Consider the following 224,773-nt stretch of genomic DNA (forward strand, 5'->3'; position numbering starts at 1 on the left):
CCACGCATCGATGTGCTGTCTGTGAAATTGCCAGCCTAGCTGCATGTAATTCTCAATGGATGAAACGCATACATACACTTTCATCTCTACCTCTACGTGATTACTTTGCTATTTTCAATAAAGTGCCAGGCAGAGGGGTCAATGAACCACCTTCATGCTGTCTCTTTACCGTTCTACTCTCGAGGGGCACGCGAGAAAAACGAGCACTTAAATTTTTCTGCGCGGCCCCTGTTTTCTCTTATTTATCGTGGTGATCATTTCGCCCTACGTAGGTGGATGCCAACAGAATGTATCCGCAGTTGAAGGAAAAAAAAACTGGAGTTTGAAATTTCACGAGAAGATCCGGTCGCAACGAGAAACGCCTTTGTTTTAATGATTGCCGCTCCAATTAATGTATCATGTCCCTGGCCCTATCTCCCCTATTTCGCGATAATACTAAACGAGCCGCCCTTCTTTGAACTTTTTCGGTGTCATCCGTCAGTCCCACCTGATGTGGATCCCAGACCGCACAGCAATACTCCAGAATAGGGCGGACAAGCGTGGTGTAAGCAGTCTCTTTAGTAGACCTGTTGCACCTTCTAAGTGTTCTGCCAATGAATCGGAGACTTTGGTTTGCTCTACCCACAACATTATCTATGTGATCATTCCAGCTTAGGTTATTTGTAATTGTAATCCCTAAGTATTTAGTTGAATTAACAGCCTTCAGATTTGTGTGACTTTTCGCGTAGTCGACACTTAGCTGATTTATTTCAGTACTCATGTGAATAAATTACTCGGTATTCTTTATCCAGGGTCAATTGCCACTTTTCGCACCATACAAATACGAAAATTATTTTGCAAGTCGTTTTGGTCATCTGATGACTTTCTAAGACGGTAAAGGACAGCATCATCCGCAAACATTCTAAGACGGCTTCTCAGATTGTCTCCTATGTCGTTAATATAGATCAGGAACAACAGAGGGCCTATAATTGGGGAACGCCGGATATTACTTCTGTTTTACTCGATGACTTTCCGTCACTTACTACGAACTGTGACCTTTCTGATAGGAAATCACGAATCCAGTCGCACAACTGAGGCGGGGCTCCGTACATACGCAGTTTGGTTAGAAGACGCTTGTGAGGAATGGTGTTGAAAGCCTTCTGGAAATCTATATATGTGGATTCAATTTGAGATCCCCAATCGATAGCACTAAACACTTCATGAGAGTACTGAGCTAGTTGTGTTTCACAGGAACGATACCTTCTGAAACTGTGCTGACTATGTGTCAATGAATCGCTTTTTTCGAGGTACTTCATAATGTTCGAATACAGTATATGTTCCAAAATCCTACTGGAAATATACGTTAGTGATATAGGCCTGTAAGTCAGCGGATTACTCCTACTTCCCTTTTTGGATATGGGTGTGACTTGAGCAATTTTCCAGTCTTTAGGTACGGATCTTTCTGTGAGCGAGTGGTTGTATACAATTGCTAAATATGGAGCCATTTTATCAGCATACTCCGAGAGAAACCTGACTGGTATACAATCTGGACCGAAGGCCTTTCCTTTATTAAGTGATTTAAGCTGCTTCGTTACTCTGAGGATATCTACTTCTACGTTTCTCATCTTGGCAGTTGTTCTTGATTGAAATTCAGGAATGTTTACTTCGTCTTATTTGGTGAAGGAGTTTCGGAAAACCGTGTTTAATAATTCTGCTTTAGTAGTACTGTCATCAGTGACTTCACCGTTGTTATCGCTCAGTGAAGGTATTGATTGCGTCTTGCCACTGGTGTGTTTCATGTATGACTATACATGCAATAAATGAAGCAGGCAAAAAGGAATACAAACGTCTCAAAAATGAGATCGACAGAAAGTGCAAAATGACTAAGCAGGGATGGCTAGAGGACAAATGTAAGAATGTTGAGGCTTATCTCACTAGGGGTAAGATAGATACTGCCTACAGGAAAATTAAAGAGACGTTTGGAGATAAGAGAACCACTTGCATGAACATCAAGAGCTCAGATGGAAACCCAGTTCTAAGCAAAGAAGGGAAAGCAGAAAGTTGGAAGGAGTATATAGAGGGTCTATATAAGGGCGATGCACTTGAGGACAATATTATGGAAATGGAAGAGGATGTAGATGACTATGAAATGGGTATACGATACTGCGTGAAGAGTTTGACAGAGCACTGAAAGACCTGAATCTAAACAAGGCCCCCAGAGTAGACAACATTCCATTTGAACTACTGACGGCCTTGGGAGAGCCAGTCCTGGCAAAACTCTACCATCTGGTGAGCAAGATGTATGAGACAGGCGAAATACTCTCAGACTTCAAGAAGAATATAATAATTCCAATCCCAAAGAAAGCAGGTGTTGACAGATGTGAAAATTACCGAACTATCAGTTTAATAAGCCACAGCTGCAAAATACTAACACGAATTCTTTACAGACGAATGGAAAAACTAGTAGAAGCCAACCTCGGGGAAGATCAGTTTGGATTCTGTAGAAATACTGGAACACGTGAGGCAATACTGACCTTACGATTTATCTTAGAAGAAAGATTAAGGGAAGGCAAAACTACGTTTCTAGCATTTGTAGACTTACAGAAACCTTTTGACAGTGTTGACTGGAATACTCTCTTTCAAATTCTGAAGGTGGCAGGGGTAAAATACAGGGAGCGAAAGGCTATTTACAATTTTTACAGAAATCAGATGGCAGTTATAAAAGTCGAGGGACATGAAAGGGAAGCAGTGATTGGGAAGGGAGTACGACAGGGTTGTAGCCTGTCCCCGATGTTATTCAATCTGTATATTGAGCAAGCAGTAAAGGAAACAAAAGAAAAATTCGGATTAGCATTAAAATCCAGGGAGAAGAAATAAAAACTTTGAGGTTCGCCGTTGACATTGTAATTCTGTCAGAGACAGCAAAGGACATGGAAGAGCAGTTGAATGGAATGGACAGTGTCTTGAAAGGAGGATATAAGATGAACATCGACAAAAGCAAAACGAGGATAATGGAATGTAGTCGAATTAAGTCGGCTGATGCTGAGGGAATTAGATTAGGAAATGAGACACTTAAAGTAGTAAAGGAGTTTTTCTGTTTGGGGAGAAAAATAACTGATGATGGTCGAAGCAGAGAAGATATAAAATGTAGACTGGCAATGGCAAGGAAAGCGTTTCTGAAGAAGAGAAATTTGTTAACATCGAGTATAGATTTAAGTGTCAGGAAGTCGTTTCTGAAAGTATTTGTATGGAGTGTAGCCATGTATGGAAGTGAAACGTGGACGATAAATAGTTTGGACAAGAAGAGAATAGAAGCTTTCGAAATGTGGTGCTACAAAAGAATGTTGAAGATTAGATGGGTAGATCACATAACTAATGAGGAGGTATTGAATAGAATTGGGGAGAAGAGGAGTTTGTGGCACAACTTGACAAGAAGAAGGGACCGGTTGGTAGGACATGTTCTGAGGCGTCAAGGGATCACAAATTTAGCATTGGAGGGCAGTGTGGAGGGTAAAAAGCATAGAGGCAGAGCAAGAGATGAATACACTAAGCAGATTCAGAAGGATGTAGGTTGCGGTAAGAAGCTTGCACAGGATACAGTAGCATGGAGAGCTGCATCAAACCAGTCTCAGGACTGAAGACCACAACAACATAGACTCTCTTTGGGTTTTCTGCTAGGTTTGGAGACAGAATTTCGTTGTGGAAATTATTAAAAGCATGATGGTTAATTCCAGCAGGATTAGAGCGGAAACGATTCGCGACGACTGTACATTATGACTCGGGCGTGCAGACGTGCAGTCGTCACCGCAGGACTTTGCGCCTACTACAGGACCTCAGTTTTCATGTCGTAATTCTGCCGGAGACGTGGCTTAAGCCGAACACCCCTTCTGGCTCAGTAAGCCTCTGCGACTACTTGCTTCTCAGATGTGACATGTAGCATAATATACATTCGTGCAAACTTACTCCGCAATGTCGTGCTAATGCTGGATACAATTTAGTGGAAATTTGAGAATGTGATTGGCTGAACTCAACAGAGCATAAAACGCTTAAAAAATTAAAGTAGCAACCTGAAATTGTTGAACCATTGAATCCAAGAGATGCATTTAATGGTAGACAAACAAATGCAATAAAATTAAGAGCTAAAGCAGATGGTATTAGCTCAAATATAAAATATATTGATGTATGTATCCTACTGTGCAATATTATGATTATTATCCTCAACAGCATCCAAGAAAAATATAAATAACAACATATTATTATAAAAATTGGATGGCTCAATAAAATGTGAAGTATTGGCACATAGGGGACTGTATCGTTCCATTTTACCTGTACGCATGCAAATCGATAAAAATGAAAAATTTTTTTTTGCTTTGTGTATCAATGTGCAGAGGAACAAATAAGTAAATGGAATCACAGTGATGAAGAAAGAAGTTTTATTGGAACTAGGACGACTGATGAAGTGAAGAAAGCTGTAGAAAAAGGATATAAAGTTTTAGATGTGTATGGCGTATGGGATTTTACAAATAAGAGCACTATGTTGTTTAAAAATTATGTTAAAGACTTTATGAAAATAAAATTAGAAATTATGTCACATTACTTTTAAAGTTATCAAGAATACATCAAAATAGTTAATGAGAAACTGGACATAGATTGTGATAGAATAAAGGAAAATCCTGGAAAATGAGCTGTTGCTAAGATATGTCTTAATTCATTATGGGGCAAATTTGGACAAAGGCAAAATATGAGTCAAACAGAATACTGTGGAAACAGGCTGTATGTTAGGTGAATGGACTAATGAATTAGGAAATAATTGGATTACAGGTTGGGCTTCCATAGGTCCCAAAAGTTACTATTACGAGAACAATGAAAAGAAGACAGAAATGAAGGTAAAAGGATTCACATTAAATTACAAGAATATTCAAAAGTTGAATGGTGAATCTATGATAATTCTAATAGAAAGTAAAGTAAACAAAAATATACAGTTAGAATGCAATCAAATAACCAGAGATATTGTTACTAAAAATCTGGTTAACAAACAGGTTAAGAAAAAATTTATAGTTCAGCATGATAAAATAGTTGTTCTAGAAACTTATTATACAGTGCCTTATGGATATTAAAAATTAAATATATCTTGTAACGTAAAGAAAAAAATTCATACCACATTCCTTATAAAAATAGAATCAATTAGTTAGTTCCATTTTGTTGTATTCTACATTATCAAACTTTTTGGCTATAGAATGACAAACTTTTAAAAATAACAAATAGGCTTTAATGTAATTTTGTAGGTAAATTATTAATTGGGAAATTAGAATTCACTATTTGCTTCACCATAATAGAAAAGACAGAATCGTAATTTTCTATTTTCTCCCATATTTCTATATCTGTTTCCTCATAACTATCAAAGTACTTCTCCTATTCTTCTCCGTAAATTCTCTTTAATACTCTAACATGTTTGCTCTGATCCTGACTTCTCAAGTGTTCTATAATTAATGATGGTTTAAAATATGCTTTGCAAGTATTACACTCAACTTATTTCTCTCTTGGATTATTACATCTTTTGACAAAGATGTCAAATTGAAATTCATCCCATACGTCAGTCATATTTATAAAGATTAAAAATTTAAAAGATTATTAAACGTTTGTTCTATATAAATGGACACTCTACTGAAGAAGCTCAATCATGCAAGCAATTCTAATCTGTTTAAAAAGATTAGTAAGCTTGATGTAAATGAGTGTTATTACATTACTGATTCTGAACGTTTAAAAGCTGTATATGTTGATAAAATTGCTCTTGAGCTCGATAATAAATTTAAAATTAATGTACCTGAAATGTTAAATAAAATAATAGATACCTGGGACTTCCAATTTATTAAATATGGAGAAATTAAACTAAAATATAAAGGAATGAAAAGAACTAAAAGTAATGATAACGAATTTCATGATCTGGAGTTTTTTGTGTAGCTGCAGAATTTTAGTTGAAAATTTTTATTTTTTATGTCTTGCTTCCATTTAAAAAAATGTTAGTAAGTGACTTGTGTGTGCAGCCTATCTGTTTATAATAAAAGGACAAACATCATTAAATCATCTGCAACTGCACTCAATGTACCGACATACGGTTAATGGGCGATTTTTTATTGATGACAAATTAAATAAAATTGGTGGAAAACTTATGCACTTTTAGTTTAACTTCTGGCACATATTTTTCCATCCACAATTCCATTTGCACAAATGACATTTTAAAGAACATTCTTTCTTGTTTAAGACTACCACACAGGGTACACATTAATTTCTGACGTCTTCCTTCATCTATCTCTCGCTCAACAAGTCACCAATCCGTCTCTCAAACACCAGACTCCATTCCCATGCAACACAGCTTCTTTTAATGTTTTGCGTTCATATCAAAACGCATTTCACACATACAATTAATTATCAGTGTCCTTTACTATAACGTCTTCTGCCAGTTTCTCGATTAGAACTTCCAATCACTAATGCTTTTAAACGCTTATCGACACACTACTTCCATTCAAGAGTCTCAATGTCTCTTTTTCTCTGATTTCACATTGACATTAATTTTCCTTGGCATACTTATTGAAATACAAATCATATAGACACACAACTTTTACACACTTGTATAACATTTGCATGTTTCTCATAAGATAAGTGATGTTAATAATTAATCGGATATGCACATAAATATACTGTGAATGAAAAATTCCGTCTCAAACTGGAGTGTAATGCTGTACAATATCGTATGAGGTGAAAGTTATGAAAAACTGCGAGCAAAAGGTAATTCCGAGGAGCAATAGAAGATCGAATCTCAGGCTGTTCCATTTGCAGTGGGGCAAGAGACAAGCGATGACTCTGCAATTAATAATGTACTAAATGATTACGTAGTTCGAAAAAATTTGGCAAATGCTCAGGTCTGTTAACAGCTTAATATGAATCAGGGGAAAGGACAAAGATACCGGTACATCCACTGTAAGTGTACATTAGGTTGCCTTCACTTTATATAACGGTGGTTACAATAATTTACAGTAAACAGGAAGTTCTTGTATACAATAATTTACAGTAAACAGGAAGTTCTTGTATAATTTTCGTCTTTGACAAACGTTAGATGTCATAAAATGTCTTTATTTAAATTCTAGAGTTTCGCCATATAACTGGTTAGAAGAAGTAGAGCGAGAAGTTTCCTCTTAATTTAATTCAGAATCAATTACAGTCAGTAAGTACTTAATCCCAGTGCATTAAAATATGCAGAGAAAATCTGGCATGTACAAATAAGGATTAAATTAATTATACAAAGAACAAATTACAAATCTGAGGCACTGGTTGTACCATATTGGTCACAGTTAATTCTGCCATATCGGCTAGATTCTACCTTTATACACTCTACAAAGAAGTCAGTCCCTTGAGGATGATAGCTCTCACGGCGATTACAACGATGATTCTGCAGCCAGAGGCCGTTCATTGCTCCTTTTCGCCAGATTTCTCTCAGCTGAAGAACACAACTCCTGCCCTAAACTGACGATTTCTGGATTCCAACATGCTAGTACTTTGTACTTGAGAACAGGGAGGGCTGTTTCGTTACAAATGAAAAACACAAACAGTAGGGGTCCTTGCATCATTGTGGCAATATGTACGTAATACACAATCTGTGCTATGTCTTGTACCTGATGGAAAGCGATTCTAATGATTATACCAATCCCACTTAAGAAAACGGTTTTAACTGACAGGTAGATGAGTTGTTTCTTCGAGCCGAGTTTCGTGTTACTGGAAATACTGAGTTTACACATGGATTTGTTGGTACGCAGGTACATGTATCCAATCAGTCCGAGACAAACCAAATTGAAAATTATCGACAGTGAAATCCCCGTGAGGTATATTATCCGGCTGTGTAAAAGAAAGTATTTGCTGGTACTTTCCATAACTATGCTTCCCATGCACACCATAGTCCAGGTTGTTAGCACACACAGCACCTGACGACAGAGTATCTTCCTCGCTTCAGCAGGTAGCAGGTCATTAGGAAGCCTGAGATGGCGAACGCATGCGTACATTTGGTAGCAGAACGAATTTAGCCAGATGCAGCTGAGAAGTGTGAGGGCGCTATCGATTAGTACCATCGTAGATAAGTTAGGGACACCTGCCACACGATACACGATCTCAGAACACAGGATCTGGACTATACCCGTGATCTGAAAGGACAAGAATATCATACCGGGCAAATTACGTAACTGGGGAAGGTACACATACGCTCCAGCAGTGAAAATGCGGAAAATGATGTTCAGTCCTATAAATGACATTTCTAGAGGTTTTAAGTCGTCGATTTTAAAATCTTTGTATTTCAAAGTGGCACTGTTTAAACTGTCTTTATAACGCAGCGTTCTCTCTGTTGGCTTTCCGTACCATTTATAGTTCGTGACAGACAACGTTGCATTGGCCGTCGTCGCGTACGATCCATTTGTGTAAAATCTGACGACGCACATGTCTGGCGGCGTAGAGGAAGAAAAATCGCGACACTTTAGCAGCAGAATAGCTCTGGAGACAGAGCAGATGGCGTCTGTGGCGTTCGACTGCACGCAGGGCTGGTCGTCAGGGCTGTCGAAATAGCAGCGAGCATCATGGACGGACTGTACCACACTGAATGGGACGTCCTGGCAAATGCCCAGCGAGTTGACAGCCATCCAGGCCAAGAGGCAGAGGTTGACGTTCGCCCTCTGCGTGTAGGCCAGGTAGCTGGTGACAGGTATGTGGGGCGACCTCTGCACCATGTCGTCCCACAGCTGCTCGCGGCACTGCCGGCGCTGCTGGATGGTTTCCGGTGGCGGATCGTCCAGTGGACACGTGGGGTGGTCGAGGGCGTCCGCCAACAGCTGCATGCAGCCGGTGTCCACGGAGAGTGTGACGTTGCTTTTGTCCTCCAGCTGCCACTCTTCATCTGCAAAACAGTCGCAGCAGAGAGGTGGTGCTCATGGACTTACCATACCTGAACTCAAACTCTCCTCCTGACGATAAGATTGCCTTCTTGTTTAACTAAACACTCGATGGGCTGTGCTTAGAATAGGTCACAACCAACAAATATCCAGGCCTAATGTCAACATAAAATGGGAATTCAGGATGACAGATATCAGACGTTCGTTGAATGAGTAGTACAGTGTTACACTCTTTGAGCTGTGAGTTCAAGGCAAAACAAAAGCAATTTTGATTACTAGGAACCGATAAGACCCAAGAGACCTAATGATCGTCAGTAACACACGTTAATTGGACAAATCAAATAAGATACCTCTAAGCAACATTAGACAAAAAACTATTACTGAAGTGATACAGTCAGACAAAAATCTCAAAACTTGAGAGACTGATACATGTTCCTACAAAGTTAGGAGTGTACTAAACAGTGGTACTTCTAGTTATGCTATACGTGTGCACAATGTGGGGATCCGCAGCTAAGACCAACGCCAGAGCCCTTCAGATTCATCAAAGTAGATGTCTCAGATTAATTTTAAAACCTCTCAGGTCGGTGCCAACGACAGATTTCCATCAAGAACTTGAAATGGATACATTCCACGACTTACTAAAAAAAGCATACATGACAAATATTTGAAGAAGCAGACGTATTAATACTAGCTACACGCCACCTAGACTGCACTGACACAAGCGCCCCTGAAATATGGCACAGTGTAAAAGTTCAGAGATCGGTCCCCGAGGACCCACACTAACTTAGTACCAGGAGGGAAATACTACATGCGTAAAAGTGGAACACAAAAGTAAAAAATATTGAAACAAATAGTTTTTGTATTGATCAGAACCTAGAAGCATGTGCTTTTAAGTTATTAGTGCAGAATACTTCTCTGCAGAACTCATCTAGGAAACTTTCAGCTACTTATGATATATCTAGAAGCATTATTGTGCTACCTATCAAACAAGAAGAAACAGTGGTTTGTAAAGATTTAAATGTAGATTTCTTAAAAGATTTGCACATAAGAAGGAGATAGAGTTATTATTTACATGATTTAATCCAGTATCAATTTTTAAACTGATGTGCACCAATATAATGGGACACTGATTCACATTATATTTATAGACAGTTTTCAGGCAGGAACAATTAATATGTAACCACTTGCTAATGTACTGCCTGATCATGATGCACAATTGTTAATGGAAATAATATGGCGCCTTACAACACTGAGGCAGATTCATATAAAGCTTTGAGGCTTTTTGATTGCAACAGGATGCAGTTCTTTAAGAGGAAGTTAAAAGGGGGTATGGTATGAGATATATGTAGAAAAAAAATGCAGTTGTGAGATTCGATGTATTCTATAGGAAGTTTGAGTCAATATATTTAAGTTACCCTCCTAAAAACTTATCGAGAAGATCCAATAAAAAACAAGTGAACCATGAATAACCAGCAGAATTAAAAACTCATGCAATAGGCGCTAATTTTAGTTTTGCTGAGGTTATTTGGTAATAGTTAGTTGCTATGGAGGAGAGAACAGAGTGGATTAGGAATACTTTCCAATACTTTGTTTAGTTTATAGGAAATGTGGTGTTAGTTTCATACAAGTACACCAATCCCAGAGTTTCTTCGCCTCTACAGGGTTACAGACGTCTCGCTATAGTGTGAGAGTGTCTCTGCCTCTGGTGTGGAGGAAGGATTGGTAGAGCTGAGGGTATTTCGGTAAGAGGAGTGTGAGTAAGCTTGGCGAAAGGTCGGATGATTGGATGCATTTCAAAATGATTATGGACAGAGACACAGTAGGTCATCCAAGTGTTGTGGGAGGAGTGTTGTGGAAATGTTTGGTCATTACTTTCATTTGGATTGAAGATAGGTGCAGAAATGCACCCAAAGAGGTTGGGTTAGGCAAGTATGATATGCACGATTGTGTTACTTCCAGACTGTGTATGGTGACATAAGGTAGTCTGCTAATCTTACTCCATCACACAACTTTGGCAGGAGAGCATCTATTGTGAATGAAGAAGTCATAGGGTCAGATACAGATTAATGTTAGATTCTTCAGATTACTGTTAAGGATGAGGTGCTACAATGGGGATACATGACATGCATCCAATAGCAACCCCTCCTCAGGGATTGTGGTGGGGATTATGTGTCATTTGTAGAGTGATGGATGACAGTTGGATTGTGCACTATGATTGTAAGAATGTTTCATTAATGCATGGATGTCATGTTGAAAGAAGAGGATTTTATTGGAGCTAAGAGAACAGACATTATGGCCAGGATGTTATGCTGCTGGCATACCATGATGGGTTAGCTGGCGATGCACGTTTAGGTACAGGTTTGTGTCTTGGAGTAGGGAGAAACAAAGGAGGAGTGGTTTTGGGAGCAAGTGACTTACACATTAATATGGAAAAGGAAAAGATCTGTTATCATTAGCTGGTAGATACATTATGTAGGTTTAAGTGACTGAGTGTTGTAGAAAACAGTGTTTTTAAAACATGTGTCTTTGATAGTGGGGATTGGAGACAAGGAGTTGTTGAGATGAGAAGAAGGTAAGATTGATTTAGTGGGTGATATCCTCACTTTGCATGTATGGAGTTATATGGGATCATGGATGACTGTAGATGATGCTGGTGAATAATCATTGTACATTTCCACATTATTTATGGGGGTGGATTTGTTTGTAATGGAGATAGGTTGGACGGTTTCTACAATTTCAGGTTTGACAGTCAATACAATGGATGAATTTTTACATCTATATTCTTGTAGCTTGGATTTAGGTGGTTCTACACAATGGCAATGACGGATTATCAAGGCTTTGTTAATGATACGATTGCGTATTCAAGGCATGCTTTTGGTAAAAATATGTTGTGTGACGAAGGATCTCACGAGAGATCTAAAGCTGAACATGTCGATAGCATTTTGAAGATCACTTCTCAAATTAGTAAGTTCTCAACGTTGAGCCATGAGTGTACAAACATGGAGTGGGTGCGTCCCAGTAATTAACTCACCTACAATGCTGATATGAGCTGGAATACGCCGGCTGTAGTACACTCCTTCATTGAACCAGTGCTCACGATAGAAGGAGTAAACTGCGGCAGCTAGACCAAACATCTGTGACGCTTTTGGCTGTTGCTCCTCACACGGCGCACTAAAGTCGTCGAGAAATGAGACGTAATCTTCATGGCGGAACAGCAGCTCATGATTTAGCAGTGGTTTCCTGTAACAAAGAAGCTGCAAGCTTAAAACCAAATAAAGAAAGCTAATAAAATCATCATACCAAATCAAACGTATATGCATTGATGTAAAATTATCCAGAATGTGACTAAGACATTAACATGGAAAGCGAATGGGTCTGTTATTGTGTGCGTAAATGAAACTTCCTGCCATGTGGAAACAATATACTGGACTGGGAGAGAGACTAGAGAAACATGGTAGAACTCCACGAGCACACACAAAGTAAGCGTTCCAACTAATGGATCAGATTCGTATTAGGAAAGCCCAGTGTGCAGCAGACGAAATGACTAAAGAAGCAAGATGCACGAAAGGAAAGAAGCTTTTAGATTTGCAGTATGATGAAGAATAGGATCCAGATGACGCTTATGGGCCTCGCGTTTCTAGGAGCTAGCAGTCCTCCAAGTGTGACTTAACATCAAAGGAAACGTTACAACCAGATTTACTGAAAATGACTTTTTTTCTAAATATTTAACTCATTATCTTAGGAACTGTTCCAGGTAAGTACGACAAATTGTAATCTATGTTACCTCTTAGTGTACTGCTGTTGCTGAACCAATTTAAAAAAAATGCTTATAAAATCAGCATACCAAGTCATTAAATATATATGCATTGATGTAAAATTATCCAGAATGTGACTTAGACACTAACATTGAAAGCGAATGGGTCTGTTATTGTGTGCATAAATGAAATTTCCTGCCATGTGAAAAGAATATACTGGACTGGAACAGAGATTAGAGAAACATGGTATCACTCCACGAGCACACACAAAGGAATCGTTCCAGCTAATGGATCACCTTTGGATTAGGAAAGCCCAGTGTGCAGCAGAGTAAATGACTAAAGAAGCAAGAGGCACGAAAGGAAAGAAGCTTTTATATTTGCAGCATGATGAAGAACAGGATACAGATGACGCTTATGGGCCAGACGTTTCCAGGATCTACAGTCCTCCAAGTGTGACATAATATCAAAGGAAACGTTACTACCTGATTTCCTGAAAATGACTACTTTTTCTAAATATTTAACTCATTATCTCAGGAACTGTTACAGATAAGTACGTCTAATTGTAAACTATGTTACCTCGTAGTATACTGTTGCTGCTGAACCAATAAAAAAAGAAAACTAATAAAATCAGCATACCAAATCATGAAATGTATATGCACTGATGTAAAATTATCCAGAATGTGACTTAGACACTAACATGGAAAGCGAATGGGGCTGTTATTGTGTGTATAAATGTAACTTCCTGCCATGTGGAAACAATATACTGGACTGGGACAGAACTAGAGAAACATAGTATCACTCAACGAGTACACACAAAGGAACCGTTCCAGCTAATGGATCATCTTCGGATTAGGAAAGCCCAGTGTGCAGCAGAGCAAATGACTAAAGAAACAAGATGCACGAAAGGAAAGAAGCTTTTAGATTTGCAGCATGATGAAGAACTGGATCCAGATGGCGCTTATGGTCCTGGCGTTTCTAGAAGCTAGCACCCCTCCAAGTGTGACTTAACATCAAAGGAAGCGTTACTACCTGATTTACAGAAAATGACTTTTTTTCTAAATATTTAACCCATTATCTAAGTAACTGTTACAGATAAATACGTCTAATTGTAAACTATGTTACCTCTTAGTATACTGCTTCTGCTGAACCACCAAAAACAGAAAGCTAATAAAATCAGCATACCAAATCAGTAAATGAATATGCATTGATGTAAAATTATCCGGAATATGACTTAGACACTAACATGGACAGCGAATGGGTCTGTTATTGTGTGCATAAATGAAACTTCCTGCCATGTGGAAACAATATACTGGACTGGGACAGAGACTACAGAAACACTGGGATGACTCCACGAGCACACACAAAGTAAGCGTTGCAGCTAATGGATCACCTTCGGTTTATGAAAGCCCAGTGTGCAGCAGAGCAAATGACTGAAGAAGCAAGAGGCACGAAAGGAAAGAATCTTTTAGATTTGCAGCATGATGAAGAACAGGTTCCAGGTGACGCTTATGGGCCTGGAGCTTCCAGGAGCTAGCAGTCCTCCAAGTGTGACTTAACATCAAAGGAAACTTTACTAACTGATTTCCTGAAAATGACTTTTTTTCTAAATATTTAACTCATTATCTCAGGAACTGTTACAGATAAGTACGTCTAATTGTAAACTATGTCACCTGTTAGTATTCTTCTGCTGCTGAACCACCAAAACATTTCTAACTATGATGGATTTTTACTCACACAAACAAACTTGGACTTAAAGAAATGAACACAAGTAACCAATTATTTGTCTGTATAGTATGATTCTGGCCCTGTAATCAGCAAAGGAGTTGTTGATACGAGAAAAAAGTAAGATTGATCTAGTGGATGATATCCTCACTTTACATGTATGGAGTTATATGGGACCATGGATGACTGTAGATGATGCAGGTGAATAATCATTGTACATTTCCACGTTGTTTATGGGGGTGGATTTGTTTGTAATGGAGATAGGTTGGGCGGTTTCTATAAATTCGGGTAGACAGTCATTACACTGGATTAATTTTTACATCTATATGCTTGTAGCTAGGATTTAGATGGTTCTACACAATGGCAATGACGGATTATCAACGCTTTGTTAATGATACGATTGCATATTCTAGGCATGGATTTGGTAAAAATATGTTGTGTGACGAATATTTCAGATCTCTGTTTGTCAAAGGTTCTTAGATAATGGGTCATCAGTATTGCAAATCAAATTTAAGACTGTAGGTACAGAATGTACGTACTGCCCTTAAAAGTGTGGCATGTTATTATGAATTGAGGCAAGTATCGTTAAATAAATGGGTGCTGTTTTATTTTGAATTATGGCTGGTATCCAAAAGTTAATGGGACACGTTATACTAACAATCCTGGCTAGATAAAAGCGGGGGGGGGGGGGGGGGAGGTTGTAAGACCAAAATCGATATTCACTGTTTATTGGTCGACTCTGAAATACGAAAATGCTACACTAACAGGAAAATTTTCAGAACCAGTTGCACAACAAGAGCTATGGATATGTATGCCAGCACTTTGTTAATTTGTCACAGGAAACCAACGCTTCCACCGCCTTCATCTCAAATTATAAGTTGACTACTGTATAACCACATGAACCAGTTATGTGTTTTATTATTCAATGATAAGTCGGGGTTGTGCAGAATTTGTTTTCAGCAACCGTACTTTTTCCTTATTCGTTTACCTAGACAGGTTTCTACCCCATGTGCTATGACATTTCCGAACATCTGACTTTAATTAATTGAAAAGTAATTGTTTTAATTCCTTACAATTAATGAACTTTGTGGAGTAGTAAATTTCATAACTATTCTGTGGGCCTTATGTTTGAAGTACGCCAGATATTTTTCATCTAAGGATAGTTAAATTGCAAAGTGATGATGTAAAGTGTTTTTCTTAAATGATGTTCTTATAGAAATCCTAGTACCGTATTAAAGTTACATGAATAAAACTGGGATCATTCACAATAGCTTACTAGCTAATTGAATAAAAACGCCAGAACCAGGTTTAATTACTGTACAAGTTTGTATATAAGAGAGTTTACCTTTTCATCCATACAGTTTAAAGTGTTTCTCATATTGTGGATTAACTGAAATGTTTAGCTTTGGTCTGAGTCAGTTTATAGAATAGTTTCTGGGTCCCCACGCCAGTTTTTGTGGAAGTTTTGTTGTATACATTGCAATAAAAATACTAAAGAAGTGCAGCTGACATTCTTACAACTTGTGTGTTCTACAATAACTGACTCACTGCTATGGTACAAGCTGTGACAGATCTACATATCACATGTTTCATTGGAGCTGTATAGTACAACGAATTGAATGCTCCTTGATGATACAAACAGCAATTAGAATAGAGAATCCAATTATCTGAATACAATTCCATTAACAGTATTTTCCAATAATGAAACGAACATGGGATACTAATTTCAAAGTTAGTAGTGCTCCACTGTTAATAAACTTTTACTTGTAATCATCATTAGCTTTCTGCTTTAACATTAAGGCAGTATGTATTAATGAGAGTCAGTCGTAGCGAAACATCTGGCGACTGTTCTCTTTACATAACTGCAATTTACTTATAATTAACAGAACCTTGAAACTTCCTGGCAGATTAAAACTGTGTACCCGACCGAGACTCGAACTCGGGTCCCGAGTTCGAGTCTCGGTCGGGCACACAGCTTTAATCTGCCAGGAAGTTTCATATCAGCGCACACTCCACTGCAGAGTGAAAATCTCATTCTGGGAACAGAACCTTGGTTCGAATTCCGTTTGTTCTGTTATTGCCTTTTTTCAGTAGTAAACTTCTCAAGCAAAAAAACTCAGTCTTATACCTTATCCACTAAGCACAGTCACTATGATTTCCCAATCCATTCAGAGGAGTAATATTATGGGAATCTTGTTAATTTGGTAAGAACCAGTAGTTTCGTACTTTGCTCTTCTCGTGACAGGGTTATAACAGTGCCAGGTAGAGTGCTACGTGATATTTTATTAAGCGATGTTTGTTATACGATGGAGACTTACTTTGGCCACGTTAATATTTCAAGAGAAAGGATTGTTCAGATCTCTATTTTTTTATACTGATGTACTTCGTGCACGATGTTGGACGAAACCTTCATTAAATTCTCCTGTTAAGCGCAACAAAATTGATACATTCTTTGGAATCATGCAACTGGTAACGCTAAGGCTTCGCTGCGATCATTTAGTGATGATTTGCATTACAAGAAATTGTAATTTAACATATGCAGTCTTATATTTCTTCCTGAGAATCAGTTCTGAGCCCTTTTTATTGTCTCAGAGATAATCTGATGGCGAGAGTAAGGTAAGGTGGCAAGTGCATAGAGAGAGATCACACAGAAGATTGTTGTTGTTGTTGTGGTCTTCAGTCCTGAGACTGGTTTGATGCAGCTCTCCATGCTACTCTATCCTCTGCAAGCTTCTTCATCTCCCAGTACCTACTGCAACCAACATCCTTCTGAGTCTGCTTAGTGTATTCGTCTCTTGGTCTCCCTCTACGATTTTTACCCTCCACGCTGCCCTCCAATACTAAATTGGTGATTCCTTGATGCCTCAGAACATGCCCTACCAACCGATCTCTTCTTCTAGTCAAGTTGTGCCACAAACTTCTCCCCAATGCTATTCAACACTTCCTCATTAGTTATATGATCTACCCATCTAATCTTCAGCATTCTTCTGTAGCACCACATTTCAAAAGCTTCTATTCTCTTCCTGTCCAAACTATTTGTCGTCCATGTTTCACTTCCATACATGGCAAAACTCCATACAAATACTTTCAGAAACGCCTTCCTGACACTTAAACCTATACTCGATGTTAACAAATTTCTCTTCTTCAGAAACGCTTTCTTTGCCATTGCCAGTCTACATTTTATATCCTCTCTACTTCGACCATCATCAGTTATTTTTCTCCCCAAATAGCAAAACTCCTTTACTACCTTAAGTGTCTCATTTCTTAATCTAATTCCCTCAGCATCAAAAGAAGATTACGGCAGAAAAAAGTGGCCACTTATTACAATCATACGTTGAACACGTCTCAAAACCGTCCAAACAGTGCACAAAGAGAATCATGAATTAAATTCGGTTCCAAAACAGACATGTCTGTTGTAAAAAAAGTTTTTTAGTCTGTTACTATCATCATCACTTCACTAGAAGGCTGGGGATCAGACTTAAGGAGACTCCAACTAGTGAATGGTTCTGCATCATGTTTCGTTCAATCATTCACACAAGAGCAGCTACAGGAGTTTCAGCACAGAACTACAGTATTATGCCAGTGGAAGGGAGGGGAAGGGGGGGGGGGGAAGGCTTCAGAGAATGAAAGTTGAATTCAAACCGCCCCCAAAATGTTACCTTAAGTTCGAGAAGTGCTGACTTATGAAAATTTCATCATACATGCAGTGGTTTGTTTTACTCGAAGTTATTCATCGTATTAAATAAGCAGTTACAATTAGTAGAATAAAGGACAAGTACAGGACACAAAATAAATAAGTGTAAAACTGCAGTAAATTCAACATAGAACAGGTGAAAATGTTACAAGAAAGTCGCTGAAGGTAACTAATTTACTGAGTACCCAAGATCTTCAATGACTTTACCTGTTTTGAAGAAAAGCATAGGTGTAAATCACTCATGGATCAGGGGAAATCACACTGAGATCAAAAAATCAATTACCCCGCGCGTTTAACACTGCAGAATAAAATGCATTAGGTACCTAGCTATATAACGGTCGTGTTGAACACACATAGTCACCTCAAGACCAGAAACAAAGTGCAATTACAAGTTCACAATTCACGCCCTGATCTTACGAAATTTAAGCCAAAATACTTCCTAACATGTAACTGAAACAAACAAAGTTATTCCGGAAATAAATGTAGCATTTCAGCTTCACGAAAAGCGCCCGAGATTGTCTTAGCCTACGTTCCAAGAAACAGTGGTACTTGCATGCAGGTGACAGCAGCAAGAGTGTTGGTACTGCTGGACAGCGGCGGTTCACTGGAGCTTCCCGTTTCCCGAATGTAGCCAATCGCACACAAGGAACAGTCGGGAAAGCTGAACGGGCGGCGCGTTACCCTACTGAATGGACCCAAGGAAGATTCGTACAACGTCCGACATGGAAGACGTCTCTCTGAAAGAGGCTGCTGACTTCGAAATAAAATAAGAGAACTAGCTGCAGCGCATTCTTTTGCCAAGTGTTTAGCCACTGCTCAACCAGACAACAGCAAAACATCGACTGCGTTGTACAGTAATGAAGGATGTACACTCCTGGAAATGGAAAAAATAACACATTCACACAGGTGTGTCAGACCCACCATACTTGCTCTGGACACTGCGAGAGGGCTGTACAAGCAATGATCACACGCACGGCACAGCGGACACACCAGGAACCGCGGTGTTGGCCGTCGAATGGCGCTAGCTGCGCAGCATTTGTGCACCGCCGCCGTCAGTGTCAGCCAGTTTGCCGTGGCATACGGAGCTCCATCGCAGTCTTTAACACTGGTAGCATGTCGCGACAGCGTGGACGTGAACCGGACTTTGAGCGAGGGCGTATAGTGGGCATGTGGGAGGCCGGGTGGACGTACCGCCGAATTGCTCAACACGTGGGGCGTGAGGTCTCCACAGTACATCGATGTTGTCGCCAGTGGTCGGCGGAACGTGCACGTGCCCGTCGACCTGGGACTGGACCACAGCGTCGCAAGGATGCACGCCAAGACCGTAGGATCCTACGCAGTGCCGTAGGGGACCGCACCGCCACTTCCCAGCAAATTACGGACACTGTTGCTCCTGGGGTATCGGCGAGGACCATTCGCAACCGTCTCCATGAAGCTGGGCTACGGTCCCGCACACCGTTAGGCCGTCTTCCGCTCACGCCCCAACATCGTGCAGCCCGCCTCCAGTGGTGTCACGACAGGAGTGAATGGAGGGACGAATGGAGACGTGTCGTCTTCAGCGATGAGAGTCGCTTCTGCCTTGGTGCCAATAATGGTCGTATGCGTGTTTGGCGCCGTGCAGGTGAGCGCCACAATCAGGACTGCATACGACCGAGGCACACAGGGCCAACACCCGGCATCATGGTGTGGGGAGCGATCTCCTACACTGGCCGTACCGTACACCTCTGGTGATCGTCGAGGGGATACTGAATAGTGCACGGTACATCCAAACCGTCATCGAACCCATCGTTCTACCATTCCTAGACCGGCAAGGGAACTTGCTGTTCCAACAGGACAATGCACGTCCGCATGTATCCCGTGCCACCCAACGTGCTCTAGAAGGTGTAAGCAACTACCCTGGCCAGCAAGATCTCCGGAGCTGTCCCCCATTGAGCATGTTTGGGACTGGATGAAGCGTCGTCTCATGCGGTCTTCACGTCCAGCACGAACGCTGGTCCAACTGAGGCGCCAGGTGGAAATGGCATGCCAAGCCGTTCCACAGGACTACATCCAGCATCTCTACGATCGTCTCCATGGGAGAATAGCAGCCTGCATTGCTGCGAAAGGTGGATATACACTGTACTAGTGCCGACATTGTGCATGCTCTGTTGCCTGTGTCTATGTGCCTGTGGTTCTGTCAGTGTGATCATGTGATGTATCTTACGCCAGGAATGTGTCAATAAAGTTTCCCCTTCCTGGGACAATGAAATCACGGTGTTCTTATTTCAGTTTCCAGGAGTGTATTTTAAATATTTAGGTGGTGTAAATTCTCTGTATGCCAGGCACATTGCAAATGAAATAGTGTCAACAGTTGAAGAACAACTACAATACTGGAGAATTTTACTTAGGTAAGTAAACCAGAAAATTTTAAGGAGAACGATTTTTAAGTTCGAACTCACTCAGGTGTTGATACTGGCATCTTTGTCGCCTTAAAGGCATTCCTGACTAACGTCAGTTCACCCAGTCGAATCTCGAAGGTCACTAACGGTCACGGCCGTTACAGTGTGTGTTCAGAGCAAACCTGATTTGGATATCCAGAGCCGCTCTGATAGCGCCTGACGCGAAATGTGACTAGAGATCAGCTTTCAGACGTAGGAACAGGTCTACCAACTTTCGCCTATGCCGCGCAACTCCTTCTTGGTGTTGCGATTTTTTTTCCGTTAGTGTACGTCCCAATGGCTGAAACCAATGAGGATCAGTTAAAGAAATGCTTGCACCTACACCGGCTCATACCTGACTATGTAACTCCCAGGGCTCTTCTGGTCTTCTTCCACCCTGTAGTTCGCTATCTGCTCGCTGATGGACTGCACGTCCTGTGCCCAACCCCTCAGCCTCGTGTGCAGCATGTCTGCCAGCCGTCCCATGTTCTCAATCCATCTGTGGAGTCGCTGATCATTCGGGTATGTATCCTGAGACCAGAAGAAAACAGTTGAAATAGCTTTCGTCACTTCATAAAGAGCAGCCAGTTCGAATGTTGGCCGAAAATGAGTTACAAATTCCTGGCGCCCTCCATCGGTAATGCTGGAATTCAAAACGGTGTTGGCCCACCCTTAGTCTTGATGGCAGCTTCCACTCTCGCAGGCATACGTTCACTCAGGCGCTGCTGGAAGGTTTCTTGGGAATCGCAGCTCATTCTTCACGGAGTGCTGCGCTGAGGAGAGGTGTCGATGCAGGTGTTCTATAAGATTCAGGTCTATCTACTTTATCAGTCCGGCGGCCGTGTGGTGCTGGACGTTGGATTTTCGCCGCCCTGACTTTTTGCTAATCTTATTCCCACTCCTGCTTCTTCAATCATCATCTGCCAAGTATTTATTTATTTTGCAATATCTGCTCACTATCCTCCCGTATGATCCCATCGAGTGCATATGCTATAATTTTCATATTATCTACCATCGACGCTTGGCGAATTTCCTTGCTATGTCTTATATGGCACCATCAGCATCAGTGCAGAAGGAGGTATCTTTTGGTCCATTATTTCAGTACTGTAGCTACGCTGGCTGCCTAATACCTGACTACCTCCTTCCACCTACTCGTTAGGAGTAACACATTCTAATTACGCAGATTCGCAGATGATGAGATAAAATATGAGACTGGAGAATCTAGACCCATTTCCACTAGATATGCAACCAAGAGACGTAGGACTGCAAAGTAGTATCTAACTCTGTTGAGGAACTTCTGGGGAAATTCGAAAAAAGATACTACGACTTTCTTCCCAATCCTGATCAGTTCCCAGTTTGCGCTCTCTGTCTAATGAGCCCGTGGGGATCAAAAGCGTAAAGGTGGGTCAGAGCTCTTCCAGCGAGGTAACATTACAGTCGGACAGACAAAGACCAGACCAGTGTAAGGCATACAAATCAGGAAACGGACTCAAAGAACTGGCCACTTATGCGAGGCTCTGTGCGTCGTTCTCTCGCAGGTCGTACATAAGACACAGCTTAAAGATGACATAAAAAAAACATCACTTACCAGGTGTTCGAATGCGAGAGGAACGAACAGTTGTGAGATGAGCTTCACACCAAGTGAAAACAGCTGCGCCTTCTCTCGCCAGTAGTTGGAGGCATAGTCCTGGTAAACCTTCATCTCGGTCAGGAACTCTGGAAAAGGAGAGAGACGAAATAGTAGTGAACAGTGACATGCATCAGGTTTCTGTAGAAGCACCAGCTTTCACTTTCTGCCTTCACCAGCTTACAATTTCTATGGAAATGATATTCATTGTTTTGAAACTGGACCAGCGCTCAACTTCTCAAATGGTACGAGTTGCACCAGGGATACCTTGACCCAAAGTTACCAGACTCGTACAGCAGGGATACAGCAGGTAAGGCATGAAGAGGTCGTGTTGGTGAACATTTAAGTGAGGACCGATGTGTCTGCCCACCAGACAGCAACCAGTCGTGGCCTAGCGCTAGGCATCACCCACTGCAGCCAGCTTAGATGCCAGCAAACCCATCAACCAAGCAACGCGAAGGTCACATGTTACCGAATACCCCAGACTGCAACCAAACAGCCTGAATTGTTGTCGGCCGGATATTCGGCGGCCACCACGACAGGTGTCAGGTTCGCCAACGGCAGTGTGTGCACATCTACAACCACAGCTCTTTTACTGCGCCCACTGTTTCACCTCCACATGTCACGTGCCCGCATATAGGTCGTGCGCTGCGACCTTATTTACGGCGCTGCACAGCCCCAGATTGGCAGTCCACACCGACATGTCTACGGATCGCTGAAAAGTCGTCTGGGCTTTACGCTGACCACTATTGCAGCTCATCACTCAGAGTCCATCCTGGGACCTCCAGCGGCCTGTTCTCAGACGCCGCTCTGTCTGCCGACCCCGGATCTTCGTCTACAATGCTACGTCGACCTGGCAGCAGCCTTCACCATTCCACACCGAGACCTGGCACCTATCACAGCAGACCACCATGAATTTGGTATTCTAATGCGTCCTAGTATTCTAGTAACCAGATACAGTTAGTGCTCCTCGTGAGACAGTAGCCAGTGGTTGTGATTCAGCCCTCTGTAGATTACAGTACACTGGACTTATCAGGCCTCAGGAATTCAATACAGTGGTTTGACTGACAGCTATTTTTGTGTTTTTGTAACTAGGCTCCAAACAAGGAGAAGAGAGGCTTTTGTGTTTTCATCAATGATTCTTTTACTCACAGTCTACCTAGGTGTCAATTCTTCTACAGCGAACCTGTATTGAGTCATCCCAACAACGAACATAATTTTAATAGTATCGTTCCTGCACTAAACGCTCTTCATACATTGCCTGGAAGTAGAGGTTAGTTGAAGAAATTGAAATACACAGACACCGCACAACCTTATCGACAGTCAGACAGATTTAATACATAACATAAGGTCATGGCGTCAGTTGCTTATTCTTCTAAACTCTTTTCACATTAATGTTTTACATAACCTCAATGTTTGTAACTTTAGTGTAAAACTCTCTCTTTTTATGCAAGTTACCCGAATCCTTCACCAATGGTAAATCTGTTATGTTCACAACATCTTTCTCTTCCTTCTTCCAACTCATCAAGTCCCCCCTCTCTTCTCATCCACTTTGGTCCCTTTCCCCTGAGCTCGCCTCCCTCCATAAAATACCAGTTCAAAAACATGGACCAGAGTTGCATGTCACAGTATTTTGATGTGTGATTCTGATAGACACATAGCAGTTGGTAACTAAGCTACATAAGTAAATTCTACATTTATGGAGAATACTTTGTTTTTCTGAAGAAGAATAAACTGTATGTAGTCAACTGGGACCAGAAACAAACTATACATCAGAACTGTTTTAAATATTAATGCCGATGGTGTAATCTTGGTGACGAATTTGTCAGCTGTAATAAAAAGTCATATTTTTAGTTTGTTTTTGTGCCAATAACAGTAACAGCCATGAGGATGTATAATTTGTCTATTTGAGCAGAGCTACTGACATGCATGAGATACAGCAATTTGTTCAGAATAATGAGTAGCTCAGTTTTTTTTTATGTGAGCGGGTCTTATAACGGTTTCAATGTGTTGTTTTGTTAAATATGAAAACGAGAGAGCATCATGTACACACACACACACACACACACACACACACATTTTTATATTCTCTATATTTAGAATGGTTATATCGTAACATCAGTAACATACTTCACTAATTCATGATAGGTGTTATACAACTAATGTTACAAGTACAAATCAAATATGCCTTCCTCAATAAACATTGTACAGACCATGGAATTGTATTAGTGGGTTTATACATATGGCTTACATATTTACAGTACCTTTCATATGTTAGATGAAGCTACACATAATGATCTGTAATTAATGTAAAGTATTGCAGCACAATCTTGTATCTCAATTTTTTGTTTAGTTGTTTTACTGGAAGAACTCAAGTACAAGCATTTTCTGTATCACAACTTCCCATTTGCTATCCTGACAAACTGAGTCATCACTCCTCTATAATGAGTGAGATGTTGAGCTCAGAAAGATTGCATTGTGCAATTCATAGCTTGGGGATACGTTTTCTAGAAAAGGAAAAAAAGAAGGAAAAAACATAATGTGAAGGTGTTATGTGAAATGTTGGATGTTTTATAATCACTGTTATTATTTATCTGCATAAGATTTTTTTACCAAACCCCTTCTCTGTCGTATCTAAGTAATCTTTCAGTGTATAAAATGTATTGCGTAACAGGTACTTTTTAGGTGCCTTTTTAAGTAAGTGTATTTTTGGAATTTCCTTTATCTGTTTTGGTAATTTATTGTACAGTTTTGTTTCTGATAGAAAATGCTGTTTTGGGTTTTATGTTTATTTTTCTTGGCAAATGTAATATGACTCCAGCTCTTGTTCTATTGTCATAGACGGAACTGTTGTGCAGTTATTACCAATGATATCTTTGATGTGTACAACTGAATGGTAAATGTATACACATGGAGCAGTTAAAATCCCCAGTGTTCTGAACAGATCTTTGCAATGAGCTCGACTACCATTTTTGGTTATGGTTCTTATGGCTCTTTTCTGGAGTATGAAAATTGTGTTTATATTTTGTGCATTTGTTCCTCAAAGAAGAATACCATAGCTAAGAACTGAGTGTACATATGAACAGCATGTAACGAAAGGACACTGCATGTTACATACTGATGATGGGATTCTAAGGGTATAACACACTGATGACATTTTGTTTGCAAGTACATTTGTGTGTTCACACCACTTCAACTGAGTATCAATATTCATTCCTAGAAATTTTGCACTTGTTATGCAGTCTACAGAGGTGCCATCTACATTTAATTTAACATTGTCATTCTCCCTCTTCAAAATTCATGGCATTAGTTTTCTTTATGTTCAATGTCACTTAATTGCTTATTGACCAATCATAAACTTCCTCACAAGCTTCATTTGCTTTCTCTGCAAGTTCTCTTGTTTTCTCAGTGACTATAATTTTGCTGACATCAGCGAAGAGAATTTTTTAACCATGAGACTTTCGCTGAGAAAGTCATTGACGTATATCAGGGATAGTATTGCTCCTAATATGCTACGTTGCAGAACCCCTATATTAATGTATTTTGGTTTTGATAAGCGTTTTACTAAATGTTTAGATCTATTTGAAGTATGTGTTATCTCTACTCTTTGTACCCTACCTGCTAGGTATGAACGAAACCTGTCATTAGCTACCCCTCTTATTCCTAATGTTTCTAATTTTTTTGATAGAATCTTATTGTCAACTGTATCAAAGGCCTTAGAAAGTTCCAAAAATATGCCTGTGACACACTCATCTTTGTCAAGAACATGAAGTACAACTTTTGTGAATTCTGCTCTGGCTGACTCCGTAATTTTGCCACTTTGGAAACCATAGTGTGATTCGCTTAGAAGATTGTATCTGTTCAAGTACTTCATTAATCTGTCTTTCATAATTGCTTCTATTAAGCAAAGATACAACTCTTGTCCGATTTAATTGCTCTGGAAATGTCCCTGATGTGAAGGATTCATTTATTATATTTGTTAAGAGGCCATTGCATAATCTCTATGCATTGTTGCAGTACACACATTGGTACTTCATCTAAGCCTACTTACTTTTATTTTTTAATTTTTGAACAGTTTTATTGAGTTCATTCTCTGTGGTTGGAAGTAACATCATTGTATTTATTGCAACGTTATTTATAGGTGTTATATCTGTTTTGGGGATTTTTTTCTGTAACTTCTCTGCAATACTTGGAAAATGCTCATGTACATGGTTTGCTAAGTGTTATGGATCATTTATTACATTATCCTCATCCCTTAGCAGTAAGTTATTACGCATTTATTTGCCTCTCCCCATTTCCTTTTCTATAACATCCCAGACTGCTTTGCTTCTATTCTCTGTGTTATATAGTATTTTGTCATTAAACGATTTTTTGCAGCAATCAGCACCTTCCTATAGATCTTTTTGTATCTATGATAGAAATTTAAGCATTCTGAATCATTGTGACTCTGCTTCATTGAACCAAGGTATTTAAGTGTTTGGTAGGAGTTCTTAATACCTGCTGTTATCCACCTTTTGTTGCGAGGTGTTGATACAGACAGGCATACTTTTGGATATGCCTTTTCAAAGTTTATTTTCATTTCTGATAGATGTCGTTTGTAGGCTTTAAGTTTAGGGAATGATTAGATGCCTGATTTTATTGTTGTTATTTGACAGAGATGGTCTGATAGTCCGAGATCTTTTAGAACTACATCACATTTTTCCCTGTCTTAATTTGTGCCCTCATGGTCAATTACTGATGCAGTCATTGTAGTACCTCTTGTTACACTATTTACCAATAGGGACATGGCAAAAATTTGGAGGATATTTTGAGGGTTCTCCTGGATTCATTTATGATATTAGTGTCAATGTTAATGTCCCTGCACAGAATTATGTTGACCTTTGTACTTCAGACTTTATCTAGAACTTGTGTTAATTTATTGAAAAAAGTGTTCACCCTACCACTGATAGATCTATACACACCTAAATTGATTAATTTCTTGGTGATGTCAAGCGCTGTTAATTCAATAGCTGGTATTTGAAAGTGTTTGTCTTCATTTGCTGTACTGAGGTCATGTCATGATTTGAACTATGTCCCTTTTCTGATATAAATGCATGATCCTCCAGACCTTGAAGTAGCTCTGCAATGAGAGATTGCTCTTTCATATGGTGATAAGACCACATGTTGGATTTCTGTCTCATCAGTGCCCAGTAACACAAATTACTGTGCAGTTCAACGATTGGAGCTCAACTACTTATAGTTGAATTTCATTTTTTATTGATTGCATGTTTTGATGGAGGATTGTTAAGTCTGTGAAATGCCGCATGTTACTCTTTCCAATAGTTTGTTTTTCTTTGTGACATCTGGTATGTGTGATATTTGGAGTGTTAAAATCTGTCTTTTGAGAGACTTTTTCAGTATTTTTTCAAGTGCCAGAGATATTCTTTAGGCAGGGGAACCTGTTGTATGGATTTGTCCTAAGAAAGGCTTACTTTTCCTACCCATGGCAACAGGCATTTGGCTATGTGTGGTCTGAGTCCCTCCCCCCCCCCCCCCCCCCCCATATACTTTCATTTTAAGCCATCATATGGTTGAATCTCTGTAGACAAAACGGGATACTAAGATACTGAGGAATTATGAACTGCATTTGGAGTTCTCTAAAGTTGCAGATACTGTAATAATTAATTCCACAATTGGCAGTTCATTTGAAGAGGAATAGAATCTCTAAAAAATGGAAATCACAGAAATGGAACAGAAAAATGTAGGTACAAGGAAGGTACCTGTGAATAAAGCTTGAGTAACAGAAGATACACTTAAATTCATCGATAAAATATAGAAGTATAGAAATGCTCAGGAAAGGATTACGAAATAAATGCGAAGTGCAGGGATTCCAAAGTGAAAAGCGACATCGAAAAATGTGAAAAATTGAAACAGAAATGGTCACCGGAAGGATAGAAAGCATGTATAGAAAAGCCAAAACAACTACGACGAAATACAAAGCAAATTTGCAATATTAAGAGTGCTAGAGGAGTTCCACCATTGAAACGAAAAAGAGAGAAGATAGGTGTAGATTAGAGTGAAACGCTCTATGAGAAAGGGAACCATAAGGGACCCAGTATGAAAGTCAACACAGAGCTTTGGACGACTTGCAACCAAATTCGGAGAAAGGCAAATCATTGGAGGAAGCGAAAACCAAAACACTATTAAACCTGGTTTGCAGAATCTGTGGGTCTAGAGGTACACCATCAGACTTTCGCGGAAACCAGTCGTACAATTCTGAAGACAGCATGGGCAGACAAGTGTGAGAATTATCGCACATTCAGCTCAGCAACTGATGCATCTAAGTTGCTAGCAAGAATAACATACACGAAATAAGGAGAAGAAAACAAAGAAAATGCTATATGACGATCAGTTTTGTTTTACGAATAATATAGTACTGAAAGGATGACGTGAATAAGATTCGCTGATGACATTACCATAAACAATGAAACGCAGGGTCTGTTGAATTGAGTGGTCTAAGGAGAATACATTATAAATCTGAAGGAAACCAAAGGCGAAAGCTGCGGACATGAAATTAGCGATAAACTTAACATCTAAACCGGGGAGCACAAAAGAGATGAAGTACACGAATTGTGCAACCTTGTAAGCAAAATATCACATGATGGACGAATTAAGGAAGGCATAAAAAGCAACCTAGAAAAGGTAAAGAGGGCATTTACGGACTAAAGATGTCTACTAGTAACAAACATTGGCCTTATTTGGGTAAGATGTCTCTGAGAATGTAGAAATACGTTTGGAGCACAGGATTTTTAGAAGGTGAATCATAGAATGCGGGATATCCAGAAAATATCAGAATCTAAGGGTTTGAAAAATGTTGTAACAGAAGAATGTTGAAAATTTGGTAGACTGATAAGACAAAAAATGATAAGGATCTGCGCAGGATTAGGGAAACAAAGGAGCATATGGACAGCACCGACAATCAGAAGAGACAATAATTTGTTCTTGGTCTTGTATTTTTACTGTCCCCTCTTTGTTCTTGTACATATTGTATATTACTCGTATTTACTCATAACTTACTTCAATTTTTCTCAGAATTTAGGACAACTAGCACCATTTTACATTGTCGATCCCGTTTTCTCCGTCAACAAATTCTATACACAGATCTTGTTTCTATTCATTCTTGTCCACATCATCAACTCAAACGTCAGAACTGCCTCTCTGGTGCTTCCATCTTTCCAAAAGCCAAACGGCTCGTCTTATAGCAAATTGTCAATTTTCTTTCCCACTCCACTTCTCAATATTCTAATCAGCAGCGTGGATGCGTGAGATGTTAAGGTGATTGCGTGATAATTCGAGTACTTACCTGAACTTGCTGCCTTCAAGATAGTGCGCATACTGTTTTAACTGAAGTCTGACAGTACATCTATAGTCTCATAAAATTCTACACACCAACTTAAGTTGTAGTTCATTATCACTTTCTCTAATGATGTCCGAAATACAGAAGGAATCCTATCTGTCCCTTCTTCATCGAATGTCTTGCAGAGCCCTGTTCAACTCTTACTCTTATGCTGGCACGCGCATGTCTTCGTTTGCGATTCCCATTTCTTTTTCCATCAAGTCGTCCCTCTTGCAGGGGCCTCGAATATACTCTTTCCAGCTGTCCGTTCCCTTCTATATGTACGCACATCAAAAAAAGTTTTGGATCACCCCTGTTCCCAGAGCTACTGAAGACAGACATTGCCTGTGGATATTGTATCACAGACACAATCCCTCTGACTGATCAGAGATGTCACTAAATCTGCCCAAGGATGTGAACAACCATGCATGAGCAGCGCCTATTAGACGGAGGGGGTCCGACAGCCGGTCAGTTCCAGTCATTCCACCAGGAAGGAGGTACACGGCTCGTGTTGTCTGCAGTTTATCCATGCCCAGACGGTCAATAACGCGGATCGATCGCTTCCGCATTGTTACTTTGTGCCAGGAGACGCTGTCAACAAGGGAAGTATCCAGGCGTCTCGGAGTGAACCAAAGCGATGTTGTTCGGACATGGAGGAGATACAGAGAGTCAGGAACTGTGGATGAGATGCCGCGGTCTGGCCACCCGATGGCTACTACTGCAGTGGATGACCGCTACCTACGGATTATAGCTCGGATGAACCCCGACAGCAACGCCACCATGTTGAATAATGCTTTTCGTGCAGCCACAGGACGTCGAGTTATGATTTAAACTGTACCCAATAGGCTGTTAGGCAAAAACTGCTGGTAAAGTTCCGCAAATTGTCTAGCAAAAACAGTTAGTGACAATGCAGTAGCAGGGGGAATAAATAAGCTAAAATAAACAAGTGAGCATGTAAAAGACCTGTTTGGACCTGAGTCGAAACAATTCCCCGGGAGTAGACAACATTCCATTAGAACTAGTGACGGCCTTGGGAGAGCCAGTCATGACAAAACTCTACCATGTGGCGAGCAAGATGTATGAGACAGGCGAAATACCCTCAGCCTTCAAGAAGAATAAATAATCCCAATCCCAAAGAAAGCAGGTGTTGACAGATGTGAAAATTACCCAGCTATCAGTTAAATAAGTCGCAGCTGCAAAATACTAACACAAATTCTTTACAGACGAATGGAAAACCTAGTAGAAGCGGACCTTGGGGAAGATCAGTTTGGATTCCGCAGAAATGGAACACGTGAGGCAATACTAACGTTACGAGTTATCTTAGAAGAAAGATTAAGAAAAGGCAAACCTACGTTTCTAGCATTTGTAGGCTTAGAGAAAGCTTTTGAAAATGTTGACTGGAATACTCTCTTTCAAATTCTAAAGGTGGCAGGGGTAAAATACAGGGAGCGAAAGGCTATTTACAATTTGTCGAAGTAGAGAGGATATAAAATGTAGACTGGCAATGGCAAGGAAAGCGTTTCTGAAGAAGAGAAATTTGTTAACATCGAGTACAGATTTAAGTGTGAGGAAGTCGTTTCTGAAAGTATTTGTATGGAGTGTAGCCGTGTATGGAAGTGAAACATGGACGATAAATAGTTTGGACAAGAAGAGAATAGAAGCTTTAGAATTGTGGAGCTACAGAAGAATGCTGAAGATTAGATGGGTAAATCACATAGCTAATGAGGAGGTATTCAATAGAATTGGGGAGAAGAGGAGTTTGTGGCACAACTTGACAAAAAAAAAGGGACCTCTTGGTAGGACATGTTTTGAGGCATCAAGGGATCACAAATTTAGCATTGGAGGGCAGCGCGGAGGGTAAAAATCGTAGAGGGAGACCAAGGGATGAATACACTAAGCAGATTCAGAAGGATGTAAGTTTCAGTAAGTACTGGGAGATGAAGAAGCTTGCACAGGATAGAGTAGCATGGAGAGCTGCATCAAACCAGTCTGAGGAGTGGAGACCACAACAACAAGAATGTATTGGATTTGGCTGACGTTAAAACTGGTGTTCTGGTGGTTCAACTGTCTGAAATACTGAAGTAGCTGGCCATGAGAGCATCGCAACGGGCCGCTGTGGCCGAGCGGTTCCAGGCGCTTTAGTCCGGAACCGCGCTGCTGCTATGGTCGCAGGTTCGAATCCTGCCTCGGGCATGGATGTGTGCGGTGTCCCTAGGTTACTTAGGTTCGAGTAGTTCTAAGTTTCGGGGACTGATGACTTCAGATGGTAAGTCCCGTGGTGCTTAGAGCCGTTTGAACCATTTGAAGAGCCTCACAGAAAATCTTCGGGACCAGCGTGAGAAACGTAGTAGTCAACATCCCCGCAGTCCGTCGGCTCTGTGGGGTCCAGTGAGTGACCTCCGCTGCATGTGGCGCACCTGAAGACACCTGTTATCAAGGCCAGAGGCGGTTGACGTACTGTGGTGTCAGAATGAACCTCACGGAGGTAGACCAACTCTTGGTGAAGTGAGCTTATCTGACGTGCACTGAAGTTCGTTTTCAACTTTCCTCTTTCTGTTCAGTGTAGCAGATACCAGAAGTGCAACCCCGTGATCAGTAGATTAGGCTTTTATCCTCCAGTGCCGTTATTGTTACTAGTGCTATCTGCGTACTATTATTGGCACGCAGGCATCACATCGAATGCAGGCTCATCAGGTACGTCCCCATTATCGTAGGCGAGATGATCTTCATGGCATACCTTAATGAGCACACTACGGTTCATTTAACAGTAACATATTTTCAAGTAATATACTCACCAGTTTTGTTAGTGTTCCTTAATTTCCATGGAAGTCTGTGAGTTAAGACGTTCCTGATGGTCATGACTTTTGTGATGCGCCGAACAGCGTGCAGCAACTGGGAGAGGACTGTATGCCTAAGGTGGTCCGTCGTGAGCGTGTCCACGTTCCATGCCGTGTGGTCCAACCTTTCCAAACAAAATGGAGTCACCTGGTGTAACAAATGTTATTCTAAAACTTGATGTTATTTTCTAGAACAGAAATAGTGAAAGCATAACTAGCCCAGTCCCCAGTTTTCACATTTTCGTCTGATAGAGGTGTACAGGTCGTTACAGATGACTCAGCGTATTTGACTGAGCGATTCCTGTATGCGAGTTTGCTGAGTAAGTTTGAAATACAAGAGTGCCTGTCCACACATTCTTCCTAAACTATGACACAGCAAGGACATGCTCCAGCTCAGGAGGAACATCATTATCGTATGAGCCATTCTGGAATCTTCTCGAACGTTCCAGACTATTCCCAAAGATTCCAGAACATCCCGCACCATTGTGGAACATTCTGGAATGTTGTGGAACGCACTCGAATGCTATCGAATGTTCTGGAATGTTCTCCAATACTCTCGAATATTCTGGAATGTTCTAGAAATTTCAAAACGGAGAAACTTTCCAGCCTTTTTATCTTCAAAAACACACTCTTTACGTAAAAACAGGAACCTTCTTCATGGATGGGCGATAGAGGGCTACGACACCTTATAAGTCCTTTCATCGTACTGGTACCTCATTTCTGAGTTTTACCGCCACGCATATTGTACATTTAATTTTATATTATCAGAATTTACCAGTTCCCGTGAGATCACCGAAGTTAAGCGCTATCGGGCGTGGTCGGCACTTGGATGGGTGACCATCCAAGCCGCCATGCGCTGTTTTTCGGGGTGCACTCAGCCTCGTGATGCCAATTGAGGAGCTACTGTACCGAATAGTAGCGGCTTCAGTCGAGAATACCATCTGTAAGGTGTCAGGCAAATCCAACACCTTCCATGAAAACCCTGACATGATAAGCAAATCCTGTAGTATGTCACATAGCTCCGAATAAATCGTGACATTAAATTAACCAAAGTAATACGAGTAACGGGTAAGCAAATGGAATACCACAGACTAACGCAAGAATGTGTAAATGCATGTCATACCTTCCCACCGTGACACAGACGCAGTTCCGAGGGGAGAAACGAGGACAGAAGCCGAGAGCAGAACCGTGTTAAGCTAGAAGGCCCTACGATAAGGGACGGACTGGACACCCACGTCACCAGCTAACCACTAGGACAACGCCAGCTGCAAGTTTTAGCGTGAGACTTGTTCGCGTCTCTGTTACGTTGCAAACTTTAAAAACATTGCCCCACCACGACATGTATAACGTTTCTCATTGGATAGACAGAATTTTTGTAGGCAGAGCTTAAGGTTAACATTGAGACCCGGACTGGTCAGATGAAAACACTGCCAGATAGTTTTTTTAAACCAATTTCGGTAAATGGTAGTAAGGAGAAGTTAGGAGAAGTTAGTTAGTTTGGAGACGGCGAGCTGGATGGCTGCAGCGCCGGCCTCTGCCCCCCTGTAGCTGCCTAACCAACGACAAGGTAATGAACGCACGCGATGCCGCATAACAGCGCATAAAGCTTCACCCAGAACTGCAGAAGTCTCATCTGTTACACCCCCTTTTTGCGTAATACTAGTGTCGATCGTCAATTAAAACTCATGGTGTTCACATTTGCCACTTGAAGTAAAAATCTGAAACGCGATGATTTTTCTGTTATATAGTTATTGAGAAGCCATATCAGCCACTGTAATTTACGGCAAGTTAGATAAGTAAATAAAGATAATTGAGGGTCACTGTAGACCATTTTTGATAGTTTTCTCTTTTGTGAAACTTAATTTAAACCTAGATTATAGATGTGATACGGCATAGGTCATCCTTCGATCCATTGTAGAAGTTGGAAACCCATTCAGGGAATATTCGTTCACATTTTTGTTGAACGCAGTTGGTTTTTACCATCCTGTATTAAAACACTTCCTTTTATCAATAGTGCAATTTATAAACAATGTTTTGTGAGTAGAATAAAATTTCCAATTGTAAACTAAACTGCTTTTTCGACGTTATTTTACCACCTAACTAAAAATAGGAAAGCCTTGAACCCCTTCCACTAAATTTAGTTAGTATTAAGATTCTTTTACAGGGAGTGCAGTGGAGCCGACGCTGAAATCATTAAGTATTTGGTTATATCATCGCTAGTCTCACTGAACTCTTCTGAACTCTACATGTCATGTGTGGTCTGGCGTCTCCTTATCAGCAACAGGTCCCAGGTTCAAACTAGTCAATTCCCTAAAAAACACGCTCAGAGCGTCGTTGCGCGAAAGTGGTAGGGAGACACGATATAAGACAAACAGACACCACCACGAATGTTAGACATCTTACTACCAGGAGAGCGGTCAGCTGACCCCACGGCCCCTCCTATCCGCATCCTCCTCGGAGGATGACACGGCGGTCGGATGGTCCCGGTTGGCCACTCGTCTCCTGAAGACGGAGTGCTTATATTATCAGAATTTATATCTCGGTGAGTTTCCTTCTCACGTCTCTTTACGTGCTGAGCTGACAGTCTCCGACGTCATTTCCAGATTATAAGACGAAGCGTTGGGCACCGAATAGCTTCTGTCAACAACCAGACATCCATAAAAGAAAATTCTTCAGTAGATTGTACTTTCAAGTCAGATTCATTATGAACTAAATGGTTCCTAATTAGTTAACAGTGCAGGTTCTGATCTTAGCATCTGCATGCAGGGGAAAAAGGGAGGAGCATTATAGCCATTCCCCGGTTGGAACACAATAATTCGTTCAGCTCCTCATTGTTCATCAGTGGCACAAACTCGACTGTGGACAGAGATTATGTCAGAGTTATAACACATTCGGCGATGTTTCGCCACCATTACTCCTGTTTTTCTGCCCAACAAAGAGCAAACTGTCATATGAGGATGAGTATATTTTTGAAATTGTGACGTTTGTACCACAAACGTTGTGACAACCATGGTGTCTGTCACTGTCGGCCATCTTCAGTACTGAGATAGCAGCTTAACTACAAATGCCAGACAGCAATGTGAACGACAGAATGTGCTATTAACGAATTATGTTCGTTACAGCGTTTTGAGTACAAATGCCACAATTCCAAAGCCCTTCGTTTTCTCGTCCTACATTTTACATGTTCCGCAGAAAACCAAGAGAATCGCACTGGTGGAGTAAAAGTTATTCCATTACGTAAACAACTTGTGCTGCACTGTTCGTTGATTGATTTCTTGGCAGCAGTAACTGCACGCCCCACCTGCTCGCCATAGACTGAAATCATGAACAACAGCTTCCCTGCAAACCTGAGACAGCATCCCTTCATAATGAACGAGATGCTCACCTCAGAAAGATGTTAGTGCTTCCCTTTGCACAACTTTGGTATAACGTTTCTCGTAAAAACATAACACAGTATGAAGTTGCGTTATTATTTACTTATAAACAAAAAGACATACAACACAAAAACAAGCTTCTTCATCAAATCCAAATGAGATCATCCACAGCACCAAAACCGCTATGCAGCAATATTAAAAAGTCAGGTCTGTACCATTTGAAACTCACGGCCACGTTTCTGCATTGCACAAACTGGTAGCATCCTTACAACAAGATTGAATGAGCATCTGGATGCACTCCGTCTGCACACCTGAACAAATCCAGCTTCGCCACATCTTGCCCAACAAACTCACTGTGCCAGCTGTATACATGGTGAGTCACCTAACGTTACCGCTGGATATATTTCGTAAACCACATCAAATACTGACGAATCGATTCCACAGACCGAACGTGAGGAGAGGGGCTAGTTGGTTAATACAAACCATAAAAAAATGCACGGAAGTATGTTTTTTAACACAAACCTACGGTTTTTTAAATGGAACCCCGTTAGTTTTGTTAGCACACCTGAACATATAAACAAATACGTAATCAGTGCCGTTTGTTGCATTGTAAAATGTTAATTACATCCGGAGATATTGTAACCTAAAGTCGACGCTTGAGTACCACTCCACAGCTGTTGGATCGTGTGTATCGGAGAGCACCGAATTACGTAGGGATCCAAAGGGAGCGGTGATGGACCTTACGTACAGAAGAGACTGGAACAGCACATTACGTCCACATGCTAACACCTTTCTATTGGTCTTTTTCACTGACGCACATGTACATTACCATGAGGGGTGAGGCACACGTACACACGTGGTTTCCGTTTTCAATTACGGAGTGGAATAGAGTGTGTCCCGACATGTCAGTCCAATAGATGTCCAATGTGGTGGCCATCATTTGCTGCACACAATTGCAATCTCTGGCGTAATGAATGTCGTACACGCCGCAGTACATCTGGTGTAATGTCGCCGCAGGCTGCCGCAGTACGTTGTTTCATATCCTCTGGGGTTGCAGGCACATCACGGTACACATTCACCTTTAACGTACCCCACAGAAAGAAGTCCAGAGGTGTAAGATCAGAAGAACGGACTGGCCAATTTATGCGTCCTCCACGTCCTATGAGACGCCCGTCAAGGGTCAGCCTAGTGTTAATTGCGGAATGTGCAGGTGCACCATCATGCTGATACCACATACGTCGACGCGTTTCCAGTGCGACATTTTCGAGCAACGCTGGCAGATCATTCTGTAGAAACGCGATGTATGTTGCAGCTGTTTGGGCCCCTGCAATGAAGTGAGGACCAATGGGGTGGTCGCCAGTGATTCCGCACCATACATTTACAGTCCACGGTCGCTGTCGCTCTACCTGTCTGAGCCAGCGAGGATTGTCCACGGACCAGTAATGCGTGTTCCGTTAATTCACTGCCCCGTGGTTTGTGAAAACCGCTTCATCGGTAAACAGGTAGAACTGCAACGCATTCTCTGTTAATGCCCGTTGACAGAATTGCACTCGATGATTAAAGTCGTCACCATGTAATTGCTGATGTAGCGACACATGGAACGGGTGAAAGCGGTGACGATGCTATATGCGCATGACACTACTTTGACTCAGTCCACCGGCTCTCGCAATGTCCCGTGTACTCATGTGTGGGTTCATGGCAACAGCAGCTGACACACCAGCTGCACCCGCTTCTCCTGTGACGGGCCTGTTACGGACCCGTTTGCGTGCTACGACCCCACCTGTTTGCATACAGTCGGCGGTAGATGTTTTGCAATGTACGGCACGTTGGATGCTCTCTGTCCGGGTACCGTTCTGCATACACCCTGCAGGCTTCAGCTGCATTTCGTCGACACTGGCAGTAGATGAGTATCATCTCCGCCTTTTCAGAGTTCGATTACACCGTCGTCACAGTTCCTACAACACGACACTATCACAGACGTCTGGTAACACGGTGTACTACAGTTGGTCTGCGTGCGGAGACGAATGGAGAATAACAATAGCAGCAAGCGCTACATGCGGACACTGCGACAGCTAGACCAAACCACAACAGTGCACTAAAGCCACACTCGTAAACACGGTCCTCATTGTAAACATGTCCCTGCAGATGCTGATCGCCGACCGTGGCCCGTGTTTGTCACAACACGCAACTGAACGTCGGAGGTTTCAAGCGTCAACTTTAGGTTACAATATCTCCAGATGTAATCAACATTTTACACTGCAACAAACGGCACTGATTACGTATTTGTTTATATGTTCAGATGTGCTAACAAAACTGACGTGGTTCCATTTAAAAAAACGTAGCTTTGTGTTAAAAACATACTTCCTTGCATTTGTTTTATGGTTTGTATTAACCAGTTACACTAGCCCCTCTCCTCACGTTCGGTCTGTGGAATCGGTTCGTCAGTATTTGATGTGGTTTACGAAATATATCCAGCGATAACGTTAGGTGACTCACCTTGTATAGCAGCAAAAAAAAAAAAAAAAAAAAAAAAAAAAATGGTTCAAATGGCTCTGAGCACTATGGGACTCAACTGCTGTGGTCATCAGTCCCCTAGAACTTAGAACTACTTAAACCTAACTAACCTAAGGACATCACACACATCCATGCCCGAGGCAGGATTCGAACCTGCGACCGTAGCAGTCGCACGGTTCCGGACTGCGCGCCTAGAACCTGTATAGCAGCAGCTCCAGGTTTGCTAACAGTGACATTATACATGAAACTGAAATCTTTATCAGCTCCCATATAGTAACAGACCACCTATTCAATTAGCAGAATAAGTCAACAAATAAATTTGTCCTTCAGAATTTCGAAGCCAAACTAGGTCGAAACATCTAATCAATCAACCACCCTACCCATACCGCTCCCCCTTTTAGATACAAAATAGAGTCAATCTATGTCAATAGCGCAGCCGAGAATAAATATTGAACTACGTAACTAAACATACAAACCTTCTATAGTTAGAATAATTTCATACTCTTATTAATATTATTATGTTAGCTACAATAAACCAGATCTGGTTTTACGGTAATTCCAGACGATGTTAATTTAGGAGCAGAGCTAAGTCAGCAGTTCACTTTCAAGTTTTGTTTTTCTATGTTAACTCCACATATAACTTTATTTCATTTTTGCATGTTCATATTGATGCCAGATCTGATCTCATGTTTACCCACACATTGACTGTATTATATATAAAGAAAAACAAGCAATACCTATGAGCGTGTGATGTTACATCTTTGCATGAAAATCTTAGTAACAAGCACCAGTTATACAGCGAATGCTGGATGCTGGCGATGTATCGTGACAGTCGGTATGTGGAGTCGTGTCCAGTGAAAAGTGTGAGATCTGTAGACTATCGGCAACCACAGTGGAAGCTGCTGGACAAATACTTCAAAAACCTGACTAGTTGCCGTTTTCTGAATATGTACTGAATAAACAGTCATTGGCACTTAAACGTTCGTCAAAGATAAAGTTGATTTATTATTTAGTTGCTTTTCATAGCTTAGTAAAATTCTACCCTGAGATACTTAAGTAATAAAGCATATTGGTTAACACACAGTTATTCACCGCTTTTTAAACAATCTTTAATCTCCTGAGGCAGTTTATTGTACAGTTTTATTCTTTGGATAAGTATTGTTCCATTTTCACAGACAGGGCTGTTTGTGCAATAATTATCAAGTTTTTATGGGTATCATTAATTGATAAACGTACTCCCCAGTCTTCTTGCTTGATGTTAACGATATACCATTTTATTTGCATCAGGAGACAGAGTTAGCTCTGTTTGCAGATGATACAACCACTGTTGCGAAGTCAAGCAACGAAGCATCAACAGAAAAATTGTTAATTTAAGTTTTTGTGAAAGTTATTGACTTGTTTTGGACAAATAGGATGACTTTAAAATTTAAAAGAAAAAAAAAACACAGCTCATTCAGCTTTAAACTGTAAAAATATCCCCCCACCTGTTTACCTCGTATACCAGCAAGAAGTAATAGTAAATGTAGAAAGTGTTGAGTTCTTGAGTATGCATACTGATGAAAATTTAAACTTAAATAAACCATGTAGTAGAGAAGCTAAAAAGTTAGCTGATATTGCCATGAGCATAACTGCGAAGTTTTTGGACATGACGTTAGTAAGTTGACATATTTTGTATTTTTGCATTCACTGGTGACTTACAAGATGATATTCTTGGTTAACTCCTCACTTAGACAAAAATACTCATTGCATAAAACAAAGTACTTATGTGTGGGCTTCACACATGTACATCATGCACTCATCTCGTTCAGCAGCTGGGAATGTTAACCAGATCCGCATAGTAGACTTATTCACTTATGAAATTTGTTATAAACAATCCACCTGAATTTGAGAGTAACAGAGATCTGCACCAGTAATACACAAGAAGGAAAAATGATCTTTTTTTTGCACTTCAATGAATCAAACCTTGACACAGAGAGAGGTACAATATGCATCTGTATAACTTTTTCACAACCAACCCCTTGAAGTAAAATGTAAGGCAATCGGAGTGTTTTTAAATGAATACTCAAGGTATTTCTCCTTAATTCCTTCTTTTCCATAGATAAAACCTTGAACAGCGAAAAAATTAAACATTTTTACAGAAAATCCCTGCAAACGAAAACCGTTTACCCATACGAATAGTTTCTTTTAATTAAAAACAAATGTGTTATATACATCTTCAAATGAGATGTTATACATCAAAATGTTTATAGTCAATATGATCTACGGAACTTGAGATGTTACAGACTTTTCTTTTTCTGATGATATTTTAAGTTAAGGACATCCTAACAAATGTAGCAGACAGCTTTGTAGTCGTTTCTCATGTTAATGATTATAGTTAGAGATTCCAGTTATGAATAACGCAGTAAATCATGTTCTGGAGGAAAGTGGCGTTTCCTTTACGCTTTATGAGCTAAGATGTAGAATGAAACAGGATACATAGAGTTTCTTATGAACAAATAACGTCCTTGCTGGCGTACAACACATACAGTGGTAGTTGATTTACATGTGAGAACAGGTTGTACTTTTGTGACCGAATGTGGATTATTACCTGTCACGAAAGGGACCACCTAAAGACTGAATCAAACTACATTTACAATTAAAACATGATCTACAGCGCCAGAGCTTCACTGAACACGGTTTAACGTGGCATTATACAACATTTCAAAGCAGTTCGTTTCTGTAAAAATATAATACTCTAACAGAAAGTGAGTTCCCTATGCCGCATGTGGTACCAATTCACAAATATCGTGCATGCTTTCGTTTAACGAGCTGGGCGTCCACGCACCAACGTCAGAGAAGCTCAGATACCTTACGAGATTGTCGGTGGTCAATTTGAACATATTTTATAACAAATGTAGCAGCCGGTCGCAGTAGGCAAGACAAAAGAAGGATCTGAGGATAGTTTTGCAAACTGAAGCTACTTTTTTTTTAATTCTGTAGTCAGTGTCAGCTGTGCTTTATGTCCACTTGTATTATACGAACATAGTTCACTCAAGTGAACGGAATGGTGAGCAGTACATTTGATACCTGAGACCTTCACGTCTACATCCAAGGAGTTGCTGGGAACATTCCTATCAAAACGCCGAAGCTGACGTCTTCGCATATCCAGGATCAGGTGCCGGAAGAGAGAACTGCTGAAGTGCCCGCAGGTCATGATGTAACACTCGCTGTGATGTGACACATCATAATAACACTGGCAGTAAAAAGATTCTTGCTGACAGGGGCCGGAAAGAATGCCGCTTTAAGTCAATGACTATGTGTTTCAAAGCTGACACAAACTGGTGGTGTCAGTGAATGAAAGCTCATCTCAACATATTACAGAGCATTCATCACGAAGGGAATTGTGGAGTGTGGGCATTTCGAGCAGGATGCCCCGCTGAAGGCAGTTGCTAACAGCGGTACACAATGAGACACGACATCTACATCTACATCTACATGACTACTCTGCAATTCACATTTAAGTGCTTGGCAGAGGGTTCATCGAACCACAATCACACTATCTCTCTACCATTCCACTCCCGAACAGCGCGCGGGAAAAACCTTTCTGTTCGAGCTCTGATTTCGCTTATTTTATTTTGATGATCATTCCTACATATGTAGGTTGGGCTCAAAAAATATTTTCGCATTCGGAAGAGAAAGTTGGTGACTGAAATTTCGTAAATAGATCTCGCCGCGACGAAAAACGTCTTTGCTTTAATGACTTCCATCCCAACTCGCGTATCATGTCTGCCACACTCTCTCCCCTATTACGTGATAATACAAAACGAGCTGCCCTTTTTGCACCCCTTTCGATGTCCTCCGTCAATCCCACCTGGTAAGGATCCCACACCGTGCACCAATATTGTAACAGAGGACGAACGAGTGTAGTGTAAGCTGTTTCTTTAGTGGACTTGTTGCATCTTCCAAGTGTCCTGCCAATGAAACGCAACCTTTGGCTCGCCGACCCCACAATATTATCTATGTGATCTTTCCAACTGGAGTTGTTCGAGTTGGGCGAGCTACCACAGGCAGGAACTGGACAGCATCTGAGTGGAGGCATGGATGATGTGGGGTGGATGATGTGGGGTGTCGGCTGCACTGATAGCCACATGAGGCATTCCACCTGGAGTGTCAACCTGAACCAGGATGATTATCTCAACATCTTCAGCGGCCAAGAGCTGCACTAGCTGCTACGTATTCATGATGAGTATGCCGTCATTGCTCACATCTCGCAAGACGGCAACACCCTTTTTCTTAGGACATCACCCACATGTTCAGGATTTGACAAACACTCACACACCCCACCACCTACCAGCAGGCTCTCTACATCACCTGATCTTAATGTTGTAGTGAGTGTGTGGTGCCATTTGGAAAAGCAGCTGTAGGATAGCATATCCACAGATTGGTAGCTCTCCAGGATCAAATCATCAATGAGTGCCTTCAGCTGTATGCGACATACCTGGCAAAACTTATAAAGTCCTCTGTCTAATACAGGTCATTAAGGAGGCTAGAAGCCGTCTAAACAAGGTTGAGCCGTGGCGCGGCTCTCGGGCGCAAGACGCTATCGATGACTCCTCTGGTTGAGGTTGGCTCTAAGTGCGATCGCGAGCGCCTCGTGTCGGAGCGGGTCCTAACGGGGGAGTTAGTGCGAGTAAGGAGAGTCTGAGGCGCACAGCAGTGGAGAACGGACATTGCGGCCGCACTCTGAGGCGACGAGAGAAGCGTTGTCGTGCACGGCCGAGAAGGGAGCGTCGAGCGAGGCGGCAGTCGGCATCGCTTTCCGGGGGACAGAGAGCTGCGGCAGTCCAGAGAGCAGACGCCAGCTCCGGGAGCAGGGCTCCGTTTGTGGTCCTATTTTGGCGCCGTACAGTTTGCTCGGTACGCATCTGCTGCTCCCTTTATGCCCACGTGTGTTGTTCTGTCCGTATGTGCACTGAACAGGTTACGCTCCGGCTGGAACAGTGGCTTGCGCTTTACGTTCGTGCACCCTGACTCATTTGTTTTGCTGCAGGCAGCTGTAATTTCAGAGATTTTTTTTTTCGTCGCGATTGTCTTTGCCCGGTGGTGCCTAGTACCCGAGAACAAGACAGCTGACGTGTGACCTGTTGTTTTGGGTTTTGGAGCCCTGTTGGGGCAATCTAGTTATCACGCACAAAAATGTGTTGCTGCCGACTGAGGTTAGCCCTAATCTTGTGGAACTGAGCTTTCAGTGACTGGCTTGTCCGCAGATTAATTAATTTAACCTTTGAGGTGTGTTTTTGCTTTAAATGGTGAATTTCTCGTCATTCATTTGTGTATGTCTCGCCGTTAATAACTGTAAGATAGCAAGGTCTTGAAGGGCTTGCGTATCGTGACCGTATTTTTGGCAACTGTTTAATTTGATTTCTTGTTTATCGGTCCGGTGAAAACTTAGGCCAAGTTTACTAATTTCCGCCTGTGGTCCGGAAGTTGGTTTGAAGGTAAATCCGTGGGTAAATCTTTACTGGACCCAACAGTTAAGTGATGTTCCGTTGAACTAATGCCATTATTAAATCGTTTCTTTTGTGCTATAAGTTGTATTACCATAGACGAGCAGGCAGGGCACATTCTGTGGTGGAGGGGTAGGCACGGTTGCCGCTTTGCGCGTGGCCTCTTTGTCGCTCGCTATCGCTTCCCGCGTCTGTACGGGCGGCGTGGGATTTGTCTGCTCGCGGTTGTATGGCCGCTACTCAGCCGTGCCTGCTCCCGCTTCAGGGGACGTTGAGTCAGTGTTACTCCTGTGTTGCTGTCGGCCGCTTACCGAAACGCCAGCCTGTTTTAGCACGGTGGCCACTGGGCCGTGACGCATGTCGGGTGATGACCGGCGGTGGGGCGGTCGTCCGCTCTGAGTGGCTTCGGTCACTTCGACTTGGCAGTTACCTTCTGGTTAAGCAGATCAAACGTGTTTATTTGCTGTGAAGTAGTTCGTGAGAAAAGTGGTAACTCAGCTTTTCATGATTTTTACACAATTCAAGCATTTTAGTAAGGCATTTTCCTATCTGTGTTTTATTTAAATGAGAATTCTTTATTGGGGTTATTCACCTGTTGAAGCTTAACATAGAAAATTGTAACTTAGCTTTCATGATTTTACTCAATTTAAGCACTCTTGTAAAGCACTCCTTTCTCTACGTTTTAATGATTGGTAATTCTTTATTGGGGTTATTCACTGGTTGAAGGTGAACTTATAATTGTAACCAAGTTTATGTCCTTGCTTAATTGAGATTTGTTAAGAGCCTTCATTGCTGGAAGATCATTAAAGCTTGAGTGCTTGTAATCCTGAATACTGTTGTCAGTCTATAATGTGGGCTACCCTTCCACTTCCACAGCCAAGCTGCTCCATCTGCCAGTACAAAGGTATGAACGTCACGTCCACTAGAAAGAGACCAATGTTTGGTCAGGTGTTCTTAATTATGTATACACTCCTGGAAATGGAAAAAAGAACACATTGACACCGGTGTGTCAGACCCGCCATACTTGCTCCGGACACTGCGAGAGGGCTGTACAAGCAATGATAACACGCACGGCACAGCGGACACACCAGGAACCGCGGTGTTGGCCGTCGAATGGCGCTAGCTGCGCAGCATTTGTGCACCGCCGCCATCAGTGTCAGCCAGTTTGCCGTGGCATACGGAACTCCATCCCAGTCTTTAACACTGGTAGCATGTCGCGACAGCGTGGACGTGAACCGTATGTGCAGTTGACGGACTTTGAGCGAGGGCGTATAGTGGGCATGCGGGAGGCCGGGTGGACGTACCGCCGAATTGCTCAACACGTGGGGCGTGAGGTCTCCACAGTACATCGATGTTGTCGCCAGTGGTCGGCGGAAGGTCCACGTAGGATCCTACGCAGTGCCGTAGGGGACCGCACCGCCACTTCCCAGCAAATTAGAGACACTGTTGCTCCTGGGGTATCGGCGAGGACCATTCGCAACCGTCTCCATGAAGCTGGGCTACGGTCCCGCACACCGTTAGGCCGTCTTCCGCTCACGCCCCAACATCGTGCAGCCCGCCTCCAGTGGTGTCGCGACAGGCGTGAATGGAGGGACGAATGGAGACGTGTCGTCTTCAGCGATGAGAGTCGCTTCTGGCTTGGTGCCAATGATGGTCGTATGCGTGTTTGGCGCCGTGCAGGTGAGCGCCACAATCAGGACTGCATACGACCGAGGCACACAGGGCCAACAACCGGCATCATGGTGTGGGGAGCGATCTCCTACACTGGCTGTAGAACTCTGGTGATCGTCGAGGGGACACTGAATAGTGCACGGTACATCCAAACCGTCATCGAACCCATCGTTCTAGCATTCCTAGACCGGCAAGGGAACTTGCTGTTCCAACAGGACAATGCACGTCCGCATGTATCCCGTGCCACCCAACGTGCTCTAGAAGGTGTAAGTCAACTACCCTGGCCAGCAAGATCTCCGGATCTGTCCCCCATTGAGCATGTTTGGGACTGGATGAAGTGTCGTCTCATGCGGTCTGCACGTCCAGCACGAACGCTGGTCCAACTGAGGCGCCAGGTGGAAATGGCATGGCAAGCCGTTCCACAGGACTACATCCAGCATCTCTACGGTCGTCTCCATGGGAGAATAGCAGCCTGCATTGCTGTGAAAGGTGGATATACACTGTACTAGTGCCGACATTGTGCATGCTCTGTTGCCTGTGTCTATGTGCCTGTGGTTCTGTCAGTGTGATCATGTGATGTATCTGACCCCAGGAATGTGTCAACAAAGTTTCCCCTTCCTGGGACAATGAATTCACGGTGTTCTTATTTCAATTTCCAGGAGTGTATTAGTGTCGGAGATAAGAAAAAGTAGATGACAGCATACAGAAAAAGTTTGAGAAGAGGAGGAGGAGACTGGATGTAGGATTAGTGGTTGAGGCCACCAGTGGCGCACGTACCCCTGAAGAGAGCAGGCGCGGATGCAGTCGGCAGCGATGCGGCTCTCGAGGCTCCTGGTGAGTTCGCCCGCCGTGGTGTTCCTGAGGCGGCGAACGGCCTCCAGGGCGCCGTCGCACCCTTCGCTCTTCCCCTCCCTGTCGCCAGCTGGTGGGCCTCCCTCTGCAGGTGGCGGCTGTCCACGGCTCCAGCTGCGCGGTATCAGGCGTGCCACGGCCGGCACCACACTGGATGGCGGCTCCAAAGTCTCACACGTTTCGTACAGAAGATAACTGTCTGTGAAACATAGTTCAGTCATCTTGACGTTAGGAAGCTGACTACTCAGATAGGATTTAATAACAATACCTGTCACTGAATTTGGGACACCATTAACGTGGCAAACAACAAATCTCAGAATATCTAAAATTGCACTCCACACTCCCACAGGCAGATGATCAGCACTTCAGCTGTCAGCACAGCGAACTCTGCAGCGGCTTCCCTTCAGGCGGAAGCAGAGAGAGGCCCGCTGGCAGTGGTGCAGCCAACAGAAACACTGAACACAGGAGTGGCACCGCGTCCTCTTTTCAGACGAGTCCCCATTCTGACCACAGCACCACAACGGGCAAATCCGTGCATGGAGGCTCCAAGGAGACCAGAGGTGGCCAGGAAGCATTAATCAATCTCACAAATGACCAGAACATAGTCTAATTGTGTGGGGTGCCATTTTGTACACAACACATAGTCGGTAAGTTCAAGAGCAGCCGGTAGATTTCTAACTCTTTGAGACTGTTAGCTGTGTTCCGTTTTCAAGATATAATGACATCTACTACCAACGCTACCTGCCATTGAATTTGGAACACCATAAACGTGGCAAACAACAAATATCAGTATGTCAAAAACTGCACTCCACACTCCCACAGGCAGATGATCAGCACTTCAGCTGTCAGCGCAGCGACCTCTGCAGCGGCTTCCCTTCAGGCGGAAGCAGAGAGAGGCCCGCTGGCCGTGGTGCAGCCAACAGAAACACTCAACACAGGAGTGGCACCGCGTCCTCTTTTCAGACTAGTCGCCATTCTGACCACAGCACCACAATGGGCATATCCGTGCATGGAGGCTCCAACGAGAGTAGAGGTAGCCAGGCAGCATTAATCAATCTCACAAATGGCCAGAACGTAGTCTAATTGTGTGGGGTGCCATTTTGTACACAACACATAGAGCAGCCAGTAGATTTCTAACTCTCTAAGCCTGTCAGATGTGTTCCGTTTTCAAGATATAATGACATCTACTACCAACGCTACCTGCCATTGAATTTGGGACACCATAAACGTGGCATTCAACAAATATCAGTATGTCAAAAACTGCACTCCACACTCCCACAGGCAGATGATCAGCACTTCAGCTCTCAGCACAGCGACCTCTGCAGCGGCTTCCCTTCAGGCGGAAGCAGAGAGACGCCCGCTGGCAGTGGTGCAGCCAACAGAAACACTCAACACAGGAGTGGCACCGCGTCCTCTTTTCAGACGAGTCCCCATTCTGACCACATCACCACAATGGGCATATCCGTGCATGGAGGCGCCAAGGAGAGCAGAGGTGCCCAGGTAGCATTAATCAATCTCACAAATGGCCAGAACATAGTCTAATTGTGTGGGGTGCCATTTTGTACACAACACATAGTCGGTAGACTCAAGAGCAGCCGGTAGATTTCTGACTCTTTAAGACTGTTAGCTGTGTTCTGTTTTCAAGATCTCCGTGCCATTATACATATGTAGGTATCCTGCCAGTACTGTCCCAACCAACCTTATACAGAGACTGTTGAACTGTTGCCCTGATCAACAAATTCTTCCCACCTCTCACCTACTGAAAAGTCCGGTCACGGGGATTCCGAGTGACCAACATTCTGCCACTCACCAGCCTCGGAGCTCTGGCACAGAGTTGAGGCAGCACAGGATGACAGGCCCGCATCTCGCATCCCAGTTCAGTTCGGATCCATGCCGAACCGCGTTGCAGCCACTCCGCACGTCATGGGTACCAGCACTGCATACTAAATTTTGTACCTTGTGTACTCGCCCCTCCCTTTCCCGAATCACATGCGAATGTAATCATTTATTTTCCTACTGTACCGTACATGCACAATAAGTAAAACGCCGTCATTTCAATGGCAACAAGTTTATTTGCACGTCCATAATTTAGAGACAACTTTGAAATGCCTGGCAAAGGGCACTACCCACTGTGCTACATAGCAGGGCTGCTTGCGCTTTTAAACCCTCAGTGTGCACTGGAGGAGTTACTTCTCAACTTACCCAGTGCTAATTAGTTCAACCTTGTCTTAACGGCCCCTAAGGGACTGTAGTACACTTGCAGATTCTTAACGGAGTGCTGGTTCTTGCTGCCTTGTCTGCTCTTATGGGATGAATGACCTTTGAATTTACTCCATTCACTTGACTCTCTCGCGAAACTGAAACAAGCCTGTGAACATTTGGCTACTCTCTTTGTATAATTTCAAAATTCCCTGGTTGTCCCGTTTCATAGAACCAAATGATATTCCAGGTTGGCTCGCACGAACCTTTTGTAAGCAAGATCATATATAGACTGGCTGCATTTCCTCAGTATGCCAGCGACGAACTTTGCTGGGCCTCCTATTACAATTACGATTGAAGGTGTGCGGTCGTTTCGTTTCATACCTCCCCAAATCGTTTCACTCTGGTCTTTGTACGAGTTTACTGAGTTCACGATGTTTACTGATATCACATTTCTGAACGTTTAAAGCAAGTTACCAGTCTTTCCACCGCTTGAAAATCGCGTCAACGACTGCCTAGGTATATGAGCCCCTTTTTCAGATAGCACCTCTCCGTACATAAGCGCATCACCTTAAAAATGCCTTATAATCTGTTAAATAAGCTGCGACGTCGTCGTGAAAGGAACAGTGACCCGAAAACGTAGAACAAATTTCTCTTATTTCACGTCCGTGGTCACAAACTTGCAAGTCCACTGACTACTGGCTTCAGTCAGGCGTGCCCGTCTTCAGATCTGCTGCGAAATATGAGAAAAACAGAAATATAACTAGTGGATTGTCTACAGCGTAAAACTATAAAATAGGGCATTATTTCTGGCATACATGTGAAAATTGTGCACCTTAAATATGACGAGGCATACCTCTTGCATATATATAAAAAAACGTTTCGTAATACACTGGAGCCAAAGTCGCATCGTCAAACGCTAAATACGAAACCAGCGCCAGCAACGTCACTCAAATATACGTTATTGTAGGCATACACATATTCTTCAATGATAATCGTAGTGCTAAGTTCTAGGGGACTGTTGACCACAGATGTTAAGTCCCATAGTGCTCAGAGCCATTTGAACCATTTTTTTTTTATAATCGTACGATAAAAATAGGGAAACAATCGGTAAAATCTTTAGCGGGCTTATAAGGTCTTGTGTCACCGGTGGATGGCAGTCTTACTGTCATGGTGTAAGGGTGAAATTTTTGTATCCCACAATGACATCATTGCAGTGTCCGCCTGCTCAGCTAGGTTTCAGCGCGCTTGCCTCCCATGCCGCAGGCACCGGGATCGATTCCCGGCCGGAGTTGAGATTTTCTCCACTCGTGGACTGGGCGTTGTGTTGTCCTCATCATTGTTTTTTCATCCTTATCACCGGCACAGAAGTCGACCAATGTGGCATCGACTGAAATAAGTCTTGCACTCGGTGGCCAAACTTCCGCAGATGGAGCCTCCCGGCCAACAATGCCACACGATCATTTCATTTCATCATTCCAGTGAGATCATTGGAGCGGATATTGAATGTGTGGCAGCTGGACTTGATGTACCATACCACCCTCTGGACAGTGGAAGTTCAAGATGGCGGGCAAGAGGCAACGCAACTACATAGTTACTGGTATTGACTGTCGTGTTGTGGTCGTCAAATACCGAGTGATCATATGATGACAGACATTTTATGAGTCTCCATAATTGGGCTATCTTTAGCTGTGGTGCGAATCTGTCACCTCGAGAGTGGTAAGAGGAACAGGGCGGCAGTGCCACTACCGGGGTATTGTTGTACTGATGCGGTACAAGCCGGTGACTGCGTCACACAGGACAATCAGTTTGTCGTAGAGGCGCCTTGCCTTCTCTCGAGTGGACTTCTTCGCAGATACCATGTTTGTTTCCTAGTGGAGGGCAAAAACCCTCGAGAGTGGAGGGGCATGGTGGCAGTATATCCAAGTCGAAACTGGAATGATATTCCGTGGTAGTTTCGTTTTGGGTAAATGGGTCCAACAATATTATTCCCGATGAGTAGATTCCACCCCTATCTGTAATAGTCACTGGACTTAAATCGTTTCGATCCAAAAATTACGTTCCGCGCATATCTCTGTGGTGCATACATTCTCGTGTTTACCAACGGCTGTCGTCTAGAAGTTAGCTGCACGTCTCTTACGTTATTGTCGTTTAACTACGTGTTAGCTTTTATTCGATTTACTGCAAGAAGTAGCATAAAGGATAGGATAGGATAAAGGTGTACGTACCATAGGCTAGTGAGTATGGGAGAAACATCTCAGAACTATGGGTTCGTGTTTCGTTGGGGCGATTGTAGCGGCGAGGCCAGTACAGTACCAGATGAGGCCCTCCTGTGAAGTTGTAGATTGTGCAGTCGCGAAAAGTGAATCGTAGAGCAGGGAAGTAAGATTTTCGATCCTCTGGCACAACTACAAACGGCGTATTTTGAGTCACGTAGGTTGAACGGGTAAAGAGCCGGTTGGAAATGTGAAAAAGAGACAAGTGACATGCAAAAGGAGAAAACCCTCATAAATCACATCCCAAATTTCGTTTACCAATCAGCCTGACTTGTCATCTGAAATAGGAAGAGCGTCAAGAAGTTTATGGGCATAGCACTGCACAGCAGACACCTAGGAACTATTTTAAGCCTACGTCGAGAAAAGACAGAATGTAATTGATTCCTGTTGCTATGTCGCGTTCACGGGAAGGGTTTCTATTAATGCTACAGAGAAAACTATACGTGGAATACCATGTCACAGGCATCGTGAAACTTAGTACCAAGCTTAGACAGGTGCAAGAGACATACCGGTTTTTTGCAGAGATTTTGATGAATGACTACAGGTGCTTGCAGTAGGAAGAACAGTAACAGCCTGGCAAGGAACTTGGGATATTTTACTGGAAGTGAGAGGGAAGAGATAGGAGGAGCAAGAGCACACACTTATGTGGGGTATGTAGAGGTTTTGAAGCGCCATGACCAGTCTTGATTTGAAACAGCTGTGTAAACAAAGAGCTGAGTGGCCTGCTTTTGCTGAATCAGAGTCTCATATCTGTGATGTACCTGAGTCTGCAAGAGTGAGATCAAGGTAAGCAAATGATAGCCAGTACGTTACTTGGAGGGGTCATGACTGTTAGTTGAGCATATTGCAGGACGTGTGATGGGGCTACATGTATACGAGGTTGAATCCCTATAGTTACTGGAGCCAGAGGAACAAATTCTTTTAGGCTGTTGTCAGCTTAGATACCGACAATCTTGAAAGATAAAAGTAATTGTTTCATCAGAACATTAAGGACAGGGAAAGAAGGTAGATGCTCTTCCTGTACGCCTAAAACGTGTGGATAGCTCTGAAGTAATAAATTTCCTGTACCTCTTTGAACGCGTTGCAAGTACAGGGATACAGAAGCACGATATTTGGTATTGTAGACTAACATCATTTTTGACTACAATTAACAAGGAGAAAATAAGAGTTGCAACATACGTAAAAGTTGAACACAAAGTAATTGATAGAAGTACTTTTTGTGTGGGTCAGAATCTAGAAGCGTGTGCATCATACTTCTCTTGAAACTCTAACAGTCCACAAAGCTCTCTGGAAAACTCTGAACTATTCATCAGAAATCTAGATGCAATTTTGAGAAGAAACATTTAGTGGTCTGTGGAGATTTCAAAGTAGAATTTTTGAACGATTCTGAGAAGAAAATGAACTGGAATCATTATTTGGCTGTTTCGATCTGGCTTCAGTACTGAATTTCCCAGTTCACCTTCGGAAACATATCAGGATCCTAATAGATAACATTTTCATAGACCCTGAACAGTATGAAACAAGTAACCCATACCAAATTGTTAATGGGTTATCCGATTGTGTTAAACAGTTAATGGAAATAAACCATAGGGCAGCTTGCACATCTGAGGCACGTTCATGCAGAGTAGGGAAGCTTATAAATGAAGAAAAGGTTTCAGTATCTTCAGAGTAAGTTAAAAGAGATGGTATGGGATGAGCTATAAACAGAAAGAGATGTTAATGTAAAGTTCAGTGTACTCCATACTAAATTTGTGTCTGTATTTGAGAGTATGTTTCCTAAACAATTATCCAGGATATCCAATAAAAAAAAGAACCAAATCTATCATAAAAATAACTAAGCCATGGATAACCAAATAGATTAACATCTAATGTAAGAATAAATGGGAAATTTATAAAAAAACTAACGTTACTTGCATTCTACAAAAAAAATACTGTACTATTTTAAGGAAAATAATTATAGACCCAGGACAACTGCACAAAATTTAATCCTTGTACCCTCAGACTTCAAGAAGAATATAATACTCTACATCTACATCTACATCTACATCCATACTCCGCAAGCCACCTGACGGTGTGTGGCGGAGGGTACCCTGAGTACCTCTATCGGTTCTCCCTTCTATTCCAGTCTCGTATTGTACGTGGAAAGAAGGATTGTCGGTATGCTTCTGTGTGGGCTCTAATCTCTCTGATTTTATCCTCATGGTCTCTTCGCGAGATATACGTAGGAGGGAGCAATATACTGCTTGACTCTTCGGTGAAGGTATGTTCTCGAAACTTTAACAAAAGCCCGTACCGAGCTACTGAGCGTCTCTCCTGCAGAGTCTTCCACTGGAGTTTATCTATCATCTCCGTAACGCTTTCGCAATTACTAAATGATCCTGTAACGAAGCGCGCTGCTCTCCGTTGGATCTTCTGTATCTCTTCTATCAACCCTATCTGGTGCGGATCCCACACTGCTGAGCAGTATTCAAGCAGTGGGCGAACAAGCGTACTGTAACCTACTTCCTTTGTTTTCGGATTGCATTTCCTTAGGATTCTTCCCATGAATCTTAGTCTGGCATCTGCTTTACCGACGATCAACTTTATATGATCATTCCATTTTAAATCACTCACGCCAGCCTGCATGAGCTATAACTCGTGCATATCGGCCTCCTTTAACCATACGGTTGGCTCTCCTGCCAATCACAACACTTTCCTTCTTTGTATTCGCAGCACATTACACTTGTCTACATTGAGATTCAATTGCCATTCCGTGCACCATGCGTCAATTCGCTGCAGATCCTCCTGCATTTCAGTACAATTTTCCACTGTTGCAACCTCTCGATACACCACAGCATTATCTGCAAAAAGCCTCAGTGAACTTCCGATGTCATCCACCAGGTCATTTATGTATATTGTGAATAGCAACGGTCCTATGACACTCCCCTGCGGCACACCTGAAATCACTCTTACTTCGGAAGACTTCCCTCCACTGAGAATGACGTGGTGCGTTCTGTTATCTAGGAACTCCTCAATCCAATCACACAATTGATCTGATAGACCGTATGCTCTTACTTTGTTCATTAAACGACTGTGGGGAACTGAATCGAACGCCTTGCCGAAGTCGAGAAACGCGGCATCTACCTGTGAACCCGTGTCTAAGGCCCTCTGAGTCTCGTGGACGAATAGCGCGAGCTGGGTTTCACACGACCGTCTTTTTCGAAACCCATGCTGATTCCTACAGAGTAGATTTCTAGTCTCCAGAAAAGACATTATACTCGAACATAATACGTGTTCCAAAATTCTACAACTGATCGACGTTAGAGATATAGGTCTATAGTTCTGCCCATCTGTTCGACGTCCCTTCTTGAAAACGGGGATGACCTGTGCCCTTTTCCAATCCTTTGGAACGCTTCGCTCTTCTAGAGACCTACGGTATACCGCTGCAAGAAGGGGGGCAAGTTCCTTCGCGTACTCTGTGTAAAATCGAACTGGTATCCCATCAGGACCAGCGGGCTTAATTGTTTCTCTATCCCTCTGTCGTCTGTTTCGATATCTACCATTTTGTCAACTGTGCGACAATCTAGAGAAGGAACTACAGTGCAGTCTTCCTCTGTGAAACAGCTTTGGAAGAAGACATTTAGTATTTCGGCCTTTAGTCTGTCATCCTCTGTTTCAGTACCATTTCGGTCACAGAGTGTCTGGACATTTTGTTTTGATCCACCTACCGCTTTGACATAGGACCAAAATTTCTTAGGTTTTTCAGCCAAGTCAGTACATAGAATTTTACTTTCGAATTCATTGAAAGCCTCTCGCATAGCCCTCCTCACACTACATTTCGCTTCGCGTAATTTTTGTTTGTCTGCAAGGCTTTGGCTATGTTTATGTTTGCTGTGAAGTTCCCTTTGCTTCCGCAGCAGTTTTCTAACTCGGTTGTTGTACCACGGTGGCTCTTTCCCATCTCTTACGATCTTGCTTGGCACATACTCAACTAACGCATATTGTACGATGGTTTTGAACTTTGTCCACTGATCCTCAACACTATCTGTACTTGAGACAAAACTTTTGTGTTGAGCCGTCAGGTACTCTGAAATCTGCTTTTTGTCACTTTTTCTAAACAGAAAAATCTTCGTACCTTTTTTAATATTTCTATTTACGCCTGAAATCATCGATGCAGTAACCGCTTTATGATCGCTGATTCCCTGTTCTGCATTAACTGATTCAAATAGTTCGGGTCTGTTTGTCACCAGAAGGTCTAATATGTTATCGCCACGAGTCGGTTCTCTGTTTAACTGCTCAAGGTAGTTTTCAGATAAAGCACATAAAAATATTTCACTGGATTCTTTGTCCCTGCCACCCGTTATGAACGTTTGAGTCTCACAGTCTATATCCGGCAAATTAAAATCTCCACCCAGAACTATAACATGGTGGGGAAATCTACTCGAAATATTTTCCAAATTATTCTTCAGGTGCTGAGCCACAACAGCTGCTGAGCCCGGGGGCCTATAGAGACATCCAATTACCATGTCTGAGCCTGCTTTAACCGTGACCTTCACCCAAATCATTTCACAATTCGAATCTCCGTCAATTTCCTTCGGTACTATTGCACTTCTTATCGCTATAAACACGCCTCCCCCTTCACTGTCCAGCCTATCTCTGCGGTATACATTGCAATCTGAGTTTAGGATTTCATTACTGTTTACATGTGGTTTCAGCCAACTTTCTGTCCCTAGTACTATATGGGCGTTGTGACCGTTTATTAATGAGAGCAGTTCTGGGACCTTTCTATAGACGCTCCTGCAGTTTACTATTACTATCCCAAAGAAAGCAGGTGTTGACAGATGTGAAAATTACCGAACTATCAGTTTAATAAGTCACAAGTGCAAAATACTAACGCGATTTCTTTACAGACGAATGGAAATACTGGTAGAGGCCGACCTCGGGGAAGATCAGTTTGGATTCCGTAGAAATACTGGAACACGTGAGGCAATGCTGACCTTACGCCTTATCTTAGAAGAAAGATTAAGGAAAGGCAAACCTACGTTTCTAGCATTTAAAGACTTTGAGAAAGCTTCTGACAATGTTGACTGGAACACTCTCTTTCAAATTCTAAAGGTGGCAAGGGTAAAATACAGGGAGCGAAAGGCTATTTACAATTTGTACAGAAACCAGATGGCAGTTATAAGAGTCGAGGGACATCAAAGGGAAGCCGTGGTTGAGAAGGGGGTGAGACAGGGTTGTAGCCTCTCCCCGATGTTATTCAATCTGTATATTGAGTAAGCAGTAAAGGAAACAAAAGAAAAATTTGGAGTAGGTATTAAAATCCATGGAGAAGAAATAAAAACTTTGAGGTTCGCCGATGACTTTGTAATGCTGTCAGAGACAGCAGAGGACTTGGAAGAGCACTTGAACGGAATGGACAGTGTCTTGAAAGGGGGATATAAGATGAACATCAATAAAAGCAAAACGAGGATAATGGAATGTAGGGGTGATGCTGAGGGAATTAGATTAGGAACTGAGACACTTAAAGTAGTAAAGGAGTTTTGCTATTTGGGCAGCTAACTGATGATGGTCGAAGTAGAGAGGATATAAAATGTAGACCGGCAATGGCAAGGAAAGCGTTTCTGAAGAAGAGAAATTTGTTAACATTGACTATTGATTTAAGTGTGAGGAAGTCATTTCTGAAAGTATTTGTATGGAGTGTAGCCATGTATGGAAGTGAAACATGGACAATAAATAGTTTGGACAAGAAGAGAATAGAAGCTTTCGAAATGTGGTGCTACAGAAGAATGCTGAAGATTAGATGGGTAGATCACATAAGTAATGAGGAAGTACTGAGTAGGATTGGGAAGAAGAGAAGTTTGTGGTGCAACTTGACCAGAAGAAGGGATCGATTGGTAGGACATGTTCTGAGGCATCAAGGGATCACCAATTTAGTATTGGAGGGCAGCGTGGAGGGTAAAAATCGTAGAGGGAGACCAGCAGATGAATACAGTAAGCAGGTTCAGAAGGATGTAGGTTGCAGTAGGTACTGTGGGATGAAGAAGCTTGCACAGGATAGAGTAGCATGGAGAGCTGTATCAAACTAGTCTCAGGACTGAAGACCACAACAACAACAATTCAAATGTGTATATATATATATATATATAATTCCCGGCAATCAGTTGCAACAATTATGCATACAATAAGTTGTTGAAAGTCGTTTGTCGTGGAAAAACTGGCGACTTCGGACATTATGTTTTCCGGAAACAAAGTTGTATTTCACAAAAGTTATTAATTGTCTTCATAATGTTAACCACGTATAGTTAACGGAAGACGTAGAAGCGATATTCCGAAACGAATACGTATAGCGTAAATCAAGCGTTCGAATTACAATAGAGACCCCAGGAACACAAATTTGCTGTGGCAGGTACGAAATATAAACTCCGTTAATCGCTCGTTACACTCGAAGGACAGATGTTGAATGGGCCGAAACGAGGCGCAGCATAGCAGCGTAGTTGCCTGCTAACTTCGAAAGAAGGTAGATGCGGCCCCTAGCGCAACTTATAACATCGAACATCGTCGAAAGTCAGTGCGGACGGGAGAGCTTTGGTACACCCTGTTAAAAAATATGGAAAAATGGAGGCGGTACACTCGATCTCCAATTGTACCGCCACATTTATTCGTTTGTTTAACTATATATATATATATATATATATATATATATATATATATATATATATATATATATTACAAAAAATATATAATAATAAAAAATGCGTGGCGTGAGATTCGATCTGGCGATCTTCGGAATACAAACCCGAGCGCTTACCGCTGCGCCACGACGCTTTACCAAATAGTTAGTCGTAGAGTGTATTTTACCGCAATGGTTTCTTTTAACTGTCGATTCTCTCGACGACCGCTGAGAAGTGCATCTTGGTGCTTTGCCACATTACACCTCTGGCCATGAGCTTTTATTATGCGCAATATGAACCGAATCTGAATTTATGACCCTACGCTTATTGTCAATAAGAGGATCACGAGGGCAACAAAGGAAATTTGGGACCGGACCGAGGATTTTGTTGGTATGGACGACTCAGCATTTTATGTTTGATGATGAGTTGTCATCAGATCTAGAAGTAATTTCGGGTGTGCACCAAGGAAGATTGTTGGTATGGTTGTCGTACATGCTGTGTATTAATGACCTTGTGAACAGTATTAATAGTATCCTTAGAGGTTTGGCAGAAGACGCAGTTCTATAAACTGAAGTACTGTTGAAAGAAGGTGCATGAATTTTCCGTAAGATTTTGACAAGAATCCAAAGTGGTGCAAACACTGGCGACTTGCGTTATATGTTCAGAAATGCAAAATTGTGCACTTCACAAAACTTTAAAGAAATAGTATCCATTTCCAGGGGCAGATGTGGACTCTGACCACAATCTATTGGTTATGACCTGTAGATTAAAACTGAAGAAACTGCAAAAATGTGAGAAATTAAGGAGATGGGACATGGATAAACTGAAAGAACCAGAGGTTGTACAGAGTTTCAGAGAGAGCATAAGGGAACAATTGACAGGAATAGGGGAAAGAAATACAGTAGAAGAAGAATGGGTAGCTCTGAGGGATGTAGTAGTGAAGGCAGCAGAGGATAAAGTAGGTACAAAGACGAGGGCTGCTAGAAATCCTTGGGTAACAGAAGAAATATTGAATTTAATTGATGAAAGGAGAAAATATAAAAATGCAATAAATGAAGCAGGCAAAAAGGAATACAGACGTCTGTGCAAAATGGCTAAACAGGGATGGCTAGAGGACAAATGTAAGGATGTAGAAGCTTATCTCACTAGGGGTAAGATAGATACGGCCTACAGGAAAATTAAAGAGACCTTTGGAGAGAAGAGAACCACGTGTATGAATATCAAGAGCTCAGATGGCAGCCCAGTTCTAAGCAAAGAAGGGAAGGCAGAAAGGTGGAAGGAGTATATAGAAGGTTTATACAAGGGCGATGTACTTGAGGACAATATTATGGAAATAGAAGAGGATGTAGATGAAGACGAAATGGGAGATACGATACTGCGTGAAGAGTTTGACAGAGCACTGAAAGACCTGAGTCGAAACAAGGCCCCCGGAGTAGACAACATTCCATTAGAACTACTGACAGCCTTGGGAGAGCCAGTCATGACAAAACTCTACCAGCTGGTGAGCAAGATGTATGAGACAGGCGAAATACCCTCAGACTTCAAGAAGAATATAATAATTCCAATCCCAAAGAAAGCAGGTGCTGACAGATGTGAAAATTACCGAACTATCAGTTTAATAAGCCACGGCTGCAAAATACTAACGCGAATTCTTTACAGACGAATGGAAAAACTGGTAGATGCAGACCTCGGGGAGGATCAGTTTGGATTCCGTCGAAATGTTGGAACACGTGAGGCAATACTGACCTTACGACTTATCTTAGAAGAAAGATTAAGAAAAGGCAAACCTACGTTTCTAGCATTTGTAGACTTAGAGAAAGCTTTTGACAATGTTGACTGGAATACTCTTTTTCAAATTCTAAAGGTGACAGGGGTAAAATACAGGGAGCGAAAGGCTATTTATAATTTGTACAGAAACCAGATGGCAGTAATAAGAGGTCGAGGGGCATAAAAGGGAAGCAGTGGTTGGGAAAGGAGTGAGACAGGGTTGTAGCCTCTCCCCGATGTTATTCAATCTGTATATTGAGCAAGCAGTAAAGGAAACAAAAGAAAAATTTGGAGTAGGTATTAAAATTCATGGAGACGAAGTAAAAACTTTGAGGTTCGCCGATGACATTGTAATTCTGTCGGCAAAGGACTTGGAAGAGCAGTTGAACGGAATGGACAGTGTCTTGAAAGGAGGATATAAGATGAACATTAACAAAAGCAAAACGAGGATAATGGAATGTAGTCAAATTAAATCGGGTGATGCTGAGGGAATTAGATTAGGAAATGAGACACTTGAAGTAGTAAAGGAGTTTTGCTATTTAGGAAGTAAAATAACTGATGATGGTCGAAGTAGAGAGGATATAAAATGTAGACTGGCAATGGGAAGGAAAGCGTTTCTGAAGAAGAGAAATTTGTTAACATCGAATATAGATTTATGTATCAGGAAGTCGTTTCTGAAAGCATTTGTTTGGAGTGTAGCCATGTATGGAAGTGAAACATGGACGATAACTAGTTTGGACAAGAAGAGAATAGAAGCTTTCGAAATGTGGTGCTACAGAAGAATACTGAAGATAAGGTGGATAGATCACGTAACTAATGAGGAGGTATTGAATAGGATTGGGGAGAAGAGAAGTTTGTGGCACAACTTGACTAGAAGAAGGGATCGGTTGGTAGGACATGTTTTGAGGCATCAAGGGATCACAAATTTAGCATTGGAGGGCAGCGTGGAGGGTAAAAATCGTAGAGGGAGACCGAGAGATGAGTACACTAAGCAGATTCAGAAGGATGTAGGTTGCAGTAGGTACTGGGAGATGAAGCAACTTGCACAGGATAGAGTAGCATGGAGAGCTGCATCAAACCAGTCTCAGGACTGAAGACCACAACAACAACAACAACAACAACATGAATGTGAGATAAATGAGTCACAGATGGTATCGGTCAATTCATGCAGAAACGTGGATCTAACACTTTGCAGATATGTGATGTGGAATCATCACATACGCTCAGCAGTGGGTAGACTTCTGTTCATTGGTAGAATACCGGGGAAATGCAGTCAGCCTACAAAGGAGACTGGTTACTGATCACTTGTGTGTAGCATTCTAGAACACTGCTCACATGTGTGGGATGTACACAACATTGTAATAACAGCGGATATCGAAAGCATTCAACGAAGGGCAACGCGAACGGTCGCAAGTTTGTTTGATGCATGGGAGAGTATCGCAGACATGCTGAGGAAAACTGAACTTGTAGACAAAGCTAGATGTAAACTGTAACGAGAAGAGCTGCTAACAAAATTTCAAGAACCGTAAGAACTGTAAGTGATGACTCTAGGGATTTATTTCCAGCCCTACATATGGCTCACATAGAGACCGTGAGGACAAGATTACACTAATTACAGCACGCAGAGAGGCTTTCAAACAATCAAACGCCCCAATGACCACCTTAAAGTCAATTAAGAAAGAACATGAAGTAGGGAAAGTTATCTTGGCAGTTGCGACATCTTTGCCGATGAGCTGACACGAAAGAGTTTTGTCAACACATGTAAGCTAGTGAAAGAGAAAGAAGAACCATCGTATTTCAGCAATGGACAAACATCCGTGTGACAAATGTGAAATTAATGTCTCAAAAGCTAAGTCCAAACTAATGTCATCAGAGATAGCTTTTATGTGGAAGAGAGTCGTAAGCGCAACGAAGAAATTCAATGCGCCTACAGTGCTCTTCCACAGAAGAAGTCGCTTGCTAGAACTCATCCAGTGCAGACGTAACAGAGCAGTTCTGATCTGAATTATTGATATTGCGGATCGTGATGAGATTGTTTTCGAGTTGAGAAGTGTTTGTTGCGTGACGGGATTCACGGCTTAAGAAACTGATTTTATCAACTGAGACAGGAACAGATAGACCCATTTAACCGTGCACTACGGGTTAATTGAAATCTAATAACGAAATTAGTGAACGAAACTTCCTGGCAGATTAAAACTGTGTGCCACGCCGAGACGCGAACTCGGGACTCGCAGGAGAGCTTCTGTACAGTTTGGAAGGTAGGAGACGAGGTACTGGCAGAAGTAAAGCTGTGAGGACGGGGCGTGAGTCGTGCTTGGGTAGCTCAGTTGGTAGAGCACTTGCCCGCGAAAGGTAAAGGTCCCGATTTCGAGCCTCGGCCTGGCACACAGTTTTAATCTGCCAGCAAGTTTCATATCAGCGCACACTGCGCTGCAGAGTGAAAATCTCATTCTGGAATTAGTGAACATTGGACTTGACTTGAAATCAGTTGGACCTTAAGGAGGAGTGAACATTCTATGCAAGAAAACACGCAATTAGTCTTGAGTAAGACCCAAGTACACGACATTATGAAGGTAAAACATTTACGCTAAAATGTTGGGTTGTGGTAATTGTCAATGAAACTATAACTCAATCGGACTGACTTAACTGTAGTGTGTTAACTACAGTGTTACAAGGCGGCTGAGTTGTGTGGCGAGTGCGGGGAGAGGAGGAAGCAAGCATTGACTGGCGACGGGAGAGGAGAGGATGGGGGGGGGGGGGGGGGAGGGGACAAGGCACTACAAATTGCGCGTCACACTTACACGAAAGCAGACGAAAGGCTTCGAAGTAAATCTCGCATTCAATGTTGTTCGTAAACGAAAGTGAAATCGTCTACTATGCGCTAACAAACCATTCATCGGATTGCAATATGGTAGCAAGGAAACATGAACTATAAGGTAATTCGGACGAAATAGGGGGCTCCTTCAAAGTGATCGCGAACAAAATATCTTAAACGGAAACTCACCTTTCCTTGCCAGGCGTTTGTGGTGATACGCCAGGATGGTTCTTGGAAAACTGTTTGAATCTTCCGATGCTACGCATGCTTTGTACTGTGTATGTAGCAGCTCTCACTGAAGATTTGTAAATGGTGTGAAGCAATATTTTCTGCCCACTTTCCCCTTCGCAACATTCAATCACAAACCAATATAATTTTGCGAGCATCGCTGCGTAATACTGGTTTCCTTCTAACCGTAGGCCTACCGTTAGGGCTTGTTGGCGACTCCAGAGATGGTCCAGCAACTGCCTCTTCACTCATTTTGATAATGTTTAGCACAACTGCACAATTAAAACACGCAGAACAGTACAGCGCAAAACAATAACGAAGCAGACGGCAATGGCTACCTCGCACAACACAGTCAGTTGCGTAATGTTGGCAGCAGTCGAAACTGCGTGCCTACCGAAGCCTCCCGACGTTTACCGACTTCTGCCGATTCGGGACTAGGGAGAGGTCTGCCATCTGAAAGTTTACACACTGTACATAAACTTAATGTCAGACTCGGCTCCTGGCAATGTACACATATTTAGAGTTGGCAGATGCCCATTTGGCATATGGGCCGACTGACGGTAATGTTTGTACCAGGAGAGGTTCCCGGGACGAAGGCGGCCCTACAAGGAAAACGTTTGAAACCATTTGTCGTCGTATTAGGGAGCACGCGGCCTTAAAGCCTGATACTCTCGACCGGCAGAGGTCTAGGAGGGCGGCGGCACCGCAAAGGGAGAATGGTTTATTCAACAAAGTGCCAGGCCTAATTTTAGTGCATCAGTGTTGTTCACAGTCGAGGCGTCTTTTCAACCAGATCAGTTTGGACATTAGCACAATCGGCATGTGTGGGCAGACATCAGTCCTCACGCAACTGTTGAAGCAAGTCATCGACAATGATTTTCTGTCAATGTTTGGGGCGGCATTGTTGGTGACTGGTTCGGCTTCACTTTTATCCACCCAGGTGCAGCGGACAAATTTATCATATTATCACAGAGAATGCTCTACCTGATCGGTTAGGAGCTGGGCGATGAAACATGTACTTCACTCACGACAGAACACCTCCTCATTTGTCCGCAGCTCGTGCTCGTGCGGTAGCGTTCTCGCTTCCCACGCCCGGGTTCCTGGGTTCGATTCCAGCCTGGGTCAGGGATTTTCTCTGCCTCGTGATGACTGGGTGTTGTGTGATGTCCTTAGGTTAGTTAGGTTTACGTAGTTCTAAGTTCTAGGGGACTGATGGCCATAGATGTTGAGTCCCATAGTGCTCAGAGCCATTTGAACCATTTTTGAACCTCCTCATTTCAGTGTCCGTCGGCTTCTAAATAACAGGTTCGGGGACAGGTGGATAGGTAATGATGGTCCAATTCCCTGCCCTACACGCTCTCTGGACATAAACCCACTGACCATTTAGTTGTGTGTGGGGGAGAGGGGGGGATCTGAAAGTTCTTGAGTATGGACCCCTAGAACAAGACTTTCAGAGTCTCCTTGCTGATATTATGGAAGGCTGCGAAATGGTACACAACACTCGAGCAGTGCATCAGCACATCCGACATTCATTGCTGTGAAAAAGAGTTGCAAGTGGTATGCTGGTGCGATCTGTTTGTGCGTGTCTCCCGTGGAAGTTCTGATCTTACGTTAAATCAGTAAGTGGCTCGACACAGCATATCCAGACACTCCGGGATGATGATGGCTTTGAAACAGAGGATGACACGCGTAAAGCTGAAATACAAAACACCGTTTTCCAAAGGTGTTTCACAGAGGAAGACCGCACTGCATTTCCTTCTCTAAATCCTCGCACAAACGAAAAAATGGCTGACATCGAAATAAGTGTCCAAGGAATAGAAAAGCAACTGGAATCACTCAACAGAGGAAAGTCCATTGGACCTGACGGGATACCAATTATATTCTACACAGAGTACGCGAAAGAACTTGCCCCCCTTTCTAACAGCCGTGTACCGCAAGTCTCTAGAGGAACGGAAGGTTCCAAATGATTGGAAAAGAGCACAGGTAGTCCCAGTCTTCAAGAAGGGTCGTCGAGCAGATGCGAAAAACTATAGACCTAGATCTCTGACGTCGACATTTTGTAGAATTTTAGAACATGTTTTTTTCTCGAGTATCATGTCGTTTTTGGAAACCCAGAATCTACTCTGTAGGAATCAACATGGATTGCGGAAACAGCGATCGTGTGAGATCCAACTCGCTTTATTCTTTCATGAGACCCAGAAAATATTAGCTACAGGCTCCCAGGTAGATGCTATTTTCCTTGATTTGCGGAAGGCGTTCGATACAGTTCCGCACTGTCGCCTGATAAACAAAGTAAGAGCCTACGGAATATCAGACCAGCTGTGTGGCTGGATTGAAGAGTTTTTGGCAAACAGAACACAGCATGTTGTTATCAATGGAGAGACGTCTACAGACGTAAAAGTAACCTCTCGCATGCCACTGGTGAGTGTTATGGGACCACTGCTTTTCACAGTATATATAAATGACCTAGTAGATAATGTCGGAAGTTCCATGCGGCTTTTCGCAGATGATGCTGTAGTATACAGAGAAGTTGGAGCATTAGAAAATTGTAGCGAAATGCAGGAAGATCTGCAGCGGATAGGCACTTGGTGCAGGGAGTGGCAACTGACCCTCAACATAGACAAATGTAATGTATTGCGAATACATAGAAAGAAGGATCCTGTATTGTATGATTACATGATAGCGGAAAAAACACTGGTAGCAGTTACTTCTGTAAAATATCTGGGAGCATGCGTGCGGAACGGTTTGAACTGGAATGATCATATAAAATTAATTGTTGGTAAGGCGGGTACCAGGATGAGATTCATTGGCAGAGTCCTTAGAAAATGTAGGTGGCTTACAAAACACTCGTTTGACCTATACTTGAGTATTGCTCATCAGTGTGGGATCCGTACCAGATCGGGTTGACGGAGGAGATAGAGAAGATCCAAAGAAGAGCGGCGCGTTTCGTCACAGGGTTATTTGGTAACGGTGATAGCGTCACGGAGATGTTTAACAAACTCAAGTGGCAGACTCTGCAAGAGAGGCGCTCTGCATCGCGGTGTAGCTTGCTGTCCAGGTTTCGAGAGGGTGCGTTACTGGATGAGGTATCGAATATATTGCTTCCCCCTACTTATACCTCCCGAGGAGATCACGAATGTAAAATTAGAGAGATTAGAGCGCGCACGGAGGCTTTCAGGCAGTCATTCTTCCCGCGAACCGTACGCGACTGGAACAGGAAAGGGAGGTAATGACAGTGGCACGTAAAGTGCCCTCCGCCACACACCGTTGGGTGGCTTGAGGAGTATAAATGTAGATGTAGATGTAGATGATTAATGGTCAAACTGAGTTTTTACACAGACACAAAGCGTCCGCAGACCCATGTGCATGTAACGTAATTCTTTGCTCTAAGTGTGAGGAATGTGTCGTGCGATTTGTGCCGTACATTTACTCCCTTTATAGTGGGAAACGCATATGCCAGTCTGAGATTCATGGGAAGGAAAGGAAATGTAGGTCATGTACGGAGGAAGTGACAATGCGCTTGTTCCACCGATTCCTCAATACTGTTCATCAGTCTGGCGTCCTTAACAGGTAGGACTGAACGAAGAGACTGGGAAGGTACAGAGAAGAGCTGCGCGTTTCGTCACGGGATCGTTGAGTCAGCGCGAGGGCGTTACAGAGATGCTCAACTAACTTCAGTGGCGTACGCTACAAGAGAGGCGCCGCGCATCACAGAGAGGATTGCTATTGAAATTTAGAGAGACGACTTTCCTCCCACGGACATCTGACATAATAGCCGCTAGCGGAAAATTATAGAAATTAGAGGTAATACAGAGGCTTAGCGACCAGCATTCTTCGCACGTGCCATTAGCGAGTGCAACAAGCAAGTGGAGGTCACTGAGTGAGACCAGAAGTACGCTACGAGACACACCGTCAGATGGCTTGCGGAGTATGATGTCGATGTATGTATCAGTGCCGCAGAAAGGAGATCAGTGTACAACAATAAAAAGCATCGAGCACTTGCCTAACACGGCAAAGTGTCCAACAGGCATGTCTTAGATTTCACCAAAAATTATTTCCCCTCGATAAATCCTTCTATTACATAGACGAATTTTTATTTAAAAACTGATAGCCTGTGAAAACAAGGTAAATGGTTAAAATGGCTCGGAGCACTAGGGGACTCAAGCTCTGAGGTCATCAGTCCCCTACAACTACTTAAACCTAACTAACCTGAGGACATCACACACATCCATGCCCGAGGCAGGATTCGAAACTGCGACCATAGCAGTCGCGCGGTTCCAGACTGAAGCGCCTAGAACCGCTCGGCCACTCCGGCCGACGTGATTTTCTCTGCCCGGTGACTGGGTGTTTGTGTTGTCCTCATCATTTCAGCATCATCATCATCATTCGTGAACGTATAGATATTGGACTTTGTAAAGATAAAGACTTTCTACAGGCGCTGATGACCGGGCAGCTGAGTGCCCCACAAACCAAGCATCATCATCATTTGTGCCCAGATACGAGTGCTGTGTAGTGGCTTCAGTTATTAAAGAGACGCCGAATGCATGTGAATGTGCCCTCCTGTCTGTTAAACATCGTGGTTATTGCTACACATTCTGTCTTTAGTTGTCGGAATAATCAGACGTTTGATGAATATCATGAATATATGAAAAAATGGTAGAAAGTGGCTATGAGCACTATGGGACTGAACTGAGGTCATCAGTCCACTACAGCTACTTAAACCTAACTAACCTGAGGACATCACACACATCCATGCCCGAGGCAGGATTCGAAACTGCGACCATAGCAGTCGCGCGGTTCCAGACTGAAGCGCCTAGAACCGCTCGGCCACTCTGGCCGACGTGATTTTCTCTGCCCGGTGACTGGGTGTTTGTGTTGTCCTCATCATTTCACCATCATCACCATCTTTCGTGAACGTATAGATATTGGACTTTGTAAAGATAAAGACTTTCTACAGGCGCTGATGACCGGGCAGCTGAGTGCCCCACAAACCAAGCATCATCATCATTTGTGCCCAGATACGAGTGCTGTGTAGTGGCTTCAGTTATTAAAGAGACGCCGAATGCATGTGAATGTGCCCTCCTGTCTGTTAAACATCGTGGTTATTGCTACACATTCTGTCTTTAGTTGTCGGAATAATCAGACGTTTGATGAATATCATGAATATATGAAAAAATGGTAGAAAGTGGCTATGAGCACTATGGGACTGAACTGAGGTCATCAGTCCACTACAGCTACTTAAACCTAACTAACCTGAGGACATCACACACATCCATGCCCGAGGCAGGATTCGAAACTGCGACCATAGCAGTCGCGCGATTCCAGACTGTAGCGCCTAGAACCGCTCGGCCACTCCGGCCGACGTGATTTTCTCTGCCCGGTGACTGGGTGTTTGTGTTGTCCTCATCATTTCAGCATCATCATCATCATTCGTGAACGTATAGATATTGGACTTTGTAAAGATAAAGACTTTCTACAGGCGCTGATGACCGGGCAGCTGAGTGCCCCACAAACCAAGCATCATCATCATTTGTGCCCAGATACGAGTGCTGCGTAGTGGCTTCAGTTATTAAAGAGACGCCGAATGCATGTGAATGTGCCCTCCTGTCTCTTAAAGATCGTGGCTATTGCTACATATTCCGTCTTTAGTTATCGGAATAATCAGACGTTTCATGAATATCATGAATATATGAAAAAATGGTAGAAAGTGGCTATGAGCACTATGGGACTGAACTGAGGTCATCAGTCCCCTACAACTTAGAACTACTTAAACCTAACTAACCTGAGGACATCACACACATCCATGCCCGAGGCAGGATTCGAAACTGCGACCATAGCAGTCGCGCGATTCCAGACTGTAGCGCCTAGAACCGCTCGGCCACTCCGGCCGACGTGATTTTCTCTGCCCGGTGACTGGGTGTTTGTGTTGTCCTCATCATTTCAGCATCATCATCATTCGTGAACGTATAGATATTGGACTTTGTAAAGATAAAGACTTTCTACGGGCGCTGATGACCGGGCAGCTGAGTGCCCCACAAACCATGCATCATCATCATTTGTGCCCAGATACGAGTGCTGCGTAGTGGCTTCAGTTATTAAAGAGACGCCGAATGCATGTGAATGTGCCCTCCTGTCTCTTAAAGATCGTGGCTATTGCTACATATTCCGTCTTTAGTTATCGGAATAATCAGACGTTTCATGAATATCATGAATATATGAAAAAATGGTAGAAAGTGGCTATGAGCACTATGGGACTGAACTGAGGTCATCAGTCCCCTACAACTACTTAAACCTAACTAACCTGAGGACATCACACACATCCATGCCCGAGGCAGGATTCGAAACTGCGACCATAGCAGTCGCGCGATTCCAGACTGTAGCGCCTAGAACCGCTCGGCCACTCCGGCCGACGTGATTTTCTCTGCCCGGTGACTGGGTGTTTGTGTTGTCCTCATCATTTCAGCATCATCATCATCATTCGTGAACGTATAGATATTGGACTTTGTAAAGATAAAGACTTTCTACAGGCGCTGATGACCGGGCAGCTGAGTGCCCCACAAACCAAGCATCATCATCATTTGTGCCCAGATACGAGTGCTGCGTAGTGGCTTCAGTTATTAAAGAGACGCCGAATGCATGTGAATGTGCCCTCCTGTCTCTTAAAGATCGTGGCTATTGCTACATATTCCGTCTTTAGTTATCGGAATAATCAGACGTTTCATGAATATCATGAATATATGAAAAAATGGTAGAAAGTGGCTATGAGCACTATGGGACTGAACTGAGGTCATCAGTCCCCTACAACTTAGAACTACTTAAACCTAACTAACCTGAGGACATCACACACATCCATGCCCGAGGCAGGATTCGAAACTGCGACCATAGCAGTCGCGCGATTCCAGACTGTAGCGCCTAGAACCGCTCGGCCACTCCGGCCGACGTGATTTTCTCTGCCCGGTGACTGGGTGTTTGTGTTGTCCTCATCATTTCAGCATCATCATCATCATTCGTGAACGTATAGATATTGGACTTTGTAAAGATAAAGACTTTCTACAGGCGCTGATGACCGGGCAGCTGAGTGCCCCACAAACCAAGCATCATCATCATTTGTGCCCAGATACGAGTGCTGCGTAGTGGCTTCAGTTATTAAAGAGACGCCGAATGCATGTGAATGTGCCCTCCTGTCTCTTAAAGATCGTGGCTATTGCTACATATTCCGTCTTTAGTTATCGGAATAATCAGACGTTTCATGAATATCATGAATATATGAAAAAATGGTAGAAAGTGGCTATGAGCACTATGGGACTGAACTGAGGTCATCAGTCCCCTACAACTTAGAACTACTTAAACCTAACTAACCTGAGGACATCACACACATCCATGCCCGAGGCAGGATTCGAAACTGCGACCATAGCAGTCGCGCGATTCCAGACTGTAGCGCCTAGAACCGCTCGGCCACTCCGGCCGACGTGATTTTCTCTGCCCGGTGACTGGGTGTTTGTGTTGTCCTCATCATTTCAGCATCATCATCATTCGTGAACGTATAGATATTGGACTTTGTAAAGATAAAGACTTTCTACGGGCGCTGATGACCGGGCAGCTGAGTGCCCCACAAACCATGCATCATCATCATTTGTGCCCAGATACGAGTGCTGCGTAGTGGCTTCAGTTATTAAAGAGACGCCGAATGCATGTGAATGTGCCCTCCTGTCTCTTAAAGATCGTGGCTATTGCTACATATTCCGTCTTTAGTTATCGGAATAATCAGACGTTTCATGAATATCATGAATATATGAAAAAATGGTAGAAAGTGGCTATGAGCACTATGGGACTGAACTGAGGTCATCAGTCCCCTACAACTACTTAAACCTAACTAACCTGAGGACATCACACACATCCATGCCCGAGGCAGGATTCGAAACTGCGACCATAGCAGTCGCGCGATTCCAGACTGTAGCGCCTAGAACCGCTCGGCCACTCCGGCCGACGTGATTTTCTCTGCCCGGTGACTGGGTGTTTGTGTTGTCCTCATCATTTCAGCATCATCATCATCATTCGTGAACGTATAGATATTGGACTTTGTAAAGATAAAGACTTTCTACGGGCGCTGATGACCGGGCAGCTGAGTGCCCCACAAACCATGCATCATCATCATTTGTGCCCAGATACGAGTGCTGTGTAGTGGCTTCAGTTATTAAAGAGACGCCGAATGCATGTGAATGTGCCCTCCTGTCTGTTAAACATCGTGGTTATTGCTACACATTCTGTCTTTAGTTGTCGGAATAATCAGACGTTTGATGAATATCATGAATATATGAAAAAATGGTAGAAAGTGGCTATGAGCACTATGGGACTGAACTGAGGTCATCAGTCCCCTACAACTACTTAAACCTAACTAACCTGAGGACATCACACACATCCATGCCCGAGGCAGGATTCGAAACTGCGACCATAGCAGTCGCGCGATTCCAGACTGTAGCGCCTAGAACCGCTCGGCCACTCCGGCCGACGTGATTTTCTCTGCCCGGTGACTGGGTGTTTGTGTTGTCCTCATCATTTCAGCATCATCATCATCATTCGTGAACGTATAGATATTGGACTTTGTAAAGATAAAGACTTTCTACAGGCGCTGATGACCGGGCAGCTGAGTGCCCCACAAACCTAGCATCATCATCATTTGTGCCCAGATACGAGTGCTGCGTAGTGGCTTCAGTTATTAAAGAGACGCCGAATGCATGTGAATGTGCCCTCCTGTCTCTTAAAGATCGTGGCTATTGCTACACATTCTGTCTTTAGCTATCGGAATAATCAGACCTTTAATGAATATATGAAAAAAATGGTAGAAAGTGGCTATGAGCACTATGGGACTGAACTGAGGTCATCAGTCCCCTACAACTACTTAAACCTAACTAACCTGAGGACATCACACACATCCATGCCCAAGGCAGGATTCGAAACTGCGACCATAGCAGTCGCGCGGTTCCAGACTGAAGCGCCTAGAACCGCTCGGCCACTCCGGCCGACGTGATTTTCTCTGGCCGGTGACTGGGTGTTTGTGTTGTCCTCATCATTTCACCATCATCATCATCATTCGTGAACGTATAGATATTGGACTTTGTAAAGATAAAGACTTTCTACAGGCGCTGATGACCGGGCAGCTGAGTGCCCCACAAACCAAGCATCATCATCATTTGTGCCCAGATACGAGTGCTGCGTAGTGGCTTCAGTTATTAAAGAGACGCCGAATGCATGTGAATGTGCCCTCCTGTCTCTTAAAGATCGTGCCTATTGCTACATATTCCGTCTTTAGTTATCAGAATAATCAGACGTTTCATGAATATCATGAATATATGAAAAAATGGTAGAAAGTGGCTATGAGCACTATGGGACTGAACTGAGGTCATCAGTCCCCTACAACTTAGAACTACTTAAACCTAACTAACCTGAGGACATCACACACATCCATGCCCGAGGCAGGATTCGAAACTGCGACCATAGCAGTCGCGCGATTCCAGACTGTAGCGCCTAGAACCGCTCGGCCACTCCGGCCGACGTGATTTTCTCTGCCCGGTGACTGGGTGTTTGTGTTGTCCTCATCATTTCAGCATCATCATCATTCGTGAACGTATAGATATTGGACTTTGTAAAGATAAAGACTTTCTACGGGCGCTGATGACCGGGCAGCTGAGTGCCCCACAAACCATGCATCATCATCATTTGTGCCCAGATACGAGTGCTGCGTAGTGGCTTCAGTTATTAAAGAGACGCCGAATGCATGTGAATGTGCCCTCCTGTCTCTTAAAGATCGTGGCTATTGCTACACATTCTGTCTTTAGCTATCGGAATAATCAGACCTTTAATGAATATATGAAAAAAATGGTAGAAAGTGGCTATGAGCACTATGGGACTGAACTGAGGTCATCAGTCCCCTACAACTACTTAAACCTAACTAACCTGAGGACATCACACACATCCATGCCCAAGGCAGGATTCGAAACTGCGACCATAGCAGTCGCGCGGTTCCAGACTGAAGCGCCTAGAACCGCTCGGCCACTCCGGCCGACGTGATTTTCTCTGCCCGGTGACTGGGTGTTTGTGTTGTCCTCATCATTTCACCATCATCATCATCATTCGTGAACGTATAGATATTGGACTTTGTAAAGATAAAGACTTTCTACAGGCGCTGATGACCGGGCAGCTGAGTGCCCCACAAACCAAGCATCATCATCATTTGTGCCCAGATACGAGTGCTGCGTAGTGGCTTCAGTTATTAAAGAGACGCCGAATGCATGTGAATGTGCCCTCCTGTCTCTTAAAGATCGTGGCTATTGCTACATATTCCGTCTTTAGTTATCGGAATAATCAGACGTTTCATGAATATCATGAATATATGAAAAAATGGTAGAAAGTGGCTATGAGCACTATGGGACTGAACTGAGGTTATCAGTCCCCTACAACTTAGAACTACGTAAACCTAACTAACCTGAGGACATCACACACATCCATGCCCGAGGCAGGATTCGAAACTGCGACCATAGCAGTCGCGCGGTTCCAGACTGAAGCGCCAAGAACCGCTCGGCCACTCCGGCCGACGTGATTTTCTCTGCCCGGTGACTGGGTGTTTGTGTTGTCCTCATCATTTCAGCATCATCATCATCATTCGTGAACGTATAGATATTGGACTTTGTAAAGATAAAGACTTTCTACAGGCGCTGATGACCGGGCAGCTGAGTGCCCCACAAACCAAGCATCATCATCATTTGTGCCCAGATACGAGTGCTGTGTAGTGGCTTCAGTTATTAAAGAGACGCCTAATGCAAGTGAATATGCCCTCCTGTCTGTTAAACATCGTGGTTATTGCTACACATTCTGTCTTTAGTTGTCGGAATAATCAGACATTTCATGAATATCATGAATATATGAAAAAATGGTAGAAAGTGGCTATGAGCACTATGGGACTGAACTGAGGTCATCAGTCCCCTACAACTACTTAAACCTAACTAACCTGAGGACATCACACACATCCATGCCCAAGGCAGGATTCGAAACTGCGACCATAGCAGTCGCGCGGTTCCAGACTGAAGCGCCTAGAACCGCACGGCCACTCCGGCCGACGTGATTTTCTCTGCCTGGTGACTGGGTGTTTGTGTTGTCCTCATCATTTCAGCATCATCATCATCATTCGTGAACGTATAGATATTGGACTTTGTAAAGATAAAGACTTTCTACAGGCGCTGATGACCGGGCATCTGAGTGCCCCACAAACCAAGCATCATCATCATTTGTGCCCAGATACGAGTGCTGCGTAGTGGCTTCAGTTATTAAAGAGACGCCGAATGCATGTGAATGTGCCCTCCTGTCTCTTAAAGATCGTGGTTATTGCTACACATTCTGTCTTTAGTTGTCGGAATAATCAGTCGTTTCATGAATATCATGAATATATGAAAAAATGGTAGAAAGTGGCTATGAGCACTATGGGACTGAACTGAGGTTATCAGACCCCTACAACTTAGAACTACGTAAACCTAACTAACCTGAGGACATCACACACATCCATGCCCGAGGCAGGATTCGAAACTGCGACCATAGCAGTCGCGCGGTTCCAGACTGAAGCGCCTAGAACCGCTCGGCCACTCCGGCCGACGTGATTTTCTCTGCCCGGTGACTGGGTGTTTGTGTTGTCCTCATCATTTCAGCATCATCATCATCATTCGTGAACGTATAGATATTGGACTTTGTAAAGATAAAGACTATCTACAGGCGCTGATGACCGGGCATCTGAGTGCCCCACAAACCAAGCATCATCATCATTTGTGCCCAGATACGAGTGCTGTGTAGTGGCTTCAGTTATTAAAGAGACGCCGAATGCATGTGAATGTGCCCTCCTGTCTGTTAAACATCGTGGTTATTGCTACACACTCTGTCTTTAGTTGTCGGAATAATCAGACGTTTGATGAATATCATGAATATATGAAAAAATGGTAGAAAGTGGCTATGAGCACTATGGGACTGAACTGAGGTCATCAGTCCCCTACAACTACTTAAACCTAACTAACCTGAGGACATCACACACATCCATGCCCGAGGCAGGATTCGAAACTGCGACCATAGCAGTCGCGCGATTCCAGACTGAAGCGCCTAGAACCGCTCGGCCACTCCGGCCGACGTGATTTTCTCTGCCCGGTGACTGGGAGTTTGTGTTGTCCTCATCATTTCACCATCATCATCATCATTCGTGAACGTATAGATATTGGACTTTTTAAAGATAAAGACTTTCTACAGGCGCTGATGACCGGGCATCTGAGTGCCCCACAAACCAAGCATCATCATCATTTGTGCCCAGATACGAGTGCTGTGTAGTGGCTTCAGTTATTAAAGAGACGCCTAATGCAAGTGAATATGCCCTCCTGTCTGTTAAACATCGTGGTTATTGCTACACATTCTGTCTTTAGTTGTCGGAATAATCAGACGTTTCATGAATATCATGAATATATGAAAAAATGGTAGAAAGTGGCTATGAGCACTATGGGACTGAACTGAGGTTATCAGACCCCTACAACTTAGAACTACGTAAACCTAACTAACCTGACGACATCACACACATCCATGCCCGAGGCAGGATTCGAAACTGCGACCATAGCAGTCGCGCGGTTCCAGACTGAAGCGCCTAGAACCGCTCGGCCACTCCGGCCGACGTGATTTTCTCTGCCCGGTGACTGGGTGTTTGTGTTGTCCTCATCATTTCACCATCATAATCATCATTCGTGAACGTATAGATATTGGACTTTGTAAAGATAAAGACTTTCTACAGGCGCTGATGACCGGGCAGCTGAGTGCCCCACAAACCAAGCATCATCATCATTTGTGCCCAGATACGAGTGCTGTGTAGTGGCTTCAGTTATTAAAGAGACGCCTAATGCAAGTGAATATGCCCTCCTGTCTGTTAAACATCGTGGTTATTGCTACACATTCTGTCTTTAGTTGTCGGAATAATCAGACGTTTCATGAATATCATGAATATATGAAAAAATGGTAGAAAGTGGCTATGAGCACTATGGGACTGAACTGAGGTCATCAGTCCCCTACAACTACTTAAACCTAACTAACCTGAGGACATCACACACATCCATGCCCGAGGCAGGATTCGAACCTGCGACCATAGCAGTCGCGCGATTCCAGACTGTAGCGCCTAGAACCGCTCGGCCACTCCGGCCGACGTGATTTTCTCTGTCTGGTGACTGGGTGTTTGTGTTGTCCTCATCATTTCAGCATCATCATCATCATTCGTGAACGTATAGAGATTGGACTTTGTAAAGATAGAGACTTTCTACAGGCGCTGATGACCGGGCAGCTGAGTGCCCCACAAACCAAGCATCATCATCATTTGTGCCCAGATACGAGTGCTGTGTAGTGGCTTCAGTTATTAAAGAGACGCCTAATGCATGTGAATGTGCCCTCCTGTCTCTTAAAGATCGTGGCTATTGCTACATATTCCGTCTTTAGTTATCGGAATAATCAGACGTTTCATGAATATCATGAATATATGAAAAAATGGTAGAAAGTGGCTATGAGCACTATGGGACTGTACTGAGGTTATCAGTCCCCTACAACTTAGAACTACGTAAACCTAACTAACCTGAGGACATCACACACATCCATGCGCGAGGCAGGATTCGAAACTGCGACCGTAGCAGTCGCGCGGTTCCAGACTGAAGCGCCTAGAACAGCTCGGCCACACCGGCCGACGTGATTTTCTCTGCCCGGTGACTGGGTGTTTGTGTTGTCCTCATCATTTCTGCATCATCATCATCTTTCGTGAACGTATAGATATTGTACTTTGTAAAGATAAAGACTTTCTACAGGCGCTGATGACCGGGCAGCTGAGTGCCCCACAAACCAAGCATCATCATCATTTGTGCCCAGATACGAGTGCTGCGTAGTGGCTTCAGTTATTAAAGAGATGCCTAATGCATGTGAATGTGCCCTCCTGTCTGTTAAACATCGTGGTTATTGCTACACATTCTGTCTTTAGTTGTCGGAATAATCAGACGTTTGATGAATATACGAAAAAAATGGTAGAAAGTGGCTATGAGCACTATGGGACTGAACTGAGGTCATAAGTCCAATACAACTACTTAAACCTAACTAACCTGAGGACATCACACACATCCATGCCCGAGGCAGGATTCGAACCTGCGACCATAGCAGTCGCGCGATTCCAGACTGTAGCGCCTAGAACCGCTCGGCCACTCCGGCCGACGTGATTTTCTCTGCCCGGTGACTGGGTGTTTGTGTTGTCCTCATCATTTCAGCATCATCATCATCATTCGTGAACGTATAGATATTGGACTTTGTAAAGATAAAGACTTTCTACAGGTGCTGATGACCGGGCAGCTGAGTGCCCCACAAACCAAGCATCATAATCATTTGTGCCCAGATACGAGTACTGTGTAGTGGCTTCAGTTATTAAAGAGACGCCTAATGCATGTGAATGTGCCCTCCTGTCTCTTAAAGATCGTGGCTATTGCTACATATTCCGTCTTTAGTTATCGGAATAATCAGACGTTTCATGAATATCATGAATATATGAAAAAATGGTAGAAAGTGGCTATGAGCACTATGGGACTGAACTGAGGTCATCAGTCCCCTACAACTTAGAACTACTTAAACCTAACTAACCTGAGGACATCACACACATCCATGCCCGAGGCAGGATTCGAAACTGCGACCATAGCAGTCGCGCGATTCCAGACTGTAGCGCCTAGAACCGCTCGGCCACTCCGGCCGACGTGATTTTCTCTGCCCGGTGACTGGGTGTTTGTGTTGTCCTCATCATTTCAGCATCATCATCATTCGTGAACGTATAGATATTGGACTTTGTAAAGATAAAGACTTTCTACGGGCGCTGATGACCGGGCAGCTGAGTGCCCCACAAACCATGCATCATCATCATTTGTGCCCAGATACGAGTGCTGCGTAGTGGCTTCAGTTATTAAAGAGACGCCGAATGCATGTGAATGTGCCCTCCTGTCTCTTAAAGATCGTGGCTATTGCTACACATTCTGTCTTTAGCTATCGGAATAATCAGACCTTTAATGAATATATGAAAAAAATGGTAGAAAGTGGCTATGAGCACTATGGGACTGAACTGAGGTCATCAGTCCCCTACAACTACTTAAACCTAACTAACCTGAGGACATCACACACATCCATGCCCAAGGCAGGATTCGAAACTGCGACCATAGCAGTCGCGCGGTTCCAGACTGAAGCGCCTAGAACCGCTCGGCCACTCCGGCCGACGTGATTTTCTCTGGCCGGTGACTGGGTGTTTGTGTTGTCCTCATCATTTCACCATCATCATCATCATTCGTGAACGTATAGATATTGGACTTTGTAAAGATAAAGACTTTCTACAGGCGCTGATGACCGGGCAGCTGAGTGCCCCACAAACCAAGCATCATCATCATTTGTGCCCAGATACGAGTGCTGCGTAGTGGCTTCAGTTATTAAAGAGACGCCGAATGCATGTGAATGTGCCCTCCTGTCTCTTAAAGATCGTGCCTATTGCTACATATTCCGTCTTTAGTTATCAGAATAATCAGACGTTTCATGAATATCATGAATATATGAAAAAATGGTAGAAAGTGGCTATGAGCACTATGGGACTGAACTGAGGTCATCAGTCCCCTACAACTTAGAACTACTTAAACCTAACTAACCTGAGGACATCACACACATCCATGCCCGAGGCAGGATTCGAAACTGCGACCATAGCAGTCGCGCGATTCCAGACTGTAGCGCCTAGAACCGCTCGGCCACTCCGGCCGACGTGATTTTCTCTGCCCGGTGACTGGGTGTTTGTGTTGTCCTCATCATTTCAGCATCATCATCATTCGTGAACGTATAGATATTGGACTTTGTAAAGATAAAGACTTTCTACGGGCGCTGATGACCGGGCAGCTGAGTGCCCCACAAACCATGCATCATCATCATTTGTGCCCAGATACGAGTGCTGCGTAGTGGCTTCAGTTATTAAAGAGACGCCGAATGCATGTGAATGTGCCCTCCTGTCTCTTAAAGATCGTGGCTATTGCTACACATTCTGTCTTTAGCTATCGGAATAATCAGACCTTTAATGAATATATGAAAAAAATGGTAGAAAGTGGCTATGAGCACTATGGGACTGAACTGAGGTCATCAGTCCCCTACAACTACTTAAACCTAACTAACCTGAGGACATCACACACATCCATGCCCAAGGCAGGATTCGAAACTGCGACCATAGCAGTCGCGCGGTTCCAGACTGAAGCGCCTAGAACCGCTCGGCCACTCCGGCCGACGTGATTTTCTCTGCCCGGTGACTGGGTGTTTGTGTTGTCCTCATCATTTCACCATCATCATCATCATTCGTGAACGTATAGATATTGGACTTTGTAAAGATAAAGACTTTCTACAGGCGCTGATGACCGGGCAGCTGAGTGCCCCACAAACCAAGCATCATCATCATTTGTGCCCAGATACGAGTGCTGCGTAGTGGCTTCAGTTATTAAAGAGACGCCGAATGCATGTGAATGTGCCCTCCTGTCTCTTAAAGATCGTGGCTATTGCTACATATTCCGTCTTTAGTTATCGGAATAATCAGACGTTTCATGAATATCATGAATATATGAAAAAATGGTAGAAAGTGGCTATGAGCACTATGGGACTGAACTGAGGTTATCAGTCCCCTACAACTTAGAACTACGTAAACCTAACTAACCTGAGGACATCACACACATCCATGCCCGAGGCAGGATTCGAAACTGCGACCATAGCAGTCGCGCGGTTCCAGACTGAAGCGCCAAGAACCGCTCGGCCACTCCGGCCGACGTGATTTTCTCTGCCCGGTGACTGGGTGTTTGTGTTGTCCTCATCATTTCAGCATCATCATCATCATTCGTGAACGTATAGATATTGGACTTTGTAAAGATAAAGACTTTCTACAGGCGCTGATGACCGGGCAGCTGAGTGCCCCACAAACCAAGCATCATCATCATTTGTGCCCAGATACGAGTGCTGTGTAGTGGCTTCAGTTATTAAAGAGACGCCTAATGCAAGTGAATATGCCCTCCTGTCTGTTAAACATCGTGGTTATTGCTACACATTCTGTCTTTAGTTGTCGGAATAATCAGACATTTCATGAATATCATGAATATATGAAAAAATGGTAGAAAGTGGCTATGAGCACTATGGGACTGAACTGAGGTCATCAGTCCCCTACAACTACTTAAACCTAACTAACCTGAGGACATCACACACATCCATGCCCAAGGCAGGATTCGAAACTGCGACCATAGCAGTCGCGCGGTTCCAGACTGAAGCGCCTAGAACCGCACGGCCACTCCGGCCGACGTGATTTTCTCTGCCTGGTGACTGGGTGTTTGTGTTGTCCTCATCATTTCAGCATCATCATCATCATTCGTGAACGTATAGATATTGGACTTTGTAAAGATAAAGACTTTCTACAGGCGCTGATGACCGGGCATCTGAGTGCCCCACAAACCAAGCATCATCATCATTTGTGCCCAGATACGAGTGCTGCGTAGTGGCTTCAGTTATTAAAGAGACGCCGAATGCATGTGAATGTGCCCTCCTGTCTCTTAAAGATCGTGGTTATTGCTACACATTCTGTCTTTAGTTGTCGGAATAATCAGTCGTTTCATGAATATCATGAATATATGAAAAAATGGTAGAAAGTGGCTATGAGCACTATGGGACTGAACTGAGGTTATCAGACCCCTACAACTTAGAACTACGTAAACCTAACTAACCTGAGGACATCACACACATCCATGCCCGAGGCAGGATTCGAAACTGCGACCATAGCAGTCGCGCGGTTCCAGACTGAAGCGCCTAGAACCGCTCGGCCACTCCGGCCGACGTGATTTTCTCTGCCCGGTGACTGGGTGTTTGTGTTGTCCTCATCATTTCAGCATCATCATCATCATTCGTGAACGTATAGATATTGGACTTTGTAAAGATAAAGACTATCTACAGGCGCTGATGACCGGGCATCTGAGTGCCCCACAAACCAAGCATCATCATCATTTGTGCCCAGATACGAGTGCTGTGTAGTGGCTTCAGTTATTAAAGAGACGCCGAATGCATGTGAATGTGCCCTCCTGTCTGTTAAACATCGTGGTTATTGCTACACACTCTGTCTTTAGTTGTCGGAATAATCAGACGTTTGATGAATATCATGAATATATGAAAAAATGGTAGAAAGTGGCTATGAGCACTATGGGACTGAACTGAGGTCATCAGTCCCCTACAACTACTTAAACCTAACTAACCTGAGGACATCACACACATCCATGCCCGAGGCAGGATTCGAAACTGCGACCATAGCAGTCGCGCGATTCCAGACTGAAGCGCCTAGAACCGCTCGGCCACTCCGGCCGACGTGATTTTCTCTGCCCGGTGACTGGGAGTTTGTGTTGTCCTCATCATTTCACCATCATCATCATCATTCGTGAACGTATAGATATTGGACTTTTTAAAGATAAAGACTTTCTACAGGCGCTGATGACCGGGCATCTGAGTGCCCCACAAACCAAGCATCATCATCATTTGTGCCCAGATACGAGTGCTGTGTAGTGGCTTCAGTTATTAAAGAGACGCCTAATGCAAGTGAATATGCCCTCCTGTCTGTTAAACATCGTGGTTATTGCTACACATTCTGTCTTTAGTTGTCGGAATAATCAGACGTTTCATGAATATCATGAATATATGAAAAAATGGTAGAAAGTGGCTATGAGCACTATGGGACTGAACTGAGGTTATCAGACCCCTACAACTTAGAACTACGTAAACCTAACTAACCTGACGACATCACACACATCCATGCCCGAGGCAGGATTCGAAACTGCGACCATAGCAGTCGCGCGGTTCCAGACTGAAGCGCCTAGAACCGCTCGGCCACTCCGGCCGACGTGATTTTCTCTGCCCGGTGACTGGGTGTTTGTGTTGTCCTCATCATTTCACCATCATAATCATCATTCGTGAACGTATAGATATTGGACTTTGTAAAGATAAAGACTTTCTACAGGCGCTGATGACCGGGCAGCTGAGTGCCCCACAAACCAAGCATCATCATCATTTGTGCCCAGATACGAGTGCTGTGTAGTGGCTTCAGTTATTAAAGAGACGCCTAATGCAAGTGAATATGCCCTCCTGTCTGTTAAACATCGTGGTTATTGCTACACATTCTGTCTTTAGTTGTCGGAATAATCAGACGTTTCATGAATATCATGAATATATGAAAAAATGGTAGAAAGTGGCTATGAGCACTATGGGACTGAACTGAGGTCATCAGTCCCCTACAACTACTTAAACCTAACTAACCTGAGGACATCACACACATCCATGCCCGAGGCAGGATTCGAACCTGCGACCATAGCAGTCGCGCGATTCCAGACTGTAGCGCCTAGAACCGCTCGGCCACTCCGGCCGACGTGATTTTCTCTGTCTGGTGACTGGGTGTTTGTGTTGTCCTCATCATTTCAGCATCATCATCATCATTCGTGAACGTATAGAGATTGGACTTTGTAAAGATAGAGACTTTCTACAGGCGCTGATGACCGGGCAGCTGAGTGCCCCACAAACCAAGCATCATCATCATTTGTGCCCAGATACGAGTGCTGTGTAGTGGCTTCAGTTATTAAAGAGACGCCTAATGCATGTGAATGTGCCCTCCTGTCTCTTAAAGATCGTGGCTATTGCTACATATTCCGTCTTTAGTTATCGGAATAATCAGACGTTTCATGAATATCATGAATATATGAAAAAATGGTAGAAAGTGGCTATGAGCACTATGGGACTGTACTGAGGTTATCAGTCCCCTACAACTTAGAACTACGTAAACCTAACTAACCTGAGGACATCACACACATCCATGCGCGAGGCAGGATTCGAAACTGCGACCGTAGCAGTCGCGCGGTTCCAGACTGAAGCGCCTAGAACAGCTCGGCCACACCGGCCGACGTGATTTTCTCTGCCCGGTGACTGGGTGTTTGTGTTGTCCTCATCATTTCTGCATCATCATCATCTTTCGTGAACGTATAGATATTGTACTTTGTAAAGATAAAGACTTTCTACAGGCGCTGATGACCGGGCAGCTGAGTGCCCCACAAACCAAGCATCATCATCATTTGTGCCCAGATACGAGTGCTGCGTAGTGGCTTCAGTTATTAAAGAGATGCCTAATGCATGTGAATGTGCCCTCCTGTCTGTTAAACATCGTGGTTATTGCTACACATTCTGTCTTTAGTTGTCGGAATAATCAGACGTTTGATGAATATACGAAAAAAATGGTAGAAAGTGGCTATGAGCACTATGGGACTGAACTGAGGTCATAAGTCCAATACAACTACTTAAACCTAACTAACCTGAGGACATCACACACATCCATGCCCGAGGCAGGATTCGAACCTGCGACCATAGCAGTCGCGCGATTCCAGACTGTAGCGCCTAGAACCGCTCGGCCACTCCGGCCGACGTGATTTTCTCTGCCCGGTGACTGGGTGTTTGTGTTGTCCTCATCATTTCAGCATCATCATCATCATTCGTGAACGTATAGATATTGGACTTTGTAAAGATAAAGACTTTCTACAGGTGCTGATGACCGGGCAGCTGAGTGCCCCACAAACCAAGCATCATAATCATTTGTGCCCAGATACGAGTACTGTGTAGTGGCTTCAGTTATTAAAGAGACGCCTAATGCATGTGAATGTGCCCTCCTGTCTCTTAAAGATCGTGGCTATTGCTACATATTCCGTCTTTAGTTATCGGAATAATCAGACGTTTCATGAATATCATGAATATATGAAAAAATGGTAGAAAGTGGCTATGAGCACTATGGGACTGAACTGAGGTTATCAGTCCCCTACAACTTAGATCTACGTAAACCTAACTAACCTGAGGACATCACACACATCCATGCCCGAGGCAGGATTCGAACCTGCAACCATAGCAGTCGCGCGATTCCAGACTGTAGCGCCTAGAACCGCTCGGCCACTCCGGCCGACGTGATTTTCTCTGCCCGGTGACTGGGTGTTTGTGTTGTCCTCATCATTTCAGCATCATCATCATCATTCGTGAACGTATAGATATTGGACTTTGTAAAGATAAAGACTTTCTACAGGCGCTGATGACCGGGCAGCTGAGTGCCCCACAAACCAAGCATCATCATCATTTGTGCCCAGATACGAGTGCTGCGTAGTGGCTTCAGTTATTAAAGAGACGCCTAATGCATGTGAATGTGCCCTCCTGTCTCTTAAAGATCGTGGCTATTGCTTCATATTCCGTCTTTAGTTATCGGAGTAATCAGACGTTTCATGAATATCATGAATATATGAAAAAATGGTAGAAAGTGGCTATGAGCACTATGGGACTGAACTGAGGTTATCAGTCCCCTACAACTTAGAACTACGTAAACCTAACTAACCTGAGGACATCACACACATCCATGCCCGAGGCAGGATTCGAACCTGCGACCATAGCAGTCGCGCGATTCCAGACTGTAGCGCCTAGAACCGCTCGGCCACTCCGGCCGACGTGATTTTCTCTGCCCGGTGACTGGGTGTTTGTGTTGTCCTCATCATTTCAGCATCATCATCATCATTCGTGAACGTATAGATATTGGACTTTGTAAAGATAAAGACTTTCTACAGGCGCTGATGACCGGGCAGCTGAGTGCCCCACAAACCAAGCATCATCATCATTTGTGCCCAGATACGAGTGCTGTGTAGTGGCTTCAGTTATTAAAGAGACGCCTAATGCATGTGAATGTGCCCTCCTGTCTCTTAAAGATCGTGGCTATTGCTACATATTCCGTCTTTAGTTATCGGAATAATCAGACGTTTCATGAATATCATGAATATATGAAAAAATGGTAGAAAGTGGCTATGAGCACTATGGGACTGAACTGAGGTTATCAGTCCCCTACAACTTAGAACTACGTAAACCTAACTAACCTCAGGACATCACACACATCCATGCCCGAGGCAGGATTCGAACCTGCGACCATAGCAGTCGCGCGATTCCAGGCTGTAGCGCCTAGAACCGCTCGGCCACTCTGGCCGACGTGATTTTCTCTGCCCGGTGACTGGGTGTTTGTGTTGTCCTCATCATTTCAGCATCATCATCATCATTCGTGAACGTATAGAGATTGGACTTTTTAAAGATAGAGACTTTCTACGGGCGCTGATGACCAGGCAGCTGAGTGCCCCACAAACCAAACATCATCATCATTTGTGCCCAGATACGAGTGCTGTGTAGTGGCTTCAGTTATTAAAGAGACGCCTAATGCATGTGAATGTGCCCTCCTGTCTGTTAAACATCGTGGTTATTGCTACACATTCTGTCTTTAGTTGTCGGAATAATCAGACGTTTGATGAATATACGAAAAAAATGGTAGAAAGTGGCTATGAGCACTATGGGACTGAACTGAGGTCATCAGTCGCCTACAACTACTTAAACCTAACTAACCTGAGGACATCACACACATCCATGCCCGAGGCAGGATTCGAACCTGCGACCATAGCAGTCGCGCGATTCCAGACTGTAGCGCCTAGAACAGCTCGGCCACTCCGGCCGACGTGATTTTCTCTGCCCGGTGACTGGGTGTTTGTGTTGTCCTCATCATTTCAGCATCATCATCATCATTCGTGAACGTATAGAGGTTGGACTTTTTAAAGATAGAGACTTTCTACAGGTGCTGATGACCGGGCAGCTGAGTGCCCCACAAACCAAGCATCATCATCATTTGTGCCCAGATACGAGTGCTGTGTAGTGGCTTCAGTTATTAAAGAGACGCCGAATGCATGTGAATGTGCCCTCCTGTCTGTTAAACATCGTGGTTATTGCTACACATTCTGTCTTTAGTTGTCGGAATAATCAGACGTTTGATGAATATACGAAAAAAATGGTAGAAAGTGGCTATGAGCACTATGGGACTGAACTGAGGTCATCAGTCCCCTACAACTTAGAACTACGTAAACCTAACTAACCTGAGGACATCACACACATCCATGCCCGAGGCAGGATTCGAACCTGCGACCATAGCAGTCGCGCGATTCCAGACTGTAGCGCCTAGAACCGCTCGGCCACTCCGACCGACGTGATTTTCTCTGCCCGGTGACTGGGTGTTTGTGTTGTCCTCATCATTTCAGCATCATCATCATCATTCGTGAACGTATAGAGGTTGGACTTTTTAAAGATAGAGACTTTCTACAGGTGCTGATGACCGGGCAGCTGAGTGCCCCACAAACCAAGCATCATCATCATTTGTGCCCAGATACGAGTGCTGTGTAGTGGCTTCAGTTATTAAAGAGACGCCGAATGCATGTGAATGTGCCCTCCTGTCTGTTAAACATCGTGGTTATTGCTACACATTCTGTCTTTAGTTGTCGGAATAATCAGACGTTTGATGAATATACGAAAAAAATGGTAGAAAGTGGCTATGAGCACTATGGGACTGAACTGAGGTCATCAGTCGCCTACAACTACTTAAACCTAACTAACCTGAGGACATCACACACATCCATGCCCGAGGCAGGATTCGAACCTGCGACCATAGCAGTCGCGCGATTCCAGACTGTAGCGCCTAGAACAGCTCGGCCACTCCGGCCGACGTGATTTTCTCTGCCCGGTGACTGGGTGTTTGTGTTGTCCTCATCATTTCAGCATCATCATCATCATTCGTTAACGTATAGATATTGGACTTTGTAAAGATAAAGACTTTCTACAGGCGCTGATGACCGGGCAGCTGAGTGCCCCACAAACCAAGCATCATCATCATTTGTGCCCAGATACGAGTTCTGTGTAGTGGCTTCAGTTATTAAAGAGACTCCTAATGCATGTGAATGTGCCCTCCTGTATCTTAAAGATCGTGGCTATTGCTACATATTCCGTCTTTAGATGTCGGAATAATCAGACGTTTGATGAATATACGAAAAAAATACTAGAAAGTGGCTATGAGCACTATGGGACTGAACTGAGGTCATCAGTCCCCTACAACTTAGAACTACGTAAACCTAACTAACCCTAGGACATCACACACATAAATGCCCGAGGCAGGATTCGAACCTGCGACCATAGCAGTCGCGCGATTCCAGACTGTAGCGCCTAGAACCGCTCGGCCACTCCGGCCGACGTGATTTTCTCTGCCCGGTGACTGGGTGTTTGTGTTGTCCTCATCATTTCAGCATCATCATCATCATTCGTGAACGTATAGATATTGGACTTTGTAAAGATAAAGACTTTCTACAGGCGCTGATGACCGGGCAGCTGAGTGCCCCACAAACCAAAAATCATCATCATTTGTGCCCAGATACGAGTGCTGTGTAGTGGCTTCAGTTATTAAAGAGACGCCTAATGCATGTGAATGTGCCCTCCTGTCTGTTAAACATCGTGGTTATTGCTACACATTCTGTCTTTAGTTGTCGGAATAATCAGACGTTTGATGAATATACGAAAAAAATGGTAGAAAGTGGCTATGAGCACTATGGGACTGAACTGAGGTCATCAGTCCCCTACAACTTAGAACTACGTAAACCTAACTAACCTGAGGACATCACACATATCCATGCCCGAGGCAGGATTCGAACCTGCGACCATAGCAGTCGCGCGATTCCAGACTGTAGCGCCTAGAACCGCTCGGCCACTCCGACCGACGTGATTTTCTCTGAACGGTGACTGGGTGTTTGTGTTGTCCTCATCATTTCAGCATCATCATCATCATTCGTGAACGTATAGAGATTGGACTTTTTAAAGATAGAGACTTTCTACAGGTGCTGATGACCGGGCAGCTGAGTGCCCCACAAACCAAGCATCATCATCATTTGTGCCCAGATACGAGTGCTGTGTAGTGGCTTCAGTTATTAAAGAGACGCCGAATGCATGTGAATGTGCCCTCCTGTCTGTTAAACATCGTGGTTATTGCTTCACATTCTGTCTTTAGTTGTCGGAATAATCAGACGTTTGATGAATATACGAAAAAAATGGTAGAAAGTGGCTATGAGCACTATGGGACTGAACTGAGGTCATCAGTCCCCTACAACTACTTAAACCTAACTAACCTGAGGACATCACACACATCCATGCCCGAGGCAGGATTCGAACCTGCGACCATAGCAGTCGCGCGATTCCAGACTGTAGCGCCTAGAACCGCTCGGCCACTCCGGCCGACGTGATTTTCTCTGCCCGGTGACTGGGTGTTTGTGTTGTCCTCATCATTTCAGCATCATCATCATCATTCGTGAACGTATAGATATTGGACTTTGTAAAGATAAAGACTTTCTACAGGCGCTGATGACCGGGCAGCTGAGTGCCCCACAAACCAAGCATCATCATCATTTGTGCCCAGATACGAGTGCTGTGTAGTGGCTTCAGTTATTAAAGAGACGCCTAATGCATGTGAATGTGCCCTCCTGTCTCTTAAAGATCGTGGCTATTGCTACATATTCCGTCTTTAGTTGTCGGAATAATCAGACGTTTGATGAATATTCGAAAAAAATAGTAGAAAGTGGCTATGAGCACTATGGGACTGAACTGAGGTCATCAGTCCGCTACAACTTAGAACTACGTAAACCTAACTAACCCTAGGACATCACACACATCCATGCCCGAGGCAGGATTCGAACCTGCGACCATAGCAGTCGCGCGATTCCAGACTGTAGCGCCTAGAACCGCTCGGCCACTCCGGCCGACGTGATTTTCTCTGCCCGGTGACTGGGTGTTTGTGTTGTCCTCATCATTTCAGCATCATCATCATCATTCGTGAACGTATAGATATTGGACTTTGTAAAGATAAAGACTTTCTACAGGCGCTGATGACCGGGCAGCTGAGTGCCCCACAAACCAAACATCATCATCATTTGTGCCCAGTTACGAGTGCTGTGTAGTGGCTTCAGTTATTAAAGAGACGCCTAAAGCATGTGAATGTGCCCTCCTGTCTGTTAAACATCGTGGTTATTGCTACACATTCTGTCTTTAGTTGTCGGAATAACCAGACGTTTGATGAATATACGAAAAAAATGGTAGAAAGTGGCTATGAGCACTATGGGACTGAACTGAGGTCATCAGTCCCCTACAACTTAGAACTACGTAAACCTAACTAACCTGAGGACATCACACACATCCATGCCCGAGGCAGGATTCGAACCTGCGACCATAGCAGTCGCGCGATTCCAGACTGTAGCGCCTAGAACCGCTCGGCCATTCCGACCGACGTGATTTTCTCTGAACGGTGACTGGGTGTTTGTGTTGTCCTCATCATTTCAGCATCATCATCATCATTCGTGAACGTATAGAGATTGGACTTTTTAAAGATAGAGACTTTCTACAGGTGCTGATGACCGGGCAGCTGAGTGCCCCACAAACCAAGCATCATCATCATTTGTGCCCAGATACGAGTGCTGTGTAGTGGCTTCAGTTATTAAAGAGACGCCTAATGCATGTGAATGTGCCCTCCTGTCTGTTAAACATCGTGGTTATTGCTACACATTCTGTCTTTAGTTGTCGGAATAATCAGACGTTTGATGAATATACGAAAAAAATGGTAGAAAGTGGCTATGAGCACTATGGGACTGAACTGAGGTCATCAGTCCCCTACAACTTAGAACTACTTAAATCTAACTAACCTGAGGACATCACACACATCCATGCCCGAGGCAGGATTCGAACCTGCGACCATAGCAGTCGCGCGATTCCAGACTGTAGCGCCTAGAACCGCTCGGCCACTCCGGCCGACGTGATTTTCTCTGCCCGGTGACTGGGTGTTTGTGTTGTCCTCATCATTTCAGCATCATCATCATCATTCGTGAACGTATAGATATTGGACTTTTTAAAGATAGAGACTTTCTACAGGCGCTGATGACCGGGCAGCTGAGTGCCCCACAAACCAAGCATCATCATCATTTGTGCCCAGATACGAGTGCTGTGTAGTGGCTTCAGTTATTAAAGAGACGCCGAATGCATGTGAATGTGCCCTCCTGTCTGTTAAACATCGTGGTTATTGCTACACATTCTGTCTTTAGTTGTCGGAATAATCAGACGTTTGATGAATATACGAAAAAAATGGTAGAAAGTGGCTATGAGCACTATGGGACTGAACTGAGGTCATCAGTCCCCTACAACTTAGAACTACGTAAACCTAACTAACCTGAAGACATCACACACATCCATGCCCGAGGCAGGATTCGAACCTGCGACCATAGCTGTCGCGCGATTCAAGACTGTAGCGCCTAGAACCGCTCGGCCACTCCGGCCGACGTGATTTTCTCTGCCCGGTGACTGGGTGTTTGTGTTGTCCTCATCATTTCAGCATCATCATCATCATTCGTGAACGTATAGATATTGGACTTTGTAAAGATAAAGACTTTCTACAGGCGCTGATGACCGGGCAGCTGAGTGCCCCACAAACCAAGCATCATCATCATTTGTGCCCAGATACGAGTGCTGTGTAGTGGCTTCAGTTATTAAAGAGACGCCTAATGCATGTGAATGTGCCCTCCTGTCTCTTAAAGATCGTGGCTATTGCTACATATTCCGTCTTTAGTTATCGGAGTAATCAGACATTTCATGAATATCATGAATATATGAAAAAATGGTAGAAAGTGGCTATGAGCACTATGGGACTGAACTGAGGTTATCAGTCCCCTACAACTTAGAACTACGTAAACCTAACTAACCTGAGGACATCACACACATCCATGGCCGAGGCAGGATTCGAACCTGCGACCATAGCAGTCGCGCGATTCCAGACTGTAGCGCCTAGAACCGCTCGGCCACTCCGGCCGACGTGATTTTCTCTGCCCGGTGACTGGGTGTTTGTGTTGTCCTCATCATTTCAGCATCATCATCATCATTCGTGAACGTATAGATATTGGACTTTGTAAAGATAAAGACTTTCTACAGGCGCTGATGACCGGGCAGCTGAGTGCCCCACAAACCAAGCATCATCATCATTTGAGCCCAGATACGAGTGCTGTGTAGTGGCTTCAGTTATTAAAGAGACGCCTAATGCATGTGAATGTGCCCTCCTGTCTCTTAAAGATCGTGGCTATTGCTACATATTCCGTCTTTAGTTATCGGAATAATCAGACGTTTCATGAATATCATGAATATATGAAAAAATGGTAGAAAGTCGCTATGAGCACTATGGGACTGAACTGAGGTCATCAGTCCCCTACAGCTTAGAACTACGTAAACCTAACTAACCTGAGGACATCACACACATCCATGCCCGAGGCAGGATTCGAACCTGCGACCATAGCAGTCGCGCGATTCCTGACTGTAGCGCCTAGAACCGCTCGGCCACTCCGGCCGACGTGATTTTCTCTGCCCGGTGACTGGGTGTTTGTGTTGTCCTCATCATTTCAGCATCATCATCATCATTCGTGAACGTATAGATATTGGACTTTGTAAAGATAAAGACTTTCTACAGGCGCTGATGACCGGGCAGCTGAGTGCCCCACAAACCAAACATCATCATCATTTGTGCCCAGATACGAGTGCTGTGTAGTGGCTTCAGTTATTAAAGAGACGCCTAATGCATGTGAATGTGCCCTCCTGTCTGTTAAACATCGTGGTTATTGCTACACATTCTGTCTTTAGTTGTCGGAATAACCAGACGTTTGATGAATATACGAAAAAAATGGTAGAAAGTGGCTATGAGCACTATGGGACTGAACTGAGGTCATCAGTCCCCTACAACTACTTAAACCTAACTAACCTGAGGACATCACACACATCCATGCCCGAGGCAGGATTCGAACCTGCGACCATAGCAGTCGCGCGATTCCAGACTGTAGCGCCTAGAACCGCTCGGCCACTCCGGCCGACGTGATTTTCTCTGCCCGGTGACTGGGTGTTTGTGTTGTCCTCATCATTTCAGCATCATCATCATCATTCGTGAACGTATAGATATTGGACTTTGTAAAGATAGAGTCTTTCTACAGGCGCTGATGACCGGGCACCTGAGTGCCCCACAAACCAAGCATCATCATCATTTGTGCCCAGATACGAGTGCTGTGTAGTGGCTTCAGTTATTAAAGAGACGCCGAATGCATGTGAATGTGCCCTCCTGTCTGTTAAACATCGTGGTTATTGCTACACATTCTGTCTTTAGTTGTCGGAATAATCAGACGTTTGATGAATATACGAAAAAAATGGTAGAAAGTGGCTATGAGCACTATGGGACTGAACTGAGGTCATCAGTCCCCTACAACTTAGAACTACGTAAACCTAACTAACCTGAAGACATCACACACATCCATGCCCGAGGCAGGATTCGAACCTGCGACCATAGCTGTCGCGCGATTCAAGACTGTAGCGCCTAGAACCGCTCGGCCACTCCGGCCGACGTGATTTTCTCTGCCCGGTGACTGGGTGTTTGTGTTGTCCTCATCATTTCAGCATCATCATCATCTTTCGTTAACGTATAGATATTGGACTTTGTAAAGATAAAGACTTTCTACAGGCGCTGATGACCGGGCAGCTGAGTGCCCCACAAACCAAGCATCATCATCATTTGTGCCAAGATACGAGTGCTGTGTAGTGGCTTCAGTTATTAAAGAGACGCCTAATGCATGTGAATGTGCCCTCCTGTCTCTTAAAGATCGTGGCTATTGCTACATATTCCGTCTTTAGTTATCGGAGTAATCAGACATTTCATGAATATCATGAATATATGAAAAAATGGTAGAAAGTGGCTATGAGCACTATGGGACTGAACTGAGGTTATCAGTCCCCTACAACTTAGAACTACGTAAACCTAACTAACCTGAGGACATCACACACATCCATGCCCGAGGCAGGATTCGAACCTGCGACCATAGCAGTCGCGCGATTCCAGACTGTAGCGCCTAGAACCGCTCGGCCACTCCGGCCGACGTGATTTTCTCTGCCCGGTGACTGGGTGTTTGTGTTGTCCTCATCATTTCAGCATCATCATCATCATTCGTGAACGTATAGATATTGGACTTTGTAAAGATAAAGACTTTCTACAGGCGCTGATGACCGGGCAGCTGAGTGCCCCACAAACCAAGCATCATCATCATTTGAGCCCAGATACGAGTGCTGTGTAGTGGCTTCAGTTATTAAAGAGACGCCTAATGCATGTGAATGTGCCCTCCTGTCTCTTAAAGATCGTGGCTATTGCTACATATTCCGTCTTTAGTTATCGGAATAATCAGACGTTTCATGAATATCATGAATATATGAAAAAATGGTAGAAAGTGGGTATGAGCACTATGGGACTGAACTGAGGTTATCAGTCCCCTACAACTTAGAACTACGTAAACCTAACTAACCTGAGGACATCACACACATCCATGCCCGAGGCAGGATTCGAACCTGCGACCATAGCAGTCGCGCGATTCCTGACTGTAGCGCCTAGAACCGCTCGGCCACTCCGGCCGAAGTGATTTTCTCTGCCCGGTGACTGGGTGTTTGTGTTGTCCTCATCATTTCAGCATCATCATCATCATTCGTGAACGTATTGATATTGGACTTTGTAAAGATAAAGACTTTCTACAGGCGCTGATGACCGGGCAGCTGAGTGCCCCACAAACCAAGCATCATCATCATTTGTGCCCAGATACGAGTGCTGTGTAGTGGCTTCAGTTATTAAAGAGACGCCTAATGCATGTGAATGTGCCCTCCTGTCTCTTAAAGATCGTGGCTATTGCTACATATTCCGTCTTTAGTTATCGGAATAATCAGACGTTTCATGAATATCATGAATATATGAAAAAATGGTAGAAAGTGGCTATGAGCACTATGGGACTGAACTGAGGTTATCAGTCCCCTACAACTTAGAACTACGTAAACTAACCTGAGGACATCACACACATCCATGCCCGAGGCAGGATTCGAACCTGCGACCATAGCAGTCGCGCGATTCCTGTTTGTAGCGCATAGAACCGCTCGGCCACTCCGGCCGACGTGATTTTCTCTGCCCGGTGACTGGGTGTTTGTGTTGTCCTCATCATTTCAGCATCATCATCATCATTCGTGAACGTATAGATATTGGACTTTGTAAAGATAGAGTCTTTCTACAGGCGCTGATGACCGGGCAGCTGAGTGCCCCACAAACCAAGCATCATCATCATTTGTGCCCAGATACGAGTGCTGTGTAGTGGCTTCAGTTATTAAAGAGACGCCGAATGCATGTGAATGTGCCCTCCTGTCTGTTAAACATCTTGGTTATTGCTACACATTCTGTCTTTAGTTGTCGGAATAATCAGACGTTTGATGAATATACGAAAAAAATGGTAGAAAGTGGCTATGAGCACTATGGGACTGAACTGAGGTCATCAGTCCCCTACAACTTAGAACAACGTAAACCTAACTAACCTGAGGACATCACACACATCCATGCTCGAGGCAGGATTCGAACCTGCGACCATAGCAGTCGCGCGATTCCAGACTGTGGCGCCTAGAACCGCTCGGCCACTCCGGCCGACGTGATTTTCTCTGCCCGGTGACTGGGTGTTTGTGTTGTCCTCATCATTTCAGCATCATCATCATCATTCGTGAACGTATAGATATTGGACTTTGTAAAGATAAAGACTTTCTTCAGGCGCTGATGACCGGGCAGCTGAGTGCCCCACAAACCAAGCATCATCATCATTTGTGCCCAGATACGAGTGCTGTGTAGTGGCTTCAGTTATTAAAGAGACGCCTAATGCATGTGAATGTGCCCTCCTGTCTGTTAAACATCGTGGTTATTGCTACACATTCTGTCTTTAGTTGTCGGAATAACCAGACGTTTGATGAATATACGAAAAAAATGGTAGAAAGTGGCTATGAGCACTATGGGACTGAACTGAGGTCATCAGTCCCCTACAACTTAGAACTACGTAAACCTAACTAACCTGAGGACATCACACACATCCATGCCCGAGGCAGGATTCGAACCTGCGACCATAGCAGTCGCGCGATTCCGGACTGTAGCGCCTAGAACCGCTCGGCCACTCCGGCCGACGTGATTTTCTCTGCCCGGTGACTGGGTGTTTGTGTTGTCCTCATCATTTCAGCATCATCATCATCATTCGTGAACGTATAGATATTGGACTTTGTAAAGATAAAGACTTTCTTCAGGCGCTGATGACCGGGCAGCTGAGTGCCCCACAAACCAAGCATCATCATCATTTGTGCCCAGATACGAGTGCTGTGTAGTGGCTTCAGTTATTAAAGAGACGCCTAATGCATGTGAATGTGCCCTCCTGTCTCTTAAAGATCGTGGCTATTGCTACATATTCCGTCTTTAGTTATCGGAATAATCAGACGTTTCATGAATATCATGAATATATGAAAAAATGGTAGAAAGTGGCTATGAGCACTATGGGACTGAACTGAGGTCATCAGTCCCCTACAACTACTTACACCTAACTAACCTGAGGACATCACACACATCCATGCCCGAGGCAGGATTCGAACCTGCGACCATAGCAGTCGCGCGATTCCAGACTGTAGCGCCTAGAACCGCTCGGCCACTCCGGCCGACGTGATTTTCTCTGCCCGGTGACTGGGTGTTTGTGTTGTCCTCATCATTTCAGCATCATCATCATCATTCGTGAACGTATAGATATTGGACTTTGTAAAGATAAAGACTTTCTACAGGCGCTGATGACCGGGCAGCTGAGTGCCCCACAAACCAAGCATCATCATCATTTGTGCCCAGATACGAGTGCTGTGTAGTGGCTTCAGTTATTAAAGAGACGCCCAATGCATGTGAATGTGCCCTCCTGTCTGTTAAACATCGTGGTTATTGCTACACATTCTGTCTTTAGTTCTCGGAATAATCAGACGTTTGATGAATATACGAAAAAAATGTTAGAAAGTGGCTATGAGCACTATGGGACTGAACTGAGGTCATCAGTCCCCTACAACTTAGAACTACGTAAACCTAACTAACCTGAGGACATCACACACATCCATGCCCGAGGCAGGATTCGAACCTGCGACCATAGCAGTCGCGCGATTCCAGACTGTAGCGCCTAGAACCGCTCGGAAACTCCGGCCGACGTGATTTTCTCTGCCCGGTGACTGGGTGTTTGTGTTGTCCTCATCATTTCAGCATCATCATCATCATTCGTGAACGTATAGATATTGGACTTTGTAAAGATAGAGTCTTTCTACAGGCGCTGATGACCGGGCAGCTGAGTGCCCCACAAACCAAGCATCATCATCATTTGTGCCCAGATACGAGTGCTGTGTAGTGGCTTCAGTTATTAAAGAGACGCCGAATGCATGTGAATGTGCCCTCCTGTCTGTTAAACATCGTGGTTATTGCTACACATTCTGTCTTTAGTTGTCGGAATAATCAGACGTTTGATGAATATACGAAAAAAATGGTAGAAAGTGGCTATGAGCACTATGGGACTGAACTGAGGTCATCAGTCCCCTACAACTTAGAACAACGTAAACCTAACTAACCTGAGGACATCACACACATCCATGCTCGAGGCAGGATTCGAACCTGCGACCATAGCAGTCGCGCGATTCCAGACTGTGGCGCCTAGAACCGCTCGGCCACTCCGGCCGACGTGATTTTCTCTGCCCGGTGACTGGGTGTTTGTGTTGTCCTCATCATTTCAGCATCATCATCATCATTCGTGAACGTATAGATATTGGACTTTGTAAAGATAAAGACTTTCTTCAGGCGCTGATGACCGGGCAGCTGAGTGCCCCACAAACCAAGCATCATCATCATTTGTGCCCAGATACGAGTGCTGTGTAGTGGCTTCAGTTATTAAAGAGACGCCTAATGCATGTGAATGTGCCCTCCTGTCTGTTAAACATCGTGGTTATTGCTACACATTCTGTCTTTAGTTGTCGGAATAACCAGACGTTTGATGAATATACGAAAAAAATTGTAGAAAGTGGCTATGAGCACTATGGGACTGAACTGAGGTCATCAGTCCCCTACAACTTAGAACTACGTAAACCTAACTAACCTGAGGACATCACACACATCCATGCCCGAGGCAGGATTCGAACCTGCGACCATAGCAGTCGCGCGATTCCGGACTGTAGCGCCTAGAACCGCTCGGCCACTCCGGCCGACGTGATTTTCTCTGCCCGGTGACTGGGTGTTTGTGTTGTCCTCATCATTTCAGCATCATCATCATCATTCGTGAACGTATAGATATTGGACTTTGTAAAGATAAAGACTTTCTTCAGGCGCTGATGACCGGGCAGCTGAGTGCCCCACAAACCAAGCATCATCATCATTTGTGCCCAGATACGAGTGCTGTGTAGTGGCTTCAGTTATTAAAGAGACGCCTAATGCATGTGAATGTGCCCTCCTGTCTCTTAAAGATCGTGGCTATTGCTACATATTCCGTCTTTAGTTATCGGAATAATCAGACGTTTCATGAATATCATGAATATATGAAAAAATGGTAGAAAGTGGCTATGAGCACTATGGGACTGAACTGAGGTCATCAGTCCCCTACAACTACTTACACCTAACTAACCTGAGGACATCACACACATCCATGCCCGAGGCAGGATTCGAACCTGCGACCATAGCAGTCGCGCGATTCCAGACTGTAGCGCCTAGAACCGCTCGGCCACTCCGGCCGACGTGATTTTCTCTGCCCGGTGACTGGGTGTTTGTGTTGTCCTCATCATTTCAGCATCATCATCATCATTCGTGAACGTATAGATATTGGACTTTGTAAAGATAAAGACTTTCTACAGGCGCTGATGACCGGGCAGCTGAGTGCCCCACAAACCAAGCATCATCATCATTTGTGCCCAGATACGAGTGCTGTGTAGTGGCTTCAGTTATTAAAGAGACGCCCAATGCATGTGAATGTGCCCTCCTGTCTGTTAAACATCGTGGTTATTGCTACACATTCTGTCTTTAGTTCTCGGAATAATCAGACGTTTGATGAATATACGAAAAAAATGTTAGAAAGTGGCTATGAGCACTATGGGACTGAACTGAGGTCATCAGTCCCCTACAACTACTTAAACCTAACTAACCTGAGGACATCACACACATCCATGTCCGAGGCAGGATTCGAACCTGCGACCATAGCAGTCGCGCGATTCCAGACTGTAGCGCCTAGAACCGCTCGGCCACTCCGGCCGACGTTATTTTCTCTGCCCGGTGACTGGGTGTTTGTGTTGTCCTCATCATTTCAGCATCATCATCATCATTCGTGAACGTATAGATATTGGACTTTGTAAAGATAAAGACTTTCTACCGGCGCTGATGACCGGGCACCTGAGTGCCCCACAAACCAAGCATCATCATCATTTGTGCCCAGATACGAGTGCTGCGTAGTGGCTTCAGTTATTAAAGAGACGCCTAATGCATGTGAATGTGCCCTCTTGTCTGTTAAACATCGTGGTTATTGCTACACATTCTGTCTTTAGTTGTCGGAATAATCAGACGTTTGATGAATATACGAAAAAAATGGTAGAAAGTGGCTATGAGCACTATGGGACTGAACAGAGGTCATCAGTCCCCTACAACTTAGAACTACGTAAACCTAACTAACCTGAGGACATCACACACATCCATGCCCGAGGCAGGATTCGAACCTGCGACCATAGCAGTCGCGCGATTCCAGACTGTAGCGCCTAGAACCGCTCGGCCACTCCGGCCGACGTGATTTTCTCTGCCCGGTGACTGGGTGTTTGTGTTGTCCTCATCATTTCAGCATCATCATCATCATTCGTGAACGTATAGATATTGGACTTTGTAAAGATAAAGACTTTCTACCGGCGCTGATGACCGGGCACCTGAGTGCCCCACAAACCAAGCATCATCATCATTTGTGCCCAGATACGAGTGCTGCGTAGTGGCTTCAGTTATTAAAGAGACGCCTAATGCATGTGAATGTGCCCTCTTGTCTGTTAAACATCGTGGTTATTGCTACACATTCTGTCTTTAGTTGTCGGAATAATCAGACGTTTGATGAATATACGAAAAAAATGGTAGAAAGTGGCTATGAGCACTATGGGACTGAACTGAGGTCATCAGTCCCCTACAACTTAGAACTACGTAAACCTAACTAACCTGAGGACATCACACACATCCATGCCCGAGGCAGGATTCGAACCTGCGACCATAGCAGTCGCGCGATTCCAGACTGTAGCGCCTAGAACCGCTCGGCCACTCCGGCCGACGTGATTTTCTCTGCCCGGTGACTGGGTGTTTGTGTTGTCCTCATCATTTCAGCATCATCATCATCATTCATGAACGTATAGATATTGGACTTTGTAAAGATAAAGACTTTCTACAGGCGCTGATGACCGGGCAGCTGAGTGCCCCACAAACCAAGCATCATCATCATTTGTGCCCAGATACGAGTGCTGCGTAGTGGCTTCAGTTATTAAAGAGACGCCTAATGCATGTGAATGTGCCCTCCTGTCTGTTAATCATAGTGGTTATTGCTACACATTCTGTCTTTAGTTATGTGAATAGTCAGGCGTTTCATGAATATACGAAAAAAATGGTAGAGAGTGGCTATGAGCACTATGTGACTGAACTGAGGTCATCAGTCCCCTACAACTTAGAACTACGTAAACCTAACTAACCTGATATCATCAGACACATCCATGCCCGAGGCAGGATTCGAACCTGCGACCGTAGCGGTCACGCGGTTCCGGACTGCAGCGCCTAGAACCGCTCGGCCACTCCGGCCGACGTGATTTTCTCTGCCCGGTGACCGGGTGTTTGTGTTGTCCTCATCATTTCACCATCATCATCATCATTCGTGAACGTATAGAGATTGGACTTTTTAAAGATAAAGACTTTCTACAGGCGCTGATGACCGGGCAGCTGAGTGCCCCACAAACCAAACATCATCATCATTTGTGCCCAGATACGAGTGCTGTGTAGTGGCTTCAGTTATTAAAGAGACGCCGAATGCATGTGAATGTGCCCTCCTGTCTGTTAAACATCGTGGTTATTGCTACACATTCTGTCTTTAGTTATGTGAATAATCAGACGTTTCATGAATATATGAAAAAAATGGTTGAAGTGGCTATGAGCACTATGGGACTGAACTGAGGACATCAGTCCCCTACAACTTAGAACTACGTAAACCTAACTAATTTAAGGGCATCAGACACATCCATGCCCGAGGCAGGATTCGAACCTGCGACCGTAGCGGTCGCGCGGTTCCGGCCTGCTGCGCCTAGAACCGCTCGGCCACTCCGGCCGACGTGATTTTCTCTGCCCGGTGACTGGGTGTTTGTGTTGTCCTCATCATTTCACCATCATCATCATCATTCGTGAACGTATAGAGATTGGACTTTTTAAAGATAGAGACTTTCTACGGGCGCTGATGACCGGGCAGCTGAGTGCCCCACAAACCAAACATCATCATCATTTGTGCCCAGATACGAGTGCTGTGTAGTGGCTTCAGTTATTAAAGAGACGCCTAATGCATGTGAATGTGCCCTCCTGTCTGTTAAACATCGTGGTTATTGCTACACATTCTGTCTTTAGTTGTCGGAATAATCAGACGTTTGATGAATATACGAAAAAAATGGTAGAAAGTGGCTATGAGCACTATGGGACTGAACAGAGGTCATCAGTCCCCTACAACTTAGAACTACGTAAACCTAACTAACCTGAGGACATCACACACATCCATGCGCGAGGCAGGATTCGAACCTGCGACCATAGCAGTCGCGCGATTCCAGACTGTAGCGCCTAGAACCGCTCGGCCACTCCGGCCGACGTGATTTTCTCTGCCCGGTGACTGGGTGTTTGTGTTGTCCTCGTCATTTCAGCATCATCATCATCATTCGTGAACGTATAGATATTGGACTTTGTAAAGATAAAGACTTTCTACAGGCGCTGATGACCGGGCAGCTGACTGCCCTACAAACCAAACATCATCATCATTTGTGCCCAGATACGAGTGCTGTGTAGTGGCTTCAGTTATTAAAGAGACGCCTAATGCATGTGAATGTGCCCTCCTGTCTCTTAAACATCGTGGTTATTGCTACACATTCTGTCTTTAGTTGTCGGAATAATCAGACGTTTGATGAATATACGAAAAAAATGGTAGAAAGTGGCTATGAGCACTATGGGACTGAACTGAGGTCATCAGTCCCCTACAACTTAGAACTACGTAAACCTAACTAACCTGAGGACATCACACACATCCATGCCCGAGGCAGGATTCGAACCTGCGACCATAGCAGTCGCGCGATTCCAGACTGTAGCGCCTAGAACCGCTCGGCCACTCCGGCCGACGTGATTTTCTCTGCCCGGTGACTGGGTGTTTGTGTTGTCCTCATCATTTCAGCATCATCATCATCATTCATGAACGTATAGATATTGGACTTTGTAAAGATAAAGACTTTCTACAGGCGCTGATGACCGGGCAGCTGAGTGCCCCACAAACCAAGCATCATCATCATTTGTGCCCAGATACGAGTGCTGCGTAGTGGCTTCAGTTATTAAAGAGACGCCTAATGCATGTGAATGTGCCCTCCTGTCTGTTAATCATAGTGGTTATTGCTACACATTCTGTCTTTAGTTATGTGAATAGTCAGGCGTTTCATGAATATACGAAAAAAATGGTAGAGAGTGGCTATGAGCACTATGTGACTGAACTGAGGTCATCAGTCCCCTACAACTTAGAACTACGTAAACCTAACTAACCTGATATCATCAGACACATCCATGCCCGAGGCAGGATTCGAACCTGCGACCGTAGCGGTCACGCGGTTCCGGACTGCAGCGCCTAGAACCGCTCGGCCACTCCGGCCGACGTGATTTTCTCTGCCCGGTGACCGGGTGTTTGTGTTGTCCTCATCATTTCACCATCATCATCATCATTCGTGAACGTATAGAGATTGGACTTTTTAAAGATAAAGACTTTCTACAGGCGCTGATGACCGGGCAGCTGAGTGCCCCACAAACCAAACATCATCATCATTTGTGCCCAGATACGAGTGCTGTGTAGTGGCTTCAGTTATTAAAGAGACGCCGAATGCATGTGAATGTGCCCTCCTGTCTGTTAAACATCGTGGTTATTGCTACACATTCTGTCTTTAGTTATGTGAATAATCAGACGTTTCATGAATATATGAAAAAAATGGTTGAAGTGGCTATGAGCACTATGGGACTGAACTGAGGACATCAGTCCCCTACAACTTAGAACTACGTAAACCTAACTAATTTAAGGGCATCAGACACATCCATGCCCGAGGCAGGATTCGAACCTGCGACCGTAGCGGTCGCGCGGTTCCGGCCTGCTGCGCCTAGAACCGCTCGGCCACTCCGGCCGACGTGATTTTCTCTGCCCGGTGACTGGGTGTTTGTGTTGTCCTCATCATTTCACCATCATCATCATCATTCGTGAACGTATAGAGATTGGACTTTTTAAAGATAGAGACTTTCTACGGGCGCTGATGACCGGGCAGCTGAGTGCCCCACAAACCAAACATCATCATCATTTGTGCCCAGATACGAGTGCTGTGTAGTGGCTTCAGTTATTAAAGAGACGCCTAATGCATGTGAATGTGCCCTCCTGTCTGTTAAACATCGTGGTTATTGCTACACATTCTGTCTTTAGTTGTCGGAATAATCAGACGTTTGATGAATATACGAAAAAAATGGTAGAAAGTGGCTATGAGCACTATGGGACTGAACTGAGGTCATCAGTCCCCTACAACTACTTACACCTAACTAACCTGAGGACATCACACACATCCATGCCCGAGGCAGGATTCGAACCTGCGACCATAGCAGTCGCGCGATTCCAGACTGTAGCGCCTAGAACCGCTCGGCCACTCCGGCCGACGTGATTTTCTCTGCCCGGTGACTGGGTGTTTGTGTTGTCCTCATCATTTCAGCATCATCATCATCATTCATGAACGTATAGATATTGGACTTTGTAAAGATAAAGACTTTCTACAGGCGCTGATGACCGGGCACCTGAGTGCCCCACAAACCAAGCATCATCATCATTTGTGCCCAGATACGAGTGCTGCGTAGTGGCTTCAGTTATTAAAGAGACGCCTAATGCATGTGAATGTGCCCTCTTGTCTGTTAAACATCGTGGTTATTGCTACACATTCTGTCTTTAGTTGTCGGAATAATCAGACGTTTGATGAATATACGAAAAAAATGGTAGAAAGTGGCTATGAGCACTATGGGACTGAACTGAGGTCATCAGTCCCCTACAACTTAGAACTACGTAAACCTAACTAACCTGAGGACATCACACACATCCATGCCCGAGGCAGGATTCGAACCTGCGACCATAGCAGTCGCGCGATTCCAGACTGTAGCGCCTAGAACCGCTCGGCCACTCCGGCCGACGTGATTTTCTCTGCCCGGTGACTGGGTGTTTGTGTTGTCCTCATCATTTCAGCATCATCATCATCATTCATGAACGTATAGATATTGGACTTTGTAAAGATAAAGACTTTCTACAGGCGCTGATGACCGGGCAGCTGAGTGCCCCACAAACCAAGCATCATCATCATTTGTGCCCAGATACGAGTGCTGCGTAGTGGCTTCAGTTATTAAAGAGACGCCTAATGCATGTGAATGTGCCCTCCTGTCTGTTAATCATAGTGGTTATTGCTACACATTCTGTCTTTAGTTATGTGAATAGTCAGGCGTTTCATGAATATACGAAAAAAATGGTAGAGAGTGGCTATGAGCACTATGTGACTGAACTGAGGTCATCAGTCCCCTACAACTTAGAACTACGTAAACCTAACTAACCTGATATCATCAGACACATCCATGCCCGAGGCAGGATTCGAACCTGCGACCGTAGCGGTCACGCGGTTCCGGACTGCAGCGCCTAGAACCGCTCGGCCACTCCGGCCGACGTGATTTTCTCTGCCCGGTGACCGGGTGTTTGTGTTGTCCTCATCATTTCACCATCATCATCATCATTCGTGAACGTATAGAGATTGGACTTTTTAAAGATAAAGACTTTCTACAGGCGCTGATGACCGGGCAGCTGAGTGCCCCACAAACCAAACATCATCATCATTTGTGCCCAGATACGAGTGCTGTGTAGTGGCTTCAGTTATTAAAGAGACGCCGAATGCATGTGAATGTGCCCTCCTGTCTGTTAAACATCGTGGTTATTGCTACACATTCTGTCTTTAGTTATGTGAATAATCAGACGTTTCATGAATATATGAAAAAAATGGTTGAAGTGGCTATGAGCACTATGGGACTGAACTGAGGACATCAGTCCCCTACAACTTAGAACTACGTAAACCTAACTAATTTAAGGGCATCAGACACATCCATGCCCGAGGCAGGATTCGAACCTGCGACCGTAGCGGTCGCGCGGTTCCGGCCTGCTGCGCCTAGAACCGCTCGGCCACTCCGGCCGACGTGATTTTCTCTGCCCGGTGACTGGGTGTTTGTGTTGTCCTCATCATTTCACCATCATCATCATCATTCGTGAACGTATAGAGATTGGACTTTTTAAAGATAGAGACTTTCTACGGGCGCTGATGACCGGGCAGCTGAGTGCCCCACAAACCAAACATCATCATCATTTGTGCCCAGATACGAGTGCTGTGTAGTGGCTTCAGTTATTAAAGAGACGCCTAATGCATGTGAATGTGCCCTCCTGTCTGTTAAACATCGTGGTTATTGCTACACATTCTGTCTTTAGTTGTCGGAATAATCAGACGTTTGATGAATATACGAAAAAAATGGTAGAAAGTGGCTATGAGCACTATGGGACTGAACAGAGGTCATCAGTCCCCTACAACTTAGAACTACGTAAACCTAACTAACCTGAGGACATCACACACATCCATGCGCGAGGCAGGATTCGAACCTGCGACCATAGCAGTCGCGCGATTCCAGACTGTAGCGCCTAGAACCGCTCGGCCACTCCGGCCGACGTGATTTTCTCTGCCCGGTGACTGGGTGTTTGTGTTGTCCTCGTCATTTCAGCATCATCATCATCATTCGTGAACGTATAGATATTGGACTTTGTAAAGATAAAGACTTTCTACAGGCGCTGATGACCGGGCAGCTGACTGCCCTACAAACCAAACATCATCATCATTTGTGCCCAGATACGAGTGCTGTGTAGTGGCTTCAGTTATTAAAGAGACGCCTAATGCATGTGAATGTGCCCTCCTGTCTCTTAAACATCGTGGTTATTGCTACACATTCTGTCTTTAGTTGTCGGAATAATCTGACGTTTCATGAATATCATGAATATATGAAAAAATGGTAGAAAGTGGCTATGAGCACTATGGGACTGAACTGAGGTCATCAGTCCCCTACAACTTAGAACTACGTAAACCTAACTAACCTGAGGACATCACACACATCCATGCCCGAGGCAGGATTCGAACCTGCGACCATAGCAGTCGCGCGATTCCAGACTGTAGCGCCTAGAACCGCTCGGCCACTTCGGCCGACGTGATTTTCTCTGCCCGGTGACTGGGTGTTTGTGTTGTCCTCGTCATTTCAGCATCATCATCATCATTCGTGAACGTATAGATATTGGACTTTGTAAAGATAAAGACTTTCTACAGGCGCTGATGACCGGGCAGCTGAGTGCCCCACAAACCAAGCATCATCATCATTTGTGCCCAGATACGAGTGCTGTGTAGTGGCTTCAGTTATTAAAGAGACGCCGAATGCATGTGAATGTGCCCTCCTGTCTGTTAAACATCGTGGTTATTGCTACACATTCTGTCTTTAGTTGTCGGAATAATCAGACGTTTCATGAATATACGAAAAAAATGGTAGAAAGTGGCTATGAGCACTATGGGACTGAACTGAGGTCATCAGTCCCCTACAACTACTTAAACCTAACTAACCTGAGGACATCACACACATCCATGTCCGAGGCAGGATTCGAACCTGCGACCATAGCAGTCGCGCGATTCCAGACTGTAGCGCCTAGAACCGCTCGGCCACTCCGGCCTACGTGATTTTCTCTGCCCGGTGACTGGGTGTTTGTGTTGTCCTCATCATTTCAGCATCATCATCATCATTCGTGAACGTATAGATATTGGACTTTGTAAAGATAAAGACTTTCTACCGGCGCTGATGACCGGGCAGCTGAGTGCCCCACTAACCAAGCATCATCATCATTTGTGCCCAGATACGAGTGCTGTGTAGTGGCTTCAGTTATTAAAGAGACGCCGAATGCATGTGAATGTGCCCTCCTGTCTGTTAAACATCGTGGTTATTGCTACACATTCTGTCTTTAGTTGTCGGAATAATCAGACGTTTGATGAATATACGAAAAAAATGGTAGAAAGTGGCTATGAGCACTATGGGACTGAACTGAGGTCATCAGTCCCCTACAACTTAGAACTACGTAAACCTAACTAACCTGAGGACATCACATACATCCATGCCCGAGGCAGGATTCGAACCTGCGACCATAGCAGTCGCGCGATTCCAGACTGTAGCGCCTAGAACCGCTCGGCCACTCCGGCCGACGTGATTTTCTCTGCCCGGTGACTGGGTGTTTGTGTTGTCCTCATCATTTCAGCATCATCATCATCATTCGTGAACGTATAGATATTGGACTTTGTAAAGATAAAGACTTTCTACCGGCGCTGATGACCGGGCAGCTGAGTGCCCCACAAACCAAGCATCATCATCATTTGTGCCCAGATACGAGTGCTGCGTAGTGGCTTCAGTTATTAAAGAGACGCCTAATGCATGTGAATGTGCCCTCTTGTCTGTTAAACATCGTGGTTATTGCTACACATTCTGTCTTTAGTTGTCGGAATAATCAGACGTTTGATGAATATACGAAAAAAATGGTAGAAAGTGGCTATGAGCACTATGGGACTGAACTGAGGTCATCAGTCCCCTACAACTTAGAACTACGTAAACCTAACTAACCTGAGGACATCACACACATCCATGCCCGAGGCAGGATTCGAACCTGCGACCATAGCAGTCGCGCGATTCCAGGCTGTAGCGCCTAGAACCGCTCGGCCACTCCGGCCGACGTGATTTTCTCTGCCCGGTGACTGGGTGTTTGTGTTGTCCTCATCATTTCAGCATCATCATTCATGAACGTATAGATATTGGACTTTGTAAAGATAAAGACTTTCTACAGGCGCTGATGACCGGGCAGCTGAGTGCCCCACAAACCAAGCATCATCATCATTTGTGCCCAGATACGAGTGCTGCGTAGTGGCTTCAGTTATTAAAGAGACGCCTAATGCATGTGAATGTGCCCTCTTGTCTGTTAAACATCGTGGTTATTGCTACACATTCTGTCTTTAGTTGTCGGAATAATCAGACGTTTCATGAATATACGAAGAAAATGGTAGAAAGTGGCTATGAGCACTATGGGACTGAACTGAGGTCATCAGTCCCCTACAACTTAGAACTACGTAAACCTAACTAACCTGAGGACATCACACACATCCATGCCCGAGGCAGGTTTCGAACCTGCGACCATAGTAGTCGCGCGATTCCAGACTGTAGCGCCTAGAACCGCTCGGCCACTCCGGCCGACGTGATTTTCTCTGCCCGGTGACTGGGTGTTTGTGTTGTCCTCATCATTTCAGCATCATCATCATCATTCATGAACGTATAGATATTGGACTTTGTAAAGATAAAGACTTTCTACAGGCGCTGATGACCAGCCAGCTGAGTGCCCCACAAACCAAGCATCATCATCATTTGTGCCCAGATACGAGTGCTGTGTAGTGGCTTCAGTTATTAAAGAGACGCCTAATGCATGTGAATGTGCCCTCCTGTCTGTTAAACATAGTGGTTATTGCTACACATTCTGTCTTTAGTTATGTGAATAATCAGACGTTTCATGAATATACGAAAAAAATGGTAGAGAGTGGCTATGAGCACTATGTGACTGAACTGAGGTCATCAGTCCCCTACAACTTAGAACTACGTAAACCTAACTAACCTGAGATCATCAGACACATCCATGCCCGAGGCAGGATTCGAACCTGCGGCCGTAGCGGTCGCGCGGTTCCGGCCTGCAGCGCCTAGAACCGCTCGGCCACTCCGGCCGACGTGATTTTCTCTGCCCGGTGACTGGGTGTTTGTGTTGTCCTCATCATTTCACCATCATCATCATCATTCGTGAACGTATAGAGATTGGACTTTTTAAAGATAGAGACTTTCTACGGGCGCTGATGACCGGGCAGCTGAGTGCCCCACAAACCAAACATCATCATCATTTGTGCCCAGATACGAGTGCTGTGTAGTGGCTTCAGTTATTAAAGAGACGCCTAATGCATGTGAATGTGCCCTCCTGTCTCTTAAAGATCGTGGCTATTGCTACATATTCCGTCTTTAGTTGTCGGAATAATCAGACGTTTCATGAATATCATGAATATATGAAAAAATGGTAGAAAGTGGCTATGAGCACTATGGGACTGAACTGAGGTTATCAGTCCCCTACAACTTAGAACTACGTAAACCTAACTAACCTGAGGACATCACACACATCCATGCCCGAGGCAGGATTCGAAACTGCGACCGTAGCAGTCGCGCGGTTCCAGACTGAAGCGCCTAGAACCGTCGGCCACACCGGCCGACGTGATTTTCTCTGCCCGGTGACTGGGTGTTTGTGTTGTCCTCATCATTTCAGCATCATCATCATCATTCGTGAACGTATAGATATTGGACTTTGTAAAGATAAAGACTTTCTACGGGCGCTGATGACCGGGCAGCTGAGTGCCCCACAAACCAAACATCATCATCATTTGTGCCCAGATACGAGTGCTGTGTAGTGGCTTCAGTTATTAAAGAGACGCCGAATGCATGTGAATGTGCCCTCCTGTCTGTTAAACATCGTGGTTATTGCTACACATTCTGTCTTTAGTTGTCGGAATAATCAGACGTTTGATGAATATACGAAAAAAATGGTAGAAAGTGGCTATGAGCACTATGGGACTGAACAGAGGTCATCAGTCCCCTACAACTTAGAACTACGTAAACCTAACTAACCTGAGGACATCACACACATCCATGCGCGAGGCAGGATTCGAACCTGCGACCATAGCAGTCGCGCGATTCCAGACTGTAGCGCCTAGAACCGCTCGGCCACTCCGGCCGACGTGATTTTCTCTGCCCGGTGACTGGGTGTTTGTGTTGTCCTCATCATTTCAGCATCATCATCATCATTCGTGAACGTATAGATATTGGACTTTGTAAAGATAAAGACTTTCTACAGGCGCTGATGACCGGGCAGCTGACTGCCCTACAAACCAAACATCATCATCATTTGTGCCCAGATACGAGTGCTGTGTAGTGGCTTCAGTTATTAAAGAGACGCCTAATGCATGTGAATGTGCCCTCCTGTCTCTTAAACATCGTGGTTATTGCTACACATTCTGTCTTTAGTTGTCGGAATAATCTGACGTTTCATGAATATCATGAATATATGAAAAAATGGTAGAAAGTGGCTATGAGCACTATGGGACTGAACTGAGGTTATCAGTCCCCTACAACTTAGAACTACGTAAACCTAACTAACCTGAGGACATCACACACATCCATGCCCGAGGCAGGATTCGAAACTGCGACCGTAGCAGTCGCGCGGTTCCAGACTGAAGCGCCTAGAACCGTCGGCCACACCGGCCGACGTGATTTTCTCTGCCCGGTGACTGGGTGTTTGTGTTGTCCTCATCATTTCAGCATCATCATCATCATTCGTGAACGTATAGATATTGGACTTTGTAAAGATAAAGACTTTCTACGGGCGCTGATGACCGGGCAGCTGAGTGCCCCACAAACCAAACATCATCATCATTTGTGCCCAGATACGAGTGCTGTGTAGTGGCTTCAGTTATTAAAGAGACGCCGAATGCATGTGAATGTGCCCTCCTGTCTGTTAAACATCGTGGTTATTGCTACACATTCTGTCTTTAGTTGTCGGAATAATCAGACGTTTGATGAATATACGAAAAAAATGGTAGAAAGTGGCTATGAGCACTATGGGACTGAACAGAGGTCATCAGTCCCCTACAACTTAGAACTACGTAAACCTAACTAACCTGAAGACATCACACACATCCATGCCCGAGGCAGGATTCGAACCTGCGACCATAGCAGTCGCGCGATTCCAGACTGTAGCGCCTAGAACCGCTCGGCCACTCCGGCCGTCGTGATTTTCTCTGCCCGGTGACTGGGTGTTTGTGTTGTCCTCATCATTTCAGCATCATCATCATCATTCGTGAACGTATAGATATTGGACTTTGTAAAGATAAAGACTTTCTACAGGCGCTGATGACCGGGCAGCTGAGTGCCCCACAAACCAAACATCATCATCATTTGTGCCCAGATACGAGTGCTGTGTAGTGGCTTCAGTTATTAAAGAGACGCCTAATGCATGTGAATGTGCCCTCCTGTCTGTTAAACATCGTGGTTATTGCTACACATTCTGTCTTTAGTTGTCGGAATAATCAGACGTTTGATGAATATCATGAATATATGAAAAAATGGTAGAAAGTGGCTATGAGCACTATGGGACTGAACTGAGGTTATCAGTCCCCTACAACTTAGAACTACGTAAACCTAACTAACCTGAGGACATCACACACATCCATACCCAAGGCAGGATTCGAAACTGCGACCGTAGCAGTCGCGCAGTTCCTGACTGAAGCACCTAAAACCGTCGGCCACACAGGCCGAAGTGAATTTCTCTGCCCGGTGACTGGGTGTTTGTGTTGTCCTCATCATTTCAGCATCATCATCATCATTCGTGAACGTATAGATATTGGACTTTGTAAAGATAAAGACTTTCTACAGGCGCTGATGACCGGGCAGCTGAGTGCCCCACAAACCAAGCATCATCATCATTTGTGCCCAGATACGAGTGCTGTGTAGTGGCTTCAGTTATTAAAGAGACGCCTAATGCATGTGAATGTGCCCTCCTGTCTGTTAAACATCGTGGTTATTGCTACACATTCTGTCTTTAGTTGTCGGAATAATCAGACGTTTGATGAATATCATGAATATATGAAAAAATGGTAGAAAGTGGCTATGAGCACTATGGGACTGAACTGAGGTTATCAGTCCCCTACAACTTAGAACTACGTAAACCTAACTAACCTGAGGACATCACACACATCCATGCCCGAGGCAGGATTCGAAACTGCGACCGTAGCAGTCGCGCGGTTCCAGAGTGAAGCGCCTAGAACCGTCGGCCACACCGGCCGACGTGATTTTCTCTGCCCGGTGACTGGGTGTTTGTGTTGTCCTCATCATTTCAGCATCATCATCATCATTCGTGAACGTATAGATATTGGACTTTTAAAGATAAAGACTTTCTACAGGCGCTGATGACCGGGCAGCTGAGTGCCCCACAAACCAAACATCATCATCATTTGTGCCCAGATACGAGTGCTGTGTAGTGGCTTCAGTTATTAAAGAGACGCCTAATGCATGTGAATGTGCCCTCCTGTCTGTTAAACATCGTGGTTATTGCTACACATTCTGTCTTTAGTTGTCGGAATAATCAGACGTTTGATGAATATACGAAAAAAATGGTAGAAAGTGGCTATGAGCACTATGGGACTGAACTGAGGTCATCAGTCCCCTACAACTACTTAAACCTAACTAACCTGAGGACATCACACACATCCATGCCCGAGGCAGGATTCGAACCTGCGACCATAGCAGTCGCGCGATTCCAGACTGTAGCGCCTAGAACCGCTCGGCCACTCCGGCCGACGTGATTTTCTCTGCCCGGTGACTGGGTGTTTGTGTTGTCCTCATCATTTCAGCATCATCATCATCATTCGTGAACGTATAGATATTGGACTTTGTAAAGATAGAGACTTTCTACAGGCGCTGATGACCGGGCAGCTGAGTGCCCCACAAACCAAACATCATCATCATTTGTGCCCAGATACGAGTGCTGTGTAGTGGCTTCAGTTATTAAAGAGACGCCTAATGCATGTGAATGTGCCCTCCTGTCTCTTAAAGATCGTGGCTATTGCTACATATTCCGTCTTTAGTTGTCGGAATAATCAGACGTTTCATGAATATCATGAATATATGAAAAAATGGTAGAAAGTGGCTATGAGCACTATGGGACTGAACTGAGGTTATCAGTCCCCTACAACTTAGAACTACGTAAACCTAACTAACCTGAGGACATCACACACATCCATGCCCGAGGCAGGATTCGAAACTGCGACCGTAGCAGTCGCGCGGTTCCAGACTGAAGCGCCTAGAACCGTCGGCCACACCGGCCGACGTGATTTTCTCTGCCCGGTGACTGGGTGTTTGTGTTGTCCTCATCATTTCAGCATCATCATCATCATTCGTGAACGTATAGATATTGGACTTTGTAAAGATAAAGACTTTCTACGGGCGCTGATGACCGGGCAGCTGAGTGCCCCACAAACCAAACATCATCATCATTTGTGCCCAGATACGAGTGCTGTGTAGTGGCTTCAGTTATTAAAGAGACGCCTAATGCATGTGAATGTGCCCTCCTGTCTGTTAAACATCGTGGTTATTGCTACACATTCTGTCTTTAGTTGTCGGAATAATCAGACGTTTGATGAATATACGAAAAAAATGGTAGAAAGTGGCTATGAGCACTATGGGACTGAACAGAGGTCATCAGTCCCCTACAACTTAGAACTACGTAAACCTAACTAACCTGAGGACATCACACACATCCATGCGCGAGGCAGGATTCGAACCTGCGACCATAGCAGTCGCGCGATTCCAGACTGTAGCGCCTAGAACCGCTCGGCCACTCCGGCCGACGTGATTTTCTCTGCCCGGTGACTGGGTGTTTGTGTTGTCCTCATCATTTCAGCATCATCATCATCATTCGTGAACGTATAGATATTGGACTTTGTAAAGATAAAGACTTTCTACAGGCGCTGATGACCGGGCAGCTGACTGCCCTACAAACCAAACATCATCATCATTTGTGCCCAGATACGAGTGCTGTGTAGTGGCTTCAGTTATTAAAGAGACGCCTAATGCATGTGAATGTGCCCTCCTGTCTCTTAAACATCGTGGTTATTGCTACACATTCTGTCTTTAGTTGTCGGAATAATCTGACGTTTCATGAATATCATGAATATATGAAAAAATGGTAGAAAGTGGCTATGAGCACTATGGGACTGAACTGAGGTTATCAGTCCCCTACAACTTAGAACTACGTAAACCTAACTAACCTGAGGACATCACACACATCCATGCCCGAGGCAGGATTCGAAACTGCGACCGTAGCAGTCGCGCGGTTCCAGACTGAAGCGCCTAGAACCGTCGGCCACACCGGCCGACGTGATTTTCTCTGCCCGGTGACTGGGTGTTTGTGTTGTCCTCATCATTTCAGCATCATCATCATCATTCGTGAACGTATAGATATTGGACTTTGTAAAGATAAAGACTTTCTACGGGCGCTGATGACCGGGCAGCTGAGTGCCCCACAAACCAAACATCATCATCATTTGTGCCCAGATACGAGTGCTGTGTAGTGGCTTCAGTTATTAAAGAGACGCCGAATGCATGTGAATGTGCCCTCCTGTCTGTTAAACATCGTGGTTATTGCTACACATTCTGTCTTTAGTTGTCGGAATAATCAGACGTTTGATGAATATACGAAAAAAATGGTAGAAAGTGGCTATGAGCACTATGGGACTGAACAGAGGTCATCAGTCCCCTACAACTTAGAACTACGTAAACCTAACTAACCTGAAGACATCACACACATCCATGCCCGAGGCAGGATTCGAACCTGCGACCATAGCAGTCGCGCGATTCCAGACTGTAGCGCCTAGAACCGCTCGGCCACTCCGGCCGTCGTGATTTTCTCTGCCCGGTGACTGGGTGTTTGTGTTGTCCTCATCATTTCAGCATCATCATCATCATTCGTGAACGTATAGATATTGGACTTTGTAAAGATAAAGACTTTCTACAGGCGCTGATGACCGGGCAGCTGAGTGCCCCACAAACCAAACATCATCATCATTTGTGCCCAGATACGAGTGCTGTGTAGTGGCTTCAGTTATTAAAGAGACGCCTAATGCATGTGAATGTGCCCTCCTGTCTGTTAAACATCGTGGTTATTGCTACACATTCTGTCTTTAGTTGTCGGAATAATCAGACGTTTGATGAATATCATGAATATATGAAAAAATGGTAGAAAGTGGCTATGAGCACTATGGGACTGAACTGAGGTTATCAGTCCCCTACAACTTAGAACTACGTAAACCTAACTAACCTGAGGACATCACACACATCCATACCCAAGGCAGGATTCGAAACTGCGACCGTAGCAGTCGCGCAGTTCCTGACTGAAGCACCTAAAACCGTCGGCCACACCGGCCGAAGTGAATTTCTCTGCCCGGTGACTGGGTGTTTGTGTTGTCCTCATCATTTCAGCATCATCATCATCATTCGTGAACGTATAGATATTGGACTTTGTAAAGATAAAGACTTTCTACAGGCGCTGATGACCGGGCAGCTGAGTGCCCCACAAACCAAGCATCATCATCATTTGTGCCCAGATACGAGTGCTGTGTAGTGGCTTCAGTTATTAAAGAGACGCCTAATGCATGTGAATGTGCCCTCCTGTCTGTTAAACATCGTGGTTATTGCTACACATTCTGTCTTTAGTTGTCGGAATAATCAGACGTTTGATGAATATCATGAATATATGAAAAAATGGTAGAAAGTGGCTATGAGCACTATGGGACTGAACTGAGGTTATCAGTCCCCTACAACTTAGAACTACGTAAACCTAACTAACCTGAGGACATCACACACATCCATGCCCGAGGCAGGATTCGAAACTGCGACCGTAGCAGTCGCGCGGTTCCAGAGTGAAGCGCCTAGAACCGTCGGCCACACCGGCCGACGTGATTTTCTCTGCCCGGTGACTGGGTGTTTGTGTTGTCCTCATCATTTCAGCATCATCATCATCATTCGTGAACGTATAGATATTGGACTTTTAAAGATAAAGACTTTCTACAGGCGCTGATGACCGGGCAGCTGAGTGCCCCACAAACCAAACATCATCATCATTTGTGCCCAGATACGAGTGCTGTGTAGTGGCTTCAGTTATTAAAGAGACGCCTAATGCATGTGAATGTGCCCTCCTGTCTGTTAAACATCGTGGTTATTGCTACACATTCTGTCTTTAGTTGTCGGAATAATCAGACGTTTGATGAATATACGAAAAAAATGGTAGAAAGTGGCTATGAGCACTATGGGACTGAACTGAGGTCATCAGTCCCCTACAACTACTTAAACCTAACTAACCTGAGGACATCACACACATCCATGCCCGAGGCAGGATTCGAACCTGCGACCATAGCAGTCGCGCGATTCCAGACTGTAGCGCCTAGAACCGCTCGGCCACTCCGGCCGACGTGATTTTCTCTGCCCGGTGACTGGGTGTTTGTGTTGTCCTCATCATTTCAGCATCATCATCATCATTCGTGAACGTATAGATATTGGACTTTGTAAAGATAGAGACTTTCTACAGGCGCTGATGACCGGGCAGCTGAGTGCCCCACAAACCAAGCATCATCATCATTTGTGCCCAGATACGAGTGCTGTGTAGTGGCTTCAGTTATTAAAGAGACGCCTAATGCATGTGAATGTGCCCTCCTGTCTGTTAAACATCGTGGTTATTGCTACACATTCTGTCTTTAGTTGTCGGAATAATCTGACGTTTGATGAATATCATGAATATATGAAAAAATGGTAGAAAGTGGCTATGAGCACTATGGGACTGAACTGAGGTTATCAGTCCCCTACAACTTAGAACTACGTAAACCTAACTAACCTGAGGACATCACACACATCCATGCCCGAGGCAGGATTCGAAACTGCGACCGTAGCAGTCGCGCGGTTCCAGACTGAAGCGCCTAGAACCGTCGGCCACACCGGCCGACGTGATTTTCTCTGCCTGGTGACTGGGTGTTTGTGTTGTCCTCATCATTTCAGCATCATCATCATCATTCGTGAACGTATAGATATTGGACTTTGTAAAGATAAAGACTTTCTACAGGCGCTGATGACCGGGCAGCTGAGTGCCCCACAAACCAAGCATCATCATCATTTGTGCCCAGATACGAGTGCTGCGTAGTGGCTTCAGTTATTAAAGAGACGCCTAATGCATGTGAATGTGCCCTCCTGTCTCTTAAAGATCGTGGCTATTGCTACATATTCCGTCTTTAGTTATCGGAGTAATCAGACGTTTCATGAATATCCTGAATATATGAAAAAATGGTAGAAAGTGGCTATGAGCACTATGGGACTGAACTGAGGTTATCAGTCCCCTACAACTTAGAACTACGTAAACCTAACTAACCTGAGGACATCACACACACCACGCCCGAGGCAGGATTCGAAACTGCGACCGTAGCAGTCGCGCGGTTCCAGACCGAAGCGCCTAGAACCGCTCGGCCACACCGGCCGACGTGATTTTCTCTGCCCGGTGACTGGGTGTTTGTGTTGTCCTCATCATTTCAGCATCATCATCATCATTCGTGAACGTATAGATATTGGGCTTTGTAAAGATAAAGACTTCCTACAGGCGCTGATGACCGGTCAGCTGAGTGCCCCACAAACCAAGCATCATCATCATTTGTGCCCAGATACGAGTGCTGCGTAGTGGCTTCAGTTATTAAAGAGACGCCTAATGCATGTGAATGTGCCCTCCTGTCTGTTAAACATCGTGGATATTGCTACACATTCTGTCTTTAGTTATGTGAATAATCAGACGTTTCATGAATATATGAAAAAAAGGGTTGAAGAGGCTATGAGCACTATGGGACTGAACTGAGGTCATCAGTCCCCTACAACTTAGAACTACGTAAACCTAACTAACTTAAGGACATCAGACACATCCATGCCCGAGGCAGGATTTGAACCTGCGACCGTAGCGATCGCGCGGTTCCGGGCTGCAGCGCCTAGAACCGCTCGGCCACTCCGGCCGACGTGATTTTCTCTGCCCGGTGACTGGGTGTTTGTGTTGTCCTCATCATTTCACCATCATCATCATCATTCGTGAACGTATAGAGATTGGACTTTTTAAAGATAGAGACTTTCTACGGGCGCTGATGACCGGGCAGCTGAGTGCCCCACAAACCAAACATCATCATCATTTGTGCCCAGATACGAGTGCTGTGTAGTGGCTTCAGTTATTAAAGAGACGGCTAATGCATGTGAATGTGCCCTCCTGTCTCTTAAAGATCGTGGCTATTGCTACATATTCCGTCTTTAGTTATCGGAATAATCAGACGTTTCATGAATATCATGAATATATGAAAAAATGGTAGAAAGTGGCTATGAGCACTATGAGACTGAACTGAGGTTATCAGTCCCCTACAACTTAGAACTACGTAAACCTAACTAACCTGAGGACATCACACACATCCATGCCCGAGGCAGGATTCGAAACTGCGACCGTAGCAGTCGCGCGGTTCCAGACTGAAGCGCCTAGAACGGCTCGGCCACACCGGCCGACGTGATTTTCTCTGCCCGGTGACTGGGTGTTTATGTTGTCCTCATCATTTCAGCATCATCATCATCATTCGTGAACGTATAGATATTGGACTTTGTAAAGATAAAGACTTTCTACGGGCGCTGATGACCGGGCAGCTGAGTGCCCCACAAACCAAACATCATCATCATTTGTGCCCAGATACGAGTGCTGTGTAGTAGCTTCAGTTATTAAAGAGACGCCTAATGCATGTGAATGTGCCCTCCTGTCTGTTAAACATCGTGGTTATTGCTACACATTCTGTCTTCAGTTATGTGAATAATCAGACGTTTCATGAATATATGAAAAAAATGGTTGAAGTGGCTATGAGCACTATGGGACTGAACTGAGGTTATCAGTCCCCTACAACTTAGAACTGCGTAAACCTAACTAACCTGAAGACATCACACACATCCATGCCCGAGGCATAATTCGAACCTGCGACCATAGCAGTCGCGCGATTCCAGACTGTAGCGCCTAGAACCGCTCAGCCACTCCGGCCGACGTGATTTTCTCTGCCCGGTGACTGGGTGTTTGTGTTGTCCTCATCATTTCAGCATCATCATCATCATTCGTGAACGTATAGATATTGGACTTTGTAAAGATAAAGACTTTCTACAGGCGCTGATGACCGGGCAGCTGAGTGCCCCACAAACCAAACATCATCATCATTTGTGCCCAGATACGAGTGCTGTGTAGTGGCTTCAGTTATTAAAGAGACGCCTAATGCATGTGAATGTGCCCTCCTGTCTCTTAAAGATCGTGGCTATTGCTACATATTCCGTCTTTAGTTATCGGAATAATCAGACGTTTCATGAATATCATGAATATATGAAAAAATGGTAGAAAGTGGCTATGAGCACTATGGGACTGAACTGAGGTTGTCAGTCCCCTACAACTTAGAACTACGTAAACCTAACTAACCTCAGGACATCACACACATCCATGCCCGAGGCAGGATTCGAAACTGCGACCGTAGCAGTCGCGCGGTTCCAGACTGAAGCGCCTAGAACCGTCGGCCACACCGGCCGACGTGAATTTCTCTGCCCGGTGACTGGGTGCTTGTGTTGTCCTCATCATTTCAGCATCATCATCATCATTCGTGAACGTATAGATATTGGACTTTGTAAAGATAAAGACTTTCTACAGGCGCTGATGACCGGGCAGCTGAGTGCCCCACAAACGAAACATCATCATCATTTGTGCCCAGATACGAGTGCTGCGTAGTGGCTTCAGTTATTAAAGAGACGCCTAATGCATGTGAATGTGCCCTCCTGTCTCTTAAAGATCGTGGCTATTGCTACATATTCCGTCTTTAGTTATCGGAATAATCAGACGTTTCATGAATATCATGAATATATGAAAAAATGGTAAAAAGTGGCTATGAGCACTATGGGACTGAACTGAGGTCATCAGTCCCCTACAACTTAGAACTACGTAAACCTAACTAACCTGAGGACATCACACACATCCATGCCCGAGGCAGGATTCGAAACAGCGACCGTAGCAGTCGCGCGGTTCCAGACTGAATCGCCTAGAACCGTCGGCCACACCGGCCGACGTGATTTTCTCTGCCCGGTGACTGGGTGTTTGTGTTGTCCTCATCATTTCAGCATCTTCATCATCATTCGTGAACGTATAGATATTGGACTTTGTAAAGATAAAGACTTTCTACAGGCGCTGATGACCGGGCAGCTGAGTGCCCCACAAACCAAACATCATCATCATTTGTGCCCAGATACGAGTGCTGTGTAGTGGCTTCAGTTATTAAAGAGACGCCTAATGCATGTGAATGTGCCGTCCTGTCTCTTAAAGATCGTGGCTATTGCTACATATTCCGTCTTTAGTTATCGGAATAATCAGACGTTTCATGAATATCATGAATATATGAAAAAATGGTAGAAAGTGGCTATGAGCACTATGGGACTGAACTGAGGTCATCAGTCCCCTACAACTTAGAACTACGTAAACCTAACTAACCTGAGGACATCACACACATCCATGCCCGAGGCAGGATTCGAAACTGCGACCGTAGCAGTCGTGCGTTTCCAGACTGAAGCGCCTAGAACCGTCGGCCACACCGGCCGACGTGATTTTCTCTGCCCGGTGACTGGGTGTTTGTGTTGTCCTCATCATTTCAGCATCATCATCATCATTCGTGAACGTATAGATATTGGACTTTTTAAAGATAGAGACTTTCTACAGGCGCTGATGACCGGGCAGCTCAGTGCCCCACAAACCAAGCATCATCATCATTTGTGCCCAGATACGAGTGCTGTGTAGTGGCTTCAGTTATTAAAGAGACGCCTAATGCAAGTGAATGTGCCCTCCTGTCTCTTAAAGATCGTGGCTATTGCTACACATTCTGTCTTTAGTTGTCGGAATAATCAGACGTTTGATGAGTATACGAAAAAAATGGTAGAAAGTGGCTATGAGCACTATGGGACTGAACTGAGGTCATCAGTCCCCTACAACTTAGAACTACGTAAACCTAACTAACCTGAGGACATCACACACATCCATGCCCGAGGCATGATTCGAAACTGCGACCGTAGCAGTCGCGCGGTTCCAGACTGAAGCGCCTAGAACCGCTCGGCCACTCCGGCCGACGTGATTTTCTCTGCCCGGTGACTGGGTGTTTGTGTTGTCCTCATCATTTCAGCATCATCATCATCATTCGTGAACGTATAGATATTGGACTTTGTAAAGATAAAGACTTTCTACAGGCGCTGATGACCGGGCAGCTGAGTGCCCCACAAACCAAGCATCATCATCATTTGTGCCCAGATACGAGTGCTGTGTAGTGGCTTCAGTTATTAAAGAGACGCCTAATGCAAGTGAATGTGCCCTCCTGTCTCTTAAAGATCGTGGCTATTGCTACACATTCTGTCTTTAGTTGTCGGAATAATCAGACGTTAGATGAATATACGAAAAAAATGGTAGAAAGTGGCTATGAGCACTATGGGACTGAACTGAGGTCATCAGTCCCCTACAACTTAGAACTACGTAAACCTAACTAACCTGAGGACATCACACACATCCATGCCCGAGGCAGGATTCGAAACTGCGACCGTAGCAGTCGCGCGGTTCCAGACTGATGCGCCTAGAACCGCTCGGCCACTCCGGCCGACGTGATTTTCTCTGCCCAGTGACTGGGTGTTTGTGTTGTCCTCATCATTTCAGCATCATCATCATCATTCGTGAACGTTAGATATTGGACTTTGTAAAGATAAAGACTTTCTACAGGCGCTGATGACCGGGCAGCTGAGTGCCCCACAAACCAAGCTTCATCATCATTTGTGCCCAGATACGAGTGCTGTGTAGTGGCTTCAGTTATTAAAGAGACGCCTAATGCAAGTGAATGTGCCCTCCTGTCTCTTAAAGATCGTGGCTATTGCTACACATTCTGTCTTTAGTTGTCGGAATAATCAGACGTTTGATGAATATACGAAAAAAATGGTAGAAAGTGGCTATGAGCACTATGGGACTGAACGGAGGTCATCAGTCCCCTACAACTTAGAACTACGTAAACCTAACTAACCTGAGGACATCACACACATCCATGCCCGAGGCAGGATTCGAAACTGCGACCGTAGCAGTCGCGCGGTTCCAGACTGAAGCGCCTAGAACCGCTCGGCCACTCCGGCCGACTTGATTATCTCTGCCCGGTGACTGGGTGTTTGTGTTGTCCTCATCATTTCACCATCATCATCATCATTCGTGAACGTATAGATATTGGACTTTGTAAAGATAAAGACTTTCTACAGGCGCTGATGACCGGGCAGCTGAGTGCCCCACAAACCAAACATCATCATCATTTGTGCCCAGATACGAGTGCTGTGTAGTGGCTTCAGTTATTAAAGAGACGCCTAATGCATGTGAATGTGCCCTCCTGTCTGTTAAACATCGTGGTTATTGCTACACATTCTGTCTTTAGTTGTCGGAATAATCAGACGTCTGATGAATATACGAAAAGAATGGTAGAAAGTGGCTATGAGCACTATGGGACTGAACTGAGGTCATCAGTCCCCTACAACTACTTAAACCTAACTAACCTGAGGACATCACACACATCCATGCCCGAGGCAGGATTCGAAACTGCGACCGTAGCAGTCGCGCGGTTCCAGACTGAAGCGCCTAGAACCGCTCGGCCACTCCGGCCGACTTGATTTTCTCTGCCCGGTGACTGGGTGTTTGTGTTGTCTTCATCATTTCACCATCATCATCATCATTCGTGAACGTATAGATATTGGACTTTGTAAAGATAAAGACTTTCTACAGGCGCTGATGACCGGGCAGCTGAGTGCCCCACAAACCAAACATCATCATCATTTGTGCCCAGATACGAGTGCTGTGTAGTGGCTTCAGTTATTAAAGAGACGCCTAATGCATGTGAATGTGCCCTCCTGTCTGTTAAACATCGTGGTTATTGCTACACATTCTGTCTTTAGTTGTCGGAATAATCAGACGTCTGATGAATATACGAAAAAAATGGTAGAAAGTGGCTATGAGCACTATGGGACTGAACTGAGGTCATCAGTCCCCTACAACTACTTAAACCTAACTAACCTGAGGACATCACACACATCCATGCCCGAGGCAGGATTCGAAACTGCGACCATAGCAGTCGCGCGATTCCAGACTGTAGCGCCTAGAACCGCTCGGCCACTCCGGCCGACGTGATTTTCTCTGCCCGGTGACTGGGTGTTTGTGTTGTCCTCATCATTTCACCATCATCATCATCATTCGTGAACGTATAGAGATTGGACTTTTTAAAGATAGAGACTTTCTACGGGCGCTGATGACCGGGCAGCTGAGTGCCCCACAAACCAAACATCATCATCATTTGTGCCCAGATACGAGTGCTGTGTAGTGGCTTCAGTTATTAAAGAGACGGCTAATGCATGTGAATGTGCCCTCCTGTCTCTTAAAGATCGTGGCTATTGCTACATATTCCGTCTTTAGTTATCGGAATAATCAGACGTTTCATGAATATCATGAATATATGAAAAAATGGTAGAAAGTGGCTATGAGCACTATGAGACTGAACTGAGGTTATCAGTCCCCTACAACTTAGAACTACGTAAACCTAACTAACCTGAGGACATCACACACATCCATGCCCGAGGCAGGATTCGAAACTGCGACCGTAGCAGTCGCGCGGTTCCAGACTGAAGCGCCTAGAACGGCTCGGCCACACCGGCCGACGTGATTTTCTCTGCCCGGTGACTGGGTGTTTATGTTGTCCTCATCATTTCAGCATCATCATCATCATTCGTGAACGTATAGATATTGGACTTTGTAAAGATAAAGACTTTCTACGGGCGCTGATGACCGGGCAGCTGAGTGCCCCACAAACCAAACATCATCATCATTTGTGCCCAGATACGAGTGCTGTGTAGTAGCTTCAGTTATTAAAGAGACGCCTAATGCATGTGAATGTGCCCTCCTGTCTGTTAAACATCGTGGTTATTGCTACACATTCTGTCTTCAGTTATGTGAATAATCAGACGTTTCATGAATATATGAAAAAAATGGTTGAAGTGGCTATGAGCACTATGGGACTGAACTGAGGTCATCAGTCCCCTACAACTTAGAACTGCGTAAACCTAACTAACCTGAAGACATCACACACATCCATGCCCGAGGCATAATTCGAACCTGCGACCATAGCAGTCGCGCGATTCCAGACTGTAGCGCCTAGAACCGCTCAGCCACTCCGGCCGACGTGATTTTCTCTGCCCGGTGACTGGGTGTTTGTGTTGTCCTCATCATTTCAGCATCATCATCATCATTCGTGAACGTATAGATATTGGACTTTGTAAAGATAAAGACTTTCTACAGGCGCTGATGACCGGGCAGCTGAGTGCCCCACAAACCAAACATCATCATCATTTGTGCCCAGATACGAGTGCTGCGTAGTGGCTTCAGTTATTAAAGAGACGCCTAATGCATGTGAATGTGCCCTCCTGTCTCTTAAAGATCGTGGCTATTGCTACATATTCCGTCTTTAGTTATCGGAATAATCAGACGTTTCATGAATATCATGAATATATGAAAAAATGGTAAAAAGTGGCTATGAGCACTATGGGACTGAACTGAGGTCATCAGTCCCCTACAACTTAGAACTACGTAAACCTAACTAACCTGAGGACATCACACACATCCATGCCCGAGGCAGGATTCGAAACAGCGACCGTAGCAGTCGCGCGGTTCCAGACTGAATCGCCTAGAACCGTCGGCCACTCCGGCCGACGTGATTTTCTCTGCCCGGTGACTGGGTGTTTGTGTTGTCCTCATCATTTCAGCATCATCATCATCATTCGTGAACGTATAGATATTGGACTTTGTAAAGATAAAGACTTTCTACAGGCGCTGATGACCGGGCAGCTGAGTGCCCCACAAACCAAGCATCATCATCATTTGTGCCCAGATACGAGTGCTGTGTAGTGGCTTCAGTTATTAAAGAGACGCCGAATGCAAGTGAATGTGCCCTCCTGTCTCTTAAAGATCGTGGCTATTGCTACACATTCTGTCTTTAGTTGTCGGAATAATCAGACGTTTGATGAATATACGAAAAAAATGGTAGAAAGTGGCTATGAGCACTATGGGACTGAACTGAGGTTATCAATCCCCTACAACTTAGAACTACGTAAACCTAACTAACCTGAGGACATCACACACATCCATGCCCGAGGCAGGATTCGAAACTGCGACCGTAGCAGTCGCGCGGTTCCAGACTGAAGCGCCTAGAACCGCTCGGCCACTCCGGCCGACTTGATTTTCTCTGCCCGGTGACTGGGTGTTTGTGTTGTCCTCATCATTTCAGCATCATCATCATCATTCGTGAACGTATAGATATTGGACTTTGTAAAGATAAAGACTTTCTACAGGCGCTGATGACCGGGCAGCTGAGTGCCCCACAAACCAAGCATCATCATCATTTGTGCCCAGATACGAGTGCTGTGTAGTGGCTTCAGTTATTAAAGAGACGCCTAATGCAAGTGAATGTGCCCTCCTGTCTCTTAAAGATCGTGGCTATTGCTACACATTCTGTCTTTAGTTGTCGGAATAATCAGACGTTTGATGAATATACGAAAAAAATGTTAGAAAGTGGCTATGAGCACTATGGGACTGAACTGAGGTCATCAGTCCCCTACAACTTAGAACTACGTAAACCTAACTAACCTGAGGACATCACACACATCCATGCCCGAGGCAGGATTCGAACCTGCGACCATAGCAGTCGCGCGATTCCAGACTGTAGCGCCTAGAACCGCTCGGCCACTCCGGCCGACGTGATTTTCTCTGCCCGGTGACTGGGTGTTTGTGTTGTCCTCATCATTTCACCATCATCATCATCATTCGTGAACGTATAGAGATTGGACTTTTTAAAGATAGAGACTTTCTACGGGCGCTGATGACCGGGCGGTTGAGTGCCCCACAAACCAAACATCATCATCATTTGTGCCCAGATACGAGAGCTGTGTAGTGGCTTCAGTTATTAAAGAGACGCCTAATGCATGTGAATGTGCCCTCCTGTCTGTTAAACATCGTGGTTATTGCTACACATTCTGTCTTTAGTTGTCGGAATAATCAGACGTTTGATGAATATACGAAAAAAATGGTAGAAAGTGGCTATGAGCACTAAGGGACTGAACTGAGGTCATCAGTCCCCTACAACTTCTTAAACCTAACTAACCTGAGGACATCACACACATCCATGCACGAGGCAGGATTCGAAACTGCGACCATACCAGTCGCGCGATTCCAGACTGTAGCGCCTAGAACCGCTCGGCCACTCCGGCCGACGTGATTTTCTCTGCCCGGTGACTGGGTGTTTGTGTTGTCCTCATCATTTCAGCGTCATCATCATCATTCGTGAACGTATAGAGATTGGACTTTTTAAAGATAGAGACTTTCTACGGGCGCTGATGACCGGGCGGTTGAGTGCCCCACAAACCAAACATCATCATCATTTGTGCCCAGATACGAGAGCTGTGTAGTGGCTTCAGTTATTAAAGAGACGCCTAATGCATGTGAATGTGCCCTCCTGTCTGTTAAACATCGTGGTTATTGCTACACATTCTGTCTTTAGTTGTCGGAATAATCAGACGTTTGATGAATATACGAAAAAAATGGTAGAAAGTGGCTATGAGCACTATGGGACTGAACTGAGGTTATCAGTCCCCTACAACTTAGAACTACGTAAACCTAACTAACCTGAGGACATCACACACATCCATGCCCGAGGCAGGATTCGAAACTGCGACCGTAGCAGTCGCGCGGTTCCAGACTGAAGCGCCTAGAACCGCTCGGCCACTCCGGCCGACGTGATTTTCTCTGCCCGGTGACTGGGTGTTTGTGTTGTCCTCATCATTTCAGCATCATCATCATCATTCGTGAACGTATAGAGATTGGACTTTTTAAAGATAGAGACTTTCTACGGGCGCTGATGACCGGGCAGCTGAGTGCCCCACAAACCAAGCATCATCATCATTTGTGCCCAGATACGAGTGCTGTGTAGTGGCTTCAGTTATTAAAGAGACGCCTAATGCAAGTGAATGTGCCCTCCTGTCTCTTAAAGATCGTGGCTATTGCTACACATTCTGTCTTTAGTTGTCGGAATAATCAGACGTTTGATGAATATACGAAAAAAATTGTAGAAAGTGGCTATGAGCACTATGGGACTGAACTGAGGTCATCAGTCCCCTACAACTTAGAACTACGTAAACCTAACTAACCTGAGGACATCACACACATCCATGCCCGAGGCAGGATTCGAACCTGCGACCATAGCAGTCGCGCGATTCCAGACTGTAGCGCCTAGAACCGCTCGGCCACTCCGGCCGACGTGATTTTCTCTGCCCGGTGACTGGGTGTTTGTGTTGTCCTCATCATTTCAGCATCATCATCATCATTCGTGAACGTATAGAGATTGGACTTTTTAAAGATAGAGACTTTCTACGGGCGCTGATGACCGGGCAGCTGAGTGCCCCACAAACGAAGCATCATCATCATTTGTGCCCAGATACGAGTGCTGTGTAGTGGCTTCAGTTATTAAAGAGACGCCTAATGCAAGTGAATGTGCCCTCCTGTCTCTTAAAGATCGTGGCTATTGCTACACATTCTGTCTTTAGTTGTCGGAATAATCAGACGTTTGATGAATATACGAAAAAAATGGTAGAAAGTGGCTATGAGCACTATGGGACTGAACTGAGGTCATCAGTCCCCTACAACTTAGAACTACGTAAACCTAACTAACCTGAGGACATCACACACATCCATGCCCGAGGCAGGATTCGAACCTGCGACCATAGCAGTCAAGCGATTCCAGACTGTAGCGCCTAGAACCGCTCGGCCACTCCGGCCGACGTGATTTTCTCTGCCCGGTGACTGGGTGTTTGTGTTGTCCTCATCATTTCAGCATCATCATCATCATTCGTGAACGTATAGAGATTGGACTTTTTAAAGATAGAGACTTTCTACGGGCGCTGATGACCGGGCGGTTGAGTGCCCCACAAACCAAACATCATCATCATTTGTGCCCAGATACGAGAGCTGTGTAGTGGCTTCAGTTATTAAAGAGACGCCTAATGCATGTGAATGTGCCCTCCTGTCTGTTAAACATCGTGGTTATTGCTACACATTCTGTCTTTAGTTGTCGGAATAATCAGACGTTTGATGAATATACGAAAAAAATGGTAGAAAGTGGCTATGAGCACTATGGGACTGAACTGAGGTCATCAGTCCCCTACAACTACTTAAACCTAACTAACCTGAGGACATCACACACATCCATGCACGAGGCAGGATTCGAAACTGCGACCATAGCAGTCGCGCGATTCCAGACTGTAGCGCCTAGAACCGCTCGGCCACTCCGGCCGACGTGATTTTCTCTGCCCGGTGACTGGGTGTTTGTGTTGTCCTCATCATTTCAGCGTCATCATCATCATTCGTGAACGTATAGAGATTGGACTTTTTAAAGATAGAGACTTTCTACGGGCGCTGATGACCGGGCGGTTGAGTGCCCCACAAACCAAACATCATCATCATTTGTGCCCAGATACGAGAGCTGTGTAGTGGCTTCAGTTATTAAAGAGACGCCTAATGCATGTGAATGTGCCCTCCTGTCTGTTAAACATCGTGGTTATTGCTACACATTCTGTCCTTAGTTGTCGGAATAATCAGACGTTTGATGAATATACGAAAAAAATGGTAGAAAGTGGCTATGAGCACTATGGGACTGAACTGAGTTTATCAGTCCCCTACAACTTAGAACTACGTAAACCTAACTAACCTGAGGACATCACACACATCCATGCCCGAGGCAGGATTCGAAACTGCGACCGTAGCAGTCGCGCGGTTCCAGACTGAAGCGCCTAGAACCGCTCGGCCACTCCGGCCGACGTGATTTTCTCTGCCCGGTGACTGGGTGTTTGTGTTGTCCTCATCATTTCACCATCATCATCATCATTCGTGAACGTATAGATATTGGACTTTGTAAAGATAAAGACTTTCTACAGGCGCTGATGACCGGGCAGCTGAGTGCCCACAAACCAAACATCATCATCATTTGTGCCCAGATACGAGTGCTGTGTAGTGGCTTCAGTTATTAAAGAGACGCCTAATGCAAGTGAATGTGCCCTCCTGTCTCTTAAAGATCGTGGCTATTGCTACACATTCTGTCTTTAGTTGTCGGAATAATCAGACGTTTGATGAATATACGAAAAAAATGGTAGAAAGTGGCTATGAGCACTATGGGACTGAACTGAGGTCATCAGTCCCCTACAACTTAGAACTACGTAAACCTAACTAACCTGAGGACATCACACACCTCCACGCCCGAGGCAGGATTAGAACCTGCGACCATAGCAGTCGCGCGATTCCAGACTGTAGCGCCTAGAACCGCTCGGCCACTCCGGCCGACGTGATTTTCTCTGCCCGGTGACTGGGTGTTTGTGTTGTCCTCATCATTTCAGCATCATCATCATCATTCGTGAACGTATAGAGATTGGACTTTTTAAAGATAGAGACTTTCTACGGGCGCTGATGACCGGGCAGCTGAGTGCCCCACAAACCAAGCATCATCATCATTTGTGCCCAGATACGAGTGCTGTGTAGTGGCTTCAGTTATTAAAGAGACGCCTAATGCAAGTGAATGTGCCCTCCTGTCTCTTAAAGATCGTGGCTATTGCTACACATTCTGTCTTTAGTTGTCGGAATAATCAGACGTTTGATGAATATACGAAAAAAATGGTAGAAAGTGGCTATGAGCACTATGGGACTGAACTGAGGTCATCAGTCCCCTACAACTTAGAACTACGTAAACCTAACTAACCTGAGGACATCACACACATCCATGCCCGAGGCAGGATTCGAACCTGCGACCATAGCAGTCGCGCGATTCCAGACTGTAGCGCCTAGAACCGCTCGGCCACTCCGGCCGACGTGATTTTCTCTGCCCGGTGACTGGGTGTTTGTGTTGTCCTCATCATTTCAGCATCATCATCATCATTCGTGAACGTATAGAGATTGGACTTTTTAAAGATAGAGACTTTCTACGGGCGCTGATGACCGGGCGGTTGAGTGCCCCACAAACCAAACATCATCATCATTTGTGCCCAGATACGAGAGCTGTGTAGTGGCTTCAGTTATTAAAGAGACGCCTAATGCATGTGAATGTGCCCTCCTGTCTGTTAAACATAGTGGTTATTGCTACACATTCTGTCTTTAGTTGTCGGAATAATCAGACGTTTGATGAATATACGAAAAAAATGGTAGAAAGTGGCTATGAGCACTATGGGACTGAACTGAGGTCATCAGTCCCCTACAACTACTTAAACCTAACTAACCTGAGGACATCACACACATCCATGCACGAGGCAGGATTCGAAACTGCGACCATAGCAGTCGCGCGATTCCAGACTGTAGCGCCTAGAACCGCTCGGCCACTGCGGCCGACGTGATTTTCTCTGCCCGGTGACTGGGTGTTTGTGTTGTCCTCATCATTTCAGCATCATCATCATCATTCGTGAACGTATAATTATTGGACTTTGTAAAGATAAAGACTTTCTACAGGCGCTGATGACCGGGCAGCTGAGTGCCCCACAAACCAAGCATCATCATCATTTGTGCCCAGATACGAGTGCTGTGTAGTGGCTTCAGTTATTAAAGAGACGCCGAATGCATGTGAATGTGCCCTCCTGTCTGTTAAACATCGTGGTTATTGCTACACATTCTGTCTTTAGTTGTCGGAATAATCAGACGTTTGATGAATATACGAAAAAAATGGTAGAAAGTGGCTATGAGCACTATGGGACTGAACTGAGGTCATCAGTCCCCTACAACTTAGAACTACGTAAACCTAACTAACCTGAGGACATCACACACTGCCATGGCCGAGGCAGGATTCGAACCTGCGACCATAGCAGTCGCGCGATTCCAGACTGTAGCGCCTAGAACCGCTCGGCCACTTCGGCCGACGTGATTTTCTCTGCCCGGTGACTGGGTGTTTGTGTTGTCCTCATCATTTCAGCATCATCATCATCATTCGTGAACGTATAGAGATTGGACTTTTTAAAGATAGAGACTTTCTACGGGCGCTGATGACCGGGCGGTTGAGTGCCCCACAAACCAAACATCATCATCATTTGTTCCCAGATACGAGAGCTGTGTAGTGGCTTCAGTTATTAAAGAGACGCCTAATGCATGTGAATGTGCCCTCCTGTCTGTTAAACATCGTGGTTATTGCTACACATTCTGTCTTTAGTTGTCGGAATAATCAGACGTTTGATGAATATACGAAAAAAATGGTAGAAAGTGGCTATGAGCACTATGGGACTGAACTGAGGTCATCAGTCCCCTACAACTACTTAAACCTAACTAACCTGAGGACATCACACACATCCAAGCACGAGGCAGGATTCGAAACTGCGACCATAGCAGTCGCGCGATTCCAGACTGTAGCGCCTAGAACCGCTCGGCCACTGCGGCCGACGTGATTTTCTCTGCCCGGTGACTGGGTGTTTGTGTTGTCCTCATCATTTCAGCATCATCATCATCATTCGTGAACGTATAGATATTGGACTTTGTAAAGATAAAGACTTTCTACAGGCGCTGATGACCGGGCAGCTGAGTGCCCCACAAACCAAGCATCATCATCATTTGTGCCCAGATACGAGTGCTGTGTAGTGGCTTCAGTTATTAAAGAGACGCCGAATGCATGTGAATGTGCCCTCCTGTCTGTTAAACATCGTGGTTATTGCTACACATTCTGTCTTTAGTTGTCGGAATAATCAGACGTTTGATGAATATACGAAAAAAATGGTAGAAAGTGGCTATGAGCACTATGGGACTGAACTGAGGTCATCAGTCCCCTACAACTTAGAACTACGTAAACCTAACTAACCTGAGGACATCACACACATCCATGGCCGAGGCAGGATTCGAACCTGCGACCATAGCAGTCGCGCGATTCCTGACTGTAGCGCCTAGAACCGCTCGGCCACTCCGGCCGACGTGATTTTCTCTGCCCGGTGACTGGGTGTTTGTGTTGTCCTCATCATTTCAGCATCATCATCATCATTCGTGAACGTATAGAGATTGGACTTTTTAAAGATAAAGACTTTCTACAGGCGCTGATGACCGGGCAGCTGAGTGCCCCACAAACCAAACATCATCATCATTTGTGCCCAGATACGAGTGCTGTGTAGTGGCTTCAGTTATTAAAGAGACGCCGAATGCATGTGAATGTGCCCTCCTGTCTGTTAAACATAGTGGTTATTGCTACACATTCTGTCTTTAGTTATGTGAATAATCAGACGTTTCATGAATATACGAAAAAAATGGTAGAAAGTGGCTATGAGCACTATGTGACTGAACTGAGGTCATCAGTCCCCTACAACTTAGAACTACGTAAACCTAACTAACGTGAGGACATCACACACATCCATGCACGAGGCAGGATTCGAAACTGCGACCATAGCAGTCGCGCGATTCCAGACTGTAGCGCCTAGAACCGCTCGGCCACTCCGGCCGACGTGATTTTCTCTGCCCGGTGACTGGGTGTTTGTGTTGTCCTCATCAATTCACCATCATCATCATCATTCGTGAACGTATAGAGATTGGACTTTTTAAAGATAGAGACTTTCTACGGGCGCTGATGACCGGGCAGCTGAGTGCCCCACAAACCAAACATCATCATCATTTGTGCCCAGATACGAGTGCTGTGTAGTGGCTTCAGTTATTAAAGAGACGCCGAATGCATGTGAATGTGCGCTCCTGTCTGTTAAACATCGTGGTTATTGCTACACATTCTGTCTTTAGTTATGTGAATAATCAGACGTTTCATGAATATATGAAAAAAATGGTTGAAGTTGCTATGAGCACTATGGGACTGAACTGAGGTCATCAGTCCCCTACAACTTAGAACTACGTAAACCTAACTAACTTAAGGACATCAGACACATCCATGCCCGAGGAAGGATTCGAACCTGCGACCGTAGCGGTCGCGCGGTTCCGGGCTGCAGCGCCTAGAACCGCTCGGCCACTCCGGCCGACGTGATTTTCTCTGCCCGGTGACTGGGTGTTTGTGTTGTCCTCATCATTTCACCATCATCATCATCATTCGTGAACGTATAGAGATTGGACTTTTTAAAGATAGAGACTTTCTACGGGCGCTGATGACCGGGCAGCTGAGTACCCCACAAACCAAGCATCATCATCATTTGTGCCCAGATACGAGTGCTGTGTAGTGGCTTCAGTTATTAAAGAGACGCCTAATGCATGTGAATGTGCCCTCCTGTCTCTTAAAGATCGTGGCTATTGCTACGTATTCCGTCTTTAGTTATCGGAATAATCAGACGTTTCATGAATATCATGAATATATGAAAAAATGGTAGAAAGTGGCTATGAGCACTATGGCACTGAACTGAGGTTATCAGTCCCCTACAACTTAGAACTACGTAAACCTAACTAACCTGAGGACATCACACACATCCATGCCCGAGGCAGGATTCGATCCAGCGACCGTAGCAGTCGCGCGGTTCCAGACTGAAGCGCCTAGAACCGCTCGGCCACTCCGGCCGACGTGATTTTCTCTGCCCGGTGACTGGGTGTTTGTGTTGTCGTCATCATTTCACCATCATCATCATCATTCGTGAACGTATAGAGATTGGACTTTTTAAAGATAGAGACTTTCTACGGGCGCTGATGACCGGGCAGCTGAGTGCCCCACAAACCAAGCATCATCATCACTTGTGCCCAGATACAAGTGCTGCGTAGTGGCTTCAGTTATTAAAGAGACGCCTAATGCATGTGAATGTGCCCTCCTGTCTCTTAAAGATCGTGGCTATTGCTACACATTCTGTCTTTAGTTGTCGGAATAATCAGACGTTTGATGAATATACGAAAAAAATGGTAGATAGTGGCTATGAGCACTATGGGACTGAACTGAGGTCATCAGTCCCCTACAACTACTTAAACCTAACTAACCTGAGGACATCACACACATCCATGCAGGAGGCAGGATTCGAACCTGCGACCATAGCATTCGCGCGATTCCAGACTGTAGCGCCTAGAACCGCTCGGCCACTCCGGCCGACGTGATATTCTCTGCCCAGTGACTGGGTGTTGGTGTTGTCCTCATCATTTCAGCATCATCATCATCATTCGTGAACGTATAGAGATTGGACTTTTTAAAGATAGAGACTTTCTACAGTCGCTGATGACCGGGCAGCTGAGTGCCCCACAAACCAAACATCATCATCATTTGTGCCCAGATACGAGTGCTGTGTAGTGGCTTCAGTTATTAAAGAGACGCCAAAGTCATGTGAATGTGCCCTCCTGTCTGTTAAACATCGTGGTTATTGCTACACATTCTGTCTTTAGTTATGTGAATAATCAGACGTTTCATGAATATATGAAAAAAATGGTTGAAGTGGCTATGAGCACTATGGGACTGAACTGAGGTCATCAGTCCCCTACAACTTAGAACTACGTAAACCTAACTAACTTAAGGACATCAGACATATCCATGCCCGAGGCAGGATTCGAACCTGCGACCGTAGCGGTCGCGCGATTCCAGACTGTAGCGCCTAGAACCGCTCGGCCACTCCGGCCGACGTGATTTTCTCTGCCCGGTGACTGGGTGTTTGTGTTGTCCTCATCATTTCAGCATCATCATCATCATTCGTGAACGTATAGAGATTGGACTTTTTAAAGATAGAGACTTTCTACGGGCGCTGATGACCGGGCAGCTGAGTGCCCACCAACCAAGCATCATCATCATTTGTGCCCAGATACGAGTGCTGTGTAGTGGCTTCAGTTATTAAAGAGACGGCTAATGCATGTGAATGTGCCCTCCTGTCTGTTAAACATCGTGGTTATTGCTACACATTCTGTCTTTAGTTGTCGGAATAATCAGACGTTTCACGAATATATGAAAAAAATGGATGAAGTGGCTATGAGCACTATGGGACTGAACTGAGGTTATCAGTCCCCTACAACTTAGAACTACGTAAACCTAACTAACCTGAGGACATCACACACATCCATGACCAAGGCAGGATTCGAAACTGCGACCGTAGCAGTCGCGCGGTTACAGACTGAAGCGCCTAGAACCGCTCGGCCACTCCGGCCGACATGATTTTCTCTGCCCGGTGACTGGGTGTTTGTGTTGTCCTCATCATTTCACCATCATCATCATCATTCGTGAACGTACAGATATTGGACTTTGTAAAGATAAAGACTTTCTACAGGCGCTGATGACCGGGCAGCTGAGTGCCCCACAAACCAAGCATCATCATCATTTGTGCCCAGATACGAGTGCTGTGTAGTGGCTTCAGTTATTAAAGAGACGGCTAATGCATGTGAATGTGCCCTCCTGTCTGTTAAACATCGTGGTTATTGCTACACATTCTGTCTTTAGTTGTCGGAATAATCAGACGTTAGATGAATATACGAAAAAAGTGGTAGAAAGTGGCTATGAGCACTATGGGACTGAACTGAGGTCATCAGTCCCCTACAACTACTTAAAACTAACTAACCTGAGGACATCACACACATCCATGCCCGAGGCAGGATTCGAAACAGCGACCATAGCAGTCGCGCGGTTACAGACTGTTACGCCTAGTACCGCTCGGCCACTCCGGCCGACGTGATTTTCTCTGCCCAGTGACTGGGTGTTGGTGTTGTCCTCATCATTTCAGCATCATCATCATCATTCGTGAACGTATAGAGATTGGACTTTTTAAAGATAGAGACTTTCCACGGGCGCTGATGACCGGGCAGCTGAGTGCCCACCAACCAAGCATCATCATCATTTGTGCCCAGATACGAGTGCTGTGTAGTGGCTTCAGTTATTAAAGAGACGCCTAATGCATGTGAATGTGCCCTCCTGTCTGTTAAACATCGTGGTTATTGCTACACATTCTGTCTTTAGTTGTCGGAATAATCAGACGTTTGATGAATATCATGAATATATGAAAAAATGGTAGAAAGTGGCTATGAGCACTATGGGACTGAACTGAGGTTATCAGTCCCCTACAACTTAGAACTACGTAAACCTAACTAACCTGAGGACATCACACACATCCATGCCCGAGGCAGGATTCGAAACTGCGACCATAGCAGTCGCGCGGTTACAGACTGTTACGCCTAGAACCGCTCGGCCACTCCGGCCGACGTGATTTTCTCTGCCCAGTGACTGAGTGTTGGTGTTGTCCTCATCATTTCAGCATCATCATCATCATTCGTGAACGTATAGAGATTGGACTTTTTAAAGATAGAGACTTTCCACGGGCGCTGATGACCGGGCAGCAGAGTGCCCCACAAACCAAACATCATCATCATTTGTGCCCAGATACGAGTGCTGTGTAGTGGCTTCAGTTATTAAAGAGACGCCTAATGCATGTGAATGTGCCCTCCTGTCTCTTAAAGATCGTGGCTATTGCTACATATTCCGTCTTTAGTTATCGGAATAATCAGACGTTTCATGTATATCATGAATATATGAAAAAATGGTAGAAAGTGGCTATGAGCACTATGGCACTGAACTGAGGTTATCAGTCCCCTACAACTACTTAAACCTAACTAACCTGAGGACATCACACACATCCATGCCCGAGGCAGGATTCGAACCTGCGACCATAGCAGTCGCGCGATTCCAGACTGTAGCGCCTAGAACCGCTCGGCCACTCCGGCCGACGTGATTTTCTCTGCCCGGTGACTTGGTGTTTGTGTTGTCCTCATCATTTCAGCATCATCATCATCATTCGTGAACGTATAGAGATTGGACTTTTTAAAGATAGAGACTTTCTACGGGCGCTGATGACCGGGCAGCTGAGTGCCCCACAAACCAAACATCATCATCATTTGTGCCCAGATACGAGTGCTGTGTAGTGGCTTCAGTTATTAAAGAGATGCCTAATGCATGTGAATGTGCCCTCCTGTCTGTTAAACATAGTGGTTATTGCTACACATTCTATCTTTAGTTATGTGAATAATCAGACGTTTCATGAATATATGAAAAAATTGGTTGAAGTGGCTATGAGCACTATGGGACTGAACTGAGGTCATCAGTCCCCTACAACTTAGAACTACGTAAACCTAACTAACCTGAGGACATCACACACACCCATGACCAAGGCAGGATTCGAACCTGCGACCGTAGCAGTCGCGCGGTTACAGACTGTAACGCCTAGAACCGCTCGGCCACTCCGGCCGACGTGATTTTCTCTGCCCGGTGACTGGGTGTTTGTGTTGTCGTCATCATTTCACCATCATCATCATCATTCGTGAACGTATAGAGATTGGACTTTTTAAAGATAGAGACTTTCTACGGGCGCTGATGACGGGGCAGCTGAGTGCCCCACAAACCAAGCATCATCACAATTTGTGCCCAGATACGAGTGCTGCGTAGTGGCTTCAGTTATTAAAGAGACGCCTAATGCATGTGAATGTGCCCTCCTGTCTCTTAAAGATCGTGGCTATTGCTACATATTCCGTCTTTAGTTATCGGAATAATCAGACGTTTCATGAATATCATGAATATATGAAAAAATGGTAGAAAGTGGCTATGAGCACTATGGCACTGAACTGAGGTTATCAGTCCCCTACAACTACTTAATCCTAACTAACCTGAGGACATCACACACATCCATGCCCGAGGCAGGATTCGAACCTGCGACCATAGCAGTCACGCGATTCCAGACTGTAGCGCCTAGAACCGCTCGGCCACTCTGGCCGACGTGATTTTCTCTGCCCGGTGACTGGGTGTTTGTGTTGTCCTCATCATTTCAGCATCATCATCATCATTCGTGAACGTATAGATATTGGACTTTGTAAAGATAAAGACTTTCTACAGGCGCTGATGACCGGGCAGCTGAGTGCCCCACAAACCAAGCATCATCATCATTTGTGCCCAGATACGAGTGCTGTGTAGTGGCTTCAGTTATTAAAGAGACGCCTAATGCATGTGAATGTGCCCTCCTGTCTCTTAAAGATCGTGGCTATTGCTACATATTCCGTCTTTAGTTGTCGGAATAATCAGACTTTTGATGAATATACGAAAAAAATGGTAGAAAGTGGCTATGAGCACTATGGGACTGAACTGAGGTTATCAGTCCCCTACAACTTAGAACTACGTAAACCTAACTAACCTGAGGACATCACACACATCCATGCCCGAGGCAGGATTCGAACCTGCGGCCATAGCAGTCGCACGATTCCAGACTGTAGCGCCTAGAACCGCTCGGCCACGCCGGCCGACGTGATTTTCTCTGCCCGGTGACTGGTTGTTTGTGTTGTCGTCATCATTTCACCATCATCATCATCATTCGTGAACGTATAGAGATTGGACTTTTTAAAGATAGAGACTTTCTACGGGCGCTGATGACGGGGCAGCTGAGTGCCCCACAAACCAAGCATCATCATCATTTGTGCCCAGATACGAGTGCTGCGTAGTGGCTTCAGTTATTGAAGAGACGCCTAATGCATGTGAATGTGCCCTCCTGTCTCTTAGAGATCGTGGCTATTGCTACGTATTCCGTCTTTAGTTATCGGAATAATCAGACGTTTCATGAATATCATGAATATATGAAAAAATGGTAGAAAGTGGCTATGAGCACTATGGCACTGAACTGAGGTTATCAGTCCCCTACAACTTAGAACTACGTAAACCTAACTAACCTGAGGACATCACACACATCCATGCCCGAGGCAGGATTCGATCCAGCGACCGTAGCAGTCGCGCGGTTCCAGACTGAAGCGCCTAGAACCGCTCGGCCACTCCGGCCGACGTGATTTTCTCTGCCCGGTGACTGGGTGTTTGTGTTGTCGTCATCATTTCACCATCATCATCATCATTCGTGAACGTATAGAGATTGGACTTTTTAAAGATAGAGACTTTCTACGGGCGCTGATGACCGGGCAGCTGAGTGCCCCACAAACCAAGCATCATCATCACTTGTGCCCAGATACAAGTGCTGCGTAGTGGCTTCAGTTATTAAAGAGACGCCTAATGCATGTGAATGTGCCCTCCTGTCTCTTAAAGATCGTGGCTATTGCTACACATTCTGTCTTTAGTTGTCGGAATAATCAGACGTTTGATGAATATACGAAAAAAATGGTAGATAGTGGCTATGAGCACTATGGGACTGAACTGAGGTCATCAGTCCCCTACAACTTAGAACTACGTAAACCTAACTAACCTGAGGACATCACACACACCCATGACCAAGGCAGGATTCGAACCTGCGACCGTAGCAGTCGCGCGGTTACAGACTGTAACGCCTAGAACCGCTCGGCCACTCCGGCCGACGTGATTTTCTCTGCCCGGTGACTGGGTGTTTGTGTTGTCGTCATCATTTCACCATCATCATCATCATTCGTGAACGTATAGAGATTGGACTTTTTAAAGATAGAGACTTTCTACGGGCGCTGATGACGGGGCAGCTGAGTGCCCCACAAACCAAGCATCATCACAATTTGTGCCCAGATACGAGTGCTGCGTAGTGGCTTCAGTTATTAAAGAGACGCCTAATGCATGTGAATGTGCCCTCCTGTCTCTTAAAGATCGTGGCTATTGCTACATATTCCGTCTTTAGTTATCGGAATAATCAGACGTTTCATGAATATCATGAATATATGAAAAAATGGTAGAAAGTGGCTATGAGCACTATGGCACTGAACTGAGGTTATCAGTCCCCTACAACTACTTAATCCTAACTAACCTGAGGACATCACACACATCCATGCCCGAGGCAGGATTCGAACCTGCGACCATAGCAGTCACGCGATTCCAGACTGTAGCGCCTAGAACCGTTCGGCCACTCTGGCCGACGTGATTTTCTCTGCCCGGTGACTGGGTGTTTGTGTTGTCCTCATCATTTCAGCATCATCATCATCATTCGTGAACGTATAGATATTGGACTTTGTAAAGATAAAGACTTTCTACAGGCGCTGATGACCGGGCAGCTGAGTGCCCCACAAACCAAGCATCATCATCATTTGTGCCCAGATACGAGTGCTGTGTAGTGGCTTCAGTTATTAAAGAGACGCCTAATGCATGTGAATGTGCCCTCCTGTCTCTTAAAGATCGTGGCTATTGCTACATATTCCGTCTTTAGTTGTCGGAATAATCAGACTTTTGATGAATATACGAAAAAAATGGTAGAAAGTGGCTATGAGCACTATGGGACTGAACTGAGGTTATCAGTCCCCTACAACTTAGAACTACGTAAACCTAACTAACCTGAGGACATCACACACATCCATGCCCGAGGCAGGATTCGAACCTGCGGCCATAGCAGTCGCACGATTCCAGACTGTAGCGCCTAGAACCGCTCGGCCACGCCGGCCGACGTGATTTTCTCTGCCCGGTGACTGGGTGTTTGTGTTGTCGTCATCATTTCACCATCATCATCATCATTCGTGAACGTATAGAGATTGGACTTTTTAAAGATAGAGACTTTCTACGGGCGCTGATGACGGGGCAGCTGAGTGCCCCACAAACCAAGCATCATCATCATTTGTGCCCAGATACGAGTGCTGCGTAGTGGCTTCAGTTATTGAAGAGACGCCTAATGCATGTGAATGTGCCCTCCTGTCTCTTAGAGATCGTGGCTATTGCTACGTATTCCGTCTTTAGTTATCGGAATAATCAGACGTTTCATGAATATCATGAATATATGAAAAAATGGTAGAAAGTGGCTATGAGCACTATGGCACTGAACTGAGGTTATCAGTCCCCTACAACTTAGAACTACGTAAACCTAACTAACCTGAGGACATCACACACATCCATGCCCGAGGCAGGATTCGATCCAGCGACCGTAGCAGTCGCGCGGTTCCAGACTGAAGCGCCTAGAACCGCTCGGCCACTCCGGCCGACGTGATTTTCTCTGCCCGGTGACTGGGTGTTTGTGTTGTCGTCATCATTTCACCATCATCATCATCATTCGTGAACGTATAGAGATTGGACTTTTTAAAGATAGAGACTTTCTACGGGCGCTGATGACCGGGCAGCTGAGTGCCCCACAAACCAAGCATCATCATCACTTGTGCCCAGATACAAGTGCTGCGTAGTGGCTTCAGTTATTAAAGAGACGCCTAATGCATGTGAATGTGCCCTCCTGTCTCTTAAAGATCGTGGCTATTGCTACACATTCTGTCTTTAGTTGTCGGAATAATCAGACGTTTGATGAATATACGAAAAAAATGGTAGATAGTGGCTATGAGCACTATGGGACTGAACTGAGGTCATCAGTCCCCTACAACTACTTAAACCTAACTAACCTGAGGACATCACACACATCCATGCAGGAGGCAGGATTCGAACCTGCGACCATAGCAGTCGCGCGATTCCAGACTGTAGCGCCTAGAACCGCTCGGCCACTCCGGCCGACGTGATATTCTCTGCCCAGTGACTGGGTGTTGGTGTTGTCCTCATCATTTCAGCATCATCATCATCATTCGTGAACGTATAGAGATTGGACTTTTTAAAGATAGAGACTTTCTACAGTCGCTGATGACCGGGCAGCTGAGTGCCCCACAAACCAAACATCATCATCATTTGTGCCCAGATACGAGTGCTGTGTAGTGGCTTCAGTTATTAAAGAGACGGCTAATGCATGTGAATGTGCCCTCCTGTCTGTTAAACATCGTGGTTATTGCTACACATTCTGTCTTTAGTTATGTGAATAATCAGACGTTTCATGAATATATGAAAAAAATGGTTGAAGTGGCTATGAGCACTATGGGACTGAACTGAGGTCATCAGTCCCCTACAACTTAGAACTACGTAAACCTAACTAACTTAAGGACATCAGACATATCCATGCCCGAGGCAGGATTCGAACCTGCGACCGTAGCGGTCGCGCGATTCCAGACTGTAGCGCCTAGAACCGCTCGGCCACTCCGGCCGACGTGATTTTCTCTGCCCGGTGACTGGGTGTTTGTGTTGTCCTCATCATTTCAGCATCATCATCATCATTCGTGAACGTATAGAGATTGGACTTTTTAAAGATAGAGACTTTCTACGGGCGCTGATGACCGGGCAGCTGAGTGCCCACCAACCAAGCATCATCATCATTTGTGCCCAGATACGAGTGCTGTGTAGTGGCTTCAGTTATTAAAGAGGCGGCTAATGCATGTGAATGTGCCCTCCTGTCTGTTAAACATCGTGGTTATTGCTACACATTCTGTCTTTAGTTGTCGGAATAATCAGACGTTTCACGAATATATGAAAAAAATGGATGAAGTGGCTATGAGCACTATGGGACTGAACTGAGGTTATCAGTCCCCTACAACTTAGAACTACGTAAACCTAACTAACCTGAGGACATCACACACATCCATGCCCGAGGCAGGATTCGAAACTGCGACCATAGCAGTCGCGCGGTTACAGACTGTTACGCCTAGAACCGCTCGGCCACTCCGGCCGACGTGATTTTCTCTGCCCAGTGACTGGGTGTTGGTGTTGTCCTCATCATTTCAGCATCATCATCATCATTCGTGAACGTATAGAGATTGGACTTTTTAAAGATAGAGACTTTCTACGGGCGCTGATGACCGGGCAGCTGAGTGCCCCACAAACCAAGCATCATCATCATTTGTGCCCAGATACGAGTGCTGTGTAGTGGCTTCAGTTATTAAAGAGACGCCTAATGCATGTGAATGTGCCCTCCTGTCTGTTAAACATCGTGGTTATTGCTACACATTCTGTCTTTAGTTGTCGGAATAATCAGACGTTAGATGAATATACGAAAAAAGTGGTAGAAAGTGGCTATGAGCACTATGGGACTGAACTGAGGTCATCAGTCCCCTACAACTACTTAAAACTAACTAACCTGAGGACATCACACACATCCATGCCCGAGGCAGGATTCGAAACAGCGACCATAGCAGTCGCGCGGTTACAGACTGTTACGCCTAGAACCGCTCGGCCACTCCGGCCGACGTGATTTTCTCTGCCCAGTGACTGGGTTTTGGTGTTGTCCTCATCATTTCACCATCATCATCATCATTCGTGAACGTATAGAGATTGGACTTTTTAAAGATAGAGACTTTCCACGGGCGCTGATGACCGGGCAGCTGAGTGCCCCACAAACCAAACATCATCATCATTTGTGCCCAGATACGAGTGCTGCGTAGTGGCTTCAGTTATTAAAGAGACGCCTAATGCATGTGAATGTGCCCTCCTGTCACTTAAAGATCGTGGCTATTGCTACATATTCCGTCTTTAGTTATCGGAATAATCAGACGTTTCATGTATATCATGAATATATGAAAAAATGGTAGAAAGTGGCTATGAGCACTATGGCACTGAACTGAGGTTATCAGTCCCCTACAACTACTTAAACCTAACTAATCTGAGGACATCACACACATCCATGCCCGAGGCAGGATTCGAACCTGCGACCATAGCAGTCGCGCGATTCCAGACTGTAGCGCCTAAAACCGCTCGGCCACTCCGGCCGACGTGATTTTCTCTGCCCGGTGACTTGGTGTTTGTGTTGTCCTCATCATTTCAGCATCATCATCATCATTCGTGAACGTATAGAGATTGGACTTTTTAAAGATAGAGACTTTCTACGGGCGCTGATGACCGGGCAGCTGAGTGCCCCACAAACCAAACATCATCATCATTTGTGCCCAGATACGAGAGCTGTGTAGTGGCTTCAGTTATTAAAGAGATGCCTAATGCATGTGAATGTGCCCTCCTGTCTGTTAAACATAGTGGTTATTGCTACACATTCTATCTTTAGTTATGTGAATAATCAGACGTTTCATGAATATATGAAAAAAATGGTTGAAGTGGCTATGAGCACTATAAGACTGAACTGAGGTCATCAGTCCCCTACAACTTAGAACTACGTAAACCTAACTAACCTGAGGACATCACACACATCCATGACCAAGGCAGGATTCGAACCTGCGACCGTAGCAGTCGCGCGGTTACAGACTGTAACGCCTAGAACCGCTCGGCCACTCCGGCCGACGTGATTTTCTCTGCCCGGTGACTGGGTGTTTGTGTTGTCGTCATCATTTCACCATCATCATCATCATTCGTGAACGTATAGAGATTGGACTTTTTAAAGATAGAGACTTTCTACGGGCGCTGATGACGGGGCAGCTGAGTGCCCCACAAACCAAGCATCATCATCATTTGTGCCCAGATACGAGTGCTGCGTAGTGGCTTCAGTTATTAAAGAGACGCCTAATGCATGTGAATGTGCCCTCCTGTCTCTTAAAGATCGTGGCTATTGCTACATATTCCGTCTTTAGTTATCGGAATAATCAGACGTTTCATGAATATCATGAATATATGAAAAAACGGTAGAAAGTGGCTATGAGCACTATGGCACTGAACTGAGGTTATCAGTCCCCTACAACTACTTAATCCTAACTAACCTGAGGACATCACACACATCCATGCCCGAGGCAGGATTCGAACCTGCGACCATAGCAGTCGCGCGATTCCAGACTGTAGCGGATAGAACCAATCGGCCACTCCGGCCGACGTGATTTTCTCTGCCCGGTGACTGGGTGTTTGTGTTGTCCTCATCATTTCAGCATCATCATCATCATTCGTGAACGTATAGATATTGGACTTTGTAAAGATAAAGACTTTCTACAGGCGCTGATGACCGGGCAGCTGAGTGCCCCACAAACCAAGCATCATCATCATTTGTGCCCAGATACGAGTGCTGTGTAGTGGCTTCAGTTATTAAAGAGACGCCTAATGCATGTGAATGTGCCCTCCTGTCTCTTAAAGATCGTGGCTATTGCTACATATTCCGTCTTTAGTTGTCGGAATAATCAGACTTTTGATGAATATACGAAAAAAATGGTAGAAAGTGGCTATGAGCACTATGGGACTGAACTGAGGTCATCAGTCCCCTACAACTTAGAACTACGTAAACCTAACTAACCTGAGGACATCACACACATCCATGCCCGAGGCAGGATTCGAAACTGCGACCATAGAAGTCGCGCGATTCCAGACTGTAGCGCCTAGAACCGCTCGGCCACGCCGGCCGACGTGATTTTCTCTGCCCGGTGACTGGGTGTTTGTGTTGTCGTCATCATTTCACCATCATCATCATCATTCGTGAACGTATAGAGATTGGACTTTTTAAAGATAGAGACTTTCTACGGGCGCTGATGACGGGGCAGCTGAGTGCCCCACAAACCAAGCATCATCATCATTTGTGCCCAGATACGACTGCTGCGTAGTGGCTTCAGTTATTGAAGAGACGCCTAATGCATGTGAATGTGCCCTCCTGTCTCTTAAAGATCGTGGCTATTGCTACATATTCCGTCTTTAGTTATCGGAATAATCAGACGTTTCATGAATATCATGAATATATGAAAAAAGTGGTAGAAAGTGGCTATGAGCACTATGGGACTGAACTGAGGTTATCAGTCCCCTACAACTTAGAACTACGTAAACCTAACTAACCTGAGGACATCACACACATCCATGCCCGAGGCAGGATTCGAAACTGTGACCATAGCAGTCGCGCGATTCCAGACTGTAGCGCCTAGAACCGCTCGGCCACTCCGGCCGACGTGATTTTCTCTGCCCGGTGACTTGGTGTTTGTGTTGTCCTCATCATTTCAGCATCATCATCATCATTCGTGAACGTATAGAGATTGGACTTTTTAAAGATAGAGACTTTCTACGGGCGCTGATGACCGGGCAGCTGAGTGCCCCAAAAACCAAACATGATCATCATTTGTGCCCAGATACGAGTGCTGTGTAGTGGCTTCAGTTATTAAAGAGACGCCTAATGCATGTGAATGTGCCCTCCTGTCTGTTAAACATAGTGGTTATTGCTACACATTCTATCTTTAGTTATGTGAATAATCAGACGTTTCATGAATATATGAAAAAAATGGTTGAAGTGGCTATGAGCACTATGGGACTGAACTGAGGTCATCAGTCCCCTACAACTTAGAACTACGTAAACCTAACTAACCTGAGGACATCACACACATCCATGACCAAGGCAGGATTCGAACCTGCGACCGTAGCAGTCGCGCGGTTACAGACTGTAACGCCTAGAACCGCTCGGCCACTCCGGCCGACGTGATTTTCTCTGCCCGGTGACTGGGTGTTTGTGTTGTCGTCATCATTTCACCATCATCATCATCATTCGTGAACGTATAGAGATTGGACTTTTTAAAGATAGAGACTTTCTACGGGCGCTGATGACCGGGCAGCTGAGTGCCCCACAAACCAAGCATCATCATCACTTGTGCCCAGATACAAGTGCTGCGTAGTGGCTTCAGTTATTAAAGAGACGCCTAATGCATGTGAATGTGCCCTCCTGTCTCTTAAAGATCGTGGCTATTGCTACACATTCTGTCTTTAGTTGTCGGAATAATCAGACGTTTGATGAATATACGAAAAAAATGGTAGATAGTGGCTATGAGCACTATGGGACTGAACTGAGGTCATCAGTCCCCTACAACTACTTAAACCTAACTAACCTGAGGACATCACACACATCCATGCAGGAGGCAGGATTCGAACCTGCGACCATAGCATTCGCGCGATTCCAGACTGTAGCGCCTAGAACCGCTCGGCCACTCCGGCCGACGTGATATTCTCTGCCCAGTGACTGGGTGTTGGTGTTGTCCTCATCATTTCAGCATCATCATCATCATTCGTGAACGTATAGAGATTGGACTTTTTAAAGATAGAGACTTTCTACAGTCGCTGATGACCGGGCAGCTGAGTGCCCCACAAACCAAACATCATCATCATTTGTGCCCAGATACGAGTGCTGTGTAGTGGCTTCAGTTATTAAAGAGACGCCAAAGTCATGTGAATGTGCCCTCCTGTCTGTTAAACATCGTGGTTATTGCTACACATTCTGTCTTTAGTTATGTGAATAATCAGACGTTTCATGAATATATGAAAAAAATGGTTGAAGTGGCTATGAGCACTATGGGACTGAACTGAGGTCATCAGTCCCCTACAACTTAGAACTACGTAAACCTAACTAACTTAAGGACATCAGACATATCCATGCCCGAGGCAGGATTCGAACCTGCGACCGTAGCGGTCGCGCGATTCCAGACTGTAGCGCCTAGAACCGCTCGGCCACTCCGGCCGACGTGATTTTCTCTGCCCGGTGACTGGGTGTTTGTGTTGTCCTCATCATTTCAGCATCATCATCATCATTCGTGAACGTATAGAGATTGGACTTTTTAAAGATAGAGACTTTCTACGGGCGCTGATGACCGGGCAGCTGAGTGCCCACCAACCAAGCATCATCATCATTTGTGCCCAGATACGAGTGCTGTGTAGTGGCTTCAGTTATTAAAGAGACGGCTAATGCATGTGAATGTGCCCTCCTGTCTGTTAAACATCGTGGTTATTGCTACACATTCTGTCTTTAGTTGTCGGAATAATCAGACGTTTCACGAATATATGAAAAAAATGGATGAAGTGGCTATGAGCACTATGGGACTGAACTGAGGTTATCAGTCCCCTACAACTTAGAACTACGTAAACCTAACTAACCTGAGGACATCACACACATCCATGACCAAGGCAGGATTCGAAACTGCGACCGTAGCAGTCGCGCGGTTACAGACTGAAGCGCCTAGAACCGCTCGGCCACTCCGGCCGACATGATTTTCTCTGCCCGGTGACTGGGTGTTTGTGTTGTCCTCATCATTTCACCATCATCATCATCATTCGTGAACGTACAGATATTGGACTTTGTAAAGATAAAGACTTTCTACAGGCGCTGATGACCGGGCAGCTGAGTGCCCCACAAACCAAGCATCATCATCATTTGTGCCCAGATACGAGTGCTGTGTAGTGGCTTCAGTTATTAAAGAGACGGCTAATGCATGTGAATGTGCCCTCCTGTCTGTTAAACATCGTGGTTATTGCTACACATTCTGTCTTTAGTTGTCGGAATAATCAGACGTTAGATGAATATACGAAAAAAGTGGTAGAAAGTGGCTATGAGCACTATGGGACTGAACTGAGGTCATCAGTCCCCTACAACTTAGAACTACGTAAACCTAACTAACCTGAGGACATCACACACATCCATGCCCGAGGCAGGATTCGAAACAGCGACCATAGCAGTCGCGCGGTTACAGACTGTTACGCCTAGTACCGCTCGGCCACTCCGGCCGACGTGATTTTCTCTGCCCAGTGACTGGGTGTTGGTGTTGTCCTCATCATTTCAGCATCATCATCATCATTCGTGAACGTATAGAGATTGGACTTTTTAAAGATAGAGACTTTCCACGGGCGCTGATGACCGGGCAGCTGAGTGCCCACCAACCAAGCATCATCATCATTTGTGCCCAGATACGAGTGCTGTGTAGTGGCTTCAGTTATTAAAGAGACGGCTAATGCATGTGAATGTGCCCTCCTGTCTGTTAAACATCGTGGTTATTGCTACACATTCTGTCTTTAGTTGTCGGAATAATCAGACGTTTCACGAATATATGAAAAAAATGGATGAAGTGGCTATGAGCACTATGGGACTGAACTGAGGTTATCAGTCCCCTACAACTTAGAACTACGTAAACCTAACTAACCTGAGGACATCACACACATCCATGCCCGAGGCAGGATTCGAAACTGCGACCATAGCAGTCGCGCGGTTACAGACTGTTACGCCTAGAACCGCTCGGCCACTCCGGCCGACGTGATTTTCTCTGCCCAGTGACTGGGTGTTGGTGTTGTCCTCATCATTTCAGCATCATCATCATCATTCGTGAACGTATAGAGATTGGACTTTTTAAAGATAGAGACTTTCCACGGGCGCTGATGACCGGGCAGCAGAGTGCCCCACAAACCAAACATCATCATCATTTGTGCCCAGATACGAGTGCTGTGTAGTGGCTTCAGTTATTAAAGAGACGCCTAATGCATGTGAATGTGCCCTCCTGTCTCTTAAAGATCGTGGCTATTGCTACATATTCCGTCTTTAGTTATCGGAATAATCAGACGTTTCATGTATATCATGAATATATGAAAAAATGGTAGAAAGTGGCTATGAGCACTATGGCACTGAACTGAGGTTATCAGTCCCCTACAACTACTTAAACCTAACTAACCTGAGGACATCACACACATCCATGCCCGAGGCAGGATTCGAACCTGCGACCATAGCAGTCGCGCGATTCCAGACTGTAGCGCCTAGAACCGCTCGGCCACTCCGGCCGACGTGATTTTCTCTGCCCGGTGACTTGGTGTTTGTGTTGTCCTCATCATTTCAGCATCATCATCATCATTCGTGAACGTATAGAGATTGGACTTTTTAAAGATAGAGACTTTCTACGGGCGCTGATGACCGGGCAGCTGAGTGCCCCACAAACCAAACATCATCATCATTTGTGCCCAGATACGAGTGCTGTGTAGTGGCTTCAGTTATTAAAGAGATGCCTAATGCATGTGAATGTGCCCTCCTGTCTGTTAAACATAGTGGTTATTGCTACACATTCTATCTTTAGTTATGTGAATAATCAGACGTTTCATGAATATATGAAAAAATTGGTTGAAGTGGCTATGAGCACTATGGGACTGAACTGAGGTCATCAGTCCCCTACAACTTAGAACTACGTAAACCTAACTAACCTGAGGACATCACACACACCCATGACCAAGGCAGGATTCGAACCTGCGACCGTAGCAGTCGCGCGGTTACAGACTGTAACGCCTAGAACCGCTCGGCCACTCCGGCCGACGTGATTTTCTCTGCCCGGTGACTGGGTGTTTGTGTTGTCGTCATCATTTCACCATCATCATCATCATTCGTGAACGTATAGAGATTGGACTTTTTAAAGATAGAGACTTTCTACGGGCGCTGATGACGGGGCAGCTGAGTGCCCCACAAACCAAGCATCATCATCATTTGTGCCCAGATACGAGTGCTGCGTAGTGGCTTCAGTTATTAAAGAGACGCCTAATGCATGTGAATGTGCCCTCCTGTCTCTTAAAGATCGTGGCTATTGCTACATATTCCGTCTTTAGTTATCGGAATAATCAGACGTTTCATGAATATCATGAATATATGAAAAAATGGTAGAAAGTGGCTATGAGCACTATGGCACTGAACTGAGGTTATCAGTCCCCTACAACTACTTAATCCTAACTAACCTGAGGACATCACACACATCCATGCCCGAGGCAGGATTCGAACCTGCGACCATAGCAGTCGCGCGATTCCAGACTGTAGCGCCTAGAACCGCTCGGCCACTCTGGCCGACGTGATTTTCTCTGCCCGGTGACTGGGTGTTTGTGTTGTCCTCATCATTTCAGCATCATCATCATCATTCGTGAACGTATAGATATTGGACTTTGTAAAGATAAAGACTTTCTACAGGCGCTGATGACCGGGCAGCTGAGTGCCCCACAAACCAAGCATCATCATCATTTGTGCCCAGATACGAGTGCTGTGTAGTGGCTTCAGTTATTAAAGAGACGCCTAATGCATGTGAATGTGCCCTCCTGTCTCTTAAAGATCGTGGCTATTGCTACATATTCCGTCTTTAGTTGTCGGAATAATCAGACTTTTGATGAATATACGAAAAAAATGGTAGAAAGTAGCTATGAGCACTATGGGACTGAACTGAGGTTATCAGTCCCCTACAACTTAGAACTACGTAAACCTAACTAACCTGAGGACATCACACACATCCATGCCCGAGGCAGGATTCGAACCTGCGACCATAGCAGTCGCACGATTCCAGACTGTAGCGCCTAGAACCGCTCGGCCACGCCGGCCGACGTGATTTTCTCTGCCCGGTGACTGGGTGTTTGTGTTGTCGTCATCATTTCACCATCATCATCATCATTCGTGAACGTATAGAGATTGGACTTTTTAAAGATAGAGACTTTCTACGGGCGCTGATGACGGGGCAGCTGAGTGCCCCACAAACCAAGCATCATCATCATTTGTGCCCAGATACGAGTGCTGCGTAGTGGCTTCAGTTATTGAAGAGACGCCTAATGCATGTGAATGTGCCCTCCTGTCTCTTAGAGATCGTGGCTATTGCTACGTATTCCGTCTTTAGTTATCGGAATAATCAGACGTTTCATGAATATCATGAATATATGAAAAAATGGTAGAAAGTGGCTATGAGCACTATGGCACTGAACTGAGGTTATCAGTCCCCTACAACTTAGAACTACGTAAACCTAACTAACCTGAGGACATCACACACATCCATGCCCGAGGCAGGATTCGATCCAGCGACCGTAGCAGTCGCGCGGTTCCAGACTGAAGCGCCTAGAACCGCTCGGCCACTCCGACCGACGTGATTTTCTCTGCCCGGTGACTGGGTGTTTGTGTTGTCGTCATCATTTCACCATCATCATCATCATTCGTGAACGTATAGAGATTGGACTTTTTAAAGATAGAGACTTTCTACGGGCGCTGATGACCGGGCAGCTGAGTGCCCCACAAACCAAGCATCATCATCGCTTGTGCCCAGATACAAGTGCTGCGTAGTGGCTTCAGTTATTAAAGAGACGCCTAATGCATGTGAATGTGCCCTCCTGTCTCTTAAAGATCGTGGCTATTGCTACACATTCTGTCTTTAGTTGTCGGAATAATCAGACGTTTGATGAATATACGAAAAAAATGGTAGATAGTGGCTATGAGCACTATGGGACCGAACTGAGGTCATCAGTCCCCTACAACTACTTAAACCTAACTAACCTGAGGACATCACACACATCCATGCCGGAGGCAGGATTCGAACCTGCGACCATAGCAGTCGCGCGATTCCAGACTGTAGCGCCTAGAACCGCTCGGCCACTCCGGCCGACGTGATATTCTCTGCCCAGTGACTGGGTGTTGGTGTTGTCCTCATCATTTCAGCATCATCATCATCATTCGTGAACGTATAGAGATTGGACTTTTTAAAGATAGAGACTTTCTACAGTCGCTGATGACCGGGCAGCTGAGTGCCCCACAAACCAAACATCATCATCATTTGTGCCCAGATACGAGTGCTGTGTAGTGGCTTCAGTTATTAAAGAGACGCCGAAGTCATGTGAATGTGCCCTCCTGTCTGTTAAACATCGTGGTTATTGCTACACATTCTGTCTTTAGTTATGTGAATAATCAGACGTTTCATGAATATATGAAAAAAATGGTTGAAGTGGCTATGAGCACTATGGGACTGAACTGAGGTCATCAGTCCCCTACAACTTAGAACTACGTAAACCTAACTAACTTAAGGACATCAGACATATCCATGCCCGAGGCAGGATTCGAACCTGCGACCGTAGCGGTCGCGCGATTCCAGACTGTAGCGCCTAGAACCGCTCGGCCACTCCGGCCGACGTGATTTTCTCTGCCCGGTGACTGGGTGTTTGTGTTGTCCTCATCATTTCAGCATCATCATCATCATTCGTGAACGTATAGAGATTGGACTTTTTAAAGATAGAGACTTTCTACGGGCGCTGATGACCGGGCAGCTGAGTGCCCACCAACCAAGCATCATCATCATTTGTGCCCAGATACGAGTGCTGTGTAGTGGCTTCAGTTATTAAAGAGGCGGCTAATGCATGTGAATGTGCCCTCCTGTCTGTTAAACATCGTGGTTATTGCTACACATTCTGTCTTTAGTTGTCGGAATAATCAGACGTTTCACGAATATATGAAAAAAATGGATGAAGTGGCTATGAGCACTATGGGACTGAACTGAGGTTATCAGTCCCCTACAACTTAGAACTACGTAAACCTAACTAACCTGAGGACATCACACACATCCATGCCCGAGGCAGGATTCGAAACTGCGACCATAGCAGTCGCGCGGTTACAGACTGTTACGCCTAGAACCGCTCGGCCACTCCGGCCGACGTGATTTTCTCTGCCCAGTGACTGGGTGTTGGTGTTGTCCTCATCATTTCAGCATCATCATCATCATTCGTGAACGTATAGAGATTGGACTTTTTAAAGATAGAGACTTTCTACGGGCGCTGATGACCGGGCAGCTGAGTGCCCCACAAACCAAGCATCATCATCATTTGTGCCCAGATACGAGTGCTGTGTAGTGGCTTCAGTTATTAAAGAGACGCCTAATGCATGTGAATGTGCCCTCCTGTCTGTTAAACATCGTGGTTATTGCTACACATTCTGTCTTTAGTTGTCGGAATAATCAGACGTTAGATGAATATACGAAAAAAGTGGTAGAAAGTGGCTATGAGCACTATGGGACTGAACTGAGGTCATCAGTCCCCTACAACTACTTAAAACTAACTAACCTGAGGACATCACACACATCCATGCCCGAGGCAGGATTCGAACCTGCGACCATAGCAGTCGCGCGGTTACAGACTGTTACGCCTAGAACCGCTCGGCCACTCCGGCCGACGTGATTTTCTCTGCCCAGTGACTGGGTTTTGGTGTTGTCCTCATCATTTCACCATCATCATCATCATTCGTGAACGTATAGAGATTGGACTTTTTAAAGATAGAGACTTTCCACGGGCGCTGATGACCGGGCAGCAGAGTGCCCCACAAACCAAACATCATCATCATTTGTGCCCAGATACGAGTGCTGCGTAGTGGCTTCAGTTATTAAAGAGACGCCTAATGCATGTGAATGTGCCCTCCTGTCACTTAAAGATCGTGGCTATTGCTACATATTCCGTCTTTAGTTATCGGAATAATCAGACGTTTCATGTATATCATGAATATATGAAAAAATGGTAGAAAGTGGCTATGAGCACTATGGCACTGAACTGAGGTTATCAGTCCCCTACAACTACTTAAACCTAACTAATCTGAGGACATCACACACATCCATGCCCGAGGCAGGATTCGAACCTGCGACCATAGCAGTCGCGCGATTCCAGACTGTAGCGCCTAAAACCGCTCGGCCACTCCGGCCGACGTGATTTTCTCTGCCCGGTGACTTGGTGTTTGTGTTGTCCTCATCATTTCAGCATCATCATCATCATTCGTGAACGTATAGAGATTGGACTTTTTAAAGATAGAGACTTTCTACGGGCGCTGATGACCGGGCAGCTGAGTGCCCCACAAACCAAACATCATCATCATTTGTGCCCAGATACGAGAGCTGTGTAGTGGCTGCAGTTATTAAAGAGATGCCTAATGCATGTGAATGTGCCCTCCTGTCTGTTAAACATAGTGGTTATTGCTACACATTCTATCTTTAGTTATGTGAATAATCAGACGTTTCATGAATATATGAAAAAAATGGTTGAAGTGGCTATGAGCACTATGGGACTGAACTGAGGTCATCAGTCCCCTACAACTTAGAACTACGTAAACCTAACTAACCTGAGGACATCACACACATCCATGACCAAGGCAGGATTCGAACCTGCGACCGTAGCAGTCGCGCGGTTACAGACTGTAACGCCTAGAACCGCTCGGCCACTCCGGCCGACGTGATTTTCTCTGCCCGGTGACTGGGTGTTTGTGTTGTCGTCATCATTTCACCATCATCATCATCATTCGTGAACGTATAGAGATTGGACTTTTTAAAGATAGAGACTTTCTACGGGCGCTGATGACGGGGCAGCTGAGTGCCCCACAAACCAAGCATCATCATCATTTGTGCCCAGATACGAGTGCTGCGTAGTGGCTTCAGTTATTAAAGAGACGCCTAATGCATGTGAATGTGCCCTCCTGTCTCTTAAAGATCGTGGCTATTGCTACATATTCCGTCTTTAGTTATCGGAATAATCAGACGTTTCAGGAATATCATGAATATATGAAAAAATGGTAGAAAGTGGCTATGAGCACTATGGCACTGAACTGAGGTTATCAGTCCCCTACAACTACTTAATCCTAACTAACCTGAGGACATCACACACATCCATGCCCGAGGCAGGATTCGAACCTGCGACCATAGCAGTCGCGCGATTCCAGACTGTAGCGGATAGAACCAATCGGCCACTCCGGCCGACGTGATTTTCTCTGCCCGGTGACTGGGTGTTTGTGTTGTCCTCATCATTTCAGCATCATCATCATCATTCGTGAACGTATAGATATTGGACTTTGTAAAGATAAAGACTTTCTACAGGCGCTGATGACCGGGCAGCTGAGTGCCCCACAAACCAAGCATCATCATCATTTGTGCCCAGATACGAGTGCTGTGTAGTGGCTTCAGTTATTAAAGAGACGCCTAATGCATGTGAATGTGCCCTCCTGTCTCTTAAAGATCGTGGCTATTGCTACATATTCCGTCTTTAGTTGTCGGAATAATCAGACTTTTGATGAATATACGAAAAAAATGGTAGAAAGTGGCTATGAGCACTATGGGACTGAACTGAGGTTATCAGTCCCCTACAACTTAGAACTACGTAAACCTAACTAACCTGAGGACATCACACACATCCATGCCCGAGGCAGGATTCGAACCTGCGACCATAGCAGTCGCGCGATTCCAGACTGTAGCGCCTAGAACCGCTCGGCCACGCCGGCCGACGTGATTTTCTCTGCCCGGTGACTGGGTGTTTGTGTTGTCGTCATCATTTCACCATCATCATCATCATTCGTGAACGTATAGAGATTGGACTTTTTAAAGATAGAGACTTTCTACGGGCGCTGATGACGGGGCAGCTGAGTGCCCCACAAACCAAGCATCATCATCATTTGTGCCCAGATACGACTGCTGCGTAGTGGCTTCAGTTATTGAAGAGACGCCTAATGCATGTGAATGTGCCCTCCTGTCTCTTAAAGATCGTGGCTATTGCTACATATTCCGTCTTTAGTTATCGGAATAATCAGACGTTTCATGAATATCATGAATATATGAAAAAAGTGGTAGAAAGTGGCTATGAGCACTATGGGACTGAACTGAGGTTATCAGTCCCCTACAACTTAGAACTACGTAAACCTAACTAACCTGAGGACATCACACACATCCATGCCCGAGGCAGGATTCGAAACTGTGACCATAGCAGTCGCGCGATTCCAGACTGTAGCGCCTAGAACCGCTCGGCCACTCCGGCCGACGTGATTTTCTCTGCCCGGTGACTTGGTGTTTGTGTTGTCCTCATCATTTCAGCATCATCATCATCATTCGTGAACGTATAGAGATTGGACTTTTTAAAGATAGAGACTTTCTACGGGCGCTGATGACCGGGCAGCTGAGTGCCCCACAAACCAAACATGATCATCATTTGTGCCCAGATACGAGTGCTGTGTAGTGGCTTCAGTTATTAAAGAGACGCCTAATGCATGTGAATGTGCCCTCCTGTCTGTTAAACATAGTGGTTATTGCTACACATTCTATCTTTAGTTATGTGAATAATCAGACGTTTCATGAATATATGAAAAAAATGGTTGAAGTGGCTATGAGCACTATGGGACTGAACTGAGGTCATCAGTCCCCTACAACTTAGAACTACGTAAACCTAACTAACCTGAGGACATCACACACATCCATGACCAAGGCAGGATTCGAACCTGCGACCGTAGCAGTCGCGCGGTTACAGACTGTAACGCCTAGAACCGCTCGGCCACTCCGGCCGACGTGATTTTCTCTGCCCGGTGACTGGGTGTTTGTGTTGTCGTCATCATTTCACCATCATCATCATCATTCGTGAACGTATAGAGATTGGACTTTTTAAAGATAGAGACTTTCTACGGGCGCTGATGACGGGGCAGCTGAGTGCCCCACAAACCAAGCATCATCATCATTTGTGCCCAGATACGAGTGCTGCGTAGTGGCTTCAGTTATTAAAGAGACGCCTAATGCATGTGAATGTGCCCTCCTGTCTCTTAAACATCGTGGCTATTGCTACATATTCCGTCTTTAGTTATCGGAATAATCAGACGTTTCATGAATATCATGAATATATGAAAAAATGGTAGTAAGTGGCTATGAGCACTATGGCACTGAACTGAGGTTATCAGTCCCCTACAACTACTTAATCCTAACTAACCTGAGGACATCACACACATCCATGCCCGAGGCAGGATTCGAACCTGCGACCATAGCAGTCGCGCGATTCCAGACTGTAGCGCCTAGAACCGCTCGGCCACTCCGGCCGACGTGATTTTCTCTGCCCGGTGACTGGGTGTTTGTGTTGTCGTCATCATTTCACCATCATCATCATCATTCGTGAACGTATAGAGATTGGACTTTTTAAAGATAGAGACTTTCTACGGGCGCTGATGACGGGGCAGCTGAGTGCCCCACAAACCAAGCATCATCATCATTTGTGCCCAGATACGAGTGCTGCGTAGTGGCTTCAGTTATTAAAGAGACGCCTAATGCATGTGAATGTGCCCTCCTGTCACTTAAAGATCGTGGCTATTGCTACATATTCCGTCTTTAGTTATCGGAATAATCAGACGTTTCATGAATATCATGAATATATGAAAAAATGGTAGAAAGTGGCTATGAGCACTATGGGACTGAACTGAGGTTATCAGTCCCCTACAACTACTTAAACCTAACTAACCTGAGGAAATCACACACATCCATGCCCGAGGCAGGATTCGAACCTGCGACCATAGCAGTCGCGCGATTCCAGACTGTAGCGCCTAGAACCGCTCGGCCACTCCGGCCGACGTGATTTTCTCTGCCCGGTGACTGGGTGTTTGTGTTGTCGTCATCATTTCACCATCATCATCATCATTCGTGAACGTATAGAGATTGGACTTTTTAAAGATAGAGACTTTCTACGGGCGCTGATGACGGGGCAGCTGAGTGCCCCACAAACCAAGCATCATCATCATTTGTGCCCAGATACGAGTGCTGTGTAGTGGCTTCAGTTATTAAAGAGACGCCTAATGCATGTGAATGTGCCTTCCTGTCTGTTAAACATCGTGGTTATTGCTACACATTCTGTCTTTAGTTGTCGGAATAATCAGACGTTTGATGAATATACGAAAACAATGGTAGAAAGTGGCTATGAGCACTATGGGACTGAACTGAGGTTATCAGTCCCCTACAACTTAGAACTACGTAAACCTAACTAACCTGAGGACATCACACACATCCATGCCCGAGGCAGGATTCGAAACTGCGACCATAGCAGTCGCGCGGTTACAGACTGTTACGCCTAGAACCGCTCGGCCACTCCGGCCGACGTGATTTTCTCTGCCCAGTGACTGGGTGTTGGTGTTGTCCTCATCATTTCAGCATCATCATCATCAATCGTGAACGTATAGAGATTGGACTTTTTAAAGATAGAGACTTTCTACGGGCGCTGATGACCGGGCAGCTGAGTGCCCCACAAACCAAGCATCATCATCATTTGTGCCCAGATACGAGTGCTGTGTAGTGGCTTCAGTTATTAAAGAGACGCCTAATGCATGTGAATGTGCCCTCCTGTCTGTTAAACATCGTGGTTATTGCTACACATTCTGTCTTTAGTTGTCGGAATAATCAGACGTTAGATGAATATACGAAAAAAGTGGTAGAAAGTGGCTATGAGCACTATGGGACTGAACTGAGGTCATCAGTCCCCTACAACTACTTAAAACTAACTAACCTGAGGACATCACACACATCCATGCCCGAGGCAGGATTCGAAACAGCGACCATAGCAGTCGCGCGGTTACAGACTGTTACGCCTAGAACCGCTCGGCCACTCCGGCCGACGTGATTTTCTCTGCCCAGTGACTGGGTGTTGGTGTTGTCGTCATCATTTCACCATCATCATCATCATTCGTGAACGTATAGAGATTGGACTTTTTAAAGATAGAGACTTTCCACGGGCGCTGATGACCGGGCAGCAGAGTGCCCCACAAACCAAACATCATCATCATTTGTGCCCAGATACGAGTGCTGTGTAGTGGCTTCAGTTATTAAAGAGACGCCTAATGCATGTGAATGTGCCCTCCTGTCTCTTAAAGATCGTGGCTATTGCTACATATTCCGTCTTTAGTTATCGGAATAATCAGACGTTTCATGTATATCATGAATATATGAAAAAATAGTAGAAAGTGGCTATGAGCACTATGGCACTGAACTGAGGTTATCAGTCCCCTACAACTACTTAAACCTAACTAACCTGAGGACATCACACACATCCATGCCCGAGGCAGGATTCGAACCTGCGACCATAGCAGTCGCGCGATTCCAGACTGTAGCGCCTAGAACCGCTCGGCCACTCCGGCCGACGTGATTTTCTCTGCCCGGTGACTTGGTGTTTGTGTTGTCCTCATCATTTCAGCATCATCATCATCATTCGTGAACGTATAGAGATTGGACTTTTTAAAGATAGAGACTTTCTACGGGCGCTGATGACCGGGCAGCTGAGTGCCCCACAAACCAAACATCATCATCATTTGTGCCCAGATACGAGTGCTGTGTAGTGGCTTCAGTTATTAAAGAGATGCCTAATGCATGTGAATGTGCCCTCCTGTCTGTTAAACATAGTGGTTATTGCTACACATTCTATCTTTAGTTATGTGAATAATCAGACGTTTCATGAATATATGAAAAAATTGGTTGAAGTGGCTATGAGCACTATGGGACTGAACTGAGGTCATCAGTCCCCTACAACTTAGAACTACGTAAACCTAACTAACCTGAGGACATCACACACATCCATGACCAAGGCAGGATTCGAACCTGCGACCGTAGCAGTCGCGCGGTTACAGACTGTAACGCCTAGAACCGCTCGGCCACTCCGGCCGACGTGATTTTCTCTGCCCGGTGACTGGGTGTTTGTGTTGTCGTCATCATTTCACCATCATCATCATCATTCGTGAACGTATAGAGATTGGACTTTTTAAAGATAGAGACTTTCTACGGGCGCTGATGACGGGGCAGCTGAGTGCCCCACAAACCAAGCATCATCATCATTTGTGCCCAGATACGAGTGCTGCGTAGTGGCTTCAGTTATTAAAGAGACGCCTAATGCATGTGAATGTGCCCTCCTGTCTCTTAAAGATCGTGGCTATTGCTACATATTCCGTCTTTAGTTGTCGGAATAATCAGACTTTTGATGAATATACGAAAAAAATGGTAGAAAGTGGCTATGAGCACTATGGGACTGAACTGAGGTTATCAGTCCCCTACAACTTAGAACTACGTAAACCTAACTAACCTGAGGACATCACACACATCCATGCCCGAGGCAGGATTCGAACCTGCGACCATAGCAGTCGCGCGATTCCAGACTGTAGCGCCTAGAACCGCTCGGCCACGCCGGCCGACGTGATTTTCTCTGCCCGGTGACTGGGTGTTTGTGTTGTCGTCATCATTTCACCATCATCATCATCATTCGTGAACGTATAGAGATTGGACTTTTTAAAGATAGAGACTTTCTACGGGCGCTGATGACGGGGCAGCTGAGTGCCCCACAAACCAAGCATCATCATCATTTGTGCCCAGATACGAGTGCTGCGTAGTGGCTTCAGTTATTGAAGAGACGCCTAATGCATGTGAATGTGCCCTCCTGTCTCTTAAAGATCGTGGCTATTGCTACGTATTCCGTCTTTAGATATCGGAATAATCAGACGTTTCATGAATATCATGAATATATGAAAAAATGGTAGAAAGTGGCTATGAGCACTATGGCACTGAACTGAGGTTATCAGTCCCCTACAACTTAGAACTACGTAAACCTAACTAACCTGAGGACATCACACACATCCATGCCCGAGGCAGGATTCGATCCAACGACCGTAGCAGTCGCGCGGTTCCAGACTGAAGCGCCTAGAACCGCTCGGCCACTCCGGCCGACGTGATTTTCTCTGCCCGGTGACTGGGTGTTTGTGTTGTCGTCATCATTTCACCATCATCATCATCATTCGTGAACGTATAGAGATTGGACTTTTTAAAGATAGAGACTTTCTACGGGCGCTGATGACCGGGCAGCTGAGTGCCCCACAAACCAAGCATCATCTTCACTTGTGCCCAGATACAAGTGCTGCGTAGTGGCTTCAGTTATTAAAGAGACGCCTAATGCATGTGAATGTGCCCTCCTGTCTCTTAAAGATCGTGGCTATTGCTACACATTCTGTCTTTAGTTGTCGGAATAATCAGACGTTTGATGAATATACGAAAAAAATGGTAGATAGTGGCTATGAGCACTATGGGACTGAACTGAGGTCATCAGTCCCCTACAACTACTTAAACCTAACTAACCTGAGGACATCACACACATCCATGCCGGAGGCAGGATTCGAACCTGCGACCATAGCAGTCGCGCGATTCCAGACTGTAGCGCCTAGAACCGCTCGGCCACTCCGGCCGACGTGATATTCTCTGCCCAGTGACTGGGTGTTGGTGTTGTCCTCATCATTTCAGCATCATCATCATCATTCGTGAACGTATAGAGATTGGACTTTTTAAAGATAGAGACTTTCTACAGTCGCTGATGACCGGGCAGCTGAGTGCCCCACAAACCAAACATCATCATCATTTGTGCCCAGATACGAGTGCTGTGTAGTGGCTTCAGTTATTAAAGAGACGCCGAAGTCATGTGAATGTGCCCTCCTGTCTGTTAAACATCGTGGTTATTGCTACACATTCTGTCTTTAGTTATGTGAATAATCAGACGTTTCATGAATATATGAAAAAAATGGTTGAAGTGGCTATGAGCACTATGGGACTGAACTGAGGTCATCAGTCCCCTACAACTTAGAACTACGTAAACCTAACTAACTTAAGGACATCAGACATATCCATGCCCGAGGCAGGATTCGAACCTGCGACCGTAGCGGTCGCGCGATTCCAGACTGTAGCGTCTAGAACCGCTCGGCCACTCCGGCCGACGTGATTTTCTCTGCCCGGTGACTGGGTGTTTGTGTTGTCCTCATCATTTCAGCATCATCATCATCATTCGTGAACGTATAGAGATTGGACTTTTTAAAGATAGAGACTTTCTACGGGCGCTGATGACCGGGCAGCTGAGTGCCCACCAACCAAGCATCATCATCATTTGTGCCCAGATACGAGTGCTGTGTAGTGGCTTCAGTTATTAAAGAGACGGCTAATGCATGTGAATGTGCCCTCCTGTCTGTTAAACATCGTGGTTATTGCTACACATTCTGTCTTTAGTTGTCGGAATAATCAGACGTTTCACGAATATATGAAAAAAATGGATGAAGTGGCTATGAGCACTATGGGACTGAACTGAGGTTATCAGTCCCCTACAACTTAGAACTACGTAAACCTAACTAACCTGAGGACATCACACACATCCATGCCCGAGGCAGGATTCGAAACTGCGACCATAGCAGTCGCGCGGTTACAGACTTTTACGCCTAGAACCGCTCGGCCACTCCGGCCGACGTGATTTTCTCTGCCCAGTGACTGGGTGTTGGTGTTGTCCTCATCATTTTAGCATCATCATCATCATTCGTGAACGTATAGAGATTGGACTTTTTAAAGATAGAGACTTTCTACGGGCGCTGATGACCGGGCAGCTGAGTGCCCCACAAACCAAGCATCATCATCATTTGTGCCCAGATACGAGTGCTGTGTAGTGGCTTCAGTTATTAAAGAGACGCCTAATGCATGTGAATGTGCCCTCCTGTCTGTTAAACATCGTGGTTATTGCTACACATTCTGTCTTTAGTTGTCGGAATAATCAGACGTTAGATGAATATACGAAAAAAGTGGTAGAAAGTGGCTATGAGCACTATGGGACTGAACTGAGGTCATCAGTCCCCTACAACTACTTAAAACTAACTAACCTGAGGACATCACACACATCCATGCCCGAGGCAGGATTCGAAACAGCGACCATAGCAGTCGCGCGGTTACAGACTGTTACGCCTAGAACCGCTCGGCCACTCCGGCCGACGTGATTTTCTCTGCCCGGTGACTGGGTGTTTGTGTTGTCGTCATCATTTCACCATCATCATCATCATTCGTGAACGTATAGAGATTGGACTTTTTAAAGATAGAGACTTTCTACGGGCGCTGATGACGGGGCAGCTGAGTGCCCCACAAACCAAGCATCATCATCATTTGTGCCCAGATACGACTGCTGCGTAGTGGCTTCAGTTATTGAAGAGACGCCTAATGCATGTGAATGTGCCCTCGTGTCTCTTAAAGATCGTGGCTATTGCTACATATTCCGTCTTTAGTTATCGGAATAATCAGACGTTTCATGAATATCATGAATATATGAAAAAAGTGGTAGAAAGTGGCTATGAGCACTATGGGACTGAACTGAGGTTATCAGTCCCCTACAACTTAGAACTACGTAAACCTAACTAACCTGAGGACATCACACACATCCATGCCCGAGGCAGGATTCGAAACTGTGACCATAGCAGTCGCGCGATTCCAGACTGTAGCGCCTAGAACCGCTCGGCCACTCCGGCCGACGTGATTTTCTCTGCCCGGTGACTTGGTGTTTGTGTTGTCCTCATCATTTCAGCATCATCATCATCATTCGTGAACGTATAGAGATTGGACTTTTTAAAGATAGAGACTTTCTACGGGCGCTGATGACCGGGCAGCTGAGTGCCCCACAAACCAAACATGATCATCATTTGTGCCCAGATACGAGTGCTGTGTAGTGGCTTCAGTTATTAAAGAGACGCCTAATGCATGTGAATGTGCCCTCCTGTCTGTTAAACATAGTGGTTATTGCTACACATTCTATCTTTAGTTATGTGAATAATCAGACGTTTCATGAATATATGAAAAAAATGGTTGAAGTGGCTATGAGCACTATGGGACTGAACTGAGGTCATCAGTCCCCTACAACTTAGAACTACGTAAACCTAACTAACCTGAGGACATCACACACATCCATGACCAAGGCAGGATTCGAACCTGCGACCGTAGCAGTCGCGCGGTTACAGACTGTAACGCCTAGAACCGCTCGGCCACTCCGGCCGACGTGATTTTCTCTGCCCGGTGACTGGGTGTTTGTGTTGTCGTCATCATTTCACCATCATCATCATCATTCGTGAACGTATAGAGATTGGACTTTTTAAAGATAGAGACTTTCTACGGGCGCTGATGACGGGGCAGCTGAGTGCCCCACAAACCAAGCATCATCATCATTTGTGCCCAGATACGAGTGCTGCGTAGTGGCTTCAGTTATTAAAGAGACGCCTAATGCATGTGAATGTGCCCTCCTGTCTCTTAAAGATCGTGGCTATTGCTACATATTCCGTCTTTAGTTATCGGAATAATCAGACGTTTCATGAATATCATGAATATATGAAAAAATGGTAGAAAGTGGCTATGAGCACTATGGCACTGAACTGAGGTTATCAGTCCCCTACAACTACTTAATCCTAACTAACCTGAGGACATCACACACATCCATGCCCGAGGCAGGATTCGAACCTGCGACCATAGCAGTCGCGCGATTCCAGACTGTAGCGCCTAGAACCGCTCGGCCACTCCGGCCGACGTGATTTTCTCTGCCCGGTGACTGGGTGTTTGTGTTGTCGTCATCATTTCACCATCATCATCATCATTCGTGAACGTATAGAGATTGGACTTTTTAAAGATAGAGACTTTCTACGGGCGCTGATGACGGGGCAGCTGAGTGCCCCACAAACCAAGCATCATCATCATTTGTGCCCAGATACGAGTGCTGCGTAGTGGCTTCAGTTATTAAAGAGACGCCTAATGCATGTGAATTTGCCCTCCTGTCACTTAAAGATCGTGGCTATTGCTACATATTCCGTCTTTAGTTATCGGAATAATCAGACGTTTCATGAATATCATGAATATATGAAAAAATGGTAGAAAGTGGCTATGAGCACTATGGGACTGAACTGAGGTTATCAGTCCCCTACAACTACTTAAACCTAACTAACCTGAGGAAATCACACACATCCATGCCCGAGGCAGGATTCGAACCTGCGACCATAGCAGTCAAGCGATTCCAGACTGTAGCGCCTAGAACCGCTCGGCCACTCCGGCCGACGTGATTTTCTCTGCCCGGTGACTGGGTGTTTGTGTTGTCCTCATCATTTCAGCATCATCATCATCATTCGTGAACGTATAGATATTGGACTTTGTAAAGATAAAGACTTTCTACAGGCGCTGATGACCGGGCAGCTGAGTGCCCCACAAACCAAGCATCATCATCATTTGTGCCCAGATACGAGTGCTGTGTAGTGGCTTCAGTTATTAAAGAGACGCCTAATGCATGTGAATGTGCCCTCCTGTCTCTTAAAGATCGTGGCTATTGCTACATATTCCGTCTTTAGTTGTCGGAATAATCAGACTTTTGATGAATATACGAAAAAAATGGTAGAAAGTGGCTATGAGCACTATGGGACTGAACTGAGGTTATCAGTCCCCTACAACTTAGAACTACGTAAACCTAACTAACCTGAGGACATCACACACATCCATGCCCGAGGCAGGATTCGAACCTGCGACCATAGCAGTCGCGCGATTCCAGACTGTAGCGCCTACAACCGCTCGGCCACTCCGGCCGACGTGATTTTCTCTGCCCGGTGACTGGGTGTTTGTGTTGTCGTCATCATTTCACCATCATCATCATCATTCGTGAACGTATAGAGATTGGACTTTTTAAAGATAGAGACTTTCTACGGGCGCTGATGACGGGGCAGCTGAGTGCCCCACAAACCAAGCATCATCATCATTTGTGCCCAGATACGACTGCTGCGTAGTGGCTTCAGTTATTGAAGAGACGCCTAATGCATGTGAATGTGCCCTCGTGTCTCTTAAAGATCGTGGCTATTGCTACATATTCCGTCTTTAGTTATCGGAATAATCAGACGTTTCATGAATATCATGAATATATGAAAAAAGTGGTAGAAAGTGGCTATGAGCACTATGGGACTGAACTGAGGTTATCAGTCCCCTACAACTTAGAACTACGTAAACCTAACTAACCTGAGGACATCACACACATCCATGCCCGAGGCAGGATTCGAAACTGTGACCATAGCAGTCGCGCGATTCCAGACTGTAGCGCCTAGAACCGCTCGGCCACTCCGGCCGACGTGATTTTCTCTGCCCGGTGACTTGGTGTTTGTGTTGTCCTCATCATTTCAGCATCATCATCATCATTCGTGAACGTATAGAGATTGGACTTTTTAAAGATAGAGACTTTCTACGGGCGCTGATGACCGGGCAGCTGAGTGCCCCACAAACCAAACATGATCATCATTTGTGCCCAGATACGAGTGCTGTGTAGTGGCTTCAGTTATTAAAGAGACGCCTAATGCATGTGAATGTGCCCTCCTGTCTGTTAAACATAGTGGTTATTGCTACACATTCTATCTTTAGTTATGTGAATAATCAGACGTTTCATGAATATATGAAAAAAATGGTTGAAGTGGCTATGAGCACTATGGGACTGAACTGAGGTCATCAGTCCCCTACAACTTAGAACTACGTAAACCTAACTAACCTGAGGACATCACACACATCCATGACCAAGGCAGGATTCGAACCTGCGACCGTAGCAGTCGCGCGGTTACAGACTGTAACGCCTAGAACCGCTCGGCCACTCCGGCCGACGTGATTTTCTCTGCCCGGTGACTGGGTGTTTGTGTTGTCGTCATCATTTCACCATCATCATCATCATTCGTGAACGTATAGAGATTGGACTTTTTAAAGATAGAGACTTTCTACGGGCGCTGATGACGGGGCAGCTGAGTGCCCCACAAACCAAGCATCATCATCATTTGTGCCCAGATACGAGTGCTGCGTAGTGGCTTCAGTTATTAAAGAGACGCCTAATGCATGTGAATGTGCCCTCCTGTCTCTTAAAGATCGTGGCTATTGCTACATATTCCGTCTTTAGTTATCGGAATAATCAGACGTTTCATGAATATCATGAATATATGAAAAAATGGTAGAAAGTGGCTATGAGCACTATGGCACTGAACTGAGGTTATCAGTCCCCTACAACTACTTAATCCTAATTAACCTGAGGACATCACACACATCCATGCCCGAGGCAGGATTCGAACCTGCGACCATAGCAGTCGCGCGATTCCAGACTGTAGCGCCTAGAACCGCTCGGCCACTCCGGCCGACGTGATTTTCTCTGCCCGGTGACTGGGTGTTTGTGTTGTCGTCATCATTTCACCATCATCATCATCATTCGTGAACGTATAGAGATTGGACTTTTTAAAGATAGAGACTTTCTACGGGCGCTGATGACGGGGCAGCTGAGTGCCCCACAAACCAAGCATCATCATCATTTGTGCCCAGATACGAGTGCTGCGTAGTGGCTTCAGTTATTAAAGAGACGCCTAATGCATGTGAATTTGCCCTCCTGTCACTTAAAGATCGTGGCTATTGCTACATATTCCGTCTTTAGTTATCGGAATAATCAGACGTTTCATGAATATCATGAATATATGAAATAATGGTAGAAAGTGGCTATGAGCACTATGGGACTGAACTGAGGTTATCAGTCCCCTACAACTACTTAAACCTAACTAACCTGAGGAAATCACACACATCCATGCCCGAGGCAGGATTCGAACCTGCGACCATAGCAGTCAAGCGATTCCAGACTGTAGCGCCTAGAACCGCTCGGCCACTCCGGCCGACGTGATTTTCTCTGCCCGGTGACTGGGTGTTTGTGTTGTCGTCATCATTTCACCATCATCATCATCATTCGTGAACGTATAGAGATTGGACTTTTTAAAGATAGAGACTTTCTACGGGCGCTGATGACGGGGCAGCTGAGTGCCCCACAAACCAAGCATCATCATCATTTGTGCCCAGATACGAGTGCTGCGTAGTGGCTTCAGTTATTGAAGAGACGCCTAATGCATGTGAATGTGCCCTCCTGTCACTTAAAGATCGTGGCTATTGCTACATATTCCGTCTTTAGTTATCGGAATAATCAGACGTTTCATGAATTGCATGAATATATGAAAAAATGGTAGAAAGTGGCTATGAGCACTATGGCACTGAACTGAGGTTATCAGTCCCCTACAACTACTTAAACCTAACTAACCTGAGGAAATCACACACATCCATGCCCGAGGCAGGATTCGAACCTGCGACCATAGCAGTCAAGCGATTCCAGACTGTAGCGCCTAGAACCGCTCGGCCACGCCGGCCGACGTGATTTTCTCTGCCCGGTGACTGGGTGTTTGTGTTGTCGTCATCATTTCACCATCATCATCATCATTCGTGAACGTATAGAGATTGGACTTTTTAAAGATAGAGACTTTCTACGGGCGCTGATGACGGGGCAGCTGAGTGCCCCACAAACCAAGCATCATCATCATTTGTGCCCAGATACGAGTGCTGCGTAGTGGCTTCAGTTATTGAAGAGACGCCTAATGCATGTGAATGTGCCCTCCTGTCTCTTAAAGATCGTGGCTATTGCTACATATTCCGTCTTTAGTTATCGGAATAATCAGACGTTTCATGAATATCATGAATATATGAAAAAAGTGGTAGAAAGTGGCTATGAGCACTATGGGACTGAACTGAGGTTATCAGTCCCCTACAACTTAGAACTACGTAAACCTAACTAACCTGAGGACATCACACACATCCATGCCCGAGGCAGGATTCGAAACTGTGACCATAGCAGTCGCGCGATTCCAGACTGTAGCGCCTAGAACCGCTCGGCCACTCCGGCCGACGTGATTTTCTCTGCCCGGTGACTTGGTGTTTGTGTTGTCCTCATCATTTCAGCATCATCATCATCATTCGTGAACGTATAGAGATTGGACTTTTTAAAGATAGAGACTTTCTACGGGCGCTGATGACCGGGCAGCTGAGTGCCCCACAAACCAAACATGATCATCATTTGTGCCCAGATACGAGTGCTGTGTAGTGGCTTCAGTTATTAAAGAGACGCCTAATGCATGTGAATGTGCCCTCCTGTCTGTTAAACATAGTGGTTATTGCTACACATTCTATCTTTAGTTATGTGAATAATCAGACGTTTCATGAATATCATGAATATATGAAAAAATGGTAGAAAGTGGCTATGAGCACTATGGCACTGAACTGAGGTCATCAGTCCCCTACAACTTAGAACTACGTAAACCTAACTAACCTGAGGACATCACACACATCCATGACCAAGGCAGGATTCGAACCTGCGACCGTAGCAGTCGCGCGGTTACAGACTGTAACGCCTAGAACCGCTCGGCCACTCCGGCCGACGTGATTTTCTCTGCCCGGTGACTGGGTGTTTGTGTTGTCGTCATCATTTCACCATCATCATCATCATTCGTGAACGTATAGAGATTGGACTTTTTAAAGATAGAGACTTTCTACGGGCGCTGATGACGGGGCAGCTGAGTGCCCCACAAACCAAGCATCATCATCATTTGTGCCCAGATACGAGTGCTGCGTAGTGGCTTCAGTTATTAAAGAGACGCCTAATGCATGTGAATGTGCCCTCCTGTCTCTTAAAGATCGTGGCTATTGCTACATATTCCGTCTTTAGTTATCGGAATAATCAGACGTTTCATGAATATCATGAATATATGAAAAAATGGTAGAAAGTGGCTATGAGCACTATGGCACTGAACTGAGGTTATCAGTCCCCTACAACTACTTAATCCTAACTAACCTGAGGACATCACACACATCCATGCCCGAGGCAGGATTCGAACCTGCGACCATAGCAGTCGCGCGATTCCAGACTGTAGCGCCTAGAACCGCTCGGCCACTCCGGCCGACGTGATTTTCTCTGCCCGGTGACTGGGTGTTTGTGTTGTCGTCATCATTTCACCATCATCATCATCATTCGTGAACGTATAGAGATTGGACTTTTTAAAGATAGAGACTTTCTACGGGCGCTGATGACGGGGCAACTGAGTGCCCCACAAACCAAGCATCATCATCATTTGTGCCCAGATACGAGTGCTGCGTAGTGGCTTCAGTTATTAAAGAGACGCCTAATGCATGTGAATGTGCCCTCCTGTCTCTTAAAGATCGTGGCTATTGCTACATATTCCGTCTTTAGTTATCGGAATAATCAGACGTTTCATGAATATCATGAATATATGAAAAAATGGTAGAAAGTGGCTATGAACACTATGGCACTGAACTGAGGTTATCAGTCCCCTACAACTACTTAAACCTAACTAACCTGAGGAAATCACACACATCCATGCCCGAGGCAGGATTCGAACCTGCGACCATAGCAGTCAAGCGATTCCAGACTGTAGCGCCTAGAACCGCTGGGCCACGCCGGCCGACGTGATTTTCTCTGCCCGGTGACTGGGTGTTTGTGTTGTCGTCATCATTTCACCATCATCATCATCATTCGTGAACGTATAGAGATTGGACTTTTCAAAGATAGAGACTTTCTACGGGCGCTGATGACGGGGCAGCTGAGTGCCCCACAAACCAAGCATCATCATCATTTGTGCCCAGATACGAGTGCTGCGTAGTGGCTTCAGTTATTAAAGAGACGCCTAATGCATGTGAATGTGCCCTCCTGTCTCTTAAAGATCGTGGCTATTGCTACATATTCCGTCTTTAGTTATCGGAATAATCAGACGTTTCATGAATATCATGAATATATGAAAAAATGGTAGAAAGTGGCTATGAGCACTATGGCACTGAACTGAGGTTATCAGTCCCCTACAACTACTTAATCCTAACTAACCTGAGGACATCACACACATCCATGCCCGAGGCAGGATTCGAACCTGCGACCATAGCAGTCGCGCGATTCCAGACTGTAGCGCCTAGAACCGCTCGGCCACTCCGGCCGACGTGATTTTCTCTGCCCGGTGACTGGGTGTTTGTGTTGTCGTCATCATTTCACCATCATCATCATCGTTCGTGAACGTATAGAGATTGGACTTTTTAAAGATAGAGACTTTCTACGGGCGCTGATGACGGGGCAGCTGAGTGCCCCACAAACCAAGCATCATCATCATTTGTGCCCAGATACGAGTGCTGCGTAGTGGCTTCAGTTATTAAAGAGACGCCTAATGCATGTGAATGTGCCCTCCTGTCACTTAAAGATCGTGGCTATTGCTACATATTCCGTCTTTAGTTATCGGAATAATCAGACGTTTCATGAATATCATGAATATATGAAAAAATGGTAGAAAGTGGCTATGAACACTATGGCACTGAACTGAGGTTATCAGTCCCCTACAACTACTTAAACCTAACTAACCTGAGGAAATCACACACATCCATGCCCGAGGCAGGATTCGAACCTGCGACCATAGCAGTCAAGCGATTCCAGACTGTAGCGCCTAGAACCGCTCGGCCACGCCGGCCGACGTGATTTTCTCTGCCCGGTGACTGGGTGTTTGTGTTGTCGTCATCATTGCAGCATCATCATCATCATTCGTGAACGTATAGAGATTGGACTTTTTAAAGATAGAGTCTTTCTACGGGCGCTGATGACCGGGAAGCTGAGTGCCCCACAAACCAAGCATCATCATCATTTGTGCCCAGATACGAGTGCTGCGTAGTGGCTTCAGTTATTAAAGAGATGCCTAATGCATGTGAATGTGCCCTCCTGTCTCTTAAAGATCGTGGCTATTGCTACATATTCCGTCTTTAGTTATCGGAATAATCAGACGTTTCATGAATATCATGAATATATGAAAAAAGTGGTAGAAAGTGGCTATGAGCACTATGGGACTGAACTGAGGTTATCAGTCCCCTACAACTTAGAACTACGTAAACCTAACTAACCTGAGGACATCACACACATCCATGCCCGAGGCAGGATTCGAAACTGTGACCATAGCAGTCGCGCGATTCCAAACTGTAGCGCCTAGAACCGCTCATCCACTCCGGCCGACGTGATTTTCTCTGCCCGGTGACTTGGTGTTTGTGTTGTCCTCATCATTTCAGCATCATCATCATCATTCGTGAACGTATAGAGATTGGACTTTTTAAAGATAGAGACTTTCTACGGGCGCTGATGACCAGGCAGCTGAGTTCCCCACAAACCAAACATGATCATCATTTGTGCCCAGATACGAGTGCTGTGTAGTGGCTTCAGTTATTAAAGAGACGCCTAATGCATGTGAATGTGCCCTCCTGTCTGTTAAACATAGTGGTTATTGCTACACATTCTATCTTTAGTTATGTGAATAATCAGACGTTTCATGAATATATGAAAAAAATGGTTGAAGTGGCTATGAGCACTATGGGACTGAACTGAGGTCATCAGTCCCCTAAAACTTAGAACTACGTAAACCTAACTAACCTGAGGACATCACACACATCCATGACCAAGGTAGGATTCGAACCTGCGACCGTAGCAGTCGCGCGGTTACAGACTGTAACGCCTAGAACCGCTCGGCCACTCCGGCCGACGTGATCTTCTCTGCCCGGTGACTAGGTGTTTGTGTTGTCCTCATCATTTCACCATCATCATCATCATTCGTGAACGTATAGAGATTGGACTTTTTAAAGATAGAGACTTTCTACAGGCGCTGATGACCGGGCAGCTGAGTGCCCCACAAACCAAGCATCATCATCATTTGTGCCCAGATACGAGTGCTGCGTAGTGGCTTCAGTTATTAAAGAGACGCCTAATGTGTGTGAATGTGCTCTCCTGTCTCTTAAAGATCGTGGCTATTGCTACATATTCCGTCTTTAGTTATCGGAATAATCAGACGTTTCATGAATATCATGAATATATGAAAAAAGGTAGAAAGTGGCTATGAGCACTATGGCACTGAACTGAGGTTATCAGTCCCCTACAACTACTTAAACGTAACTAACCTGAGGACATCACACACATCCATGCCCGAGGCAGGATTCGAAACTGTGACCATAGCAGTCGCGCGATTCCAAACTGTAGCGCCTAGAACCGCTCGGCCACTCCGGCCGACGTGATTTTCTCTGCCCGGTGACTTGGTGTTTGTGTTGTCCTCATCATTTCAGCATCATCATCATCATTCGTGAACGTATAGAGATTGGACTTTTTAAAGATAGAGACTTTCTACGGGCGCTGATGACCAGGCAGCTGAGTGCCCCACAAACCAAACATGATCATCATTTGTGCCCAGATACGAGTGCTGTGTAGTGGCTTCAGTTATTAAAGAGACGCCTAATGCATGTGAATGTGCCCTCCTGTCTGTTAAACATAGTGGTTATTGCTACACATTCTATCTTTAGTTATGTGAATAATCAGACGTTTCATGAATATATGAAAAAAATGGTTGAAGTGGCTATGAGCACTATGGGACTGAACTGAGGTCATCAGTCCCCTAAAACTTAGAACTACGTAAACCTAACTAACCTGAGGACATCACACACATCCATGACCAAGGTAGGATTCGAACCTGCGACCGTAGCAGTCGCGCGGTTACAGACTGTAACGCCTAGAACCGCTCGGCCACTCCGGCCGACGTGATCTTCTCTGCCCGGTGACTAGGTGTTTGTGTTGTCCTCATCATTTCACCATCATCATCATCATTCGTGAACGTATAGAGATTGGACTTTTTAAAGATAGAGACTTTCTACAGGCGCTGATGACCGGGCAGCTGAGTGCCCCACAAACCAAGCATCATCATCATTTGTGCCCAGATACGAGTGCTGCGTAGTGGCTTCAGTTATTAAAGAGACGCCTAATGTGTGTGAATGTGCTCTCCTGTCTCTTAAAGATCGTGGCTATTGCTACATATTCCGTCTTTAGTTATCGGAATAATCAGACGTTTCATGAATATCATGAATATATGAAAAAAGGTAGAAAGTGGCTATGAGCACTATGGCACTGAACTGAGGTTATCAGTCCCCTACAACTACTTAAACGTAACTAACCTGAGGACATCACACACATCCATGCCCGAGGCAGGATTCGAACCTGCGACCGTAGCAGTCGCGCGGTTACAGACTGTAACGCCTAGAACCGCTCGGCCACTCCGGCCGACGTTATTTTCTCTGCCCGGTGACTGGGTGTTTGTGTTGTCGTCATCATTTCACCATCATCATCATCATTCGTGAACGTATAGAGATTGGACTTTTTAAAGATAGAGACTTTCTACGGGCGCTGATGACCGGGCAGCTGAGTGCCCCACAAACCAAGCATCATCATCATTTGTGCCCAGATACGAGTGCTGCGTAGTGGCTTCAGTTATTAAAGAGATGCCTAATGCATGTGAATGTGCCCTCCTGTCTCTTAAGGATCGTGGCTATTGCTACATATTCCGTCTTTAGTTATCGGAATAATCAGACGTTTCATGAATATCATGAATATATGAAAAAAGTGGTAGAAAGTGGCTATGAGCACTATTGGACTGAACTGAGGTTATCAGTCCCCTACAACTTAGAACTATGTAAACCTAACTAACCTGAGGACATCACACACATCCATGCCCGAGGCAGGATTCGAACCTGCGACCATAGCAGTCAAGCGATTCCAGACTGTAGCGCCTAGAACCGCTCGGCCACTCCGGCCGACGTGATTTTCTCTGCCTGGTGACTGGGTGTTTCTGTTGTCCTCATCATTTCACCATCATCATCATCATTCGTGAACGTATAGAGATTGGACTTTTTAAAGATAGAGACTTTCTACAGGCGCTGATGACCGGGCAGCTGAGTGCCCCACAAACCAAGCATCATCATCACTTGTGCCCAGATACAAGTGCTGCGTAGTGGCTTCAGTTATTAAAGAGACGCCTAATGCATGTGAATGTGCCCTCCTGTCTCTTAAAGATCGTGGCTATTGCTACATATTCCGTCTTTAGTTATCGGAATAATCAGACGTTTCATGAATATCATGAATATATGAAAAAAGGTAGAAAGTGGCTATGAGCACTATGGGACTGAACTGAGGTTATCAGTCCCCTACAACTTAGAACTACGTAAACCTAACTAACCTGAGAACATCACACACATCCATGTCCGAGGCAGGATTCGAACCTGCGACCATAGCAGTCGCGCGATTCCAGACTGTAGCGCCTAGAACCGCTCGGCCACTCCGGGCGACGTGATTTTCTCTGCCTGGTGACTGGGTGTTTCTGTTGTCCTCATCATTTCACCATCATCATCATCATTCGTGAACGTATAGAGATTGGACTTTTTAAAGATAGAGACTTTCTACAGGCGCTGATGACCGGGCAGCTGAGTGCCCCACAAACCAAGCATCATCATCACTTGTGCCCAGATACAAGTGCTGCGTAGTGGCTTCAGTTATTAAAGAGACGCCTAATGTATGTGAATGTGCTCTCCTGTCTCTTAAAGATCGTGGCTATTGCTACATATTCCGTCTTTAGTTATCGGAATAATCAGACGTTTCATGAATATCATGAATATATGAAAAAAGGTAGAAAGTAGCTATGAGCACTATGGCACTGAACTGAGGTTATCAGTCCCCTACAACTACTTAAACCTAACTAACCTGAGGACATCACACACATCCATGCCCGAGGCAGGATTCGAACCTGCGACCGTAGCAGTCGCGCGGTTACAGACTGTAACGCCTAGAACCGCTCGGCCACTCCGGCCGACGTGATTTTCTCTGCCCGGTGACTGGGTGTTTGTGTTGTCCTCATCATTTCACCATCATCATCATCATTCGTGAACGTATAGAGATTGGACTTTTTAAAGATAGAGACTTTCTACGGGCGCTGATGACCGGGCAGCTGAGTGCCCCACAAATCAAGCATCATCATCATTTGTGCCCAGATACGAGTGCTGCGTAGTGGCTTCAGTTATTAAAGAGACGCCTAATGTATGTGAATGTGCCCTCCTGTCTCTTAAAGATCGTGGCTATTGCTACACATTCTGTCTTTAGCTATCGGATTAATCAGACCTTTAATGAATATATGAAAAAAATGGTAGAAAGTGGCTATGAGCACTATGGGACTGAACTGAGGTCATCAGTCCCCTACAACTTAGAACTACGTAAACCTAACTAACCTGAGGACATCACACACATCCATGCCAGAGGCAGGTTTCGAAGCTGCGACCATAGCAGTCGCGCGGTTACAGACTGTAACGCCTAGAACCGCTCGGCCACTCCGGCCGACGTGATTTTCTCTGCCCGGTGACTGGGTGTTTGTGTTGTCCTCATCATTTCACCATCATCATCATCATTCGTGAACGTATAGAGATTGGACTTTTTAAAGATAGAGACTTTCTACGGGCGCTGATGACCGGGCAGCTGAGTGCCCCACAAATCAAGCATCATCATCATTTGTGCCCAGACACGAGTGCTGTGTAGTGGCTTCAGTTATTAAAGAGACGCCTAATGCATGTGAATGTGCCCTCCTGTCTCTTAAAGATCGTGGCTATTGCTACACATTCTGTCTTTAGCTATCGGATTAATCAGACCTTTAATGAATATATGAAAAAAATGGTAGAAAGTGGCTATGAGCACTATGGGACTGAACTGAGGTCATCAGTCCCCTACAACTTAGAACTACGTAAACCTAACTAACCTGAGGACATCACACACATCCATGCCAGAGGCAGGTTTCGAAACTGCGACCATAGCAGTCGCGCGGTTACAGACTGTAACGCCTAGAACCGCTCGGCCACTCCGGCCGACGTGATTTTCTCTGCCCGGTGACTGGGTGTTTGTGTTGTCCTCATCATTTCACCATCATCATCATCATTCGTGAACGTATAGAGATTGGACTTTTTAAAGATAGAGACTTTCTACGGGCGCTGATGACCGGGCAGCTGAGTGCCCCACAAATCAAGCATCATCATCATTTGTGCCCAGATACGAGTGCTGTGTAGTGGCTTCAGTTATTAAAGAGACGCCTAATGCATGTGAATGTGCCCTCCTGTCTCTTAAACATCGTGGTTATTGCTACACATTCTGTCTTTAGTTATGTGAATAATCAGACATTTCATGAATATATGAAACAAATGGTTGAAGTGGCTATGAGCACTATGGGACTGAACTGAGGTCATCAGTCCCCTACAACTTAGAACTACGTAAACCTAACTAACCTGAGGACATCACACACATCCATGACCAAGGCAGGATTCGAACCTGCGACCGTAGCAGTCGCGCGGTTACAGACTGTAACGCCTAGAACCGCGGGGCCACTCCGGTCGACGTGATTTTCTCTGCCCGGTGACTGGGTGTTTGTGTTGTCCTCATCATTTCACCATCATCATCATCATTCGTGAACGTATAGAGATTGGACTTTTTAAAGATAGAGACTTTCTACGGGCGCTGATGACCGGGCAGCTGAGTGCCCCACAAACCAAGCATCATCATCATTTGTGCCCAGATACGAGTGCTGTGTAGTGGCTTCAGTTATTAAAGAGACGCCTAACGCATGTGAATGTGCCCTCCTGTCTCTTAAAGATCGTGGCTATTGCTACACATTCTGTCTTTAGCTATCGGATTAATCAGACCTTTAATGAATATATGAAAAAAATGGTAGAAAGTGGCTATGAGCACTATGGGACTGAACTGAGGTCATCAGTCCCCTACAACTTACAACTACGTAAACCTAACTAACCTGAGGACATCACACACATCCATGACCAAGGCAGGATTCGAACCTGCGACCGTAGTAGTCGCGCGGTTACAGACTGTAACGCCTAGAACCGCGGGGCCACTCCGGTCGACGTGATTTTCTCTGCCCGGTGACTGGGTGTTTGTGTTGTCCTCATCATTTCACCATCATCATCATCATTCGTGAACGTATAGATATTGGACTTTGTAAAGATAAAGACTTTCTACAGGCGCTGATGACCGTCCAGCTGAGTGCCCCACAAACCAAACATCATCATCATTTGTGCCCAGATACGAGTGCTGTGTAGTGGCTTCAGTTATTAAAGAGACGCCTAATGCATGTGAATGTGCCCTCCTGTCTCTTAAAGATCGTGGCTATTGCTACATATTCCGTCTTTAGTTATCGGAATAATCAGACGTTTCATGAATATCATGAATATATGAAAAAATGGTAGAAAGTGGCTATGAGCACTATGGGACTGAACTGAGGTCATCAGTCCCCTACAACTTAGAACTACGTAAACCTAACTAACCTGAGGACATCACACACATCCATGACCAAGGCAGGATTCGAACCTGCGAGCGTAGTATTCGCGCGGTTACAGACTGTAACGCCTAGAACCGCTGGGCCACTCCGGTCGACGTGATTTTCTCTGCCCAGTGACTGGGTGTTTGTGTTGTCCTCATCATTTCACCATCATCATCATCATTCGTGAACGTATAGATATTGGACTTTGTAAAGATAAAGACTTTCTACAGGCGCTGATGACCGGGCAGCTGAGTGCCCCACAAACCAAGCATCATCATCATTTGTGCCCAAATACGAGTGCTGTGTAGTGGCTTCAGTTATTAAAGAGACGCCTAATGCATGTGAATGTGCCCTCCTGTCTCTTAAAGATCGTGGCTATTGCTACATATTCCGTCTTTAGTTATCGGAATAATCAGTCGTTTCATGAATATCATGAATATATGAAAAAATGGTAGAAAGTGGCTATGAGCACTATGGGACTGAACTGAGGTCATCAGTCCCCTACAACTTAGAACTACGTAAACCTAACTAACCTGAGGACATCACACACATCCATGACCAAGGCAGGATTCGAACCTGCGACCGTAGTATTCGCGCGGTTACAGACTGTAACGCCTAGAACCGCTCGGCCACTCCGGCCGACGTGATTTTCTCTGCCCGGTGACTGGGTGTTTGTGTTGTCCTCATCATTTCACCATCATCATCATTATTCGTGAACGTATAGAGATTGGACTTTTTAAAGATAGAGACTTTCTACGGGCGCTGATGACCGGGCAGCTGAGTGCCCCACAAACCAAGCATCATCATCATTTGTGCCCAGATACGAGTGCTGCGTAGTGGCTTCAGTTATTAAAGAGACGCCGAATGCATGTGAATGTGCCCTCCTGTCTGTTAAACATCGTGGTTATTGCTACACATTCCGTCTTTAGTTATCGGAATAATCAGACGTTTCATGAATATCATGAATATATGAAAAAATGGTAGAAAGTGGCTATGAGCACTATGGGACTGAACTGAGGTCATCAGTCCCCTACAACTTAGAACTACGTAAACCTAACTGACCTGAGGACATCACACACTTCCATGACCAAGGCAGGATTCGAACCTGCGACCGTAGTAGTCGCGCGGTTACAGACTGTAACGCCTAGAACCGCTGGGCCACTCCGGTCGACGTGATTTTCTCTGCCCGGTGACTGGGTGTTTGTGTTGTCCTCATCATTTCACCATCATCATCATCATTCGTGAACGTATAGAGATTGGACTTTTTAAAGATAGAGACTTTCTACGGGCGCTGATGACCGGGCAGCTGAGTGCCCCACAAACCAAACATCATCATCATTTGTGACCAGATACGAGTGCTGTGTAGTGGCTTCAGTTATTAAAGAGACGCCTAATGCATGTGAATGTGCCCTCCTGTCTCTTAAAGATCGTGGCTATTGCTACATATTCCGTCTTTAGTTATCGGAATAATCAGACGTTTCATGAATATCATGAATATATGAAAAAATGGTAGAAAGTGGCTATGAGCACTATGGGACTGAACTGAGGTCATCAGTCCCCTACAACTTAGAACTACGTAAACCTAACTAACCTGAGGACATCACACACATCCATGACCAAGGCAGGATTCGAACCTGCTACCGTAGTAGTCGCGCGGTTACAGACTGTAACGCCTAGAACCGCTGGGCCACTCCGGTCGACGTGATTTTCTCTGCCCGGTGACTGGGTGTTTGTGTTGTCCTCATCATTTCACCATCATCATCATCATTCGTGAACGTATAGATATTGGACTTTGTAGAGATAAAGACTTTCTACAGGCGCTGATGACCGTCCAGCTGAGTGCCCCACAAACCAAACATCATCATCATTTCTGCCCAGATACGAGTGCTGTGTAGTGGCTTCAGTTATTAAAGAGACGCCTAATGCATGTGAATGTGCCCTCCTGTCTCTTAAAGATCGTGGCTATTGCTACATATTCCGTCTTTAGTTATCGGAATAATCAGACGTTTCATGAATATCATGAATATATGAAAAAATGGTAGAAAGTGGCTATGAGCACTATGGGACTGAACTGAGGTTATCAGTCCCCTACAACTTAGAACTACGTAAACCTAACTAACCTGAGGACATCACACACATCCATGCCTGAGGCAGGATTCGAACCTGCGACCGTAGCAGTCGCGCGGTTCCAGACTGAAGCGCCTAGAACCGCTCGGCCAGTCTGGCCGACGTGATTTTCTCTGCCCGGTGACTGGGTGTGTGTGTTGTCCTCATCATTTCACCATCATCATCATCATTCGTGAACGTATAGAGATTGGACTTTTTAAAGATAGAGACTTTCTACGGGCGCTGATGACCGGGCAGCTGAGTGCCCCACAAACCAAACATCATCATCATTTGTGCCCAGATACGAGTGCTGTGTAGTGGCTTCAGTTATTAAAGAGACGCCGAATGCATGTGAATGTGCCCTCCTGTCTGTTAAACATCGTGGTTATTGCTACACATTCTGTCTTTAGTTATGTGAATAATCAGACGTTTCATGAATATATGAAAAAAATGGTTGAAGTGGCTATGAGCACTATGGGACTGAACTGAGGTCATCAGTCCCCTACAACTTAGAACTACGTAAACCTAACTAACCTGAGGACATCACACACATCCATGACCAAGGCAGGATTCGAACCTGCGACCGTAGCAGTCGCGCGGTTACAGACTGTAACGCCTAGAACCGCTCGGCCACTCCGGCCGACGTGATTTTCTCTGCCCTTGACTGGGTGTGTGTGTTGTCCTCATCATTTCACCATCATCATCATCATTCGTGAACGTATAGAGATTGGACTTTTTAAAGATAGAGACTTTCTACGGGCGCTGATGACCGGGCAGCTGAGTGCCCCACAAACCAAACATCATCATCATTTGTGCCCAGATACGAGTGCTGTGTAGTGGCTTCAGTTATTAAAGAGACGCCGAATGCATGTGAATGTGCCCTCCTGTCTGTTAAACATCGTGGTTATTGCTACACATTCTGTCTTTAGTTATGTGAATAATCAGACGTTTCATGAATATATGAAAAAAATGGTTGAAGTGGCTATGAGCACTATGGGACTGAACTGAGGTCATCAGTCCCCTACAACTTAGAACTACGTAAACCTAACTAACCTGAGGACATCACACACATCCATGACCAAGGCAGGATTCGAACCTGCGACCGTAGCAGTCGCGCGGTTACAGACTGTAACGCCTAGAACCGCTCGGCCACTCCGGCCGACGTGATTTTCTCTGCCCGGTGACTGGGTGTTTGTGTTGTCCTCATCATTTCACCATCATCATCATCATTCGTGAACGTATAGAGATTGGACTTTTTAAAGATAGAGACTTTCTACGGGCGCTGATGACCGGGCAGCTGAGTGCCCCACAAACCAAGCATCATCATCATTTGTGCCCAGATACGAGTGCTGCGTAGTGGCTTCAGTTATTAAAGAGACGCCTAATGCATGTGAATGAGCCCTCCTGTCTCTGAAAGATCGTGGCTATTGCTACACATTCTGTCTTTAATTATTGGAATAATCAGACGTTTGATGAATATATGAAAAAAATGGTAGAAAGTGGCTATGAGCACTATGGGACTCAACATCTGAGGTCATCAGTCGCCTAGAACTTAGAACTACTTAAACCTAACTAATCTAAGGACATCACACACATCCATGACCAAGGCAGGATTCGAACCTGCGACCGTAGCAGTCGCGTGGTTCCAGACTGAACCGCCTAGAACCGCTCGGCCATACCGTCCGGCAAAACAAGTTATGAGAGGCACATAGTTTCTAAGTGAAGTTGCATGAGTAAGACTCAGAAATTACACGTTGTTTTATATCAATAGTAATCATGCACACATATCCAGCAAACATATCATTCCTATAAAAGAATCAATAAAATTATGTATGGAACATCTAACCAACTATGCGAATCACACAGATCTGGAGTTGGTTTGGAGCCCAGTGAGGAGATATGGGTGACTGACATACAGCCTTTCCAAATTGCACAACGCTACACCTTCTCGCTCGCAAAAGGCTGGACGCAGACGATGGACCTAAAATTGAGTGCCGTTTCTTGATGAGCGAAGCCGTCCTTGAGTGTCAGGCTGAGGAAGATTTATACTCTTGCGTGACAGTACGTGCAATAAAAACCGCCTCTCAGGGGTTCGGCAGCGCGTGGCGGATAGCGTCGTGAGGTTCCGGACTGGACGAAGGAGTACTCACGGATATACTTGCAGTACGTCCTCTGCAGCACTTTTTCGCCGTAACTGATCCGCTCCGGGGCGCGGCCGATGCGGCTGCACACGCAGTCGAGCTGCCAAGTGCCATTGGCGGCCAGGAGGAGCAGCAGCGGCGCGGCTGGCAACATGGCTGCCTGCTCAGGCAGTGCGGGCCGCGCGGCGACGGCGGGCCCAGTATAGCGGCAGGAAGTCCTGCGTCCGGATGGATGAAACCACAGGAAGTGCGGCGTCCCGCGTCTGCTTCGCAGCTGTACTCCCTCCTCCTGCGAGGGTGACCAGCCGCCAACACACTGACGCACACGGGTGTAGGTCTGCCGCGCCTTATTAGGACGACAGCAGAGCTGTGGGCGATGTCCAGCAGTACCGGTTCACAGTTTCGACGCAAATATCGCCGGCGCTACCGGTATGTAGCTGCTCTTAATGTACGAGGAGTGGGGTTGTTTTCATTCCAAAGCGCGGTGTTTTTCGACCTTGGGACGTGCGCGTGTAGCCGCTGGCTAGTGGTGATCCGCAGTGCTGAGTCAGAGACGGTGCAGGATGGAGCTGTCGCGCCGCGACATTCGCGTCGTCATTTTTTACGATTATAAAAACGGTTAAAGTGCCGGAGAAAGCCATTTTTCTTTGCTGCCAGTTTTTGTTCAAGCTTCCCCTTCTAGAGCCACAGTTGGAAATCGGTTTCGCGAGTTTTCGAGGGGTCGGCAGTCAATTGAAGATGAACCTCGTCCCGGTCAGCCAGCAACAGCTGTGACTCCTGAAAACATTGCTGCTGTGAGGAAAATGATCAAAGAAAATCTACATCTTACATTTTGCGACATTGAAGGGACCCTAAATATTGGGTCAACAGCAGCACAGACCATCGTTCATAGTCACTCAGGCCTTACTAAGAGATGTGCCCGTTGGGTGCCACATTCCCTGACAGAAAGCCAAAAGGAGGCGAGAGTGGACTTGTGCCGTTTCATGCTCGAAAAAAATTCAATGGAGGGAAGTCCCAAGACACCTACAATATTGTCACAGGTGATGAAACGTGGGTCTGCGCTTATGACCCTGAAAAGAAGAGACAGTCTTCTGTGTGCTGCTTTCCAGGGTAGGAACCACCCTCAAAAGTTCGACGAAGCTGGAGATCTGGAAAAAAGATGGTGGCAATTTTTTCACAAAGATCGGGCATCTCACCTTTGTGACCTTATACACAGGTCGTACAGTCAATGCTGAATGGAACGTGAACGACTGTCTTCCAAAAGTCATCGTCACATGGAAGTCACAGCATCCAAAGTCCCAGAGTGGGCACCTTCTGCAGCAACACGACAATGCATCTGCGCACAGGATCTGCCAGAACGATGCACTTTCTGAAGAAGGAAAAAGCTCGAGTGTTACCCCATCCCCCCTATTCACCTGACCTGGCCCCCTGTAACTTCTTTCTGTTCCCTAACACTAAGAAAAAAATTCGAGGGCAGCGGTTTTCATCAGATGAAGAGGTCACTGCAGCGTACGAGACCGCACTAAGTGACATCCCAAAAGAAGCTTGGACTAACATATTTTCTAAGTGGTTTCAGAGAATGGAAAAATGTATACATGATAATGGAGAGTATTTTGAAGAGTTGTAAGCGTCTTTCTGCACATAATTTTTTTTTTTCACAAATTCTGCTAAAAACTTTCAGCATAGCCCTCGTAGAACGAAATTTGCTGGTCACAGTGACTGATGCTGAACGTGTCGTGCTGAGAATACACCGCTGTGCGCCTGCTTAGCTCAGTGGCCAGCGCGTCTGGCTGACATGCAGGGCGCCCGGTTCGATTCCCGGCCGGGTCCGGGGAGATTCTCCGCTCCGGGACTGGGTGTTGCGTTGTCATCATCATTCTGTCCCCGTAATATTAGATTCGCCGCTCTGATTTGTGTCCGAGGCTCAATATATGTTTCGAGCAGCTGTTCGCCTGGATGACGTCGAGTCCAGAATCGACGGTCGATCTGTCGATAGGTTTCCATCGATCGACCGTCAGATCTCGACGACCCCGTGGCCACTCACACGCAAGTCGTTTGACAAAGAGCAGATTGTAATGGTCCAGTGTGTGGGAACGAGCACCTCGTAAGCGACGAATCTGGTCGGCTGTCCACGTGCTACTGTCGTGATCTACGAACACTTGTCGAAGGACAGCCTCACCACGAGTAGGGAGCAAAGTGCTGGAGGTCCGCGCCTCATCGCAGGAGGTGGAGGTCGGTGGGCTGGCCGCTTTGCATTGCTGGACTGTGGCAGACAACTTGCGTTGCTGTCACAAGTGTTTCGCCGCACGCCGTTCAGTAAATATTTATGAACATGCAGCGCTGCAGCAGACGACTCTTTCGTGTCTCCATATTGACCCAGCCACGTCACGAATTATGATGTTATTGGCTACGATACCGTCGAGATTCGACCGTGGATCGATGGAAACGTGTCGACAGATCGACGGTCGATTGTGGATGCTACGTCATCCAGGTGAACGGCTGGTCGGAACGTGCATTGCACCCCAGACACAAGTCAGTTGGGCAAATACAATGCTACAGGCAGTACTCACCTAGGTTTCCATAGGATAGGTGGTACTCTTCGAATGCACTGTGACACCTGTTGCCTTCAGAAACATTGTAGCTCGCCACCACCAGCCGTTCATGAATGACGTCTTCCCCATAATCGATGGCACCTTCCACGAGGATAACTGTCCGTGTCACAAGTCGGTAATCGCGCTACGCCGGTTTGAGGACCATCACACTGGACTCCTGTTCATTTCTCGGCCTACAATGCGGGAAAAATACGGTCTATATAGGTTTTAGGGAGCCTTTTAATTGCCAACTGCTGTTATTTAGACAGTCTCCCGTAGAGCTGTTTTATTTGCAATAACAGCAATAACTTTCAATTAATATCATCGATTATATTCTTTACTGACTGACAGTATCTCTGTCTCTCCTGAAATGGTGCTTGAAAAGAATTTCGTATTTGCTTTCTTTGTGCATTATGACTTATACAAAGATTCCGCGTAATTAATTATATACAATCTGCATATTTGCCTGCCCCACGTTGTACTTTAGCTAACACGTATTTTTCTGCTGTTATAAGCTTGGGCCGGCCGGGGTAGCCGAGCGGTTCTAGGCGCTATAGTCTGGAACCGCGCGACCGCTACGGTCTCAGGTTCGAATCCCGCCTCGGGAATGGATATGTGTGATGTCCTTAGGTTAGTTAGGTTTAAGTAGTTCTAAGTTCTAGGGGACTGATGACCTTAGAAGTTAAGTCCCATATTGCTCAGAGCCATTTGCACCATTTTTTATAAGCTTGGTTGAAATGGTTCAAATGGCTCTGAGCACTATGGGACTTAACATCAGAGGTCATCAGTCCCCTAGCACTTGGAACTACTTCAACCTAACCAACCTAAGGACATTACACACATCCATTCCTGAGGCAGGATGCGAACCTGCGACCGTAGCAGCAGCGCGTTCCCGGACTGAAGCACCTAGAACCGCTTGGTCACTGTGGCCGGCTATAAGCTTGGTCAGGCTGTTTTTACTATATAGAATATCAGGCCAGAGATCTAAAATTTCAGCTGTTATTGTACATGGAACTCTAGCAGGGTGGGGGGAGGGGCACATAGTTCCCAATTTTGGGCACTAATCTGGAGTATGTGTGTCTATTCAGAAATCAACTTACTTACACCACAGAGGAAATTTCCAATATTGTGACATGACGTCAATTGATTCGAGTCATAGAGCGTATTTTTTTTATTTATTAATCTGAAATAGGTCCTGGAGACTCGGTGTAAACGTAACACTTCTTGCGGTGCTTACATATTTTGCAGACATTTTAGAATTTTGGCAATCTTACCTGTGTAAAATTATTCCTTTCTCAGTGTGTTTGCTTTTTTCACTGTACAGTGGTCTACTGGTGATGGTAAGAAGTTGCAGTACCCAGATCAAACAATAATCGATTTTATTGTGCAGACATGTACTGGTGGCAGAGAGCACTGATTTTCCACAGTGCAGCCATCTGTTACTGTCAGGAGCAGTTGGGATGGGAAACAAGGCTTCCTTTTATTTCATGTTTTCAGCTTTTGAGGGGGAGTATTTAAGGTAAAACTCGTTTTCAAGAAATAGAAATTCCTAGTCCATCGTTTGTATTTTGTAAGCAAATGTTGGTTCTTGTATATTTGTAGAGAAATATGCTATTTACTCGCTCCAGTACTTCGTGGCGAATCGTCTATATCTTCAAATGAAATTCGTCAGTGTCATCGATCTGGATCCACTTTGTAACGCCGGACATGCATACACTCCTATTTCCATCTGTTGTACTATAAATTGTTTTCCTTATTTTGTTATCTGAATATATAACATTTCTGTGCCTTTATATGTTGTAATTGTTTTACTATTTGTATATATATATATATATATATATATATATATATATATATATATATATATATATACATCCATGTCGATGAATAATTGGTGTGTTTTGTAAATATTATTTGTATTTTACGCTGGGTCTTGCCTAGGAAAAACTATGCTGTCGAACGAATACATCGATAGGTCGTGTGGAGAACCAAAATGTTTAGGATCTTTGGTAGTGTTAACTCTGTCGCGTGGAGCGCGGGCAGAGGGGAGTCTGGCTGGAGTAGGGCGGTGGAGCAGGTGTGTTGTGTGACGCTCCCGCGAGTTGCCGCGCTTTCAGGGGTTTGGCAGCATGTAATTGCGCTCGAGGTGCTATGTTAGTTTCTGACACGGTGTCGCGGACGGGAGCGTTAGCTGGCACACATCAAGAGCTCGTTTCGCCTGGTGGCCGTGTCGAGAAGGAGGTGCGCCAACATCCAGCTTCTGCAACAGCGACGGCCGACAATGAGTTACTGTCGCCACCTCCTCGATCGACGACTTCAAACCTTCAATCAACCAACAAGGAAGACCTGAAGCACGTACAGTTTTAGAACTGTGTGGCAGACCTCAGCTTTTCAAACTGTTAAATTTTTCTCACTAATTCACAGCAACGTAGCACGAACCTTTGTTGCTCGTTGTCCCAGTTGCATTACCAAGCAGGGTCCCTTCCTTTTCTGGAATGAACCCGAGTGTCGTTGAAATTCAAACGCCAGTATTAAAGTAATATCATTCGATTTCACTGCTTTAATTTCAAAGTTCAGTTAAGGTAGTCATAGCTGGCTACAATATTTAGATTACACGAGCACAAATTAAGAGTGCGAGTTTTGTTACCGTATTTTAGCTTACCTGTGACTGCAGCTCAGCTTGGTACGTACTAAATTTTGCTATTGTCAATTGTTCAGAATCATTCAATTGAAGTTCAAAGTTAAATCTCTTATTTCTAAATTGCGTAGATTTAAGTAGCTTTTGAAATGATTGTTGAGATAGCCCAAGACTAACCGTATTTTACTGAATTTCGATGTGCTTCACAAACAAAGCTCACTATTAATTTCAGTCACTAAATTAACTTTCAATTTTCCGGTTTTATTAATCCTTTTACATAATTAAGTCAGAGTGTAGCGAAAGTTATTACTTCTGAAAAACTTTCAGTTTTCACACTACACGTGTCAACCTTCAGTTGCCACGCTTCTAGTGCTAATTATAAGTGTAATGACCTTACTTTCTCAGTTGTTATAGTAATTGTCCATAGGACTGGCGACCGTATTTTCCCCCAAATCTCAAATATCTAATTACCGCTAGTTCTACATCTACATTTATACTCCGCAAGACACCCAACGGTGTGTGGCGGAGGGCACTTTACGTGCCACTGTCATTACCTCCCTTTTCTGTTCCAGTCACGTATGGTTCGCGGGAAGAACGACTGTCTGAAAGCCTCCGCGCGCGCTCGAATCTCTCTAATTTTACATTCGTGATCTCCTCGGGAGGTATAATTAGAGGGAAGCAATATATTCGATACCTCATCCAGAAACGCACCCTCTCGAAACCTAGACAGCAAGCTTCACCGCGATGCAGAGCGCCTCTCTTGCAGAGTCTGCCACTTGAGTTTGTTAAACATCTCCGTAACGCTATCACCGTTACCAAATAACCCTGTGACGAAACGCGCCGGTCTTCTTTGGATCTTCTCTATCTCCTCAGTCAACCCGTTCTGGTACGGATCCCACACTGATGAGCAATACTCAAGTATAGGTCGAACGAGAGATTTGTAAGCCACCTCCTTTGTTGATGGACTACATTTTCTAAGAACTCTCCCCATGAATCTGAACCTGGTACCCGCCTTAACAACAATTAATTTTATATGATCATTCAACTTCAGATCATTCCGCACGCATACTCCCAGATATTTAACAGAAGTAACAGCTACCAGTGTTTGTTCCGCTATCATATAATCGTACAATAAAGGATCCTTCTTTCTATGTATTCGCAATACATTACATTTGTCTATGTTAAGGGTCAGTTGCCACTCCCTGCACCAAGTGCCTATCCGCTTCACATCTTCCTGCATTTCGCTACAATTTTCTAATGCTGCAACTTCTCTGTATATTGTGAAAAGCAATGGCCCAATAATACTGCCCTGTGGCACGCCAGAGGTTACTTTAAGGTCTGTAGACGTCTCTCCATTGATAACAACATGCTCTGTTCTGTTTGCCAAAAACTCTTCAATCCAGCCACACATCTGGTCTGATATTCCGTAGGCTCTTACTTTGTTTATCAGGCGACAGTGCGGAACTGTATCGATCGCCTTCCGGAAGTCGAGGAAAATGGCATCTACCTGGGAGCCTGTATCTAATATTTTCTGGGTCTCATGAACAAATAAAGCGAGTTGGGTCTCACACGATCGCTGTTTCCGCAATCCATGTTGATTCCTACAGAGTAGATTCTGGGTTTCCAAAAACAACATGATACTCGAGCAAAAAAACATGTTCTACAATTCTACAACAGATCGACGTCAGAGATATAGGCCTATAGTTTTCCGCATCTGCTCGACGACCCTTCTTGAAGACTGGGACTAGCTGTGCTCTTTTCCAATCATTTGGAACGTTCCGTTCCTCTAGAGACTTGCGGTACACAGCTGTTAGAAGGGGGGGGGGACAAGTTCTTTCGTGTACTCTGTGTAGAATCGAATTGGTATTCCGTCAGGTCCAGTGGACTTTCCTCTGTTGAGTGATTCCAGTTGCTTCCTTGGACACTTATTTCGATGTCAGCCATTTTTTCGTCTGTGCAAGGATTTAGAGAAGGTACTGCAGTGCGGTCTTCCTCTGTGAAACAGCTTTGGAAAAAGGAGTTTAGTATTTCAGCTTTACGCGTGCCATCCTCTGTTTCAATGCCGTCATCGTCCCGGAGTGTCTGGATATGCTGTTTCGAGCCACTTACTGATTTAACGTAAGAGCAGAACTTCCTAGGATTTTCTGTCAAGTCGGTACATTGAATTTTACTTTAGAATTCACAGAACGCTTCACGCATTAATCGTTAACGTAACGGCCGCACACTTACTTTCTTTATTAACTTTACCCCTTTTCAAAATTAATTTCCACCTGTTTCATTTGCATTTTTCCCTTCATCAAGATGTAAACCTTTCCTCCCACTTTACCGACAGATTAACTTCGGTGACGATTGCTTTTCCCAAATTTCCATTGGGTACACGCGGTTTAATTTTTCAGCGTCAATAAGGTCGATAAATGAGGGGGAGGTTACAACTTGCTCACAGAGAATAATTGTACGTGTGTGATCTCACAGACTGTCGTGGCCTCATCGCTGCCGTCATCGCCTTCAGGAGCTGCTGCCTTCCGCCTCCCCCCCCCCTCCCCCCCCCCCCCCCCCCCCCCCCCGAGGAGTCCACGCTGCCGCTTTTCGCTCCAGGAGGACCGCACCTGCCAGCTGGAGCCGTCTTCAGTACCGTCACCGCCGCAGACGCCGTCCCCAGCCGTTGGCCGTCGCTCTGAAACCCTTGTAACGCATTACTGTCTTTACGACGTTGCTCATCGAGCAACATACGTTATCTCGCATCTCTAGCTGCTTCTCTCACACAATTAATGATAAAAATTCAGAAATACAGCGTCGCCACGAGGCCAAGCCCTTCCTAACTACACTCCTGGAAATGGAAAAAAGAACACATTGACACCGGTGTGTCAGACCCACTATACTTGCTCCGGACACTGCGAGAGGGCTGCACAAGCAATGATCACACGCACGGCACAGCGGACACACCAGGAACCGCGGTGTTGGCCGTCGAATGGCGCTAGCTTCGCAGCATTTGTGCACCGCCGCCGTCAGTGTCAGCCAGTTTGCCGTGGCATACGGAGCTCCATCGCAGTCTTTAACACTGGTAGCATGCCGCGACAGCGTGGACGTGAACCGTATGTGCAGTTGACGGACTTTGAGCGAGGGCGTATAGTGGGCATGCAGGAGGCCGGGTGGACGTACCGCCGAATTGCTCAACACGTGGGGCGTGAGGTCTCCACAGTACATCGATGTTGTCGCCAGTGGTCGGCGGAAGGTGCACGTGCCCGTCGACCTGGGACCGGACCACAGCGACGCACGGATGCACGACAAGACCGTAGGATCCTACGCAGTGCCGTAGGGGACCGCACCGCCACTTCCCAGCAAATTAGGGACACTCTCGCTCCTGGGGTATCGGCGAGGACCATTCGCAACCGTCTCCATGAAGCTGGGCTACGGTCCCGCACACCGTTAGGCCGTCTTCCGCTCACGCCCCAACATCGTGCAGCCCGCCTCCAGTGGTGTCGCGACAGGCGTGAATGGAGGGACGAATGGAGACGTGTCGTCTTCAGCGATGAGAGTCGCTTCTGCCTTGGTGCCAATGATGGTCGTATGCGTGTTTGGCGCCGTGCAGGTGAGCGCCACAATCAGGACTACATTCGACCGAGGCACACAGGGCCAACACCCGGCATCATGGTGTGGGGAGCGATCTCCTACACTGGCCGTACACCTCTGGTGATCGTCGAGGGGACACTGAATAGTGCACAGTACATCCAAACCGTCATCGAACCCATCGTTCTACCATTCCTAGACCGGCAAGGGAACTTGCTGTTCCAACAGGACACTGCACGTCCGCATGTATCCCGTGCCACCCAATGTGCTCTAGAAGGTGTAAGTCAACTACCCTGGCCAGCAAGATCTCCGGATCTGTCCCCCATTGAGCATGTTTGGGACTGGATGAAGCGTCGTCTCACGCGGTCTGCACATCCAGCACGAACGCTGGTCCAACTGAGGCGCCAGGTGGAAATGGCATGGCAAACCGTTCCACAGGACTACATCCAGCATCTCTACGATCGTCTCCATGGGAGAATAGCAGCCTGCATTGCTGCGAAAGGTGGATATACAGTGTACTAGTTCCGACATTGTGCATGCTCTGTTGCCTGTGTCTATGTTCCTGTGGTTCTGTCAGTGTGATCATGTGATGTATCTGACCCCAGGAATGTGTCAATAAAGTTTCCCCTTCCTGGGACAATGAATTCACGGTGTTCTTATTTCAATTTCCAGGAGTGTATTTAGAAGAAAAAATCGGACATGGAAAATTATTAGTTTAACTACTTTAATAATTTAATTACAAACACTCAAATTTCTTTAAGCAGCCAGATTCGTAGCACTCCATGTCGTTCATGAAGCAACCTGATTAATTCAGGATTGGAAATAGGGAGTAAGGGGCTAAGATCGACACCAAAGAATTTATCTTTCACGTCGATTATTTATTGCATATAAGTATTTGGTTGCACATCCTAACTACACATAACTGGTGCCTGACTCGAAATATTTAAGTAGGAATTACGCGAGAATGAAACAGAGCACAAGACACACAGAAGACGGGCGTGGGAAACAATTATACTATCATCTCCTTTGCATTAATACCATAAAGATATCTCAGTGAGATTTGCATTACGATTCTACGCGTGCACTATTCTGGACAGAAGTTTAACCAATACACAACGATGTGCGATAATTATTTAACATACTAACTGTGTCTGCTGCTTGCAAACGGCCGAACTAGAGCACGTGGTGCACTCTGACTCAAGCTGTTGTGCTGCTTTGTACAAAGCGCGCGAAAGAACAGATGTTCTTGCAGCTCAGTAAACAAGCAAACTGTGAAAATAAAGCCCATTGCGGTGCCATGGTGGACCAGAAGGGCCATTGGTTACCAAACTCGTGGCACGGAATCGACAGACAAAGACAAAAGCAATTTCCACAAAACATAACATTAAAAGTCATTCAAAGAATAACTCGCTTCAGTTGAGCTGAAGTTCTTAAGTATTTCACCAGTTAAACATAACGAAGTGCTAACTCAACCTGATTGCTATCACCTGAAACCCCTATTAAGCGGTACGGTCCTTACTCACCAAGCGTTCACCGAAAAGTGCTCCTTTCTGTTTCGAGATTACCTAGCTCCCCATGCATCGGAAGCTACCAGAGAGGTAGCCGCCGTCATCGACCTGACACACAAAAGCAGCCTTCGACACAGCCTTCGACTAAGCTAAGATGGGTAAACCTCTCTCAGGTATTGGAAACCAAAGTTGGTCATCCTGTCGAATATTAAAAATGGCCTTATTTGAGTGCTCAGTCTTTCTGGGAGAGTTCATGAATTGAGCTAAAATCAGATAGTAACGTGAATAAGTTGTACCGAATTCGACAAGCGTCTTATAAAACGACTTCACAGAGACGTTTCACCTTTCTAGTGGCATGGCCCGTGTGGCGGGTGTCAGCAGGGATGTGTTGCGCAGTCTGAACATTGAAGTAATGGAATGGCCAGCGATGAGTCTCGACCTAGACTCCATCGGGCATTTGTGTGACATGCCTGGCAGACGTGTTCATGGACGCCCTGTTCCACCACAGGCTCTCCAAGAAGTCTAATGGGCTCTCAGTGAAGCAGCAGCGTGACCTCTGTAGACATATATGGAGCATGCCACATAGGTGTCAGGCGACGACAAGCGTTCACTGAAGGCACAGGGAGATCTAATAAACAGACTGCCTACACTACGCTTGTCCGTACTCTCTTAGAATACTACTGCACGGTATGAAATCCTTCCCTGATAGGACTGACTGGGTACATCGGAAAAGTTCAAAGAAGAGCAGCACGTTTTGTATTATCGCGAAATGCGGGACAGAGTATCACTCGAAAGATACAAGGTTCGGGGTGGATATCATTAAAACCAGGGCGTTCTGAACCGCGGCGCAATGAAAATATTTCGTTGACGCTGACCTACACCATACTAAAATAAGGGAAATCAGAGGTCGAAGAGATTGGACTAATAGACAATTGTGATGGTCGTTCGACGAACCCTCTGCCAGGCACTTGAATGTAGATGTAGGTACACGTGTAACACCATAGCTCTAATACTCCAATGATTTATTTTGGTTTTTGTTTCATTTAATATTACATCACTGAGCTTCTGTAAATGTGTTTGTTTGAATCGACAACATAAAATTGTATACTCATTTCTTTGTAAGAACTTCGATGTCATGATATGATTCTATGCAATGTAGTGTATCTGTCATTTAAATTCTTTGTCCCATTTGGAGGGAACAAAACTTACTGTATATAACTGTAATTTTGTGTGAATAATTTTTGGTAGAAATGTCAATGTGTGCAAATGTTCTGTTTTATTTAATGCATTTGGTTTCTGTTGTGTAAGCTGCTGATCCTCACTTAGGGTTCTTAGTTAGTTTGTATGTAAAAGGTGTTGTGGTTCCCCTCGGGGACGGAACTGTGTAGCGCGCGCAAATTGTGGTTGGCCCATGTAGAAAAGGTGGAACAAGAGTCAGTCGGGGACGAGCTACCAAACTGTGCACTGCCATGTAATAGATGCATACTGTGCTGGTACCGAGAGAGGCTTTTTCTGCCACTTTCCAATGCCTCGGATGGATGGATAAATAGCTGGAACTATTCTGGAATCTGTATCTACCATCGCCACCAAGAAATGACAGAGTCCAGCAATTCTACCTGTAATTCCACCTACCGACATGCAATCGCCACCACATTGCGCAATCACTATAATGGAGCACTATAGTAATGTACAGTGAAGGATCAGCTAAATGGATGTGTTAGTGTGCTCAAATATAAGGTAATTTATAACTGAGTTTATGTACCTACCTTGATTTTTCTCCTTATCATAACACCTCTCAGGTTCCTCTCCGTTTGAACTAAAGTGATTTCCGAGTGTTCCTACTGAAAGAACATTAAAGACCAGTGTTTTTGCTCATTAATGCCTCTTGAACATAAAAAAGAAAGTTAATGAAAGTAATTTTCCTAATAAAACTGCTTATTAATGTATTGTTGCCAACTTCAAATTAAGAGTTCGTAAGACTGAGGCTTATAAAGTTTTGCTTCGTAAATGATCTCATTACTGCCTGTTGTAAATCACAGAAGATGAGTCAGTATCTTACATATATGTTAATTTTGTCTCTGAATGTAGTAAGAGTGGAAAACTGCAGTATGAAACGTTATATACTCATGTTTGCTAAATGTTTGTCTCTCTTGTGTATTAGAAGTGCATATGAATAGTATACCAGGGTCCACAGTCTGTCTATTGTGTTAATGCTCGGTAACAAGTAACGGAAAGACCATTAATTATGAAAACCATAATTTCTTTATTGAAATGATTGTGAGAAGCAACCTGTTATTGGATTCCAATTAACTTTCATTTTAAATAGTAAAGTATTTAACTGAGAGAGACTTAACCTATATCCAATTAATGATTCTGCAGTGAATAGTAATAATAACGTTATAAAGACCATCCAGTTTGTGTAACCCTTAAAGTAATAGTGTGTTTCGGTATCTGTTATAATTCTGCAAATAGTTTATGCTGCTCCAGTTGTTAGCTTCAATCTTAAAACGTACGTATGTGTCAAGAGTTCACTGCACTCGCGTGTGACAAAGTATAGGTTGTGTTTATCCATTAAAGTTACTAATAACTATTTTCTTGAACGAGAATGTTAATCATTCTCTTGCCTAGTTAGGCTGGCGACCGTTTTCGTTACCTGTTAAACAGTACAGATAAGCAAAATTTTGTTTGTTACTGTTCAAATATTTCCGTAATTCTGGCTTTCACTTCAGATAAGCCACCTCCGTTAGGTACAACACGGTCAACACAACAAAATTCCCCTCGGAGGGTAACACTGGTCTGTTGCGTTATACCATAATTGCTTCAATAAGATTGTTTTATTTCACAACCTGCTTTAAGGTTATGGTACAGCAGCAGACAGACGGTAGTGTAATACACGTTGTTGAAGATCTCCAAGTTCTATGAAAGATCACGCGATGAACGATTGTTTCCACTTGTTTCTGACGCCTGTTGTCGGACATTTCAGTTCCTTTTAGGTGAGCGACTGACGATGTGACGTCCCGTACTGTGGCCGCGGTATTTTAGGGTCCGGGTATGTGCCGCTGCTGGAGTTGCTCGCCCACAGCCGTCTACTGGCTAGCGTTGCTACCTGGGCATGACGGGGCCCCGGGTCCGATTCCAGACCAGCTTGGGGATTTTCTCTGCCCAGGGAGTGGGCATTTCATCGTTCATCGTCATGCCTGACAGTGGCTAGAATGGGCTGTGTAAAAAAAATTGGACTGTGTAGAAATGGTGACTTTGTGCGGGCGCTGATTGCCGTGCAGTTATGCGCCCCACAAACCAAACATCATCATCATCATCATCGCCCACGACCGGGCTGTCGCAAGCGGGAAGCGGCGCTCAGCGCAGACGAGCTCTCAGCTGCGGTCGCAGAGGGAACGGTTGTGACGCCAGCACTGGAGGCCGCGCTTCCTCCAGACACATGCACACTCCAAGGCTATTCCTAGCGTACTTCGTGAAACGTCCGGTTTCACAAAACGACTTGGAAGGCGAGAAATCGCGATCCTGCGACACTAGATTCGGGCAAAGATGGATGGGGAATGATTGTACCGATGATGTGGGCCGGAAATGGGGAGTCCATTGTCACGGACGATTCTGAGAAAATACTGGCACTTATGACCCAGTGTCTGTGAACGAGTACCTGGTAAACGGCATAGCTGTTCACTTGCTACTATCATGAGCATCTGCGGAAAGAGGTTGAAGAATGGTAAAAGTATCACTAGGCTGTAATTGGTCGGACATCCACGGCTCCTCCCAGAACATGGGGTTCGGAGGCTTCTCTGTAAATCAAGAAGGGTGGCGACCGGTGGCATGTCTGCAGAAACACCACAGTGCATTGCCGATCACGGGGCTCCACAGCAGACGGCACCTACGTTTTCTGTAGGCCCAGGATCATCGAGATTGGATCAGTGGAAACGTGTCGGCTCCACGGATGATTTACGTTTCTGCTACAGAAACTTGATAAATAATGTCGTGTGACTAAGGCCTCCAGTCGGGTAGACTGTTCGCCGGGCGCAATCCTTCCGCCATTTCGGCGACTTGCGCGTCGATGGGGATGAAATGATGATGATTAAGACAACACGACACCCAGTCCCTGAGCGGAGAAAATCTCCGACCCAGCCGGGGATCGAAGCCGGGCCCTTAGGATTGACATTCTGTCACTTTGACCACTCAGCTACCGGGGGCGGACAGAAGTATGATGGTCGTTTCCACAAATGCAGTCATCCAGGCGAACATCGCCTCGAAACAAGTACCGTGCCAGAAACGCAGGCCGCTGGGAGCAGTGTCATGCTATGGGAAATATTCGCTGCGAACCCTCTACACCCCTCCGTGGCCGATATCTTCCGTGATGGTGGTGTCGCCTTTCAGCAGAATAATTGCCCATATCTCGAACCTAGAATCGACCTATAATGGTTTGAAGAGCATTATACTGAAACCACTTATATATGTCTTGGCCACCAAATTCCTATGATGTGAATCTGGGTCGCTATCAGGCGCCTGACAGCATACGCAAGTCAGTAGCCGGTTATTTACGGGAATTACATGCCTTGTGCGTAGCCGTCTGGTGCCACATTCCTTCACAAACCCACCACCAACCTGTATAATAGATGACACGCAGAAATGGTGACGTATTGCGTTACAAAGATGGCCCAGTAAGCTATAAAGTATAATGTTTTGGCTCATCAATGTATCTGCAGGTCGACAGTTCGCTGATACTGGGGGAGATCTGTCTATGAAAGACTATACTTGTGACACTGTTGTCGCCTCTGTGATCTACACAAACCCAACTCGGTCATATCCCACTAAACAGATTTACCAGTTCAGTACGGCAGCTCGTAACAGGTAAGGAAATGACCCAGAACCACTTGTCATAAACTGTCAAAATGACTCCACCCTTCACCAAAAAAAAACAGCCCTCTCTCTAGGATGATAAAGTGACTGAAAGATACTAAGAAAGCTTGGTTCTCGTTTGAAATATATAGCCCATGTAAACAGATATAATTCACTGTGACATCAGTCTTACCCATATTTTGTAGTTAACGTCTTCAGTCTGAAGACTGGTTATACTTAGCTTATAATGCTACTCTATCCAATGCAAACGTCACTGAGTAACCACTGCAACCTAAATCCTTCTGAATCCGGTTTATATGTTCATCTCTTGGTCTCCTTCTACTATTTTTACCCTCCATGCTTCCCTCCAGTGCTAAATTGGTTATCTCTTGATGCCTCAGAATGTCTCCTACCGACCGATCCCCTCTTCTAGTCGGCTTGTACCAGAAATTCCTCTTCTCCCCAATTCTACTCAGTACCTCCTCATTAGTTTCATGATCTACTCTCCTAATCTTCAGCATTCTTCTGTAGCACCACATTACAAAACTTCGGTTCCCTTATTGTCTAAACTCTTTATCGTTCGTGTTTCACTTCCATACATGGCTACAATCCACACAAATACTTTTAGAAAACATATCCTAATACTTAAATCTATAGTCGATGTTAACCGATTTCTGTTCAGTCTTCATTTTGTATCCTCTCTACTCCGACCATCATCAACTATTTTGCTGCCCAAATAACAAATCTCATCTACTACTTTAAGTCTCTCATTTCCTAATCGAATTCCCTCAACACCACCTAATTTAATTCGAGTGCATTCCATTATCCTCGTTTTGCTTTTGTTGATGTTCATCTAATAATCTCCTTTCAAGACACTATCTATTCCGTTCAACTTTTCTTCCAGGTCCTCTGCTGTCTCTGACAGAATTACAATTTCATCGGCAAACCTAAGAGTTTTTGTTTCTTCTCCCTGCGCTTTCAATCCTACTCCTAATTTTTCTTTTGTTTCCTTTTCTGCCTGCTCAATAAACATTTTAAATTACATCGGGGATAGGCTACAACCCTATCTCACTCCCTTCAAAACCGTTGCTTCCCTTTCATGCCCCTCGACTCTTACAACTGCCATCTGGTGTATGTAAAAATTGTAAATAGTCTTTCGCTTTTCGTATTTTACCCCTGCCAGCATTAGAATTTGAAAGAGACTATTCCAGACAACATCGTCAAAAGCTTTCTCTAAGTCTACAAATGCTATAAATTCAGATTTGCCTCCTCTTATCTATGTTATATGAGAAATCGTAGTGTTACTATTGCCTAGCGTTTTTCCACACTTCTACGGAATCCAATGATTTATTCCTGGGGTGGGCTTCTATCAGTTTTTCCATTCATCTGTAAGGAACTGGCGTTAGTATTTTGCAAACCATACTTATTAAACCGACAGTTCGGTAATTTTAACGCCTGCCAGTTCTTTAGAATTGGAACTTTATACTCTTCTTGAAGTCTGAGGTTATTTCGTCTGTCTCATACATCCTGCACAGCAGATGGAAGAGTTTTGCCACGGTTGGCTCTCTTGAGGTTATCAGTAATTCAGATGGAATATCATCTACTCCCAGGGCCTTGTTTCAACTTAAGTCTTTGAGTGCTTTGTCAAAGTCTTCAGACACAACGGACGCTTCTGAACGACTATCTACTAGAACATCTTCAGTGACACCTACTAATTGAGCACTAATTATGGGATTCGCATAACTCATAAAATTACCATTATCCTCTTCTTTTCCAAAAGATAATTGATTATCTTCTTCCTACGAAAACCAGATCAATCTTCTGATTCCTTACTACAAGTAACAGTGGGTAAACAAACATGAAAATAGGTCAATCTACCGTCAAGCGATAAATTGAACCGGTTTTGTACTTGAAAACTCCTCATCATTCTCCCAGAACAAAATTCATCTTCATCACTGTCTTCACTTCCAAAAATAAATTTCCTAGCATCTTCGTCATTCATTACAGGCATTTAAACAATTTCAGTACTCTGTTCACCGATCACATGGTCACCGCCATTCACCTCTTTTAAACCTTCTTGCAATTGTTCTTCACTCTCAGGAGACCACTAACTTAATACCTCGTTGCTGAAATTAAGTGTAGCCGTAGTGTAATCCTTGAATGTACGTCAAATACTTCTTCTGTTAATAAATCCTTAAATAATTCTGAAATGTCACAAATGCTGTCCTAATTCTGTTTCCCCATCAGATTAAACCTAAATAGGGAGAATAATTTTTCTTACTTAAACGGAAACATGTGTCTGACAGACACAGTAATGAGGAAAACTAAATAAATTCTGCTTTTCTCGAAAAGTATTACTTTATCTGTTAGTACAATGAACAAACTGAGCAATAACTCACTGAAAACCCCTAACAAGTAACAATTCCAATACTTATTACTTTTATGAATACCCATATAAGAGAACTGTACAAAAAGACGTGCATTGTGTAAAGAAATGTAAGGGATAAGCTTCAAACTCATAAATACTTTTAGGTAATTAACCCATTAAACAATTAACGCACATTTTTCTGGACCATTTCAGACATGCAGGGTTATTACAATTAGCAGATTTATAAGCAGTGCTCCTGTTGTTCTGCACTTCCGCTTTCTTTCCAGTATGTCATCTACACCGTCTCTTGTTCTTCTCCCTTCTTCTATGAATATTTTCCAAGATGTTCAGTTATTATTTTCATATATCCTACCAAATTGGAGATAAGTAACCTACACTCCTGGAAATTGAAATAAGAACACCGTGAATTCATTGTCCCAGGAAGGGGAAACTTTATTGACACATTCCTGCGGTCAGATACATCACATTATCACACTGACAGAACCACAGGCACATAGACACAGGCAACAGAGCATGCACAATGTCGGCACTAGTACAGTGTATATCCACCTTTCGCAGCAATGCAGGCTGCTACTCTCCCATGGAGATGATGGTAGAGATGCTGGATGTAGTCCTGTGGAACGGTTTGCCATGCCATTTCCACCTGGCGCCTCAGTTGGACCAGCGATCGTGCTGGACGTGCAGACCGCGTGAGACGACGCTTCATCCAGTCCCAAACATGCTCAATGGGGGACAGATCCGGAGATCTTGCTGGCCAGGATAGTTGACTTACACCTTCTAGAGCACGTTGGGTGGCACGGGATACATGCGGATGTGCATTGTCCTGTTGGAACAGCAAGTTCCCTTGCCGGTCTAGGGATGGTAGAACGATGGGTTCGATGACGGTTTGGATGTACCGTGCACTATTCAGTGTCCCCTAGACGATCACCAGAGGTGTACGGCCAGTGTAGGAGATCGCTCCCCACACCATGATGCCGGGTGTTGGCCCTGTGTGCCTCGGTCGTATGCAGTCCTGATTGTGGCGCTCACCTGCACGGCGCCAAACACGCATACGACCATCATTGGCACCAAGGCAGAAGCGACTCTCATCGCTGAAGACGACACGTCTCCATTCGTCCCTCCATTCACGCCTGTCGCGACACCACTGCAGGCGGGCTGCACGATGTTAGGGCGTGAGCGGAAGACGGCCTAACGGTGTGCGGGACCGTAGCCCAGCTTCATGGAGACGGTTGCGAATAGTCCTCGCCGATACCCCAGGAGCAACAGTGTCCCTAATTTGCTGGGAAGTGGCGGTGCGGTCCCCTACGGCACTGCGTAGGATCCTACGGTCTTGGCGTGCATCCGTGCGTCACTGCGGTCCGGTCCCAGGTCGACGGGCACGTGCACCTTCCGCCGACCACTGGCGACAACATGCTACCAGTGTTAAAGACTGCGATGGAGCTCCGTATGCCACGGCAAACTGGCTGACACTGACGGCGGCGGTGCACAAATGCTGCACAGCTAGCGCCATTCGACGGCCAACACCGCGGTTCCTGGTGTGTCCGCTGTGCCGTGCGTGTGATGATTGCTTGTACAGCCCTCTCGCAGTGTCCGGAGCAAGTATGGTGGATCTGACACATCGGTGTCAATGTGTTCTTTTTTCCATTTCCAGGAGTGTATTTTCAAAATGAGGTCTCATTACCCTGACTGACAGTTCCTTGACGCTTTTAAAGCAGAAGTAGAGAACGCAACTGTTCTCCGTAATAATGTTTATCAATGTAAAACAAACAATGCTAGAGGCCAAGGTCTGCATTTTCTGTTGGATGAGTAATGTAGCACATTTTTGGTCTAGTGTGTCTACTCCAACCCTGGTGCTGCTTTAGGACATAATTTCCGTTTACCTTGTCACTACATCCACTCCTTTTGAGAAATGCATACTGGACAATAGTATTGCTGTTTTGTTCTTCCTACGGACTACTGATAACTAAGTAATTTTATCACTGAATCCACAAAGAGAAGGGCCAATGAACCTAATCTCAGAAGGCAGGAATGCTACTGGAATTTCCGGTTTATTTCTCTTTAGTGTACCTAGATACTCGTATGTTAACCGCTTGCTCTGAAGTTCTCAAACCAGTTCTACAGAGGAAAACCAATTTTCAGCAGTTACATTTATGTCACTGTTTATAAATGGCTGCACTAATCGAAGAACTGATTGTGTAAGAACACCAAATTTTATTCATTCAGTCCAGCAGCATCAGAACGTTTACCAGTATATATGTAGGCATTGTATATGTATGATGTGTGGGCATCTGTCAGGCACAAGACTTTTATTCTAGACTTGATATGCTTTTGGGGGAACTACACTTTGAAGTCAGATCTTGCACGAAACGGTACGCGCATTTCATCTACCCAGGTATATTCTCTATGGGAATACAGTTTTTGACAGTTTCTGATACATCTGGTAAAATTTCTGAAATTGATCCTGTTTTGTCTTCGTTCTTCCATATTTCTCTTGTTTCAGAGTAACAAGATTTGGAACAGCTTTGCCGACAATGCAGCTCTAAATACAGGTCTTCCAATATAGTCAGTAGAGAAGAGTGATAGCATATCTTCATGTCCTAACTTACAGGTGGAAGTCAGCATACAAAGGGCCTAACTGCTTTTATTTCATACATACCAGTAGATTTGTAGTTACTTTTCTGATGTACTTCAATCCTGTTTCTGTACTGTTCCAGTTTAACGTTTGCCAATTTCACGATTATTTTGATGCGTTTATCATCAAATATCAAAGACAAAAATCTTCTATTGTAGTATTATCACCTAAATTTTTAGCAGCCCTTCTTATACCCCTATCCCTCGGGTTATGTTACAATGAGATAATCGTCTATCTTTAGTTGGTTCTTTTGATTCCCAACAAAATCCATTTTTGCCTTTGAAAACAAAAGGAACTATCTCCACAAGGCGTGTTGTCTCCACAAGGCATGTCAATGCGTGCTGTCTCTTGCAGACGCTGATGACAATAATGAAAGTTTTTAAAATGATAACGAATTTGTTACAGATATTAAGATGAGTATAACAGATTTAATGATCATGAGATAAAAGCGTATCTTCCACTGGTATGTTACACAGGCCAGTGAAGCCAAACTTCAAATGATTTAATGAAAATTGTTTCATAAATTTTTGTTATTATTTACGTGCAATTACACACACACAGTAGAAGTTTTCTCCTCTGTGCTGGTATTGAAAAACCTAGCTCATATTGCACTTTCAAATAATAAAGCTGCAAGAAGCAGAAAATGTGCTTTGTTGGCGCTGCACACTTTTCTATATTTCGACTCATTAACACACGATGCAGTGTTCTTCAGCACGCCAGTGTAGAAGTTGGCACAGAAACAGCTAACTAAAAAATCCGTGCAGTTGACTCATTTAGTTATATGTAAAAGTCGACTTCGGAATTTTACTTTGTGCGAGACTCCATGTGCAGAGTGTAAATTCTAGATTCGCATATTTTACTGATCACGTCAGTTCCACATAATCTTTTATTGATTATGTCAATACCCATTTGTATTGCGGTCTATTGTGAAATTTGAACATTCGCGAATGTCACAGTAAACCCCTACAGTTATTGTTAATTGTAGGCTTAAACTCAATTGCGCTTTTATAAAACTTTTGAGAACACTATGCCTATCCTTTTGAAAACAATCTTCCTCTAATTGCACTGCATAATTACTTGAGAAATAGGTTACTTGTGAGAAATTTCAGTGGCTTACAAAACTATATTTTGCCACGTTGCCGATACGATTGTTTTTGGATAACTTTTTTCGTAGAAAATCAGCGCTTGTCATTCATAGCTACTGCCAAAGACTGGATCACCCTAAATTTCACCGTATATCAACGCAAGCTAACGTGCCTTTTTGAGACTTTTCAGAAGCTCCTTGTCTTGTGCATAATCTAACTTCTTGTAAATCAGTGTTTGTGATTTAGGTACTGTAGCAGACATACAGTTTTCCGTTAAACTAAGTACATATTACCTAGATTTATCGTAAATTCTCTCCATTTCAAGTTTTCCAGTAGCTATAATTAACCTTAAAAAGTTTACTCTGTTGCCTTAATAGAAATGTCGTTTTCTACATTTACTTCAGTTCTTATGGAAATAAGTAGTTTTTTAGCTCAATGGACACAAAAGATAATCAGCAGGCTTAGTTTGAAGTTATTTGTTCACTGTCCTGTAATACATTGCACCAGCCAAAACGCAGCCCCGCAGTGAATGCTGTTCTCAAACGTGGGATAAATTCCCAGAATGAGATTTTCACTCTGCAGCGGAGTGTGCGCTGATATGAAACTTCCTCGCAGATTAAAACTGTGTGCCGGACAGATACTCGAACTCGGGATCTTTCCCTTTCACGGGCAAGTGCTCTACCATCTGAGCTATCGAAGCACGACTCACGGCCAGTCCTCACAGCTTTACTTCTGCCAGTACCTCGTCTCCTACCTTCCTAACTTTACATAAGCTCTTCTTCGAAACTTGCAGAACCAACACTCCTGAAAGAAAGGATACTGCGGAGACATGGCTTAGCCACAGCCTGGGCGATGTTTCCAGAATAAGATTTTCACTCTGCAGCGGAGTGTGCGCTGATATGAAACTTCCTGGCAGATTTAAACTGTGTGCCGGACAGAGACTCGAACTCGGGATCTTTGCCTTTCGCGGGCAAGTGCTCTACCATCTGAGCTATCGAAGCACGACTCACGGCCGGTCCTCACAGCTTTACTTCTGCCAGTATCTCGTCTCCTACCTTCCTAACTTTACATAAGCTCTTCTGCGAACCTTGCAGAACCAACACTCCTGAAAGAAAGGATACTGCGGAGACATGGCTTAGCCACAGCCTGGGCGATGTTTCCAGAATGAGATTATTACTCTGCAGCGGAGTGTGCGCTGATATGAAATTTGCTGGCAGATTAAAACTGTGTGCCGGACAGAGACTCGAACTCGGGATCTTTCCCTTTCACGGGCAAGTGCTCTACCATCTGAGCTATCGAAGCACGACTCACGGCCGGTCCTCACAGCTTTACTTCTGCCAGTACCTCGTCTCCTACCTTCCTAACTTTACATAAGCTCTTCTTCGAAACTTGCAGAACCAACACTCCTGAAAGAAAGGATACTGTGGAGACATGGCTTAGCCACAGCCTGGGCGATGTTTCCAGAATAAGATTTTCACTCTGCAGCGGAGTGTGCGCTGATATGAAACTTCCTGGCAGATTAAAACTGTGTGCCGGACAGAGACTCGAACTCGGGATCTTTGCCTTTCGCGGGCTAGTGCTCTACCATCTGAGCTATCGAAGCACGACTCACGGCCGGTCCTCACAGCTTTACTTCTGCCAGTATCTCGTCTCCTACCTTCCTAACTTTACATAAGCTCTCCTGCGAACCTTGCAGAACTAGCACTCCTGAAAGAAAGGATACTGCGGAGACATGCCTTAGCCACAGCCTGGGCGATGTTTCCAGAATGGGATTTTCACTCTGCAGCGGAGTGTGCGCTGATATGAAACTTCCTGGCAGATTAAAACTGTGTGCCGGACAGAGACTCGAACTCGGGATCTTTGCCTTTCGCGGGCAAGTGTTCTACCATCTGAGCTATCGAAGCACGACTCACGGCCGGTCCTCACAGCTTTACTTCTGCCAGTATCTCGTCTCCTACCTTCCTAACTTTACATAAGCTCTTCTTCGAACCTTGCAGAACCAACACTCCTGAAAGAAAGGATACTGCGGAGAAATGGCTTAGCCACAGCTAGGCGATGTTTCCAGAATGAGATTTTCACTCTGCAGCGGAGTGTGCGCTGATATGAAACTTCCTGGCAGATTTAAACTGTCTGCCGGACAGAGACTCGAACTCGGGATCTTTGCCTTTCGCGGGCAAGTGTTCTACCATCTGAGCTATCGAAGCACGACTCACGGCCGGTCCTCACAGCGTTACTTCTGCCAGTATCTCGTCTCCTACCTTCCTAACTTTACCTAAGCTCTCCTGCGAACCTTGCAGAACCAACACTCCTGAAAGAAAGGATACTGCGGAGACATGGCTTAGCCACAGCCTGGGCGATGTTTCCAAAATGAGATTTTCACTCTGCAGCGGAGTGTGCGCTGATATGAAATTTCCTGGCAGATTAAAACTGTGTGCCGGACAGAGACTCGAACTCGGGACCTTTGCGTTTCGCTGGCAAGTGTTCTACCATCTGAGCTACCGAAGCACGACTCACGGCCGGTCCTCACAGCTTTACTTCTGCCAGTATCTCGTCTCCTACCTTCCCAACTTTACAGAAAATCTCCTGCGAATCTTGCAGAACCAACACTCCTGAAAGAAAGGATACAGCGGAGACATGGCTCAGCCACAGCCTGGACGATGTTTCCAGAATGAGATTTTCACTCTGCAGCGGAGTGTGCGCTGATATGAAATTTCCTGGCAGATTAAAACTGTGTGCCGGACAGAGACTCGAACTCGGGACCTTTGCCTTTCGCGGGCAAGTGTTCTACCATCTGAGCTATCGAAGCACGACTCACGGCCGGTCCTCACAGCTTTACTTCTGCCAGTATCTCATCTCCTACCTTCACAACTTTACAGAAGCTCTCCTGCGAACCTTGCAGAACCAACACTCCTGAAAGAAAGGATACTGCGGAGACATGGCTTAGCCACAGCCTGGGCGATGTTTCCAGAATGAGATTTTCACTCTGCAGCGGAGTGTGCGCTGATATGAAACTTCCTGGCAGATTAAAACTGTGTGCCGGACAGAGACACGAACTCGGGAACTTTGCCTTTCGCGGGCAAGTGCTCTACCATCTGAGCTACCGAAGCACGCCTCACGGCCGGTCGTCACAGCTTTACTTCTGCCAGAATCTCGTCTCCTACATTCCCAACTTTACAGAAGCTCTCCTGCGAACCTTGAAGAACTAGCACTCCTGAAAGAAAGGATACTGCGGAGACATGGCTTATCCACAGCCTGGGCGATGATTCCAGAATGAGATTTTCACTCTGCAGCGGAGTGTGCGCTGATATGAAATTTCCTGGCAGATTAAAACTGTGTGCCGGACAGAGACTCGAACTCGGGATCTTTGCCTTTCGCGGGCAAGTGTTCTACCATCTGAGCTATCGAAGCACGACTCACGGCCGGTCCTCACAGCTTTACTTCTGCCAGTATCTCGTCTCCTACCTTCCTAACTTTACATAAGCTCTTCTTCGAACCTTGCAGAACCAACACTCCTGAAAGAAAGGATACTGCGGAGAAATGGCTTAGCCACAGCCTAGGCGATGTTTCCAGAATGAGATTTTCACTCTGCAGCGGAGTGTGCGCTGATATGAAACTTCCTGGCAGATTTAAACTGTCTGCCGGACAGAGACTCGAACTCGGGATGTTTGCCTTTCGCGGGCAAGTGTTCTACCATCTGAGCTATCGAAGCACGACTCACGGCCGGTCCTCACAGCGTTACTTCTGCCAGTATCTCGTCTCCTACCTTCCTAACTTTACCTAAGCTCTCCTGCGAACCTTGCAGAACCAACACTCCTGAAAGAAAGGATACTGCGGAGACATGGCTTAGCCACAGCCTGGGCAATGTTTCCAAAATGAGATTTTCACTCTGCAGCGGAGTGTGCGCTGATATGAAATTTCCTGGCAGATTAAAACTGTGTGCCGGACAGAGACTCGAACTCGGGACCTTTGCGTTTCGCTGGCAAGTGTTCTACCATCTGAGCTACCGAAGCACGACTCACGGCCGGTCCTCACAGCTTTACTTCTGCCAGTATCTCGTCTCCTACCTTCCCAACTTTACAGAAAATCTCCTGCGAATCTTGCAGAACCAACACTCCTGAAAGAAAGGATACAGCGGAGACATGGCTCAGCCACAGCCTGGACGATGTTTCCAGAATGAGATTTTCACTCTGCAGCGGAGTGTGCGCTGATATGAAATTTCCTGGAAGATTAAAACTGTGTGCCGGACAGAGACTCGAACTCGGGACCTTTGCCTTTCGCGGGCAAGTGTTCTACCATCTGAGCTATCGAAGCACGACTCACGGCCGGTCCTCACAGCTTTACTTCTGCCAGTATCTCATCTCCTACCTTCACAACTTTACAGAAGCTCTCCTGCGAACCTTGCAGAACCAACACTCCTGAAAGAAAGGATACTGCGGAGACATGGCTTAGCCACAGCCTGGGCGATGTTTCCAGAATGAGATTTTCACTCTGCAGCGGAGTGTGCGCTGATATGAAACTTCCTGGCAGATTAAAACTTTGTGCCGGACAGAGACACGAACTCGGGAACTTTGCCTTTCGCGGGCAAGTGCTCTACCATCTGAGCTACCGAAGCACGCCTCATGGCCGGTCGTCACAGCTTTACTTCTGCCAGAATCTCGTCTCCTACATTCCCAACTTTACAGAAGCTCTCCTGCGAACCTTGAAGAACTAGCACTCCTGAAACAAAGGATACTGCGGAGATATGGCTTATCCACAGCCTGGGCGATGATTCCAGAATGAGATTTTCACTCTGCAGCGGAGTGTGCGCTGATATGAAATTTCCTGGCAGATTAAAACTGTGTGCCGGACAGAGACTAGAACTCGGGACCTTTGCCTTTCACGGGCAAGTGTTCTACCATCTGAGCTACCGAAGCACGACTCACGGCCGATCCTCATAGCTTTACTTCTGCCAGTATCTCGTCTCCTACCTTCCTAACTTTACAGAAGCTCTCCTGCGAAACTTCCAGAACTAGCACTCCTGAAAGAAAGGATACTGCAGAGACATGGCTTAGCCACAGCCTGGACGATGTTTCCAGAATGAGATTATCACTCTGCGGCGGAGTGTGCGCTGATATGAAATTTCCTGGCAGATTAAAACTGTCTGCCGGACAGAGACTCGAACTTGGGATCTTTGCCATTCGCGGGCAAGTGCTCTACCATCTGAGCTACCGAAGCACGACTCACGGCCGGTCCTCACAGCTTTACTTCTGCCAGTATCTCGTCTCCTACCTTCCCAACTTTACAGAAGCTCTCCTGCGAACCTTGCAGAACCAACATTCCTGAAAGATAGGATACTGCGGAGACATGGCTTATCCACAGCCTGGGCGATGTTTCCAGAATGAGATTTTCACTCTGCAGCGGAGTGTGCGCTGATATGAAATTTCCTGGCAGATTAAAACTGTGTGCCGGACAGAGACTCGAACTCGGGACCTTTGCCTTTCGCGGGCAAGTGTTCTACCATCTGAGCTATCGAAGCACGACTCACGGCCGGTCCTCACAGCTTTACTTCTGCCAGTATCTCGTCTCCTACCTTCCTAACTTTACATAAGCTCTCCTGCGAACTTTGCAGAACTAGCACTCCTGAAAGAAAGGATACTGCGGAGACATGGCTTAGCCACAGCCTGGACGATGTTTCCAGAATGAGATTATCACTCTGCAGCGAAGTGGGCGCTGATATGAAACTTCCTGGCAGATTAAAACTGTGTGCCCGCCCGAGACTCGAACTTGGGATCTTTGCCATTCGCGGGCAAGTGCTCTACCATCTGAGCTACCGAAGCACGACTCACGGCCGGTCCTCACAGCTTTACTTCTGCCAGTATCTCGTCTCCTACCTTCCTAACTTTACAGAAGCTCTCCTGCGAACCTTGCAGAACTAGCACTCCTGAAAGAAAGGATACTGCGGAGACATGGCTTAGCCACACCCTGGGCGATGTTTCCAGAATGAGATTTTCACTCTGCAGCGGAGTGTGCGCTGATATGAAACTTCCTGGCAGATTAAAACTGTGTGTCGGGTAGAGACTCGAACTTGGGACCTTTACCTTTCGCGGGCAAGTGTTCTACCATCTGAGCTACCGAAGCACGACTTATGCCCGGTCCTCACAGCTTTACTTCTTACAGTATCACGTCTCATACCTTCCAAACTTCTGTAGCTCAGATGGTATAGCACGTGCCCGCGAAAGGCTAAGGTCCCGAGTTCGAGTCTCGGTCGGGCACACAGTTTTAATCTGTGGGATAAGTTGGTTGACTTTTCTAGGGAGCTGTAAATCGCCTTGACTACTGTCAAAGGAGGCAGCTGCAGCGAGTCACTGTGGTGGAGAGTTCCAGAGAGTCATGTACCTGTGGTACCAGCAAAAATGGTGACTCAAGTACTGTCCCCTCCTCCGGGCTCTGTCGCTTCTGCAGAGAGTACAGAATCTCTCATTACTTGACTGTCAGTGGCGTTTCAGTGGTAGATCTAAGCATCCTCCAAAGTGTCGAGAGGGACCGTGGAGGACTCAGGGTGCTGCACTGATCCTCCTAAATAACAAGTTCAAGGTGCTGTCTTTCACTGAAATTGAAACTGAAACTAAGCCAGTGGGACTCACTTTACCTCTTTTTGGGAAATTGTTTTGTCCTGTGTCAGTACATCTACATCTACATTTATACTCCGCAAGCCACCCAACGGTGTGTGGCGGAGGACACTTTTTGTGCCACTGTCATTACCTCCCTTTTCTGTTCCAGTCGCGTATGGTTCGCGAGAAGAACTAGTGTCTGAAAGCCTCCACGCGCGCTCTAATCTCTCTAATTTAACATTCGTGGTCTCCTCAGGAGGTATAAGTAGGGGGAAGCAATCTATTCGATACCCCATCCAGAAACGCACCCTCTCGAAATGTGGAGAGCAAGCTTCACCGCGATGCAGAGCGCCTCTCTTGCAGAGTCTGCCACTTGAGTTTGTTAAACATCTCCGTAACGCTATCACCGTTACCAAATAACCCTGTGAAGAAACGCGCCGCTCTTCTTTGGATCTTCTCTATCTCCTCTGTCAACCCGATCTGGTACGGATCCCACACTGATGAGCAATACTCGAGTATAGGTCGAACGAGTGTTTTGTAAGCCACCTCCTTCGTTGATGGACTACATTTTCTAACGGCTCTCCCAATGAATCTCAACCTGGTACCCGCCTTACCAACAATTAATTTTATATGATCATTCCACTTCAGATCGTTCCGCACGCATACTCCCAGATATTTTACAGAAGTAACTGCTACCAGTGTTTGTTCCGTTATCATATAATCATACAATAAAGGATCCTTCTTTCTATGTATTCGCAATACATTACATTTGTCTATGTTGAGGGTCAGTTGCCACTCCCTGCACCAAGTGCCTATCCGCTGCAGCTCTTCCTGCAGTAGGAGGTAAACGCAAAGAAATGTAGAGATCTATTGACTGTTGGCAGTTCAATTGTACAGGGAATGATGATACCCCTTAGAGAAATGGCAGCAAGGCACAGGAAAGGGTATGAGGTGCACTCGGTGTGTATAGCTGGAGGCCTCATTCATGTTGAACAGGCTATTCCAGGAGCCATTAAGGGGATGAGGTGCAAGCAATGGCAGATTGTTGCACATGTTGGAATAAATGGAGCCTGTTGTCTGGGCTCTGAGGTCGTATTTGGATCATTGCAGCAACTGATAGAGAAGGCTGAGAAAACCAGCCTTGTGCACAGAGTTTCAGCAGAGCTCACAATTTGCAGCATTGTCTCCAGAACTGACTGTGGATCATTGGTTCTGCACCCAGTGGAAGCACTGAACCAGAGACTTCGAAAGTTTTGTGACGAGCTAGACTGCTACTTCCTCCTACTTGCTGAGCTTGCGCCACTGTGCTGAGAACTGAAGGGTGCCTCTAGATGGGTCAGGTGTGCACTGCGCTTCAGAGGCTGCTATCCAGCTAGCTGACTGTATGTGGGAGCAAACAAGAGTTCTTTAGACTAGGCGGCTCTCTATGCAAACCAGGGAACAAGAGTTGCAGTGAACCCAGAAGTGGTATCAGTGTAAGATCGGAACAAATGCCTTTCACAGGCGTGGGCATTAAAATCCTAGTGGTTAACTGCTGAAGCATTCGCAGCAAAGTGCCAGAATTCGAAGCACTCCTGAAAAGCTATGAAGCCCCCATAATACAGAAAGCCATTTGAAACCTGAAATTGGCAGCAGTGTATATCGAAAGGATAGGCTAACGGGAAATGGAAGCAATGTATATTTCACAGTAGACGAGAACTGAAATCCACTGAGGTAGAAACTGAAGCTGGATGACAGACTGATTGGGCAAGAATCAGGATCAGTGGTGGGTATGAAATGGTAATTGTATCCTCTATTGTCTACCACACTCAACTCCTGATGTAACCAGAAACTTCGGAGAAAACCTCAGTTCACTTCTATGTCAGTTCCCCAGTCATAATGTAATCATTGATGGAGACTTAAATCATTCAAAAATCAACTGGGAAAATTACAGTTCTGTTAGTCGTGGGCATGATAAGTCATTCTGTGAAACAGTACTAAATGCCTTCTCTGATAACTACCTAGAAGAGATAGTTCGAAAGTCCACTCCTGATGTAAATATATTGTATCTAATGGGAACAAACAAACTGACCTCTTTGAGCATGTCCACATCCAAACTGGTATCAGTGATCATGATGTGATTGTCTCAAGAATGATTACCAAAGTACAAAGGACAACTAAAACAAGCCTAAAGATATATGTGTTCAGTACATCTACATCTACATGACTACTCTGCAATTCACATTTAAGTGCTTGGCAGAGGGTTCATCGAACCACAATCATACTATCTCTCTACTATTCCACTCCCGAACAGCGATCGGAAAAAATGAACACCTAAACCTTTCTGTTCGAGCTCTGATTTCTCTTATTTTATTTTGATTGTCATTCCTACCTATGTAGGTTGGGCTCAACAAAATATTTTCGCATTCGGAAGAGAAAGTTGGTGACTGAAACTTCGTAAAAAGGTCTCGCCGCGACGAAAAACGTCTATGCTGTAATGACTTCCATCCCAACTCGTGCATCATATCTGCCACACTCTCTCCCCTATAACGTGATAATACAAAACGAGCTGCCCTTTTTTGCACCCTTTCGATGTCCTCCGTCAATCCCACCTGGTAAGGATCCCACACCGCGCAGCAATATTCTAACAGAGGACGAACGAGTGTAGTGTAAGCTGTCTCTTTAGTGGACTTGTTGCATCTTCTAAGTGTCCTGCCAATGAAACGCAACCTTTGGCTCGCCTTCCCGACAATATTATCTATGTGGTCCTTCCAACTGAAGTTGTTCGTAATTTTAACACCCAGGTACTTAGTTGAATTGACAGCCTTGAGAATTGTACTATTTATCGAGTAATCGAATTCCAACGGATTTCTTTTGAAACTAGATAAAAAAATCGGTAGTGTTATATCTCAGTGAGGAACTTGAAACTTTCAGCACAGGGCAGGAGCATGTAGATGAACTATACATCAAGTGTAAGAGAATGGTTCACCACACACTGGACAGATATGTATGCTGCACAACAGTTTTTAATGGGAGGGATCGTCCATGATATACAGTCACTGTAACCAAACTTCTAAAGAAACAGAGACTACTGTGAACAGGTGTAAAACAATGAACAGCACTGTAGATAGAGCGATGTTGAATGAAACACATTTCATTATCAAGAGGGCAATTTCTTCGCTGACTACCTTTGCAAAATATTGTCAAATGATCTTTCACAAAACCCAAAGAAATTCTCGTTGTTAGTAAAGGCTGTTTGTGGTACCAAAGTTAGTGTCCAGACCCTAGCGAATGAGACAGGAACAAATTGAAGGTAGCAAAGCAAAAGCTGAAATGCTTAACTCCGTTTTCAAATGTTCCTTTACAAAGGAAAAGCCACGGCAACTGACCCAATTTAATCTTTGTGCAACTGAAAGGTGAATGAAATAAATTTTAGTGTCAGTGGCGTTGGGAAACAACTGAAATCGTTAAAATTGCACAAAGCTCTAGGGCCTAATCGAATCCCTGTCAGATTCTACATTCTAAATAAAATCAGTCGTAGGTCCATTGTACAAACAACTGTGGCCAGTAGTTGGAGGAAAGTACAGGTCACACACATCTACAAGAAGTGTAGTACAAGTGATCCAGAAAACTACCATCTTTGACGTCGATTTGCCTTATAATCTAGGAATATACTTTGAACTCAAACACAATGAGACATTTTGAACAGAAAGACCTCCTTCACGCCAACCAGCATAAATTCTGAAAACATCGATAATGTCGCACCTAAATCGCAATTTTTCTCACATGACGTACTAAAAGCTTTCGATCAAAAAGTATTTCTTGATTTTCGAAAAGCATTTGATTCGGTAGCAAACCTATGCTTATTGTCAAAAGTTGGATCATATACTGAATCAAGTGAAATATGTGACTGGATGAAAGACTTTTTGGTAGGGAGGAACCAGCGTGTTATCTTGGATGCAGGGTCATCATCAGACGTAGAAGTAGCTTGCACGTTGAAAAACGTAGTATCCAATGACTATAACATCAGTGAGTCACAGCTGAAATCGGCCAACTCACACAAATACCTGAGTGTAACACTTTGTAGGGATATGAAATGGTAGGATCACATCGGCTCTGTTGTGGGTGAAGCAGGTAGTACATTTCGGTTTGTTGATTGAAGATTGCCCTTTCCCAATCACTCTACAAAGGAGATTGCTTACAAAGCACTGAAGCGATCCATTCTAGAATTTTGCTCAAGCATGTGGGACACGTACCAAGTAAGACTAATAGTGGGATATTGAATGTACACAGAGAAGGCCAGCATGAATGGTCACAGGCTTCTTTCACTTGTCGGAGAGTGTTAGAGTGATGCTGAAAAAACTGAACTGGCAAACTCTTTAAGATAGATGTAAACTATCCCAAGAAAGTATACCAACAAAGTTTCAAGAACAAGGTTTAAATGATGACTCTAGGAATATACAACAAGCCTCCAAGTATCGTTCACACAGGGATCATGAGGACAAGATTAGAACAGTTACAGCATTCACACAAGTGTTCAATCAATCACTCTTCACACGCTCCATATGTGAATGGAGCGTGAAGAAACTGACAACGGGTAGAATAGGATGTACCCTTTGCCATGCACTTCGCAGTGGTTTGCCGATACGGACGTAGATGTATATGTAGATGATGAACGATGTTTTTAATTATTACAAAATGTTCCTGTGAAACAGCGGTAAGTAACAACTAAAACACTTCAGGCGTCGCTTTCAAAATGCTTATTTCTTAGGCTGCAATTAAAAAAGAATATTATGGGAGTAATCCGTGCCCTTGTTGGTAGAAAGATTATTTTGTTTATTTGTCTGGTTAATACAATGGACACGGAAGAAATACGTCAACATCTGCAAGATTACTCTGCAAGTCAAAGTTAAGCGCCTGGCACATGGTTATTCGAACCACCTTCAGTCTATTTATATAGCATTCCTCCCTCTAACAGCGCTTAGTAAAACATTTCTGTCTGTTCTCTGCTTTCTCTTATTTTTTCCGATGACCATTTCCACCTATGTACATTGGCGATAATAAAATATTTTCGCCTTCGTGGGAGAATGTTAGTGCTTGAAATTTAGTGAAATGATCTCGCTGCCTCTGTTTCAATGGTTCCCATACGAACTCGCTTATCGTATACGTAACTGTCTCTCTACCATTTCGCGATACTACAAAACCATCTGTCATTCTTTGGTCTTCCTCGATGTCCTCCGTCAATCCTACCGGATAAGGATCCCATACTGCACATCGACACACTAACAGGGTCGAGGAATGTAGTGTAGGCAGTCACTTTAGCGGATCAGTTGCATCTTCAAAGTCTTATGCCAATAAAATGCGGTCTTTAGATTGCTTTTCCTTCAACTTTATGTACGTAATCATTCCAGTTTAAGTTGTTCGTAACTGTAATTCGTAGGTATTTATTTGAATTTTTAGCTCCTAGATTTGAGTGATTTATCATGTAATCAAAATTTAATGGATTTCTTTTCGTACTCATGAGTATGACCTCACACTTTTCGCATCATGCAGATATTTTGTCTGAATTATTTTGCAATTGGTCTCGATCTTCTGATGACTTTACTCCACAATAAATAACAGCATCGCGTGTTAAGATTAAGAGGGCTGCTCAGATTACCTTCTAAATAATTTGTGTAGACTACATGCAGGGACTATAGGACTTCCTAGGGGGAAAAAATCACTTCTGTTTGACTCCATTTTCGCTTGATTACTACATACTATGATCTTTCTGACAGAAAATCATGAATCCATTCGCATAACTAAGGCAATATTCCATAGGAAATCAGTTTGATTAGAAATGTCTTCTGAGGATTGGTATCAAAAGTTTTCTTGAAATCTACAAGTATGGAATCAATTTGAGATCTCCTGTCGATAGCACTCATCTTTTCGCGTGAATAGAGAGCTAGTTTTGTTTCAATGAAAAATATAAATTCTTCCTGTTTCAATTTATTTGCTCCTCCTCTATCGTTTTGCTCTGTGTTTGTTGGTAAAAAAAATTACTTTCATCTAAGCTGAAGGTGTTTTATAATAGAGGTAATCTTCTCTTTCTATTTTATATCCTTGTTCTTCTGGCGAGATCTTTACTGAAAAGCCTTTGCCGGCCGCGGTGGTCTCGCGGTTCTAGGCGCGCAGTCTGGAACCGTGCGACTGCTACGGTCGCAGGTTCGAATCCTGCCCCGGCCATGGATGTGTGTGATGTCCTTAGGTTAGTTAGGTTTAAGTAGTTCTGAGTTCTAGGGGACTGATGACCACAGCTGTTGAGTCGCATAGTGCTCAGAGCCATTTTTTGAAAAGCCTTTTGTACTAGACACCTCATGTTTATGCCAACATCGGCAGTTTTTGTCAACTATTTCTGAATTTTCTGTAGTGTCGGAATCGTAGTTTGATCTTTTTCTAGTTATCGGTAATAACCAAAAATGTGGGACTTAACTGCTAAGGTCATCAGTCCCTAAGCTTACACACTACTTAACATAACACACACACACTTAACATCACACACACACACACACACACACACACACACACACACACACACACACACAAGCCCGAGGAAGGACCTCGAACCTCCGCCGGGACCAGCCGCACAGTCCATGAGGGTAATAATCGTCAGATTTGTTGTATTTCTTACATCAAGCACTCTTTGGGAGTGAATAGGACGTGTCAAGTTTGCCTTCGAATCTATTCCTTTTTTAAATCTGCCGTTCATCTGGGAGCAGTCTCGAAGGATAACAGTTCTACATCTGTATGTACACCTACACCAATACTCCACCATCACGTAACAGTTCTCCATAACAAGCTTGCTTGCCAGAGGAATATCGATGTTTTCCTGCAGGGCACCACATTTTCCGTTCGTTGTTTCGTTTATTTGCGTGACATGCTAAGTGGACTCAGCATACCTGAACAATTATTCTATTTGAGAAATACATACTAATGTCTCAGAACCAACTGCACCAGACACTCTCAGAATCTTTTTGTGAATGCAATGCTCCGTTCCTCTGAAATTAAACACATTCTGTCTTCTATTCTGAGACATCTTTTCCCATTCTTGTATCAAAGTATCTCACACAACAAGTCAACATAATCACATATTTTTAGTTTGAAAGTTCAATCAGGTCTCTTGAATGGACAACTGTTTGCCAGTAGTGGCTTGTGATCATACGTTCTGTGTCTTCACAGATTTATCGACTCAGATATATAGTGAATGTATGAAATTAATGGCATCTTGTGTATAACAGTTATGATTATCAACATATTTACACAACTACGGCCGCTGCCAGTAATAATAACAATAAAGAATTGTTTTTGGGTGATTGTTATTTTGTACAAATTAAGTACAGTTTAGGGAAAGAACGAAATAATGTGTAAGTTAGGGTTACTCTCAGTTTCGCATTTTTGTGCAAATGGCAGTCTTCATGCTTTTTTAAGTTATATTTTTGGACAAATGTACAAGATCCCTAACACACGTATTAGGTAACGAATTAACTTGGAGGCTGAAAATCAGACACTGTTACATTACACCCTCACAACAACTTTCGCTTATTACACACTTCTTTGTTCGCTTGTAGTCACTTTCTCAGTCAGTGGAGCTGGCCTGGGAAGCCTTAATTCCTTTGCAACTAACTTCTCCTGGTAGTTTTCTTTTCCGTTAGCAGTTAAAAAATATTCAACACAGCTCATGTTGACGCTACGCACGAAATCAGATTCTAGCACACTAAACAACCAACTCCAAACGCAAACTACCGTTTATGGAAAAGATTATATACATGTAGTACTGTCTACCAACATGATCATTTGACTAGAATAGACATGAGGTGCTGAGAACCACATGGACCGAAAGCACTCAATCATCGATCCCCCAGTTAACTAAGTATCAAAGAAACCAGTGAGAGCTTTCCGTGAATGTTCATATACACAAAGTGGGCCTACAGCACAGATAAACCTGACGCACCATAAGATCAACAGATATCTGAAGCACGAATACACGCTACAGTACTTTCAGCATTTCGCGGCCCTGTCAGCAACTGTATAAATATTAAATTCAAAATTAACAGCCTCAGTTGCGGAGTTACCTAGATTTACCTAGGTTTCAATTGGGGTAACCCAACCTTCTTCAGAATTACACTTACTAATGTTTGTCCATAATAGACATTGTCAAACTAAAAATACAAATACACCAAGTGTCGTCATATTTTGATAAATAATTAGCATTGGCGGCCGAAGACTTCCGGCATAAGAAGTCAGCCTCATTCTGCCAACGGCCTTGTCAAAGAGGGCGGAGGAGCGGATAGAGGTTCCGGGCACTCTCTTGTCCTAGGGGTGGGAAATTGCCCCTAAAGGCGGAAGAATCACCAATGATCAACGACATTGAGGATGCAGAAGGCAATGGAAACCACTGCATTAAAGACACGTGACGTGTATCCACAGGACATGTGGCCTGTAGTTGAAGAAGTGTCATGATGATGTCTCCATTGGCAAAAGATTCCGGAATAGTCCCCCATTCGGATCTTCGGGAGAGGACTGCCAAGGGGGAGGTTACCACGAGAAAAAGATTGAATAATCAACGAAAGAATAATGTTCTACGAGTCGGGGCGTGGAATGTCAGAAGCTTGAACGTAGTAGGGAAACTAGAAAATCTGAAAAGGAAAATGCAAAGGCTCAATCTAGATATAGTAGGGGTCAGTGAAGCGAAGTGGAAGGAAGACAAGGATTTCTGGTCAGATGAGTATCGGGTAATATCAAAAGCAGCAGAAAATGGTATAACAGGTGTAGGATTCGTTATGAATAGGAAGGTAGGGCAGAGGGTGTGTTACTGTGAACAGTTCAGTGACCGGGTTGTTCTAATCAGAATCGACAGCTGACCAACACCGACAACGATAGTTCAGGTATACATGCCGACGTCGCAAGCTGAAGATGAACAGATAGAGAAAGTGTATGAGGATATTGAAAGGGTAATGCAGTATGTAAAGGGGGACGAAAATCTAATAGTCATGGGCGACTGTAATGCAGTTGTAGGGGAAGGAGTAGAAGAAAACGTTACAGGAGAATATGGGCTTGGGACAAGAAATGAAAGCGGAGAAAGACTAATTGAGTTCTGTAACAAGTTTCAGCTAGTAATAGCGAATACCCTGTTCAAGAATCACAAGAGGAGGAGGTATACTTGGAAAAGGCCGCGAGATACGGTAAGATTTCAATTAGATTACATCATGGTCAGACAGAGATTCCGAAATCAGATACTGGATTGTAAGGCGTACCCAGGAGCAGATATAGACTCAGATCACAATATAGTAGTGATGAAGAGTAGGTTGAAGTTCAAGACATTAGTCAGGAAGAATCAATACGTAAAGAAGTGGGATACGGAAGTTCTAAGGAATGACGAGATACTGAAGTTCTCTAACGCTATAGATACAGCAGTAAGGAAAAGCGCAGTAGGCAACACAGTTGAAGAGGAATGGACATCTCTAAAAAGGGCCATCACAGAAGTTGGGAAGGAAAACATAGGTACAAAAAAGGTAGCTGCGAAGAAACCATGGGTAACAGAAGAAATACTTCAGTTGATTGATGAAAGGAGGAAGTACAAACATATTCCGGGAAAATCAGAAATACAGAAATACAAGTCGCAGAGGAATGAAATAAATAGGAAGTGCAGGGAAGCTAAGACGAAATGGCTGCAGGAAAAATGTGAAGCCATCGAAAAAGATATGATTGTCGGAAGGACAGACTCAGCACACAGGAAAGTCAAAACAACCTTTGGCGACATTAAAAGCAACGGTGGTAACATTAAGAGTGCAACGGGAATTCCACTGTTAAATGCAGGGGAGAGAGCAGATAGGTGGAAAGAATACATTGAAAGACTCTATGAGGGTGAAGATTTGTCTGATGTGATAGAAGAAGAAACAGGAGTCAATTTAGAGGAGATTGGAGATCCAGTATTAAAACTGGAATTTAAAAGAGCTTTGGAGGACTTACGGTCAATTAAGGCAGAAGGGATAGATAACAGCCCTCATCTCGTGGTCGTGCGGTAGCGTTCTCGCTTCCCCCGCCCGGGTTCGATTCCCGGCAGGGTCAGGGATTTTCTCTGCCTCGTGATGGCTGGGTGTTGTGTGATGTCCTTAGGTTAGTTAGGTTTAAGTAGATCTAAGTTCTAGGGGACTGATGACCATAGCTGTTAAGTCCCATAGTGCTCAGAGCAATTTGAACCATTTTTTGATAGATAACATTCCATCAGAATTTCTATAATCATTAGGGGAAGTGGCAACAAAACGACTATTCACGTTGATGTGTAGAATATATGAGTCTGGCGACATACCATCTGACTTTCGGAAAAGCATCATCCACACAATTCCGAAGACGGCAAGAGCTGACAAGTGCGAGAATTATCGCACAATCAGCTTAACAGCTCATGCATCGAAGCTGCTTACAAGAATAATATACAGAAGAATGGAAAAGAAAATTGATAATGCGCTAGGTGACGATCAGTTTGGCTTTAGGAAAAGTAAAGGCACGAGACAGGCAATTCTGGCGTTACGGCTAATAATGGAAGCAAGGCTAAAGAAAAATCAAGGGACGTTCATAGGATTTGTCGACCTGGAAAAAGCGTTCGACAATATAAAATGGTGCAAGCTGTTCGAGATTCTGAAAAATGTAGGGGTAAGCTATAGGGAGACACGGGTAATACACAATATGTACAACAACCAAGAGGGAATAATAAGAGTGGACGATCAAGAACGAAGTGCTCGTATTAAGAAGGGTGTAAGACAAGGCTGTAGCCTTTCGCCCCTACTCTTCAATCTGTACATCGAGGAAGCAATGATGGAAATAAAAGAAAGGTTCAGGGGTGGAATTAAATTACAAGGTGAAAGGATATCAATGATACGATTCGCTGATGACATTGCTATCCTGAGTGAAAGTGAAGAAGAATTAAATGATGTGCTGAACGGAATGAACAGTCTAATGAGTACACATTATGGTTTGAGAGTAAATCGGAGAAAGACGAAGGTAATGAGAAGTAGTAGAAATGAGAACAGCGAGAAACTTAACATCAGGATTGATGGTCACGAAGTCAATGAAGTTAAGGAATTCTGCTTCCTAGGCAGTAAAATAACCAATGACGGACGGAGCAAGGAGGACATCAAAAGCAGACTCGCTAATGCAAAAAAGGCATTTCTGGCCAAGAGAAGGCTACTAATAATAAATACCGGCCTTAATTTGAGGAAGAAATTTCTGAGGATGTACGTGTGGATTTTTAGATTTTAAAAATGGCTCTGAGCACTATGGGACTTAACATCTATGGTCATCAGTCCCCTAGAACTTAGAACTACTTAAACCTAAGTAACCTAAGCACATAACACCCAGCCATCACGAGGCAGAGAAAATCCCTGATCCCGCCGGGAATCGAACCCGGGAACCCGCTCGTGGGAAGCGAGAACGCTACCGCACGACCACGAGATGCGGGCTGTACGTCTGGAGTACAGCATTGTATGGTAGTGGAACATGGACTGTGGGAAAACCGGAACAGAAGAGAATCGAAGCAGTTGAGATGTGGTGCTATAGACGAATGTTGAAAATTAGGTGGACTGATAAGGTAAGGAATGAGGAGGTTCTACGCAGAATCGGAGAGGAAAGGAATATGTGGAAAACACTGATAAAGAGAAGGGACAGGATGGTAGGACATCTGCTAAGACATGAGGGAATGACTTCCATGGTACTAGAGGGAGCTGTAGAGGGCAAAAACTGTAGAGGAAGACAGAGATTGGAATACGTCAAACAAATAATTGAGGACGTAGGTTGCAAGAGCTACTCTGAGATGAAGAGGTTAGCACAGGAAAGGAATTCGTGGCGGGCCGCATCAAACCAGTCAATAGACTGACGACCAAAAAAAAAAAAATTAATAAAATAAGATAAAAATAAAATAAAATAAAATAAAATAAAAAATCACATTATCGCTTCTACATTACTTTTAACAGTATTCAAAGAAAAATCACCAACAACTCCGAAAGGTGTCAAAAGCTAGGGTGTTCACATGCTCTCGTGCTGTTACACAACAGCTACCACTGAGTTTTTCTTTGTAAATACCACGCCAATGTTACCCTCCCAACTTCTGTGGTCAGTGGAATTCACATCGACTCTTGCACGGCCCACTTGAATTAGGGGGCACTATTTTACCTGAAATTCCATTCGATCGAGTCTCAAACACTCCTTAGCACTTCCCCACATCGAAGCATTTGTCGTTTGGGTACGTTCCTACTGTGATTTCTATAAAGGTAATGAATGAAGATAGTGGACATCGTCTTTTGGTTCTCTTGTTCAATGTGACTTCACACAAAAAGTATCTCAGAATTTTGTCTCATTTATGTCACATGCAGTTGCAAATCGTTGTAAAGGTAGTGGTTGTCATATGGCAGACAGGTCTCCTGCAACTGGAATCAGTATCAAAGTAAGTTATTTTTGTGCTGTAAAAAATCTTCTATCTTCTTCTGCTTTAATTTTTAGCTTTATGGTTACCTGACTGCACAATGCAGATGCACACCATGGCCTTGCCTGGAGTGATTCATGGAGCTTGTGACCAGCTTAACAGGCAACGTCACAGCAGGGATGATGCAAGGACACTCAGCAACCAGAATGAATGAGTATTCTTGGAAAAGAAGCCGTAATCAGGGCGGTGATGACATTGCCCTGACCTTCTGAAAGAACTCATTACACCATTACAGCACTGTCAGCAGTGTGAAGTTGCTGACATGACAAGCAAGATGGAGCAGTGATGTCATGATTGCCCTGTGGTCAGTCTCGATCCTGTTATTCATTAGAGATCAGGAGAGCTGCCATTTCCAAACCATAGCACATCATCTTGCATACATACCGCCAAATTTCGACAGGTATTATCAGTCGTCACCAGGTCCTAGTTAAGAGTGGATGTCCACACCAGTCCATGAAATGTGTAGAAAGCTGCCACTGTCAGACTGCTCCCACGAAGTGTGGGCCTGCTACCTGTACTGCCTCTGGACGCTGCCGAATTGGCACCTTCTGACCACTGGGCCACCCACTAGCAAACCTCTGACCACTACGTGTCACGTAACCTGGTGATCTGCGATCCAGAACCAAGCTGGACTTAACTGAGCAAGGAAACACTGTTGTCGATCGTCTTCTCATGTGGGCAGACACAGTAGTTGTTTTCCATCATCTGTGTGGGCACTCATCACCGCTATGGATCACTGCCATCCGCACCGAGTCTACAGTTTCATTGTGCATACTCTGGCACACACTAGTCCAAGCTGCCTAGCTGCGCCAAGTCGGTCTGACCTTTGTTGCTTGCTGCCACTCGCTGTCTACATCAGCATCTGTGCTGCTGTGCTGACAACATCGCTTCACCTGACTCTACAAACTGCCGTATATAACAGGCCACTGCTGAGGCAAGCATGCTGTCGCTGTCAGTCTGTACTGTGACTTGAGCATTTTTCCCTCCTTCCAGGAACGTCACGAGTGTTTTGGTTTGTTATGGAATAAAAGGAATTGTTAACAATGCTTTCTCCATCTCTGCAACACGTCACTGCAACACAGCCTACTGTAATCTACTACAGGCCTCCTGACCATCCATTCTCAGGTGATTCATTTTTCTTGCAAGACGTTCACAACTAAAATCATGTAGGTCTTTGCTCTTGTCAAACAAGTAAACAAGCTACCAGCATTATAATTCTATAAGGTTATTTTTGGAAACGCAAAAACAACACAGTATTTCTTTTATAATGTGTGTAAATGAATGATTACAATTTCTTCTATGTCTGCTGCTGTACTTTCTGCTATTTGCTTCACACCTTTGTTGGGTTACATTATATGTTATTTATGTAACTCTGATTATGCAAGGTGCCCAGATAGCCACACACACTCATGTACCACACACAGGATTTGGGGAGGTGAGCCAGCACTAGTTCAAATTAGCCTCATGGAGGGCTGGTGAGCCAGGGTGTGGTTGTTAGGTAATTTCCTAGAACCAACTACGTAAATATAGGACTGTTAGCGATGTCCTACCTCAGATACTCACTACACAAAAATTTAACACGAAATGATCTCAGATTTTCACATGAAATTTACTCGAGATGCAGACAGAGAGGATACACAGATGCCATAGTGGGGGAATGGTGGCATCAGGAAGGGCACGCAGTCACCTACTGTCACTAACATTAGCACAACCCAAACAAAAATGCCATCCTCATCGTAAAATGAGGCAAGACAAGCAACCACAGCTCTTTTGCGTTACACATGCAAAATTTTAGATTTCTACATTAATACATATGACTGTAATGATTTTTTAAAAATAAATGTTTACATTTTCCGTTACATCCTCCCTTAAAGTACAATATGTATTTTAAAGCCCAGTTTTTCTTGTTTTGATACACACTACTGCCTCTCAAAAACATTGAATACTTGTTTCTAAAGCATTGCTCACATTTGGTTTTCAATTTGTACGCTTTTACTGTTTGTATTACATTTATGTCATTCTGTTGTGGACTTACAACAGGGTAGTGACCTTCAAATTTCTCCCATTTTTAAAAATACTGTAGTTCTTCCACTGTGAGTGTCATTGTATTCATGCTAAATGTATTGGCACTTAATACTTCTAATTAATTGTCTCACAGTTAAAATAGTTATTGTTTACCACAGCTATCCTCAGTATGAATACAGCCTATTATTATTATTTCTTACCTTTGTCAGACTATATGTCTGGTTAAAAATGTAAATTGACGTGGACCTTGATCAAGCGTGACTTCCTTTTAACTGTACAGTATATGTTACATTGCGTTTAGGAACTTTCTGGTAATTGAACATGTATCAATAATTACAGATTTCTGTAGTGTATATATATATATATATATATATATATATATATATATATATATGTTTGGCTGTAGCTGTATTGCGTTGATGTACTGGTGGATATTGTGTGGTATGACTCCTGTACTTGATAGTATAATTGGTAGAATGTCAACTTTATCCTGATGCCACATGTCCTTGACTTCCTCAGCCAGTTGGATGTATTTTTCAATTTTTTTCTCCTGTTTTCTTCTGTATATTTGTTGTATTGGGTCTGGTTATTTCGATTAGTTGTGTTAATTTCTTCTTTTTATTGGTGACTATGATGTCAGGTTTGTTATGTGGTGTTGTTTTATCTGTTATAATGGTTCTGTTCCAGTTTAATTTGTATTCATCACTCTCCAGTACATTTTGTGGTGCATACTTGTAAGTGGGAACGTGTTGTTTTATTACGAGTTTATGTTGTATGGCAAGTTGTCGATGTATTATTTTGGCTACATTATCATGTCTTCTGGTATATTCTGTGTTTTCTAGTATTGTACATCCGCTTGTGATGTGGTCTACTGTTTCTATTTTTGTTTGCAAAGTCTGCATTTATCTGTTGTGGTATTGGGATCTTTATTAATATGTTTCCTGTAATATCTGGTGTTTATTGTTTCATCCTGTGTTGCAATCATTAATCCTTTTGTCTCACTGTATATATTGCCTTTTCTTACCCATGTGTTAGATGCATCTTGATCGGTGTGTGGCTGTGTTAGATGATACGGATGCTTGCCATGTAGTGTTTTCTTTTTCCAATTTACTTTCTTCGTATCTGTTGATGTTATGTGATCTAAAGGGTTGTAGAAGCGGTTATGAAATTGCAGTGGTGTACCGGATGTATTTATATGAGTGACTGCTTTGTGTATTTTGCTAGTTTCTGCTCGTTCTAGAAAGAATTTTCTGAAGTTGTCTACCTGTCCATATAGTAGCTTTTTTATGTCGATAAATCCTCTTCCTGCTTCCTTTCTGCTTAATGTGAATCTTTCTGTTGCCGAATGTATGTGATGTATTCTATATTTGTGCCATTGTGATCGTGTAAGTGTATTGAGTGCTTCTAGGTCTGTGTTACTCCATTTCACTACTCCAAATGAGTAGGTCAATATTGGTATACCATAGGTATTTATAGCTTTTGTCTTGTTTCTTGCTGTCAATTCTGTTTTCAGTATTTTTGTCAGTCTTTGTCTATATTTTTCTTTTAGTTCTTCTTTAATATTTGTATTATCTGTTCCCATTTTTTGTCTGTATCCTAGATATTTATAGGCATCTGTTTTTTCCATCGCTTCTATGCAGTCGCTCTGGTTATCCAATATCTAATTTTCTTGTTCAGTGTGTTTTCCCTTGACTATGCTATTTTTCTTACATTTGTCTGTTCCAAAAGCCATATTTATATCATCGCTGATTACTTCTGTTATCTTTAGTAATTGGTTGAGTTGCTGATTTGTTGCTGCCAGTAGTTTTAGATCATCCATATATAGCAAATGTATGATTTTGTGTTGGTATGTTTCAGTAATATTATATCCATAATTTGTATTATTTAGCATGTTGGATAGTGGGTTCAGAGCAAGGAAGAACCAGAAAGGACTTAATGAGTCACCTTGGTATATTCCACGCTTGATCTGTATTGGCTGTGATGTGATATTATTTGAATTTGTTTGGATATTAAGTGTGGTTTTCCAATTTTTCATTACTATGTTTAGGAACTGTATCAATTTAGGATCTACTTTGTATATTTCCAATATTTGTAGTAACCATGAGTGGGAGTACACTATCAAAAGCTTTTTAGTAATCAATGTATGCATAGTGTAGTGACCTTTGTTTAGTTTTAGTATGATATGTCACCTC

At 44.8% G+C, this 224,773-nt stretch overlaps 1 protein-coding gene across 1 annotated transcript; it reads right to left on the reverse strand.

Moving 5' to 3' along the window:
- Window positions 1-5,091: 5,091 nt before the first annotated feature.
- Window positions 5,092-180,382, reverse strand: LOC126295324 (uncharacterized). The gene is made up of 7 exons (XM_049987787.1): window positions 180,225-180,382; window positions 46,159-46,432; window positions 32,295-32,461; window positions 22,086-22,213; window positions 20,853-21,028; window positions 11,941-12,149; window positions 5,092-8,914 (listed from the first exon to the last, which is right to left on the reverse strand). The coding sequence occupies exons 1-7, from the start codon at window positions 180,367-180,369 to the stop codon at window positions 7,413-7,415; spliced, it is 2,601 nt and encodes an 866-aa protein (XP_049843744.1). The 5' UTR covers window positions 180,370-180,382; the 3' UTR covers window positions 5,092-7,412.
- Window positions 180,383-224,773: the final 44,391 nt, after the last annotated feature.

Source organism: Schistocerca gregaria, chromosome 11 (genome assembly GCF_023897955.1).
Source record: "Schistocerca gregaria isolate iqSchGreg1 chromosome 11, iqSchGreg1.2, whole genome shotgun sequence".
Lineage (NCBI taxonomy): Eukaryota > Metazoa > Arthropoda > Insecta > Orthoptera > Acrididae > Schistocerca > Schistocerca gregaria.

Excerpts from the sequence above, each read along its gene's own strand:
- LOC126295324 (XM_049987787.1), bottom strand. The coding sequence starts at position 180,369 with ATGTTGCCAGCCGCGCCGCTGCTGCTCCTCCTGGCCGCCAATGGCACT. Across the intron at positions 21,029-22,085 it reads CTCTCGCATTCGAACACCTG|GATACATACCCGAATGATCA; the intron begins GTAAGTGATGTT and ends TTCTGGTCTCAG. Across the intron at positions 8,915-11,940 it reads AGCTCATATCAGCATTGTAG|ATGAAGAGTGGCAGCTGGAG; the intron begins GTGAGTTAATTA and ends ACTGTTTTGCAG.